The 249,321-nt window shown below is 44.4% G+C and overlaps 1 protein-coding gene across 1 annotated transcript; it reads left to right on the top strand.

Annotated features, from left to right (window-relative positions):
• The first annotated feature begins 5,923 nt into the window (after positions 1 to 5,923).
• TSPAN7 (tetraspanin 7) lies at positions 5,924 to 177,700 on the top strand. Its single transcript, XM_029603191.1, has 8 exons — positions 5,924 to 6,257; positions 125,249 to 125,437; positions 126,352 to 126,426; positions 130,351 to 130,446; positions 164,393 to 164,548; positions 164,760 to 164,843; positions 175,205 to 175,278; positions 176,293 to 177,700. The coding sequence occupies exons 1-7, from the start codon at positions 6,177 to 6,179 to the stop codon at positions 175,271 to 175,273; spliced, it is 750 nt and encodes a 249-aa protein (XP_029459051.1). The 5' UTR covers positions 5,924 to 6,176; the 3' UTR covers positions 175,274 to 175,278; positions 176,293 to 177,700.
• Positions 177,701 to 249,321: the final 71,621 nt, after the last annotated feature.

Raw genomic sequence — 249,321 nt, 5'->3', positions numbered from 1 at the left:
CAACTTAAGCCTCATCAGGCCCAATCAAAACATAATCTGTGTGCGCAGATAAAATTTCAGGTTTCCCCATCTGAACAAAGACCATTCTGATACGCCTGGCCAGCTGCATTTGTGTCCCACTTCTGGCCGCCCTCACCCTGCGCTGCTGATGTTGCTTCCCTGAAGACGTGGCCAACCCCCAGGAATGCTGCCACGCTGCACTGGGGACGCCATGTGCATGTGTGCAGCAGTCTTGTGTTTAAAGGGCCAGCGGCAGGAAAAATCGGTGGCGCCTCTGAATAACATCACAGAACTGCCCCTATTTAAGGGCAGCTCTGTCTTTCACTAGACTACTCAGCAACAGGTTTCCTTGTGCCCTGTCATGAAGCGTGCTCCTGGATTGTCTTCTGGCTTGACCTGGTTCACCCTTCGTCTCACGTCTTGCTGTTAGCCACCTGCCCTGACTTGGGTCATTCATCTTTGCTCTCTTGCTTGCTGCCTGCCCAGACAACGGATCGCCTCACGTCTTGTTGTTCGCTGCCTGCCCTGACTTGGACTGTTCATCATCTCTCTTGCTTGCTGTCTGCCCAGACCTCGAATCGCCTCACATCTTGCTTTCAATCAGTGCTGCCTGCTGATGATGAGGACCTTCGGGGTTCTTCTTCGGAGGTTGCACCAATCTCATCTCAGCCTAAGGGTCCATGTGAGTAACACATTCTTTCCCAGTCAATGCAAGCAGAAACACCCAATTAAGTGAAAATTAGCAACATTATCCAAACCGTGTTGCACTCTGGAAACATCAAGTCAGATCTCCTCCACAAATTTTCTAATATCTTCTGTAGAAGAAAAAACATAGGTAGTCCCCTGTTGGAACACCTGCAGGTGGCTGCGTATTGCAGAGCAAACTTTATACCTTTATTGAAAAGTTGGGTACATCATGGCGTTATCTCCCTGTGGGCCTTGAGGACTCTTGCCTACTAATCCAGAAAAAGTAAAATTTTATTGCCTTCAAAAACCAATACCCTTTTCTTTTGGTAAGTCTCCAAAATCTTAGATTTATCCAGATAATTTAGATATTTGGCAATCGCTTGCCTAGGCCTCCTTGATGTCCCCTCATGCACCCCTAAGCGATGGGCACATTCCACTATAATGTTGCGCCCAGCTTTAGATATCTCCAAGACTTCTGGCAGCCATTTCTCAAACCAATGGAGGAATTCGTCTCTGCAACTGCTCTGGTAAAGCCTAACTCCCTTAAATTGTTTCATCTACTTCAATTCTCTAATTCATCTAACTTGATTTCCAGCTTTTGAATTTTCTGATGCAGTTGAGCATAGTCGGCATTTACATTGTTGAGCTGTTCTTCATGACATTCTACTTTAGCATCAAGCGCCATCAGGCTTACTTGACTGCTTTCCAATTTATCATGTACTTCATCAAGGGAGGTCTGCAGTTTTAGTAACTGATCATTTAGTGCAACTGAAACTGCTTGGTGATTTTGCTAAGTATATGTTATGCCTGTCGGTCGCAGACGGCTGCAACCGCTGTTGCTCACCTCTTGCTTCCCTGCTTTGACTTCGTTGGGTGAATTGGCCGTCTCCACCAGCTATCACCAGCCTGCTCGCTCCAGTTCCCGGGCCTCCCTGATCGGCGTAGACACTGCCGACCGCCTTCTTGCCCTCGGAGTCCCTTAGGTGCGCGTACTCTCAGGCCAGTCTTAAGCACATCATGACGGGAACCTCGGGGGTGTCCCCCCCGGATGACGTCAATCTTCACGGACTCTTAAGCCAGCTGGTCCTGTCTGCCTATGACTTGGCAACGAGTTCCCTCATTGCTGAATCCTCTTCGCTCACTATGGACTTCTGTTCCAGCTCCTGCTTCTTTGGCATGAGACGTCCCGTGTACCCGCTCCTCAGGGGACCTTCCTCGTCTCTGGCTATCCGCTCCTTTTGAGGGCCTTACGCTTTGGACTGCTGCCTGCCGTGTTCCCCGGGGCTTCACCTGGAACCATCGCTACTGTGAATACTCCGTCTGCAGACCACTACTCTATCATCTCTAGTGAGGAATCCTCATCGGTGTACCTCGCCCTGCGGACCACTACCGTATCATCTCTAGTGAGGAACCCTCATCAGTGTACCCCACTCTGTGGACCATTGCCGTATCATCTCTACTGAGGTATCCTCCTTGGGTATTCCCTACTTCATGGACTCTGTGGCACCCCCATGCTTGTGTGATGTTCTCCTGCACTCCTCGTTCCGCGGGCAGTGCCGCTCTACGTCTAATAGACTCTAGTAATCTATCTGTCTGACGTCAGCTGAGACCTCGCCTCCCGACAGTGAGGCTCATAGGGCTCCTTCCTGTGGGCGGTACCATCTCTCACCTCAGCCCAGGGCCCACAATCCTACAAATCCTAACAGTAAAGTCTCTGAAATGCCTTCCGACACCACAGGCGGTTCCACCATCTTGTCATCATATAGACCTGATTTCTCCACCATAGAATTTTATTTGCCAGATCAACACAGACTTGCAGATTAAAGGAAGATGCTTGCAGGTTCACTAGGAGCAGAAGAACTTGACAACTGGCTAGCTCCTGTCATCACTGGAAGTTATTTTTTTTTTCATAGAGGCCAGTATTGGCAAATGGGAAAGTTATCTGGGTGAATGTACACTGACACTCAGTGGAACATGCCTAGATAAGTGTTCTGCTGAATATATTTGGGTAGCTTTAGGACAGGAATTTTTTTTCTAATAGACTTATCTAGATAACTTTGTCTGGGTACCACTGAATAAAAGTAGCCTGGACAAAGTGAAACTTTTCCCTGAATATGCCCTCAGTGCTGCCTCTCTGTACCCCAGTGTGCCATGAGATGTGATTAGGTGTGCCACAGAAAAGCCACCAAAGTCTTATACTCAGGCCCAGATTATCACATTGGCTCAGCTCTCAGCACCTTGCAACAGGAGACACCAGCAGAGATCCTTAAATGTGCAGCCATGTATGCCTCTTCATAACTATAGTATGAGACTTGCAATGTGGGAATTAACTAGCAGCATGCAGTGCCCTGCTTTGTGTAGCACACGTTGCCTATATACCTCTGCCTTTGAGTCTTCCATCCTCTGTCTTTCCAGGCTGAGTAACATGGGGAGATTGTGCACTGAGCATTGGATGCAACTCACTTAGGAGAATGTTAGGAGCAGCAGCAGTGAAGGAGCTCTGTCAGCTCCAAGCAGCAACCATGGAAAGTAACTGAGCCAGTTAATTGCACCTCAAAGATTTCTGCTTTTTCTGAGTTCTGTTCATGATACAAACTGAGAGGACACGATGGAAAGAGGAGTCTATCTGTAGTGAGGAAGTTAGGGTTGGAAAGTAGCTGCAGTCCATAGACAGTGTGGAGCAGAGTGGGTGAAAGCATGTGGGTGATGTGTCCAGGTTAAACGACAGCTGAGAGTGGAAAGAGTGAAACAGAAAGCAGCAGAGGAGAGGAGAATGTGCCCCTCCCCCCCAAGGCAAGATTACTCTGTGCAAGAAACTGGGGCCAAATCATGACTGAAGGCCCAGCAAAAGTTACTGAAAAACCTCCTGAGGTGGATAACCAACAAATGCTATTTGGACATCATCCTCCAGTCCGCCTTTGAGATAGTAGGGAAAATTCAAGGGTAATGACTGCAGGAACAAAAACAACTGCAATTATCTGCACACGGTGGGGCAGATTTTCAAAGGGGTACGCGCGTAAGATACGCGTATACCCCCCCCCCCCCGAAAACCTGCCCCAAGTTCCCCCTGCGCCGCCGAGCCTATGTTGAATAGGCTCGGCGGCGCACGCAAGCCCCGGGGCTTTCCTGGGGGGGCTTCCAGGGGGCGTGCCATGGCGGCGTATCATTCGGGGGCGGGGCCGCGGGCGTGGTTCCGGCCCGGGGGCATTTCAGGGCATGGCCGAGGCCTCCGAAACAGCTCCTGGGCCGGGGAATCGCGCAGCTGGCAGGCGTAACTTTTAAAACAAAGGTGGGGGGGTTTAGATAAGGTTGGGGGGGGGTTAGGTAGGGGAAGGTGCAGAGGGGGGGGGGGGTGGAGGCAGGCTGCGCGGCTCAGTGGACGCAGGCTGACGATTTTGGGCAGCCTTGCGCGCGCCGACCCCAGATTTTAAAGGATACGCGCGTATCTATTAAAATCCAGCTTAGTCTTGTTTGCACCTGATGCGCGAACAAAAATATGCGCGGGCGTACTTTTATAAAATCTACCCGTGTGTACGTATGTCTTTCTCTCTGTCCACATACATGTATAGAGAGAAAGACAAACATGCATAGATATAGGGCCTTATTTTTAAAAGTATTTACTCGAGTAAAATTGGAGTTTACTCGAGAAAATGGTCTTTTGAAAATTACTACAATATATACTATTGAATTGTCCAAAGGCTTTACTTACTTAAGTGCACTTTACTCGAGTAAATGGCTTTTAAAAATTAAGATAGTTTTCTATATTTACGTGCGTATCTCCTTTGAAAATCACCTCCATAGCGTGCAGATAAGTGCAGTTGGTTTTGTTCCTCCAATCATTACCCTTGCATTTCCAAAGGGCTTGGGGGTATCCTGCACAGAGCAGCAGTTGATACCCTTAACAGAAGACTTGGGGGTAACCTGCATGGAGTGGCAGTTACTACCCTTAACATAAGGCTTGGGGGTAACTTGCATGGAGTAGTAATTACTACCTAACAGAAGGCTTGGGGTAGCCTGCAAGGAGCGGCAGCTGCTACTATCCTTAATAGAAGGTTTGTGGGTAATGTGTTCGGAGTGGCAGCTACTACTATCCTTAGTAGAAGACTGGGGGGTAACCTGCATGGAGTGGCAGTTACTACCCTTAACAGAAGGCTTGGGTATAGTATGCAAGGAGATGCAGCTGCTACTATCTTTAACAGGTTTGAGGGTAACCTGCACGAAGTGGCAGCTGCTACTATCTTTAACAGAAAACTTGGGAGTGACGTGCACGGACAGGTAGCTGCTACTATCCTTAACAGAAGACTTGTGGATAGTCCTTACGGAGCGGCAGTTGCTAAACTTAACAAAAAGCTTGGGTAACCTGCATGGAGCCCCAGTTAGTACTACCCTTTAAAAATAAACAAAACTTGCTGGACAGACTAGATGAACCATTTAGAGGCCAATGCAATAAAGTGCGCCCAGCCTAACGAGCGGTTGGATGCGCATTTTAGAAGTGCACCCATAACCCCCGATCCAATAAGGGCTCAGCGTCTCCAAAATGTGCCTCCAAACAAAGGTGTGGCTAATAGCGCTCATCCCATGTAAATACCATGTAGAAGAGGCTATTAGCTATTACCCCATGATGCAAAAGATCTTTGAGCGTCCAAGGCACACTTTTTAACCCATCAAATTTTACGCCTGCCCTGGAGCAGGCATAAAGTCTTGCCGCGTGTCTAGGGGTCTACGTAAAAATAAAAAGTACTGCTTTTCTGTGGTTCCTCCTAAATAAAATCACATCCACTTAAAGCTGGTGGCATGGGGAAGCCACTGCAACCTCATGCAATGATAGCACAGGTACATTTCACTGGAATGCTGCTCCACAGTGATGAATTCATGTTTGCCTTCACCCCTTTGTTTTAAAATGTGGAAGAGGCCGGTGGGGCTATCAGTGTTTCTCTAGATCTTCTGCCATGATTCATATCCGGGTTGGTACTACTTGCTACTTGGAGATTAATGGGGCTGTGCCTTGGGTTTGAAATGTTGCTGGGGAAACAGGGTTTCTTTCGGGGTACTTCACAAGTTACCGTGACACGCCCTGAACCCTGACCTCATAATAAATACAGGCCCAGCGACTCTGAAGCGTTGGCCTTTCGGTGTTTTTCCGTGGCTCTGAAGACCTACCAGACTCGGTCTCCGTGGTTTTTCATGTTGTTTATTTTTTTCAAATTGATTGAGAACTAATTATCCTAAAGCCCCTACACGCAAAACAATGCCATCCTACGATTATTGACAAGACGAGACAGCTAGAAAAACGCTCCAACACTAACAACACGCACGGGTGCAGCAGCCAGGAGCGCGGGAGAGGAGTCGTGGCCTGACGTCACGGGTACCCGAGCGGCGCGAGCAGGCGCGGGACTGCGGCGCGAGCCAGTGAGCGAGGCGCGCGCGCGCGCTCTTTAACAGCCGGCGCAAGGCCCCCCCCCTCCCCTCAGCGGCCGGTCCTCAGTAGCATGGCATCGAGGAGGATGGAGACCAAGCCTGTGATAACGTGCCTGAAGACGCTGCTCATTATCTACTCCTTCGTCTTCTGGGTGAGTGCAGGGCCAGCCCCGCGCGCCTTCCCGTCTTTGCGGAGGGGACTGTGTAGGTTGATTCCTTGCAGGGGGGACTTTCTCCCCTTCTATTCCCCCTTCCCGACTCCCCACTGTTTACTGCGCCAAAAAGCGGGAAAGCCAGGAGTGTAACGGGAGCTTTTGTCGCCCCCGGGTATACAGGGAACGGGGAAGGGAAGAGGGTGCGACAATTGCCATGCATTTCCTGCCCCCCACCCCGGGCGAAATATTGGGGGGCAGCCTCTTCCTTGATCAGCGGCTGCAAATGGGATTTTGGGGTCTGAAATGCCATTAAAGGCGGCTCGGAGCTTCCCGTTTCTAGTGCAGCGAGCGTGGGCAGTGCCCTGCTTCTCCCTTAGCGGGATCCTGGTCGCACTGCAGCTCGGAGATCGGTGAGAGGAGGGGGTCTCAGCTATTCATTGTATCTTTCCCATCGTGCATCCCGAGCTTACTCCTTTTTATTCTGGTGTCCTGAATGCCCGAAGCTGGGCTGAAAAGGCTTACTGAGTCTGCATCTTAAATTCCCCATGAGCTCGGATCCGGGAATGGGGGGGATGTCACTAAATTCGGAGTGCAGCCGAGGCTCCGATCCTGGGGTGGTGGTCCCCCTCCGGCTGACGCGGGGAAGGAAGGTGGCAGGCAGTGCTGCTGTGCATCTCTGGTGTGACTGTGTCTGGATACTGAGTAGTGCTCCCAATAGGGTGCTGCGGAGTTGCACCTTGCTGAGTCCAGGCTTTGGTTGCAGCTAGAACACGGGCTATGCATGCGGTTTTTCCCTCGGGGAAGGGAGTCGCTTGATTCTTCAAGTCGATCTGAAAAGCCTGGAAATGCCGAGTTCGCAGTAGGGGATGTTTTGAACACAGGTTACATGGATGGGAATGACGCTTGTAGGTGTATGAACAAGATGCAGACAGTAGCCTGGCAATATGGTGGGTAGAATTGAACTGATTTACAATACAGGTTTTGATTTCTAGGTCTGGCTTGATTCAAAGCGAGGGCTATGAAAAAAGGTAGTAATTAAGCACGGCCATATCCAATAGGTATTTAATAATTTAAAAGCTATCACAGCCATGCAACTATTTCAGAGCTAGCACAGTGAACATATGCTGACTTCGGAGGTAGCTGCATTGAGATAATGGATCACTTAAAGCACCACTAGGGTAGAACTAAATTTGTATCCAGCAGGACTCGATTGACTGCAGTTAGGTAGAGAAGGCATCAGGTCGGTGCTTCCACCCCACCTGCGGGATGGCTAAAATTGACTGGAAGCTGTGAGAATAACCAGTCGGTAACCTTTATCCTCTACTTATGGTGATTTTGCCCTTCCTTAATAATCCTTCCCCTCTCTCATCTAGCCTTGGCCCTTGCAACGACAGCGGCTTGACCGAGAGGCACAGATTACGGTGTCCACCAGAGACAGCCACTAGTTATCGCTGTTCTACAATGGCTAGAGCTCCCGCTCCGCTTTCTCCCCCACTGCTTGATTAATCTGTAAGCAGGAGAGAAAAAGAGGGGGGTCAGGAGCTGAGCTGGCCACTCTTCTAAGCTTCTTTATCAAGAAACCGTGAGGGGAGGCCACTCCCCCCAGCTGTGCTAGCAGACGGAGACCATTAGACTCCACCCCTAGCTACGACCGTCATCCTTGCGGTGCCAGGCATGGCCATAAGAGGCCGCACTACTAGAGGCGAGTCATAGCCGGGGTGGGCAGCAAAGTGGGTTGACCCCGTGGCAGGGTTAGTTCCTGAGTCTATCGACGTTCATTTGTGGCTGTGGGCTATTTAGGTTCTGGCGGTGGCATTCTTGGGTTAAGGAATGGGTGATGATGCTCAAGCCCTTCTGTGAACGAGGGGGGCTGGAACTATACATGCATTAGTATGATAGTTTTATAATTGTTTTAGGATTTTGAAATGTATTAGTGTGTGTATATGTATATAAACTTGTTCAAAAAACGTGGTCTAGAAGATTAAATTGACACTTCTTTAAGAGTCTGCACCATGAGAAAACCACATTTGTGGATAGGGTTTTACTGCAATTCACAATTTATTTTAATTTGGGGGGTGGAGTCTCCAAACGGCTATGACAGGAATGAAACTAATTCTTAAAGGAGGGTATGTTGGATATGATTTCAGTCTTACATTGATTGCTAGTGCTCTTTATTGTGCTTCCTCCTGGAGTTCAAAGGATATAATGTTTAGGCAGTCCAGCTTTTGCTGCGTGGAAGGCTCTGCTGCTTTTGATTGTACACTTTTGCTGGGGTTCACTCCATGCCTCTCTCCGTCCTCTGAATGCCTGCTTTAAGGTTTTCATTCTGAGAGAGGTCTCAAAATGCTTCTAAGCATAAGCTGGGAATCAGGGCAGACTGTCCATCCTGGTTTGGAGTGATGTTATTGCCTTGGGTGAATACAGCCTTATATTCATCCTTCACTTCCTTGGCAGGACAATAATTGTCCTAATATGTAACTCTAAAACCTTAAATAATTGTGATATAAGAATATTTTTTTAAAGATTATGTACTTGAATATTAACTGTACCTGAGTTACTAATAATGCTGTAACCCCTTGAGCATTATTTAGGAAAACAATCCAGCACTCTTGCTTTGGCTTACTGCAGGGCTGTGAAACTGTGTGGCTTATTTTGGCCCGTGGGCAGGGGCCCCTCATTCTGGGGAATGACTGGAGGAGCAGCAGCATGTAAGGACACAATAATAAAGGACAGCATCAGAGGGATAAGACTCCTAGTTGTGCTATGCCCCGCACCCCTCCCTGAAAAAGTTACATGATCTGTGGAGAAAATATTTCACTTGAGTGAAATCCTTTGTATGTGCAATGTCAGGAGGTTAAATGATTCTGTCCCTCTCTCTGGATTTGGCAGATTTTTCTGGTGGTAGAACATGTAAATGCTTATCTGAGAACCATTTCTTTTCTTCATTACTTTCCTGATCTGCATTGAATTTGTTTCCAAGTGCTTTCATAAGTGGTCTTAATGTAAAAAAAAATAAATTTAAATCTATTGGTATTTCCCATGTCTTTATTTTTTAATAATTGGTGGAACAGATACAAAGTCTTATAGAAGGGATGTGCAATCTTGTAATCTCCAGTGCCCAAGGTTTTCTGTGCTGGCTGTTCAGGAAAACTTTATAATATAAATTCTTGAGATATTTCTGTCCTAATCAAGATTCTGCAGTGAATTAAGCATGGGGGGAAGACAGCCGAAAAAAGAGACCTTTCCCTGCCCCTGTTGGTGACTGCTTCAGGTGCTTACGCTGCAGAGGAAGAACGGTGTACTGAAAACACTCTGTTTTAACCATTCATTAATAAACCATATGGACCTGGAAATGTTTCTTGTACATTTGAGTGCATGGGTTAATGTAACACTTTTGGAATACATTGGCCCCACTGGGTAAATAAAATTATGGTTAGAATATAAGTATTGGTTGCTGAGCAAAGGTGACATGTGTTCCCCTCAGTCTGATCATAAAATCAGTGCTTAAGATGAAAAATGTCTAGGCATTGGCAATGTGCCCTCTTTTTTTTTTTTTTTTTTTTTTTTTTTGTGGGGGAGGAATTCTCCCTCCACCTTCTCTGGTTCTCACCTCCCCCCCCCCCCCCTTTCTGTAGACAGCCTATCTACCTTGCTGGCTCAGGACTTTTGGTGGCTGACAGGGATTGTTGCCACGATAGGGAAGGGAAACAGCTGCTATTTTCTGGGCCCATGTACACCACCTTCACATGTGGTGGGGTTTTTTTTTAATATATAAGTTTGGCCAAGGTGCAAACAGACTTACAATTCTATATCCCTTCATTCCCCACCAGAAACAATCTTGGCAGCCTGGGAAGCAGAAGACCAAGTATACAGTCTAGCCATTCAGTCCCGCAGTGGCATTCACATTAAGGGGCCTGGGACTGAAACCTGGGCAGCCGGGTACTATCCAGCTCCTGCCCTGACCTTTGCATTTGGCAGAGACTCCATCCTTAGAGGTGCTTGCGGCAGAACAGCTTGTTACTGTGAGCGAGCAGGACAAGTAAACTGCTGCAGATTGGGGGGGGGGGCCCCCACAAAAAATATAGATAAATCTTATTCTAACTGTTCAGCTTTTTTGCTGGAACAGCAAAAGTATCCAGTTGTTTTTGGAAGCGTTTTTTCTGTTTGGCATGGGGGGACAAGTGTGAACAGACGGGAGTGAGCAGGCTTATATGCAGTGACATTGTTTTGGAAGTGCCCCCTTGTCTTTATATAACTGCTGTCTTGAGTACTGAAAAAACGATAGGAGTCCTCCACAGTCACTAGCATCTAATGCCTGCACACTTCTAGCTGCTAACGTTCCCATTGAGATGGTGCCCTGCTGATGCGCTTCTGAGGCAGAATTCATCATAATAGACATTACTTCCTTGTAATCTTATTCAACATTTTCCCCTCTCCTCACAAATGTAGGTTTTGGCATGTTTTCTGTCAATAGTACATTATAAATAGTTCTGTAGAAAGCTTATACCTTCTTGAATGTTTCACAATTTGTTGTGTGTCAGGCATGCATGTGAATGAGGATTTTTTTCACTCAACACACCACATACCACACCCTTTTTAGGGCCAAAAATAATATAGGACAACATCAAAGTCCTACAATTGGATAAGTCTCCATTGCAGCATCTCTGATAGCAGTTACAGCTGGGAGTCTACTGGAATAGGTCTCCACCAACTTTGCACATTTAGATTTCAGTATTAAAGCATTCTTATGTAGCAAACTCTTCAGTCTTATCTGGTTCCTTGAAGAGCATTGATGGACAGCAATTAAGTTATGCCACAGATTTTTCGATTAGACTTGAGGTCAGGGCTCTGATTGGGCCACTCCAGGGCACTTTAACTTTATGTTCCTTAGCCACTCCAGTGTAGCTTTGGCTGTGTGCATATTTTGGGGTGGGGGTGGGGGTCATGCTGAAAGGTGAACTTCTGTTCAGGTTCATCTTTCTTGCAGAGGGCAATGGGGTTTCCTCTGTCACAGTTGTGAGCCCTTGTGCTGTGGTGTGGTTACTGCAGCCTAGCAGGTGAACCCACTAAGTCCACACTTAAACATAGAAACATAGAAATGACTGCAGAAGACCAAACGGTCCATCCAGTCTGCCCAGCAAGCTTTCACACTTTTTTTCCCCCTCATACTTATCCATTACTCTTGTCCCTTTAAATAATTTTTTGGCTCTATTTCCCTTCCACCCCCACCATCGTAGATAGCAGTGATGGAGCTGCATCTAAGTGAAGCATCCAGCTAATTGGTTTGGGGTAGTAACCGCCATAATAAGCAGCTGGCACACTGACAGCTGGCAGGGCACCCCCTAGGCTGGAACTGAGCTGGACCTTTACTTACATACCAGCTGCGTTCCCCTCAGGTTAAGCCCTTGGGTTCCAGCTAGGGTTTAAATACCCAGCTGTGATGACATCAAGAGGCGCTGTTTTGGGTTTCCCACCACTAAGTGTGTGCATGTGCAGAATGGATGGCATGCTGCGACAGGCCAAGCGGAAGTTGGCGGCATCTTTGCCACAAAGAGGTTGGGTGTCATGCTGGGAGGTCCAGGGTAAGTGCGGCCGGTGGGCCTTCCTGTGGCTGGCCGGCATGTTACATCCTCAAGAACGTTTTTGTACTCTTCTCCATTCATTGTCCTTTCTATCCTGACAAGTGTCCCACCCCACCCCCATCTCTGCCAATGAGAAGTAGCTCCATAACATGATGCTGCCACCACAATGTTTCATATCTGAGATGGTATTCTCTGGGTGATGTGCTATGTTAAAATCGGCATCAAACGTTAGTACTTTGCATGTAGGGCAAAATTCTGTTTTAGCTTTCAGACTACAAAACATTTTGCTACATAGCTACTGTATCCCCTGTGTATTTTAAATGAGATTCAAGGTAGACATTTTTAAATTCTGACTTCCTTTTTGCTAGCCTAGCATACAAGGCCAGATTTGTGAAGTGCTTGGGATATTATCCCATGTGCACTCTAACCAGTTATGGCCATGGGTACCTGCAGCCCCTTTAGTTGTCATTGGCCTCTTGGTTGCCTCCCTGATCAGTTCTCTCCTTGCTTGGTCATCCAGTTTGGAGGGACTGTCTGATCTAGGTAGGATCTTCGTGGTTCCATACACCTTCCACCTTGTTGAGGTGGCCAGGAATAGAGAGATATTGTCATAGAACACACTACACACAGTGTCTGGTAATGCAAACTTCATTTACTGAATATAATGAATAATTGGTGGAAAACTGTTTAAATAGCAAAGACAATATCAAAAAGCAAATCAGCAATAAGCACACAGTAATAGTAAGCATTACATAGATTAATCAAAACAATTAGGTATTGCAATAACGAAAGATGGAACTAAAAATGTTTTACAAAAAATACTTCCCTCATGTTTCTGTCCATGAGACAATACATTCTGTGAAACAAATCTGCAAGCTCGGAGATTCCACGCAGAAGCTACCTGCTCATATTGTGGCTCATCTAGAGAATGTCACTTGCATCGTTATCTCATTCTCTCTGGCTGCACTCTAGTGCACTAGTTCTCAACCTTTTTTCCATCATGACACACCTGACAAATAATGCTCACATGCATGGCACATTGCACCCTACATTTAACAGCTATATTTATTTATTTATTTATTTAAAGCTTTTGTATACCGACATTCGTTAAGAATCGGTATACAAAGACATCGGTTTCCATGTAACAAAAAATGGCCAACGGGGCTTTACAGAGAACTGATAAGAGAACTGGGGAGGGGGGGGGAGAAACAATGGTAATGCAGTACAGATAGCGAAACACAATAAAATGGTTAGATTAAACGCAGTAAAAAATAATTATATACAAGTATATTATTTACAATAAAAATGTTAAGGGGAGAGGGTTAAGAGGGGGGAGATCTAAAAAAAAAATCCTAGATATTTTATCGTTGAAAATGGTGCAGGAGAAAGATAACCTTCTTTAATTTCAATAACTGCTTATAAAATGTTTTTTCACAAAAATGTTAATCTGTTTACTGTATCAGTGAGAAATCTGGGACTGATGCATATACAGTTTCTATCAGGGATGCAGAAGAGTCCTTTGCTTATTGCCCTATAATATAGCCTGCCATTCAGTGTTGGACAGAGTATAACTGAGTTCTTGCTCCCATGCTTTAATATGTTTGGGAGGGGATAGAGGGTTCTCATTCAGTAAAGTGTACATTTTTTTAGTCTTTTCCATCTTATCAGCATTTTGGCACATGGACTCAAACATACACTCCCTGCTGTAAGCTATAGGGCAGTGGTGGCGAACCTATGGCATGCATGCCAGAGGGGGCACACATGCTGTTGCTAGGGTTGCCAACTGTCTGGATTTTCTCCGGACAGTACAGCTGCCTAGCTCTATGGTTGCCTGCTGTCCACACCAGCGGCGGTAATTGCGCAGCAATCTCCTTCTCCTGTGCCTCCTGCAGTGGACGTTGCCGGGCTGCTGTCTGGCTCTTCTTCCCTGTTGGTGGCCAGAATCTGGGCACTCCCCAGCATCCGGTCCCTTGCTCTTCGGGTAGGCAGTGCAGATTCCTGCACTCTCCATTTTCTGATATTTAAAGCCCCTGGTGTCGGGGGCAGAAATTTTTGTTTAATTGAATTTGTTGTAAATTGCTCATCTTGTTAGCTTCCTGTCAGCCAGTGCCCACTTCCGGATAGTCTTGGCAAATTAGTGCAGATATTTCAGGAGCTGCAAGTCTCTTCGTTTTTCCAGTAATTTAAGGTCACACTAAAGTTGTGCTGCCTTTTTATGTATATAATCTCCCTTGGGGGGGGGGGGGGAATCTAAAGTTGAAAGTCCTGAAACTTTCCTAAAACGTGATCAGCCTGTTATATTAGCGTGCGAAGAGTTCTGAATGTATTTTCAAAAAAGTGATCTGTTTTTTAGGTTTCTAAATGCTTATTCAATATTTTTGTCATTAGCACAAATTTAATGGCAGGATTGTAGTAAAAGCGGAGCAGTAGCTGTCCAGTTTACCGCTAGCAGGAACTCCTCCCCTCGATAGTCTCAATCACAACTGAGGAGAACTTGCTCCCTGAGCGTGTTTAAAATAGATTGGCCCCCGTGCTTATGCACCTGCCATTGCTATAGTGATGGCCAATCAGTGAGCTGCTGCACTTGTCAGTACTCGCAGAACATGCTATTGGTTTCTTACGTAGAGGCGTGTGGCCGGGTGGACTAGTTTTGAGGCCTTGTAAGTTGGTGCTGTCGCAGTGAATGCTGGCCTCGATTAGGAAGAGCTTATGGTAGTTCGTGGCAGAACTAAACTAAAATCTCAGTATTCAGGTTAAATTGCCATGTTGGCACTTTGCAATTAAATAAGTGGGTTTTAGGATGCAGTTTGGGCACTCTGTCTTTAAAAGGTTTACCATCACTGCTATAGGATATGGTTGGTATTTGCATAAAATGCCTAACTTGGTTATAAGCAAATAGAGAATCATTTGGGAGGCCATATGTTTGCTGCAAAGTGTCAAAAGCTAATAATCCTTGTGGCCCCCCATAGGTGTTCAAATCTAAATATCTCCTTATCTTTCCACACCTGGAACAATGCAGACTCCAGACTGGGAGCGAAGGTTTTGTGGTATGAGGAGCTGTAATAGTATATCCTGTTTCCAACTCTTCCAGGTGTAAATAGTGGATGCCACCAAAGGAGGCACTGCCAATAAAGCTCTCCATGTCTGTCTGGGTTGCCAAATAATACTCGATAGTGGCATTTGGCCAATCATAGATTACTCTAAGAGCACCCAAGGTGCCGGGGCAAAAATCTTATGCCAATCTATAATGCCTCTTAAGGCGAGAAGCTGTGTGATACCATATTAAATTGGGTCCCCCCAGGCCCCCCTGGGTTTTTCATAGCCTAGAATGGCTCAGCATACCTTGTATCTATCTCCCCTTCCAAATAAAGCGCATTCTTTTTTTGTCATTTAAGTATGTGTGGAATAGTAATAGGGATGGTTTGGAAAGGATATGAGCCTGGGCATACATTCACTTTGATTAATGCTATTCTGCCTAACCAAGATATGTGGTATTGGTCCCACTCCTCTACGTCTTTGTGAACCTTGACCAATAAGGGTGGATAGTTTAATTGAAAAAGAACTTAAAGAATTGCCGACACATCCCCAGATATTTTAATTTTTTTGTTTAGGCCATTTGAAGGGAAAGCAGAGACTGTGCTTGAGATTCAGAAACTGTAAAGTTTTTAGTATTGCAGATTTATACCAGTTGATGCTGAATCCGGAAATGGCAAACTTGGTCATCTTACATACACGAAAAGTAATGATTTTTATTATGAAATCTATATCAAAAGACAAAATGTCATGAAACACAATCCCTTTCCCCTCATTTAGTCATTCATATTCACACATAAGAACATAAGAAAATGCCATACTGGGTCAGACCAAGGGTCCATCAAGCCCAGCATCCTGTTTCCAACAGTGGCCAATCCAGGCCATCATAACCTGTCAAGTACCCAAAAACTAAGTCTATTCCATGTTACTGTTGCTGGTAATAGCAGTGGCTATTTTCTAAGTGAACTTAATAGCAGTTAATGGACTTCTCCTCCAAGAACTTATCCAATCCTTTTTTAAACACAGCTATACTAACTGCACTAACCACATCCCCTGGCAACAAATTCCAGAGTTTAATTGTGCGTTGAGTGTAAAAGAACTTTCTCCGCTTAGTTTTAAATGTGCCACATGCTAACTTCAAGGAGTACCCCCTAGTCTTTCTATTATCCAAAAGAGTAAATAACCGATTCACATCTGCTCGTTCTAGACCTCTCATAATTTTAAACATCTCTATCATATCCCCCCTCAGCCATCTCTTCTCCAAGCTGAAAAGTCCTAACCTCTTTAGTCTTTCCTCTTAGGGGAGCTGTTCCATTCCCCTTATCATTTTGGTAGCCCTTCTCTGTACCTTCTCCATCGCAATTATATCTTTTTTTGAGATGCAGCGACCAGAATTGTACACTGTATTCAAGGTGCGGTCTCACCATAGAGCGATACAGAGGCATTATGACATTTTCCGTTTTATTCACCATTCCCTTTCTAATAATTCCCAACATTCTGTTTGCTTTTTTGACTCCCACAGCACACTGAACCGACTATTTCAATGTGTTATCCACTATGACGCCTAGATCTTTCTTGGGTTGTAGCCCCCCTCTGCACAAAAAACCTTTGTGCAGGGGTGGGGGCAAGATGGCCGCTGCATAGGAGCACATAGGTAACTGAGCTCCGAGGAAGCCTCTGAATTTCTTGCATTTTCCTGTGACTTATTGCCTGTGAACGTTGGTGAGAGTCAGCAGTATAATGCCGCATACAAAATGCAAGGCCAAAGTACGGGAAAATGTTACCTCTACTCCTGTATTTGAGGCAGTCTAGGATCGAAGAAGCCTTCAGGAAAACAACGCATTCTGAACTGGAAGTAGGAGCCGCGGGCGAGACCAGCGGGGAGCAGCTGCTAGGAGCCAAGGCAGAGGAAACATTCCTGAGTCCCGGAGCTCCAACGCCGCAGTCTCCACCACAGGGGCCCCCAGAGAGGGGGAAACCCAGGTGAGATCGAGGGATTATCTACCACCGATGACGCCGACAGCCCTGAGAAGTGAAGGCATGGAGCTGATAGCTTCGGAGAGCCCATTACATCTGGGCTTCAAGGGCCGGTATGAGGAGGTTTTGAGGTTGGATGGTGTGAGAGGCCCTTCAGAAGAAGGAGAAAAAGAGCCTGAAATACAAATTCAATTGCCCCCTTCGTTGGATATGCCGGTAAAAATTACACTAGAAGTCTGGAAGGTCTTAATTACTTTAAATAGAGCTGTTACAGACTTGACTATACTTGTGTGAGAAAATTTAAGTAAAGCCCAATCTCAAGGAAAAGCTATTGCCGAGATAAAGTTAAAGTAAATGTGATTGAATCTGAAGTAAAAGAAATTAAAGAAGTTCAGAGTAACCTGATTAAATCTGATATGAGTATGGCAAAGAAAATAGATCTTTTTGAAAATGAACTGAGAAAATCTAACCTAAGAATCCTTGTCTTTCCTAAGACAAGATGGATACCAGCAAAATATCTTTTTAAGAGTTACCTGATAAATATACTTGGCTTTACAGAAAAATCATTACCTGCAATCTCGAAAATGATATATATTCCCTTTAAACAGGATACAAGGGAACAGGAGGAGAAATCCTCGGATAATCTTTCAGACATAATTGAGAAATCCTTTGAAACAATGATTGAAAGGCGAGCTACACTTCAGGTAACATTTGTGCAGCAAGCAGATAGGGATCTGATTCTTCAATTATATTTTCGCAAACAGCAACATCAATTTTATGGGAAGCAAATCAGGATATTTCCTGACATCACAAAGATGCAGGAAAAAAGGAGTGTTCCTACAGATGAAAAATGAAGTTTTTACTAGAGGTGCTAATTTTTTTACCTGAGATTCCCTTGTAGGTGTATAATTTTTCAAAATAATAGATATATCTTTACAGAAGAGGGTCAACTGAGACTATTTAGACTCGTACTCCTGAGAATCCTCAAGAAGGAGTTGGGCATTAAGTAAGTTGTAAACGTCTATGCAGTATTTTTCCTTTTTTTTTTTTACCTATATAACTGCTCTAATCTAATGTCCCCTGTAGTATGCCTATAATATTCAGATTAGTATGTATTAAATATATTGAGAAATTCTTTTCTGACTTTTTCTGTATACATTGGTTCAATGTTTGTTTGAAATCAATAAAAATAAAATTAAAACAAAAAAAAACCCTTTGTGCAATACAAAAATCTAACCTGAATGACATGCTATAGTTTATACATAGTTAACAGTTTGTTTTACCATATGATGTGTAATTGTATCAACCTTCAAGAAACACTTGGTGTCACAATAGTATATTAATTCCTAACATGTCTTCTGTTGTATAATCACAGCTTGTATAGGAATATTAACATGCCCACACTCTTCTTCTCTAAAATTCCTTCTTCTGTGAACATCACACCACTACGCAATTTCTCCCATGCAGGCTTTTTCAGTGCTCAAGGCTCCAATGTCTCCCTACAAGAGGCCCTTGTTTCTCCATTCACGGCTTCATCAGGGGAAAATGTCACCATCTATAAACTTCACGTCTCCTACATTAACATAAAATTATCATGACACAACATTCCCACATTTGTCACGTTCTTACCAAATTAATCTCACCATATTGCTTATAATAGACCAGCCATCATAACCCTAAACCATAAGGTCTTTCATTTCCTTCAAAGAGCATATTCACCAGGAAACATGAAGTGATCACCTATGATATATAGAATGCATACACATATTACAACTACTTTATAAACTCAGTTTCCCTTCTAATCATTCAATTTATATCAACGCTACCAAAACATTTACCCCATTATGACGAGACTACTCACTGCAGTCCTCAAAATCACAAACCCCAACGTCCTTCACAAAGAATGCCTCAAAGTTTCCAACACTTCTTTCCAAACAGATTTCTGAGATGTGAAACCCACTACTCTGCTTTTAAACCATCTCTTCTACCTGGAGCACTGCCTGAACGCCACAAGCGGCGTTCCAGGCAATGTCAGAGTTCGGACACACATGACTCCACGTTGTACGCCACATTAGTGTCACTATATGTCCTTTTGCCACCAGAGTTGAGCTTAAATTTTTTAGGTGGGTAAAACTTAGGGAATTTTTCGGAGTTCTGTTAATTTTCCAAGGAAACAGTAAACAGCTGTTTAAAGCATCCAAGTGGATGCCCACCTCACCCCCTAGTAGTAGTGTTCGAAACGTTAGTCATGCAAGATCTACTCCAGATAGAAACAGACAGAATTAAATCTAATTTGGTGGTGCAGAGTTTCATGCTATCAAACAGAGGGATTGTCTATAACCATTCGGGCTGCGGACAAAGGAGGTGCAGTGGTGGTGCTGGACACCACTTGGTACATGCAAGAGTCTTTGAGGCAATTAAGTGACAGTACCACATATATTAAGTTGAATATAGATCCTACAGATGTTGCAGATAGAGAGATTGTAAGTAGCATTGCAGGGAGTTATTAACTGCAAAGATTATCTCTGGTTATATCAGCCATGTCCCACAAGACCATACTTTTACCAAAGATACATAAATCTCTCCAAACATCTCCAGGGTGTCCCATCGTCTCCGGCATAGGATCCATATTTGAACCCATTGCTAAGTACATTGACAATTTATTGCAACCGCTGGAAGTTAAGTCATATGTAAGGGACTCAATGGATTTTTTGGACTCCATTAAGGATATTGAACATCAACAAGTTAGCCGGTTTGTAACCGCTGATATCACGTCATATACATGTATACCTGAAAATCAAGCATTGATTATAATACAGAATGCATTTGAAAAAGGGTGTTACCTCCCAGAAAGTATAACCTGGTTGTGGAATTAGCGGAAATAGTTCTATTTTGTAGCTATTTTCGTTTTGAAGAAATATTCCATAAACTAGAGGAATACTGATGGGGTCACCTTTAGCACTTTCAGTGGTGGGGTTATATGTGAACATAAGAAAATGCCATACTGGGTCAGACCAAGGGTCCATCAAGCTCAGCATCCTGTTTCCAACAGTGGCCAATCCAGGCCATAAGAACCTGGCTGAATATGAATCTCACTTCATCTATGGTACCTAGTTTTTTCAGAATATTAGAATATGGAAAAGGTGTATATAGATGACTTGTTTTTCCTGTGGACAGGTATTGATATCTTGGATCAGTTTCGAATATATATGAACCAATGTGACAGTAATCTGCAATTACTTCTGTCGGATGGACATGTAAAGTAAACATTCCAAGATATTGTTCATTACCTGGGGCTGCATAGCCCAGGGATTTTAGACTATCTGCCTTTGCAGAGTTCAAAAGAAATCATTATCTGTGTTCTCCACGTACACAGAGTTCATTCAGAGCCTGTGCTCCAGGAGAGAAGGCTGGCCCTTCTAGAATAATTAACAAGTTTTCTTAATGAATAATCTTTATTAGTAAAAGGCAAGAAAGGAATATATAATTCTTTTCTTGGTAGTAGCACAGTGCATCTAAGTGGTGTACTGCCTAATCTGCTGAGTTATTACAAGATACATCATTGTCTTATATACAGGTCTACTAAAACTAATGATGTCACAATGCCGCTACCTTGGTACACTCCTTCTTTCCCCACTCAGTAGCCAGGCCTTGAAGCGTCAGCAAGTTTTTACGCAACCTGCTTCTGCCTGTCACCCAAGGACTGTTTTGTTTGCTCATAATGACAAATCACATTCTTTAACTTGTGCAAAGCTGTTTCATTATTTCATTATTTAATCCAGGTTATTATCAGTATGGTGGTATGCCGTGGGATTAAGCACATTGAAACTTCAGTATACAGGAAGCCCACCGACAAACATGCTGTTACATGCTCGGAGCTTTCATCCTAGAAAACTTAAGGACGATATCCCTTGTGGGCAGTTATTGAGGTACTGCAGATTGTGTTCTTCATCAAATGTACAAAATTAAAGCACAGGAGTTGACACACAGGTTTATAGGAAGAGGTTACAGCCACAGAGTGGTAAAACGAGCTTATAAACGCAGTCTGTATGCAAATTGTGGGAATTTGTTGGCAGTTCAAAAACAGGAACAGGTATCAGATACTATGCACGCTCCCATATTCCACAAAAATGACTCAAATTAAATAATGTATCATACATCACTGGCCAGTTTTGTCTTTACCTTGTTTTCATGAGAATCCTATATTTGCTACCAAGAAGGGAAGGAATTTAAGACAAACTGAAAAAGCAAACAGATTTTTATAAGGAGACTCAGGTCAATGGGCAATGGCCATGTGGACACTGTTCTGTGTCAAAATGTGTTAATTGTACAACAATATTCTCACGATGCGCTTGCATGACCATACATTTTGCCTGGTCAGTTCTTGTGGTATATGTTGTAGTTTGCCCCTGTCCTTTATAGAGGACATACAAATAGAGCCATCAGACAGAGGATAATAGAACACAAGAGTTGTCTGGACAAGAAAGAAGGCATCTCTTGTGTTGCATTGGTGTCGAGAGTCACACTATTGATGACATTAAGTTTTTTGTAATTAAGTAATGTCACAATGCAGATGGAGACAACTCAGATGTTAACCTAGTGGGAGCAAGAGTGCATCTTTGAGTTGGGGTACTTTAGCCCCAAAAGGATTAAATAATGAGAGAGTGGGCCGCATTCCTATAGGTTAGACATGTCATACGAGAGAGTGGGTTATGTTCTTGCATATGGAGGTATTTAGGGGTTTAAGAACATGGGGGGTGTGGTTTATTTTTGTTTTTTATACCATAGGATTGCATGTAGCAGGTCAGATATCTTGGATACAATACAGGTGCATATGTATTGAAGGACGTTTGGTGTGTATTAGAGGTAATGTATGGTCATGTTGAGAACAAGTGGGGATGGTAAGTGTTCATGGATGGTTTGAGTGGTACATTATATCTGATTCATGATTATGTTTGGGGGTAATGTTGGAATTACATCAGACTGGGTTGTTTGAGCGATGAAGTGATTGAAAGTTTAAGCTGGTTCTAGTGGTGAAAGTGTGGGATCAGATTTGAGTCGACATAGATTGAGAGTTGCGATAAGGTAATTGAAAAGGGGTTTTGGTGAGACTTGCAGTAGCCCTCTGTTATGATAAATGGGAGAAATATGAATGATCGTTATTACTGGTGGTGGTAAGGTTATGGAAAAGATTGGTGTCAGTTTTTGTGATGTTTCATGGAGTTAGATCGGTATTGGTGGGATAACGTGAGAGACGCGGTTGTAATGTCTCAACGTGTAGTGACATTGAGGCGTACGACGTGGAGTCATGTGAGTCCGAGCTCTGGCATTGCCCGGAACGCTGCCCATGGCGTTCGGGCGGCGCTCCAGGTACAAAGATGGCTTAAAAGCTGAGTAGTGGGTCTTGCATCTCAGAAATCTGTTTGGAAAAGTGTTGAAAACTCTTTGTGAAGGACGTTGGTGTTTGTGATTTTGAGGACTGCAGTGAGTAGTCTTGTTATAATGGGGTAAATATTTTGGTAGCATTGATATAAATTGAATAAATACTGAATGGTTAGAAGGGAAAGTGGTTGTAATATGTGGATGCATTCTATATAACATAGGTGATCACTTCATGTTTCCTGGTGAATATGCTCTTTGAAGGAAATGAAAGACCTTATGGTTTAGGGTTATGATGGCTGGTCTATTATAAGCAATATGGTGAGATTAATTTGGTAAGAACGTGATGAATGTTGTCATGATGATTTTATGTTAATGTAGGAGATGTGAACTTTATATTATGGGTTGTTTATAGATGTTGACATTTTCCCCTGATGAAGCCGTGAGTGGAGAAACAAGGGCCTCTTGTAGGGAGACATTGGAGCCTTGAGCACTGAAAAAACCTGCATGGGGGAAATTGCGTAGTAGTGTGATGTTCACAGAAGAAGGAATTTTAGAGAAGTGTGGGCATGTTAATATTCCTATACAAGCTGTGATTATACAACAGAAGACATGTTAGGAATATATATCCCTGAAGAGGGATATAATATATCCCTGAAGAAGGATATAATATATTTATAATCAAAAAAGCACCTATATAGTTTTATAATATCAGAAATTACAGAAAAAATGTCAAATTTTACTGTTTCTAAAAATACATATTAGAAATATTTATAAATGTTTAACATACAATCCATGCAATTCATACATAAATGGTTTATACAAAAATTGATATAATTCCTCATAACCCCTCCTCAACCCTAATCTGTAACTAATCTCACACTATGAGCAATTTAACCACCCCTTTTATATCAACACTGTAAACTTTTACAATACAAATCACTTGTTGACTACATACATTCATACAACTTGCTGTTGCTGAATAATACAGTACATTACTGAAAATAATTTTTTCCAAATTGTATTTTAATAATTGTAATGCCCACTGTGTGGTTTTGATGGTATAATCACACATCAATCTCTCTCTCCCTTGAGACAAAGCCAGCTTGATCCTGATGTATAATTTTTGGCATGTTAAAGTTCAATCTGGTTGTTAATATTTTTGCAAAAAATATTAAATCTATTTATTGATATCTGGCGGTACGACCCACCGACTGTTGGGTCTCTGCCAGGTTTAGCCAATATAGTAATTCCAGCAATATTAGAAATGGGGAGGAGAAAAGAAGCCTCCCCGGAGGGCATTAAACATTCTGGTTAACAGGGGAACTAGTGCCAAAAATCTGATAGAATCTGGGTGTGAAGCCAACTAGGTCTGGTGACTTGCCAGGCTTTACATTTTTAATGACAAATTGAACCACTTGCTCAGATTTTCTTTCCAAGTAGCATTGTTCTTCATTAAGAGAAGGAAGCTCAATCGAGTCTAGATAAGCCTCTATATTTCCTAGTCTCTCTTAATAGAGGAATTTACACTATATAATTGAGTAAAAATCCAAGAACCTCCGTCTAATGTCGCAGCTTGTGAGCATGGTTCCAGAGGAATATTTTATTTTGGAAATGTTTTGTAAGGATTTCTGTTTTTTTTTTTTTTTTTTCCTGAGTCAATCTGCCAGCCTTATTACCCTCAAAATATTTTTGTTGTAACTCCAAATTGTGGGCGATGGACTTATTTTCAAGTTCGGGTAACTGAGACCTGTAACTCTGTAAGGTGCTCAAATCTTTGGCAGAAAGATTGTTTATGGGAATGTTTCAATTTAAAAATGTGTTTAAGGAGTTCCTGTCGTTCTGACCTAAGCTGTTTTTTCTCTTTATAGGAGGTGTGAGATATATGCCCTTGCAATACTACCTTGAGGCAGTCCCATGTTAATACTGGAGATATATTCAGTGATTCATTAAGAGTGTTGTATTATCTCAAAGTTTATCAACAAATTTAGATTCTTCCAATAACCTGTTTAACTTCCAATATATAAATAACCTCTATCATAAGTGGACATGTTAATAGTATACCAAATTGGAGCATGGTCCAACCATGTTATACTTTCTATATCTGTAGTGTTTCATCGATTAATGATTTTGTCTAAGTCAACTTGTGAGTATTTTTAATGGGATGAGAATAGAAAGTATAACTCCTAGATCTCAAAAAGCGAGATCAAGTGTCCACCAGATTATTCTGAGTATTAACACGTTTTAAATCTCATCTGCCACTCCAATCTCTGTTTCCTGAAGAGGAATCTAATTCTGGATTTAAAGTAGTGCTGAAGTCCCTGCCAATAATTAAGGAATCCTCTGTTACTCCCTGGAGAAGAGCATCGAGTTTCTGAAAGAAGAGACCTTGGTGTGTGGGGGCATACAGTAGGGTATAAATGTCAGTTCCCACTGATATGAGGATGAGGTGTAGAGTCCCTCGGGGTCTTTAATACACTTCTCCATTATGATGCCGCCTTCCTGCCACATCTTCTCAATGTAACCGCACAAGATTTGTCTACTTAGTCATTAAAATTAGTAACAACAAAAAGAATGTCTTTCAAACTTTATCACCGAAGGGCACAGAGACTGTGCAAGGTCTGCCCCACTTCAGAAGAACTGGTGAAATCAGTACATAAAATTGGTGGCTAGGTTCCCTTTATTAAAAGATAAGACAATATATTTAATATCTTCTGGTTTTGTTTATTTTTTATAATTTTGAGCCTTAAGTCTAGGATATCCTATAGGTATGCTTTAGTTTAACATTGCTTGACAACTCTCACGGGTTATAGCTAATGCTAAACTGGACCCCCTTAATCCCCCTCCCCCCTTCCCCTGTTTACCCTTGTGAGGTCTGCTTAAGTAAATTTGTAGTCCCATTTGTACTAATGGAGGAAAGTCAATGAACTAGCAGCTAATCCATCCACCCATCACAACTACTTAATCACTCATAATTATCCATTATAAAAGTAGTAAAGCGTAAAGCAAAAAGCATACATCTCAGGTACTTAATCGGTATCAATTACATTCATTTTCTGGTGGAATGGATGTACATAAAACTCGAAAACGAGAACTGAATAATTAAATATAGAATGTCCTTCAGGTCACTGCTGGGGTTGCATCGGCATCTCCCGAATTTCTCCTAAGATGACTCTTGCCTTTGCTGACATGCTGCCATCTTCGCATATCTTCCTTTGGATGCGCTGCAGCCCTCACATTGTTGGTTGTGGGTAGAGGAGGCAGATCAGCTGAGATAAAGGCCTCACTGGCTTTGGAGAGTTTTTACTCTGTAGCTCACTCCTTGGTCAGAGAACCATAATCCAAATGGGTATACCCAACAGTAACAAGTGTTTTTTCTTTACGCAACAGCATGGTGGTAGGCCTCATTTCCTGTCTCTTTTTTAAAGTTGTTGGCAATTTAAAGTCGGCAATAAAGGAGATGGATTTGCCCTGCCAAGTCCATGTTTCCGGTCTTCGAGTGATGGTATATATCAGAACAAAACTGTGAAAACTAGTAATGTCTCTATCTGCTCTCCTGCCCAAAGTGCGATGGGCCCGCTCAATTTTAATATCTAAGTGCGGTTGGTCCGAGGAGGAATTAGCTTGTGACAAAATAAAGAGTTGTTGGTCGGTCTCCTCCACATATACAGAGATTCGATCGCTGTGATCTGTTTATAATGTCCTCCAGTTTATCCATCATGGTAACAAGATCCATTTTAGTTGTCACTTGATCCTGGCGAAGTTGTGCCATTTCTTCTGCCTGTTCATCCACATGCACTTAGTTGTCATACACCCGTCTCCCCAGCTCAGTGATATTCTCTTAAGTCTCCAATAAGCTCCATAATCTCTTGCTCTTATGATTTCATGTCCTGTCTTAATTCGCAAAATCATTTGTGAAATTCTGCCTTATTAGGCATGTCTGTGTCTGGTTCTTTATCATTGTGGAAGGTGTCCTCTGAGCTTTCCTCGGCAGCCATCTTGGTGACATTGGCCTCTTTTTCTGCGTTCAATTTTTTAGATGAAAATTGACAAAAATCTACAGACAGATGGAACAATTAGAGCATGTACGCCTGAGATGTGTTAAAGAAAATCCTCAGGTGGATAGAGGAGCTCAGAGTTTATGCTGCCAACCAGCCCTGTGATGTCATTTCCTGAGTTTTCTTTTAAAGCAATGGAGGCTAATTCTGTTACAAAGGAAGCAAAGTCTTCTGAGTAATCCTGAATCAAAATGTCATAGATATTTAATGAATTGTCCTGAGGGATGTTTGTATAAAGTGATATCAGCTGTTGGAAAATACCATGTTCTTGTTCCAAAATTAGGGTCGTATGGTGAATCTTGCACATATAAGCTGCTTTAAGGAACAATTGGATGGAGAAAAGTGTCCACATACTATGATAAAGGTTCTAATAAAGACCCATTGCTGGAGACAATTAGGTGACCGGATATATAGATCCATATTTATCAATTATTGGAGGTCTGTTTTGATTCATAGCTAACCTATCCTTGTCAGTCTTCCGAGAATAGAGCTACCTGCCTAAAATTTTAACACACACCTCTTAATAGCCTTCCCTATATAAGAGATATTCAAGGACTTTGCAATTCTTATACCCATCTGCAAATCTGTGCTGTTCCACAACTTTGTCCTGGAGGTCTTTTGACAGCTCCTTGGAGCTTATGGTTGAATCTGTTTTGAAATGCACTACCCAGAGAGCCAACAGGATCTGCCAAATTTACCCTTTTGTCATGTGAATCAGAATCTTGATATAGGTGGGGCCAGTTCACTTGGTGATTTCTTTCAAAGGTGATTACTTAAAAGCTTTGGTGTAACCATTCAGGATTGCTACAGATGTGCAAGGGGAGTAGACCCTTATCCAACCTAACTAATCCATGTTTTTATTTATACTTATTACAGAATTCCTTAGTTATTTTTCACTCGACAGTTGTAGGATGTATGGATACATGGGACAAACTCTGGCTTAATGCATTTTACTTCCAGGCTATAAGATACCACAAAGTGAACATTTTCCAAGGAGTTGTAGACTTTCTGTATTTACCTACTCTTTACAAAAAAAAGTTGTACCATTGCCTTGAACTAGTGTTACTTAAATCCTGTCCAATAACTTACCTGCTGGGTCTCTTTTGGGGAGGAATATGCTGCTTCACTTGTTTCGTTTTTTTTTTTTTTTTAATTCTTTATTTATAATTTTTCAATTTACAATTTGGTTAATCATTACATTCAATCATTAGTTGAATTGAAAAAGAAATCTCACATATCTGCAATTACAAACAAGAAAAAAGAAAAAGGAATAAGAATATAGTTTCAAGAACAATACTCCTTAAGACTATACATATTTGCATAATATGTGTTTGACCTGGCAGTTTCCTCTTGAGTCTTCCAGCTGCATTGAAACCAGGGTGCGATCTGGCACCATGAACATTTACTAACTATCCAGGAGTTTTCCCCTATTTTAAATCCCCTTTCTCCAAAATATTCCTAGTCTTGTCATTGCAGTGACAGTCAAGGGCCAAGCACCTTGCAATCATAGGCCCTGAATCCAGGCATTAGATGTCACCCTTGAGTAATGACCACAGCCCTCTCGCATCCTGGGAACCTGTGAATGTTGCTTGAGTAGAGGACCTTCTGCTTGTCTGTGTATGCACTGCCACCGGGCTAGTTAATTCAATTTTATTGAACAAAAGTGCCCATTAATATTCCTAAGAACATAAATTGCCATATTGGGTCAGACAGAGGGTCCATCAAGCCCAGCATCCTGTTTCCAACCATAGCCAATCCAGGTTACATGTACCTGGCAAGTACTGAAATATTGAGATCCCAAGCTACTAATGCCAGTAATAGTAGTGGCTATTCTCTAAATCAATTTGATTAAAAGCAGTTAGTGGATGTCTCCTCCAGGAACTTATCCAATCCTTTCTTTTAAACAGTTACACTAACTGCCCTAACCACATCCTCTGGCAATAAATTCCAGAGCTTAATTGTGCATTGAGTGAGAATTCTCATTTGTGGGCAAACCCTCAGTGTAAATATAGGTACATATTTGCCACTAAATGGAAAAATTAGATTGGATGTGTGTGCAATCTTTCTGCATTAGTTTTGTATGTGCACTTTTTTAATCAGTTTTTTCAGGATTTTGTACTGCAGAATGAGGAGATAAGTACTGTTTAGAGATCTGATTATAATGGGAATGGAGAATGTCTCTATGGTGAGACCGCACCTTAAATATGGTGTGTAATTCTGGTCACCGCATCATAAAGATATAGCTGCACTGGAGAAGATACAGAGAAAGGTGTCAAATGATAGGGGAGCTGTTCCATTCCCTTTATGAGGAAAGGCTAAAGAGGTTAGGGCTGTTCAGCTTGAAGACTGCTGAGGGGGGAATATGATAGAGGTCTATAAATCTTGGGAAGGATTTGAAAGGGTAAATGTGAATGTTTACTCTTTCAGATAATACAAGGACTAGGGTGTATTCCATGAAGTTAGCAAGAAGTTAGCAAGAAGTTAGCAAGAAGTTAGCAAGAAGTTAGCAAGAAGTTAGCAAGAAGTTAGCAGAACATTTTCAGTCAACATACAGTTAAGCTTTGGAATTCATTGCCAGAAGATGTGGTTAAGATAGTTAATGTTGCTGAGCTCCTGGAGAAGTCCATAAACTATTAAATCATGTTGGCTTAGGGAGTAGCCACTGCCTATTACTGGCATCAGTAGCATGAGATCTAGTCAGTATTTGGGTACTTGCTAGTTGTAATTTGGATGGCCACAATTGGAAACAGAATGCTGGGCTTGATGGATTCTCAGTCTAACCCAGTATGGCAACTTATGTTCTTACTGATACAAGATTGAAAGGGGGAAAGTCAGCATTTGTTTGGCTATAAATATGATGGTCTCATCTTTGATAAGATTTTGACTGCATTTTTATATTCCTTTAAGGAAGGAAGAAATTGGCTGGTAGGATTTTTTTTTCTGCTGACATCTACTGATGACACAATTGACTTCGGGTATGTTTATCTCCCACTGAAGGTTTTGGTTGTAAGCATTTTGCTTCTCTGTAAAATAGTGAGCCTTGGAGGGTAATGAATTTATACAGGAAAAAATAAGTTGGTTCTTTTAAATCTGTGGTTCTTATTTTTGACTTCCTGTAATAGAGGGCTCCCAGAGTAGTCTACATGCAATTTTTCAAATTCTAAAAGCTTACTAGACAGGATGGTATGTTAACTTTAAATAGTCACTGCAAATTCAGCATTCTTGGACTCTGGTTATGTAAAATAGATGTTCATGCTGATAGTGAGTACAGTACTTATGTGAATTGCAGGGCATTGCTTTGCTGAATTTGTCCATCCTTTGATTTCCTTCATCTTTCTTTCGTACAGGGTTAGCAGAGAAACCTGTTATAGTTTTAACTCTTCATTCCCCAGCCAGTCTAATCCCCTGCTGGAAAAAGAATGCAACTCCCAGAATATTGACCACAACCTTATTTCTATGGCAAGGTGGTGGTGTATGCTATGTAGGTTTGCATCAAGATTTCAGTTGCAAGCAGGAAAATTTTAGGTGCCACTTGTACCATGCCTAGTTCATGTCGTGTCAACATCCGTCCAAATCTTACACAGAAGGTAGACGCCCAGTGGTTTGTTTGCTGAGTCAGATGAGATGTTTGTTCAAAAAGGCATTTTCTGTCCAAACTTTCTTCCAGGATTCTTACATATGGATGTAAAAGGTGCTGAGCTTGGGCACAGAAAGGGCTTCATAGAAGCATATAGGTAGGATCTTGGACTCTATGGATGGGATGTCAATACCTGTCAGGTATCTGAAGGTCCTAATCACATCTCCCCTGCACCTCCTCTCTTCTAGGACAGCGCTTCTCAACTGCTGTCGTGTCTCACTGCCCCATTGTACTTTCCTTCTCCCTTTTTTCCAGCCCCCGCGGGCCAATTGGAAGCCTCCATTCTGCCTGCCCGCATGCAGGCCAATAGGAAACCTCCTCCCTTCTACTTGCTAGTGAGAGTAGAAAGAAGGGAGGAAGCCTTTGATTGGTTGAGGCAGGCATCGCCTAGCCCCAGGGGTGGGAGGAATAGCAGTTTTGAACTCCGAAGCAAGGCTGACACGAGAGCCCATTCCCATGGCCGTGAAGAGGAAAACCAGACCCTGACCAAGCAAGACCGTGGTGGCGAAGAGGAAACCCGACCCAGACAGAGGCTACCATGGGAGCCCATTTCCGTGGCGGCGAAAAAAGGCCTGCTGGAGTAAAGCCGCGGCGGAACTGGAGCTCACCCCTGCAGTGAAGGAAGAAGTTTTTGGTGAGAGCTGGTGTGTCTGTGGGTGTGAATGGGTGCAAGAGCATTTGTGTATGAGAGAGAAGACTGGTTGTGGGTGCTAAGGAAGAGGACTGTGAGGACAGAGCTTCAGCAGCCACTGCTGCTTCTGGTGAGTGCTATTGGCCTGCAAGGGAAAGGAGTAGGAGAGTTGCTAGAGAGGGTAAGGTGGCTTTTTAAATTTATTTTTCTTGATTGACTTGACATTTTAATTATTGGGTATTATGCAATGTCTGCTGTTTTGAAATATTTTATTGATATTTGGACATGTGTTAATAATTTTGAGTTTAATTGTTGGATATTATTCTGTTCAGCAGCTGTTTTGTAACATTTTTAGTATAGCTTTACAATTATTTCTGTGTGGGGCTCTATAGCAGCTTGGCTTATTCTGTTTTCCCAATAGGAAATGTATTAGTGTTTAGGACCTGGTTTAATAATTGTATTTCTTAGATAGGATTGTTACTGTTGAGTGTGTTCCATAATAAAGGTGTAAATTTGCACGGGTTAGTTTGTGTGCATTATTGCAAATCCTGAGGGTCTGTTAGGTGCTATATTTCTCTTTCCATTTCTCCAGGTTCACACTGCATGCAGAGTGGCTTTTTGGTTTTCCATTCCAGTTTGTCTCCATATTTATAATGTGTGGTTTTTCTGTACTTGGTGAAGGGTGTGTGACTGAGGTGAGGTATTTAACTAGCATGTAGGCATTTGTATCAATCTTATTTGTTGTGTTTTCTCAATAGGATATGCAATAGTGGTAAATTAGTGTGTGTGTGTATATATAATTTATTTTTTTTTTGTATGGCGAGTTGTACAGGTTAATGCCCTAGATCTGCTCTGCACTCATTGCTGGGGGTTGAGGGGCATCCTGTGGATGCAGAGTGCATAAGAAATTGCCATGCTGGGTCAGACCAAGGGTCCATCAAGCCCAGCATCCTGTTTCCAACAGAGGCCAAACCAGGCCACAAGAACCTGGCAATTACCCAAACATTAAGAAGATCCCATGCTACTGATGCAATTACTAGCAGTGGTTATTCTCTAAGTCAAATTAATTAATAGCTGTTAATGGACTTCTCCTCCAAGAACGTAGCCAAACCTTTTTTGAACCCAGCTACACTAACTGCACTAACCACAACCTCTGGCAAATTCCAGAGCTTGATTGTGCATTGAGTGAGAGAATTTTCTGAGATTAGTCTTAAATGTGCCTCTTCCTAACTTCATGGAATGCCCCTAGTCCTTCTATTATTCGAAAGTGTAAATAACAGATTCACATCTACTCGTTCAAGACCTCTCATATCCCCCCTCAGCCGTCTCTTCTCCAAGCTGAACAGCCCTGACCTCTTCAGCCTTTCCTCATAGGGGAGCTGTTCCATCCCCTCTATCATTTTGGTTGCCCCGTGACAGTCACATGTTCAGTGTCACGCATGTGAGAACCATCTATCAGGTGTGTCCAGGCCAAAAAAGGTTGAGAACCACTGCTCTAGGATATACATATTCAGATCCTTCAGCCTTTCCTCATAGGTTTTCTGAAATAGACCCTACACATTTTGGTCACCTTCCTCTGGGCGACTTCCATCCGGTCTCTATCCTCTTTGAGATTGTCTCCAGACCAAGGCTAAGGCAGCTTTAGGCACCCCAACTTGTGCTGGAAAGCTTTCAGATGTTTAGGTGTGCCTTTTGTAGTCCCTTTTTGAAGATGGTGATAGGTTAGGGAGTGGTCAAGGGTCACCCCATCATAAGTGGGAGTCAGGGTGTGATGTCCTTTTTCTCCATAAACGGTGATGTCTTGGGTGTCGCATGCCTTGTGCTTTTTAAGCTGATAAACAGAGAAATGGAGGCTTTCTATGCCTCAAGCACTTGATGTATCAATCAAGGTGCCTCCTGCTGAAAACCAGAATCCAAGAACTTAAGAGTCCAGCAGAGACAGTTTCCTGTTAGCACAAAATGGGGGAATCTTTTAATGCCAGAGAGGATGGATTTGTGCCAATGAGTTTAACTGTTTGCAGTCCATTCTCCCGCCCCCTGGTCTCTTGAGTTTGTGAGCCACCAGTAATTGCTACCACCATCTCTGCAGGGAGAATGTCCTAAAGGAATAAACTGGTGGTGCTCTATGCTCTCTCGTGCTGCTGTCAACCGCCCTCCAAGGGGGGGTTTGCTTTATGAGCAGTGTTATGCGGATAATGACGTGTACTCATTTGCACAGTTCTGTGCTGCCGTTAAATGTCTAAAGAAAATAAATTGGAAATACATAATCCTTTCCTTCCGTTCCCTCCTTTTTTTTAACTAGAATTTAGCATTGTTGCAAAGCAAGGCAGTGTGCTAATGGGAATTTTTTTTATTTTGTTGACATGATCTGGATGGCTGTTCATTTTTAAAGTATTGATTCTTGCTGTAGCAGGCTGCCCCCCACCCTCGGCCATTATGAGAAATGATCAGTATTGATGAGCAGACGCGCAGGGAGGTGCTGAATCTTATCCGGTGGATAATTGCATTCTCCATCACACACCACGGAAGCGATGTCGCACGCTTTTCTCAGTTCCCTACACTTTCAGTGCTTGTGAAAGGTCCCGGGTAGACATTGCTGGAAAACACCCCTTCCCTCCCTCCCGTAAAACTGTCATAAATCTCTCCGCAAATTTTCGTGATTACCCTAAATACTTATGATTAGATCTGGTATGTTATCAGATTTATATGTGTATTTAAATAAAAACACGTTTGTTTCTTACTGTATCAGTTTCAAGTACTTGAACTGAAATTTGGGGCGTGGGAAATGAATAAAAACCTTTAATGTGGTTTAAATGTTTGACTAAAATTCAAACCTTGATATTGTCCATCTTCAAATTGCACTGAAACTATTAATTTTCTGAAACTTTTTTTTTTTTTTTGTGATGGAAAACTTACCACAGAAACTACCCTGAGTTTTCCACCTCTGTTGTAAGATATCTGTAGAAGATTGGGTTCAGGGATGGACTCAGATTGCATTATTCTCCCCTGGAGCAATAACCACGTGGGAGTCTGCTGTGCTTGCGAAGGATCACTGTCTTTTGCTTGTCCTAAAAATGTAAATGCTTTAAAAAAGAATATCAGCAAAGTGGCTGGGTGGAGATGATTCCTTTATTTGGTTAACCAGTGTGCTAGGATGCAGACTTTCTGGGGCTACTGAAATCTCTTCCTTGCCGGAAGAAGCATTCTTCCCTACTATTTCGGCTTGCTTTTAGCTCTTTTTTTTTTTTTTTTTTTTAATAGATTTAGTCACTTCATGCCAAAGCATTTAACTTTGAGATGTATGTAAAGACTTTCATCCATTAGTGTTTTTTTTTGTTGTTTTTTTGTGTTTTTTACACCTCCCCCCCCCCCCCCCCCCCCCCATTAGCTGAAATAAAATAGAAGGGGGTGTATCCTTAGGCCAAGATAATTTTTAGTCTTTCAGTTGGTGCTTGGGTGCTGCTTATTCTTGCTGCACAGTAAGTGACTGTTAGAATCAGGGACCAGTCTAGTTTCTCTTTGCTTTCTGAGAGCATATACAGTTTCCTCCTCATACTTTCAGGAACCTTTTCTTCTTTTTGTTTGACCTTCTCTCTGGGAGACTTTCCATGGACACTGTTTTAGTATGTTAGAAGATGAAATTACACCTCTACAACTTAGACTTCTCTTTGCAGTTATAAAATTGTTTGAGGAAGGCATTTTTATCTATTTTACAGGTCCCAGCTCTGATAAATCCTCAAAGCACTAATTCTAACGAAGGCTGAAAATAAATTTGTGTAATTTGTTAGATAACAGAAGGCCTCTATACTTACAAGACCAAAGAGTCCAGCAATGTTCCCACTTCAGTTTACACTTAATGCAAAGACTTGTATGTGGTGGTCTAGCTTTAAACAAGCAGCTTTGGCTTATATATGCCCTTCTCAAATTTATATTGGATTCCCCTCAAAAGAACACTGTCCGTCGTTTAATAGTTGAAAAAGCATAAACTGTTTTTTCCTGTCTAATTTAGTTTCTTGGCCCCCTATTTAATAAGCCATCAAGTTTACACTCCGGATGCATATTTCTTAATATTGAGCAGAGGTGTAATTTTTAAGCCCTGCATTGCAGCTAAAGATGTCTGAGCAGACTAGATGGGGCCCCTTTGGTCTCTTCTGTTATTTGTTTGTATGTCAATATTCTGCTTCTGTGAAGAAATCAAATTATCCTTGCGGAGTACAGGCACAATGCTTAAATTGTAAGAAGGTAAAGAATGCCTTGTTGCTTAAACCGATCTCTTTTGTTCTCATTCCTGCAATATGTGTACCATTATTTAAAAAATTGAAAAAAGAAAAAAAGCAGCGCTTAAACTGGGAAGAGATGATGAATTTGAAAAGAAGAAAAGGTCGGAGGGACCCACCCCTCCCCTGACATCATCGCTCACAGAACCGATCCGTTAAAAGCACCAAGCCTGCAGGCACCGTGCGTCGCGCGCCGAAGGGGCGTGACAAAGGGGCATTCCCCTTTCTGCACCTCATCATGCATCCCCTAGTTTTAAATATTCCCCTGGTTATCTTTTATCCCTTGTTAACAATTTCTTCTTTATAATTGTTTTATATTTCTGACAAAGGTAATGTATGCTTTTTAGTATAATTTGATTGTTCTATGTAACGCTCACAGGTGAAGTTGTTTGTTTTATTGTAAACCGGTGTGATTTGTATTTTTATACAGGAATGTCGGTATATAAAAGATAGATAAAATCTAGGAAACAAGCATTAACCCCTTAATTTTACCACAGGTGTAAATTCTTATACCCTGGAATAAAATCCATGCTTCTGGATCCAAGATGGCACTGAGTGAGAGACTCTCATCTTCCTCTTAACTTTGTGGGTTTTTTCCTTCTAATTGTTTCCTTTTTTTTTTCCCATTATGGTGAAAAGGAAGGGTTGACTAAGGTATGTTCACCCTGCCACTCCCTCACCCATCAGAACTATTCCTCCTACTTTTGGGAGGAGTTCATAGACTTGAAGTTTCTTCATTACCAGTGCTGGAGGAGAGACTTGACCAGACCCTGCTTAATCCCAAGTGCTGCTTGCCTCCCTCAGCCCCAGGCTCTGGTAGAGGTGGTGTGCTGTGTGGAGCACTTGGTATCACAGAGGGATGGACCAGCAGCTGGCATGTCAAAGGAGTTGTGAAGTGCCATCTGTACTCTTGCAATGGCTGCAGCTTCTCCCACTGGGGTGCATTAAGTTCCCACCATCTGCAAGTGGTTGACACTTCCTCTGCTTTCAGCAGAGAAATGGGATATCTGGGAGGAAACACTGCTCCAACCTCCAGGAGAGAGGATGCTGCTTGGACCTTAGCCCTGGTGAGATCTTCAGACATCAGATTGATGTCAAATTGGCAGGCGATAATGGAGCTTGAAACTAACCTTGAGTGAAAGGACAGATGACTTTGATCACTCTTTTTGGAAACTGTTAAAAGGCAAATCTTTTGCCATGATGGGAAGATCAAGGAGTTGGAATCTCAATCTTTGGCTTTTCAAGAATTCAAAGCTGTTTCCTGCTGAAATTTTTGCTATTCATAAGAAGTTGGAATTTGAATTTGTGGATTCTCAACCTTCCTAAATCTCCTTTAATTAGCTGTAAGGAATTAAAGAAATAGTCTTGCACATATCTGAAGGCTTGTTACCCTCTCTAAATAAGACATTCTGTTTGCCATTTAAAAGAGAAAATGTTTTGGTCCTCTACAGTTTCCTCTGAAAGTTTGGATCTCACTGAGTTTCCAGCACAATCAATTGAAGATGTGAAAGATCATGCTAGTTTGATTTCATGAGCATCTGATGCAGATAAAAATCTTATGAGATTGTTCTTTTGGAATAGAGGTTTCCTTTATGGGTCAGGTTTTGGTGTTCCCCAGATTACTGTCAGGCCTATCCAGTACCGAGCGGTAGGAAGAGCTGCGTTAGTGCCTACGGCACCCGCGGTTACCGCCCGCACAGTGCAGCTCACCTACCGCTCGATCCTGAACCCTAATTATATGTAAATGTAAACCGCGTCCGAAAAGCCTTAGGCCCGCGCAACCCAGGATACTGGATAGAGCGCCTATACAGTATCCTGGGTGCGCGGGCCTAAGGCTTCACGCCACGCTGGTATCTGTCATTTCAAATGTCATTTGAAATGACAGATACCAGGAAGTTGCTTCGCCGATGTCAGTGTCTGTTCTCCCCTCCTCCCGGAGCAGGGCGCGAAAAGCAGCCTTGCTCCGGGAGGAGGGGGGGACACTGACAGCGCAGAAGCAACGGCGAAGACAGCGGCGAAGCAACGGCGGAACGACTTTTCAGTGTCCCCCCTCCTCTCGGAGCAGGGCGCGAAAAGCCGCCTTGCTCCGGGAGGAGGGGGGACACTAGCAACGGTGAAGCAACGGCGAAGACAGCGCAGAAGCAACGGCGAAACGACTTTTCAGTGCCCCCCCCTCCTCTCGGAGCAGGGCGCGAAAAGCCGCCTTGCTCTGGGAGGAGGGGGGACACCAGCAACGGTGAAGCAACGATGAAGCAACTTACTTTTCTGAAGCCATCATCAGGAACACATGCGATCGTAGCTCCTCCCGACCAAGATGGCCGCCTGCACGGGGGAAGCGTGCAATTGGCCGCTGAAGACGTGACGTCACGATGTCACGTCTTCAGCGGCCAATTGCACGCTTCCCCCGTGCAGGCGGCCATCTTGGTCGGGAGGAGCTACGATCGCATGTGTTCCTGATGATGGCTTCAGAAAAGTAAGTCACTTTTGAAAAAAAAAAACAAAATTGCTTTTGGTTTTTTTTTTTGCTTCGCCGTTGCTTCCCCGCTGTCAGTGCCCCCCCTCCTCCCGGAGTAAGGCTGCTTTTCGCGCCCTGCTCCGAGAGGAGGGGGGACACTGACAGCGGCGAAGCAAAAAAAAACCGAAAAGTCGCTTTGCCGTTGCAGTCTCCGTGGCAGCCCCAGTCCGCACATCGGAGGGGGGCTGCAACGTTTTTTTCGCTTTTTTTTTTTTTTTTTTGCTTCGGGAGCAGGGGAGAGGACTGGGGCTGCCACGGAGACCGGCACCCATGATCGCGGCCGGGGCAGGTGAGCGGGGGCTGGGGGAAAGCTTGCCATCTACCCTTACCCATGCCTCTACCGCCTGGGTCAGGGTAGGCGGTAAGTTTGCAGGTTAAACGCGCGACAAAACGGCAGGGAAAACTAGCGATAGTCGGGGCGCGGGTTACGGGATGCTAGGGAATAGCTAATTGGCTCGTTTGCATGCAATATCGAGCTAATTCGCTCGTTTGCATGCAATATACATGCCGCGGGCAGAAGGGGTTGCCCGGGGAATTTAGGACGCGGTAGGAGTAGGTTAAAGGGGATTCGGGATCGCAGGAAGGGCTAACGCGGCCGAAAACGGAGTAAAAAGCGGCTTAGGAGCAGGGTAAACGCGGCCGCACTTTACAGGATTGGCCTGTGTGTGGGGGAAAAAAATAGAAGAATCTTTCCTAGTTGCATGAAAATGTTAGCTTGGAGAGTGATTTTTTTTTTTCTTAGATATGCTGCTAAATGTATGATCAAGATATCTGGAAGTACAACCTAATCAGCTTTCTAGATGGTAGAATTGCTATAGTTCTTGTTTCTATCCCAGAACACGTCTGACATTTGCTGTATCAGTGGCTATATACAGCTTTGAGTTTTGCTCTTGGTCAATGCCTTTTCTTGAATGATTATCTTCTGCTTTACTGTTGCAGTACCTGCATATTTGTGGGCTTAGAGACACTCTTGTCAGTGGGTCGTTTTTTCTTATTGTGTTTGTGTACTTTTATTTGTCAATTGGTTAGCTTGTAAAATTTGATTAAAATTCTATAAATTACATAGTTAAAAATCCAATTTTCTAGCAGTTGGGAGGTACAGGGAAAACACAATTGCCAACCAACTTTTTGCTAACATGTCTTTGCCTTTCTCAGTGGATGCATAAAGTAGTGATTCTCAAACTGTTCCTGGAATGGCCAGTCCTGGCCCTCAGGAACCACAACCAGGTCTCATTTAAGATATCTACAATGAATATACAGGATAGAGTTGCATACACTGAATGCAAGTCTCTTGTGCATATTCACTGTGAATATCTTGAAAACCAGAATGGGTACTCCAGGACCTACTTGAGAAGCAATAAGCTTTGCTTTAGATGTCTTAGTGGAGTTAGCTTTCACTTGCAGAAAAAATCTTAAGTCTACAGCACTAACCAGTTGCTTTTCAAAAGGTAAAGGTGTGTGGGCATCTGCATTCTGGAGTCACAATCCTAAGAAAACAGGCCATGTTGTAGATATTTAGTCTTAAACTCTCCTCCCTCTGAAATTGGATTCATGATATTTAAGGCCTGTCTCTAGCTTTCACCCAAAATTTTATTCAGTAGTCTTAAATGTCTTAACTCTTTTGAAATAACTACCATACCAGCATTCCCTGAAACAAATACAGCTATTCAGGACATTTTATTTTGAAAAGCTTTATCCTCCCTGACGAAATTTAGTAAAAATCCAGTGATTTAACATTTTCCATGTGAGCAGTGAAAGGAGGAATGTTACTCATGTAATTTTGGTAACATGTTTGGGCAATGTAAGTACTTAAACTCGGCGGCTGTCTTCATTACTGGCAGACGGGCAGGTTATGAAAACAGAGGCCAAGTTTACTAGCGTTGGTCTTCATGACCGGCAGCCGCAGGAGGTCGCGTTAGCAAGGAGGTGCTAAGGTCACGCAAGCGACCCTAGCGCCTCCTTCCTAGCGTGACCCCATAACATACATATTGTATGGCGCCCCCCACTTGTGGGCACCATGCATACATTAAGAAAGGGGGCGCTGAAAAATCAGCACCCGATTTTCTGCGAACATAATTGCATCTGCCCCAGTGTGACTACTTTTTTATATCTTCTTGTCCAGGACAATCTTTTTGTCTTCCTCCTTTGTACTCAATCTTGGGTATAAAAACATCCACCTTTACTATGCTGAGCCACAAGGCTTTGTAATAATCTAACAAATAGGAGCAAACTCCTTTAAATAGTGCCTTGCAAATTTTCTAGCAAGTTCCATATTGAGGACATTATTGGTGCATTTTTTTTTTTTTTTTTTATAGGCTGGATTGGTCTAGTAAGTGCATACTATTCATGCGAGTGCCAAATCTTTCATTTGCTGTTAGTTCTGATATTGGCAACTGCTGGTCCCCTGTAAATCCTGGCCATCAGGAAGCCCCTTTTGACCAAAATGGTACTGGGCTACACAGTGAAAAGGTCAGAGTACTTGACAAGGAAGCTCAGACTTCATAGAAAACCAGGATTAACACAGGAGAAAACCCCCATGTTCTGTATGTTTCAAGCAGGAAGGAGAGAGTAATCCTGATCAGGTTAAGTCAAGCTCCACCTTTTTCTGATCTAGTTTGCCTTTCCTTGATAAGAGATGTATCTTTGGAAGCTTCTCCTACTGAACTATACCCACTCCCATGAACCTCACTACCAGGCCGATACAGTACAGTGCACACTGTTAACTCACGGTTGGATGCGCTAGCTTTACCCCTTGTTCAGTAAGGGGTCAAACGCATGTCCAACACCCCCCCCCCGAAACTAATAGCGCCCGCAACATGCAAATGCATGTTGATGGCTCTGTTGTTCCTGCGCAATTCACTAAGTAAAATGTGCAGCCAAGCTGCATATTTTACTTTCAGAAATTAGCACCTACCCAAAGGTAGGTGTTAATTTCTGCCGGCACCAGGAAAGTATACAGAAAAGCAGTAAACTGTTTCTGTACACCCTCCGACTTAATATCATAACGATATTAAGTCGGAGGTCCCAAAGTAAAAAATTAAAAAAAAATTTAAAATCTGCTCGCGGGTTGAAAACTGGACACTAAATTTTGCCGGCGTCTGCCTTCCAAACCCATGACTGTCAGCGGGTTTGAGAACAGATGCCGGCAAAATTTGAGTGTCAGTTGTCAAACTCACTGACAGCTGCCGCTCTTGTCAAAAAAGAGGTGCTAGTGTCCCTAGCGCCTCTTTTTACCGCAGGCCCTCATTTAAATACTGTATCGCGCGCACAGGAGAGTGGCCTGTGCGCGCACCGGGAGAGCGGGCGCTTGCCCTCTCTCCCGTGACTTTTACTGAATCGGCCTGTAAACCAGGTGCTACAGTGCTGCAGCTCCACATTCTTGTTTCTTGTCTTCCTCTGGATTACTGATGCAGAAAGCTGGACTTGATGGCTCTGTCTTCAGCCTCATCGATATTTAGCTATGCAGCTCTCTGAAGGTGGACAGGGCTTGAGCCATGAGGCTGATGTCAGCAGGTTGTTGGTAGCCAGGTACTATGCAGGAGGACCAGGGGACTTGAGAGGCTGGGTGTTTGGGTAGCAGGCCTCCCTAATTTTGGTAGCTGTTAAACTTGGCAGTTGTGAGGAGGGGGGTTGGGCTGGGTGTTTAAGGTTCAGATCTTGTATAGTCATCTAACCAGGGTGATAGAGAACCAGAGGAAGATGAGACAAAATGTGATTTGGCGAAGGAGCAGTTTTCTTATAAATGGTCAAATTTTTGGCAGCTGTAGGGTATTTCTTTAGCAGTGCAGATGGGATGGGCTGATAGCTCTTTCTGCTGTTCTCTTACTAGGCCCAAGGTGATGGGTTTATGGGGCTTTGCTCTGGTTGTGATCATGCAAAGAGTTGCTTTCTCATACCTTTACCCTTCCAGAGGGTATTTGCTTCTGCTTTCAGAGGTTGCTCACTCTTTTTGGCCAGTGTCTATTCTGTAATGATGAGGTGGTTTGACTAGATCAGGGAACTATATGAGAACAGAAAACCATTTGTGAAAATCCAGGCTTTGAATATTCTTCATAAACTGGAATTACTGGAATGTTGAGTCTGACATTGACATTGAGCATTTCTTGTGGTTAAACGCTCAACGTACTAACTTATAGTGATCAAATATTAGATCTGCTCTGGTTGTGATTGTAACAAACAGGAAAAATAGTGGAAAGTGTTCTAAACATCAAAATCACAGAACATATAGAAAGACATGGTTTAATGGAACAAAGTCAGCATGGCTTTACCCAGGGCAAGTCTTGCCTCACAAATCTGCTTCACTTTTTTGAAGGAGTTAATAAACATGTGGATAAAGGTGAACCGGTAGATATAGTATACTTGGATTTTCAGAAGGCGTTTGACAAAGTTCCTCATGAGAGGCTTCTAGGAAAAGTAAAAAGTCATGGGATAGGTGGCGATGTCCTTTCGTGGATTGCAAACTGGCTAAAAGACAGGAAACAGAGAGTAGGATTAAATGGGCAATTTTCTCAGTGGAAGGGAGTGGACAGTGGAGTGCCTCAGGGATCTGTATTGGGACCCTTACTGTTCAATATATTTATAAATGATCTGGAAAGAAATACGACGAGTGAGATAATCAAATTTGCAGATGACACAAAATTGTGCAGAGTAGTTAAATCACAAGCAGATTGTGATAAATTGCAGGAAGACCTTGTGAGACTGGAAAATTGGGCATCCAAATGGCAGATGAAATTTAATGTGGAAAAGTGCAAGGTGATGCATATAGGGAAAAATAACCCATGCTATAATTACACGATGTTGGGTTCCATATTAGGTGCTACAACCCAAGAAAGAGATCTAGGTGTCATAGTGGATAACACATTGAAATCGTCGGTTCAGTGTGCTGCGGCAGTCAAAAAGCAAACAGAATGTTGGGAATTATTAGAAAAGGAATGATGAATAAAACGGAAAATGTCATAATGCCTCTGTATCGCTCCATGGTGAGACCGCACCTTGAATACTGTGTACAATTCTGGTCGCCGCATCTCAAAAAAGATATAATTGCGATGGAGAAGGTACAGAGAAGGGCTACCAAAATGATAAGGGGAATGGAACAACTCCCCTATGAGGAAAGACTAAAGAGATTAGGACTTTTCAGCTTGGAGAAGAGACGACTGAGGGGGGATATGATAGAGGTGTTTAAAATCATGAGAGGTCTAGAATGGGTAGATGTGAATCGGTTATTTACTCTTTCAGATAGTAGAAGGACTAGGGGACACTCCATGAAGTTAGCATGGGGCACATTTAAAACTAATCGGAGAAAGTTCTTTTTTACTCAACGCACAATTAAACTCTGGAATTTGTTGCCAGAGAATGTGGTTCGTGCAGGTAGTATAGCTGTGTTTAAAAAAGGATTGGATAAGTTCTTGGAGGAGAAGTCCATTACCTGCTATTAGGTTCACTTAGAGAATAGCCACTGCCATTAGCAATGGTTACATGGAATAGACTTAGTTTTTGGGTACTTGCCAGGTTCTTATGGCCTGGATTGGCCACTGTTGGAAACAGGATGCTGGGCTTGATGGACCCTTGGTCTGACCCAGTATGGCATTTTCTTATGTTCTTATGTTCTTAAATATGCAAGTGAAACAACTTATTGTAATGTTGCATAAAATATCAATCTGTATTGGAACAAGAATTGGAAGTAGAGTGGCTTTTTGCTTGTGGTTTACTTTAAGCTGTAAAATGTGAGAGCTGTGCTCTAAAAACTATACCCTCTTGCAGCAAAAAATTGCAGCATTTGCTCTTTTTTTTTTTTTTGCCCTACTTCTCATTCTACAAAAGAGAACTTAATCTGGAGGCACTTTGCAGAAGAGTGCAGCCAATTCCATTAGGTTAGCTTTTTTTTTTTTTTCCACTTGCAAACCACACTGCAAACCTAAAAATGGTGCAGATGGTTTGGGGCTTAAGGAGTGCTGTGGAAACGGTGGCTCATAGTGGCTTTTTTTTCTTTCCTGCGCTTGGATGTGCTGAGATTTTTATAGTGTGTAGGGAGTGTCTAGCCCATCCCATCCATTTTCTCCTCCACTTGGCGCTGATGATCTGTGTACCAGGAGGATGTCATCCCAAGAGTCTGGAGTATGGTTAACACTAATTTCCTTACTTGTCTTTTTGTCTCAAGCTAATATGGTGCAAATACATGATAAAACCACAAGCCCCGAAGATCATAAGTTGATGACTTTGTGCTGGTTCAAGTTCATGGGATTGTTATGTATAACTGCATACAGTGGCTCTGGCTTAGAGAACCAAGCTCTTTTCTGCCTTTTGCGTGATAGAATTGTCCCAGGATCGGCTGCATGGTGAATGTGTTTGCTTTTTGCTTTTACCCAGTTCAGGGTTGTCATGAGAAGGCTTGGGCTGGCAGTACATTCGCAGTGTGGGATTTCCATTCATGGATTAGACATGGACATCCTCTTCTTCCCCCCCCCCCCCCCCCCTTTCTCCTGTGAAACTGCCTCTGGAGAATACACTGAAATGACTAGACAAGAAGGGCTTGTGAATCTTCCTTAGAAAGGAGCAAGTTAGCTGTCTCTGCCTGACGCGGAGGCCATCTGTAATTGCTAAGGTTCTATCTTTCATCTGCCTAATGCACCAGCAGCCATAGACCTCAAGCTGCTCGGAGGAGGAAGTCCCGACATGGCAAGGTGAGTTCAATGGAGCCAAACCTGGATTCCCAGAGGCCTTCACTGTAAGCATTTTCTCATTCCCCCAATGCTGTATCCATGGCACCGTAAACACTATATGTAATACATTCAGCCTAGTTAGGAATATGTGCCTTTTTTACACTTTTATAGCAGCATTCATGCCCTAGGAACCCCCCTCTCCTCCCTCTTTAGAAGTCTGGCCTGTTTATAGAAACGTGATCCCAAACCCCTTTACCAGCTTATAGCTCTTGACATCCACTTCAAGGGCTGGGTGGGAAAGCAAAGCTTTGTGCAGCACTGCCAGTGTTCCACTTCTGGCTCTCCCTTAAAAAAAATACCATCCCTGGAGCAGAAGACGTCTACGCATCACATCTCATCCTCCTTGTGACGCCAAGTTGTCATAGATACAGTACACATCTGGCCTTGTTCCTGGTCTGTAGACTCTTATTGCTGAAAAAAGTGTGGCATAAAGTATACTGGACAATAACCGTGTAACATCACAAAGATTGTTTATTTTACAATCTTTGTGATGTTACACGGTTATTGTCCAATATACTTTATGCCACACTTTTTTTTGTGATTTTCTCTGTGCGTATTCATGCCGCCCTCTTGCACTTTTATTGCTGGCCAGAATAAGAGGATTTCATGAATCCCTTCCTTTGCTTTGAAATGAGATTAGTACTGTATCACAGTAGATTATCTGTGTAGAGGAAAGGATTTTCTGCTCTTAAATGGGATATTTCACTTTCTTGCTCTGCATGCTGATGTCTTGGGGATTAAATGGGTTGAATAAAACTGTGCTTCCCTAGCAGCCATTTCTCGTATCCATAACCCAGAACTACTGAGGGGACCAGGCTTTTGGCTCTGGTACTAGAAGTACACGGAGAATGTCCTAGTTTTTTCATTTTGTTAGTGTTCTTCAAAGCCTACCCAAACTATTATACAATCTTTGCATTGCCAATTTAATTAGAATAATTTTTGGGCTGGCCTTGTGGCTTTTGTGGCAAGTGCTATGTGCTGCCATGTGGATGGTCTGCAGTTCAGCTTCTCGTTGGGTGGGCTGGAGGTTGCTGTGGAGGCAGATAGCTTGTGGTGATGGGAGGGAGGCAGCTTCTCGGGGACCCATGATTGTGGGGCTCGGAGCTCTAGTGCATAGCCCTGGCTCAGGACGGTCACTGCAAGGAGCAGACTAGGTATAGTAATACATAGAAGTGACAGCAGGTAAAGACCGGATGGGCCATCCAGTTTTTTTGCCCAGTACCTTGCTTATGGTAGTAACTGCTGCTTTGTGCAGGTTACCCCATGCAGAAATGTTACACCATCCCTTTCTTTGTCTTTAGGGAACCGCAGTGTTTCTCCATGCCCTTTTGAGTTAATTAACTGTTCTCATCTTCGCCATCTCTTCTGGGAGAGCATTCCAGACATCCACCACCTTCTCCATAAAGAGATATTTCCTGACATTGGTTGTCTTCCCCCCCCCCCCCCCCCAAGTTTTATTTCGTGACACCCCCCCCCCCCCCCCCCCCCCTAGTTGTAAGGCTTCCTTTCGAGCAGAAAAGGTTTGGAATTTGTGCATTGATACCTTTCGGGTCTGTATCAAATCTCCTCTCCTCCAGAGTATACATATTTAGATCCTTCGGTATCTCCTCAGATCTTCTGAAACAGACCCCCCCCCCCCCCCCACCCTGTGACATACCAAGGGTCTCCAGTGCCAATGCATTTCTGTGCTTCTCCAGTGCCCCACCCCCATCCTTATACTAATGCTTAAGGTCACAGAAAAAAAAATCAGTGGCAGCTCTAGACAGAATATTTTTTTTTGGGGGGGGAGCCAAAATGACATTTCTCATATTGCACCCACCTCCATAGCATGGCCCACCTGTGCATTAAAATTGGCTATAAAAGTTTTTTAATAAGAAAATCCAAAGCATTTTCTGTGTAACCCTGAAAAGCTGGCTAGTTTCATACTTCTAGTAAAGCTACTATTAAAATTATTGGGTAGCCTCATTCAACTAATTCTATATGCCTATGAGCGAGAAGTCTGGAATGTATACAGGAAGGAAAACAATGTCAATATAAACCCTGCATCTCCAGTTCTGTAACACTGTGCATCCATAGAAATTCCTCCAATGATGGAGCTTGGATGTTTCCTTTACGGCTCATCATACCAAAAATTTTTTCAAATTCTGATCTCAGTAATAGCAGCAAAAACACCTTCCACTGCCAGACATGTGAACTAACAAACCTCACAAAGACACTCAGTCTTTACAGTAAACCTTTCATAAGTGGTAACAAAGTACTCAAACAATCCTACCTGTGAAAAAGCAAGGTAAATATTACACTGGGTCCCAGAATACTAATACACCACCTACTGGGGAAACAAAACAAACTCGAGTGTTATAGATCCTTACACAGACACGGTAGCAGAATCTCTCCTGGTCACACACAAAGCAGACAAGACCCTCACCAAGTACAGAATAAAGGATCACAAACTGGACAAAAACTGAAATGGAAATCCCAAGAAGCCAGACTCTTAACAATAGAAAAACAGAACCACCATTCCTCATAAAACAAAATCAAGAAACATAAAGCAGTTATAGTAAAATCATACTAATAAAAATTTTAAAACTACTGACAAATAATTAATAGAAGCAATTCTAAAATCATACACTTTTTTTTTTTTAATTTCCCAAGTACCAATAAAATATTTCAAAATTAACACACATCAAATAACTCCCAATTAAAACTAAGGATAAGAAAAAGCCCCTGCTGTCCATACCTGGAAACTCTTTATTTCCAGTCACCCTGAGACTGTCAAGGTTTAGAGGGATGTGCACAGACTTCATCCTCATACTCACATGTCCATTCACATACATACATACATACATACAAGCTCTAAGACCCACCCTCACTTGCTCTTCCTTCCCCCCCCCCCCCCCCCAAGGCATGCACACATTCTCACACAGTCCCCAGGCACCAATTCATTCTCATGCATGCATTCATGCAAACACTGAAGGCAACTTTCTTTTGCCAGCAACCTCAGAGCCTCTCTTGTTCCTCTGCTGCGTGGCTTCTGGGGAAGCATTGATTGCTGCTACTGGCAATGAAGCCAGTTATGCTGCCGCCTCTGTGCAGGCCCCGCAGTATTAAAAACTTGCAGTGCTTCCAGTTCCTCCATGCGGACTTCATACCTCTATCATCGCATGCTGGCTCTCACTGTAGGATGGGCTCTGCGGCGGCCCTGCTCCCGGGCTGCCTCGGAGGGCTTCTACCGCAGCCCTGCTGCAAACACTGCTCCTATTCTGCATGTGGCAAATGCTCCAGCAACACTTTTCTTCTGGGGCCACACAGGCAGGAAGGAGGAGCATCTAGAGCTTGAGGTGACTTTTTTTTTTCCTCCCCCTCCTTTGGGGCATAGCAGGATGAGCTCCACTAGACCCTCCGATCTTCCTACTGTGTGCGGCCACGCATGCGTGTGTGCAGTTTAAAGGGAACAGTGGCCAGCATACAGCATAAAAATAGCACACTTCCCTGCTCAGCCTCCAGTGGGATGAGGTCCATCAGCACGCACTTCCCCCCCCCCCCCCCCCCCCCCCCAATCAGTACACCACTAGGTTCCATCCAGTCTCTATCCTTTATAAGATACAGGCTGCAGAACTGAACACAGTACTCCAGGTGAGGCCTCACCAAGGACCTGTACAAGGACATTCTCACTTCCCTTTTTCTGCTTGTTATTCCTCTGTGCAGTCAAACATCTTTCTACTTTTTGGTACTGCCTTGTCATGTTTCTTTGCCACCTTCAGATCACCAGACACAAATTACCCTAAGGTGTCTCTCCCAGTCTGTGCATGATAGGGGAGGGAACACCGCACCCCATGATAGGGGAGGGATTACCGCACCCCAGATGCATAACTTTGCACTTCTTGGCATTAAATACCAGCTGTCAAATCTTCAATCACTCTTCAGGCTTTCTTAAACCTCTTCTCATTCTCTATTCCTTCAGTCATGTCCACTCTGCAGATCTTAGTCATCCACAAAAAGGCAAACTATATTTTTTTCCTTCTAATCTCTGTGAGGTGTCTCATGAAGATATTGAACAAACTGATCCTTGAGTTATTCCTCTTAGCACTATTCTCTCATCAGATCAGGTTCTATTTACCATTTTACACTGTTTTTTTCTGTCAGTCAACCAGTTTATAATCCATTCTACCACTTTGGCACCCACTCCCAAGCTTCTCACTTTACTCATGAGACCTTCTATGCAGGACCGTATCAAGCTTTGCTGAAATCCAGGTAGATGACTTTGAACGTTCTTCCTTAATCCAATTCTCTAGTCACCCAGTCAAAAAAAATATTGAGCAGATTTGGTTGACCTCTCCATTAGCTTTACCTCAGTGAGAGGAAAATTAACTGCTTGTAGTTTACACTCCTGAAACAGGACCACCATTGCTCTTTTCTAGCCTCATGGCACCACTTCCATTTCCAGGGATCTATTTAACAGGTCTTTCAGGGGACCTGCCAACACATGGGAGCTCCCTCAATATCCTAGGATGTATCTCATCTAGCCTTGTCCACTTCGATTTCTTAGCTCTTCCTATGCATTTTCTTATGTAAAGTGTTGCATCTACTCCACCTCCATCTATGATCTTATTAACCAGAAACTGTCCTTCTCCAGGGTTGTCTTTAGTGAACAACAAACTAAAGAATTTATTTTTTTCTTCATCTCCCTCAGTTACTTTTTTTGGGATACTTTATACTTTCTGAATGCTGTTTTTTGCCTTTATTTTTTTTTTTTCCAGCCACCTCATTTGAGAATCACATTGGTCCTCTTACTCTTATTTACTTTTCTAACATATAGATTTGTTGCCTTTGTAATAGCTCCTCTTAATTTTGGCCCACTGTTGTTCCACCTCATCCATTTTCTTCCAGTTCTTCTCCAGGTACATCCATATTTTGACAGTCTGTTTCTGAAATTCTAAACTCTGGCATTTGTGCAACTTCTAGATCTTATTTGACATCAGACCATACCTTCTGATCACTGGTGCTCAGATGGGCATATGCCCAGACATTAGACATTTATCCTCATTAGTGAGCACCAGGACTCGTATCGCACCCTCACTCGCACTTCCATTACAGTTTTAGAGCAGGGCCCCCTTGAAGAGCATCCACATCTTTCTTCTACTTGTAGGTTCTGCAGAAGGGATGCTCTAATCCACATCTGGCAGATTAAAATCTCCAACTATCAACACTTTGCTGCCCTTTCCCATCTTTTTAATGTCTTCAATGACTTCTGTCTAGTTCTGTTTGAGTTGGTGGCCTGTAGATCACACCAGTAACGACGGAAGCAATCTTCCTTTTTTTTTAGGATGGCCCATAATGCTGCTTGCCTTCCCCACCTCCTCCCACTTCTACTGCTAGTGAAGAAGTGTAGGGTCTGGGTTCATCTGTTTTAGATGAGTGCTGAGTCCTGAGTAATAATGTCATGGAGAATGCTGGGAATCCTTGTCTGTGAACTTATTGCACCAACAGTAAAGACGTTACAGTACTTGAGGCCACCTAAGTCCATTCTTCAGACCTTGCACATCTTGGGGGGAAAAAAGGATCTGTGTAGTCTCGAAAGCTAATACTTTGGCATCTTTTTTTTTTTATGTTGGTCCTTTGTTCCTGAGCATCGGGACTCAAGCCTGGATTTCCCGAAAGACACGGTGCTGCCCTAGGCGCAGGCCCAATTTTGGGGGCAGCAAAGTTCCAACCCCCTTCTGCCCCACAGGCAAGACCACCCCTCTTTCTCTTGACCAGATTCCTGCCTTGTACTGTGAGCCTTTCCTTCGGTCACCCTTCTGCAGAGCTCAGTGCTCTGGTCTAGCTCTGCTGTTAAAAGGCAGCAAGTGAGGGATTGAGTCTGGCCAGGCTGTCTGCTCACAGGCCCTGTTCCCGCCACAGAAGTCGAGAGGATGCAGGCCTTGCATGCACAGCCTAGTCCTGTTCAGTTCCTGTCCTCCCTGATTTCCAATAATAGAGCTACACTGAGCTCTATAGAGGAGCAGCAGGAGGAAATCCAGGCAAGGACCACATGTCTGGAATGGGTGCTTAAGAATTGAATGGGGGGATCTGGGGTTCACGTGGGTATGCTTGGGAAATGTAAAGTCCATGCTGGGGAAGGGGAAAATAACACAACCCCAACAGTGTGTCGGGACGTTTCCTCCATGATCAGCTTCCTCAGCCTCCACCATCCCAAATTCTTTGACTTTGAACTCTCCTCCCATTATTTTAAGGCTGCTGAATCTTCCCCCAAATCTTGATCAGGGAAGGGGAAGCAGGTCAGAAGCAAACTTCCATTCTCCAAACAGCAATCTCTCTCTCCAATTTCCTGCAGTTGATATGATCTTGAAACTCTTGACACTCTTTCATAGGTCTGCCAGCATCCTCCCCAAGGTCTGATCTTTACAAAACATGGCTGACATACAGAGCGAGAATGCCACTTGTTTTCCTTAGGTGTCTGTTGTGATCCCCCTGATTCCCATGTGCCGTCTAGTTTCTGTACATAACTCTGTAACACAGAGGCATGGGATATGCATGGATCAAAGCAGGATCAGTTTCGTTAGGCTTTTGTGCTATAGCTTCTATCCTGTCCACTTTACACAACTAGCTTGTTCTTGTGGAAACAATTTTTGTGTGGCAAGGCCTCGGAGGAAGAGTTCTTAATTATTCATTCATATTCAGAATTTCTAGGAGGGAAACAAATTGCATTAGACCTTTTCAAAATAAGAGTTCAAGGAAAGGAGCATTGTAGGAGTACTACCTGCAGTATGGGCTTTGTACTGGTTCCCAGTCCTTGCTATGCCCCTCTGGTATTTATTTATTTTAAATTCTTATATACCGACATTCCTGTATAGAATACAGATCACACCGGTTTACGTTGAAACAGAACAGTCGCTTGGGAGCAATACAAGGAACATTTAAAACAAGTAGAATAAAACTTTGGTACAGGTTAAAAATTGAGGTACATTCCAGTAAAGACAGGGAAACTGGGAAGCTGTTAAATATTAGGTGGAGGACTCACAACTTTGAAGAGCTGGGTAAGGGAAAAGCATTGGGATACAAATTGAGAACTGGTGAGTTACAGGATTGCTTGATCAGCTAAGATAATGCCTTAAATCAGCAGGTCTAGGATGCAAAGAGGGGATAGACTGTAGGATAATGCCTTAAGAGGCTTGACATGTAGGGGGCAGATGAAATAAGAGAGGTTTGAACGTGGGCACCGGATAAGATCTGGGAGGACTAGTTCGAAAGTACAGCGTGGTCTTGTCCGAGGAGCGGCTTCAGGGAGAGCTTATCTCTCCAGCGAGACTTGGCTGAAAAGCCACGTTTTAAGCTTTTTTTTTTTTTTTTTTTGAATGTCTGAGGGCAGGGTTCTAGGCGGAGATCCGGGGGAAGCGAATTCCAGAGTGGGACCAGATGTTGATAAGGCTTGCTTCCTCGGGGGGGGGGGGGGGGGCGCCTAAAGTGTGCCTTTGTATGTTCCTCTGATAGGTCTGTCTGATGTGTGCGGTCGTAGTTGGATGCTTAGCTTGAGGGGGGAGATGTTGTGAATGTCCTTGTGAATCATCATGAGGACTTTGAAAAGAATCCTAAATTTGATGGGTAACCAGTGGAGTGTCTGAAGGATGGGAGTGATGTGCTCTTTTTTTTGTTTGAGTTGGTGAGAATCCTGGCGGCAGCGTTCTGAACAATCTGCAGGGGTTTGGTGATCAAAGGGAGACCAAGAAGAAGGGAGTTGGCAATAGTCAATTTTCATTAGGATGATGCATTGAAGCATCAGATGGAAGTCTCGGAAGTGAAGGAGAGGTTTCAGTTTTTTGAGAACTTGCAATTTGAAGAAGCATTCTTTTGTGGTATTTTGTACAAATTTTTAAAGGTTTAGTTGGTTATCAAGCAGAACCCCTAAAATCTCTAACAGAAGGTGAGTGATAGATGTTTTGGCAAATTGGGAGGAGCTTGGGGAGTTTGTTTGTTTAAAATTTTTATATACCGACATTCATCCAGGATATCATATCGGTTCACATTGTAACGCAAACAGGCGCCAGACATGGCGCTTTACATTGAACAAATAAAACATGTTAACAAAGGCATTTAAAAGTGGGGGGGAGATATCATGGGAGAGTTTGCATTAAATTATAAACAAAGTTTGCAATTATATACATATGTGCAATGGAAAAAACTGAGGTGTGAAATTTAGGCAAGCTAGGAAGAGAGGAAGGGGAAGAGGAGAGGAGAGAGGAGAAAGAGGGAGGAGCGGGGAGAGAGGGACAGTGGAGGGGGAAAGTGGAAATGAGTGGAGAGTGAAGACAATCAGGAGGCAATCGGGAGGTAGTGTGAAAAATTAGGTGTATACTTTAGCAAAGAGCCAGGTCTTAAGCTTCCGCTTGAAAGATTTGAGGCATTCCTCTTGCCGTAATTCAACTGGCATTGTATTCCAGAGGGTCGGCCCGGCTATCGATAGTGCACGGACTCTCGTGGAAGTAAGTTTGTAGTGTTTAGGAGAAGGGATAGGCATGGTTGCAAGATGTGCGAGTCTGGTAGGCTTATTAGACTGATGTAGACGGAAGAATTCATTAAACCAGTTCATTTCAGGATTGTATAAGGCTTTGTGGATGAGAGAAAGAGCCTTATAGAGTTGAGGGGAAGGTTGTTTTCGTCCCGCGATATGAGAATCTCCGTCTTATTGGTATTGAGGGCGAGGTTTAGGTTGATTGCTTGAAGACAGCTGTTCCAGTAGGACCAAGTTTTTTGAAGAGTCTGTGATTGGGAGAAGAATCTGGACATCGTACGCATAGAGGTAGTGCGTTTGAGTAACTGGCAGAGGGGGAGCAGGTAGATGTTGAAGAGGGTGGGTGAAAGGGCTGAACCGTGGGGGACTCCCAGGTTGGATCTGATTGGGTGTGATACTTTATTGTTGATCCTGACCTTGAAGAATCTGTTGTCAAAGGATTTGAACCAGCTGAATGCAACTCCCTTAATGCCTAAGTCTGACATGATCTAATAGGATAGAATGATTCACAGTGTCAAATGTCGCAGATCTAGAAGCACTAGGAGGTAAGGTTGTTTTTTTTCCAGGTTCCCGGCAGTAGGAAGGTAGCATGCATAGGACCTTGGCATTACTGCTGGGTCGAGAATAAAACTCCAGAGCTAGGAGCACAACTCAGCTTTGCATTTTACATCCAAATCCCTCACTACATTTGTATTTGGTAGAATCTGTGGCTGGCACTTTGGATTTATGTAATGCAGAGAACTCCTGTTTAGGTGCTTATCAATGCTGCAGGTTGCTCTTGGCATGCCACAGCTGCGGGGACAGGGAGGGGAGAGCTGCAAGGGTTAAATTCCAAACTAGGAAAACATGATTTCTGTTTCCTTGATGCAATCTTCAAGTCGCGGCTTCTCCAGTACTCTGGTGGTAGAAGTTTAGATGTTGCTGGGTTACCCCCCCCCCCCCCCCAATAGTCTCTCTCTCATAATAAAAAGCGAAAGTGTAGTTGGGGTTTTGTTTTTTTTTAAATCTACCCATGCTTAAAATGGTTTCTCACTGTGGTGTCTTGTTTGTAAAGTAGATATGTATGTTCCTATTCTTGGCTTAGTAACAAGATACCCAAGGGCTCAAGAGTGGTCCAAGCAGCTTCCACTGACCCATTGTATTCTCCTGAAGTATAACAGGAATGTTGGATGCAGACCAGGAGAAAGCTGATCCAGCTATTTAGCAATGCATATTGAGCTTGGTGGCAAGTTAGTTCTGACTAGAACTATTTTATCCATCTGCTAACAGAACATACTTTCAAGAACACACATGTCCATGATCTACCCAGATTAAAAAAACAAACTCACTCCTGACCATGTCTTCACCTTCTCATCCCCAGTGACAGGTCCTGAAAGTCTGATGTAGCGATGATACCAAACAAGGTTAACAGGGAAGCAGGAGGTGTGGATGGATGTCCCCTACCATGTGTACAGTGATCTTGTAAGCCTTTCTTAGAAAGTAGGAAATACACTTTTTTTTTTTTTTTAAATTTTCTCAGCCGCATGCACAGAATTGTTACCTGCATCTCAGACTCAAACCGTGGGTCAGAACATCTTGTGTGGGTTGTGGTGTGCAGGATAACTCCTGCAGATGCTGGCTGGAGGGAGAGTTGGTTGATCGGTCCTGACCCTGTCCTGGGCCTCTTCCCTGCAATCTACTATAAGTTATGCTAGTGGTCTCAATTGCTTTGGTATGTCATGGGAGAAAAAAAATCCCTTGTGTTGGCACCAAGTCTCAGGATAGAAGCCAGCAACTTTCAGACACTTACATTTTTTTTTTTCCCCAGGTCATTGCCTTTTAAAACTTTCCAGTTATGGATCTGAATCATTTTTTGCAAACATGATTCTGATTGCATTTCAGTGTATAATTTTCTCAACAAAATGTACAAGAAATTAGAATTTGGGGGGGGAAATATCCTCACGTTTGATTTGATTTCTGTGCCTGAACTTTTTGCACACTTTGCTCTTCCCGGCAGTAGGAAGGGAAGCCTGATTTGGAAGCAAAGGTGCAGCAGTGTTGATGGGGAGGGTCTTTCCCCGTGCCCTAAACTCCATTTTTGGCTGCAATTTTAGTATGACAATTCTGCATTTAGGCCTCTGTTTAACCTGTTGCTCTCTTTCTAGTTCTGGCATTTGTATTCCCTGTTCTCCCCTTAGTAGTATCCCATTGTAACTTTTGTGTAGTACTTGAATTTGTAATTACAACATGCACAATTTTACAATCATGTGGCCCTTATTTTTTTTTTCTAATCTCCCATGCACAAGTTTCTTGCTCGCCATTTAGACTTAATTTATTCTTGTGCCAGAATGAGGTTGCATTGCTGATCAGCACTGTAGCTCTCTAATTTGACTTTTTTTTTAATGCTGTCAAGGAATATTACTACTCCTGTCTCAGGAATTGCCCCTCTGCTATTCCTGCACCACTCGGGGCTAACCTGAAACTAACAGGTCGATACTGTAACGTGCGGTTGAAGATTTCCCGTCTGTAACGTGCTGGGAGCGCAAAATTCGGACGCGTAAGGCGATCCAGCGATACAGTCTCCAGTTTCACGCTTCCTTAGCGCTTCTTAAAACAGATGCATAACCCTTTCCGCACGCAGCATGTATATATGTAAAAGAACGAATTAGCTGTATAATGAAGGAATTAGCTATTCCCCTCCGATACTGACACGCGCTCAGATTATCTCCTTTGTAACCCGCTATTTTGCCGCGTCCTTAACCTGTTAGTTTACCGCCTACCCTCTACTTGGTGTTAGTGTGGTGTTCGAAAATTAAAATGGGAATAAAGTGTAAAAAATGGGGGTAAAACCGTAAAGTGTAAAAAAACATTGCAGCGTAAGTTTATATATATATATGTATAAATACCTGTCACTTTCCGAATCCCCCAGGCGTGCGGTCATCGCGGCGGCGGGAGCCGGCGGGCGGATGGACGCCCGTTCATCCAGGCGGCGGCGGTGGGAGCTGGCGGGCGGGTGGGCGTGCATTCATCCAGGCAGAGGGAGCCGGCGGCGAAAGCGGCCTCCGGCAGTGAATGAATGCCCGTGCGATTTCGGCGCTCAAGGCGTGACGTCACTACGCTTGACATCACGGCATGTGACTGCCTTGAGCGCCGAAATCGCACGGGCATTCATTCACTGCCGGCGGGGGCCGTGCATTCATCCAGGCAGAGGGAGCCGGAGGCCGCTTTCGCCGCCGGCTCCCTCTGCCTGGATGAATGCACGCCCACCCGGCCGCCTTGAGCGCCGAAATCGAGAGGAGAAGGGAGAAAGGACTACCGTAGCAGGCCCGAGCCTTGCTACTTTTTCAGGTTTTTTTTTTTTTTGCTTCGGGAGGAGGGGACAGGACTGGGGCTGCACCGGAGACCGGACGGGGCCTGGGCGAAAGTTTGCTGAGCATCGGGGAACATAACTGTCCACTTCCTGGTACCTGTCATTTCAAATGACATTTGAAATGACAGGTACCAGCGTGGCCGTGAAGCGTTAGGCCCGCAAACCCAGGATACTGTATAGGCGCTCTATACAGTAAAATGGGTTGCGCGGGCCTAACGCTTGCCTAAGGCTTCGCAGCCGCGGCATGCATTTGCATGCCATTTGAAGAGAGTATCGAGCGGTAGGTGAAGAGAACTGTGCATGCGGGGAACGAGGGTGCGCCTGACACTGCCGCACTGTTTTGTACCGCGGCCTTAGAGTATCGATCTGTTTGTTTGCTACTTCTTTCCCCCTTGGTCTCAGGCTGGCTGCACAATGAGCTTTATGGCATCCTGGAACAGGAAGTACAAGGCTGAAGGTTGAGGAAGGAAGTGCCCAATACTTCAGAAGACTTGATTGGTGGAGGGGGAAAGTGTGCTTAAATCTTTGGGTCTGTAAACCCGTAGCGGCTTTCATGAGCAAAGAATCCTAAGTGTGGGGTTTTTTTGGAGGGAGATGAGGGGAAAAACTGTTAACGCTTGAGGAGGTAATTCTGCTTTTATGCTGTGCGTCGGTGAACAAAAGCCCCCTGGTTTACTGTGTGAAATCCAGTGAGGTTACTGGGTGGCAGGTCTGGCATAAAGCTGCTGGGGAGGAGATATCCACCATCAACTCACTGGTAACCCTTTACCTGTGGTTAAGTATGTGCAACTTGGAATTGGGGAGAAGTGAGTCTTTCAGCTGGTCTCAAGTTGGTGCATACTGGGAAAGAAAAGGCTGACTGCTTTTAATTACTATAATGGAAATAGTATGGAAATGTACGATGCCAGTCAGATTGTAATTCAGGTGGTGTATGTACTCCAGCACACCCTGCCAGTGACGGGACCCTTTTTCTGCCCTGGGACATCTGCTGTTCTGATATCTGTATATTATGTTTTCTGAGTTAAAAAAAACCCCCCCAAAAAACCTTAAATACTGCCTCTTTCTGCAGGCTGGAAAGGAAACTTTTTTTTTGTTTTTTTTTGTTTTAACTTTAGGTATCGAAAAATGTCAGAACATTTGGGTGTTTGACCTTGGCTCTCTTTCCAGGTGTGTTCTCTGCTGTCGTCTTGGTTTTCCTTCCTCCGCTTCTTACCATCTTTCCACTAGAAGAGGGCTCTCCCTTCCTGCCTAGTTTATTGTATTGGAAGTTTTTTTTTGTTTTAATTCCCCTGCTTTGGCCATGGCCCTAATATACATGTGCCCTGGATAGGGTGGCAGACCCTTATCCCTCCATACTGTACAGGGCCTTGGCCATGAAGGGAGCATCAGACTGAGAAGCAACCATCCCAGTGAATGTGCTGCCTAATCTGCTTTTAGAATCAGTCTCTTCCCCCCCCCCCCCCACCCCCCCCGCCAAATCAAACTGAAGCTATCTTGATTTTTGACAAGTAATGTGAGATTGGATATGTGGGTGAATTTGCAGCCTTTCCAGACTTGTTCAGTGGAAGATACAGGAGATGTGTGGCGGGAGGAGTCTGCACTGTTTCACTGTATAAAACATGCTTAAGCAGCTAACTCTCTCTCTCCCTGGCTGCTTAAGTAGCCTGCCAAAGGCCTGTCCCATAGAGACAAAATAGGTGAGATCCTTTTTTTTTTTTCTTGAGCTAAGCTCATGGTTGGGAGTAGTGGCTTTTGATGTCTCAACACCCAGTATTGATTTATAGGATGAGCAGGAACACCACTAGAGTGTGGTGACATCTTGCAGTGGTCACATTCTCACGCCCTTTGTGGTCACATGTGGAACAGTTTCAGGATGGTCACGATTTCCTGTGGAAATCTCTGGTTTTCAACAATAACTGGTACAAATTCTGAATTATTTTTTGGGTGGTGAGGGGGAAGGAAGGTATTTGCAGGGTACTCAAGTCTGCTTTGAAAGTACCTGTTCAGAGAGGATTTCCAGGCTGTCTTTTCAGGACCTTTCTAACAAATCCTGCTCAAGACCAGCTCTAGTGCAAATGGCACCCTGGGTGAAAATAGTTGATGGCAGCTCCCCCCAACTGATCCCTTCTTAGGAGGGACAAAGGGTAAAGTCACCTTGGTTTTTCTCCTTCCTCTCCCCCTTTCAAATGCCTTTCCCCACCCTCCCCCATGATTGACATGGATTAGCAGCAGTGGGCATGCTTTCTCTCCTCCTGACCTCTGCACTCTTCCTATTCCTCCCCCTCCACCACCACACCAGAATGGCTTCCGAACAGGGGCCCAGTGCAAGGGTCTGAGACACCCTGGGCAGACCAATGTAACATTGCTCCCTCTGACAGTGATAAATTGTCTGTCAGACCTAGCAAGTGCTCCATGACTGCTGTCGTCCCTTCACAATTTTTAAGCCATCCTAGGTGACTGCCTAGTCCTACTTAATGACTGTGCTGGCCCTGCTTCAGAAAAGTAGAAATCTCTAAATGTAGAAATATATCCTTGGATCACACCACCAAAAAATCTCACCCAAGTAGAGTGCATCCCTAGACTATGTATATCTTGCATTGACGCTAACTGTAGCTGGAAACTTGACTATGACAGTAAAAAAAAACACTCCCCAAAAACCTCCTAGGGGCCCTATATGCAATAAAGAAGCCCTAGCTACCCAGCAAAGCTATTTAAAATCTGACAGCATTTCATAAACAACTTTAGAAAATGGATACAAGATCTTATTCAGATGATAGTTAAGACCTCGGATCACACAATATACCCACAGGTGTTACTTAATTGTTGGAGACAGAGTTCATAAAGCATAAATAGAAACGTGCAAGCAAAACTGAACTTAAAATCTCACAAGCTAGACACTGCATGCAGTGCAATATTACCATTCCTCAAAATCAAACATTAAAATCAAGAAATAAATTATAATAGTAAAAACACATACTAATACAACAATTTTAAAATAACTGAATAGTAACTAAATGTTATACATCTCCCAAAACACCAATAAAATATTTAAACAGCAGAAACAAATACCCAATCAAAACTAAGGATGAAAAACTTTTTTTTTTTTCTTGCTCTCCATACCTGGGGTCTTCTGATTTTTCCCTGAGATTGTAGATTGGAGAAAGTGGGCCACACACTATTCTTTCATCTTTTCACATTCCTTCTCTCATGTGTGCACTCACTGTTCTTTTGCACTCACCCATACTCTTGCACATGCTCCTTCTTTCCCTCCTACAGACATACACACAGGCTCTGTCTCAAATGTGAGTGCCTCTGTGTGACGCTCATGCTCATGTACACAAGCGCTCTGAAAAGATTTTTCTCACACACTGTCAGGACCTCCCCCTCTCCTCGGGCTGCTGCAGTCCTACCAGGCCTCTCCTTCACTGCTGCAGAATGGGTGGTGCTGGAAGTGCCGAGGGGACCCTCCTCAGCTCATGGCACCCCAGGTGACTGCCTAGCTGGCTCTGGTTTGTTTTAGAGCCTAGCCTCTAGCATCTCTCTGGGGAGGCCGTCTCGTCCTCCGCTTATTTTTTAGTGCTGTAGGAAGCAGGAGGGCATTCCAGAGCAGTGACAGCAGTGCTATCTTTAAACGGGGCCTTTGTTAGGTGCATGGGTTACCTGAGAATCTAACCCATGTGCTACAATTTGGTCCAGAAAGTTGCTTGAGTTCTGACTGGTCAATTGAAGAGAGCAGTTCACCCTGGTGTTGTGAGATCCTCACTAGCTACTGGTTAAGCGGAGAGTAAGATTTAAGTTGCTGAATGTTCAAGCTTCTAAAACATTCTCACCTGAGTGGATTTAAGCTTCATTGACTGGTATATTCCAAAATGGGCTTTAAGATCAGAAGGTGCTCACTTGTCGACTGTCCCTTCTGCTAACAAGTATGAATGGGATAAGTTGCCAGTAGGGCTTTGTGAGCAGCAAGATTAAAAAAGGAAAAAAAAAAGTTTAGGAAAGGTCTTACTTTTGACCAGGCTTTTGGATGAGGTGGGGTGTTTTTTTCTGTGCCCAATATTTAGTTTTGTTTTGTGTTCTGAGTGTATTGTATCCACACTGAACAGGTATTAGGAAGTTGTGGAATACAAATTTTAAAATAGGCAATAACCCTGTGGTCTTCAACAGGAAAGCACTGGGCAGTATGGCTGTTTAATAATAGATGCTTTCTCTCACTGAGGCATATAGGTGCAGAATAAGGAAATGTTTTTGGTAGAACAATTTGCATGTGCTGCCAAAGTAATAGTGATTTAAAATGAGAAAAATGTACCTGGTAACAGTGAAAATTACAAGATACGGAAAGGACAGTAACAAAGACCATTCCCAGCCTCTGGTCAATATTGAATCCTATCACCAGGCCAGAAACAATCTACGGTAATCAGGGACAACATATTTTCCTACTATAGCTGCTGTTTCTCCTGTTTTTTTCCCCAGGATTATACAGAAGCTTATTTTCCTGTCTGTCTTAGGAAATGTGCATCTTGTTACCTTTGTATTTTGCACAGGAGGAAATTAATTTTGTTTTTTTCCGGTGTTGTATTGCATAGTCTTGCTTCTTGGGGGTTTCCAGTTCAGATTGTCCATTTGTTTCTAATCTGTTCTTGTTTATTTTTAAGTATAAAAAAAGAATATTACATAAACAAGGAAAGATAGATAACATATCAACATTTTTGGTGTACTAAGCAAAGGAGCCCCCCCCCCTTACCCCCTGGAGAAAAAACAAAATACCCCCATGTGAGCATAACAGTATGAGTGTGGCAAAAACCTACTAAGCATCACATTATGTTAAATAAGGATAATAAAGACACTTCTGCTACTCGGGTAAGTTCCTCCTATATTCCCAATAAGGTGACCATATTTTATCATACAGAGGCAAGTTTAGTTTAAGAGTGTAAGTGAGCTTCTCCACAGTAGCTATTTCATGCACCTGATGCTGCCAAACTTCCAAAGTGGGAGGTAATTTCCACATAAGGGCAATTGTGAAGTGTGTATTAGGTGGTCTGCCAATTTCTTCTGTGAAGAAATAAGATTATAGTTTCTCCATAGACCTAAGACATATTTCAGGAGTCAAAACTATTTTCCCAGTATTTGTAGACAAATCCGTGAAACAGATTTCCAAAAAGTCCCAATGAATTTGCAAGACCACCAAACGGGAAGGTATGAACCAGGGAGGCTACATCCACACCAGCAATGACTGGTTGGAAGTGGGAGAAAACTTGGTATAAAAGAGAAGGTACCTATAAGCTCTGTGACAGCAGAGCTTTATAGGTACCTTCTCTTTTATACCCAATTTCCACCCTCCTAACACAAGGAAATCTTATGACTTTTCTCACAGATAAATCTCTGTTAGCTATTCAAGTCTAAGTGTAAATCCCTATTCATTGTTGAATGATATGGGAAGGTGGATTTTGTATACCTTGAGCCTCCAATAGTCTTTTATAAAAAAAAAAAAAAAAAAAGCGTTATCTTTATGTAGCAGGGTGTCTCAAATAAGCACCCACCCATATGACAGGATCTAGAAGCACAGGTTGCCAGCCCTTTTCCTGTAAATGACTAAGTTCTGCCAGTAATTGGCCATGAAAAGTGGCAGAACTGTCCTCTATCAAATTCATCTTAGAGGTCTTGAAAAGACCTAAATTGCATAATGTTGTCTTCCCATAATTTACCCACTAATTTTAAACCCAATTTCCCCCACTTGGATGGGTCTCTATACAACATAGCTGTTATCAGACTCCAGTTCCCACACAAGGGGGTGAGTGCAGTAATACCCCTGAAGGGACAGCATAGCTTTTCAGTGCTTTCCAGAGCTGTAGAGTGAAAAGAATGGGAGGGAAGTGGACCGATTGGGAACACCTTTGATCTAGAGAGGTAATTTTTATATCCAGAGTATCTACCATATTGTGATAAAATCTCTAAAAGGGAAGGCCCCGATTTGTTTAGGGTTAGTAAGAAAAAACAAAACATCTGCATAAAGGGATTTAACATGTTTAGTCCCATCACACTGAAACTTCAACACTCTCTAGGGTCTCTCCAGACCTTGATTGCCAGAACTTCAATAACTAAGTTGAACAGCAGTGGGGGGAAGAGGGCATCCCTGTCTAATTCTGCTAGAAATGGGGAAACTATAGCCATCAGTGTGAACCATGGCTCAGGGGTGAGTATAAAATTATTTACTAGAGTCTGAAACTCCACTGGGACCGCAGTCTTCAAGGACCTTAAACAAAAATCCCCATTGAATGCGATCAAATGCCTTCTCAGCATCCAATATGACCACTAGGCCTGGTGTATTGGTATTTTTTGCTAAGGCAATATTAAAAAGCAGTCTAGTATTTGTGGTTGAAAGATGTCTTTTAATGAAGCCAGTTTGGTCAACACTGACCAAAGCCAGCATCACTTTTTCAAGCCATAATTGCAGTATTCTGGGTACAATCTTGACATCTGAGTTTAGAAGCGAGAACTCTGGTCCAATGAATCTGTCAGGTTTATGTATCAGGACAATAACCGCATCGGACATATTATGCAGCATGTGAGGATACTTCTGTAAATATTCAAATGTCTTTCAGAGTCACTATTCAAATGGGAACTTTTTTTTATGGAAGTCAATATGGAAGCAGTCAGGGCCTGGACACTTGCTTTTAGGAAGTCTCATGGCTGCAAATAGTTCTCCATCTGTGATTGGGGCTTTCAATCTCGCAGTGACTATCCATGAGAGAGAGAAATAGTGTCAGCTAAATAGTCATCAAGATCTGCACCACTACTCTGGTAGAGCCTTAAAGGGTTCGGTAGAAAGTCTTAAAGACTCCGTATTGGCTTGTGGATGATATACTACCTCACCTGTCTAGGTGCGAATATTTCCAATAACTATCTTGGCCTTTCGTTTACATATTGCCCTAGCTAATAGGGTGCCTGTCTTGTTCCTGTATTCATATAAACACTGTCTAACTGAAACCACGGTTATATTCTCATCCTGCAACATTTGGAGGTCTTCTCTTGCTTGTTGCAATTGAGTGTAAACTTTAGTGGAATGTATGATTTTATGCTGGGATTCAAGATATTTAATTGTTCTTTCTAGGGAGTTTTCTTTACACTGTCTAGTTCTTTTCTGGTGAGATGCAAAACTAATAATCCTAAGTGTTTCCCAAATCACTGGGGACTGTGGCACTCTCATGGAATTCTCTGATTACATCCCTGAGCATCTGGCAGAAATTGTCATTACTTAGCAAAAAAGGGTTAAAACGGAGGGCCCGTAAGGAGTGATAGTGGGTAACTGCACCGGACTATGGTCAGAGGTGGCAGGTCAAAATATCAAGGAGTCCTATTTGCAAAAGCAAGGGAGGGGGAACAAAGGAAAAAATCAATGCTACTGTAGGAACTGTCATGGAGAGTAGTAGGTATAATCCTTGCCAGAGGGGTATTGGATCCACCACGCATGCATTACATCTAAATGAGACAGCAGTTTCTTCAGTGCATCAGCAGAATCAGGAGTAGAAGACTGGATCTGTCCCGGTACAGGTCCAAGCAGGTGTTCCAATCTCCACCCATCACAAGGGGTAGGACATAAACACTACAATAATTGAAGACAACTTCCCATAAAAACCAGTCTGACCTATGGTTAGGTCCATAGATGTTAACCAGTGTAAACACTTTCCCATGGAGTGTACATTCCAGTGCTACAAAACTCCCTTAAGGGTCAGTCAAGGATTTAGTTACCAATAGTGGAAAACTCTTAATTAAAACAAATACCCCTCTACTTTTAGTATTGTAGGAGGAGTAGAAAACCTGGCCAACTCAATCTCTTTGAAGTTTAGCATACTGTCAGATGTCTCCTCTAAAAGCGCAATATGCTTTTCCGTAGATAGTCTAAAACGCGTTTGCGTTTTAATAGGAGTGCCTATCTCTCTGTTAACGTAATAAGATTAAAGTTCATGTTAGCCATAAGGTATATAAAATAACCCTAGTAGGACACAAAACTGTGCTCATAAGAATCTGCTCTACTATAATCTCCAACCCAAACCCTCCCAAAAAAGTTCCCCCCCAACGCACCAAAAAATCCCAACCTTTTGAATCAAAAAACAATTAACTCCTGTTTAACTGTAAAAACCACTTGTAGAGTCCAAATAAGTTGGCCCCAATCCTGGAGAATGGGAAGATCCCATTCTCCAGGATGTACAGGAATCTGAAGTTTAAATGCATCTGATTATGCAAAGTGTTGCATACATAAACATGGTAAAGAAGAAACAAAACCCTCTGTGGAAGCATGTCACAGGAAGCTCTCCCACCTAGACCTGAAAACCCTATTATTAACCAACCACCATTATTCCCACTGATATTTACAGGAACACCTGATCTTGTCCCTCCCCTTGGCTAAAAAAAAAAAAAAGCCCCTTAATGACCCTCACCAAATCCTCTCTGATCTAGCAGAGGCAGCATACTAGAGAACTAAGGCTACCTCCAGGGGTGGGATTCCTGGATTACAAATGTTTGTCGGGTGGTGGGTACTGAGTGAACATTTGCAAATAGTGCACACACACAGAATTTTCCCTATTGTTTCATTTAATGAATGTCATGAAACAATAGCTTCAAACTAATGCACATCCCTACTACACCCTTGTTAATCCCTCACCTCAATCGCACATGCAAAACAGACCCTTGCCACATACAGAATAAGGGGAGGGGGGGGGTGTGACACTGTTGCACACTGAAGAAGATGGACACATGCTAGCTTAGCTCTGCCAACCCGAAGCCTTAAACTACATTAAACCCCCCAAAATATTCTTGTGAGTTGCCAAAAATTGCTCTGTAAACTCACAACTTTGGAGCATCTGAATTCAGCTTCCTTCTCCTGTGCTTTCTCAGTTTCCCTTTTTTTTTTTTTTTTTCTTTTGAAGCGGCAGATTACAGCTGGCTGAGAAAGTGACCATGCACCGCATTCGCAGCATGCTTAAATGGCCTATAACTGACTTTTATAAGAAATGCCTGAAGCTACTACTGGGCTGGAAGCCGGAGACCAAGAGGATAGGATGGTGATGTGCACCTCTCAGTGCACAAAAGCGCATCTAAGCGTACAGCATCTATGCCACGCGACACAGCAGAGCATCATGGTTTAAAACGTGCGAAGCTAGCGAGTCAACTTCTAATTCAGATGCACAGGACACCAGCCTTGACGCAGCCTATACTGCTAAGTCAGTAATGTCAAGTCACAAAAAACAAAACATTTAACAGCTTCAAAACCTAGTGACACAGATTCTGGCCAGCATCTGGAACTAGTCTCTGTCCATGACTCAGACACCTCTAGCGAAGATTCTGATTCTCATAGGTCTTCACTTAGTAGACCAAAATCCCCTCCTCAAGACTTGCTCATAGCAGCAATGCCTTCAGGACCAGCTACTCTTTCAGGACCTGCATAACCTCTCGCATCTAAAGCGATGTTACAGATTTCGCAGACATTAAATACTTTTCTTCAAGATCTCAACACTGTACATCCTCAGCATTCACTTGTGCCTTCTCAGCCTTCGCCAACTCCACTCCTTCCCTCTCAGCTGTCAGCACCATCTTCAATTGCTGATCGACCGGACTCTCCATGGCCATCGTCCCTGGTTCATCTACAGGTTTTCCATCTGACCTTCCAGAAGGTCTCCTGGAACCTTATTCCCCTCCTGAAGACTTGTCCTACACAAAGTTTATTGAGAAAGTAGGCTCTTTTAAATATAGAGACGGGAAAGATTCCTGATCCTAGGATGGAGGTTCTTGGAATACTGAAAATATTCAAAATGCCTCCAGAGCCAACAGCTCTACCACTACATACAGTACTGGATACAGTCCTTCGTAAAATGTGGGAGAAACCTTTTACCACCACAGCTACATCAAGGAAAACAGACTTCAAGTACCGTATGCATAATTCAACAATTTACAATGTCACACAATTGCCACACAACTCAATAGTAGTGGAATCTGCACTATCAAAGGCAAAAAGGTCAAAACTTCATGCCAATTCACCACCAGGGAAGGACCAGAAGTCCATGGATGATGACTTCGGCCGTAAAGTGTACCATTCGTCCATGCTAGCAACAAAAATTCAACACATCAGTTTTATGTAATCCAGTATTATTTGAATGTCTTCAGAGATTACATCCCATATGTTTAGCCTCTGATAATATTCTTCCACAGCCATTTACAGACATGGAAGGACTTCATCATCTACTTCAGTATGTGTATGAGTCGTTGAGTCTTCTGCAAGATCTTCGGCTACAGCAGCAAGACGAATGGCATGGTTGAGAGCGAGCGCCAAGAGGACGTCCACGATAAGTTAGCGGACGTACCATGTCTAGGAGACAATCTTTTTGGTAAAAAGTTTGTGGAAACAGTTATCCTTCTTAAAGAACAGAGTACCGCGGTACTGTCACTTACTTCTCCTACGGACCCCCATACCTCATCCAGAAAATTTTACCCTTCATTCAAGAAGAAATCCTACTCAAGGGCACCCTTTAAACCATACAATACCTGTCGAACGCAAATTATTCCCACCAGAGATATCAATCTCACTCATCAATCCCGTGGATGACCTCATAGTCAACAACAACAAAAGCCAGCACCCCTCAAAAACGGACTTCATCTTTTTGAGCTATCCCAAGTCACCTCTGGCTATTCTGTGCCAATTGGGAGGCAATTACCTCAGATTCTTGGGTGCTGAACATCATAAGGGAAGCCTACAGATGCATTTTGTAACACTCCCATGCCTCCCTCATTCCCTCCCCCCCAGAATACATCAACCCACTCACTGTACCTTCAGGTACAGTTATAAAATCTGCAAAGCCAAAAATCCATTCAAAGAATTCCAATATCACAGGAAAATAGAGGATTCTACTCCCATTATTTCCTCATCCCAAAAAAGTCCGGAGGTCTTCGACCCATCTTAGACCTACAGAATCTCAACAAACACATTCAGAAAGAAAAATTCAAGATGACGTCTCTAAAGACTATTCTTTCTCTCCTACAGCCCAGCGACTGGCTTTGTTCCATAGACTTGAAGGATGAATACTCCCATATACCCATGCACCCTTCTTCCTGGCAATACCTTTGCTTTCAAGCTCAGAACAGCCACTATCGATACAAAGTTCTACCCTTTTGGCCTATCTTCTGCCCCAAGAGTGTTCACAAAATGTTTAGCGGTGGTGGTGGCTCTCCTCGGACAACTGTCGATCCAGATATTTCCCTATCTGGACGACTGGGCTTTTAGTAGCCTCTGATCAGGCTACTCTACGGAATCACACATTCCAAACATTCAATTGCTTTCAGACATTGGGCTTCATAATAAATGACAAGAAGTCCAACCTGCAACCAACCCAAACACTACAGTTCATTGGAGCGCTCATAGATACAACACAGTGTACCTTCCGCAGGACAGGATTCAAACGCTATCCTCACTAGCTCGACGTCTATGCAACCAATCATATACTTCAGCACGTCAAGTCCTCCAGTTACTGGGTCACATGGCAGCTATCCATGTAGTTCAATACACCAGATTACACATGTGCCACCTACAATGGGGACTAAATCAATGGTCTCCAATACTTTGAACCCCTCTCAACCAGGATACAACGTATGACTCAAATGCACATCGACATTCGATGGTGGAAATATATCAACAACCTGACCTCAGGAGCACCTTTCCAGTTAGCTTCCTATCAACTTACGCTCATGACGGATGCATCCAGGAGGGGCTGGGGAGCCCATCTGAGTAATCTAAAGACTCAAGGTTTCTGGTGGTCTCAAGCGAGCACACAACAGATCAGTCTCCTGGAACTTCGAGCCATCTGGAAAGCTCTTCAAACCACCTCCCCTCAAATTCGGGGCAAGCATCTCATGGTATACACAGACAAAGTTGCCATGTTCTACATTAACAAGGAAGGAGGGTCAGGTTCATGTCGGGGAAATACTTTGAATACTGACGTGGGCAATAGCAAACAAAGTTTCAATGCAAGCCACTTACCTTCCAGGTTTAGACAACGTCACAGCGGATCACCTCAGCAGAATATTTCATCCACACGAATGGACTTTGAATTCAGAAGTAGCAACAAAGATTTTTCAATGCTGGGGCAACCCGTTAATAGATCTTTGCCACAGAGATCAACAGTCAAACACAAGCATTTTGCTCCATTTACCCGAGAAAACTTCGTCAAGCTCCAGATGCCGTTCTCATCCCATGGACAGAGGGCTTGCTTTATGCTTACCCTCCCATTCTGTTAATATCAAGGACAATTCAGAAATGCATCTGAGACAGCGGATATGATCCTCATAGCTCCAGCATGGCCAAGGCAGCCCTGGTATCCGTATCTCATGCGGCTCTCCATTCACCCACCAATTCCACTGGAGAACCATCCACGTCTGTTAACTCAGGAAGGGGGGGTCCCTCCATCCAATGCATTGTTCCCTCCTTCATCCAATGCATCGTTCCCTCCACCTGACAGCTTGGAGGTTGAAAGGCATTAAGCCATCTGGGTCTGCCATCTCAACTTGAAGACATTCTCATTGCATCCAGGAAACCTTCAACCAGACGTAACTATGCAGGAAAGTGGCATCGTTACACAGAATGGTGCAAACTGCGACAACTAGATTCATTCTCATCAACAGCCACAACTTCCAGAGTATCTCCATACACTCTACCTTGCTGGTCTAGTGTTGGCTTCCATTCGTGTGCATGTTAGTGCTATTGCAGCTTTCCACCACTCTCATAATGGACTTCCCATTTCCAACCATCCACTGATCTCCAGATTCATGCAGGGCATGCTGCGTCTACGGCCACTGGTGTCAAAGCCACCTATACCATGGAATCTCAATATAGACTGTAAAAGAGCATTAGCTTATTACAAACAAAGGACTCGATCTCAAGGAAGACCATCTCAATTGTTCCTCTCTTAACCCTAATAATCCAAACCAGCCTGTCTCCAAAAGAACCATTGCTAGTTGGCTATCCCAATGCATTGAGTTCTGCTACAATAAACGTTCTATTGTTTTGAGCAACAAACCAAAAGCACACCAGATACGAGCAACAGCAGCATCTGTTGCACATTTAAGAAAAGTTCTGCTACTGCTCATCTGCAAAGTGGCAACTTGGTCTTCTCATCATACTTTCACATCACATTACTGTATCGGACAGCAAACCTCTTCCAATGCAGCTCTAGGTTCGGCAGTTCTGTCCACCCTAAATACAGAATAAAAACTTACTATATGGACACAACCTGGGAGCTTGGGACTCCCAGACAGAATGGCTAATTCAGCCCTGCTATCGACAGGGGAAAATTTTGCTTACTGTAAACGGTGTTTCTGTAGACAGCAGGATGAATTAGCCATGCAATCCTTTCCCACCTCCCTAGACAGTCTACAGATTCAACCAAAAAACATTTCCATGTACATCTCGCTTGGCTACAAGAGACTGAGGTAACAAGGCAATCGCGCGGGAAGCTCACCACGCAGCCGAACAGAGTTCAAAACTCTGTACTAACTGAGAACTCAGCCTACTGACTGGTTGCGAGACGCTCCCAGACAGCATGGCTAATTCATCCTGCTATCTATGGAAACACTGTTTACAGTAAGCAAACTTGCTTTTCAAGGGACATTCCCAGTTATTCTAGTTAGTCCACCAGTTTGCCCAGTCAATCTTGGTCACCAGACTCCTCTGGTTCTTCATTCTGCACACCCCCAGTTGACCTGGACCCCTCAACTTGTTTAAACCCAAAAATGAGACCTACAGACGTGTTCCTCATTAGGAGCAGCAGCAAAATTACATGGGTGCTGTGGCCTTGAACACTTATAAATACACAACTTCCAGCTTTTTAAAACTTGCATCACTCATGCAGCCCATGCTCGCATATGTGGGCTTTTTAGCATGAGTAACACTTTTAAAACTCTCTCCTGTGCTTGTTTTTTTTGCAGGGTCTTGTAGTACAGGGAGATTGTTGCTGTTGAGTTCTCCAGAATTTGAGTGTGGGGGGGGGGGGGGGGGGGGGGTTTTTTTTTTTTATGTTCAATAGTAAGCAGATGCATTATAACTCTGCTGTGCTTCTGTGGACACAGTATTTGTAGACCTGGAAGTGCAGGATTTCTGTTTGGGTTTGTCCTATTCAGTGCAGTTTTGGTTAATGATGAACCCCCATACCTTGCTTCCCATATGAGGTCTGCATGTCTTGTTTTTTACCTTACAGCTGATGGCTTGAGCTATATCAGATTTCCCCCCAATTAGTTTGCAATAGCTTAGCAAAGCTTTTGAGTCTTATCTGGCACCCTGGTCTCAACTGTAAGGTCAATAAAACATGCAGGTATTCTCCCTAAGGGTTTTTTATTAATCCATAAACATCTCAGAATGCATCTGGGAAAACACTGGTCTAGAATACACCTGTGCAGAGGCTGGCATCATGTAAAATTAATACAGCACACCTAGATGCAGGCTGAAATCCAGCAGGAGGTGCTGCTGTGTGTCTGGGCTCCAACAGGAGGCTTCTTCAGGGGGCACCCGTGCCCTCAATCATACAGGATCTGCTTTGCTTCTCCCCACCAGTGTGCGTGGATGCATGGTGATTGATTGGGATCAGCCATCCTTTCCCGAACAATATAAAAGGGAATATCCCCAAGCAGCAGAGAAACTAAACAATATTTTATTGTGTTGTAATTTCAGTGTGTTTAAGGATGACTAAATATACTTGTGACTTAAAATGCTTCACTTCTCAAGGCCAAGAATCTCATATTGCACCTGTGCAAAAGAAAATAGTTCTTCCAAACACAAATCTTTCACAGTATTGTGAGGTGGGGATTGCCAGTGAATTCTGATATTATAAAGACCTTTGCTCTTCCAGGTCCTGAAGCCCTACTCCCCTCCTCTCTCTCCCCCAGAGACCATGAGAGCTGTCCCCACAATGCCCCTGAGAACCTGAGTAGGGAGCAGGGGTGAAGGTGAGATGGTGGGCATCTTGCAAGCCAGAAACTGACATACTATTATAGATCAGAGGTTCCCAATTTGTCATGGGACACCCAGCTAGTCAGGTTAAGATTTGCATGCTATGGAGGCAGGACATTTATGTTAATTATGGATATCCTGAAAACCTGACTGTCTGGGGGTCTTCCATGACAGGTTTGGGAACCTCTGCTATAGATTTTATAATAGTTCTGCATTTAAAGCATCATTTTTTGTTTAACATATATCTATAATAAAGCAGCAATCCTAGTGGCAGTTGTGTTGTAACAGTCACTTGGATTTTTGGAATATGTTTGACATTGTTCCACACAGGAAGCTCATGAATTAGCTAAGCGGCATAGAAATGTGTCCTACAGTGGAAAAACAGGTTGAGTGATGGAAAGTAATTTGCTCAGAGGAAATGGGTGTTCATGAGTACTCTCATAAGTGATTTTGGAGAGCAGTAAGATCTCACTGGATGCTTCAGAGTTGAATAAAATTGAGAATTGAGTTTGGCCATTAAGATTGAATGCAAAATAGCGGTCATACTTTTGGGATGGACGTAGGCAGAAATCAGAGTAGTACATAAGAGGTACTAAATATGTACCATACAGGAGCAGGATCTCTGGGTGATCCTACTTGATCTTGGGGAAGCAAAATGATGTAAGACAGAAGTGATGAGAACCAGAAAAATTTATCTCAAATGTATATTCTGCCCATCTAAAATTCAAAGTAGATTGTTCATACATTATAAAGATAATACAAAGACTAAAAAGTACTGACACAAGCAGAAATAAGTTATTAAATGTCAAATACTTCACTAGTAAGAATCCAGAAGTAAAAGACCTAAAAATCATATCACTAAAACACTGAAATATTGGTAAAGCTACCAAAATAAGTTAACACTAAAATTAACTTCACCATAAGCCTCTTTATAGAAAAAAAAGCCTTCATTGCCTTTCTAAATATGGTAGTGCAGGATAATCCTCTAATCTCTTCTGAGAGAGAGCTGCATAATGATGGCTCATCTAGCTGAATTAATTGATGGGAAGGAACCTGCAAAAATGCTCTATTTGCAGAGCAAACAGAGGGGTGTAGATTTTCAAAACTAAATTAATCCAGGGTATGTGTAACTTTAAAAATCTTGTATACTACTACTTCAAAAAAAAATGATTGCAGAGGTTTACAAATGCAACAAATTTATGCATTTACAAATAATTCAGTAAAACAAACATTCATACTTATCCTTAATATTAAGCCCCTGTGCTAGATTTAAGCCAAAATACATTATAGCTGTGTGGTCAGTTATGAATTCCTGTTACAGCAAGGTTTTAAAATCATTTTTTAAAGCCTTTGTTTGCATTCTCAGCTGCTCTGGCAAGCTATTCCATAATGCAGAGCCGGCAATGGAGAGAGCACATTTTCTTGCTTCTCCAATGAAAGCATAGATTGCAGGGATTTCTAGATCTTTTTGTGATTATAGTGTTCTTGATGGTATATAAATTCATAATGTGGCACCAACCCATGGTACATTTTAAGGTATCATTAACTTATGAATTAGCATTAGTACTTTGTACTGTTCTCACTTGAATGGGTAGCCAACATAAGGCAGCCAAGACTGGGGTAATATGGTCATACTCTTCTCAACCTGACAGAAGTCTAGCTGCAGAGTTCTGCAAGAGTTGAAGGGATCGCAAGGTCGTTGCAGGTACCCTCAGCAGTAGTTAGAATCTGTCCACAAAGATCAATTGCATCTCTGTTCTGAAATGTTCCATGAAAGGCTTCAATGCTTTAACATATGTAATTTAATGTGTTCTGAACGGATCATGTTTTTAATAATTCCTCATGGAAAGATTGGGGTCCAAGATTTAACCCCCAAGTCACATACAGATGTGGATATAGGTATAGAATATTTGCCAAATTCAAACTTTATAAGTGTCTTTATTTCAGGATAGCATAACTTCTATTTTTTGAGATTTAATAATTGGTTATGATGCATCTATTGGTTAGTTGTGCTTCAAAAGATTTTCAAGTATCTCAATGTTTGATATAGAGTTATTTATGGGAATAAACTTGTCATCTGCATAGATGGATTAAACTTTTTCAAGACTTGCAAGTGATTTGCTTAATGGGATAATTTAAACATTGAACAGTGTTGCAGATAGTGTTGATTCCTGTGTGAATATTCTACTGTTCAGATGTCTTTTTCCCCCACACACATCTGAAAAGATCTCTCTTAAATATGATTCAAAACACTTGAGCACTGTTCCTGAGTATTCCTGAGAGGCCATATTCTTCCAACTGGCCTAACAAAATTCTGTGGACTCTGATGTCAAAGGTAGAGGAGAGATCTAAGATCAAGAGTCTTGACCATTGTCAAAACTATTATATCTAATGATTTATTTAAAAACTTTTCTATGCCATTGCAACGGTTTACAAATAGTATCTGTAGCAGTCCAGCTTTTTGTTTTCCAATTTGCTCTTTAGGCATTCTGTGTACCGTTGTTCCAAATGTAAATCACAACAGTTTACAAGATCTGTATTCATGTTCAATGATCACATACTGTGGGTTAGCATTCACTAGTTCAACACAATGTGAACATGTTCTCATTCCCAGTGGGAGGTATATTGGTGGTCTAGAGCAGGATTTGCATTGCTATCTTTTTTTGTATGCCAGTTTCTACTTTTGTGTTCTGTGACTTAGTGCTGGATTGGTAGGGGGTGTGTGCTGCATTCCCCCCCCCCCCCCCCAGGTTTTGTTACTTCAGAGTACCTGGTTGTGGTGGGAGTTTGTCACGGTTAACTCAAATTCTGGTGTTACCTTTTTTTCTCTTTATGCATGCTGAATAGTAAGGGGGAAAAGTCACTAACCACAAGACCAAAAAAAATCCCAAGGTGTATATCAACAATAAAGCAAAAAATAGAACCCAAGAAAATAAACCGTGTCACCTGATTAATAATCCAAGAGCCTTTCATTGACAGACTTCAGCATTAGCTAAAAAGCTGTTCCAATATTTTCATGGAATGCTTAGTTTATTGTAATGTCTTCTATTTTAATCATGTCTCATAACAAATTTTTTTTTGCAGATTTTTAAACCATATTCTGAAGTTTAGGAATATTCATTGAAACTAAGTGTGCACTTATCTTTAAGATCTTCGACTGAAGTTTTCAAACTGAATAAAGTATGGGAGTGTCAAACGTTGCTTTATTTGAAACCTGAAAAAAACACTCTAACACTGTGCATTTCAAGTCTTCATCAGGGGGACTTTGTCAGTACTGTGGAAAAGAAACATGTATGTCCAAACAAACATCACTAAAACAAGTCTTAACCAAAAAACTCAGTATTTCTTCCTTCTCACACCAGACATTTGTTCACAAGGCATATCCCATCAGACAGCAAAGAAAATCTTAACATCATAGCTCCTGTCTCTTAAACTAATGAAACCTGGTTTGAAGGATATAAAAATCAAGCAATCTGGAAAACCAGAAAACAAGTGCTTATCTGTCACAAAGAACAAAACCAATAGGGCAAAAAAGATGCAAATCCCATTAAGTTCTTCAAATCGGGAAGTACCAATTTATGGCTTCATACCTTTTGGTGATATATTTAAACACTAAATCCATCGATGTTCTAAATTTCAGTGAAGTGTCTCCTCCACACCTAGGTTTGATAATGGAATCTATGATAGTCCAAGATAACTGTTTAAAATGTGTGATATTCAAGATAATGTTTAACCATGGGTGTCTTTTCTCTTTTTTTTGTTTTCAAATGGCTTCTATGTTTTCACATCCTTATTTTAAAAGGTCATGAAGTTCTGCCTATTTAAAGTAAAGAGCAACTACATGTGACTAAATAGATCACATAGGATGAATTACAATTTGTGAAAGATGTTCTGAATAAAACTTTAGTCATGGGATGTTCCCAAAAAAGTCCTGTAAATATATTCATTCAGATATCTGTTGTTGCATGCGTAGTACCCTACTGGTGGTTGTGCCGAAGGTGAAGAGAAAAGAGGTAACTTGTCTCTTACCAACAAATTCTTATGTTTTTACCCTTCCTATATGCTATGAGTGGTTGTTCTTTGAAGATAGAATGTGCCAATGTTTTGATACTTGAGGGCACCAATGTATATTTGTGAGAATAAGGTAAATAGGTGCATTATGTGTTCCCTTGTGATATTGGAGTAATGACATGCGATTCGAATAGAGGGCTTATTTCACCACTGGTAGAGGAGATCTGCGTTGGAAAAACTTTTTTTTGGCAAAAATGAATGCTAGTTTCAACTCATTAGTTGAAGAACAGATGTGTTTAATCCTAAACTGACTAATTGGAAAACTCCTCTTAAAAGCTTGAGGATGGAAAGATTGAAATTGTAGATAGTTCTGATTAGTATTTTTCAAAATACTATGTATGCAAACCTCTAGTGTCCTTTCAAATCAAAAGATCCAAGAAATTAAATCTGGCTTGAATTATAAGTGATTTGTAGACTTCAAAAAAAAAAAAAAAAAATGGACCAACCGTATTCAACCATGTATTGAAAAATAATTCCTTGGATGTTCAAATAAAAAAAAAAAAAATCAATGTATCTGATCCAAATAACTGTGTTCTGATAAAATGAAGATTTGTAAATGAGTTTCTTCAAAATCTTCCATGACTAAATTGGCGATAGGAGCTATGGTGGAACTCATAGCTATACCATGTATTTGAGAAAAAAATCATTTTGGAATTTGAAGAAATTTTCCAAATAGTGAACTCGGATAATTGTAATAAACTTGGTTGGAATCCACAGGTGATTCTCAATTCTTCATAAGAACTTCCTTAATGACCTTGATAGCAACATTGATACATACATATAAAGTGAAACTACATTCATAGTAGCTAATGTTAAAAGGTAGCTTTTCGTGTTTCATATAAAGCAATGTTTCTTGATGCTCTCATACTTTATTGAATTTGAAAACTTCTGTCAAAGATCTTTAAGGATAAGTGCACACTTCTAATGCAATGAATGTTCCTAAACTTCACAATATGGTTTAAAAATTATTTACAAAAAATATTGTAGTTATTAGACTATTAAAATAGGCATTTGACTAAATAAGCATTCCACAAAAATATTGGAACAGCTTTTTAATGAATGCTAAAGTCTGTCATATGAAGGTTTGGATTATTAGGAGTGACACCTGTTTATTTTCCTAGGTTCTAGTTTTTGCTTTATCCTTTAATAGTAAGGGGGAGGCATCCTACAATTCTGCTGTGCATCAGGAAAGGTAGATCACCCTTAGGAATCAAAAACAACAAAATCCTATAAGGTGAATTAACTTCCCTGCAATCTTCCATTCTTTCAAAGAGTCTCCCTCTTATCAGTGTCATTGAGCTTCTCCCATTTTTTCAGCAGCTGCCTACCTGAGATCAACAGGGAAAGGTGCCTGCAAAGATTCAGCTCCCATGACCAGTTTTTGAGTAATTTTTTGACCCATTTCTTCCAGTTGAGGGGAAGGGTTCAGTCCTTCCTCCTGGAATGGCTCTGAATCTTCAAAAATCCAACAGACTTAAGTCTTCAGGTTTGACCTATCTGCCTAGCTACAACTGAAAGTGAGGTCGCACCTTCAGCAGAAGATGGTTTGAAATTCTGTCCTCACGAATGTAGCCAAGGTATTTCTTGATCCACAAGATGGGGGGGGGCAGGGATTAAGACCTATACTGAACAAGAAGTTAGTGTGGGAGAGGGTTCAAGATGAAGTCCCTCCAAAGGATTTTTCCTTTCAACTAAAGGATTGCACGTGTGCGCTGGATCTGAGAGATGCTTACATATACATCCCATTCGCTCCACTCCTTTGGAAGTCTCAGGTTTATGGGAAGATGCACATTATCAATATAAGATATCCCCCTTTAGCCTTTCTGTAGCCTGAGAGCATTCACAAAATGCCTTGCAGTAGTGGTGGTACAGCTTTATCAGCAAAGAGTCCGTTCCCATATCTGGAATACTTGGTTGGTGATGGCTCAATCTTCATCAGGAGTTCTGGAGTCCCTTGAGACCATATGACTCCTCCGGTTCCTGGGTTAACTGGTCAACTTTAACAATCTAACCTGGTTCTGGCTCAAAGAATTCAGTTCATAGGAGCCTGGGTAGACTGACTTTAGGAGAGAGAGCATTTCTCCCCATTAAAAGAATCACACTTCTCCTTCAATCCCAAGCTTCAGAAAACTAGGTTCTGGTTCTCTTTAGATACATTGCTACTGTGATGGTCTTTTGATTTTATATGCAAGGCCTTCGGTATGACCTTCAAAACCAATGGAAACAACTATATCAACCTCTATTTCAGCAAATCTGTGGCATCCCTTTAGAACTTCTGGATTATTCAGCCACTAAAGGTTGAGCCTCTTGTGCATTCCACTGCATCAAATGCTTGTCTGCACCACCCATCCCTGCTGGAAGAGTCAGAATACTAGTGTGGCGTAGACCCAGGGATTATGGTTTACAATGGAAAATCTACAAATCCAACCGCCTGGAGCTGTGAGCCATCTGCTAGGCTCTAAAGGCTTTCTTCTTTTGGGAAAGGGAATCTTGATCCAGTTGGGCAACTGACCATGCTTTATATAAACAGAGGGGTATGGGATCTTACTCCCTTTGTTATGAGGCCCTCAAATCTGGTTGTAGGTAGAATATCACACCACCAGTCTCTGAGCAGCCTACCTTTGGAGAATCCAGAACATGTTGGCAGCCCATGTTAGTGTTTCAGAGACCATTTGTGTGATTGTATCAACTGATCACAGGTGCCTCATTCAGTCACTGGGGGGAAAAGCTAGTGATCAACTTCACCTCAGAAGATATAGGAAGGTTGAAAAACTGTTTGTTTTTTCCTCTGCATGCATCTGAGCAGCTACAGGTCAGCTCCTAATGCATTTGTGCTACACTGAAGCATATATATGCATACCCAGCAACTTTTTTTTTTTGATTGCTAGGACCTTCCAGAAGGTCCTTCAGGACAAAGTGAAGGTCCTAGCAAGTGTGATATCTATATAGTCCACAGCTGAAGGAGCTTTAGTATACATAAACATCCATATAAATATATAAAATCCAATACAAAAATCACAATTAAAATCTGACATTGCCATGTTTCAGCATATCTGCCTTTATCAGGAGTTGTCAAACTATTCAATATCTATAAAAGTAGGAGTACAAAAGAATGGAGAAATGATAGAATACAATCCAGTGTAACACACAGCAGAAAAGGACAACATAAGGAAGCACCTAGAGGATGAAGACAATAGGTATGGATGTCTGTAGAAATGGATATGCCCAGAAAAAAGCCCACGCTGAAAGCTGGACTGATCCTAAAAAACATTCCCTGCAAGTCTAGAGGCAGCTCTCCCACCACAGATGACTTAAGATCCAAGTACTAGTTATGGATGTCCTGGAGGTGACCAGATTCAGAAAAAAGTGGTAAGGGAACTTTGTATCTTCACAAGCTCTCTCATTAACCAAAAAAACAAAAAAACAAACTTGTCTGTAGACACAAACAATGGCAGAAGAAAACCATATAGCCTCTCTACCCTGCCAATCCATACAAACTAATTCAGCCTTACATTCCTTCCCACCTTCTCAGCGATCCTCTGTTTACCCCACACATTCTAGAATTCAGGTAGTATCCTTGTCTCCACCACCTCATGCTTCCACTACCCCCTGTAATGAAACTTTCCTAGATTACTCCTAAGATTACCTCCTTCATGCTCATCCCACGAAGACTCATTCAAGAGCCTCCTTTCCTTTCAGAGAGGTTCACCTCCTGTGCATGGAACCCATGGAGGTATTTAAATGTCTCATCTCTTGCCTTTCCCCTATAGAAAATTATATGCAAATATAACTTGGAGATTAAAAATAAAATAGAAAATCGGCAGGAAGAAAACCCTTTAATATATAAAATGTAAAATAGCTTATGTAGCAATAATAGGATAACCCTTAGGTAACTTTGTTTTTTTTTTAATTAGCAAAGGAAAGGAATAAACACCTTCCCTCTGGCAGCTTTCATCCAGTTGTACTGGAAAGGATAAGATGGATGAATTTTACTTTTTTGTTTCAAAGTACAGAAGCATTGGTAAGTAAAGGCACTTCTTAAAGCCTATGATTTTTATTGCATTGGCTTTAAAATGCTTTACATACCAATACTTCTGTGCTTTCAGAACGTATTCCTTGTCACCCTTGGTTTATTATGATCAGAAGTTAAGGTTTTTACAAGGCTATTTTTGCTTAATTAAAGGTGGCTAAAACCAGGTTGTTTTCGGCTGTACAACTCAGCTTGGGACTCCACATGTCATGGCTAATTCATGCCTGCTTGCTTACCTGTAGTTAGGGTTCACTCTGTGGATGGCAGGAGGAGTTAGCTTTTAACATCCACCTGCCTCACTGGAGAGCCTTATCTTAAGCTCTGGAAGCGGCTGAGGCTCACGAGGCAGTGACCACATGAGAATGCCTTAGCATACTCGAAGACTTCTGAGCTCTGAGATGAGTTGGTGTCAGCATTCTTGGATGACTGTACCCAGGCATTAGTCAATTCATCCTGTTCGCAGAGGACCCTATTTACAGCTAAGCAAACTTATTTTCGTTTAAATTTAGGTAAAGCCATCAAATATAATAACTCAATGTGTGGTGCAAGTTAATTTGTTTCTTGTGCATTAGACCGTTTCGGAGTAAACACACTGAGGAGAGTAAGCATCACTTCCTACACACATAGTATGGTCCTGTTTCAGCTAACACTGTCTTCAGACAATTAACAAACCTCTGTGAAATGTGGGAGGACTGGAGACTGCAGGCATTCTGTGGTCCTGTTGCTGAATGCGTCTGAGCCAGGGCTCTTCACATGGTCCTTTGTGGAACTCTTTGCACTGCTCTGATAATGAAAAGGAAACTTATAATTAGCAATTCCCCTTAGTGGCGGTCAGGAAGAGCATTCACATGACAGTGATGTTTTGGAAGCTGAGGCGAGGGAGAGTGAATATGTACAATAGTGTAGTGTCCTGTTCTTGGGGGGGGGGGGGGGGGTTTGTTTGTTTTTTTGGTTAATGAGAGAGCAAGTTGAACTGCAGGGGTACAGCACTATACACACAGTCAAGAGGACTTTGACATCTATTTCTCTAACCCTCTGGGGATAGAGAAATACCTACAGTACCTGAATGTAAACCGATGGGATCTCAGATCGAATGTCTGTATATAAAAAAAAAAAATAGAAAAAACACAAACATGTTTCTCCCTCACCTTGGGCTGCAGTATCCACCAGGAACTTTGCCCCTTTGCCAGTGGGGAATGCCCCCGTCACTTGCCATGCTTAGCAGGGAGTAAGAGGGCAGCACAGTGCATAATCCCAGAACAAAGCCCCAAATCTCTAAATATTTTCTTCTGGATGAAAAAGCATGATTATATTTACTTGCTAGAGGTTTCTAGGAAGCATCCAATGTAATAGATTTTGAGTTCCTTGAGAACAGCCGTGCTTTTCAAAGTATATTTCCACAGAGGCATTCATGTACTTCAGAGCTATTAAGGCACATCTCACATCCCCCCCCCCCCCCCCCCCCCCCAGGTATACATGGTCTAGGATCTCGAAAGGCCCATGGACAGCACATTCTGCACAGTATTAGTTGCCCTTCTTTGGGCTGTGACTATTTGGGTCATGACCCCCTGGAGATGCTGCCTCCAGAACTAACAATACAAATTGAATATAGAGGATCATATAAACCACTATATGATCCACAACAGTATTGATTCTTTTCAACACATTCACGAAAGAATCTCCACTTGGGCGGTCAAACATGTTTGACCGCCCAAGCCTCCACTTCAATAAAGGAATTATATAAGACTATTGGCATCTATCCTTTTGTTCATCCTGACGGCTTTTATAGATCGCCTTCCTTTGTGCTTTATAGGAATGGAGGATCCTTGGTAGAGCTGGAGATCAGGTGGCATCTCCTCTGTGCCATTGCAATTGGCAAGAAGAAAGGTGCAGCTTTGGACCTTGGGTGTCTCTGCTGTCTAGTTTCAGGTTTCTGGCCATCTCTGCTGACAAGGTGGTGCATGGTGTTTTTGGGAAGGCGCTTGCATGGCTTTGCATGAAGGATGGGCGTACAGTCACTCTTTGCTGTTACTATCTGCCACTTGTGGACTATCCCGGATCTGCTCTTTACAAAGAATTGGTCTTGCCCTTCCTGAGAGAAACGTGTTGATTATGGATACTTCTGCCACACCCACCCCATACACATATTGGGTATTGATTTGTCCATGTGGACAGTAGTTAGCTTTCTGCCAGCCTCCTTAGGGGCTCTTGTTTTGCCATGGACTTTGCCGGCTCAGTGTAATGGGACTGATGGAAATTGCTGATGTTGAAAGGCAGAAGTCTCAGAATGACCTTTCTTTTAGGCAATGGTTTTTCTCTTGCATTTTTTTTTTTATTACTATGGAAATGCTGTCTCCACTGCCCCCTTCTCACGCCCCCAAGAATATCAATTTGTATTAACTACTCATTACTGTACTGAGCAAAAGGCACCATCTGTTTTACTTACCAGCATGATACAATATTAACATTTAATATTAAAGAAAAAAAATGTAAAGCAAACCTTCTATGGGCCACTCAAGTCTTCAAAACCGCAAACAATTTTTTTTTTATATTTCTTTAAGCAGTTTGCCCCGTTTCTCCTTCTCCCCAAAGGAATCCATACCGGTGGGAGATTACTTCACACTCTGAATGTAGTTAGCTCGCATTGACTGACGTTAGCTGTGACATTTCAGGCTGTCATTTTATTGTCCTGTTTCTCGTGTTGCAGCACAGGGAAGGTTCTTGGAGCCACACTGGTGCGGGGGGGGGGGGACTGGGACCTCGTAAGAACATAAGTGTCCTGCTGGGTCAGATCAGGGGTGGATTGCAGCCAAATAGCCCAGGGGATTTGTCAAAACCGCTCTAAAAGGTCTCTGATGTCCTTTTGCACGTTCCCTGCAGGATGTGTTTCAGCAGTTCCCAAAAGCATGCCAAACTGACCCTTCATAACTACTATATCATGTGACTGGAGCCTGGCAGAATTGAACCAAAAAAATCTCCAACATGTCACATTTTTTCCTAAATAACTAAGTAGAACACTCTCTAGACCAGAGGTGAGCAAATGGAGCTGTGTGCCCTCATCTATCCATGCAATCAGTTGCCATCCACCCACAAGTCTGGTTACATCTCTCATACCTTGGATTCCTGGTCTGGTATTAGTCTCTTGCCAACCAATCAGCTCTTGAACCAGTTGCCAAGTAATGTGATGACCACACTGCCAGCCAGTGTCAAGACGCGCACACTCTTGCTCTGTGTATGGGTGTGTCAGTGTACGTATGGGTGTCTTTCTGTGTCAAGGAGAAAGGCGCACTAGCTCTGAAACTCATTGTCGTGCTGCTGCTGCTTATATGCTCATGCAGTGAGTGCCTGTGCTCCAGTAATGCCACATATCTAAAGTTTTTGCTTGCTGCCAGCTCTTCCCCAGCCTGCAGGTGCACGCACCCTCCCTTTCCCGTCTCCACAGCCAGCTGACCCTTTCAGGAGGAAAGCCCAGTCTACAGATGCCTCCCCAACACTGCATAGGCACTTCCTCTTGGCTCACCCCATCCCTTTTTGTGACTGTAGCTTGCCTCTGCTTCTCCATACCACATCACCATTCCACTGCATTCCCATTGGCTGAATGCTAGAGTCTGCAGCTTTTATAGTCCTCCAGGCTCTGCACTGCCTACCTACAGACCAATAAAGTATGGACATGCTAAACATGTCTATTTTCTGTGCCCACTTTCTCAATGCACACAGCCCCCTCTCCTGGGTGCACGATGTAGCATGCAAATGAGGGGGGTTGCACTAGGAAGCGCTAGGGACAGTTGTGCACCTCTAGCGTCTCCTTAGCCTGGGAGAAATAGCTGTCAACGGGTTAGGGAAAACGGACACTCAATTTTATGAGCATCCGTTTTTCCTAACTTGACCCACCAGTACACTTTTTTTTTTTTTTATAACACTTGGCTCCTCAGACTTAATATCGCCAATATCTCTTGAGAGAACGAACACACCAATGAGCATTTATGTGAGCAAGAGGACTATTTAAAACAGTAAGCATGTGAGAGAATTTAAGGGAGTTTGTGTGATGAGCATACATACACACTTTCTAACATGTATACTTATTCTCACACAAACTCCCTTTTCTCACATGCTTACTGTTTTACATAGTCTTCTTGCTCACATAAATGCTCATTGTATTCATTCTCTCACATGTTCACTGGCTCACTCTTGCTGACGCTCATGCTCTGGAAAACACAGCAAGCCTGACTACTATATATAGTGCAACCTATGGGGAAAAAAAATTCCTCAAACATTAAAGTTGAGAGAGAACATTCATAATAAAACATACTAAAAAAGTCAAGCAGGCAACAACCAACTAACACGTTATTTTAAACAGACACCAAAACGCCCCAAAATTTAAAATAAGATTTAAAAAAAATCTTTACTCTTCCCACCCAAACAGTCTCACACGTGTGCTTTCACTGTCATACAGAGGCTCAGGCACTCACCTACACATGCAGGCACTCTCGCTGTCATACATACGCAGTCCTCGCACATACATGGGCTCTCTTGCTTTTTCATACACATGCAGGCTGTCTTGGGTGCGAACATAGGCTCGCTCTCACAGCTTTCTGGCCTTCCCTTTGACTGCTGTGGGATGGCAGCATTGCTCCTCAATGCTGGAAGGGAAGTGGAAGAAAGCCACTGCTGCTGTCGTTCAGGCCTCTTTGGGCCACAGAAAGATGTGCTCTGCCATGACCACGCAGGGCCTCTAGTCTAGGAAACTGGAAAACAACCACATGATCAGAGCTGCCAATCCACCCCAGGTCAGATTAAGGTCAATAGAGTCCAGCATCCTGTCTCACAGTGACCAGTCTGGGTCACAAGTACCTAGTAGATCCTCAATAGTTGATTCATTTCTTGTATCTCACTCCCACAGATGAGCATTAGCTTTCCCAAGTCTACCTGGCTAGTAAATGCTTATGGCCACCTCCTTCTGTTACTTATCCAAACCTCTTTTGAACCCCATTGTTAGCTGCCTTGACCACATTCTCCAGCAACAGATTCCATAGCTCGATTTGTATGCAAAGCGAAAAAATATTTCCTAAGACTTTGTTTTAAACTTACCGATTGCTAGTTTTGTAGCATGTTCCTTAGTCCTAGTGTTTGAAAGGATAAATAACCACTCCCTATTTACCAGTTCCCAAAACATTCATGACTGTATAAACTTCAGTCACATCCCCTCTTTTCCAAGCTAGAGCCCTAATCTGTTTAGCCTTTCTCCCTAAGGGAGCTTTTCCACCCCCCTTTATCATTTTGTCTCCCTTCTCTGTGCTTTTCTTTTTTTTTGTTGTCCAGATCCCTTGGCCTGATCTAGATGGCCCTAACTCCAGCCTTGGGTAGCTTACTTCAGAGGGGCAAACCATTCTAAACACCTCCCCAAACAAATGGTAAGCTTCTGGCTCACGGGGGGGGGGGGGGGGGGGCTAGGACAGGAGAGTGCGTGGCAGTGTGGAGGAGTGTTTAGGTGTGCTCTCACTGTTTTAGGCCTCAGCCTAGAACAGAAAGGGGAGAGGCACTGCTTTGTCAGCTTCTTGTATAAGGCTGGCAGGGAGGTTGAGAGGTTTTTTCCCTTTTTTTCGGCACCCCCCCCCCCCCCCGCCATGGTGCTGTGGCAGTTGCAACAGAATCACAGGAAACTGACTCCAAAACCAGTTTGCTCATGTCCCCTCCCTCTTGCCTTGCTGCCCTCTGTTCTTTCCTGGCCTGGGTGCCACATGGCTCTCATTCTCTGTTCTTGCAAAACAAAGGAAAATGAGACCAGACTCTCTTTTTTTTTTTTTTGGGGGGGGGGGGGGAGGGATAAAACCAGATAGAACATAACGTGGCAGCTTTTTTTCATTAAACTTATGGCTTGCACGATTAATTACCTGGCCCTCCTGGTGGGTTACAAGAACATCACAAAAATGTACAATCAAACAAATATAAAGCAAATGCAAAAGGGGATAAACAGGCTGTAGTGAGGGTGAGGCTTGAAAATTGAGAGAGGAACTGAAATGGACAGTCCTGTGTCCAGAGAGCACAGCTCCTTCCACAGTCTGTTACTGGTTGGAAGTAAAGTGCTCAGTACCTGACTTTTCTTGACAAAAGTGTGCTCTCAAATACCTGGGCTAGGTGCAGGGCTGTAGTTTTTTTTATTAACCGTTTTTGTTCAGAAATCAGACATCTCGTAGCATATAAACTCGCAGAAACTTGCTACAATTACTATTCTACGCAGGATTCTTATGGGCTTTTATCCAAATGCTGCTCTAACCTAGTCTCATTCTCTTCCATGAGAGGGCTGTTGGGTCCTGCTTCACAGAGAAAGTTGTTCAAGAACTTACTGGTGGGAACTGATAATCCCTACCTCTGACTCTCCTGAAATAATTTTCAGCCACACAGGTTGGTTGTTCCCAGAACTATCATTTTTACTTTTTTCTATTTTTATTTTTTATATTCCACTTTTCACACTTCTTTCAGCGCTTCAAAGCAGATTACATTCAGGTACTGTAGGTATTTCCCTATCCTCAGAGGGCTTACAATCTAAGTGATGGTCAAAAAACAAACACATGCAGTCTGTCTACAGTTCATCCTAGGAGCTATTGGCTGGGTATCTCCTCCTCCTCTCCCAAGCCTTTCCTGCTGTGGTGCAGAGTTGTGAGGACTACCAAAGGGACCGAGGCAGACATTGCTTGACACCTTGCTGCTCTGAACAGCTGTGCAGCGGCCCTTCTGGTACTGAGCAATTTCCACCTGACTCGGACCTCCTTAAATCAAGGTGACTGCCCGGTCATTCATAGATCACTGCAGGACTTTCCCCCTACCCTGGTGCAGCATCACTATTATGAAAGAAAATACACCATACTGTAATACATACAAAATAATGTGAACGATTCCAAATGCAGCCCTACCCATCACCTACTCTCACTAGGGAAGGGATGGAGCATATGACACAGGTTTCATTACAATAAATATAAAACGGCACACAAAGCACAATATGACAAAACATACTAAAACATTTAATCCCCATTCTGACTACCAGCAATGCCCAAACCTCTAATCGCCCTATTCCATTAGGCTTGCTCCTTTTGGAAGCGATCTGCCCTGCTGCAGGGGTGATCCCGAAGGCTACTTCAGACAGCAGAGGAGTTCACGAATCGTATTTGTTTCAAGATCTATTCTCTTAAGGGTCTGTGTGACTCATCGCCTCTAGTATTCAAAAGAGAAGGCACTGCTTATTTTAGACTACTCCCAAAGATGAGGGCTTAAAAAAAAAACCCCTTCTTGCCCCTTTCTCAGCTCCACCCTGGACCAAGCTCTTCCTGCTTAGCTTGCTTTTCTCCTGCCCCTGGACCACATGCACACCCACCAACCCAGTGCTACGCATCTTCCCCTTCAGTAAGAAAAGGATTCAGTTATCTCTACTCTAGTGAGGCTGTGGGCCTTGTATTACTAACATGGACAGATAATTATCATTCACATTTTATAACTTTTCTTGCTGTCTTTCCAAAAAAAATTGGTTTGTTTTTTTAACAAACTTAAAAACTCAACTTGTATATGTGTACAGTTTCTCTACTTCATTTATCTCATCACTTCCTTTTTATTTAGAGTATCTTGGTACAATATCTATTAATCCTTACATTCATATTCCCCCACCCCTTTCCCACACTGGTTTTGTAACCCGTCTGATTTTCTTTTCATGTAATATTTGGTAGAATAACCGCAAATGGTTACAGATTAAGTTCTCATGGCTCCATAGGAGGCTCGTTGCAGGTCAGCAGGAAGCCCTGGAGGAAGAAACTGGGCCACAGTAACACGTTAAGTAACACACAGCCACATACAAATATGGGGCAGAAGTTCAGAAACCGTGCCACAATATTCTAACCTTGGCAAAAGGAAACCGGGAGCCCTTATTTATAGCATGCATGTTCATACCTTTTCTGTTCAGTCTCTGAAAACTGTCACCAAACCAGGAAACCCTTTAGTGAGGGGTGTGTGAGTGTGACAGTCTTGTGGTGAATGTGGTTTGGTTTTGTGTGGTGTTTCCTCTTTAAACCACAGTTCTATTTTATGCGGCTCAGAAGAAGCTTTTTCTTTCTTTCTTTAAGAACATGTCTGCACTGGAGTTGTATCTGTAATGTCTGCAGGCCAGGAGTGAATTGGCAGCAGAAAGGCCGGTTCAAGATGCCTTCCCTTACCCCAACACGTACTTTTCTTAGAATTTAAGTCTGTCTCAAAACACAGGACTCTGAGAGCTCTTGCAACCTCCCCAGCAAAGCTGAAGAGTTGGGAGGGTCCCATCCAGCACTGGGTTCCTTCTCCAGGGTCTGCTGCAGCTCCATTAGAGTAATTCAGATATTATTCCCATTGTGTCTATGGGGGGGAGGAGAATCTTAGTAAATCAGGCCCTTAATTTTGCTGTTAGATGATGCTGGCAAGTCGATGGGATGAGGCCAGGGTGTTTCATCTGCCATTTGGATGCCCAATCCACAAATTTAATGTCCTCACTCGTCTGAGTCCTCACTCATCTAAGTCCTTTCCAGATCATATATATCATCCACAAATTTTATTAAATTTGTGGATGATACAAAATTATTCAGAGTAGTTAAATCACATGTGATGCAAAGTCCTTCTGTAATGTAATGTAAGACTGGAAGATTGGGCATCCATATGCCAGATGAAACGCCTTGGCCTCATCCCACTGACTTGCCAGTGCCATCTCTCTATATATATATATATATATATGTCCTTTCGTGATTACAAACTGGTTAAGACAGGAAACAGTAGGATTAAATGGTCAATTTTCTCAGTGAAAAAGGGTAAACAGTGGAGTGCCTCAGGGATCTGTACTTGGACCGGTGCTTGTGTATATATGTGTGTGTGTATATATGTATATGTGTGTATATATATACATAAGCACCGGTCCAAGTACAGATCCCTGAGGCACTCCGTAGTTTACCCTTTTTCACTGAGAAAATTGACCATTTAATCCTACTGTTTCCTGTTTTTTAACCAGTTTGTAATCCACGAAAGGACATTGCCTCCTATCCCATGACTTTTTAGTTTTCTTAGAAGCCTCTCATGAGGGACTGTCAAACACCTTCTGAAAATCCAAATACACTACATCTACCGGTTCACCTTTATCCACATATTTATTAACCCCCTTCAAAAAAAATGAAGCAGACTTGTTAGGCAAGACTTCCCTTGGGTAAATCCATGTTGACTGTGTTCCATTAAACCAGGTCTTTTTCTATATGCTCTACAATTTTGATCTTGAATAGTTTCCACTGTTTCCTGGCACTGAAGTCAGGCTCACCAGTTTATAGTTACCTGGATTGCTCCTGGAGCCCTTTTTAAACATTGGGGTTACATTAGCAACCCTCCAGTCTTCAGGTACAATGAGTGATTTTAATGATAGGTTACAAATTTTAATTAATAGATCAGAAATTTCATTTTTAGTTTCTTCAGTGCTCTAGGATGTATACCATCTGGTCCAGGAGATTTGCTACTCTTTAGTTTGTCAATCTGGCCTACTACATCTTCCAGGTTCACAGTGATTTGGTTCAGTTCATCTGACTCATCACCCCTGAAAACCATCCCTGGAACTGGTATGTCCCCAACATCCTCATTAGTAACAAATAATTAATCTAGTCTTTCTGCAATGGCCGTATCTTCCCTAAGAGCCCCTTTAACCTCTGTCATCTAATGGTCCAACAGACTCCCTCACAGGTTTCTTGCTTTGGATATATTTTTAAAAGTTTTTATTAGTTTTTGCCTCTATGGCCAACTTCATTTCAAATTCTTTGTCATATCAATGTTTTACACTTAACTTGACTAATGGGCTAGGAGTCAGAAAATCAGAGTTAAAATTGTTTTCTCATTGATGCTTTGTGATCTTGGGCAAACCACTTTATTCCCTGTTACCTCTAGTACCCACTTGGGACTGGGACTTCTTCCTTTTATGTAATCTCTTGTAGGCTCAGGGTTTCGAAAATCCACTTATCTGTTTGCATGGAGTGAATGGATTTTCTTAGTTGGCCTGGGAGGATAGAGGGCTGCAGTAGTGAAGGGGTTAAATGTTGGGTTCCATATTAGGTGCTACAACCTAAGAAAAAGATCTAGGCGTCATAGTGGTTAACACAATGGTCCCCCAAACCTGTCCTGGAGGGCCACCAGCCAGTTGGGTTTTTGGGATATCCTCAATGAATATGCATGAGAAAATGTACATGTTATGGAGGTAGTGCATGCAAATTTTCTCCCATGCATATTCATTGAGGATATCCCAAAAACCCGACTGGCTGGTGGCCCTCCAGGACAGGTTTGGGGACCACTGGGTTAACACATTGAAATCGTCAGTTCAGTGTGCTGTGGCAGTCAAAAAAGCAAACAGAATGTTGGGAATGGTGAATAAAACGGAAAATGTCATAATGCCTCTGTATCGCTCCATGGTGAGACCGCACCTTGAATACTGTGTACAATTCTGGTCACCGCATCTCAAAAAATATATATTTGATGGAGAAGGTACAGAGAAGGGCTACCAAAATAAGGGGAATGGAACAGCTCCCCTATGAGGAAAGACTAAAGAGGTTAGGACTTTTCAGCTTGGAGAAGAGACGGCTGAGGGGGGATATCATAGAGGTGTTAAATTATGAGAGGTCTAGAACGGGTAGATGTGAATCGGTTATTTACTCTTTCGGATAGTAGAAAGACTAGGGGGCACTCCATGAAGTTAGCATGGGGCACATTTAAAACTAATCGGAGAAAGTTCTTTTTTACTCAACGCACAATAAAGCTCTGGAATTTGTTGTCAGAGGATGTGGTTAGTGCAGTTAGTATAGCTGTGTTTAAAAAAGGATTGGATAAGTTCTTGGAGGAAAAGTCCATTACCTGCTATTAAGTTCACTTAGAGAATAGCCACTGCCATTAGCAATGGTAACATGGAATAGACTTAGTTTTTGGGTACTTGCTGGGTTCTTATGGCCTGGATTGGCCACTGTTGGAAACAGGATGCTGGGCTTGATGGACCCTTGGTCTGACCCAGTATGGCAATTTCTTATGTTCTTAAATGGGGAGTGGAAAAAATGGAGGGGAGGTCTGCATCAGGGTGTGGAAGATTAAGAAAGCCAGAGGGGGATGCCTGTGGATAGAATATGTGCACTAGCCAGGAAAAGAAATGCACTTCGCTCCTGAGTGTGAGTGACAGGAATTAGATCTATTTCATGGGATCTGTCGGATACTTGTGACCTGGACTGGCCACTATCAGACAGGATGTGATGGGCTTGATGGACCTTAATCTGACCCAGCATTGCATTATGTGACACCCCCCCCCCCCCCATGTTTTAATCTCCCCCAAGAAGCAAACATTACTGGGGGAGAGGGGGGAGTGCACGGAGAATAAATTGTGGAAGAACTTTGCAGTCCCTGTGCAGTGCATTGAATGCAGCAACAGTGACTTGGTGCTGCTGTGCTGGTGAAAGCCTCCTTTCTGGCTCTCATGGTTCTTGGTGCTCTTCTAAGGAATTACATAAACATTGGTCTTGCTTGTAAGTGACTTTAGAACTTTAGGTCAGATCTTCTTTGCTTAACTTTTTTTTTCCCACCCTACCCTGCTGTTGATTACTTTGCATGAACTCTGTTTAACCCAGGAGTCAAGTTACCAGTTACTGAAAAGCAGAGGTTTGGGAGCGGCTTGCATGTCCGAGACCCATAAATAGCATGAGGGAGTAGCTAAACCTTCATTGCACAGCTTCTGGGAGCCCTGTCCTGCTACTGACATTAAGCACTACCTTGACCCCCCTCAGTTCTCTCCAACAACCCAAGTACTTGTTTTAATACTGGCTTGGACAGTTTCTGTGATGTGACCTTTAAGTCTGTTTACTTCCGGTATTGCAGTCTTGTTTCCTGCAGTCGCAGCCTGGTCTAACCCCATCTTATCTCCTGAAGATAGGCAGTATCCATTCCTCTGCACCGTGCCTGTGTGTCTCGCGATTTCTGGTTCTGAAAGCAAGGAAATGTTAGCCAGGGGAAGTCTTCCCTCTGTGCCAGTGCTCCAGGCATGCTTTTAGGGGTTACTTTGTATGGCAATGTTAATCCAAGGTACTACCCACTTTCTGGTCAGAACAAAAAGTGGGGGGGGGGGGTTACTTTTGTAATAATAATAATAATACTTTTGTCATTCCGGTTTGATGTGACCCTTGTCTTGAAAGCCGGTATAGAAAAATAGTAAGTAATAATAGGGCCATTAATCACCATGTCATGTCTAAATGCCAGAGTATGTCTGGGCAGATGAAAGGGCTCTCGTAAAAACACAAGTTTAATAAGTTACAGAAAGTACCCTGTGTTTTGCCTGTGCATCCTTCGCACTGCTATAAAATTGACTAGGATGCCTGTATTTCTCCAATCAGATGGGAGATGCCCTGCCGTCCCTTGTGCTTGGATTAGCTGAAATCTATCCATTACAGGAGTAACACTACTCTGTGGAAAAATAACATAAGCTACTAGACTGGGTCAGATCAAGCCCAGCATCCTGTTTCCAACAGTGGCCAATCCAGGCTGCAAGTACCCAAACATTAAACAGATCCCATGCTACTGATGCCAGTAATAGTGTTTATTCCCAAAGTCAACTTGACTGATAGCAGTTTATGAACTTTGCTGCTGTGACAAGTTCCAGAAGGAAATGGTGATGCTCAGCATTCATGGGGGAAGAGGACATGGTCAGGCACTCATAAAATGTTGGTCCAGTCCTTGTCTCTGTTATAATTCCTGGATAAATACTTGAGGGGTCAGAGTTATTGCACCAAGCTTGCCTGGTTCGAAATCTCTACCTGAGAGCGCTTGGGAGGCTGAGGGATGTATGAAGTCTTGTTTCAGAGGACGCAGGCATGTAAAATACTGCAAGAGTCTGTGGTAGATGGAAGTGTGCAATTTTACAAAAGCAAACTTTACTACTGTTAGGTTGTAAACCAGGTGGGAGTCTGGGTCATTTATAGAAACCAGAGGAAAAGGACTCCCAAGCCAGAACAGCATTTTTTTTTTTAATTCATAAAGTTGAATATGGATGCTGGCCATGTGTCTAATTCCTGTTTTATTTTTAAATGATTTTTTTTGTAAAAGCAAACCCAAACCATTTTACTCGGACTTTTATGCAAATATGGGGTGCTTCATGTTATCCAGAGAATCCTGAGGTTTACTGTATGCTCCAGTAAATGGGTGGTGCTAAAATCTGGCCTTGCTGGAAAAAATCTGCTTAAACATGCAAGTTCCAGCACTGTCTGACCGTTGGGACTTATCAAAACCTTCCTCAGGGCAGCTAATTCTTCTTTATTACATAAGGACTTGTACTGTTATCAGCTAAGATGTGCTGAGGCCATAGCTATTAACTAGATAATAGATGGCAGCACCTTGCAAAGAACAATTCTGTGAAAACCACAAACACGAGACCACTTTTTTTATAAATGGGTTGGTTACGTGCTACTTGTTACTCTTTCTTTTATAGCTTCAGAAATTTAGGGAAAAATTCATTCTACTTTTTATTTCTAAGTAATGTGGAAAAAAAAGCTAATTTTTCTGCCTCTGATGTGGAGGTTACACACAGGAATCAATAGATACTCCTCGCATAGATTTCTAAAACTGCAGTGCAGTTAAAGAAAATCAATTTTCACTTGTTTTAGGACAAATATCCTACCACTTGAGATGCATTCTGAAATGTTATGGACTGTTTGCATTTCCTCTGTATGCACCACAGACCTTTTATCCTTTCGTGGTTTCACATGGTTCATTGCTTTGGTTTTAAAGACAACTTTTCCGGGACCTGCAAACCCAGCTGTAAGAGTACGTAGCATGTGTGAGCTGTATATAATCCATGGTAATAACACCCCCCCCCCCCCCCCCCCCCCCTCGTGTGCTCTGCATTTGGAGGAACAGCTGCTTCTGGTTTGTGAACGTGTAAAGGATTACAGGGATGGGGAACATCACGGTGCTTCAGGGCCAAGGGTTGGTGTGTTGACAAGTAGGTTCCTTCAAGTTCATGATGGATGACTGCATTTCATGCAGCGCGAGAGAGGGGCTGTCATATCTTGCTTCTCAGGTGTCATTCAGACATCTCATTGCTTTGTATGTTAAACACATTGATCTTTCCTGGGAATTAATGGACACTAGTTAATACTGTTCTAATGAGTCCGAGTCTCAAAGATTGAAAGCTTTCAGGGGAGGTTGCCAGTAGAAGGTGAGAGGGCAAAAAAGCCTTTGATTTTTACAAGCTTTAGAAGCTCTCCCTGCATGTGGCCATTTCATGTACTCATCTTACGTTAATGGTACGTGATGGGAGAGGGAGGTTTTTATTAGTATCCATGTACCATATATGTATTCAAACCCTTTTTTCCCATACAGCATTTTGACTTTTTGTTATAGAACAAAGGACAAGCAGCAGTTTGGCTGTTAACTGTAGAGCATGAGTGGAGTGAGAGGCCTGCAGTTTGGCTACAGGCAGGCTAACAGCTGGATTGGGAACACATGCACAGGCTCCCAGGATGTTCTCTGCTGCCCAGATTTCATCTTAAGTAGCTTTAAGGTAGCAGCAGCAGAAGGGGGACACTGCAGAGTCTCTGGAGCTTCTTGTAGCTGCAGTTATCTGAAGCAAGGCCTGTTCTTCTATAGTCATTGGCAAACCACCCACCTCCCACCATGCCTAACTAAGCCGGCACCTGCTTCCCATGAGACCTCGTTTTGGTTTACTTTAATGTCACGTAGATGCAATAGTGGGGCCTTGTGAATACTTAAGTCTTGTATAGCCTTGGAGGGCCTCTGGTTTAAGTGGGGAAGAAAACCACAGGCGAGGTGGATGGCTAGGGGTCAATTGGTAGGTGTGTGGTGGCTCGCCTTGCATGTGGCATAGTTTGGAGACTATTAGAACAATGTCTTGTCTTCAGGCAGAGCATGTTGAGAAAAAAAAAAGTCCTTTTATTTGTGCAATCTCAACTGAATGTTGAGGCACCTCAGGCATTTTTGGCTTGAGTTCTAATTACCTTTTGGTTTTGATTCTGTGGGACTTCGGAAGCATTTCCAAGCCACAAGCTTTCATCTTTAGGATGCCTCCATTTGTCAAATCATAGAGCAGATCATGATGCAGTACATGGTGATAACATAAAATGTACACTTTTTCCAGTTTTGAAATGAAGATTCTTTTTTCTTTTTTTTTTTTTTTCTTTTTTTAAGTAAGGACCCTGATGTTGCTTGGCCGTATGGTGTAAAAGCCCTTCACCTGGATTCTTGTCCTTTAATTTCTCTTGGAGGGAAAATGTTTAGTAAACTGCAGTAGTACTAGAGTCGCCAGCTTTCCAGTTTTGGACCTGACAGCCAGGTTTTCAGGCATTCTGTACAGTGTCCAGTCAGAAGTACCGACCAGATACTAAATGTCGGGTTTGCAGGTGGCTCCTCTTTTTTTCCCCACAGCCTCTTAGAGGAGGAGAGGCAGGTCTGCACCTATGGGAGCAGAGCTGTTCTGTATCCCTGCCTCCTTTCCCATGCTGGGATTGGACACAAGCACAGCCCTCAGCTCCCAGTGGTTCTGCAAATACATAGATACACTGTTTTAGGCAGTTCACTGGCAGGATCTAAATTTATGCAAATGGGGGGGGGGGAGTACCATTCCCCCACCCCAGTCCTCAAGTGTCCAGTCCTGGTCTATGGAAAAGTTGGCAAACCTAAGTAGTACAGCAAACAAATTAGCCTTGTTGAGGAGAATAAGAATATTTTAATTTTGCTTTCTTTAGTAAAAACATATATGGAGCTTGAAGGTTGGACTGGACTTGGGACATGCTACAACCTGCCAGATGGTTGGATGGAAAGTTGAAAACTTGCTCTTGCTGTGTCTGTATTTGAAATCTAAAAAAAAAAAAAATAGGATCTGTAAGTTCTTGCACACACAGGTATGAGGCCAGCCTGTCCTCGGGGATATGGAGTCACTTGGCAGCCCTGTCCTCACAGGATTAATTTGCAGATGTTGTGCATGATCAGCTAAAATCAAAGCTTCTTAATCCAACAGTTCTAATTTTTATTGTGGTGGTCTTTTTCTTTCTTTATTTTTTTTAAGCATTGTGTGCTATTGCCAGCTCTCAGCAGATTGTGAAGAGTCACCTGGCTGTACTGTGGAGTTAGATATGTGGCACAGTTTGAGGTTTGGGATTTAGATTTAAATGGTCTGGAACGGCTCCTTTTTGAAGACAGGCTAAACAGACTAGGGCTCTTCAGCTTGCAGAAGAGACAACAGAGAAGATATGCTAGAGCAGGGGTGTCAAACTCATTTTCGCCGAGGGCCACATTAGCCTTATGGCTGTCATCAAAGGGCAGTTAGCTATATTTATACTGTCGCAGAATTACTGTGCCAGTTAGGAGTAGTTACATTTTATAGCCCGTTGAAGGCAACCATAAGGCTGAACATATTGTTAAATAACAAAAACAGGTTTGTAAAAATGCTTACCTATTTTGTTTTCTGGCTGGATGTCTGACAGTCTTCTCGTGGTCCGTGTCTGTCTGGTTGTAGGTCTTGTGCTGTAGCAATTCGTAAAACAGCGTGGAGGTTGTCATTGGTAATGCGTGATCTATGCTTAGTCTTGTTTAGATTCATTATCAAAACAAGTGTTCACATAGGTGCTCCCAAACATTGACAGAATACCGGCAGCTTGAAGTCTGAGCTGTGGCATCAAAGCAGGGGGTAGTAGACATAAGTCCTCTATTTTAGCATCCTGGAACTTTGCTCTCAGGCCATTATCACTTTGAACATCAACTAACTCTATCTTGAAGGTGCATTGATGTCGGTACTGAAAGGACTGGCTACGATGGCAAAGCTTGCATGCTGTCTAAAGTCAGAAGCGCCAATCAAACTCATTAATTAACCGAACAGTTGAAAAAGCACCAGGAAATGAGGCTGAGATGCTCTGACAAACAGGAAAGTGAACAAGATTGTCCTGGTCCACTTGGGACTTCCATAGGTGAAGTTTACGCTGGAAAGCTGTGATAATGTCAGACATCTGCATGATGGCTTGTTTGTGTCCCTGCAGCTTCTGATTCAGTTGGGTGAGATCTGTTATGTCACACTACAGCAAAATCACATGGCCAGTTTGGATCAGACACTTCAGGCAAGGGCCTTTACTTTGCATGAAAAGTGCAATTTCTTCTTTAAGCTCAAAATCGTTAAGGACTGTGCTCCTACCCAGCCACCTTACTTCTGTATAGTAGGACACGTCTCCATGCTCTGAATCAATCTCCTGCAAAAACACCTGGAACTGTCTGATTCAAGCTTTGTGCCCGAATGACGTTCACTGTTTTCGTGACTGTGGTCTTAGTTCCAGAAGCTTTCCGCACACAGCTTCTTGATGGATAATGCAATGATACGTTATGAAACGTGCGTGGCAGTTAATTCCTTGCATTTTCTCCTTTATTAATCCATCCAAGCCTGTGTGTTTCATTTTTTTTTCTCCACACATGGCAGGTGTACCATCCAGTATTTTCCCAGGATAATTTGTTTACTTATAGACTTCTCCACTGCATCAAAAATGTCCTTCCCTGTTGATGTCCCATGCATGACATCTACATCTAAGAGCTCCTCAGTGATAGAGAAGTCTGCCTTCATGTCTCTTATAAAAATGGATAGATGTGTGCTGTATCCATGTTGTCTGTAGTTTCAACAGCCTCTTCGGCCAGCTGTTGTCAGATTTCCTGCTAGTTCCTTAACTCTGTGTTGGTGTTTCTTGAAAAACGGACACTTTTAAAACTCTGCATCTGATTGGGGAACACCTGCTCACACACCTTTAGCGTGCACCCCTTCAAAAATTCACTCTCTGAAAAACACTTAGAAGCCTGAGCGATTTTCTTCAGCCGCGATAAAGCTAGCTTTCACTGCTGCGACTTTTGTGAACATCATCTGCTGCAATTGCAGTCTGACTTTAATTCTTGGACCATTTGTTTTTGTTGGAGGCTGTATTTAGCATACTTCCATGTTTGGTCTCAAAATGCCGGCATATATTGTATTGCTTGAACACCGCCACTGCCTCATAACACAAAATTTACTGGTTTTTCTCCTTGAAGCACAAACATGTATTCGCTTTCCCATCTTTCCTTCTGCATCAACTTTTCTGTTGGACATTTTGGGATTCAAATTGTTCCACCAGAGATGTTGTGGTGCGCCACCTAAGTAAAAGACAAAGATGTCCTTTAGGACCGTTTTGCTGCAACATAAGTGCCCTCTCAGAGCCTGCTGTCATAACCATTGTCCCCAGAGAGCCTGCTGCCACCAGTTGTATTTACCTGCTCCATGTGGGCATAGAGAAAATGGCACCCGGCCCTGTGGTGATCTGTGCGCCGCGGCTCCACCGCCATGCTACGTTGTGGTAGCAGAGCTGGCGCATGATGCGCATGTGATTGCTGAGTGGCCGGTACGGGATTGATTGCATGGGGGAAGTGCCTACAGTGCCGCGGTGCGCTGCTCATAGGAGTTACACTGCTGACACATTCCCGCCCATTTCTTTGGCGGGCCACAAAAAAAACAAGGCTGTGGGCCTTGTGTTGGACATATGTGCTAGACGGTAGAATGGCTATTTACCCTTTTGTAAGGTTTTAGTTCCCATATACCAGACACAAGACTCAGAAAATTTAGTAATTTAGAAAAACGTTTTATAGGAAATGCCAATCACAGCATGTGTGTCTGGGGAGGAATGTATAAGATCCCTCCTTGCATTTTAATGGCGCATATGACCGGATCTCTACCTAAACAAAGTTTTTCATACCCTCCTACAGCGCTGCTGGAGGGACTATGTGACTCTTAATGACACCCCGGATATCTCGGTGGCTATGTTGTGGGAGGCTGGGAAGGTGGTTATGCGAGGAGAAATTATAGCTTATGTAGCTAAGACTAACAGGCAATGCTGAAATACTGTGTCTCCCAAAGTTTCTTAAAGCAGACAACAGAGACATGTGGTTGATATGACCACGGAAGTTAAGGTCCCAAAAAGCATGAAGGTAGGCGGTCTAAGAAAGCAGTCAGGAAGAAAACAAGGGTTAGATGCCAAGGTCTCTTTCAAAACTTTATTGTGATGGAGACGTATGAATTCTTATAGCCCGACTCTGGCCGAGTTTCGCCGTTGACAAAACGGCTGCCTCAGGGGCTAAGAATAAATAAGATATTTTTGTTAAAACAACAATCCATAAAAGCTCAAATTAAATATAAACAGACAATATTCATAAATAACATTAATATCAAATAAGTTTTTAATTTTCTATTTGTTTTTTTAACTGAATTCTTATTATGGTGACAGTAAACTGAGATTAAAATATGGAGAGGTGAAAAATCTTGAATACCATTTATGAAATCATAAATCCCTTTTGTAAAAAGTCCTTCTCCAACAAATTTCTTTTCTCTAATTATCAGTCTGCCCATATTTTAAACAAATTATCTAAGAAATTTTCTAAAAAAAACTTTTTACATAAAACAATCAAGGGAATCCAAAGATTTGAAATTTTACCTCAATTTAGTTGGACCCGGAGTGAAACATCTGAAATCTTGTCCCACACTTGTGTGATCCGCTGTATAAATTCTAAAAAGGTGTATGTGATATCATTATAATTTGTACTCCTATTCTTTGAAAATTAATTTAGTGCTAAGTCTGTATTCCTGATTATACTAACCTTATTCATTTTTATGAAATTCATAATCAAATAAAAAAAGTTAAACATGCTGAATTTAAACTGTGAAAAAATTCCCTAGCCTTGGTAAATGGTGCTACCAAGTAATTTCAACAGCGTCTACAGACTAACATTTCTATATAGCTAAGTATTCTTAGAGATCTTGCATGTATAACTGCAGGATAACTGTGAAATAGTGCTATTAGTTCTAACAGCGTTCATTGATAACATCTTTGCACAGTTAAGCAGTACTCAAGAGAATGCACATGCAACGTTGAGACAATTTCCTTTTGGAATTTTTTCACGGTTTAAATTCAGCATGTTTAACTTTTTTTTTTTAATTTGAATTTTGACAATATTAAAAAAACACAAAAAAACCCAAAAACAGTGGTATGTTTATGGTTACAGAATTTGGGTAACCTGGATGGTACCCTTTGATTCATTTTATGAAATTACCACAGTTGTCATTTAGTGTGTATATAATATACACATTAAATGAGAACTGTGTGGTAGTTTCATAAAATATTTTTGAGCCTGGTGTTGGTCACAATGTTTGAAGATTCACATTTAGGTATATTACAAAAAAAAACCAAACATTTTTTGGTATTACAATTTCAGTGATGTGGGTTCTTAAAAATAAAATGAAATCCTGAATATGTGCAAAACCTGTGTGTGCTTCCAAGTTAGCAGGAGCAGTAAGCATGCTGCAATGATGGCTTGTAATCACTCTGTTCCATCCTGGGAAGCGCAGGGGGCAGAGCACCTCGGATTCTGGTAAAACTGTGGAAGAAATCCTAGGTGCTCTTGGGCAGTTCATAAGTGAATGCTTGCCTTGCTGGCACAGTGATAGCTGCATTACCTGATGGTAATCACTGGTAAGTAGTCTGAGGAAAGATGTTCTCCCTAGAGAAGCTAATACAACAAAACTGTGTGTATGTGTGTGTGTCATATTTAAGGAAATATCAATAGCTGATACCATGTAGTCTCGTATACGGGACCAGGTTTCTCTGGTCCCGTATATGAGACTACATGGTATCAGCTATTGATATTTCCTTAAATATGCTGTTTTGAATTCAACTCCCTAGAGAAGCTGCATCACTTGCCATGTGGGAGTGTGGAAAATTGAGTAGGAAGATAAAATAAACCACATTCTGATTACATATTCACTGGAGCTTGTTTTGGGTTTTCTGGGAGCTGATGTAAGTAAATGTAATACCAAAATGTACAAAAATATACAAGAGTATTCTAGATGGCTAAAATCTGTAAAAATGTTAACATTTTGGTTTGTCAAAGATCCCCTTGGAGACGGTGTCCCCGTAAGACTGAAATATGGACCGGCATTGGTGCTGCATATATAGATACTTGAACTGGATAGCTCAGAGCTGTGTATAGATGCAGAAATGGATCAAATCCTCCTCCACAGTCCTACCTTACAGACCTCTGCAGTCAGGCAGCTCTCTAAGGTATTTCACATGCCGGCTGATAGACTTTTCGTTTGCAGGAATGCCTAAGTGCAGGCTAAGCTTTGCTTGGGTGTTAGCCACAGTGTGAGCTCTGCGCTAATGCAGGTTTCCTCTGTCTTGGGGAGTAGCTTATGGATAGGACGTGCATGTTGGTCTTCCCTGGGCTGAGGCAATGTCTTCTGATTTTTTTCCTGTCTGCTGGCTTGCCCTGGGATGGCCCCACGGGGAGCTCTGTGGCCTGTGCTAGATAGGGTGAGGGATAGGTGGCTGGTTATACCAGTGACAAGGAGCTGGAAAGCAGCAAGGTGCCCCTGACAGACCAGGCACTCCGTGAAAAGTCTGCACAGCTCAGATTTCAGAGAAGCAGTAATATACCGGCCTCATTTGATTAAAGCTCCCTCATTGGGCTCCTGGTGCCATTGGACATGGTAGTAATAAGTGATATTACTGCCAGAAAAACTTGGAAAATCTTTCCCTAAATAATACAGGAAATATATTTTGGGTAAAAAAATGAAAATTAAAACAAATTTTGAGGTTAATGCTTGCGTGTATGTGATTGTACCTGATGTTATGCTACAAACTCTCCAGAGCAGGGTGCTAAACATTGTTCCTTCCTGGACTTTAATGCGACACAAACCAAGATGACAGGAATTCATTCAAAAACATTTAAATTTAATCTTTACAATGTTAAAATGGCAGCTTGGACAGGTTTAATATATATAGTACACATTTATGTGAACAGAGAAAATGTGAGGCTTTTATCCAGCTGTGTTATATTTTCTGAACCACCACTTCACAGCGAAACCTTTATTTTGCTAATGGAGTCCCACCCTTCCATTCCTGAATCCTGAGGTTGCCATAAGCATTCCCTCACCTCTCTGCTAATTAATGTGGTGCATTTGCACCAAACTGAATATGTAACACAGTCTCCAGAGCAAATATGAGACGTACACGACAAGGCCGGCAGGAGTGGTGGGTGTGGGAGGGAGTGCTGATTTAGTTACCAGCATAGCGTGGAGCAGGAGAAAGATGGATGGTGCTCTTGCAGCCAGCAGATGGAGCGAGCAGGTACTGTTCTTGGAGCAAGGCAGTAGCATCCCTCGCTGTCCTGTACATGACATAGAGAAGGATCAGCACACTGTCCAATTCCACCCCCCACCCCCCCCCCCTGCAATGAGGTAGAGCTTAATGGGTCATCACCCCAGATTACACAGAACCCATGTGATAAAAGGACATGAATACCAAACCAGATAAGCCTGATACTTCACTTTCAATGCATATCCAGCATAACTCTCTGCTTCAGCGGCAGGGGGAATGAAGAAAAGTGGATCGATATACAAACAAACAAGGACTGAATTACATAGTTTGGGTAAACAAATAAGCATGGGTGTAGCTTGCTTATTGAAGCAGTTACTACCCCTAACTAATTAAGCTAGATATTTCACTTAGATGTAGTTCCAACACTGCTCTCTACATTAATGGTAGGGGGGGGGGGGGGTGGAGGAAATAGAACCAAAAGGTTGCTAAGAGCCAAGAGTAACATAAGTATGAGGGAAAAAAAAGTGCGAAGCTTGTTGGGCAGACTGGATGGGCTGTTTGGTCTTCTGCCATCATTTCTATGTTTCTATGAATAAGTCCCTGACAACTGACCAACAGCTTGCAAAGTGCTGGCAAAAAAAGTCAACAAACCAAGGTAACAAATGTCAAACTACTGGGCATTGTGATTGTTTTTGTTTCCATAAGAATCATGAGGCAGTCTATGCTCTCCATGGTCTGACCTTTTTCTTGTTGCTGGGTGTAGGAGTTCTGAGAACAGGTAAAGCCATAGCCCACAGAGGAGGTGCAGGAGTGGACCCAGTTGTTTCAACTCTAAGCTTTCTCCCCCTCACATGCATTTTTCTGACCTTGTCTGTCTTTATCAGTGTGTTAACTGAGGATGGTCTGCTGTGTCACTAAAGCACTGGGTACCCCTGGTAGCACTATAGAAACACAAAGGAACCCACTTCTTTGCATTGGGGGGCCGACAACTAACCTAGGATGTACCCTGCACACGTCGGCACTGTGTAACAATGCTGCACTTGTGTAGAGAGTTCATGGCATGCCAGTTTTGAGTAACAGTCATGGATGTGTGTGTTTCCACCTGTATGGCAGCGCTGAATATGTTCCTGTGAGTGGTGATTGCAAATATTTGATATTCTGCTTTTTGCAAAGAATGTTCTCAAGTGGATTTTGTTCAAGTAATGGATAAATGGTGCTTCAGTAGATACACAAGCTATGGTATTTGTAAAAGGTAAACATCTACAAGTATGGATGATATTCCTACCTAATGCCCAGCATACAGGAAAGCCTGGTGGAACATCCATGCCTTTGCTTTTTTCACAGAAAGTGAGAGAGCAGGGTTCTAGGTGAATGGGTAGTGGAAACTTGTTCCAGATCTTGTGAGTGCAGCGAGTGAAGGCCCTTAGTCTTGTGCAGTTCAGTTCTACAGAAGTTAGGGGAGGCAAGAAGAACCTGTGAAGAAGGGGGTGCTCTGAAAGGAGTGCAGGTGAAAAGGCAGGAGGGATGTTTTGGGGACGGATTACACATTGGAAGACTAAGCATAAGGTTTTGGATTTAATTGGCAGTATTAGTCTGTCTGGAGTCTGCAGTCCAGCTCTTCCTTGGCCCACTTGTCCTTCTCAGAACCAGGCTTGGGGCCAGATTTAAGAATTTTACACAAATAGGCAGGGTTGGAGAGAGGGATTGGTGGGAAACCCTAGAAATCAGAAAGTGTGGGGGGGAATCCTCTTCCTCTCTTCTACCCCTCAAAGTGCCAGAGCAGTACCACTTTGTGGTATTGCTGGAGCAGGCTTCTCCCTGGCACAGTTGCACTCTGTCTTGGGTCTTTGGTGGCTTCACAATTTGATGCCCCAAGCAACTACCTAATTTCCCTATTCCTAAATCTGGGCCTGAGCAGGTTCATCCATATGTACTGTAGTGCTCATCTAACGCCTGGTGGAAAAATCAGATCAGTCTCCTACAGGGCTTGCCCTTCCAGGCTCCAGACTCTCAAATAACTCTCACCACCGATGCTTCCAATGTACCCAGGTGTTCCCACAGACATCTGTGCTGGGCACCATGCCTCCTCAGGACAAAGGAGGTACTAGTGACGCCTCATCCCCCTCCCTCTGTCCTGGCTTCACAGACTTTCAGGAGGGTTTGGACTGCAGGGTACAGTGTGTGGAGCATTGAGCTGCCCCGGCCACTGGTCCCCATACCAGTGCTGGAGCCTGCACAGTATCTTGGTGCCCTTGCTTGGGTTTCTGAGCATCCTTGGTGCCCTCCCGACTCAGGCACCAGCTACGGGACAGTCAGATCCCTAGTGGCCACGGATGCCCTCCCTCAGAAGCGATCCCTATCATTGGGTCCTCGGAGAAGGAAGACTCAGCCAGTGCTGCATTCCTGAGGCTCAGTTCCCCATGTCTTTGCCTGGGCTCTCTGGCCGCCTGCAGTCCTTGGTCCCCCCCATTGCCGGGGAACCATCAGTTTCCCGTGGGACTCTGTACCTTCAGAGCCCAGGGCTAGGATCCTCCACAGGCCTTGCCTGTGCCAGCCCCACGATGGCCGTAGTGAAAAAGAAGGCCCTTATGACCCATGGAGGAAGGATTCCTCAGTCTTCATCTGAATTCTGACTACCCCCTCTCTGAGCCTTCCTCACCAGAGGAAAGATGTCTGTCGTTCCCCCCCCCCCCCCCCCCCAAGGATCTTTCCTTTTGCAGGGTTCATCAGGACCATGGCAGAGGCTACTCCCTTCCAACTTCTTACAGAGGAGGATGCGTGACATAAGATGCTGGAAGTGTTCCAGTTTGTCAAGGAAATTGTGGCAGTTCCCATCCATGAAATCTTTAAGGATCTTCTCCTTCAGATGTGGGAACACCCAATCTCCATATCTCAATCAACAGGAAGGCAGATGTCACCTATTTGATACAGCAGGCCTTGGGATTTGAGAGGAATCATCGTCCTCACCAGGCCAAACACTTCCACACCCATGCCTCTGCCCCTCCGGGGTGGGAACATAGGGAGCTAGATCCGGACAGAGGTCTTTCAGGGTGCTATACTCACTGCCCATATTACCACCTACCAGTTGTATGACCCAATACAGCCGGAACCTGTGGAAACAAATCCAGGACCTTGCAGAGAGAGCTTTCATGTTGCTATTGCAGGGTCTGGAGGCTGGCAAACATGAGGTGAGATCCACCTACAATGTCCTTGAGACTTCAGCCTGGCACATGTAGAATGGCCTGGCTCCGAGCTTCTAACCTCTGTCCTGAGGTGCAGGAGAAGCTGGTGATAACCTCTTTGGGTATAAGGTCCAGGATGTGATGACTCAGTTGAAGGACCACTACGCAACCCTTCAATAGCTCTTCTCTAGCGCTTTGGATGCCCCTTCCTCTGTCAGGAAATCTTCTAGGCCAAGTTCCAGGAAGTCCTTTTACAGGCAAAAGAAATATTTCCCCGCCTCTCAAGCTTGCACGCCACACACTAGCTCCAGGGGCTGCTCCTGTCAACAGTGAGCACCTAGGCCTCAACCAGCGCCCCAGCAAGCCCTGGCTACAGGCTTTTGACTGGAGGTGTGAGGGAGCATGAGTCACCCAAACATACCCCTGGCTCTGGATCCCCCAGTAGGAGGCAGGCTGATTGGCTTTGCCAACCACTGGAGGGCTATTACTCTGGACCAGAGGGTCCTTACCACATTCCTTCAGGGGTACAGACTCCATTTCAGACAGCTTCCAGAGACCTTTCCTGCATGTCCATCATGGAGTTTGTCTGCCCTGCAGGTCATACTTTGGACAGAACTCTCCACCCTTCTCTTAGCAGAAGTGGTAGTGCCTGTTCCTCGCCCTCAGCAGGGCCGAGGGTTCTATTTGAGGTATTTCCTAATTCTGAAGAGGAGCGGAGGCTTGCGCCCCATTTTCAATCTCAGGGTGTTGAACAAATTTCTCTTAAGAAAAGTTCAGGATGGTTTCTCTGGGCACTCTGATACCCCTCCTCAAAAGATGAGAATGGTTCTGCTCCCTTATTCTCATGGAAGCTTACACTCATTATCTTCCCTGGCCACAGGAAATATCTCTGCTTCATGGTGGGGAAGACTCACTACCAGTACAAGGTTCTGCCTTTTTGATTTGGCCTCAGCCACCTGCATCTTTACCAGATGCCTAGCAGTGGTGGCTGCGTATGTCAGGTGCTGTGCGGTGCAAGTCTTTCCATACCTAGACGATTGATAGAGCAACTCCTGCACGGGGCACTGAGCACTCTAGCCCTGACAGTGCAGGCTCTGTAATCCTTGTCTTGTAATCAACTGCCCAAAGTCTCACCTCTGCCAATCTCCCCAGCTGGTCTTCATGGGAGCCAGGCTGGGGACAGTGCAGGCAAAAGCACTTCTGCCCTGCAATTGGGCTCTTGCCCTCACCTTGTTGGCAACCTTCGTATGCAGCAGTCAGGCCATGTGGCCCAACAAACTGACCATTCTGCTCAGTTTGTTGGGCCACATGGCGGCTTCTGTCCATGTTACCCCTCTTGCCTGCTTGTGCATGTGACGGGCACAAAGGACCTTGCAGTCGGTGGCAACAGGCTTCTCAAGACCTCGAGACCTGTTTGTCATGGAACCTCTGAGGGCATCTCTGTCCTGGTGGGAAAACCTCTCCAGTTTGGAGCAGGGAATTCCCTTCCAGGCTGCCCTACCTCAGGTGGTCCTCACCAGATGCCTCCCCTCAGAGCTGGGGAGCCCATGTGGACGGCCTCCACATGCAGGGTCTCTGGACTGCTCACAAAGCCCGCTGTTAAACGTTTTGGCACTTCGGGCCGTCCATTACATCCTCTGTATGCTCCTTGTGCGATAACCAGTTCCTGAAGTCCTGATCTGAACAGACAAAGTTGCAATATGGTATGTCAACAAGGGAGGCACAGAATAATTCCTATTGTCACAGGGTGGTGTAGGTGTGGTCCTGAGCCCTGTCACATGGTATATTGCTACGAGCGATGTACCTGCCTGGGACTCTGAATGATACTGGTGGACTGGCTGAGTTGCTCCTTTCAGCCACACAAGTAGTCCCAAAATCTAGAGGTAGCAGCCAGAATATTGCATCGGTGGGGAACCCCAGATGTGGACCTTTTTGCCTCCCTGTACAATTACAAGGTGAGCAGTTTCTGCTCCCTGTTGCCGGAGGAGGGTGGACATCTGGCCTGCAATGCTTTCTCCCTTCATTGGGAGAGAGGTCTTCTATACACATACCCTCCTCTCCCACTCCTCTTGAAAATCCTGCTGAAGCTTCAACAGGACAGAGGGACCATGATGCTTGTGGTGCCTTATTAGCCTCGGCAGATCTGGTTCCCTGACCTTCGGGATCTGTCAATCAGGGACCCCATTAAGCTGGGAACCTCGCCTAATCTGATAATTCAGAACAAGGACACCCTGCGCCAGGCATTGGCCCTAATGGTGTGGATGTTGAGCACCTAATTCTTCAGCCCCTGGACCTCTCGGACAGTGTCTCCCAGATGCTGGTGGCTTCTAGAAAGCCTTCCAGGAAGTCTTAAAGTTTGAAAAGAAGTGTCTCCACCTGGTGTGCAGAGCATGGCTTGGATCCATTCACATGCCCCCTTCCCAAGCAGTTAGATTACTTGTGGCACCTTTCTGAGTATGGGCTTCAAACCAGCTGTCAGGGTCCATCTTAGCACTGTTAGTGTGTTTTAGATCTAATTCTCAGTGGAGCACAGGACTTGGTGAGAGAGGTAACGGTGGTGGGGCCGCTTGGCAATAGTGATCATAATATGATCAAATTTGATTTAATGACTGGAAAAGGAACAGTGTGCAAATCCAAGGCTCTCGTGCTAAACTTTCAAAAGGGAAACTTTGATAAAATGAGAAAAATTGTTAGAAAAAAACTGAAAGGAGCAGCTACAAAAGTAAAAAAAAAGTCCAAGAAGCGTGGTCATTGTTAAAAAATACCATTCTAGAAGCACAGTCCAGATGTATTCCACACATTAAGAAAGGTGGAAAGAAGGCAAAACGATTACCGGCATGGCTAAAAGGGGAGGTGAAAGAAGCTATTTTAGCCAAAAGATCTTCATTCAAAAATTGGAAGAAGGATCCAACAGAAGAAAATAGGATAAAGCATAAACATTGGCAAGTTAAATGTAAGACATTGATAAGACAGGCTAAGAGAGAATTTGAAAAGAAGTTGGCTGTAGAGGCAAAAACTTACAGTAAAAACTTTTTAAAATATATCCGAAGCAGAAAGCCTGTGAGGGAGTCAGTTGGACCGTTAGATGATCGAGGGGTTAAAGGGGCACTTAGAGAAGATAAGGCCATCGCGGAAAGATTAAATGATTTCTTTGCTTCGGTGTTTACTGAAGAGGATGTTGGGGAGGTACCCGTAATGGAGAAGGTTTTCATGGGTAATGATTCAGATGGACTGAATCAAATCACGGTGAACCTAGAAGATGTGGTAGGCCTGATTGACAAACTGAAGAGTAGTAAATCACCTGGACCGGATGGTATACACCCCAGAGTTCTGAAGGAACTAAAAAATGAAATTTCAGACCTATTAGTAAAAATTTGTAACTTATCATTAAAATCATCCATTGTACCTGAAGACTGGAGGATAGCAAATGTAACCCCAATATTTAAAAAGGGCTCCAGGGGCGATCCGGGAAACTACAGACCGGTTAGCCTGACTTCAGTGCCAGGAAAAATAGTGGAAAGTGTTCTAAACATCAAAATCACAGAACATATAGAAAGACATGGTTTAATGGAACAAAGTCAGCATGGCTTTACCTAGGGCAAGTCTTGCCTCACAAATCTGCTTCACTTTTTTGAAGGAGTTAATAAACATGTGGATAAAGGTGAACCGGTAGATATAGTATACTTGGATTTTCAGAAGGCGTTTGACAAAGTTCCTCATGAGAGGCTTCTAGGAAAAGTAAAAAGTCATGGGATAGGTGGCGATGTCCTTTCGTGGATTGCAAACTGGCTAAAAGACAGGAAACAGAGAGTAGGATTAAATGGGCAATTTTCTCAGTGGAAGGGAGTGGACAGTGGAGTACCTCAGGGATCTGTATTGGGACCCTTACTGTTCAATATATTTATAATGATCTGGAAAGAAATACGACGAGTGAGATAATCAAATTTGCAGATGACACAAAATTGTTCAGAGTAGTTAAATCACAAGCAGATTGTGATAAATTGCAGGAAGACCTTGTGAGACTGGAAAATTGGGCATCCAAATGGCAGATGAAATTTAATGTGGATAAGTGCAAGGTGATTCATATAGGGAAAAATAACCCATGCTATAATTACACGATGTTGGGTTCCATATTAGGTGCTACAACCCAAGAAAGAGATCTAGGTGTCATAGTGGATAACACATTGAAATCGTCGGTTCAGTGTGCTGCGGCAGTCAAAAAAGCAAACAGAATGTTGGGAATTATTAGAAAAGGAATGATGAATAAAACGGAAAATGTCATAATGCCTCTGTATCGCTCCATGGTGAGACTGCACCTTGAATACTGTGTACAATTCTGGTTGCCGCATCTCAAAAAAGATTTAATAGCGATGGAGAAGGTACAGAGAAGGGCTACCAAAATAAGGGGAATGGAACAACTCCCCTATGAGGAAAGACTAAAGAGGTTAGGACTTTTCAGCTTGGAGAAGAGACGACTGGGGGGGATATGATAGAGGTGTTTAAAATCATGAGAGGTCTAGAACGGGTAGATGTGAATCGGTTATTTACTCTTTCGGATAGTAGAAAGACTAGGGGACACTCCATGAAGTTAGCATGGGGCACATTTAAAACTAATCGGAGAAAGTTCTTTTTTACTCAACGCACAATAAAGCTCTGGAATTTGTTGCCAGAGAATGTGGTTCGTGCAGTTAGTATAGCTGTGTTTAAAAAAGGATTGGATAAGTTCTTGGAGGAGAAGTCCATTACCTGCTATTAAGTTCACTTGGAGAATAGCCACTGCCATTAGCAATGGTAACATGGAATAGACTTAGTTTTTGGGTACTTGCTGGGTTCTTATGGCCTGGATTGGCCACTGTTGGAAACAGGATGCTGGGCTTGATGGACCCTTGGTCTGACCCAGTATGGCATTTTCTTATGTTCTTATCAAGGTGTGCAGCCTTTAGTGAGTTTTATGAGGGGCCTGCTTCAGTTGAAGCCCCCCTCTTTGGCCTCATGTTGTGTTCTGGGACCTCAACATTGTCTTGGGTGGCTCATGTCCTCCCTTCAAGCCCTTGTATTCCTGCGACCCAAAGTTCCTCACCTGGAAAGTTATATTCCTAGTGGTGATTACTTTGGCTCATAGTTAGTGAGCTTCAGGCCTTGGTTATGTACCTGCCATACATGAGGTTTTTTCATGATTTGTGAGGTCTTGCATATGCACCCTAAATTCCTACCTAAGGTGTTGACTGATTTTCTGCATCAATTAGTCCATTGTTTTACTCGCCTTCTTTCCAGGCCTCATTCCCACCTAGGAGAACGACCTCTTCATACTTTGGACTGCAAGAGGGCCTTGGCTTTCTAATTAGAATGCATAGCCAGTCACAGGCAGTCCACTCAGCTTTTTGTGTTCTTCGATACCAATAGGCCGGGAGTGGCGGTGGGTAAACACTTTGTCCAATTGGCTGGCGGATTGCATCGCCTTCTGTTATGCACAAGCAGGCCTTCAGCCGACGGGCTGCATTAAAGTTCACTCTATGCGGGCCATGGCAACATCGGTGGCTCATCTGCAAGCGGTCCCTGTCAATTTGCTGCACAGCTACATGGAGTTCCCTTCACATGTTCACAGCCCACTACTGCTTGGACAAAGATGGTCAACAGGACAGTGCCTTCGGCCAGTCCATCCTACACAACCTCTTCCTGCCTAGCACCCCTGCTTGGGGCCAGGCAGTCCCCTGCCGATCAACAGCACTGCAGTTGTGCTCGTTGGGCACTTTGGTAACTGTTCTCTCCTGCTGCCGGGGACAGTCTGGAACTTGGTGTTCACCTCATGTGAGGGCCTCCATCCTGCTCGTCCTAGGAGAAAATGCAGTTGCTTATCTGTAACAGGTGTTCTCCCAGGACAGCAGGATGTTAGTCCTCAGGAATCCCGCCCACAACCCCGCAAAGTTGGATTCTCGTTCCAGTTTGTTTTATTTTTTTCGCTTGTATTTTATCTGTTACAAGACTGAAGGGGGACCTTGCATGGATGCGCGGATAGTGGCAGGCTGGGCATGTTCAATGTGCTAGTCAAAGGTTCTAGAAACTTAGACAAGTTTTCCATACCGGGCTTTGTCGGATGATGTCACCCACGTGAGGACTAACATCCTGTTGTCCTTAAACACCTGTTACAGGTAAGCAATTGCGCTTTTTCTCCACATTAAGAGTTTTTGAGAACACACATTGTTTTGTATGTGATAAGCAGGTAGTGATAGAATTCAAATTTGGATGACCAGGAACACTTTTACATGAGTGAAAAACTTCATAGTTTTTATAAAGATACCAAGTGTTGCATGTAGTTTACAAAGGGGAATAAGGCAAATTTTGAATAAGATGGCTGAGAGGGTGACATTTGGGGAACACCGGACACTGTAGACACTTCTGAACCAGTTTGGATCTGGTGACTACGATCAAAACCATTTGAGAACAAGGCCAGAAATGCCAATGCTGGTCGGCTGTTCTAGTATGATCCAGTGGTTTAGAGTGTCAAAGCTGGCCAATATATCCAGGGCAGATGTGACTTGGTGCCAGCATTGAAGCCCCAATGCACAGTATCCAGGGTAGACAACAGGAGAGCTTTGGTGCTGTGGTTCCTCTGAGAGGCAAGGGACTTTAGTTTAAAAAAAAAAAAAAAAAAAAAGTCTTATGGAGGCCTGTTTTAATAAAACAGGCATTGAACCCTCAAATAACAGTACATTAACAATCTGGATCAAGCATGGAAAGATTTCATCCCAGAGATGCTTCAACACAGTAGGGCTAGGTTCAGTGGGTTTGAGGAATTCATTTTAGTAATTGTGAACAAGCTCAGTGATAACAAGAGAATCAATCCCAGGTTAAGTCCAATATTAGCAGTACCAAAAAATTATAGGTTTTGGATAATTGGGAAGAAACTTGCTACAAATATCATGAATTTTTCTTAGAAATTAGCCAGAGCATCACAATAGGGCTTATCTGGAACCAGTGCAGAGTTTTGTTGGGGGGTGGTTAACAGATGAGATTTACAATGAGAAAACAATTCAAGGATGGCTTCCAGCAGCTTGTACATAATTGGTATATTTATTTATTTATTTATTTATTTAACAGTTTTTTTATACCGACCTTCATAGTAAATAACCATATCGGATCAGTTTACAATATAACAAGGGAATAACTGGAGTAGCAATTCAAGTAAAATGACAGATGATAATGGTAGGAATAAGTCAAAGTTACAATCAACAGGGAGAGAGAACTTGGAAGCTTACAACAAGCTGGAAGGAAGAAAGGCCGGTAATAAATAAGTAGTGTTACCATAGAACGTACGAGTATTCCTTCTTAGCAGCCTCTGTACACACTATATCTGAGATCCTTGTAATGATCATCAGATAGGGCCTGGGACGACTTCCAACATTCAGCCTGACTAAGCAAGCACTTAAAATCTACCATTCTAGAAAACCAGGGAGCAGAAGATCTTATACTTTGACTTTAAAGAGGCAAAATCATGTGACATTTTGGAGTAGCGATGCCCATGCAGAGACAGCAGTTGGACTAACTAGATTTGAGGAAGAGTTAAGGATCAAATGCTTATGCAGCAAATTGGGGTCAATGTGGGTATATCAAAACTAGTACAATTTGAATTTGTCTTGCAGGCTTGTTTAGATGAAAATACAAAAGTTATGAGAAAATGATCTGACCACAATGTCTGCTCAGTGGATGCTAACTGAATTCCGAAAGAAAAGTAGGAGAAGTTTTGAAAAATTAAGTCAAGGGTATGATCATGTATAGATTGCTTAACTAGCTGAGACAAACTCAGTGCTGCCATTTTATCCAAAAGCACTTTACATAAAAATGTAAGGGGGATTTAATCAGCCTGAAGATTAGTCAGCTAATTGTTGCATTAAAATTAAATTTAAGCCCTAGCAACAGTTCAAATATGGGTGAAGCACTATATAATAGTAGACCAGGGGAGAGAGTACATTGAGGTCATGAGAGGTTAATATCAAGGCTTTGTAGAGAGGGACAATATCTATGTATAGTTGGGACAAGGCCACAGGGTGTTAAAATATAAATTGACCCCACCCCAACCAGAAGCATAAGGTTGAGAAACAAAATTGATTCAACACCCCATTTGTTTCTACAGTTAGCAGCCAGAATTCAGTGATGCATAGAATGGCAGGGGAAATAATTGTGTATTGAATTTTAAATTATTTCAGCTTTTTAAACTTTATTTTCAGTAATTTTATTTTAAAACTTTTCTATACCATTGTTTAGTAATGCACCATCACAACTGTTTACAAGTAGGCACGAAAATAGGTTTGGTTTGGTTTATAAATTATCTAGAGGTGCCAATAAATTTTCAGTTACATGTTTCAATAATATACTCTAAAGTGGATTGGAATTTCCATTTATATGATTAATATAAATGGAAATATAAAATATACATTTTATACTGTCCTTCTCTTGAATTAATACTTAATTATGGTAAAAATAATAGTGAGCAATTATGCTTTTAGGTGACTTTCAGCTGTGTGTAGGTGTTCTTATTCATAGACCTCATTGTGAAAGGCTTTTTTGAAGAGCCATGTTTTTAAACTTTTTTTTTTTTTTGAAGAGTTTTTTTTTAAATCTTTCATTAATCTTATTTCGAGTGGTAATGTGTTCCATAATATTGGCCCCACTAAAGATAGTGCTCTCTAACTTGGGTCAGTTTTGCTGTTTTGACCAATGGTATGGTTAGAGCTTTATTGGCTGATCTGAGGTTTCTCTGGGGGACATGCAATCGCAGTGCAGTGTTTAGCCAATCAGCATTTTCGTCATTGATTAGTTTATGAATTGTGCATAGCATTTTAAATTGCACTCTATGTTCTATTGGCAGCCAGTGTAAATCGGCAAGTGTTTGAGTGATGTGATCTCTTCTGCTTTTTCCCAGTAAGTATTCTGGCAGCAGAGTTCTGTAGTATTTGTAGTGGTCTTAGTGTTGCATATGGTAATCCTAGGAAAAGTGTGTTACAATAGTCTGTGCTTGTGAATATTAGTGCTTGCAGAACTGTTCAAAAGTGTGCTTGAGTTGTTAAGGGTTTTAGTTTAAAAAAAAAAAGAAAAGAAAAAAGAAAAGTTGAACAGCCATTAAAGAAGAAACATCAAGGAAAAAATTTTAAAACAAAATTGTCATCCCAATTAAGTTATCCGCTATATCATGGATACAACATAGGAATGCTAATCTAAGAGGATACAGACAAGGGTCTCTCTTTTTTGCAAAATACCTTCTGATTGGGATCAAAGAAAAGATACTTAAGTGTATCTAACAATAAATTTGCAAAGAAACTGGAGGAGAAAATATGCACCAATATCAATCACCTGTTTGTTATTTTTTGTTTTGTGTGTGGTGGTTTTGTTTTGTTTTTTGTGCCAAAAAAAGCTTTCCATTTCAGTTTTGACATCAGGAAATGGTGCTAGCTGCTGGCCAAGAAAACTTTTCAGAAGCAAGAAAACATTTTCATAGGATATGGACTATCAAACTCTAGGGCATATACAACAAGTAAAGTAGCAGAACCTTGAATTTCAATCAGGGAATCTTGGAGCATAGCTGTGAAATTATCTATTGCGTTAGACTGCTTCATCAAGCAGTTCTCCTTTGCGATCTGTGTAGAGGGTATATAGAAATCTTTAGTAATTAGTGGAATTGAATCTGGGGGTACTTTAAGAACTACCACATAAAATTTTCTAAGCAACTCAACTGGGGAAATGCTAACCAACTTAGGAAAACTGAGAATTCTCAAATTTAATTTCCTAGAGTTGTTTTCTAGAGTTTCTAATATTCATCGAATAAATTCCTGACTCTTAATCAAAACCACATCATATTTGTCCAATGACTCATGCTGTTTCTCCATAAGAGAAATACATTCTGTATTTCTCTTTATAACTTGATCTTGCCTCAATCTGATCTTTTGGCCAACGGCACTCACATTTTCAAATTTGGACCCTAACATGGAGACACTTGGGACTGGAACAATCTTTAATCTGTGTGGGTCTTTCAGGAAAGCTAGATAAAATACCAAGATCCAGGGTCACCAAAGATTCATTAGTGACTGCAGCAGAAACCTGAGACCATTTAAAACGACCTCCACCACAGGAGAAACCGTTGGAACACCAGAAGGCTGAATTGGAATCTCCTGAGCCAGATGCTAGCACAGTATCCAGTCCAGGTGATGAGTGGAGATTAGGGCTGAGGAAGATGGAAGCAGCCCTGAAGGAGTGCTGGAGGGTCCACAGCTGCCTAGATCCCTCTCTGGTTGGCTGAGACATAAAAGAGAACTGCTGAGTTTGGAGGGAGAAAACAAACTGTTCTCTCTCTCCTTCCCCAGAAGACCAAAGTGGAAAGCAAACCAGGAAAATATCAAGAGAGAGACACTTACATGCAAAGAGCTTCTAAAAGGAGCAGTGGGATAGCGTCAGAGCTCAACAAAGCCACATGCCCCTTTGGAGCATGCAGCTTCGGCCGTGCAATAACTGCGTGCCACTGAGTCCAATGAAATAGGCCCCTCCTGGCACCCTGGGTTTATGTCAGATGCCTGGGACAGTCAGGGACGGGAACCACCGTGGGGAAAGAATAAGGCACTCCTTGGCAGCTCAGGGCTCTCTAGTGGGCCAGCAAGTCAAGTCTTTCTCTCCTCTGCAATCCCCTTTATTGTAGCTTTTCTTAAGTAACTGATTGGGTATTAAGTAGAATCATCGAACTACAAAGTACTGGCCACATGGAGGATCGATGCAGTATCAACGAATGTAAACAAGGTGTCTTCATACCTTAAATCCTGATGCCTCCATGAAAACGAAGGCACCTATAACTGCCTTGGCCAACTATGACTGGAAGGGCAATGGGTGACACAGCTGACCTAAAAAAGAGTGCAAGGTGGGTAATGGTGCACTGGCACACGAGGTGTGCACAAAAGACGTAACATTACGCTTGAATTCTGGGAAAGGGTAAAGTGATCTGCAAAGTAACTCAAGTTTGAATGTGGTTTGGGGAAGGCAGGCTATAAAGATTGCATGCCAGTGAGGCACTTAAAACCTCAAATGCAGAAAACACTATATCTCAGAAAATGTTGCAACCATAAACAGGCTGGCACTCAGCTGATAATTAACATTGCAATTTTAGAAAGCTTAGCTCTTTTTTTTTCTTTCTGCTCCATCCAGGGTGTCACAGGCAAGAATTTGAGAGCATGTTCTGCTTATCAGTAGGGAGCTCTTCTACCCTGCAGTCAGACAGCAAGAGGCATCCTTTACTGCCAGAATACCATGTGCAGTAAACATCACATTACATAAAGCTGTCTGAGTATTCCAAGGAGGTCTGAGCAGAGGAGTGAAGATGCCTATTTGCTGCTTGTGGGAGGGGGGGGGGGGATTATTTCCTCCAGAAGAAGCTGTTTACCAAGCAAACAGGAGGAAACTAGCAAATTTTCAATCGTGTGGTTATCTGCAAGCAGGAGAATACTATTTTGCAAACACCATAGGAAGGTAACGTCAAGGCCCTGCAGGTACATGCAGCTCCCAAGGAAGTGGGGAATTGTGGAGATGCTGTAGCGTGGAGCATCTGATGTGATGCTCAAGGGATTTGCTGATATAATGGAAGGGCTGTTCCCCCTACTGCAGAAAAGGGGATTCCCTCCTGACCTGGATAGATGTAGCAGCTTAAACTATCAAATGCTACATTGGAATACCCCCCCCCCCCCCATGGCTAATGAGCCACCAGGAATTAGGATGTGCATAGGTGCAAAGGTCTGTTTTTAATTCCACTGCATTTTATACATAGTCTTGAATGTGAGACTGGAGAAACCAGCATAGAACCGAACAGATGAACATAACATAAGAAATTGCCATGCTGGGTCAGACCAAGGGTCCATCAAGCCCAGCATCCTGTTTCCAACAGAGGCCAAACTAGGCCACAAGAACCTGGCAATTACCCAAACACTAAGAAGATCCCATGCTACTGATGCAATTAATAGCAGTGGCTATTCCCTAAGTAAACTTGATTAATAGCCATTAATGGACTTCTCCAAGAACTTATCCAAACCTTTTTTTGATCCAGCTACACTAACGGCACTAACCACATCCTCTGGCAACAAATTGCAGAGCTTTGTGCATTGAGTGAAAAAGAATGAGATCTATTGCATAGGACTGGGTGGACATGCAGATTTAATTGTGTGTATTTAAGCAAGAGGTTTAAATCTTCTGCTTTGGCAATGATCATGCTATAATCGGTCTGCAGTTTCCTGTTGAAGACTTTTCCAGATTCTGCTGTGGTTATGTGGCAAATTTGCAGACTTTTACGTAAGTTCACATCAACTATGCAAAAAAGGCAGTTTTTATATAATTTAAATATTTGTTTAAAAACAAACATGAATCACTTTCAAATTTAAAAACCCAATATCAAGTTAAAACATAGACATTGCTCCATCCAGGAAATATATTAACGTCTCTTCGTTTGATTTAAGATCTTTGAAGGTTAAACATTGACTGCTTTCTCTGTCCACTCCAACTTCACCCCTCCCCTCTTGTTCCCTTCAGGACAGGAGGGAGGGGGAGGTAAGGAGAGGAGGAAGAGGGGCTGGATAAGGGAGCAAAAGTACCTTTTTTTTCACTTCTCCAGGCTCAGCCTACCACACACCTCTATTGCCTGCAGACAGCTTTCCAGGGGAGGGTCTGATGTTGGAGCAGAGAACTTGAGCCTTGAAGGGCAGGTACCTTGTTGCTTGCTTCAAATGATTAAATGAAGGGGTAGGGAAGTTTCATTGAATGTTGATTGTGCCCCTGGTTGTCAATTGTGTGGCAGCATGTGGTTTCTTCCCCTGTTATAGCAAGTCCCAGGAACCTAGTGGTAATGGGGTTGGGTGTCAGGGTGTTACACATCCTTCTTCAGTACTGTGGAGGTTCTCCCGCTTCACCTTCAAAGGTTATTCTCTGCTCATAGCTCAGACTTACCTTTTGGATCTTAGCCAAAAGGTAAATAATGCTACACAAGTCATTAGTGTATTACCTCCCAGTCTCTGAAAGTGACAAATCCTCATCCTGTACCTTGTCCTCTCTCATCCATTTTCATCCCCTTTATTTTGGCTCTGATCACTAGGCAGTTGGCTAAGGTTTAGCATGAGGTTTGATTTCATATTCTTACTGTGCCTATGGGCAACAGCCCATATATAGAGGTACAGTGATATGGGACCTGGGATGATTCTGGTTTCTTATTGGAGACCTGCCTCCACTAGTGTCCGCTCTGACATGCCTCAGGCAAGCTAGAAAGACTTCATCTGGGTAGCAACCTGTTTGTTCCTCCCTCAGAAAGATTGATACATTGGGCAACAGCTGGCTTTAGAAATTCCTTGCACATGATTAACTCAGAATAAATGTTTCCCTTTACTATTAAGCTTAAAGTACAAACAGATGCTGGTGGTCTGTGCTGGAGGCAAGATGTTAAGGAGTGAGGAAGAACCTCCAGCCCTGGAGGGGAGCATGTCCTTAATTGCTTTGCTGTCATCTGTGGGAGGCTTTTAGAAGGTCAGTGATTTCCATAGTAGTGTAATAGCACATGGACCAGTTAAGTGTTTCTGAGAGGCTCTAGCAGGAGTCTCCCAGAAGCTTCTGCCCTGTTTGCTTTCTCTTCTCACCTTTCCAGGTTACTAGTGCAGGGATTTTCTGGGATGTGCATTTTTGGTTCCAGTACTGTGGGAGGGAGAGGGTGGCAAGGTCTGTACCGTGACCCCTGCTAGCAGCTTCCTGAGGCTCCCTAAAGATGTGATTAACTGCAGAGTTCTTATAATCATGTGCACTGTATGCTGCTTAGCACAAAGAATATAAATTGTTTAATAAGGGTAATAGAAATCATTTAGGACAGAGAAGTGCCTTAAATTATTCCCTGTCGTGGTCTGACATGATAAATCTTTTCCCAGAATGGTGTGAGTTTCCATTGTTCCCTCTTAGCTATAAAAAGTGAATCTTAATACATGGATACAGACAGACTTTTTTTCATTACTTACCTTTCATTACTGTAGTTACTGGAAATGATAGATACGGTACCCTTCCTCCATGTCACTCCAAACCCTCCAAGTACTCCCTTCACTGAATACAGATAGTTATCAATACCTCTACCTTCCAAATCCCCTCCATCTTCCTCTGTACTGCTCTTTGCATTCTGACCTTTAATACACAATCAAGAGTCCCAATCATATCTGATCTGATTTCATTACACGCTCCCGATGCTGTGCTTATTACTGAAACTTGGCTATATGACCATGACAACATAATTATAAACTTTGTCCGAACTACTACACCTGTTTCTCTGAACTTCGCCCAAACCAATGTGGAGGAGGTTTATTAGTCATTAAATCATTCCTCCAACCATGCAAAAAAACATTAAACCCTCGCAGTCCATTTGAATTATGGCTGCTTATATCTGCTTTTAACCTCTGCACAATTTATTGCCCCCCAGGATCCATTACTCATGATCCTTCCAGTATACTCTAAACTCTGACCACCTTACCGGTTGACCTGTCCAAAACCATTATAACAGGTGACTTTAATCTACATTATAATTTAGACCATGCCTCCAACTGGTAAAACATTTTTCAGATGCGCACTCTGGCCTAGGATGGACTCAACTAATAGATCAACCAATTCATAAAATGGGTCATACACTTGACCTCGTTTTATACAACACTTCATTCATTTCCTTGACTGCTTCGATTTCACCTGTTCCCTGGTCAGATCATTTTATCATCAAACTAACAGGTTCCCATACTTCAGTTTTCATATTCTCACCCAAACAAATTCATTTACAAAAGAAAACGGATTGACCTTGACTAATTTGACAGTTATCTCTCGGTACAACTTGCATTACCACTCAATCTAACTGACAACAATTTCATAAACTGGTGTAACAATGACCAATTCCTACAATACTTTTGCTCTAAAAAAAAACTGTCAAACTCGCTCACATGATCAGGCCCCCTGGTACACAACTAAATGAAACAAACTAAAGACAAAACTACGATGCCTTGAACGGTGATGGCATAAAAACCCTATCCAAGAATGAAAAAATGCTTACTATATTTGTCTCAACCACTACAAAAAGCAAATAAACATTAGTAAGAAAACACACTATGCAGAAAATTTCTGTTGCCAACAAACAGTAATATTTTATTTAACATAGGTTACTTGTCATTCTCACAGGACAAGCAGGATGGTAGTCCTCACATATGGGTGACATTACAGGCTGGAGCCCAATCATGGAACACTTGTCAAAGTTTCTAGAACTTTGACTGGCACCTACTTTGACAAGTGTTCCATGATTGGGCTCCAGCCTGTGATGTCACCCATATGTGAGGACTAACATCCTGCTGTCCTGTGAGAACACCTGTTACAGGTAAGCAACATTTGCTTTATCAGAGATTTTACTATCAGATTATCTATCAAACTCCCTTCTGTAATATCTTGGCTAACCATTTTAAAGACAATTTCTTCCCTTTCATCAAAATTTGACCACTTACCAATTCTGTTCAACACCCAAACTCTCTCTGCCCATTCCTGGGCTGAATTTTCCACCATTTCAATAGATACAAACAGTCCGTTCAACCTTTGCCCTGGCAAATTACTACGTGACGTCTGAGAGCCCCTAGCTCCCTTACTAACTCATTTAATCAACTTTTATCGTTAACTTCTGGAATTTTTCTGGCATCACTCAAACACCTCCATTCTCCCTATTCCCAAGAAAAAAACCTCTTGACGTTTAATCTCTTAAGTAACTACCGTCCCATAGCATCCCTCACCAACCCAGCGAAAATACTTGAATCTGTCACTTTACACCAACTGAACGATTACATAGAGGATAACATCTTACACACAAACCAACACGGCTTTAGAAAAGGTCATAGCACCAAAACACTTCTGTCATCCTTTGACTCCTGTACTCCATAATTCGAGGCTTCGACTCTAACATAGACTATATTCTCATACTTCTTGACATCTCCGCCGCTTCTGATACCTTAAACCAGGAAATACTTTGCAATAATCTTCAAAACATTGGTATCACCGGTAAGGTCCTCGATTTGGTTCAAATCCTTTTTATGCCACAGTCCCCAACAAATCAATTTCAAACAGCACCATTCTAACCTATACTACACAGATTCCAGAGTACTGCAAGGATCTGCACTCTGCTATTCTATTTAATATTTATCTACTTCCACTGTCAACTTCTATCAAGTCTAAATATAAGTTACAAAATCTACGCAGATGACATTCAGTTCATCCTGGAATCACACCTTTTCTTTAGCCACAATTTACCTACAAACAAATACCTGGTTAATGTACAATCTAACTCTTCACGCACACTCCCTGCTGAACTCATTTTCATAATTGCCATATACCCATACGCAGTCATGCCCACAACCTAGGCCAATCCATCCCTGCTGTAGATGCCTATCAGGGGATCAGGCATCCCCTGGTGGGCCGGTCGCTCTGGTCACGTGGTCTGCCGAGCGGGCCGTGACAGAGCCGCACTTGGCAGACCACGGGGTATCTCCTGGGCTGGCCTGGGTGGAAACTCCCTGGGCCGATCTTTACCCGGAATCCACCCCTGGTCTGCATTGACTCAAGTTATCCATGTCCACTCATATATCACATCTATCACAAAAATATCATTCTGTAAAATTTAATCTACTCAAGAATCTCAAATCATTATTTCCTGCTGACTTCCAATATGTTCCTCTGATTATTTTACTGTTAAACGGTTGATAAGAATGTTTACCCCTTGTTCCATGTAAACTGACTTGATATGACACCCGTCATGAGGGTCGGTATATAAAAGAATTAAATAAATAAATGTTCTTCAGTCTCTAATCCTAACGAACCTAGATTATTGCAATTCTTTTATACATAGGCCTTCCTGACTATGCATTGCAACCGCTGCAATTGATCCAGAACTGTGCCGCCAGACTTTTTATCCATACTTGTAGAAACCACATTACCCTCACCCTTGCTAAATTTCACTGGCTACCCATTCGCCAACGAATCCAATATAAAATCCTAATGATCTAAAACTTGTTAAACAATACCTCATCTTTATGGTTATACTCCACTTTACGCATTTATCAACCACCTTGTCATTTCCGCACTGCAGACACAAACCTTTTACAAATTCCTACAGTAAAAACAGCCAGACTAAACTTAACACGCAGTCGTGCCTTTTCATTTGCCGGACCAACAATATGGAACTCTTTACCCAATCACATTCATCGACTTCAAAAAGCAATTAACATATCTATTCTCTCAAGCCTTTCCTAATCCATAACCTTGGACAAACAACTCAAGGTACCACCTTCATGCTTTAACCAGAGATTGAACTTTGTGTGTTCCTGTTTTTAGTTCTTCATAACTATTTATGTATGTTACGTTCTCATTTGTAAACCGCCTAGATCTAATTCATGTATATGCTATATATAAAAACTTTTTAAATAAATTACTTTGTCCAAATCTCTTCTCATTTTGTGGCCTAACTTTGCTGACTTAACAGACTGTGACAGCAGGCAGACTGCGAGGGAATATTTGTCTGCCCATCATCCCATCCAGCTGCAGGTCTGCAGGATGCTGTTTGGAGCCTGTTTTCAATAAAGTATTTTCTCCTACCCTGGGTCTATGGGAAAAGACATTTGATGAATTGGATCCAAAGTTTACCATCACTTCTCCCTCCTGCCCCAACCAGCAGCTTGGGGCCCTCTGTGCTTGTCGTAGGGTTTTCTGAACTTTGTTCCTGGTAGGCTGCTCCATGCACATACCACCCTCCCAGTGAGGAAAATGTCCTTGGTTACTCTTCTCCACCCCATGTGTTGTTTATGCATTTCAGGGGTCATGTTAAAATTGGAAAAATTGATGCAACTATTGTTGGGTTTTTTTAAAATGTGCAAAATGGGCTTACACACAAGCCAGCTGGGAAAATTAACCCACTGCACCTACCAGCACAAACTTAACACCTGCTAAGTTGTCCGCACACATTGTTATGAAACTTATGTGCATGTTTTTGTGTTTGTTTTTTTTAAATGTGTGTGCATACACCCAAACCCACCTCTGCCGCCAGCATCTCCACTCAGTCTGGATAACTTATATGTGAACATGACCTTTGTTTACTTATCTGGCCAGCACATTTGTAAGTCTTAATTCAATGTATAAAACAATGTTCCAATTTTATAGCAGTGAGCAATTGTCCTGGCAAGAGAGATCACTGTCAAGAAGAAGCTTGTTATAGTAAGCAGTTAACTTTACTGGTGATCTGATTGCTTTTGAAGTGTAATTTTATGAAAATGCACTTATATCTTCAGATTATATTTTAGGGGTGATAGAATGATTGATTTTTAGCTACTTCTCCCCATTTTCTTCAGCAGCCTTGAGTGAAGCAAGTCTCAACTCCCTTGGATTGGCTATGCAAGGCTTTCCCCCTTTCTTTGCTAAGAGTGAATCTTAGAATCTCCCTGTGTGACCTTGAGATTGTAATGAGATTTCCATCCTTTGCCTGAACTAAAGAAATCTAAGAGCAATCAGTAAGACTTCTGTATGGGAAAAGTAACCCAGTTACCTTTCAAAAGTCCTGTGTAGCACCCTGCATGGGACATTATAGCCAAATAATATCAATGCACGGTGTGGGTGCTGCTGCTTTATATCAGATGGGGGGGATTTCTTGTTGGCTAGCTTCTCGCAGTAGATAAGAACATAAGAAAATGCCATACTGGGTCAGACCAAGGGTCCATCAAGCCCAGCATCCTGTTTCCAACAGTGGCCAATCCAGGCCATAAGAACCTGGCAAGTACCCAAAAACTAAGTCTATTCCATGTAACCATTGCTAATGGCAGTGGCTATTCTCTAGGTGAACTTAATAGCAGGTAATGGACTTCTCCTCCAAGAACTTATCCAATCCTTTTTTAAACACAGCTATACTAACTGCACGAACCACATTCTCTGGCAACAAATTCCAGAGTTTAATTGTGCGTTGAGTAAAAAAGAACTTTCTCCGATTAGTTTTAAATGTGCCCCATGCTAACTTCATGGAGTGTCCCCTAGTCCTTCTACTATCCGAAAGAGTAAATAACCGATTCACATCTACCCGTTCTAGACCTCTCATGATTTTAAACACCTCTATCATATCCCCCCTCAGTCGTCTCTTCTCCAAGCTGAAAAGTCCTAACCTCTTTAGTCTGTCCTCATAGGGGAGTTGTTCCATTCCCCTTATCATTTTGGTAGCCCTTCTCTGTACCTTCTCCATCGCAATTATATCTTTTTTGAGATGCGGCGACCAGAATTGTACACAGTATTCAAGGTGCGGTCTCACCATGGAGCGATACAGAGGCATTATGACATTTTCCGTTTTATTCATCATTCCTTTTCTAATAATTCCCAACATTCTGTTTGCTTTTTTGACTGCCGCAGCACACTGAACCGACGATTTCAATGTGTTATCCACTATGACACCTAGATCTCTTTCTTGGGTTGTAGCACCTAATATGGAACCCAACATCGTGTAATTATAGCATGGGTTATTTTTCCCTATATGCATCACCTTGCACTTATCCACATTAAATTTCATCTGCCATTTGGATGCCCAATTTTCCAGTCTCACAAGGTCTTCCTGCAATTTATCACAATCTGCTTGTGATTTAACTACTCTGCACAATTTTGTGTCATCTGCATCTGTAGATGCAGAATTTGTGTGAGTGCAGCTGAGTTCTTTCCTTATTACTATTTGTGAGCAGGGATATTGTATGCATTGAGTTTTCATGACTTTAAAACTAATAATTTTATATTGTACCTCCTATGACCTTGAGGCCTGCTGCTGCTGTACCATTTTGTTGAAGTATAAACTGTTGCCCTCAAGTCTGGCTTTGCCTTCCTGAAGGAGATGCCCTCAAGTCTGGCTTTGCCTTCCTGAAGGAGATGCTGGGAATGCTGCCTCGGCAGTCATTGGCTAAAAAGCAGGTTGGGGAGTTAAACACAGGTCTCCCACAGGGCAGCATAGCACCCAAATCAAACTGGCCTGGCTTTATCCTATGAGGAAAGAGGTTAGGGCTGTTCAGCTTGGAGAAGAGACTGCTGAGGGTGGGATATGATAGAGGTCTTTAAAATGAGGTCTTGAACAAGTAGATATGAATCTGTTATTACACTTTCAGATAATAAGACTAGGGGGCACTCCATGAAGTTAGCAAGTAACACATTTAAGACCAATTGGAGAAAATTCTTTCACTGAACACGAGTACTCTGGAATTTGTTGCCAGAGGATGTGGTTAGTGCAGTTAGTGTGGCTGGCTTTAAAGGTTTGGATAAGTTTTTGGAGAAGTCCACTAATTGCTATTAATCAAGTTAACTTAAGGAATGACTTCTATTACTGGCATCAGTAGCATGGGATGATCTTAGTGTTTGGGTACTTGCCAAGTTCTTGTGGCCTGGTTTGGCCTCTGTTGGAAATAGGATGCTGGGCTTGATAGACCCTTGGTCTGACCCAGCATGGCAATTTCTTATGTTCTTATGTTAAGATTGGAAGATTATAAAGCTTACTTGTAGATGTGTATGGGGAGAAAAGTGCATGTATGAATATAGATAATATCACATCCGAATGGGACAGGATGCTAAAGCAACAGATCCAGAGCCATGCAGGGTCTCTGCAGACACCTAGTGGATGTTTATAGTAATCTCTGGGATTCCTATTTTTTCTGCATGCACATGACTCATGAGTGCTACACGCTTTCACATTACAAGTGGCTGGATTTCCCCCTCCCCCCCCCCCCTTCCCTCCCCCAGTCTTTTGAAAAGTCCAGAAGCCTTTGTTTATGTTTCTCAATACTCTTGTCTCTCTCAGATCACAGGTGTCATCCTTCTGGCAGTGGGAGTATGGGGGAAGTTGACACTGGGCACCTACATCTCTCTCATCGCTGAGAACTCCACAAATGCTCCCTATGTCCTGATCGGCACTGGAACCACTATCATCGTCTTTGGCCTGTTTGGCTGCTTTGCTACTTGCCGCGGCAGCCCATGGATGTTAAAGTTGGTGAGTAGCTGTGTACCAGGATAATGCAGAACTAACGGTGAAGCATATTAAAGTTTAAGGAGCTGTGAGAGGTTAAGTCCCAATTAGAGAGAGACAAATCAGGGGATACTCTTGATTTAAAAAAAAAAAATCTTGAATACGCACAAAAATGGCTTGAAATAACAGCACCTAGGACTTGCTTTTAGGCCCAAAACAGAACCTGTAACTTTGCAGGGGGGGAATGGAATTTGCCTCACATTGTACTCTGGGAATCTGAGAGGGGGGGGTCTTTGGTCTAGAATAGAATGAAGTGCTGTCATGTAAAGGTGCATATGTCCCATCCAAAAGCTATGCAGAAGGGATCTCATCATAATTGTATTTCTAGACTGCCTTTCCAATTGTAGCTCAAGCCAGTTTACCACATTCTTTTCCAGTTTAAGTCCCTTCTCAAAAGAGCTTACTCTAAGCAGGTACCTGAGGCAAAGGGGAGAGAGAGAGAACAAATCTGTCACAAGGAGTGTCGGTGGGGCAAGTGGTATATGAACCCTGTTTTCTCTGGTTCACTGCCCACTGTGCTAACCACTAGGCCACTCCTCATCCAGCTGCAGGGAATCTCTGAACCCCCCTGCAAACAATAGCATAGTAGTCGAAGCCAGAGAAACCTGAGCTACATCTGGCCGTGACAAAGGCCTGAGGTGTCCCAGATGGTTACTATAACAGGACCTGCTGACTGTCATACTGCAAAAATTCTTATATCTTAATATTTGTCCTTTGGACGTAGCTCAAATGCTCTGTGCAAATGCTTTGTTTATCAGGTTGGGCTTCTCTAACAGCCCTTGCCGCTGTCAGTCTGGAGAGAGTGGAGTGGGCTCCAATTTTATCATTATTCAGTTCGGTTTTACTTACCGTGATGGTCTTGCCTGATTGCTTTGCAGTATGCCATGTTCCTGTCCCTGGTGTTCCTGGCAGAGCTGGTAGCCGGCATTTCTGGGTTTGTGTTCCGTCATGAGGTGAGTTGCATTCAATTTGAGAGAAATGCCTTAATATCCTCTGAGCCTGATTTAGTAAAGAGATGGAGAATTTAGTTAGCTGTATCCATGTGTGAACATTGTGTATCGCAAACTGGTCCCTGGGCAGTCCATCCTAGTCCAATGGCATTCCAAGTCCATAGATGCAGTGAAGCAAAAACCAGGCCTGGAGTCATCTGGTCAAATAGTCATAGTCATCTAGAAGATAAGAGTTGCACTTGCTCTGATATATTTTTTTTAAAGTGAGGAATTGAAAGCGATATGCATGACACTGGAGATTTGTAACTTCCATTGGTGTTCTTGTGACTTTATCTGCGAAGGCGAACAGGACAATTCTTTTCTACTTTTTTTCTTTAGAATGGCATTTTTATTTAAAATATTTGTATTCCATTTTATGCCAATAGTTCAAAGCAGGTAAGTTAAAATATAGACATTAAACACATGTAATCTAGCCTGCCATATCCTGTGAATGATACACAGAGCTGCAGCAGATAGACTAAAGAGCCCGTCCAATCTGCCCATCCACATCTCTTGTTGAGGTTTATAGTCCCTTCCATCCCTCAGAGATCCTTTGTGCTTGTCCCATGTCTTCATGAACTCTGATATTGTTCTTGTCTCCACCACTTCCACATGGAAGCTCTTCCATGCATCCACAATCCTCTCTGTAAAGATATTTCCTTGCATTACTCCTGAATAATCATGTCAAAGTCTTCCTTAGGACAGCCCACAACATAGCAGTTTAAGCAATCTGTGTGACCTGGTTTTACATAGATATTAACTCAAATGTCTGATAGGTAAGCTTTTACAGAGGCAATATTGCCTCTTATTTCCTGCTGCCTACTCTTCTCTCTATGCACTTGTGCATCCTTCTGGCTTTTGCTGTCGCCTTATCTACCTGTTTTGCCACCTTAAGATCAATGGATATGACCACCCCAGGTCTTGTTCCTGTTTTGTGCACAGAAGAACTTCACCTCCCTATACTCTACATGCTTGCTTGGATTTTTGCAACTCACATGCATGATCCTGCATTTTCTTAGCATTAAATCTTCGCTGCCAAACTCTAGACCGTTCCTGAAGCTTCACTAGATCCTGCCTCATGTTCTCCACATTTTCTTGGCTATAAATCCTGTTGCAGGTTTTGGTATCTGCAAAAAGGTAAATCTTTCCCAATAGCCCACTTGCAATTTCGCTAACAAAATTGTTGAACAGAACTGGACTAAGGGAGTCCTTTCAGCATACCACTGGTAATTCCTCACCACCCCCCCCCTCATTTACCACTACCCTTTGTCGCCTCCCACTCAGTTTCTAACCTAGTCATAGCAGAGGTGGCAAACTCCAGTCCTCAAGAGCCACAAACAGGTCAGGTTTTCAGGATATCCACAATGAATATGCATGAGATTTGCATGCAATGGAGGCAGTGCATGCAAATCTATCTTAAGCACATTCATGTGGATATCCTGAAAACCTGACCTGTTTGTGGCTCATGTGGATTGGAGTTGGCCACCCCTGCTTTAGTCTATACCAATTATATCTCAGAGAATACCACACTTTTAGAATAATGTGCAAACTTTATTAAATACTCACTCTATCTAGACAATAAAATACTCACTATCACATTCAAACACATTCACACACACCTAAAAACATGTTAAAACCATCTCCAAACATAGTGATTGCAGGAAATTTTTTATCAGTCAATATACCAAAATACAAGGTTATATATGTGATTACAAAAGCTTTATCTTAGTCATATAGTGTTCATCATAATCGTCGTTCCATTCCAATAACAATATTCACATAACTGTCCAACAAAAAAGATCTTTGTTTCTCCCCTCATGGGGCTTCCTCAGGGACTTATGACGTAAATTCACGAAGGCTGAATTCCACAATACAATTCTCCAATATAATCTGACACACACTGCCGATATCTAAAATATCAACATAAACAACCTTCAGAATACCCAACAAATATCTGACAATATATCAATTCACCACACTATCACTAGATAAGATACAAACCCAAAACTTCAATAGTATATATACATCCACTTTCTCTCCAGTCTCATCATAGAGTGAGTATTTAATAAAGTTTGCACATTATTCTAAAAGTGTGGTATTCTCTGTTTGAGATATAATTGTATGTATTAGAGGATATCTTGTGATATTACTACCCTATGTGTATATTTACCTTAGTCTATACCAAGGCAGTTTATGAGCCCCCTATTTGCGACCATGTGAAACCCAAGGACACCAGCTCTCTGGTCACCAATCAATGAAATTGATCAGTTGCCTCTGGTAAAAACCCATGCTGCCTGGAATCCTGTAATCCATTGCATTCTAGAAACTGCACTATCCCCTGCTTTAGCAGCGATTCCATTCATTCACTCACCACTGAGGTCAAACTCATTGGTTTGTAGTTGCCAACCTCCTCCTTACTTCCATGTTAAGAACCACCACATCCACCTGTCTTCATTTCATTGGAAACCTTCCCAATTCTGAAGAGGTGTTGAAAAGGTTGGGCAGCAGAGGTTCCAGAATTTTCCCTGAGTTCCCTTAATACCCTCCGAGGTATCCCATTACTTTATCGACCTTTTTTAATCCTTTCTAGCTCCACATGAACACACTCTTCTGAAAACTGTTTGAGGACTACCCTCAGGAAAATTCAGCCTGGGCAATTTAATGATTCTACCATTTTGCCATTGGCTATCTTTTGCTTCAATATGAATTTTGATCCGCTGAGAGCTTGCTATCTTGAACAGGTGAAATATAAATGTTTGTGTTTGATATATATATATATATTCTTGTGCTGACCCTACACTTTATTAGGTGCACGTAAGAAACGAGATTCCATAGGGCCATTAGACACAGCTGTGGTGGGGAGCTGGGTTACCTTGGTATCCCCCCTCCCCCCCCCCCCCCCCCCCCCCCCAACCTCATCTGACAGAATTGTTAACCAGGACCCAAACTCAGGATACCCTTTCCCCCATGCAGCTGAGAACATCTTCAGGAGCTTTTGGATTAAAACTCAAGGGGGTTGCCATGGCTAGAAAGAAGCAAACCTAGTTCTCCCCCCCCCCCCCCCCCCCCCCCCCACCCAGAGAGTGCGAGATCTGTTTTGTATGTTATGTGGAAGTAGGGAAACACATGCCGTGAAAGGAAAGCATTAAATTGTCCTGCTTGCTTAGGCCTCATCCATCTTGTAAGCTCCGCTCTGCCTGTGGACCCAGTCTGAGCTCTGCAACCGATCAATGTAGTACCTTCCAGACTGCATTCATTTTCTTACTTTTCAAGATGTAAGGCCAAGTTCATTAATTTCTTTGCTCTCCATTCGATGTGAATCCTTTTTCTTGCCATGTACAGCATCTGTGATCTTCGTGCACAGCACGGTGCAAGTTGAAGTGTTAGAGAAGAGCTGGGCAGAGTCCATTTCTTTTTTTTTTTTTGGCTGTCTGTCACCAACTCTGCTTTCCCTTCCACCCAGCTTCCTTTCTGCTTCAGTTCACTGTGCTTTTTTTCTTTTTCCATGAGACTGTTTGCCTTTGATTAAAAATCTCTGTACAGTAAAGTCTTTCAGACTGAGGAGGTTCCTCCTGGCCTAGCTCATTTCTGCTCTGTTCACTAGTTAAAATCATTTCTTCATTCAGTTACTGCAATATAAAACTGGAGCACTCTGCTCATGAAGGCTTCTTTCAGTACGAGATGATTCTCAGACAGCAAGCGCAGGCTGTGTTCCATTTTCACTCTGCAGTAATGCAGAATCTCAAGGTGTTTAAAGGGAGTGGGAGCAGGGAGGTGTGAGATGGGCTGTGGTCTTAAAGCAGGTATTAGCTTTCATTTAAAAAAAAAAAAAATCCACATCTTTGACAGCAAGTGACCTGTACCTGTCTCTTGTGAATTTGACTGCAGATTAAGGACACATTCCTTCGGACGTACACTGAAGCTATCCATAACTATGATGGGGTGGATGACAGAAGCAAGGCTGTGGATAGCGTGCAAACAAACGTGAGTGGGGGCAGGGTGGGGGGTGAGTTTGAGAGCGTGAACAGATATTTGCTCACAGATATTTGCGTTTAACATAGTTTAGTCAAAATGTCATTAGTAATGTGTTCCCACCCCCTCCTCCTCCCCACTGGGCACATATTTCACCTAGTCACAATCTCTGTGCCCCAGAGTGCAGCCAAGGTTAAGCTGAATTGCACAGTGCATGTTAATTCCAGCCAGGGACTGGGGACAGTTAACTTCTTTTTTTTTTTTTTTTTTTTTCCTGCTTTGTAACACATCTGAGGAGGCGTTGAGCCAGCATCTATTCACGGCCCAAGAAAGCATCCTTCAGCCCCTTTTATGTTCTACCCTTTCTTCCCTGCCTCCCCCAAAGGTATTATCCATTTACCCCAACATTCCTCTAACTTGCCATGCCTGATTTTCCCAGGGTCTCTTGCTGTTCTCCATGTCCACACTCTCATACCTACAATCACTCGGACACAGCAGATTGGATCCATGATGGCCAAGGTCTTGGGTGGAAGATTCCTGCGTGTTGACCCTCTTGCACTAAACATTCCATTAGGTGGCAGGGGCTGGAGAAGGGTGCATGAGCATCTCACTGAAGATTGGGCAGAGATGTTTCTGCTGACATGATTTGCAGTGTTCCAAAGCAGGCGGCTGCTAAAATTACTACTAGCTTGGTTGTGAAACTTGATTTTCCATGTCTAAGCAGGGCTTGAATTAGCCATTACGTGTGGGCGATGTCATCTGGTGGCACTGAACAGACTCTTCTTCTAGCTAGTAGAGCTTTAAGTTTTTCTCTAAAACATCTCATTTCTTTTCCTTTTAAATACTTCATATTTTTCTACAGCACCCACAACAGAACTTTTCAGTGCTAAAAAAAAAAAAAATAAAAGAGCAGAAATTCCTGGATGCCATTGGCCGGTGTGTCTTCCAGGGATCAATGCTCATCTCCCGGATCGCCTCTTACCAGCTGTATATGACCCAGTATAACAGGGTCTTATTCAAGCAGATACAGGACTTTGCAGAGTCCCTGCCTCAGCAATTCCAGGATCAGCTACGAACCCTGGTTCACAAGGGTTTTGAAACAGGGAAACATGAAATAAGGTCCTCTTACGATATCTTAGACACCGCTTCCAGGGTATCTGCAGCTGCTATTTCTGCAAGAAGATGGGCCTGGCTTAAATCTTCGGACTTGCGCCCTGAAGTAAGACAGATTGTCCGATCTGCCTTGCATAGGAGACAATCTGTTTGGCGAACAGATCCAGCGGACGGTGGCGGAACTCAAGGAGCAGCATGAGACCCTTCACCAACTCTCTGATGCCTTCTGAGTATTCCTCCAAAATGCTAAAAAGTCGTTCTTCCATCCAAAGAAGTCCTATCCACCACCATCTAGAGGTCATTCCACGAGATGTTCCAGAAGGCCCAGTCTCGTCAACCTCTGAAACAAAAGCCGCAAGCAGCTCCTCAGCTGGGCCCTGCTTCTGGTTTTTGACTCTTGCATAGAGAGCAGCAGCCAGCTTCCACTGCCACAGATACCAGTAGGAGGTCGATTGTGCAGTTTCAACATATGGCACACACATCAGACCAGTGGGTCCTTGCCATAATCTCTCAAGGCTATCACCTGAACGTTCTCTCCATCCCACCGGATTCCCCACCTCGGCTGACGTGGGAAACATCCGACCAATCATCACTCCTGGAACAGGAGGTCTCCCTCCTCCTCTAGTCCAGAGCAATAGAACCAGTGCCCTACTCCCAACAGGGTTTAGGATTCTATTCCCAGTACCGTCTAACCTCCAAAAAATCAGGAGGCGTTTGTCCAATTCTGGACCTACGTGCCTTCAAGTACCTCCAACAAGAGAAGCTCAAGATGATAACCTTGGGTTCCCTCCTTCCTCTTCTGCAAAGAGGAGACTGGCTCTGCTCTCTAGACCTCCAGGACGCATACACACACCATTGCGATAACTCCATCTCATCGCAGATTTCTGAGGTTTCTGGTAGGCCCCAAACACTATCAGTACAGAGTGCTACCATTCGGCCTGGCATCTGCACCACGAGTCTTCACAAAGTGCCTCGTAGTAGTAGCAGCCTTCCTCAGGACTCAGTGTCCACGTCTACCCCTATCTCAACGATTGGTTGATCATGGCTCCCACTCAGCAAGCTGCTCTGTTGTCCCTACACATCACCTTACACACTCTGATCTCGCTAGGATTTCTCGTCAACTACGCGAAATCCTGCTTAGTCCTATCTCAAACTTTGTCCTTCATAGGGGCAGACTTTGACACCTTTCAAGCAAAGGCATTTCTACCTAGAAGGCGAGCTCACTCTCATTTCTCTCACACACCAGCTACAGTGTCAGCACCGCTAGACTGCACGCCACTTCCTCATCCTGCTGGGACACATGGCATCCTCAGTGTATGTTACCCCAATGGCCCGCTTGGCCATGAGTCATGCAGTGGACTTTAAGATTACAATGGACTCAATCCATCCAACCACAATCAACCATTGTCCATATCACCGACCCACTTCGGTCTCTAGCCTGGTGGAAAAATCAGATCAATCTCCTCAAAGGCCTACCCTTCCAGGCTCCAGACCCTCAAATAATTCTCACCACCGATGCTTCCAACCTCGGCTGGGGAGCACATGTTGCCAATTTGCAGACCCAAGTAGCTTGGTCTCCAGAGGAAGCCAAACACCAAATCAATTTCCTGGAGCTACGAGCAATCTGATATGCTCTCAGGGTATTTCAGGATTGCCTGTCCAACAAAGTCATCCTAATTCAGACTGACAACCAGGTGGCCATGTGGTACATCAACAAACAGGGAGGGACGGGCTCCTACCTACTGTGTCAGGAAGCGGCACAGATATGGGCAGAGGCGCTCTCCCACTCGATGTACCTCAGGGCCACCTACTTGCTGGGAGTGGACAATGTGTTGGCTGACAAGCTGAGTCGTGCCTTTCAACCACACGAGTGGTCCCTCAACACCACAGTAGCGGACTCAATATTCCAACGTTGGGGTTATCCCCACATCGACCTCTTTGCGTCTTCTCAAAACAGTAAAGTAGAGAACTTTTGCTCTCTCACTCGCAGTAAACACTCACAGCCAAGAGATGCGTTCTCCCTCTCATGGGCAACCGGTCTCCTTTATGCATTCCCTCCACTTCCGCTTCTCTCAAAGACTCTCATGAAGCTACGTCAGGAAAAGGGAACCATGATCCTGATAGCACCTCACTGGCCACGCCAAGTGTGGTTTCTGATCCCTTCAGGACCTCTCCATTCGCAGGCACTTTCCATTGGGAAAGGACCCGCATCTGATCTCTCAGAACGACAGGTGCCTATGCCACCCAAATCTTCAGGCCTTGTCCCTGACTGCCTGGATGTTGAAAGGTTAATTCTTCAGCCACTCAACCTTTTGGAGCCTGTTTCCTGTGTCCTGATTGCTTCACGGAAGCCTTCCACGAGAAAATCTTATTTTTACAAATGGAACAGGTTTAAATCATGGTGTTCTGCTCAATCCTTTGATCCTTTTACCTGTTCCACCATGAAGTTTCTGGATTATCTCTGGCACTTGTCAGAATCAGGTCTTAAAACGTCTTCCTTCAGAATGCATGTCAGTGCGGTAGCTGCCTTCCATAAAGGTGTAGGATGTTCCTATTTCAGTACAACCCCTTGTAACACGATTTCTGAAGGGCTTGCTCCACCTCAAGCCTCCACTGCCCCCTCCGGCCCCTTCTTGGGACCTCAATCTGGTTTTGGGTCGACTCATGAAACCACCATTCGAGCCTCTCCATTCCTGTGATCTTAGTTATCTCACATGGAAAGTGATTTGTCTTCTGGCAATCACATCCGTTCGCAGTGTTAGTGAATTACAGGCCCTAGTTACCTATCCACCTTACACTAAATGTCTGCACGACCGGGCAGTACTTCACACTCACCCTAAGTTCTTGCCTAAGGTAGTATCAGAATTTCACATTAATCAATCCATTATACTACCCACCTTCTTTCCCAGGCCCCATTCCAATTCAGGAGAACGGGCTCTAGCGTTCTATCTAGACCGTACAGCTACCCATAGGAAAAGCACTCAATTGTTTCTCTTTCCATTCCATTAAACTGGGGTAGCCTATGGGTAAGCAGATTCTCTCTTCCTGGTTAGCGGACTGTATATCTTTTTGCTATCAGCAAGCAGGCATTCCACTTCAAGACCATGTTAAAGCACACTCTGTCAGGGCCATGGCAACTTCAGTAGCGTACCTACACTCCGTGCCGCTTCCTGATGTTTGTAGGGCTGCTACCTGGAGTTCTCTCCATACCTTCACAGCCACTATTGTTTGGACAAGGCTGGAAGACAAGATTCCATCTTTGGCAAATCTGTCTTGCACAACCTTTTTGCAACTTGATGTACCAACACCCTTTCGCCTGCCTGTTAGGGTTCAGGATGCCCTCTGCCAAATTCCAACCCAGTTGTTGTGCCTGTTGCATGTCTTTGGGTACATTTGGTGCCTACTCTGACATCCTCAGTTCGATACTCATATGTGAGGACTACTGTCCTGTGAGAAAGCAAATGTTGCTTACCTGTAACAGGTGTTCTCACAGGACAGCAGGATGTTAGTCCTCACGAAACCTGCCTGCCACACTGTGGTGTTGGGTTCGTTATGTTTTATTTTATTTTTTGGCACTTCCTATAGCTATAAACAAGACTGAAGGGGGACCCCTGCTGGCTGCAGGTTTAGTGCCATGTTGGGCATGCCCAGTAGGTGCCAGTCAAAGTTCTAGAAACTTTCGGGCGGATTTTCAAAGCCCTGCTCGCGTAAATCCGCCCGGATTTACGCGAGCAGGGCCTTGCGTGCCTATTTTCCATAGGCTGCCGGCGCGCGCAGAACCCCGGGACGCGCGTAGGTCCCGGGGTTTTTGGACGGGAGCGTGTCGGGGCCGAACGACGTGGCGTTTTGGGGGCGGGCCCAGGGGCGTGGTTTCGGGCCAGGGTGTTCCAGGGGCGTGGCCGCGCCCTCCGGAACCGCCCTCGGGTCGGGTCGGGTCTCGGCGCGCCAGCAGCCCGCTGGCGCGCGTGGATTTACGTCTCCCTCCGGGAAGCGTAAATCCATGGATAAAGGTGGGGGGGGGGTTTAGATAGGGCCGGGGGGGGTGGGTTAGGTAGAGGAAGGTGAGGGAAGGGAACGGAGGCAGGCTGCGCGGCTCGGCGCGCGCCGGCTGCCCAAAATCGGCAGCCTTGCGCGCACCGATCCAGGATTTTATAAGATATGCGCGGCTATGCGAGTATCTTATAAAATCCAGCGTACTTTTTAAAAATCTACCCCTATGACAAAAGTGTTCTGTGATTGGGCTCCATATGTGAGGACTAACATCCTGCTGTCCTGTGAGAACACCTGTTACAGGTAAGCAACATTTTGCTTTCTCAGTGCTCCAGAGTAAATAGAATTGAGGAGTTGCAGTAAATCCTCTTCCTGCAGTGCAGGATAGTCTGCTTTCTCAGGAAGAGTTGAGCAGAAGCTCCTCAGAACTCACCTATTGGTCTAGGCCAAAGCCATGGGGTCGAAGTGAAAGCTGCCCTGCATCAAAGAAAGCAGTATTCATTAGGGTCATTGGAGCCTGTCAAAGTATGGTGCATTGGCACAGTTGATGCACAGAGCATAAACACCATCGACATGTTGGGCATCAGTGCCATTGGCACACACAGTGCATGAAAACACTCAATACACAGTCCCCTGATGCACTCTGTGCATGATGTTTCAATGCACTTGGGCACTCTGTGCCCGATGCATCATGGCCCATGGTATATGGGACTCACACTTCTTTGCATCTCTATACATTGATGCTTCTATGTGACCCATCAATACATAATGGTAGTGCACCATGGCTTTGCTGCCCCACCTAGACTAACTACCTTGATATAACAGACAGTGTTGAAGCATCCCTGCGCCACTAGTCTGACACAGCTTCTGGAAGATACCTAGAAATGCTGAAAGCCATATCTACCTGGAGCTTCCAGGCATTAGACTCCAAAGTAATCAATGCATTTGTTCTCCAGATCAGAGTATTCAGGCTGCATTGCCTACACATCTCTATGCAGGTCAGCAGTGGAAGGGGTCATATTACTTCTGCCTCATTTGATTACCAGAGCTTTCATTCCTTCTAGATCGTTTGGGGATGGCTTCCACTTGTAACACACTGAATCTGGATTTTCTATTCTCATCTCCAATAAGCCAAATCAAGAACCTATTCTTATTTAAGAAGATGTCCACTGCCAGCACCAGGTCAGAGGACATGATCACTCAATTAGATTGCAGATTTAGTGAAGTTTCTTTTCCTATTTGACTAAGGAATCTGTAAGAACGATCCAACTGCTGCTCCTCAGTATTGCTGCAGAGATTCCTCAGACTGGAGTCTCAATTTTGCTTATGGGGTGAAAATATCAGAACCCTTAATATGGAGTTCATACCACTCAATTGCAGCACAATCAAGTCAGAGGCGGTTAACCAGTGTGCTTTCCTTCAAGAGAATTTAGAAGAACCTCCTGATTCACCTGCATTGTCATTGAGAACTTAGATTAGTGAGCTCTTGTCATTTAGGTTCCAAAGAAGAATCTTCTGATAAACCTTCTGAACCACTTCCAGATCTTCCTGACCATATATCGCCCCGGGAGGATTTGTCACATTCAAAGTTTGTAGAAAAGATGGGGACGATGCTTGGTGTCTATGAAGAGACCCCCGCTTGGAAGTCTTTGGACTGCTCTGCATATTAAACTCAATCTGAACCAGTCTGCTTATGGATGCAGAAGTGTTTGTTACCACTTTGTGCAAACTTTGAATCATTCATTTCTATTTCACATACCTCATCAGCTTTGATCGGAGCTACATATGTAGCATCAGAGGATGTCCATGACAAGTTGATGGACCTTCTTTGCCTGGTGGGGGGAACTCTTTGGTAAAAATCTGTCACTCAAATAAGAGCATAATGTATAAGTCCAGGTCCTCTTGACTTTTCTTGAACAGCCCTCCACTTCTGTACTTCCAGAGAATCCAATTCCGGCCTTTTCAACAGTATCATGTGCCACCATTTCTCCTAGGGCAAGCAGGATGGTAGTCCTCACAGATGGAGCCGGCACGGATAACTTTTCAATTTCTAGAAGCTTTGACTGGCACACTGAGCATGCCACTATCTGCGTGTCCTCACGCGATCCCCCTTCAGTCTCTTCGATTCCATGGTGAATTTGCCTCAATTTTGGAGCTTAGCTCTTCAGAGCATTTTTTTCTTTTTTCCTGGTTCTTCTCCGTCCAAGCACTGGGTCTCCCTTTTCTGGACAGTGTCCCTTCCTCAGCGTCGAAGGTTAACTTTCATACCTTCTCTGCAGTCTATTCCTGGTGCATCGCTCCTCAATGGCCTGACGGCCATCGACCACTTGCCTTTTTTCTTCATGGCAGCGTTTTTGCTGGTGTCCATGGACCATGTCGATCATGGATCCACATGGCTTATTTCCTCTGCTTGGGGGCATCACACAACAGGTGGGGCCACTTGGCAACAGTGATCATAACATGATCAAATTCAACTAATAACTGGAAGGGGGACAATAAGTAAATCTGCAGCTCTAACACTAAACTTTCAAAAGGGAAACTTTGATAAAATGAGGAAAACAGTTAGAAAAAAACTGAAAGGTGCAGCTGCAAAGGTTAAGTGTTCAACAGGCATGGACATTGTTTAAAAATACAATCCTAGAGGTGCAGTTCATATGTATTTCACACATTAAGAAAGGTGGAAGGAAGGCAAAACGATCAAGTCATGGTTAAAAGGTGAGGTGAAAGAGGCTATTTTAGCCCAAAAAAAATCCTTCAAAAATTGGAAGCAGGATCCATCTGAAGAAAATAGGATAAAGCATTGTCAAGATAAGTGTAAAACATTGAGACAGGCGAAGAGAGAATTTGAAATGAAGTTGGCCATAGAGGCAAAAACTTTTAAAAATATATCTGAAGCAAGAAACCTGTGAGGGAGTCGGTTGGACCATTAGATGACAGAGGGGTTAAAGGGTCTCTTAGGGAAGATAAGGCCATTGCAGAAAGACTAAATGAATTCTTTGCTTCCGTGTTTACTAATGAGGATGTTGGGGAGATACCAGTTCCTGAGATGGTTTTCAGGGGTGATGAGTCAGACGAACTGAACGAAATCACTGTCAATCTGGCCTACTTCATCTTCCAGGTTCACAGATCACCTGGACCAGATGCTATGCATCCTAGGGTACTGAAAGAACTAAAAAATGAAATTTCTGATCTGTTAAAATGTGTAATCTATCATTAAAATCATCCATTTAACCTGAAGACTGGAGGGTGGCCAATGTAACCCCAATATTTAAAAAAGGCTCCAGGGGCAATCTGGGTATCTATAGACCAGTGAGCCTGACTTCAGTGCCGGGAAAAATAGTGGAAACTATTCTCAAGATCAAAATCGTAGAGCATATAGAAAGACTTGGTTTAATGGAACACAGTCAACATGGATTTACCCAAGGGAAGTCTTGCCTAACAAATCTGCTTCATTTTTTTTGAAGGGGTTAAACGTGGATAAAAGTGAGCCGGTAGATGTAGTGTATTTGGATTTTCGAAAGGCGTTTGACAAAGTCCCTCATGAGGCTTCTAAGAAAACTAAAAAGTCATGGGATAGGAGGCGATGTCGTTTTGTGGTTTACAAACTGGTTAAAAGACAGGAAACAGAGTAGGATTAAATGGTCAACTTTCTCAGTGGAAAGGGTAAACAGTGGAGTGCCTCAGGGATCTGTACTTGGACCTGTGCTTATATATATTACAGGAGGACCTTGCAAGACTGGAAGATTGGGCATTCAAATGGCAGATGAAATTTAATGTGGACAAGTGCAAGGCTTGCATATAGGGAAAAATAACCCTTGCTGTAGTTACACGATGTTAGGTTCCATATTAGGAGCTACCGCCCAAGAAAAAGGTCTAGGCATCATAGTGGATAATACTTTAAAATCGGCTCAGTGTGCTGCAGCAGTCAAAGCAAACAGTGTTAGGAATTATTAGGAAGGGAATGGTTAATAAAATGGAAAATGTCATAATGCCTCTATCGCTCCATGGTGAGACTGCACCTGGAATACTGTGTACAATTCTGGTCGCCGCATCTCAAAAAAGATATAGTTGCGATGGAGAAGGAACAGAGAAGGGCAACCAAAATGATAAAGGGGATGGAACAGCTCCCCTATGAGGAAAGGCTGAAGAGGTTAGGGCTGTTCAGCTTGGAGAAGAGACGGCTGAGGGGGGATACGATAAAGGTCTTTAAGATCATGAGAGGTCTTGAATGAGTAGATGTGAATCGGTTATTTACACTTTCGAATAATAGGACTAGGGGGCATTCCATGAAGTTAGCAAGTAGCACATTTAAGACTAATTGGAGAAAATTCTTTTTCACTCAACGCACAATTAAGCTCTGGAATTTGTTATCAGAAGGTTTGGATATGTTCTTGGAGAAGTTCATTAACGGCTATTGATCAAGTTTACTTAGGGAATAGCCACTGCTATTAAATGCATCAGTAGCATGGGATCTTCTTAGTATTGGGTAACTGCCAGGTTCTTGTGGCCTGGTTTGGCCTCTGTTGGAAACAGGATGCTGGGCTTGATGAACCCTTGGTCTGACCCAGCATGGCAATTTCTTATGTTCTTAACATCAGAGGGTATCAGCTGTGTGACCAGATGACCCCCAAGGGCTGTCGTGCACGTCTCAATAAAATGGAGAAACTTTGGTTCCAAGAAGTCTGCTCTTTCCATGCCTGCATTGGAATCATCAATGCTCTGAAGTTGAGGGGAACTGCTCAATACGCTTCCCCTTTCCACACCCCTGGGCATCATCTAAGGACTGTGGAGGCGGTGACTACTCTTCCATGGTGTCTCTACTTTCAAGGACATCTGTATCCTCCACTTCCTTGGTGCCAGGGGAAGACTGTGGAAATCCCACAAGCATAGACACCATTCGCCATTGACACATGGCACTGGTCCTGGTTCAGCACCGGCTGCTGCCATCAAAAGACCCCCGTGGGGAGGAGGCCCCATCCTCTGACAGGTCCAGGAGTCCCAGGTGTTCCCACAGATACTGGTTGTGGGCACTGTGCTCCTCAGAGCTCTGAGGAAGTGCCAGTGACACCTCATCCCCCCCTCATCAGTCCTGTCCTTACAGGACTTCCAGGAGGAGTTGGACTGCAGGGTGCAGTATGCAGTACTCTGAGCCCTATGGAGCATTGAACCACTCCTACCACCGGCCTCCATACCGGTGCCAGAGCCCATGCCATCCATTCTGATGCCCTTACTCAAGTGTCTAGATGTCCTGCTTGGAGTACTCCTGATGCAACCGATGCCCCCCTTGGGAGAAATTCCCATCATTGGGTCCTCTGAGGAAGATGCGCACAGACCACCAGCACTGTCTGGTACAGTGGTCCCAAGGCCTTAGTTTCCCCTTGCCTGGGCTATCTGGCCTCCCAAGACCCTCGGTACCCCTGCTGCCACCAGGGCCATAGACTTCATCGCTGCCTGGGGTTCCCTTGAGGCCCTCGGTGCCTAGGTCTGGGGACTTGCGCAGACCTCCTCTGCATAGGCCCCATGGGGACCTCAGCAAGGAAGCGGGTCCCTGCGATCTGTGGGGAGAGGAGTCTTTCTCTGAGATATAACAATCCTTTCTTGGAGCCTTTGCCCCAGAGGAAAGACATTGATCTCCCTCAGAGGACCTTTCCTTCACAGGCTTTGTACAGACCATGGCATCCTTTTCCAGCTTCTCACAGAGGAGGTTGCATGGCATAATATGTTGGAGGTCCTCCAATTTGTCAGTGCCCCAAAGGAGATAGTGGCTGTTCCCATCCACAATATTTTTAAGTACCTCCTCCTTCGGATGCAGGATCACCTGATATCCATCGCTCCAGTTAATAGAAAGGCGAATGCCACTGTTTGGTGCAACAGGCCTTGGACTTTGATAGGCTCCATCTCCCCCACCAGTCTGTGGTAGTGGAGTCCACCCTCAAACAGGCCAAACACTCCTGCATCTGTGCCTCGGACCCTCTGGGGCAATAGCATAGAGAGCTCGATGCCTTGGGTAGGAAGGTTTTTCAGGGTGCCATGCTCATCATCCGGATAGCCTCTTACCAATTGTATGGCAGCAGGTCCAAGAACTTTCAGAGCGTGTCCTGCAACAGGAGCAGTCTAGCAAGCAACAAGGTCTCAAAGTGAGAACACGAGGTGATATCCACCTATGTCTTCAAGATACCACTGCCAGGGAGGCTGCTGTGGGCATCCATGCCCATAGGATGGCTTGGCTTTGTGCTTCCAACCTACGGCCAGAGGTCGGGGAGAACCTTTTTTGGGGACCAGGTCAGTGATGTGGTAGCCCAATTAAAGGATAACAATGAAACCCTTCAACAGTGCTTCAGACCCACCGTCCTCCATAGGGAAACCTTCCCGACAAACTTCTAGAAGGCCTTTCTATAGACAGCGGAAACATTATCCCTCCTGGTCTTGCACACCCTGTACTGATTCCAGGGGCTGCTCCCGTCAACAGAACTCTTAGTCCCCAGTTCTCTTCTTCCCCCCCCCCCCCCCTCCCAACAGGCCCTGGCTACAGGATTTTGACTGGAGGCAAGGGAGCATGAGTCAGCACATCATACCCCTGTCACCCGATCCCCCAGTGCGGAGCAGAATTCTCTGCTTTGCCCATTGTTGGTCGCTCATCACCTCATATCACTATTGTTCAGCAGGGATATTGACTAAACTTCAGAGAAATCCCGGAGGGACTCCCCCCACCCCAACCCACCCCCATGTCCATTGTGGGGGTGCCCAAAAGGGTATACTTCTCGCAGAGCTCTCCGCCTTACTAAAAGTGGGAGCAGTAGAACCAGTCCCCCATCACCACTGGGGATCAAGGGTTCTATTTGAGATATTCACAAGAGAACTGGGGGCTTGTGCCCCATTCTCAATCTCAGGGTGTCTAACAAATTCCTCAGAAGGGAAAAGCTCAATGTTTTCTCTGGGTACTCTAGCTCTGCTCCCTCGACCTCAAGGATGCCTACGTCCACATCATCATCTTCCCTAGGTGCAGGAAGTATTTGCGCTTTGTGGTGGGAAAGGCTCACTACCAGTACAGGGTGCTGCTATTTGGGTTGTCCTCAGCCCCTCGCATCTTCACAAAATGCCTGACAGTGGTAGCGCACCTCAGACGCTTGGCAGTGAAAATCTTCCTTTATCTAGACTGGTCAAAAACAATTCCCAAGCAGGAGTGCTGGATGCTTCGACCTGACCATGCGGGCACTACTGTGTCTGGGGATTTATCAAGTACCTGAAATCCCACCTCTGCCAGTTTCCCAGCTGGACTTGATAGGAGCCAGACTGGATACTGCTCAGGCAAAAGTAGTCTTGCCCCATGATCGGGCTCTTGCCCTATCCTTGCCTGCAGCCTTGGTGTGCAACAGTCAGTGCGCGAGTGCTCGTCTACTGCTTCACTTGCTGGGCCACATGACAGCCTGCATGTGCAGAGTGCAATGGATGTTACAATCTCAATGGCATCACTTTAACACGGCAAGATTTGCTGTAGCCTTAAAACAAAGAGACCTCATACAAATGTGGCCGAATTACCATATGCGGGTGCACAGGACGCCACTCAGGTTTATAACCTGAGTGGCGTCCTGTGCCTCAGACAATGGAGTCCAAAAGCACTCAAGCTTTTTACCCCAGTGTGGACTGGAACGGCTAGATTACATAGATTACAGTTGAGTGGCGTCCTGTGCACCCGCATATGGTAATTCGGCCACATTTGTATGAGGTCTCTTTGTTTTAAGGCTACAGCAAATCTTGCCGTGTTAAAGTGATGGTATTTAGAAATTTGTTTGTTTAAGATTCCATCTCTTGGACAGTTGCTTTTGTTACAATCTCAATGGCAGCAGGCATCCCAGGACCTCAAGGAAACTGTGCTTTCTGGCTAGGCCTAGATAGGGAAAGCATCAGCCTAAAATGACACAAGCCCAGTTTTTGATCCCTCTGAGCAGTTAACAGTCCTCCATTCTAGTGGGTGGCAAAATCCAAGCCTTCTTGGAGGTGTGATGCCAGATAACCAAGGACTTATGGGTCTTTAAGATCATGCAGTCTGGATACCATTTGCATTTGTCTGCTACCAACCCTTCCACACTGACTCTCAGTCCAGAGGTGTCTCACTTGCTATAGCTATACCTAGATGTGCAATCTAGACTTCAACAAGCAATAAAGCCAGTCCCTGTGTCCCAACATGGACAGGGCTTCTACTCCAGATATTTCCTCACCTTCAAATCAGGAAAATTGATGTGTACTCTGGATCTGAGACACTTGAACAAACGTTCCCTCCACACGATTCTCCTCTGCATCCAAAATGAGGAATGGATGTGTGCTGTTGATTTGAAGGATGCATATGCTCATATACCCATCATCCTTCCTACTGGCAACAGCTTCACGTCTTCAAGGCGGATTCTTTCCACTACTAATACAAGGTACTTCCATTTAGCCTGTTGGCAGTCCTGAGAATCTTAACTAAATGCCTCTGTGGTAGCAGGACATCTGCGTTACCAAGGGGTTTATGGTTTCCTGTACCAGGACTACTGGCTAATTACAGCAAGCTCTCAGGAAGAAGTGTTGCTTTCCCCTACACAAGACTATTTGTCTTCTACAGGATTTCAGCTTTTTGCTCAACTTTGAGAAATCAAACCTAGTGCTAAACCAGAGGAACAAATTCATAGGGGCATACTGCAAAGGGTTTAGATGGGCCAAACATACTCTGCATGGCATAAGATTCAATGGGGTGTGCCACAGGGTTCAGCACTATCGTTGGTGATTTGTAATATTTGGCTCTGATTGGAGCTCTTCATTTTTCATTGAATGTTAAATATTTTATATACGCCAATATCCAATGTTTTTGTTTTTGTTTTTTTGCCAAGTGGTGGTGATCCAGAAGCTTGATTGCAAGACATAATAAATTGCAGACATAGTTAACAGAACATTGCTTATTTTCAAACATGCAAAATGGTAAAATTTAGTAGGTAGGTAAAGATTTTGATATGAAGAACCAGGGAAAGGTGTGGCTTTCTAAAGACCTAGCCGTTCCAGTCCACACTGGGGTAAAAAGCTTGAGTGCTTTTGGACTCCATTGTCTGAGGCCTCAAATTTTTTTTTTTCATATTATGAAAACAGCTTTTTATAAACCTAAAACAGTTGGTCCATTGACAATTTTTTTCTACCTTTGGCTTTTTTTTTTTTCCATATGGTTGTGCAAGCCTTGGTTTTAAGTAGTCATGATTATTGTGGTATACCGTATGTTGGGCTTCCAGAAAAGTTGATGCAAGTGACACAATGCAAGTGACACAATGCAGCCCTGAGCATGGACAGGGAGAGAACATGTGACTCCAGCATTGAAGAACTGGCTCCCAGTTAAAAGGAGTGCATTTTTAGATTGGCGACTATTGTTTTTAGGCTATTGGAGAATCCCTCTCGTTGCATATTAAGGGACTATATTGAGAGAGATACTAATCTGTTGGCCATTCCCCCGGTTAAAAGATTTAATAGGGCCCATATGAGGGCAAGTGTTTTCCTAAGCAGTTTGCCAAATTAAATAAGTTGCCAGTTGTGCTTCAGTGGGGAACAGGATTTAAAGGTGTTCAGAAAGGCTTTGAAGACTGTTGTATTTGAAGCAGCTTGATGCAAATTTTGATTTTTGCAAATTATTTTATGCTGTATGTAACATTTTTATTGTATCTTATTGTGGATGTTCAACTGTAATCTGTGCTGAATGTATTCTTTGCAAATGTATTAAATACTTTTTATTCCGCTACTTCCAAACTACTAACCTCGCAATGCTCTTCAGTCAGATTGTTAAATTAGATGATATAGCAGAGGCCATCCACAATAGTCCCTTTAACATACCTTCATGTTTATTACCTACCATGGGGGGTCTTTGTTCTCAGTTTGCTTAGCTCATTCAGCCATTGTCAAAGTACAAATTTCTGACATGAAGCAGGAGCTCTGCTGGTGGCTGAACCCCCATGTCCTTCAAGATGGAGCTCACCTTCATGCTGTCTCCCACCGAGTGATGTTAGCAGTGGATGCCTCCTCAAAAGGATGGAGCCACCTGGTCTTTCAAACAGAGCCTCTCTCAGAACTAAGCAATCTGATATGCTCTGTCAAAGTTCACGCATCTTTGGGGGAAAGAATATCTTGATTCAGACAGACAACCAAGATGCCATGTTTTGTCAACAGACAGGGAAGCATGGGGTCATGGCCTCTCTGCCATGGTGCTAAATTTGGAGCTGGGCAACCAGGAATCAGGCTGTCCTATAGACATCTATATTTCAGGAATCTCCCACATGCTGCTGGATCACTTTAGTTTTGTGTCTGCAGCAATCAGCCAAAAAGCTATTCAACTTATGGGGTTTACCATCGGTGAATCTATTCATGTCAACAGAAAACTAGTTCAATTTTGTGCAATTCTACTTGGTGATCTCAAGTTAGCTCAGGTTGCTTCCCCCTCGATTTGAAGAACAAACCTTGTATATTTTTTCCACTGATCACCAGAGCCGTGCAAAAACTGCTGCAAGATCATGCTTGCTTGGTCCTCATAGCTCTAAAGTGTGCATATCTAGTACAACTTTCCAGCATTAATTTGCCTTTGTCCTATTACTGTCTGGACAAACTTCTCAAAGGCTGACAGTAATTTCAGACTAGTAGTTTTGTGTAACCTATTCTCACAATGGTCTGCTCTCCAAAGTGGAGTCAGTTGCTCACTCAGTAAACACTCCACTATAACCCTCAGCTTGGAACTCCCCATGTGTAATGGCTAATTCAGCCTGCTTATTGACAGAAAAAAGTTTGCTTACCATAAATGGTGTGTTCCATAGATAACAGGATGAATTAGTCATGAAATACCTGCCCAATTAGCTGGAATTAACTTTGATTATAGGCTAAGGAGGCTCACAAGTCAATGCCCATGCAGAAACACTCTCACATACTTAGTAAATAGACAAGTCTGATGCCGCTAAATGATCACCCACATATAATTGCTAATGCATCTTATTACCTGTATAAAGTACAGTTAACAGTAATTAAACTTGCTTTCTTGTTGAGTAACCTTAATCTCGGTGTAATCCAGTCTGCTCTCAACACTTGAGCCAATTCTGCAAGCTGGCCAAAGTCAGATTTGGAGGAATCTCACTCCTACTACAACTAAAGCAGAGGCTTCTTATAGAGCATCAAAATCTGTGAAATGTGAGGATCATTAGGATGCCAGAGAAGATCAAGGGGTTTAGACTGTACTGCCTTTACTGCATAGGTTCCTATAATTCTTGGGCTGCTGGCAAAGAATACAGTCAAGACTGGCTGGGCACATTGTGCACTTGCACCTGCAGAATGTAGGTGGCTTCACCATTTTCTCCTAGGGACGAGCAGGATGGAAGTCTTCACACATGGGTGGCATCATCAGATGGAGCCCGGCACAGAACTTTTATCTCAGATTCTAGAACTCTCAAACATGCCCTACTGAGCATGTGCAGCTGTAGTTATCTTGCCCCCTAGGCAGAGTCCTTCAGGGTTTTTGGGGTTCCCTCCACCCTTGGATCTGTGTGGCCATGGAAGCCGTGTACTCATGGTATTCAGCTTTGCTGTCTTGTCATAGTCCTTGTAAGTGACTTTTTTTTTTCTAGAGCTGCAGCTGTTTTTCTTTCCTGTAGTTTTTTCCACTTCTTTCCAACTGTCTGCCAGCAGCATAGGGAGCTCCCCTGTGCAGCCTGGCAGTCTTAGGGTTTTTTTTTTTTCTGTTTTTTAAAATGTTTTGCAGTTTTGTATGTGTCCTCTCCTTGTTCTGTCTGCTCTTTTTCCCCAGTGCTAAAAGGACTGACTTCTGCAGTCAGTTGGTGATCAGTGTAGGCTGCTGAGCCTGGGGATTTACCTGAGTTCTACCTGGACTGGAGTTCCATGTTTCACTGATCGATTGGCATCAATGAATTCAGACAGTGGAGGAATAAAGGATTGTGCTGTTCCTGTGTGGGAGAGCTCATCCTCCCCACATTGCAAGGAACTAGTCTCCATGGGCAGGAGCCCTGGATGACATTGCACTGCCAAGACTGGCAAGCAGGAGGGGAGGCTGTCTCCGAGAGAGGGTGAGCAGGAGTCTGGGCTAGCAGCTTGCTGCTACACCTTGGTGCTCTACCCAGTAACAGTTGCCCATGCACATCTGTGACCAGTGCACTGTTAACTCACACGTCAGTGTCAGGACTGCGTCTGGGACCGGGACTGCCATGGAGCACCATTGTCACCCTTGACACCATTGAGGTGTATGACCACCCACGATGCCATAGCGGCCCTCTGTGCAGTCAGCATTTGTGGAAGTGGAGTCTTGCTGCACTGGCTTCGGCATCAAGGTGACTGAGTAGCAGCACAATGTGATGTCCTTGCTGCCATTGATGCCACTGTGCCCTCGACGCCCACAATACTAAGACACCCTTGATCCCATCAATCTGTGTGCGTGGCAGATCCTTGGTGCCGTCAAGGTGCGTACACTTGATGCTACAGCCGCAGAGTAGGTCGTTACGGTACGTGGCCTCAATACCATCGTGATGCAGTGATGTCCTGATACCATTGATGCCCTTGAGGACACTGAGGTACAGAGCCACCGTAGAGGCCCTTAAGCCACTGATTCCTCTGCCTCAACTACATCGAGCACCACAGACTAGGCACTGGTTTCGCCGTTGAGCGTCCTGGTGACCCTGAGGCTGTAGACCACCAGGGCTTGGAGGCCCTGCATGACCTCGTGGTCCTCTGGTGGCAGGGGTACTTGGCCTTGAACAGATCAAGCACAGGGGTCCCTATCTGCTCGAGGCACCCTGGTACACTGGGGCATCCAAGCACAGGTTCTGTGCCCTTGAGGTTCCTTGGTGGTCTCTACAAGGCACTGAGGAGCTCTGTGCTGTCTTCATGGTTTGCAGCTATTGGACCATGGCAGTCGATGGTCTCTGCATTGGAGGCCCCACAGGGATGTATACACAATCAGTGTTAATAGGTGCTAGTGAGGCTCTCGTCAGCCTTAGTACTTGCAAGGCCATCAAACTAACAGCATTGATGCCCTCTGGCTGAATAAGTGAGCTGAGGGGAACAGTCGATGGGTCTGGCGGTCATTGGCTCCTTTGGACCATTGGACAGTCTGTTTCCTCTGCCACCTGTGGCGCCAGGGATGGTGTTATATGCTGTTGAACTGAGTGGTTCAATCAAGTGTCATCAAAGTCCTGGATGCAGAGTTGTTAAGTGCCCTCATTATGGCTTTGCATTGATGAGCACGAAAGCACCATGGGCCTTACAGGCAGTCACTGCTCTGGGCACCAGTGGCTGCGGTCGGAGGCTACAGGACATGACCACTGAAGCCCATGGGTACCTTCGGTCGCCAGGGACTTAGTTGCTGTCGTTCCCCGAGGGACTCAGGAGAGCCATTCCCGACACGGTTTTGAGGGCCTGCCTCTCGGAGTGTTCAGGTACTAGAGCGGGCAATGCCACAGACTGCTGTCCTCCACCATACCTTACCCAGAGCACCAGTGGTTCTGGGGGCTCCATTGTCACCCTGCTCACTCTGCTGGGAGTTACTGTGACATTGTGCAGCATGCATGGTCGGGAAAGGCTAGGCATCTACTCAGAGCAATAGCAGACAGCATAGTCCCTGTCTGTGCAGTCCCTCAGCCATACCAGGGTTATGCCATCGTCCCATTAGTCTCGGCCGCCTCAGTTCTGCACCGTATAGCACTGAAGAGTACTGGCAGGGGAGGTGTCATCACACACTTCGCTTTGTCGTGGGGCAGTGTGTAACCACAGACTCTGGCACGAGGTACTTTATCCTCGCTGTAGCGTGGGATTCTATACAGGGCCAGTGCTAGCTCTTTTTTTTTTATGTGAAAAATTACTGTGCTGGCCCCCCCATTTGTTCATTGTTCTGGGCCCCTCAAAGCCAAGCCAGATCCTGCAATCTATATTTTTTTAAAACTGACATGCCCCCCATCCCAGAACCCATGGATCGGGAAGGTTGAGGTACCCTAAGTAAACCTTCAGCCTTGCACAGACGCCACCCCTCCCACACACACACACATTCCCACACACACTATGCATTTATAACAAATTTTATATGAAAAAGCATTCAAAAGTACAGTGAGGCAAAAATATCACATTTATTTAATGAGTTTTATATACAGTCATTCGGAAACGTCAAAATAATGCCATCATAATACCTTACAAAATAAGGTTACAGGGATAAGGGGGGTTAAACAAGGGATGTAAAGTACAAACTGTTAAGCATAGGGGATAACATGTGTAAGGATTTAGTTCAGTTTTTTATTACATTTCTTATTTATGATGTGATGAATTTCATTTATTCATGAGGTTGGATTGGAGGGTGATGATGTGTTATTGTTATGTTATGATGATGCATATTATATTTACATCCACTTATTGTGGTGCAAACCAGTAAACTCTGAAAACTTGCAACTCCTATGGAATTAGACTTTTCTAATGCATGTTGGGTGTGAGCATAACATGCCATACTGAGTCAGACCAAGGGTCCATCAAGCCCAGCATCCTGTTTCAAACAGTGGCCAATCCAGGCCATAAGAACCGGGCAAGTACCCAAACACTAAGGGCCAGATTTTTAAAAAGTATGCATGCGCGTACTTTTGTTTGTGCAACTGGCACAAACAAAAATACGCCGGATTTTAAAAGATATGAGTGTAGCTGCACGTATCTTTTAAAATCTGGGGTCGGTGCGCACAAGGCTGCGCAAAATTGGCAGCCTGCGTGTGCAGAGCCGCTCAGCCTGCCTCCGTTCCCTCCGAGGCCGCTCCAAAATCGGAGCGGCCTTGGAGGGAAATTTCCTTCCACCTACCCCCACCTTCCCCACCCCCTACCTTTGTTGTACAAGTTATGCCTGCCTGAGGCAAGCGTAACTTGTGCGCGCCAGCTTGCCATCCCCCGGCACAGGTCGCAGTGCCGGAGGACTCGGGACCGCCCCCCGGACACACACCCTCCCGCCCCTTTTAAGAAGCCCCGGGACTTGTGCGCGCATCCTGGGGCTTTGCGCGCACCGGTAGCCTATGCAAAATAGGCGCACAGGGCTTTTACAATCTACCCCTAAGTCTATTCCATGTTACTGTTGCTAGTAATAGCAGTGGCTATTTTCTAAGTCAACTTAATAGCAGGTAATGGACTTCTCCTCCAAGAACTTATCCAATCCTTTTTTAAACACAACTACACTACCTGCACTAACCACATCCCCTGGCAACAAATTCCAGAGTTTAATTGTGCGTTGAGTGAAGAACTTTCTCAGATTAGTTTTAAATGTGCCACATGCTAACTTCATGGAGTGCCCCCTAGTCTTTCTATTATCCGAAAGAGTAAATAACCGATTCACATTTACCCATTCTAGACCTCTCATGATTTTAAACACCTCTATCATAACCCCCCTCAGCCGTCTCTTCTCCAAGCTGAAAAGTCCTAACCTCTTTAGTCTTTCCTCATAGGGGAGCTATTTCATCCCCTTTATCATTTTGGTCGCCCTTCTCTGTACCTTCTCCATTGCAACTATATCTTTTTTGAGATGCGACCAGAATTGTACACAGTATTCAAGGTGTGGTCTCACCATGGAGCGATAGAGGCATTATGACATTTTCCATTTTATTCACCATTCCCTTTCTAATAATTCCCAACATTCTGCTTGCTTTTTTGACTGCCGCAGCCCACTGAACAGATTTCAATGTGTTATCCACTATGACACCTAGATCTTTCTTGGGTGATAGCTCCTAATATGGAACCCAGCATTGTGCAACTATAGCATGGGTTATTTTTTCCCTATATGCATCACCTTGCACTTATCCACATTAAATTTCTTCTGCCATTTGGATGCCCAATTTTCCAGACTCACAAGGTCTTCTTGCAATTTATTACAATCTGCTTGTGATTTAATTACTCTGAACAATTTTTTCATCTGCAAATTTGATTACCTCACTCATCGTATTTCTCTCCAGATCATTAATAAATATATTAAAGTACGGGTCCCAATACAGATCCCTGAGGCACTCCACCGTTTACCCTTTTCCACTGAGAAAATTGTCCATTTAATCCTACTCTGTTTCCTGTCTTTTAGCCAGTTTGTAATCTATGAAAGGACATCACCACATATACCTTGACTTTTTGCTTTCCTAGAAGCCTCTCATGAGGAACTTTGTCAAACGCCTTGTGAAAATCCAAATACACATCTTCCTATTCACCTTTTACATGTTTAACTCCTTCAAAAAAGAGAAGTAGATTTGTGAGGCAAGACTTTCCTTGGGTAAAGCCGTGCTGACTTTGTTCCATTAAACCATGTCTTTCTATATGTTCTGTGATTTTGATGTTTAGAACACTTTCCACTATTTTTCCTGCACTGAAGTCAGGCTAACCGGTCTGTAGCTTCCCGGATAGCCCCTGGAACCCTTTTTAAATATTGGGGTTACATTGGCCACCTTCCAGTCTTCAGGTACAATGGATGATAGGTTACATGGCCCTTAAAGCCATGAATAAATAATTACCATAACAATTTAGTGAAGGTCCCATACCAAAACAACCCTAACAATCTTATCTATGAAAAGGCAACACTGCACATAGTACACTGGGCCCTAGAATATCAACATGCTTATTAGGAAACCAGGCTACTATAGATCCTTACACAAAAATTACTTGCCTCACCTCAGTCACATGCAGAACAGAGATCCTGACTAATACAAAATAGAGATCAGAAAGTATCAACAAACTGTGCTGAGAAGAACTGAACTGGAACCCACAACTAGCCAGCCTCTATATGCAGAGCCACAATGGAAAAACAAACATTACCATTCTTCATAAAACATTTTAAATAAAATCAAGACATATAAAACATAGGTCATTCATAAAACGAATATTTCAAAACAGTTAATAGAATATTCAAAATTTCCCAAACAAAATATTTCAAACCATCTGAATAAAAAAAGCCAATAACTAAAAAAAAACAAAACATTCTATTCCCCCCTCCCCCCCCAAATTTTTTTTTTTTTTTGAAAGAGCAGAATCAAATTACACCCAATAATTAAAACTTTTAAGGATTATAAAATCTTCTTCTGTTCTCCATACCTGGGATCTTCTCATTTCCAGTCACCCTGAAATTGACATACACTGACACATTCATTCTGTCATGTGCTGGGGAAGTGGACCGATAGGGGTCAGTACTTCCAGAGGTGTGGCAGATGAGTCAATGATATTTTTAAGAAGCTGGCAATCCTGCCACATCTCATAACCCTACCATCTGCTTCTCACCCTCCCCCCCCCCCCCCCCAAGTATTTGCACTCTGGGGAAGTGGGAGATGGGTGAGTGGTAAGGGTCTGTGCATGGTGCTCTTTCAGGGCCAGTGCAAGGGTATTAGGCATTCAGTGAACCTTATGCCCTTGTGCTCCCCCATTTACCCAGCTCTCATCAAACAATTAAAATTATGCATGAATAACAGATTTTACATAAAAAGGACATTCAAAGTACAGTCTTCTGACTTAAAAATATCTTACAATATTACATGCAATGCTGTGATGCCAATGAGGAAACTTTGCAAAAGACATTTGGAGCCCATATGATATTAGATCTATAGTAAAGTGCATTGGGTTTGGGCTTAGCCCTCAAAAATCCATGAATAAACTGAACTACAATTACAATATAGTAAATCTGATACCAAAACTGCACCAACTGCCAGCACTCAATGAAAATCCTACATGTGAAAATGCAACATTGCAAGTATTACACCAAGCTCTAAAATACCAATACATCCCCATTTAAAAAAAAAAAAAAAAAAACCAGAACAAGACAGGCTGTTTATAGATCCCTGCACTGAAACTATATAATAGAATACCTCACTTCCATTACACACCAGAACGCAGATAGACCATAAAGTATAAATAGAAATGTGCACACAATCACTGAATTGAAAATGGCTAGTAGCCAGACTCTTAAAATTTTCAAAGCTCCTAAAACCAATAAAATTATGTAAATAGCAGACACATGAAATAACATCAATAAATAAAACCAAGGATGATAAAATGTCCAGCTTTTCATACCAGGGATTTTTTGTTATTTCCAGTCACTCTAAAATTGACCTGGAGTATGGGGGGGGGGGGGGGGGGGCTACACAAACTTTCACTCATACACACTTAACACACATTCATTCTCATCCACTTGCTCATGCACTCATGTTCACTCTCACATGTTTACACACATGCATACTCACCCAATCCCTTTTGTTCCCTTTCCTTCCTTCTCTCCCCTCACACTCACTCACCACCTTTACATTCATCCCCTCTTTCCCTTGCACCCTCCTCTCTCCTTCCATGCCATTTTCACTCACACCTCCACTTCCACTCCACCCACCAGGTCTTTTGTTTTGGTTTTTTTTTCTGTCTGTGGGTTGTGGTAACCCTGTGGGCACGTCATTGCTTTGCTCCTAGGACAATCGGGATGGTAGTCCTCAAAAGTGGGTGACATCATCCGATGGAGCCCAGCACAGAAAACTTCTCAGTTTCTAGAAGCTTTGCCCAGCATGCCACTATCTGCACGTCCACACAAGGTCCCCCTTCAGTCTTCCTTTTCCGCGGTGCAGTTGCCTCGGTTTATGGAGCTCCACTCTTTTTTTTTTTTTCTTGTGTTCTCGAAAGTATCATGTTTTTCCCATTTTGTCATCATTGGGTCCCCCTTCGCAGTCAGTGCCGCCTCAGCATGGTAGGTTAAATTGCTATTTTTGCTCCTTGCAGTCTATTCCCAACACCTCGCCTCATGATGACAGTGGCTCATTGACTGCATGCCAGGTAGCTTTTATGGCGTCTGCTTTCGTCAGTGTCCCCAGTGCCCACACTGTCCATCATGGATCCGCATGAGGTCTGTATCCTCTGCCTTGGGGGCCTCACACAACATCCGTGGGTATGTGATCAGATGAACCCCCCCCCCCCCCCCCAAAGGCCGTCGAGCACATCTTGATAAGATGGAGAAGCTTTTTGGTTCTTCCAAGTCTGCTCCATCCACACCGGTTGGACCCCTCTACACCAAGAGGTTGTGGGGAGCCCCTGGATATGCTCCCTTTCACTGTTCCCCTCTCCACTTCTTCAAAGGATTGCGGGGACGCAATGATCATCCTCCATGATCTCATCAGTGTCCCGACCATCAGGGACCAGGCCGAGCACTGTGGGTTATCCCGCAAGCATCGCCAGTGGTCGCCAACTGCGCATGGCTCCAGTTCAATGCAGTACTGGTGGTGGCCATACTGCCACCGAAGCAACCCCAGCCATCAGAGGCTCCATCCTCTGATGCTCCTGTGAGTCCCAGGTGTTCCCCACCAATGTCAGTGCCGGCACCACGCCACTTCAGAGACTTAAGGAATAGCAGGTTGATGCCTTGTCCCCCTCCCTCATTCCTAGCCTCACCTGACTTCAGGAGGAGCTGGACTACAGGGTTCAGACCGTGGTGCTCAGGGCGCTTCAGAGCGTTCAGCTGCCCGTGCCACCGGCCCCCATACCGGTGACAAAGCCTCTGCCTTCGATCCTAGCACCCCTGCTGGAGCTTCTGGATGTCCTTTTAGGCATCCTATTGACGCAACTGAGGGGCCTTCAATGCCCCCCCCACCAAAGTGGTCCCGATCATCAGTCCTCCTGAGGAAGATGCAGCCGGTGTCTTATTCCTGAGGCCTCTGTTCCCCGAACCCTTACTGGGTCCCTGCAGCCCCCTTGATGCCAGGGGAGCTGTTGATTCCCACGGTGCCCTCAAGACTTTTGAAGCCATCAGAGCCCAGGGTTCACATCCCACACGGGCCTTACCCGTGCTGTGCTGGCCCTAGTGAGAAGGAAGGGCCTTACGACCCTTGGGGGGGATGACTCCACTGAGTCTTCCTCTGACTATTCCAGCCCTCCTTGCCTGAGGAAAAATGTCAGTTGCCCCTGAGGATCTGTCCTTCGTGGGGTTTGTCAGGGCCATGGCCAAGGCTATCCCCTTCCAATTGCTCGCAGAGGAGGATGCAAGTCACAAGATGCTGGAAGTACTCCAGTTCGTTGATGCTCCTAAGGAGATCATGGCAGTTCCCATCCACAACATCTTCAAGGACAACCTCCTTCAGATGTGGGAGCTCCCAATCTCTATTTCCCTTGTCAGTAGGAAGGCAGATGCCACCTATTTGCAGCAAGCCATGGGGTTCGAGAAGCAGCACCTCCCCCACCATTTGGTCATAGAGTCCGCCTTGAAAAAGGCCAACACTCCTGTACCCACACTTCTGCCCCCCTCCTGGGGCGAGAACATAGGGAGCTTAATGCCTTGGCAGGAAAGTCTTCCAGGGTGCTTTGCTGGTCGCCTGTATTACCACATGACTCAGTGCAACCAAAACCTAAGAACATAAGAAAATGCCATACTGGGTCAGACCAAGGGTCCATCAAGCCCAGCATCCTGTTTCCAACAGTGGCCAATCCAGGCCATAAGAACCTGGCAAGTACCCAAAAACTAAGTCTATTCCATGTAACCATTGCTAATGGCAGTGGCTATTCTCTAAGTGAACTTAATAGCAGGTAATGGACTTCTCCTCCAAGAACTTATCCAATCCTTTTTTAAACACAGCTATACTAACTGCACGAACCACATTCTCTGGCAACAAATTCCAGAGTTTAATTGTGCGTTGAGTAAAAAAGAACTTTCTCAGATTAGTTTTAAATGTGCCCCATGCTAACTTCATGGAGTGCCCCCTAGTCTTTCTACTATCCGAAAGAGTAAATAACCGATTCACATCTACCCGTTCTAGACCTCTCATGATTTTAAACACCTCTATCATATCCCCCCTCAGTCGTCTCTTCTCCAAGCTGAAAAGTCCTAACCTCTTTAGTCTTTCCTCATAGGGGAGTTGTTCCATTCCCCTTATCATTTTGGTAGCCCTTCTCTGTACCTTCTCCATCGCAATTATATCTTTTTTGAGATGCGGCGACCTCTGGAAGCGAGTCCAGGATCTCGCAGAGGGTCTGCCTCAGCAGCAACAGGAGGCACTGTCAGCCATCGTCCTGCTGGGTTTAGAGGCTGGCAAGCATGAGGTGTGGTCCACCAATGATGTCTTCGAGACAGTGGCCCACATCACCACAGTGGGTATTGGTGTCCATAGGATGGCCTGGCTTAAAGCTTCTGACCTCCGCCCAGAGGTACAGGAGAAGCTAGCTGACCTACCCTGCACAGGTGACAACCTCTTTGGGGATAAGGTCCAGGATGCGATAGCGCAATTGAAGGACTACCATGACACTCTTCAACAGCTCTTCGCTAGTGCTTCCGATGCCCCATCCTCTGCTAGGAAATCCTTCAGGCCGGGACACCCAAAACCTTTCTATATGCAGAGGAAGCATTATCCTCTGGGCTCGCATGCCACACACTAGCAGCAAGCACCTAGGCCTCATCCGGTGCCCTAGCTACAGGGTTTTGACTGGTGGCAAGGGAGCACAAGTCAGTCAAGAGTACCCCTGACGGATCCCCCAGTGGGAGGCAGGCTCTTTGGCTCTGCCCATCGCTGGGAAGATGTCAGTTCGGACCGATGGGTCCTTACCATAATCAGTCAGGGATACCTTCTCAACTTCAGTCAGCTCCCAGGGACCTCTCCCCACATGTCCATCAAGGGGTTCATCCGCCCAGCAGGTCATACTTCAATCGGGAATTCTCTGTCCTTGTAGCAGGCACGGTAGAGCTGGTCCCTTGTCCCAGCAGGGCCAAGGGTTCTATTCAAGGTATTTCCTAATTCTGAAAAGGAACGGCAGTTTACGCCCCATCCTCAACCTCAGGGAGTTGAACAATTTTTCTCTCAAGAAAAAAGTTCAAGATAGTGTCTCTGGGTACGCCGATTACCCTCCTCAAAAGAGGAGACTGGCTCTGCTCCCTTGATCTGAAGGAAGCTTATGCTCACAGCCATTTTCCCCAGCCATAGAAAATACCTCCACTTCGTGATGAGGAAGGCTCACTATCAGTACGAGGTGCTGCCTTTTGGGTTGGCCTCAGCCATCTGCGTCTTCATCAAATGCCTGGTGGTGGTGGCTGCAGATCTCAGGCGTTGTGCGGTGCATGTCTTCCCGTACCTAGACAACTGGGTAATCAAGAAAGATACCCATGCAGGGTCGCTAAGTGCTCTAGCCCTGACAGTGCGGGTTCTACAATCCTTGGGGTTCATGATCAATTACCCAAAGTCTCATCTCTGCCCTTCTCCTCAGCTGGACTTCATAGGTACCAGAATGGACATGGTGCAGGTGAAGGCATTTTTACTATGCGATCGGGCTCTTGCCCTAGCCTCACTGACCACCATCCACATCAGCCGGCAGATGACTGCCCATCTTTTGTTCAGTTTGCTGGGCCACATGGCTGCTTCCGTCCATGTTAGCCCTCTCGCCTGTTTGTGCATGCGGAGGGCTCCAATGGATCTTGCCATCACAGTGGTGACAGGCCCCTCAGGACCTTGAGACTTGCGTTGCAGTCATGGAACCTCTGCAAGCATCTCTGTCCTGATAGGAACACCTCTCCAATTTGGAAGGGAATCCCCCACTCCAATCTGCTGCTGCTCCTCAAGTAATCCTCGCTGCCGATGCCTCTCCTCAGGGCTGAGGAGCTCATGTGGATAGCCTCCACACACAGGGTCTCTGGACTGCTCACAAAGCCCGCTGTCAAACCTTCTGGAGCTTCAGGCGATCTGTTGTGTCCTATGGGCGTTCAGAGATTGGTTGGTTGTCGCACAAAGCAGTCCTGATCCAGATGAACAATCAAGTGGCAATGTGGTATATCAACAAAGCTGTGAGGCATGGGCTCGTTCCTTCTCTGTCAGGAGGCGGTGCAGGTATAGACCTGAGCCCTGTCAAAGGGGATGTCGTTGCATGCAATGTACCTGCCTGGGACTCTGAACGTGCTGGCGGACTGACTGAGTCGCTCCTTCCAGCCGCATGAATGGTCTCTCAACTCAGAGGTAGCGACCAAACTGTTTTGTCGGGACACCAGACGTGGATCTCTTCATCTCCCCATGCAATCACAAGGTGAGCAAGTTCTGCTCCCTGTCATTAGGGACAGGCATCTAGCATGCGATGCCTTCTCCCTCCACTGGAGAAGTCTGCTGTATGCATACCCTCCTACCACTCCTCCTGAAGACCCTGCTGAAGCTTCAACAGGACAGAGGGAACATGATCCTTTTGCCTTTTTTGGCCCTGACATTCCTGGTTCCCTCTACTGTCGGGGCCATCTGGTTGGGAACCACACCCCAATCTGATAAGAACATTAGAAATTGCCATGCTGGATCAGACCAAGGGTCCATCAAGCCCAGCATCCTGTTTCCAACAGAGGCCAAACCAAGCCACAAGAACCTAGCAGTTACCCAAACACTAAGAAGATCCCAAGCTACTGATGCAATTAATAGCAGTGGCTATTCGCTAAGTAAATTTGATTAATAGCTGTCAATGGACTTCTCCTCCAAGATCTTATCCAAACCTTTTTTGGACCCAGCTACACTTAACTGCACTAACCATGTCCTCTGGCAACAAATTCCAGAGCTTTATTGTGCATTGAGTGAAAGAATTTTCTCAGATTAGTCTTAAATGTGCTACTTGCTAACTTCATGGAATGCCCCCTAGTCCTTCTATTATTCGAAAGTGTAAATAAGTTACATGTACTCTTTCAAGACCTCTCATGATCTTAAAGACATCTATCATATCCCCCCTCAGCCATCGCTTCTCCAAGCTGAACAGCCCTAACCTCTTCAGCCTTTCCTCATAGGGGAGCTGTTCCATCCCCTTTATCTTGGTTGCCCTTCTCTGTACCTTCTCCATCTCAACTATCTTTTTTGAGATGCGGTGACCAGAACTGTACACAGTATTCAAGGTGCGGTCTCACCATGGAGCGATATAGAGGCATTATGACATTTTCCGTTTTATTAACCATTCCCTTTCTAATAATTCCTAACATTGTTTGCTTTTTTGACTGCTGCAGCACACTGAGCCAACAATTTTAAAGTATTATCCACTATGATGCCTAGATCTTTTTCCTGGGTGGTAGCTCCTAATATGGAACCTAACATCGTGTAACTATAGCATGGGTTATTTTTCCCTATATGCAACACCTTGCACTTGTCCACATTAAATTTCATCTGTGATTTGGATGCCCAATCTTCCAGTCTCACAAGGTCCTCCTGCAATGTATCACAGTCTGCTTGTGATTTAACTACTCTGAATAATTTGGTATCATCCACAAATTTGATAACCTCACTCGTCGTATTCCTTTCTAGATCATTTATAAATATATTGAAAAGCACCGGTCCAAGTACAGATCCCTGAGGCACTCCACTGTTTACCCTTTTCCACTGAGAAAACTGTCCATTTAATCCTACTCTCTGTTTCCTGTCTTTTAACCAGTTTGTAATCCACGAAAGGACATCGCCTCCTATCCCATGACTTTTTAGTTTTCTTAGAAGCCTCTCATGAGGGACTTTGTCAAACGCCTTCTGAAAATCCAAATACACTACATCTACCGGTTCACCTTTATCCGCATGTTTATTAACCCCTTCAAAAAAATGAAGCAGATTTGTTAGGCAAGACTTCCCTTGGGTAAATCCATGCTGCCTGTGTCCCATTAAATCATGTCTTTCTATATGCTCTACGATTTTGATCTTGAGAATAGTTTCCACTATTTTTCCCGGCACTGAAGTCAGGCTCACTGGTCTATAGTTACCCGGATCGCCCCTGGAGTCCGTTTTACCCATCTTCTTTCCTAGGCCTCATTCCCGCCCGGGGAATAGGCTCTTCATACCCTGGACTGCAAGATGGCCTTGGCTTTCTATCTAGATCGCACAGCCAGTTGCAGGCAGTCCACTCAGCTCTTTATGTCCTTCGCTACAAACAGGTTAGGAGTGGCAGTGAGTAAACCGATCTTATCAAACTGGCTGGCGGATTGCATTGCCTTCTGCTATGTGCAAGCTGGCCTTCTGCTGGCTGGCAGAGTTAAAGCTCACTCTGTGCGGGCTATGGCGACGTCGCTGGCTCCTCTGCGAGCAGTTCCCATCGAAATTTGCCAGGCTGCAACATGGAGTGCTCTTCACACGTTTGCGGCCCACTACTGCTTGGACAAGGATGGGCATCCAGAACAGGGCCTTTGGTCAATCCGTCCTGCGCAATCTGTTTCAGACCTGAACCCAACTCTTCTGGCCTAATAACCTTGGTGGGAGACAGGCAGCCCCCTTGCTGATTTTTCAGCACTGCTGTTTTGCCCGTTGGCATCTTGTTCGATAACTGTTGGTCTCTTCTGCTAATGGGGACAGCCTGGAGCATGGTACTCACTTGCTTGTGAGGGCTACCATCTTGCTTGTCCTGGGAGAAAGCACAGTTGCTTACCTGTAACAGGTGTTCTCCTAGGACAGCAGGATGTTAGCCCTCAGGAATCCTGCCTGCCTCTCCACAGAGTTGGGGGTCTCCTTCCGGTTTGTTTTATTTTTTTGCTCATATTTTTTCTATGTTATGAGACTGAAGGGGGACCCCGCATGGACGCGAGATAGTGGCATGCTGGTCAAAGCTTCTAGAAACTTTGACAAAAGATCTCCATGCCGGGCTCCATTGGATGATGCCTCATACTTGTGAGGACCAACATCCTGTTGTCCTAGGAGAACACCTGTTACAGGCAAGCAACTGTGCTTTCTGCCTGTAGGGTGTGGAATGCCCACTGTTATGTCATAATTTCAGCTGCTGCCATTGTAGTCTTCCCACGGGGCCTGGCCCTGGCTCCCCCCCATGATTACATCATAAACCCGTACTGCCACTGTCTCTGTCTTCCTGCTCGCAGGCTGGGATCCCTGCAGGTATCATAAATATGGGCCACTGCCGAGGTTTTCATCCTGCCCGCAGGGTTTGGGAGCCCTGCGAACACATCAGAAATGGCCTGTTGCTCCGTGCAAATGCACAACTGGTCACGCTGGGCCTGATTCTACCCACAGGCACAGCGCATGGGATCATAATTGTGCTGCCATCACCAGGATGGGATACCAATGCATGAGTACCACTCAGCAGGGTGCTTGTTCCTCCAGTTGACCTCTGCCGTCTGGGCATCTGTGTGCTTTTCCCTCTGGGTGGGGACTGTAGGCTGTGTTCTGCAGCCACAGAACTGACCTGGGACTGCGTTCCTGAGGGGACTAGACATCCGGAGAGTGGTTTGGGAGTCCTCTTTTCTTTCAACAGAGGAATGTCTTTCAAATTCTCCCATGTCCAAAACCCACTTTTTGTGAGGAAGGTGCCCCTGAAGCTCTGTTCCTGGCAAGTTTTTCTCTGAACCAGGGCCTCTATTCTTTGAATCGTGTGTCTCCTTGGAGGCCGGGGAACGGCAGTGGCGGTTGTTGGACCATTTTTCACTGGGGCACCTCCATGGATTATGGTGAAGACCCACCCCCATTAGATGCTGGCTGCCTGTTGGGGGGAGGGGTGGGGGGGTTGGCTGGCCGCTTCAGCACCTCAGCAATTGGTGTTTGTGCCTCATCTCTCCTTTGGGGAGTTGAAAGGTCTTTTGGGGTCAGGAGGCCCCAGTCCCATTGCTCTTTCCCCTCTGGAAGGGGAGATTTGACAGGGTTCTAGGACAACTCTTGAGTTCCCTTCTGGATACCCAAATGTGCATCCCTTTGAGGGGCATACCGCTTTTCTCCATTCCCAGAGAAGGGATGGCACTGCTGACTGGCACCAGCCCTGAGAACCAGTTGAGGGGAGCGCTCTCTCTCAGTTGCTCTAAGACTAAGTAAAAGCAGTAAAGAAGTTTTCACTGACTATTAGTCTATTAGTTAGCCTATTAGTTAGTCCTGCACAATGAAGTAAAATGTGCAGCCAAAGCCGCACATTTTACTCTCAGAAATTAACACCTGCCCAAAGGCAGGCGTTAATTTTAGCCGGCACCGGGAAAGTGTACAGAAAAGCAGAAACTGCTTTTCTGTACACCCTCCGACTTAATATCATAGCGATATTAAGTCTGAGGCACCAAAAATTAAAAAAAAAATCTGCCCGGAAAACGGACGCTCAGTTTTGCCGGCATCCATTTTCCAAACCTGTGGCTGTCAGCGGGTTCGACAACCGCCGGTAAAATTGAGCGTCTGCTGTCAAAGCTGCTGACAGCTGCTTCTGCCGATAAGGAGGTGCTAGGGATGCGCTAGTGTCCCTAGCGCCTTATTAGTGCGGGCCCTCATTTGCCTATAGAATCGCGCTCCCAGGAGAGTGGCCTGGGTGCGCTTTGGGAGAGTGGGCACTCGTCTCAGAGCGCCAGCTCTCCTGCGCATTTTACTGAATCGGCCCGATTCTTAGTTACACCAGTGGGAAGTGACTTGGGTTGAGTGTGAAGGACAAACCGGAAATCTAAAGGGGCTACCAAAGCTTTGTCACCCTCTATATTGATATAATCAGACTTACTATACACTTGGTCTCGAATTATTCACAATAAACTTATTAAATTATATTCTACTAGATCTGGCAAAGCCAGTCCCCCCTGTTCCCAGTTTTGTTTTAAGCAGGTGAGTGACATGCGTGGGTTTTTTCCCCTGCCAGATAAATTTAGAAAGTAGGGAGTTGAAAGTGTTAAGATCCCTATGTGCCAGGCACAGAGGAAGAGTTTGTATTACATAGAGCCACTTGGGGAACAATGCCATCTTATATAAATTTACCCCCCCCCCCCCCCCCCGAGTAAGGGGGTAAGCCTTCCAGAGGTGACGTTTATCTTTAGTGTAGTTCAATAATCAGTTCATGTTAAGCTCATAGAATTCAGTAAGGTCGGTGGACAAGAAGATTCCTAAATATTTAAACTGTCCATCTGCCCATTTTAACGGGAAATTATTGCCCCAGCTGGATGTCAGAGGGCAGATAAACTAGAGCCTCAGACTTGTCAAGTTTGAGCCCTGAGATTTTCCAAAATTGTTCAAAATGATTAAGTAAGGTTTAAAGAGGAGGGCGGCGATGTTAGGAAGACTAGGATGTCATCCGCAAAGGCTGCATATTTAAAATGGTAGTTTCCCAGTTGGATTCCAGCTATGGACTCCTCATATTGCATAGTGCGCAGAAAAGTTTCTAAGAACAAACAGGGACAAAGGGGCAGCCTTGCCATGTACCCCTTTTCGATAGTGAATCGATCAGAATGAGCTCTGTTAGCTATCACGTATGCTTGCAGGTTGGAATAAAGCAGTCTCACTGCATCTCCAAAAGAGCCTTCCAGACCCAGTATCTTCATAACTGCAAATAGATAATCCCACTCTACCCTATCAAATACCTTTTCTGCATCGAAACTAACCGCCAAGAAAGGCTCCTGATTTTGTCGGCAGTGAGACATAGCTGACATCAGCCGGACATTGGTGAGGGCGTGTCTTCCACGCACAAAACCCACCAGACCTGGGCTGATAAATTTAGGTAAAAGGACCAATCTGTCTGCCCAAATTTTAGCAAAAAGTTTTTGATCAAAATTCAATAACGATATGGGTGTGTAGGAGGCCGGTGACATAGGATCCTTACCCTTCTTAGGAAGAACTGGTCACCTCAAGCTAAAGAACTATTACGGAAAGAATATTTATTGTATTGAGGGATACAATGCGATGTGGCATATGTACTAGCATCTCTCTTCTGCCTGACTTCAGGTTTTCTTTGTTATTGACATGCTGTTCCCATTTGTGTATTAGTGGTATGTGAAACACCTCACATGGATACCCAAAGAACTCATCTGTTAGTAATGGTGTTGCTGCAAGCCATTATTGTATTTCCTAAGCTTTCAATTAAAAAAAAAATCAAATATTGCCTTGTCAGTGCATTTCAAGCATTGTGCTACTACCTGTTCTGTAACTCCTCCTCCTGTTTTCTCTTACTGCAGCTGAAATGTTGTGGCGTCCAGAGCTACACCAACTGGACCTCCAGTGTTTACTGGACTGAGCATGGCTTCCCTCACAGCTGCTGTGTTAACGCCAGCGACTGCCTCCCCCAGGACATCCATAACATGACTGTTGCGGCCACTAAAGTCTACCACAAGGTGTGTTCACTGTGCTCCAACTTCTGCCTGGCCTTGGCAGGGGAAACAGTAAACCACAACTACCAATTTTTATCCATAAGTCAAAAGAACCAGCAAACTCCCAAAATGTTTATCCAACCCAGTCCCGAGTCTATCCAGAAAGGGGGTTGCTGTCCATGCTAAGTAAAAGCAGTAAAGGAGTTTTCACGGACTCGAATTCTTGGTTTTTCAGGGATGCTATGAGCTGGTGACAAGTTTTATGGAGACAAACATGGGGATCATCGCTGGAGTTGCTTTTGGAATTGCATTCTCACAGGTATTGCACCCTTGCTGCTGAAGCCACTGATACTTCCCACATGTCAGCATGAATGCATGATTCAGAAGCCCATTTGCATCACTGGAAGTGCAGCTCTCTGAACTACATGTCCCATATTGCTTAAATCTAAGCACCTTCACCAGTAAATAGTCCATGCAGAGGTAAGATTCTTTGCTCACAATTCATGAATCCCATTAAAAAAAACAAAAAACAGCACTCAGAGACCCATGTGCTGATCATAGGCAGAAGGTACGTTCTATTCTCGCCCCATTCCTCACAATGTTAAGGACTTGGGATTCCCACTGACCCAGAGACACCATTCCCTCAAAGCTGGGTGACATGTGAGGGTGCACAAATCTTGAACCCTGCACACACAGCAAAGCAGAATGTGCACAAGTTATCCCCTCTCCTGCTGTCACTGGCCCATTGGCTGCCTGCCCACATAGACATCTCGTGACTCGCCTGACCCTTAAGCAAAATGCAACAGAGTCCCAGCACGTCAACGCGGAGCCTATCCCATGCTTGAGGACAGCAGGGCCTAGAACAGTGATGGTGAACTCCAGTTCCTGAGAGCCACATACAGGCCAGGTTTTCAGGATATCTACAATGAATATGCATGAGATTTGCATGCACTGTCTCCACTGTATGCAAACTTCTCATGCATATTCATTGTAGATATCCTGAAAACCTGGCCTGTATGTGGCTCTCAGGAACTGGAGTTCGCCATCACTGGCCAAGAAGAAAAGGCTCAGAAGAGATTGGGGGTGGGGGGGGGCCTGTGTGAAGCCCCCCTCCCCAATCCACAACAATAACAGGATAGCTCAAAATCAAAAAATCCCAGGTATGGGGAGATTTTAAATCCTTATTTCATTATCAAATGTTTGTCTGTTTTGAAATATTGGTGGGTTGAGAAATTTCTAAACATTCTCATTAGTATGATTTTTACTACTATATTTTCTATTTCTTGATTGTTTAGTGCTCTATTATTCTGTCTTTGGTAAGAGTCTGTTCTGTATCTGTGTCCAAGGTCAAGGTGATTGGATGGTGATTGCTGTTTAAGTATTCTATTCTTGTTTGGGGAAACTTTGGAGTTTTTAATTCTTGGATATTCTGTTCATTAGTTACGAAATGTTTGTTCTGTCATGATTTTAATCCTTGATTTTTTTTTTTTTTTTGTTTGATTATGAATGGTAACATTTCTGATTTCCATTGCTGCACTGTATACAGTCTGGCTTTTTGCATTTTCCAGTTCATTTTTGTCTGTGCATTTCTATTTTTATTTTGTGCCCGCTTGGTTCTGTGTAGGAATCTATACCAGGTTTTAGGGACTTATTTGTCACTGAAAATTATTTCACTGTACAACAAAATAAGACAGTGTCAGATCTGAAAGGACCTTAATTTTTGACAGGCTGTGTGCGCAAACATTTTCCATGCATTTGAGAAGGTAAACTTGTTTTTCATTGAAACAGTTAAATAGAACTTTTGAAATCCAATTTCACTATTGTTGCTCAGGCACATTTGCCTCATAATGCACAAATTTGAACTTGGTGTATAAAGTTGTGTGCAAAAACTCTTGTGCACGTACCTTGCCAGAAATGAGAACATTACCCAAATAGATCATACAGGGCTCTGCATCTGCTTACTGAATTGAACCACTGTGCAGTTTTTTCCCCCCTTTTCAGAGAGGAATGCGAGTGGTTCTAGTAGAAGACCATCTGGGGGATGAAGGAAAGGAATATGGAGAAGTGTGGGGTGTCTTGTGTGTTTTTTTTTTTTTAAAGAAATTCTCCTCTGTACTCAGCATTACTGCTGAACATAATACCTGGCACTCTTAGCTGCACTGACGGCCAGATGTGACCTCTGTCATTGAGCAGAGCTTACTCTGATTAATGTGCAGCGGATGAACCATCTGTGATTTCCAAGGGCAGCATGAGATCGAAGCACGCCCCCGCAGATATCCAGCAAAGCACGCCTGGAAAGCAGCATTGTGCTCTTCAGGGTCAGTGCTTTGCTGGGACAGTGCACCCCCAGGGTGAACCTCTGCTGTTGTCAACATCTCTTATCCATGGTGCAGCCAGCTTCACAATCTGTGTTGGAACAGCATTGATGTATGCAGGTTTTTTGGGTGGTAGCATGCTTGTTGGCTCATCTCAGGTCTGCAGGAATTAGTGTGAATTTGTTCTGTTTGAAACGTTTTTAATGTCTAATCAGGGCAGATTGCAGAAATGAACATGCAAAGATTTGTTGTCTCCTCTTAAGTTTCGCAGTGCAAATTGGTAGCACTTTATAAACCCTCTTAAAACCTCATCCCTTGTTCAGGGATGTTTTCTTTATTGCTTTACCCAATATAACTTTGAATGCCAGAGACAGATGACTTAAAACAGCAGATTCATAGGCCAACCCAGCGGTTCACTCTGCACTATGTGACAATCTCTGCGTCAATTTCTGGGGTTTGGCTGTGTCTAGAGGGGCTGTGGAGGGATGAGTCAGAGTTCCCATGCAAAGGTGACATCCAATGGCTGTATTTAGGGCCCAGGATCAGTTGGGAGAAGATATAAAATGGAGGAGCACCAGAATCACAGATAGGGTTTTGCCTGCAGTGAGATTCTGAGCTTAGTCACCCCACCCCCTTGTCTGTCTGTCCACCCAAGTAAATCTATCAACAGATCACGAGTACAGAGAAAATCGGCAAATCTTTCCATGGACTCACCTCTTGAAATGGTTCAAATTCCACTTCTTGACCCAAGGGGTTATTGTATTAAATGCTTGCTGTGACTGAGCTAAATATCTACTGAATGGGGTTTCTTTGGTTTTATAGCTGAGAATTACCTTACACAAAATTTGTTTGTGTATTTCTTTGCTGTACTCTATAAATATTTTTAATGCTAGCAATGTGTTTGAATATTTAACAAGCTTATATTCTGCAAATTCCCATGATATGATCAATGTGGATTACATAAGACACTTGTAATGTAAACATTAAATAATAAAAACATAAATGGCAGACTGGTCAAGGGGGAAAAAAAGGGGAGCATATCACAGGAACTACCAGACAGCTGCAAGTCTGATCCAATATTAGCATAATGAATTAGCAGCAAAGCTTTTTACCTGCTTTCTTAATGCTAAATCTGCCTCACCACAAAAATTTTCCAACAGCGTTTTCCATAAGGTTCAAACTGCACCCACAAATGCTTTTTAACAGTGTATGAGGCTTTTGATTAAAAAAAAAAGCTATGCATGACTTAGTCCAGCTGCCCTCGTAGTGTGACACGTAATGGGGATTTTTCTGCTGACTCTTCACCTTCATTTCGGTATTCAGCTGCTGAACAGCATGCCTGAAGCCGCTTAACAGCTCCATACTGCTGTTCAGCATTTTAAGCGTGCGTCCCCTTTAACAGAAGTCTTACTGCCCACATGCTAAGCGCGTGCTCTCCCACAGGCTGCATAGCAAAGAGCAGCAAGCATCCAGTATCCATTTAACACAGTTAACTTTTGAAGCATAGCCATCAAATTCCTGAAAAGATCAAGGCATCTGGGTTTTGGCTCTGCTGCTTCATTCAGGGTCTCATTCATAAGTCTCCTTTTTTAGCCATTTTATATTTTTATAGTAACAAGTCATTGGCTTACTTGGTGAAATATGGAATTTAGACTGTGGCCATGTCATGATTTTTTTTTTTTCCTGCAGACAAGCAATTTCTGCTTGAGAATAGGCTGAACATATGGGCTCTTTATCCTCTGCATTGCTAGCCAAGTTCCATCATGAGATGCTAATCCAGCTGTCTTTTTTTGTTTTTAACTCCCAGCCTAGTTCAGCTTGGACTATATGGTCTTGTAGAATGTATTAGTCCAGGAGTTGGCACTCATATAAAATCCAGATTGATCGCACTAGTGCGATCTGATATTGGATTCAACATACCCCCCTAGTGAGTTTCATTCCTGTCAAGCTATGCACAAAATCAACCCATTTGGACACATTACCCTGAAGGAGAAATAATGTTCTCACTGAACAAGCAGGATGGTAGTCCTCACATATGGGTAACATCACAGGATGGAGCCCAATCACAGAACACTTTTGTCAAAGTTTCTAGAACTTTGACTGGCCCCTACTGGGCATGTCCAGCATGGCACCAACCCTGCAGCCAGCAGGGGTCTCTCTTCAGTCTTTTTTTCTGCGCAGCAGTAGCCACGCGGTTAAGGAGCTCTGCAAGGATTCCTGACAGGAATTTTCCTCACGGAATTATTTATTTATAACTTTTATATACTGACATTCAATTGAATATCACATCGGTTCATACAACTGGGGAGCAAAAAACTAGAAGGGTGAAAAGAAGGATGAAGTTACAATTAACAGGGAATCGTAAGGAATGGGGTGAGATTGAGGAATGGTCGGAGACCAAGTGAGCATAATAGCAAGGAAGGAGACAGCAAAATTAAACAACTTTGTTAAGATAGCAACTATATAACATATAATAAAGTTAAATTGCCCCACAGGGGTCCCTCCGTTAACTTTTTTTTCAGTCCGTGGTACTCTGGTAAGTTTTCACCCGTTTTTCAGTTAATTACTGTCTAGTTTAGCCCTCGCAGCCTACTGGCCGTCGACCGTACCACGGCTCGATTTTTTTTCTATGGCCAAAGTGTCGGGATTCCGTCTATGTCCGGACTGTACTCGTACCATGTCCATTACAGACCCTCAAAGTCTGTGTAATGTGTCTTGGACAAGAGCACAATGTCTTGACCTGCACCAAATGTGCCCTAATGACACCAAAAGGTCGCAAGGCCAGAATAGCGAAGATGGGACTTCTCTTCCATGCTCAAACCCCGACTCCATCCATTGCATCGACGTCATCTGAACCGGCACTGTCAACGTCTCGTCAGCATCGACCGGTGACCGCCCGGCGTCAATCACTTCCCGGCCTTCGACACCCTCTTCTCCCCCTCAGGACCGAGGGGATCATAAGGAGAAACATCGCCATTGGCACCAAAAGTCTCGGGCCATCGAGGCATCGAAACCATTGACTTCGCCATCGTCCGAGCCGCCGCCGCCGAAGAAACCCCGTCCAGAAAAGGCACGACCGGGTCACTGAGGCAATCTTCACCCGACGGGCCGTCAGGAGCCGTGACGCCGCCTCTAACCGTGGTCCCTCCGGCTATGCCTCTGCATCCTTCTGTTCCGGAGCCGGGGCTGCTTGCTCCAGGTCTCAGAGAAGAACTGGACCAGATGGTTCAGGAGGGCATCGACTCCAGTTCTCCCGGCACAGATATCTGTGCTGATAATGGAACCGAGCACCAACCCGATTCCAGCAGCATTGGCACCGCTGCTATCAAGGATGAAAGTGCTTATTGCTGCTTTTCCACCGGTAGACCCCGGGTCACCGATGGCTCTGGTGCCCTTCCTGCTGACTTTATCATTCGGAGGAGAAACACCGTTCAGCATCCCTCTATCGGGAGTTCTGCCTCAGCCATCGAGATCGATACCTCCATTGGCGTCATCGAGCCATCCATCGATGCCTGCGCCAGGGCCTTCATTGCTTTCATCGGTGCCTCCGGTTATTCCTCCGATGCCTTTGGAGCCTAAACCGGGACCTTCAGGTATCCAACTCCCCATCTCTCTCTACAGTTTCTAGAGCGACAGGTGCTGATCCTTATGATACCTGGACTGATGATTCTTCACCAGACACTGATGACTTGCCTTCACCACCTTCACCCACTGAAAGTAGAAAGCGTTCTTCTCCAAAGGACCTTTCTTTCATAAATTTTGTGAAGGACATGTCTGAATTGGTCCCTTTCCAGTTACTGACAGAACAGGACGACAAACATCAAATGATGGAGTTGCTTCAATTCCTGGACGTGCCCAAGGAAATCACCTCCATCCCCATCCATCAAGTTTGGGATTTGGAGGATGGAGAACTGAGAGCATCCTGGCTCCATTGCACCAGTCCACAGGAAAACTGACTCTACATATTTGGTGCAGCCTGCTCCAGGCTTTCAAAAGCCTCAGTTGGATCACCAGTCTGTGGTGGTTGAATCTGCACAAAAGAAAGCAAAAAGGTCAAACTCATACTTCCTTTCACCCTGGCAAGGAACAGAAGTTTTTGGATACCATTGGTCACTGAGTCTTTCAAGAATCAATGCTGATCCTCCGAATTGCTGCTTACCAACTATATATGACCCAATATAATAGGGTCATTTTTAAGCAACTACAAGACTTGACAACCTACATGCCTCAGTCACTTCCAGAAAACTTCCACACCCTACTTAATAAGGGTTTGGAGGCAGGCAAACATGAGATTAGATCATGTTACAATATATTTGACACTGTAACCAGAGTGTCTGCAGCTGCTATTTCAGCAAGACGATGGGCTTGGCTCAAGTCTTCAGACCTTCGTCCAGAAGTGCAAGAGCGGTTGTCTGACCTCTCCTGCATAGGAGACAATCTCTTTGGTGAGCAGATTCAAGACAGTGGCTGAACTAAAGGACCATCATGAGACTTTCAGACAGCTCTCCCTGATTCCTTTGGATTATCCTTCTAAACAGCCTTTCCAGAAGGACTCTAAAAAGTCTTTTTATAGACCAAAGAAGTCCTAACTGCCAGCAGCGAGATGCCGGTCTGCGAGACCATTCCTCAGATCAGTCTCGTCAAACCCGAAAGCAAAAGCCACAGACAGCCCCCCAACCGGGCCCTGCTTCTGGTTTTTGACTCTCGCATAGAGAGCAGCAGCCAGATTCCATTACCAAATGTCCCAGTGGCAGTCCGCTTGTGCCATTTCAACAACATATAGCAATCAATCACCTCTGACTACTGGGTCCTAGCAATAATTGCTCAAGGCTATCATCTCAACTTTCTCTCCATTCCTCTGGATTCCCCACCTCTGACGTGGAAAACATCCGACCATTCATTGCTCCTGGAGCAGGAGGCCTCCCTCCTAGTCCAGTCCAGAGCAATAGAACCAGTACCATTGCCTCAGTAAGGCCTCTGGTTCTATTCCCGGTACTTTCTAATCCCCAAAAGATCGGGAGGCGTCATCCAATTTTGGATCTACGAGCCCTCAACAAGTACCTTCAGAGAGAAGTTCAAGATGGTAACCTTAGGCTCCCTGCTTCCTCTTCTTCAAAGAGGGGACTGGCTCTGCTCTCTTGACCTCCAGGACGCATACACTCATATTGCGATAACTCCATCTCATTGCAAATTCCTGAGGCTTCTTGTAGGCCCCAAGCACTATCAATAGAGTGCTTCCATTCGGCCTAGCATCTGCACCACGAGTCTTTACAAAATGCCTAGTCTTGGTGGCCACCTTCCTCAGGACTCAAGGTGTTCACGTCTACCCCTATCTGGACGACTGGTTAATCGGGACTCCAACTCAGCAATCTGCTCTGTCATCCCTACATCTCACTTTAAACACTCTTTCACTAGGATTTCTTGTCAACTACGACAAATCCTCCTTAGTCCCATCTCAAACTTTGTCGTTCATTGGGGCAGACTTGGACACCTTACAGGCAAAGGCTTTCCTGCCTCGTCAACAAGCCCTCACTCTCGTGTCTCTGGCGTATCAGCTGCAGTCTTAATGTTCGACTGCTCATCGTTTTCTCATCCTCCTAGGACACATGGCATCCTCAGTTCAGGTCACACCAATGGCCCACCTGGCCATGAGTCCCTTCAGCCCCTGTCGACCATTGTCCACGTCACAGACTCACTGTCTGTCTCTCCCTTGGTGGACGAATCCCAACAATCTTCTACAGGGTTTGCCCTTTCAGGCGCCAAACCCTCAAATAACTCTAACCACCGATGCTTCCAACTTCGGGTGGGGAGCCCATGTGGCCGATCTCCAGACACAAGGTTCCTGGTCTCCAGAGGAAGCCAAACACCAAATTTCCTGGAGTTAAGAGCAATTCGATAAGCTCTCACAGTATTTTAGGATCGCCTGTCCAATCATGTCATCCTGATCCAGACGGACAACCAGATGGCCATGTGGTACATCAACAAGCAGGGAGGGACAGGATCCTACCTTCTGTGTCAGGAAGCTGCACAGATATGGGCGGAGGCCCTCTCCCACTCAATGTACCTCAGGGCCACCTACTTGCTGGGACTGGGCAACGTGTTGGCAGACAAGTTGTGCAGTTGGAAGTTGCGACTCAAGTGGTCTCTAAACCCCTCAGTAGTGAACTCTATCTTCCAAAAATGGGGTTATCCTCAGACTTCTTTGAGTCACCCCAGAATCGCAAAGTAGGCAATTTCTGCTCTCACTCGCAGCCAACATTATCCACCAAGAGATGCGTTCTCCCTTTCATTGGTCAACCGCTCTCCCATACACATTCCCTCCACTTCCACTTCTTTCGAGACTCTCGTAAAGTTACATTAGGACAAGGGAACCATGATCCTGATAGCGCCCCACTGGCCCTGCCAAGTGTGGTTTTCAATTCTTCAGGATATTACCATTCGCAAGCACATTCCTCTGGGAACAGACCCGCTTCTAATCACTCAAAACGACGGGTGCCTTCGCCACCCCAATCTTCAGGCCCTGTCCCTGACAGCATGGATGTTGAAAAGTTAATCCTTCAGCCACTTAACCTTTCTGATCCAGTCTCCCGTGTCTTGATTGCTTCACGGAAGCCTTCCACGAGAAAATCGTATTCCTACAAATGGAACAGGTTCACATCATGGTGCTCTTCTCAGGCCATTGATCCGTTTACCTGTCCAATCCCGAAGTTTATAGACTACCTCTGGCACTTGTCAGTCAGGTCTTAAAACTTCCTCCATTAGAATGCATGTCAGTGCGGTAGGGACATCCCCCGATACCTTTATGGAAGGTGGCTATCTCAGTACAACCCCTTGTCACACAATTTCTGGAAGGCTTGCTTCACCTCAAGCCTCCACTGCATCCTCCAGCCCTTTCTTGGGACCTCAACCTGGTTTTGGGTAGGCTCATGAAACCACCATTTGAGCCTCTCCACTCCTGTGAACTTCGCTTTCTCACATGGAAAGTGATTTTCCTTTTGGCAATCACTTCCGCTTGCAGAGTTAGTGAATTACAGGCCCTAGTTACCTATCCGCCTTACACTAAACTGCTGCAGGACCGGGCTGTACTTCGCACTCACCCTAAATTCTTACCTAAGGTAGTATCAGAGTTTCATCTCAACCAATCCATTATACTACCTACCTTCTTTCCCAGGCCCCATTCCAATCTAGGAGAACAGGCTCTGCATACCCTTGACTGCAAACGGGCTCTAGCGTTCTACCTAGACCGTACAGCTGCCCACAGGAAGAGCACTCAGTTATTTGTCTTTCCATCCTAACAAATTGGGGCAGACTCTCTCCTCCTGGCTAGCGGACTGCATATCCTTTTGCTATCAGCAAGCGGGCATTCCACTCCAAGACACTGTTAAAGCACACTCTGTGAGGGCCATGGCGACTTCAGTAGCGCACCTATAATCAGTGCTGCTTCCTGACATTTGCAGGGCTGCCACTTGGAGTTCTCTCCATACTTTTACAGCCCACAATTGCTTAGACAAAGCCGGAAGACAAGATTCCATCTTCGGACAGTCTGTCTTGTGTAACCTATTTACGATGTGACGTACAAATACCCTTCCACCTGCCCGGTGGGGTTCAGGATGCCCTCTACCAAATTCCACCCCAGTTGTTGTGCCTGTTGCATGCCTTTGGATACATTTGGTGCATGTTTGGACATCCTCATCTCGGTACTCACCCATATGTGAGGACTACCATCCTGCTTGTCCTGTGAGAAAGCAAATGTTGCTTACCTGTAACAGGTGTTCTCACAGGACAGCAGGATGTTAGCCACCCCACGGTGTTGGGTTCGTTTTATCTTATTTTTTGGCACTACCTGTAGCTTTTAAATAAGACTGAAGAGGGACCCCTGCTGGCTGCAGGGTTGATGCCATGCTGGGCATGCCCAGAAGGGGCCAAAGTTCTAGAACCTTTGACAAAAGTGTTCCCATGATTGGGCTCCATCCTGTGATGTCACCCATATGTGAGGACTAACATCCTGCTGTCCTGTGAGAACACCTGTTGCAGATAAGCATTTGCTTTATCAGGCTTCCTTTTTAGTGTTTGCAGTGTTCTTCTCAGATGCCATGCAGTATCTGCTGTGAACAGCTTGCAGACTTACTAATGGTGGTCTGTGTCCCTGGCATGGAGTGTTACACTTTCTCTAAGCCACTGGCCCTGGGGCACATTGCTCAAAGGTATCATCAGAGGGGGTAGTTCTGACCAAATGCAGCGTGAAATTCTGTCCATTACTGTGCACTCTCAAGATAGTGTCCAGCCCTGGGCTCTAGGATGTGATCCATCCTGTTCAGCATGGCTGCTGCTTATTCCAACTCATCTCTGCTTGTGTCTTGGACAGCTGATCGGAATGCTGCTGGCGTGCTGCCTCTCCCGGTTCATCACTGCCAATCAGTACGAGATGGTGTAAACCAGGTGAGTCGTCACCTCTGCTCATGGTGCTTGGGTAGCCAGGAGAGGACTGTTGGCCTTGGCGACTGTGACCTTGCTTTCAATCTCAGTAGTGCAGAGTCTGTGGGGAGATGGGAGGCGAGAAGACTTGGTATGGGGGAGAGGGTTTGTGGTTGGAGTGGATGGCCCTGGAGACTAGAGTTGGAAGCCCTGCTTCTGTCATTGGCAGTTGTCATGGCCTTGCCTCTGGCATCAGCTTAGATGTAAGCTCTTCAGGGAAGCGGTGAGTATTTTGTTGTACGGTGCCCTGATTTAGAGGGCTACGGAAGTAAAAAGCTTCTTGGGTGCCCCCTGACAGCAGCAGGTCACATCAGCCACACCAGTCACTCTCAAGGCAGGTAACCCAAACCAAGCCTGTGCTCAGGTCAGGCAGCAGTGTGTAGCCCACCGGTATGGATCTTGGTGCCCTTGTATGCCAGTGTCCTGCCATAGTTTGCTATCACTTCTTCTTCTAGTGAAAGAAGGATCCTGCTCGTATTTTCTTGCCCTCTGGATGTGAAGTTTTTCAGAACGATTTCTGGACTCTGCTGGGGATGAACATAAATTGTTACCGTTGTGTACACTCTCTAAAGCCAGTTTCACGTACACAAATGATGCCGGGGCAGTACAAATCATACACTTTTTTTTTTTTCTGTTCCCTATAATGCCATGGGTTCCTATCCTTAAGATCCCAGAAGCTGAACAAGGTTTGACTGGGCCAGTACTTGGACGAGCGAGCTGGGTGCTGAGCTGGTGGGCATTTCATTGGGGCAGGGGGGGGGGGTGTCCAGGGCTGCCAGAATGTGAAATGGAGAATGCTCATGCTTGTGTCGCTGCCACTGATATAGTAATCCCCCAGCGTTGAGCACAGGGAGGTTTAAGCTGTGGAGGGGAGGAGGGTGGATTTGAGTTGCACTGTGAATACCAGGTCATACTGCAGGGGCCGGTGCTGATTTTTTGTGTTCATTTCTTCCTCCCCACCCCACCAAACCTCTGCAGGGATGTGAAACGCAGAACCTGTTTGTGATCCGGGAGCTGCAAGAACCTAGGAGTCGTCTCCGAGAATGTTTGAGCACATGTACCACGTCCACACCACTCCATTTTCCAGACTCTGCCATTTGTAGCGTGACCCTTTTTCCCTGACACGGAGTCCGTGGCTGCGTGCTCTCCGTGTGATGGCACCGTGTATGTTCTTGGTCAGACTAGAGTGTGCATTGTAACAAAGAACCCCTCCTCCCGCCCTCAGTCCTCCATTAACAGCATTGCCCCAACTGTGCATGCAGTGACAGGCTGGCGCTGTTGGCCTTTCACAGAGGGTAATAAATGTTGCGCACCTTTATAGAAACCAGTATATGAAAACAATATAACTGTTCTATATTTTATTACAAGTCCCTTTTTTTTTTCCTCCCCACTCCTTTTTCTAACAACTTTACAGAGGTGTTTGCTCTCCTGACCCCCAGCTGCCTGAAAAACAAATTCCATGACATCCCACCAAGATACTTGAAAACTGAATGTGTGGAAAAAAAAAAATCTTGTTGTTTATCCCTAGTGTCGGACCCCAGCTTGGAACCTTATTCTGTGTTGTGTACGCCTTGGTGCTGCTTCTAGATGCTCCTCCTCTTTAACACTCTCCCGTGCATTTTTTTTTAATGTCCCTTTCTATAACTAACCTGTCGTAGCTTTGCTGTAAAAAGGATGTAACTTATCGCTACCCTTGTTCCATTAGAACACCCATCTACGCTGCAACTTTCTAGACTGCTTTTCCCCTTAAACATTTTGATTTGAGGGTCACCTCCTACAGTCAAACATGATGGGACAAAGTGGCGTGTGATGCTGGTGAGGGGACACTAACTCATGCATTTACCTTTATCTCCCCTCCCCCACCACCACCCCACTGTGGTCTTCGTGAGTGTGCCGTCCGCTAGTGAGGCGGCAGGGAACGAGGCAGGAAGTGAGGTTGTGCTGGCTGGAGGGATGATGTTAAGCACAATCCTCTCTGGAGAGTCCCCAGTGTGTCTGTAGCAGATGGACACTAGTACAATCTCCCCCCCCACACACACACACCCACCTTCCACGTAGGGCTGTGCTTTCATCTTGGCTATGCCCTTATACTGTCAGTGCTTGCCTTTTTTTATTTATTCTCTTGCATTAAAGTGTCAGCAGCCAAATAGTACAGTCTGTGTGAAAACGGGTCAAGAAAATATTTCCTTGGGGGGGTGGGGAGGAACGAGTTGCACAGAAAGCAGAGGAGATGTAGGGAGAAGGGGAGCAAAGATTAAATACTTTTTAAAAAGATGAAATGCATTTTTGTAAGAAACAAAGCCTCCATCTAGCATGCTGACAAGAATGCTTTGGTATTGTGAGCATTTGTGATATTCGTATTAATAAACAGAAACCGTGAAAGACACTTTGGCAGTTTCATTCTCTTTTCTTCGGGTCCCACGCATGCATTTCCCGAAGGTAGGAGTGGAGGGGCCCCCTTCTCCAGAAAGTCCCCTGCACAAGAGTTAAAATTGCAGTGACCCTGCTTAACACTACATAGATGCACTGTTTTTTGCTCTGAGGGTTTACTAAGATCTCCATCCTCTGGGATGTATCCTGTGGACAGAAAAGAGATCCTGAATACAGCCTCTTATTACAGAGCATTTGGACCCTGCTGAAATAAGTATTGCCCCATGTAGTGAAAGTAATGGAGAAAGTGGTTGGAACACAGTTCAGTGATTGCATAGGGAAAGCTAATGCGTTGCATCTGAAGAGTCAAAATTCAGAAGAGAACATAGCACTTCAGGCAGTTTTGGTAGCATTCACAAATGAGGCGAGGTGCACTCATGCTCTCAATTCACATGCCTGCTGCTTTTGACATGGATCGTGCTCTGCTGTTATCACAACTGGAGGATTTAGAAATAGAAGGGAAAGTGTGGACTTGATCTGAATCTCTTAACCAAATGTTCTCTGAATTATGTGGGAGCAGGAGTTATCAGACCAGTGAATGTGGAGTTCCTCAGGGGATCTATTCCATTTAATATATATCCTGCCCCATTGGCTACACTGATCCAAGATCTGGGTTACACTTGCTATCCGTGCGCAGATAGGATGTCGGGTCTCAGCATACATTAACTCAGATTCTATTTCAGAGATACCAGGTTTAATCCTAATTGGCTGAAGGTAGGTAAACTTAAAGTGAATCCTCAGAAATGCAAAGCCATTTGGTTTAGTAGATGGGAGTTTAAAAATAGTTTGGCTCCACAAGCGCCCAGGACTAATATCTGTTTATCTGAGGTGACAATTTTGGGTGTAAAATTGGAGAGCAGTGTCTAGCCAGATGGCCAATTTAATGAAATCCACTCTTTTTTTGCGAGTCATTCGGAAACCTTTTTTGGGAAAGCCTGATGTTGCTACATTTAATGCACAGGCTTGTTTTTATCACATAGATTATAGCAATGCTCTGTAGGTTAAATGTACTTAAATGTCTTCAAAATAGGGCAGCTAGGGCACATCTGAGTTTGAACCTGTGACCCTTTTGCTACAGGAGTTACATTGGTTGTCAGTGACAAAGCAGAATCACTTTTAAGATTTTTTGCTGGCCTATAGAGCAATTATATAGAAGCTCACATTTATATTAGGTTAATCTTGTACTCTTAGAATTGCTGAGGTTGGCTGCTGCTTATGTCAAGATGATAAACCTCCCTTTATTATGCAATGACTTATAGTTAGAAGCCAGAACAGAATGACGTTTAGGGAGCCAGTGAAGATCTAGTTTTTACTCAGGTCTTTAGCTAATGATGCAAACTTGGTTTTAGAGTTGGGGTATCTAGAAGTAGGTTTTTGCTTTCAAACAAATTTGAAAACTTTGGCTGTATGCGTTTTTCATTTTACTGTACTTTGTGTATTGTACACTGTCATTGGTGTCTACTTTTTTTGTTTTATTTTATTGGCTGTTTCTTTTTTACTTTGGAATGCAGAGTTCCTTTCTTTTTTTGAGGTATGACCTGAATTTTGTCATTGATAGTTTTTTATATTATACATTTTTTAAAATGGAAAACAGTATTTCATAAAATATTTCGTCCTACCAGCAAAGTCAGACCAACGATTAGGCACTGCTGGAGAGGGGAGAGCCGGCCCACTCCCTCTTTTTGCATGGATAGATATGGTTTTCTGCCTCAGGGCTTAGCTATGTCGGGTGCCTTTGTGTATTGGAGCTAGAAAAGTGGGACTCTGCCCTGCTAAGCACAAAACTGCCTGGAAAGGGAAACCTTATCAATGCTGGCAGATGGTTTAAGGAAAGGGGGTGGAGGGGGGAAACAATGCAGCAACCCAAATCCTGAGTATGATAGGAGCAGTCCCATGTTATGAATGGGAGTCTGCCATTGAACTTCTAGCACCTTCAGGGTAACTCCCTCTGCCCCCTGTTCAACCTGCATATGCAGAGATGGCAGGAATGCAGCCACTTCCTGTTTGACAGCTGTGGATGAATATAGATATGTCGGTGGGAGGGCTGCCAAACTGCTCCAGTCATGTCTTTATTCCGTTCACATATGGAAATAGACTTCTGCTTTCCCTAATGAGAATTTAAGCAGAAGTCAATCTCCCTCCATGCAGGCCTAGCTTCTGGCTCGGCCCTTAGAGTACCTGACAGCGTGAGATTGCTGTTTTAGGCTGCAGCATTGGGAGCCTCCGTCCAGGGCTGCTGATCGCTTGCTGCAATTGTTCACGTGGATCTTTGTTCCTCATGCATGAATATGTATCTGAAAAGTAGCTAAGGTGGCATGCTATGAAAAAAAATAAGCTTCTCCCCCCCGAGGGAAGGGAAAGATTGCATTTTGCTGCTTGAAATAACGTAGAACTCTCCCCTCCAGTGTTTAAAGGTTAAATGTTTCCTCCTATTCCTGAAACGAGAGAGGAGCAGAGCTTGGGCCAGGAAGCGCAGGCACATGCCTGTCTTGTCTTTCGTGAGAGGTGGCGGTGGTGGCTATGACTCTGATGCTGCTGCAGTCTAGGCCTGCGTCCCTCCTCTGCTATGGCCTAAATATAACCAGAGCAGATCTGTAGCCAGGCAATTTGGCACATATATGGCCAAGAGAAAAACTGTGCCCTAAAACTAAACTGGAAACTGCAGTAAGCCAAATTCTGTATGCACAATGTAAACAAAAATGACCATTCCTCAAACAAAATTAGTAAAGCCCCACCAATAAAAAGTAATGAATAATGTTCAATTAAACTCATATAAAAATCAAAATATTTCTAAACAGTTACATTAAATAATATCCAATAATTAAAACTATTTTAAAAAATTCCCCGTTATCCAAACCTGGGAACTTTTGATGTCCAGATGCCCTGAAATTGTCGTGGATTTAGCAGGCAGAGAGGGTAGTTGTGCACACTCATGCTTCCTCTCATACACACATGCTCTTGCTCACTTTCTTCTTGACTTAGCAGGTAGCAACAGTCTCCACCTTCAACCCCGTGGCCAGGAGAAGGACTTCTGGCCACAGGGCATTGGATTACTTCTGGCAGGGCACGCTTCTTCTCAGCAGTGTGGCCCTGCCGAAATAGACAGCCTGATAAGCGTGGCCTTAGTAAATGAGGGAAGCATGGCCCCGCCAGAATCGGCAGCATTGCCAGCGGAGCCGTGCTGCTTTTCCACTTACTAAGGCTGCACCAACCACGCTATTAACGTCTACGGGACCGCACTGCTTTTTCTTTTGCTGAAGACCTGGTGGCCGGCCGTACGGCTCTTCTTGGCACATGGCAGTGGTAGAGGTGTCTATGGCCATAGGCACGCAACAGCTCTGCTGAAAAGAATCCAGTAACTACATTTCCTCTGTTTTTATGCAATTAAAAAAAAATCCTTTCTAGTGAGGAGACTTCTTGGTAGAGGGTTTTGGGTTTTTTGGGAGGTTTTTTGCAGATTTGTCCTGTTACTAGTATTAAAATGAATGCATCAAGCCAGAGACGGATTTAGGGTCTTGGTGCCCCTAGGCATTGGCAACCCCTGTTACCCCCCCCCCCCCCCCCCAAGGTTGGATAAAAGGGAGCAAGAGGTTTTAAGGCACAGTCCCCTAATTTCATGTGGAGCTCAGGGGTAGATTCTGTGGCAAAAACTTTAACATCTGCAGCAAACTGGCAAGCATTTCATATAACATTATAGTATATTAGTAGAATTTAATTTTATTGGGTGAGAAAGTTCATTCCAAGTATCAGTACAGGAAGGAGACCTCTGGAAGAGGAAAGGAGGGAGGATCCGACCTGTGCTGAGGAGGGGGGGGGGGGGGGGGAGAAGTGTGAAAAGGAAAGAGGGATGAGGGAGTGGGTGCCAGGAGCTGGAGGGAAAGGAAGGAAGAGAAGTTCTGGGATCTGGGGGATAGAATCCAAGATCAAGGGACGGAGGATTTGAATTGCAGTCTTATTGATAAATACTATATACTGCACCCTACAGTGGCTTTCTAAATAGTTTGTAACAGCCATGAAGTGTGAAACTTAAAACATTTTACCTCTGTTTTCAAGTACTTGCCAGAATTTTTAAAAAGTCCTTATGAATCTGTATTCCATTTTTATATTTATTAGTTTATATATGCACAAGTATATCATGTAAAAAGCAAAGAAAACAGATCCAATCAATCATGTAATAAAACAAATTAATGTATTCATAGATTTCTTTTCATAAATTCTCTTTACAGAAAGCCAGAACTCATAACCACGATAAAATAGCATTAATCATTAGAACCAGTGCAGATCAGAGCTAGGACAATTCACGTTACCACCACCATGAAAAAAAAAATTTTCAAATTCTGGTGTTGCCTCTGTAAAAAAATATCCCTCTACTGCTATTTAGTGAAGTAACACAAACTCCTGCAAAGAAAGATATCTGGACTCTCAGGACTCAATAACAGCAACCTTATGAAAAAGCAGCAATGCAAATACTACACCAGGCCCTAGAACATTAATACATCACCTACGGCAATAACAGAACATGCTGGACTATTACTATAGAGAAACTACACACTAGCAGAAATACTGCGCTTCAGTTATGTACAGGTGAGACAGCGTCTAAATTAGACACCAACACGCAAACAAAACCGAAATAGCCTGAGAAACTACTCTGAACAGTAGAATACTGAAGAGCGAGCAAAATATAACAAATGCACTTTGCCAAAGATGGCGCATTCAAACTGCTAAACTTTTTTTTTTTGTATTACTTTTGTTGTCTGATCTTTTTGTATTTTTTCCAATCATGTGGTCCTAGTCTTCCCCCTCCCCCCCACTTTTCTAGTCTGTCATTAACTAATTCTTTTTCACTCTCTTTTCCTACGGTCTTCTTCCCTTCCTAACAAACAGACTCATGCTTTCTCTCAGACTCCCTCACACACAAACTTTCTTGCACTGTCCTGTCCCCCCCCCAAAGCTCCTAGTCTTATACACACAGAGCATGCCCAGGCTCCCATTCTCACACACGCACAGCCACAGTCCTACTTCCGCCACTGTGCAGATGGGATCCTGAGCTGGCCTTGCAGCTCCGGCCCTCTTCCCCCATCGCAGGGATGGGATCCTGCAACCATCCTCGTTGGGTGGGCCATGGTTTCCTAGGCCTAGCTGTGCCTATACCATTTCTCCTAGCCTCTCTTCCCACTAGGGTTGCCAACTGCCTGGCATTGGACCAGACAGCCAGGTTTTTAGATGTGCTGCACCGTGTCTGGTCAGAAGTACTGATTGCATACTGAAAATTCAGATTTTGCAGGAGGCTGCTCCTCTCTACCACAGCTTCCTGGTTCCAGGGAAGGAAAGAGCTGAGCTGTGCTCCTGGCTGCTTACCTCCTTTCTTGATTATGTGCCTGGATGGGGAGAAAAGGCGGGGCATAGCACAGCCCTTAGCCTCCACTGATCTCTGTAGCAATGCTCTCTCTCCTCTCTGAGAGATGGGGCTGCAGGAACAGGAGGGGAAGAGACAGGTAGAGTCACAGAGTGAGGAAAGGGGAGAGAGAGGGGGGACAGAAAAGGGGAGGGGAAAGGACATCTGGGGGAGCAAGGGCTGAAAGACACAAAGGAGATGAGGAAGTAAGGTCACAGGGAAGGGGAGAGGCACAACAGGAGCATGAGGGAAGGATGAAGAGGAGGAAGGAAGAGAGAAGAGGCAGAAAAGCACCACGCCATTTTTTATGACGCTTATGGCCAGGGAGACAAGAACACTTAGATTTTTATTGAAAGCATAACTTTTTATTGAACAATATAAGTATTCTTGGGAGATGATGATGCCATGCCAAAAGAGACGGGGTCACAGGAGCAAAAGAAAGAGGAAGGTACTGGGGAAGAGACAGGAAGGAAGCACAAGAGTGGAATACACAGAGGTGCAGAAGGTCATAGAGGTGGCACAAGGGAGACAGGAATGAAAGGCTCGGAAGATTTTTAGGAAAAGGAGAGCAACTCACCTGTGTCAGAGAAGGCTGTGTGTTTTGGCGTATAAGTGTCTGAGAGAGGTTGTGTGGTTGGGAGTGTGTGTGTTTATAAGGAAGTTTGGAGGTGGGTATGGATTAGGCTTTAGGTCTAAGAGCAAAACTGCATATGAGAGACTGCGGTTGATGTTTTATGAGGATAGTTAAAATAACATTTTATAAAACAGTATAGTGGGGGAGGGGGGGGTGCTTGAAAGCCAAGTAATGGTGGGATAGACAACTCACAGTAGTCTGTAACCTTCCCTCTCTCCCCTCCTAAACCCTGAAGTTTAGTGGGGGTGCCTAATTATGGTCCATGAGCTTCCATTTTCCAAACCTGCTGACAGCCACCTCTCCTAGGCCAAGGAGGCACTAGGCATGCTTTATCGTCCTTAGTGCCTCCTCTTAGCATGACCCCTCATGCATTGTGTATCGCATCCAGGTGAGGGGACAGTGTGCATTCTGAGAGTGGGTGCCGAAATCCACACACTTTTTTTTTTTTTTTTAGCGTGTTTGTACTCTATTGGCCTGTTTGTTAGAAGGATTAGGAAACAGTGCTATTCTCTGCTGAGTGAAATTCAGCACAACTGAAAGGCAGTCAATCAGCCAGCCTCCCCCACCCTCAACCCCAGGTTTTTTTCTACCCTCTGTGCAGGCCTAGTGTACTTATTGACAAATCCAGGCCTGCTTCAAGCTCTAGGGAAGCATTAGGTCTCAAAGATGTGACGTGTGAGTAAAAGAACCAAATAGGCCATGAAGGAGGTCTCTGGTGGGGCACTCATAGGCCGTGCAGTATCCTCTTCAGCTGCTGCTTCTAGGGCTCTGGAAAAAATGTCAGAGTACTTTTTGCAATTGGAGAATACAGCAGGAGCTCTAGGATCTGAACTATAAAATCTATTTTCCAATATTAATTGCAGTGGCTGATGACTGAGGTGATGGCAGGATCATGTTCTATAGCTTCAGCAGCTAGAAGGGGATTCTGGTTACAAAGGACTGTTGGCAGTTGCTCAGACATACACATGAATGAATTTAGGCAGATTTCTGGATAGTCTTTTCAGAAAAGGCAGAATAATATAGTAAATACAATAAAATAATTACAATAGCAATAGGGAATGAGTAATAAAAGCATGCACCATAATGAAGCGCTGAGATACAATGTCAAGCTGTGCAATAATACTGTGCAAAAGCATAGTCAGGCATAATACTGCTGATCGAAAGCGGTCGGGGAAACAGTGACTTGAGGTTTTGGAATGGACTTGGTGTAAAACTTGGAGATTTAAAATTCCATTCTTGCCCTCTATGGAAGAACTGAAAGGACAAATTGTTCTTTGCCATTGAGTCTGGCATCAGCACCCAGAGGGCGGCAGGTGCTTTAGGCCAACCTTCAGCCTTGTGTCCTTTTCCCCCCCTTCTCCAATTAACTCTTCAGCCCATAGGCCATCCCCCTCCAGGTTTTGATGTCTGAATTCTACAGTCATGGTGGCGCTGTTGCTAACGTCCCTCCTAGCACAATTCTATAACAACAGAGAATTGTATTTATAGATATATATTTTTAATATTAAGCTTTTACTTACTTATATATAGTTATATATACATATATTTCAGTTATGTTGCAGTAGCTGATGAATGTCTCATCTGATTTTGGGGGGTAATGTAGGCAGGTTTAGGGGTGCAGGGATCTGTCTGCTACACGACACTGCCAGTTGTTCTCCCATCTTACTTGTGATCTTAAGTTAGGGAAAAGATAATGGGCCGGATTTTAAAAAGGTTACGCGCGTAAATGGTCTTACGCGGGCCGGGCCTATTTTAAAAAGACCCAACGACACATGTAAAGCCCCGGGATGCATGTAAGCCCCGGGGCTTGCAAAAAGGGGAGGGGCTGGGGGTGGGCAATCTGGGAGGTGGGGCAGGGCCAAAGGCTCCAGGCACAGCGGCCGTTTGCTGCTGTGGTTGGGATCGCGCGCCTGCAGTCTGCCAGCGCGCACAACTTATTTCAGCCCCAGGGCTGAAGTAAGTTGTGAAACAGAACCAAGGAAAAGGTAGGGGGGGGGGGGGGAGGCAGCGCGGCTCGGCACATGCAAGGTGCACAATTGTGCACCCCCTTGCTCGCGCATGTTATAAAATTGGGCGTGTGTGTGTGTGTGTGTGTGTGTGTGCGTGCGTGCTGGGTAGCACGTGCATATGTATGCCTGCACTCAACCTTTTAAAATCTACCCCAATGTGTATTCTCCTCAGAAATAGACTTTTATTTATCAGGTTTGATAGGAATAGTTATTTTCTAAATGCCATGTCTTATCTCTAACATCCTGGCTACTAAGCACCATTTTCCCTAAAGAACGTTCTGTATCATGGGTGGGGCTTTGTATGATTACCCGTCTTGTACTCCACAATTTAAGTTCGGTGCACAAATTAAAATATTAGTGTCCTGGTTAAAGTGGTATTGTCCAGTTTAATCGTTTGCCGCACATTCTTTTGCTGTGATTTAATTAAATGTGTGTGCCTTTTACTCCGCCCCTTCTGTCTGCGTGTGGTAACAAAACATGCCATAACCCTTAGCCTGCTTAATATGTTGATACTTGGGGCTAACTTACTAACCCTGGGTCCTGACTTCAGGTGCTATCTCTGTTTACCTCTGAAGCAGGCTCTGTCTGGAGAATATGGGCAGGGCAGGGCTTACTTCTTGGGCTTGGTACTGGCAGAGCGGGCAGGCTGTCCAGGAAGGAGACTCTCTTTTGGCTCTGGTGCTTGCCAGCTGTCTGGACTTGTTCTCGCCCTTCGCTGTCTGAGTCTATGTCACTCTCTGCACCTGAGCCAGGGTGTCCTCTCTCTGATCACCTGGCCACACCTAGTCTTCTCCCTTCTCGAGAGCAGGGAGTGCTGGTCTACTTCTGGCCCTCTCTTTGCTTTTCAGGGATGCTTCGGCACAGGTTTCAGGGTCGCTCTCCGGGCTTTCTCCCAGGGTTTGTGTTCTGGGTTTGTACCTCCCTTTTTTCTTCTTTGCCCCCTGTCTTTTATACTTTTCAGCTGATAAATATGCATAACAATGTGGTGCGAGGAGGGTCTTTTGCCACATTGCAGGTCTTCTTCCCTCCTCCCATTCCTTCAGGGGTGGAATGGCCACGTCTGTATGCCAAGCTTGTGTCCGAGTGTTTTGTGCCATCTCAGGCTGATTCACCCCCCCCCCCTTCCTTTCAAGGGTGGGGGTCTTTATGACCTCTGCTATGGCCGAGCCCTGACTCCCGATTATGCTTTAGCCATATTGTCCTTCTGTCTGGTTTCTTTATTTAAACAGGCACATCTGATAAGGTATCCATCAGTGTCTCAGGACAAGGCCTCTCCACTTTCCACAGAGGCAAGGTTTTAAAGTTCTCCTGGGCAAAGTTCCTCCTCCTTTCTTGCGGTGCCAGTGACTTTTGGGGCCTGCCAGAATTTGGCCTGTACATGGCTATTACAATTCATAATTGGTGAATCAGTGGTAAAACATGAGATCGCCCTACAGTAGACTGCAAAAAAGAAACATCTATAAAGACAGGTATAGCCCAGCTTTTAAACTAGAGGGAGGAAAGCAGATAGTTGCTCAGAAGCATAGGGTTTGGAATGATGTATCTTTGAAGGATACTGAGAGAACAGGGAACCTAGAGCATCCCTGTAGAGAGGTTGCAATTTAATGCCAAAGGGGACCAAGTGCCTTTAAGTAAAGTGCAGAAAGATTCCAAATTACCTGTCATCTGATGAGCAGGTTTTTAATACAAATAAGAAACATACTTTACAATGTCTATATACAAATGCTAGAAGTCTTAAAAAAAAAAAAAAAAAAAAAAAAAGATAAGAGTTAGTGTATAGCACAGGATGAAGAGGTAAATATAATTGACATCTCAGATCTGGTGGAAAGAGGATAACCAATGGGACATTGTGATACCAGAGTACAAATTATATTGCAATGATAGGATGGAGCAAATTGGTGGAGGGGTGGCACTATATGTTAAAGAAAGCATTGAGTCAAACAGGATAAATGTTCTGCAGGAATCAAAGTGCAATGTTGAATCTTTATGGATAGAAATTCCAGGTGAAAAGGGGAATATAATAATGGGGGGTGTATTACCATCTACCTGACCAGAATGAACTAACAGACAATGAAATGCTAAAAGAAAGCAGGGAAGCTAATCCAACCAGCAGCACAGTAATAATGGGTGATTTCAATTACCCCCAGTACTGACTGGGTGAATGTTACATCAGGACATGCTAGAGAGATAAAGTTCCTAGATGAAATAAATGACTGCTTCATAAAGCAGCTGGTCCAAGAACCAACAAGAGGGGAAACTATTTTAGACCTAGGCCTTAGTGGAACACAGGATTTGGTGCGAGAGGTAACAGTGCTGGAGTCCTTGACAATAGTGATCATATGATCAAATTTGACTTAATGGAGGGAGTGCAAAAAAGAAATCTAATATGACCGCATTTAACTTTCATAAAGGTGACGACGATAAAATGAGGAGAATAGTTACACATACGTCACCAGGCCTTTTGAAAATAGGCCCAGCGCGCGTATCTTTTTTTGACAATCCGACCCTAAGAGTTTAGTTCAGCCATGGATGTTTAATAATACATCTGTTCTGGGCTTCCAAGATGGTATTTCATGCATTAGAAAAGGTGGAAAGAAGGCTAAACGACTACCAGCATGGTTGAAAGGTGAGAGAGGCTATGATTTCTAAAAGAACATCTTTCAAAAAATGGATCTAAATGAAGAAAACAGAAAAAAGCATAGCACTGGCAAGTCTGATGCAAAGCTTTGATAAGGAAGGCAAGACAGAATTTGAAAAGAAGCCATGGGACCAAAAACTCATAACTTTTTCAGGTACATTCAAGGAAAAAGCCTGTGAGGGAGTCAGTTGGATCATTAGATGATCAAGAGGTAAAAGGAACACAAAGCCATAGCAGAGAGACTAAATGAATTCTTTGCTTCAGTATTCCCTGAGGAAGATGTAAGTGATATAGAGATGTGAATCAGAACCGGAATCTGTTCCAATTCCGGTTCCGATTCACATCGTGAATTTTTTTTCATGCGGCCCAATTGGGTTGTTTTTTTTTTTTTTTATCGGCTGCACCCGAGCCAATAAACAAAAAACCCACCCTGACACTTCAAAACAGCTCCCTTAGCTTCCCCCCCCCCAAAAAAAAATGTTTTAAATTACCTGGTGGTCCAGTGGGGGTCCCGGGAGCGATCTCCCGCTCTTGGGCCGTCTGCTGCCACTAATAAAAATGGTGCCGATGGCCCTTTGCCCTTATCATGTGACAGGGTATCTGTGCCATCGGCTGGCCCCTGTCACATGGTAGGAGCACTGGATGGCCTGCGCCATTTTTAAAGATTGTGCCGGCCATCCATTACTCCTACCATGTGACAGGGGCCGGCCAATGGCACGGATACCCTGTCACACGGTAAGGCAAAGGGCCATCGGCACCATTTTTATTAGTGGCAGCCGACAGCCCGAGAGTGGGAGATCGCTCCCAGGACCACCAGGTAATTTAAAACGTTTTGGGTGGTGGGGGAAGCTAAGGGAGATGTTTTAAAGGGTCAGGGTGGGTTTAGGGATTGTTTTTGTGTGCTGTTTTTCCCCGCCCTCCCCCAAAACAATAAGAGAACCCCCACGAACAACTTTGTGGGGTTTTCCTATCTGTTTTGGGGAGCCACTGATTTCTGATGACTTTGAAAATATCATACGATATTTTCAATCGTCAGAAATACAATTCATATCCCTAAAGCGATATACCCATGCCAGAAATGATATTCAAAGGTGATGATTCAGAGGAACTGAAACACATCTCAGTGAACCTGGAACATGTACTAGGGCAAATTAACAAACTAAAGAGTAGTAAAACACCTGGACCAGATGGTCTACATCCCATAGTGCTGAAAGAACTGAGAAATGAAATTGTGGACCTGCTATTGGAAATTTGTAAACCATAAACATCAGCTATGGTACCTGAAGACTGGAGGGTTGTCAATGCAATGCCAATTTTTAAAAAGGGATCAAGGGGTGATCCAGGAAATTACAGAGCAGTGAGTGAAGTCAGTTTCTACCATTTTGCCTGGCACAATCATAAAGAATAAAATTGCTAAACATATAGATAAGCATAGTTTAGCCAAGGGAAGTCTCACCTCACAAATCTGTTACATTTTTTTGAGAACATAAATAAGTGTATAAAGGCAAGCCAGTTGATATAGTGCATCTGGATTTCCGAAAGCATTTGCCAAAGTCCCTCATGAGAGACTTCTTGGGAAATTAGAAAGTCATGGGATAGGTAGCAGTGTCCTTTTGTGGACTGATAACTGGTTAAAAGATAGAAAACAGAGTACGGTTAAATGGTAAATGTTCCCAATGGGAAAAAGGTGAATAGTGGAGTGACCCGGGGATCTGTTCTGGGACCAATGCTTTTTCATATATTTATAAATGACTTGTAAATGGGAACAGCAAGTGAGATGATCAAATTTTGTTGATGACACAAAATTATTCAAATTTGTCAAATCAAGAGGCTTGTGAGCAATTGCAAGAGGACCTGGCCAAACTGGGAGACTGGGCATGCAAATGACATTTAATGTGGCAAGTGCACTGTGATTCACTTAGGGAAGAGTAACCCAAATTATAGCTACACAATGCAAAGGTCCACATTAGCAGTCACTAGGGATGTGAATCGTTTTTCAACGATTAAAATTATCGTCCGATAATGTTTATATCGTCTTAAATCGTTATAGAACACGATACAATAGAAATTCTAACGATTTATCGTTAAAAATCGTTAAATCGTGTTAGTGCGCACTAACTCGAGTTAGTGCGCACTAATCGGAAAAAACGATTTTTAACTAAAAAATCGTGCCTAAGACGATTTTCTTGCCCTGCCACACGATTTCTATCGTTAAGACGATATGGAAAACGATTCACATCCCTAGCAGTCACCACTCAGGAAAAGGATCTAGGTATCATCGTTGATAACATGTTGAAATCTTCTGCTCAGTGTGCAGCAGCAGCCAAGAAAGCAAATAAAATGCTAGGGATTATTAGGAAAGGAATGGAGAATAAAACAGAGAATTTCACAATGCCGCTGTATTGCGCCATAGTCTGACTTCATCTTGAGCAGTGTGGTTCGTTCTAGTCACCGCATCTCAAGAAAGATATAGCAGAATTTAGAAAAGGTACTGAGAGAGGCAACCACGATGATGAAGAGGATAGAACAATTCCCCTATGAAGAAAGGCTAAAGAGGTTAGGACTCTTCAGCTTGGAGAAGAAATATGAGAGGCAATATGATAGAGGTCTATAAAATAATGAGTGGAATGGAATAAGTAAATGTTAATCAATTGTTTACTCTTTCGAAAAGTACAAAGACCAGGGGACCCACGATAAAGTTACTGGGTAGTACATTTAAAACTAACAGGAGAGCATATTTTTTTTACTCAGTACATAAGTAAGCTCTGGACTTTGTTGCTAGAGGATGTGGTGAAAGCTATTAGTATAGTTGTGTTAAAAAAAAAAAAAAAGCTTTATACAAGTTCCTGGAGGCAAAGTCCATTAATTAATAATTTTGCAATTCTACATGTAGAGTTGCAGAAATCCACTGCTTATGCTTGGAATAAGCAGCTTGGAATCTGTCTACCCCTTGGGATCCTCTGAGGTAGCTGTGACCTGGCTTGGCCATTGCTGGAAACAGTATACTGAAAGAGCCATTACCATAGGAAGCCCCAAACTTTGGAACACACTTCCAATCAAATTAAGAACACAACCGAACCTAAAAACCTACAAGAAGGAGCTCAAAACCTAGCTTTTCACTAAAGTCTACCAAACCAACAACTGAATTCCACACATAACCTCCACCAATTACCAAGACACTGGACCCTCCGTCTACTCCCCTTACACACGAACCCAGTAACTTACCACTCTTCCAGATGAACCCTGTGACCCCTATCCTCACCATGTGAACCCTATCCTTATCAACCTTAGCAACTATTAGAAACTGTATAACTATGTAAATGCATAAATATATAATTAACCTCATCATTTCTACGATAACAGTACCTCTGCTCTTAATGTATACGGTACCTCTGATCATAATGAATACTATAATGCATGCACTAACTTTTTGCCTCAAATTGTAAACAGTTATGATGGCAAAAAACCGAATGATGGTATATAAAACTCGATAAATAAAATAAATAAATAAAGTCTAAATAAATTCTTTGCTTCCATGTTTACTAATGAGGATGTTGGGGAGATACCAGCAGCCCATGAACCCTCACCAAATCCTGAATAAATGGCCACAAATTAGAAACAGAAATATCCAGACAGAACCTGACACTCCTGTGAGCTGCTGTCCTCTCTTCTCTGTTCCTGCTTCTTGCACAGTAGGGGAGGAGAACAACAAAAGGGGAGGTGCTGGATTTGGATGCAGAGTAGTTTTTTAATGTTCTCTCTAGCCTTGCACCCTCCCTTCCCATTCCTGCACAGCCTGGGAGAGAAGGGGGCTTGAGCATTAAGGAGAACTGTTTTCTGCTGCCCAAGATCATAGTCGCCTGTCCTGCCACTCTCAACATTGTAGCTCTCTAGGCAGTCGCCTGGCCCTACTCACCCAGGAACGTTGTGAAATGAGTGGTAGGTACTGATAGCCAGTAGAAGGAGAGGAGGAGGAGATGTTTCACGTTTAGCAATCGACTAATCAGGCTTGGAGAATTTTGCAGAGCGCAAACAGAATTGAGTATCCCCTAGAAACACAGTTTTTAGGAGCAGAATCTGATATTAAGGTGGCAAAGGCTTCCACAGATGCAAGGATTCAGAAAATCATTCAAGTAGCAAAAAAAGCTGAAATGCTCAAAGAGAAGACATTAGTGCATGGGGTGATTTTTAAAGGGATATCTGGGGGTAGCAGTGTGTTCCATGCAGAAGTGGCCTTTTACAATGGAGGACACTCTATGCCCTTGTCCTGGTTTATCCAGACTGACAGAAGGAGTTCCCGAGGACGCAGGAAGGGTTTGGACTTTGGGCTTTTAATAAGAAAATTCAGCACAAATTTTAACAAGTGTTAAGTGTGGGTAGATGTGGAAGGATAATTTTCAAAATACACTCAAGTCCACTTTGCAAATTGGTGGTAACATAATATGCGTAATTGCTAGCTAATTTACACGTGATGTTAAAAAAATAATAATTATCCCCATGATGTCTACTATAGTGGGCAATGCCTCACCTGTTTCTGACTACAGCCCTGCTTTGGAGAGTTTGAGATGTCTTGTACACCCCCAGGCTTCCAAAAAATTCAAAATTCAGAGCAAATAACCATATTTACAGTTTGGGCATTTAACTGCCCCCTAAGAAGCACATCCCCCTCCCCCCACACTCTGATGCTGCTGAGTTCAAACGGTCAACTAGGAAGTGACATCGGCACCACAGAGCCAACCATGCAGATATGGCTGGAAGACGTGGTTCTTGTGCTGCTTTCGTTTCCTCCTTCCTTACAAATTGGGGTCAGTTTCAAGCTCCAGGGAGGAATGGAGGGATCTGGTCAGGCTTGGGGAGAAGGAGTGCCAGACAGCCTAAGTTGACATAGCTCATTTCAGGGAGGTGGAGGGAGAGAAATATTTCTCCTACTACATGAAACTATGCCAAAATGAATTTGTGATGTATTTTCAGCACATGCACTACTTGCATGAAATAAACAATGAGTGCAGCAGTGCTATTTGTCAATATTTAAAAAAATAAAAATAAATTGTACATAAAATAACATTTTGTAATTCAGTACTTAAACTGGATAGAAAATGTTTTTTTCCTCTACTTTTGTTGTTGCTATTTTTTAAAGGCAGGAATGGAAGAAAGGATAAAAATGATATACACTGTAATACATTTGTCATGTGTTTTATTTTTTATTTTAATTGATATGCTGCCTTATCCAAAGATCAGACAAGTACATTCATAAACAAAATCACAAAATAATAAAGTAGTTAAAACAATATGTAATGTTTTAGGAACTTTGCTTGCCAAGAAGCAAATCAGTATTGTTTAATGGCTTGAGAAGACCTCAAAAGTGGGCAAAGGAAGCAGGGGCCTCTTTCCTAATCTCGTGCTGTCTCCATCTGCTGGTAGGAGGACAATATTTCATAGGCCTGGGATCTAGGGGGAGGGATGCCAAGAAACTCAATTAGCAAATCATGTTGATCTAGAATTTTACTACCACAAAAAACCGCTCAAGATTTATTCCCTAAGCCCAATCCTTGTCATGGAAACAAGTCCCCCTCCACTTTCAAATGTATGGATGGGGCTAAATGTGTCACTTAAAAATGTAAATTAAAATTAGTACTGTGAGCAAGAGATAACACCCAGCCACAAAGCAGCAAAAGAAATGATAATAATTGTCCTCAAAAATTCACAAAGGGGGTCTAGATGGTGGGGTACCCATGACTATCCTCAGCCCCATCCCTATCCTTAATTGATGGCACAACCTCTTCATCTGGAATTTTCCCAAGTGGTGCTGGGTTTTCTTGACTCTTTTGATGTGCTGGGATTTCAGCAAAAAGCCCTTGATCTAATAAAGAAGCAGCAGCTTCCCACTGCTTCGCTCGTGTGGCTGTGTGAAGTGGGTGCTACAAGCAGACTTGTGGTGTGGGGAGCATCTGGTCAGCAGAATCGTCCAATGCACCCCCAAGCACGGAGGAGCGAGCAGTATGTGGTGAAGGCAGTTTCCTCCTTCCTCGGGGGTTGTTTAATACTCAGGGGCCTACTTAACATCAGTCGCTGCATTGACCGGATGGAAGTAAGTTGGTAGGGAATTAGAAAATAGTGGGAATAATTATTCGGCTGGCATGGATATGGACACCCTGATTTAAATGTGATGTGCTTAGCAGACGTGTGGAATTGTTCTCAACGGTGTAAAAGAGGACAAAACCCAAACACATAAAAGGAGACTGCATACTAAGATTCTCATCGGGGGAGGGAGGGAGGGAGGTTGGGAGGGCAGATGGGGGGGGAGGGGGGGTGGAAACATTGAGGGGCAGTACACAGAATGTCTATATGTGATTAGAAATGTTTGCGATATATTTATACTACAATGTGATGTTTTCTTATTTTGCTATTTTATGTATTGCACCTGAAAATTTAATAAAGATTAAATAATAAAAAGAAAATAGCGGGAAAATGCCTCAGGTAATTACGAATGAAGGCTTATGGTACCATCTCAGTCCAAATTCTGATTGCTCTGGAAGCCCAAAGGAATAGGAGGAAACTGCTGACCCCCTCCCATGAAGAAACCAGATGGGGCTTCTCAGCAGCTGTTTAGGGAAGGTAAACCCAGGGGCAGGGATGGTGTTAGCAGTGGGTGCATGGGGCCCATGCTCAGAGGCTCAAGCCATGAGTGGAGTAAAAAAGGCCAGTGTGTTTTGCTGCTGGTGGCTAAAAAAGAGGGAGAAGTCTGGAACATGCCACTGTGTGTACGAGATATTGTACTTATTTATTTATTTATTTAGGGCTTTTTTATACAGACATTCATGATACCAATCATATCATATCGGTTTACAAGAAACAATGGTGAAAAAACATTAACATCAACATGAACAATAGGCGAAGAGAACAAGTGAACGAAAGTTACAATAAAACAGGGGTACATGAACTGGGAGGAGGAAGAGCCAGAGACATGGCTAAATCAGCGATAAATAGTATCTAGTCTTAATTCAGGATTATAATAAAACATGTACTCAGGGACTGGATTATTTCAAATATATAAATATCATATACTCAGGGCTGTAATAATATCAAATGTTCCTGACTAAATAGTGTCAGTTCATAACACACACATACTTGTGTGTTCATAAAACACACATAACACACACACACATACTTGTGTGTGTGTGTGTGTGTGAGTGAGAGAGAGGGCCTCAGTGGGAGTGAGAGAACCTCAGAGTGTGTGTGTGTGTGTGCGCGAGAAAGAGCCTGTGTGTGGGCGTGAAAAAGTGAGTACCTGTGTATGTGTAAGAATGAGAGTGCCTGGGAATGTGTGTGTGAATGTGAGTGCGCCAGGGGGCAGGGTTGCGAGAGAGAGTGAATGTGTCTGGGGTGGATGCATGTGGGTATGTGAGAGTGCTTGTGTGAGCGTGAGAGTGCATGTGTATGTGAGAAAGAACACCTGGATGTGTGTGTGTGAGAAACAGTAAGGCCTAGGTGTGTTTGTGCGAGACAGTGTGAGAGTGCCAATGTATATTGGCCTGTGTATTTGAGAGAGTGTGTTTGTATACACACACGCACCCAAATACCCTCTCAAAAAAATGTAAATGATGAAACATCAATTCAAAATTAAATTTTTATTCTAAAACAATTAAAATAAATTAGTACCTTTATATTACTAAGTGTGACACACAAAGACAGCCTTGCATATATCCCTGTTTTCAAATATGCAATTATTTAACAGAAATAAATCAGTCTCTGCCTATACAAATCTTGTTCGGTAAATACCAGCTGAATGCTGGTATTTACCGAATGAAACATATAGAAACATAGAAATGACGGCAGAAGAAGACCAACCGGTCCATCCAGTCTGCCCAGCAAGCTTCACACATTTGTTCTCATACTTAACTGTTTCTCTTGGCTCTTAGTAACCTTATGTTCTAATTCCCTTTTCACCCCCACCATTAATGTAGAGAGCAGTGCTGGAGCTGCTTCCAAGTGAAATATTAAGTTTGATTAGTTGGGTAAGCGGCAGCATAGCTCTCTGCCATGAAGCAGAGGGCAATGCTGGAAATGTGTGAAGTATCAGTTTTTCTTTTCCCCTGTCATTGAAGCAAGGATTGAATGCTTACATACTGTTGCGATTCCGCCTATAGCTAGAGCCATGGGCGGCCTCTCATTTTCGTGGTGGCCAGCACCCCGACGCCGTTGTTCTTCGTGGCCAGGGGCCACCCAGGTTGTCCTCGGCACAGTGGGCCTGCCCATCGCGCTTCCATGCAGCCTGGAGCTGCCGACATCATTGCTGCTCTGTGGTCGGGGCCCGCCGCCATCTCCAGCGCTCCCCCCGCGCGACTCGGAGGCCGATGGCGTTCCTGTTGCGGTCCTGCAGCTCGCGGCCCAGAGGCCGCCCTGAGGCCTTCCTGCATGGCGGCAGGGAGCCGCTGATGTCACTGGGCCTGGTGGCAGCCTGGTCCAGTCTTTGCTCCTCTTCGCGGAATGGATGCCACTCTCCAGGGTCCTGCCTCCTACCTGTCTCTAAGGCGTGGGGCAGTGCCTCCTTCCTACATTTAAAAGGCCAGACCTTCCGGCTCCTCCTGATGACATCATCTCCTGCTGACTATAAATCCTCTGAAGGCTCTCAGAAGCATTGCCCTTGCAACTAGTCCTCCTGTTCTAGTTGCCTTGGCTCCGTGATTCCAGAACCTGTCCTTTTTGTGCCTTGAGTCTAAACTATCCTGCGCTCCGCCTGCCTGACTACACTGACCTCTCCAAGCCTGACCTCCGTCCGCCTGACTACGCTGACTTCTCTAATTCTGACCACAGCCGGCCTGACTACTCTGTCATCTCTCCAGGAGACCCTCAGAGGCCCACCTAAGTCCAGGCGGTCCGGGCACCCAAGGGCTCAACATGAGGAAATGCATGCGGAAATGCTAAATGTATAGTCGATGTTTGTAGGAAAAACTAATTGACTTGGAGCGGCGTCATAAGTTAACAACCTCAGATGCGCTGTACGTGGAACAAAAAATGAAGAATGAATAAAAAAATGAATTAAATTTGTACACCGCGAACTGAGAGAAAATGAGTAAAACACCACAACATGGATCGCTAATAAATTACCTGAACATTTGTTTATGACAACCAAGGAAAAAGTGCTTAAATCGATAGAGAGTGAACAAGTTTCTAGACAGGCGACTGTCCGCCTATCGGGTGGCTGCGCGATTGAAATTTCAATATATATATAAGGGAAGTTAAAGTTTGTGCGCCCTCTTCCAATCAATGACAATCTCAGAGTGACTAAAGTTCCCAAGTATGACGAGCAAGGGAAATGTGTTATTCTATTGGATGTGATGTGTCTACTATTGTGAGATTTTATTGGTGCTTGGTAATTTTTTTATATGCTTTTTTAAATATTGGATGATCTATTCATTCTGTGTTTTTACAGGACTGCTGGGGGCAAGTTGTTGCTCATGCACTAATTCTCAATCTGGGGGAGGGGAGGAAAGGGGGCAGCTTATGGGCTTGTGCCCCAGATCTTCTAGGTACCTAGCAATGCCCTTGCCCAGGGGAATTTTGCTGCAGGCTGCAGACTTGAAGAAGAGCCTCCAAATTTTGGGGCTTGCTTTACCTCCCTTTTTTTTTTCCAATCCAGAGACATGCCCCATAGGAGGTGCACATGTACACCTGTATCCGTTTGTAACGCAGTATAAATGCTATCCGTATACTTAACTGGCTCATCAGGAGTGACCGCTGCCTTTGATGGAGGAAGGAGCTGTTATCGTAGGGCACTGCCTGTGTGCAAAGGCTGGACGCTGTGTGTACACCCGCAATTCGAGCTGGGCCTGTGATGTAACAGCAGAACGACAATGGTTTTATTTTCTGTTTTCAGTCTGCCCCCAGGCTATTGGTAAAGAAGATGAATAGAGCAAGCCTTGTCTTTTCTAGGACTCTTCCCCTTGATTGCACTTTCATAAAAGCCCTGGCACTGTTTCTAAACTCTCTGACCCCAGGAATCTGGGGTGGGATATCCACTTTCATCCTGCCTCCTCCTTTGTAGTCCCTCTGGGTGTGGGTGAAAGAGTCCCTTATCTAAGATCTCTCTTCTAGGCCCTCCCATTAGCAGTGAGTATATGGGGGTTAAGCAGAGTTCTCTGGGGAGCCCTGCAGAGAGTGAGGAGAGTTGTCAGACCAAATCTAGAACCTCAGAGCTGAAACCAACAGAGACCAGTGGAGCAGAGCCCGAGCCTGCTGCAACAGCAGCAGTAATCCCAGGCCTTAAAAGATAGATTGCCTGCTTTGATAGGAATTTTTGTGTCATCATGAACATGGCGAATATGAGGGTGGCGCGTCTCACTCTGAGTCTGGAGTGTGGATTGTGTCTCACTCTGGGTCTGGGGTGTGGATTGTGTTCTTTGTCTCTGTGTGGGTCTGGGGTGTGCATTGTGTCTCTCTGACTCTGTGTTGGTCTGGGGTGTGCATTGTGTCTCTGTGTGGGTCTGGGGTGTGCATTGTGTCTCTCTGTGAGTCTGGGTGTGGATTGTGTCTCTCTGTGTGGGTCTGGAGTATGGATTGTGTCTCTGTGGGTCTGGGGTGTGGATTGTGTCTCTCTGTCTCTGTGGGGCTCAAGTGTGCATTGTGTCTCTCTGTCTCTGTATGGGTCTGGGGTGTGGATTGTATCTCTCTGTAGGTCTGGAGTGTAGATTGTGTCACTCTGTGGGTCTGGGGTGTGGATTCTGTCTGTGTGGGTCTGGAGTGTGGATTGTGTCTCTCTGTCTCTTTGTGGGTCTGGAGTGTGGATTGTGTATCTCTCTGTCTCTGTGTGGGTCTGGGGTGTGGATTGTGTCTCTCTGTCTCTGTGTGGGTCTGGGGTGTGGATTGTGTCTCTCTGTCTCTGTGGGGCTCAAGTGTGCATTGCGTCTCTCTGTCTCTGTGTAGGTCTGGAGTGTAGATTGTGTCACTCTGTGGGTCTGGGGTGTGGATTGTGTCTCTGTGTGGGTCTGGAGTATGGATTGTGTATCTCTCTGTCTTTGTGTGGGTCTGGGGTGTGGATTGTCTCTCTCTCTCTGTCTCTGTGTGGGTCTGGGGTGTGGATTGTGTGTCTGTCTCTGTGTGGGTCCGGGTGTGGATTGTGTCTCTCTCTGTCTGTGTCTAGGTGTGATGTGTGTGTGTGGCGCGTCTCACTCTGGGTCCGGGGTGTGGATTGTATCTCTCTCTCTGTCTCTGTGTAGGTCTGGAGTGTAGATTGTGTCACTCTGTGGGTCTGGGGTGTGGATTATGTCTCTGTGTGGGTCTGGGGTGTGGATTGTATGTCTCTCTCTGTCTCTGTGTGAGTCTGGGGTGTGGATTGTGTCTCTGTCTCTGTGTGGGTCTGGGTTGTGGATTGTGTCTCTGTCTGTGTGTGTCTGGGGTGTGGATTGTGTCTCTGTGGGTCTGAGGTATGGATTGTGTGTCTGTGTGGGTCTGGAGTGTGGCTTGTGTCTGTCTGTCCCTGTGTGGGTATGGAGTGTGGATTGTGTGTCTCTCTCTGTCTCTGTGTGGGTCTGTATTGTGTCTCTCTGTCTCTGTGTGTGTCTAGGTGTGATGTGTGTGTGTATGTGTGTGTGTGTGGCGCGTCTCGGTCTGGGGTGTGGAATGTGTCTGGGGTGTGGAATGTGTCTCTCTGTCTCTGTGTGTGTCTGGGGTGTGGATTGTGTCTCTCTCTGCCTCTGTGTGGGTCTGGGGTGTGGATTGTGTCTCTGTCTCTGTGTGTGTCTGGGGTGTGGATTGTGTCTCTCTCTGCCTCTGTGTGGGTCTGGGGTGTGGATTGTGTCTCTGTCTCTGTGTGGGTCTGGAGTGTGGATTGTGTCTCTCTCTGTCTCTGTGTGGGTCTGGAGTGTGGATTATGTGTCTCTGTCTCTGTGTGGGTCTGTGTGGGTCTAGGTGTCTCTCTGTCTCTGTGTGGGTCTAGGTGTGATATGTGTGAGTGTGTGCGTGTGGCGCGTCTCGGTTTGGGGTGTGGAATGTGTCTCTGTCTCTGTGTGGGTCTGGGGTGTGGATTGGGTGTCTCTCTCTCTGTCTCTGTGTGGGTCTGGGGTGTGGATTGTGTCTCTCTCTGCCTCTGTGTGTGTCTAGGTGTGATGTGTGTGTGTGTGTGTGTGTGTGCGTGCATGTGGCGCGTCTCACTCTGGGTCTGGGGTGTGGATTGTGTGTCTCTATCTCTGTGTGGGTCTGGATTGTGTCTCTCTGTGGGTCTAGGTGTGATGTGTGTGTGCGTGTGACGCGTCTCGGTTTGGGGTGTGGAATGTGTCTCTGTCTCTGTGTGGGTCTGGGGTGTGGATTGTGTGTCTCTCTCTCTGTCTCTGTGTGGGTCTGGGGTGTGGATTGTGTCTCTCTCTGTCTCTGTGTGTGTCTAGGTGTGATGTGTGTGTGCGTGTGCGTGTGGCGCGTCTCACTCTGGGTCTGGGGTGTGGATTGTGTCTCTGTCTCTGTGTGTGTCTAGGTGTGATGTGTGCGTGTGGCGCGTCTCACTCCGTGTCTGGGGTGAGGATTGTGTCTCTCTCTCTGTCTCACTCTGGGTCCGGGTTGTGGATTGTGTCTCTCTCTATGTCTCTGTCAATGCAGGATGAGGAAATGAGATTACAGCACTATTGATGAAAGACTGAAGACCCTACACCGTAGCCTGCAGGGATGTTCTAAATCTGGTTTGCAGTTTTGCCACGATTGCAACCAAAACAAGCCATTTATCAGACTAGAAAGTGGGCCCTTCCCTCTGTGTAATGAGGTACAGGCTGTAGGGTTTTCCAGAGAATGAAGGTGGTGGACAGCTGGTACTAGTGCCTTAAAGCAGATGTGCAGTTGAGTATAATAGAGAATCAGTAACTGTTATCCCTTCACTGTAGAGCAGGGGCGAGCAAACTTTGTGAGCCAACAATCGCATGTACATACATTCAATTCCAATTTTTCCACTTTCCAATATCAAGATATGAACATTACAATATTGCAACATCTAATGTAGGAACACATCCCTCCCTCCCATCCGTAGCGAAAGCAAGTCCAGCGCCGTGTTCTGGTACGCCAAGCATATGCACTATCAATATTGAGTGCATACCCTGTGTTAATAATTTCCTAACCAAGAGTCGTTGTACATCTTTCCGCACATATTTGGCCAAATCAGCATTGAATAAAATCAATTCCGGAGCCATAGGGAGGGAGATCCCTGTTAAATGATCAATACATTGAAGGATTTTGCTCCAAAGTTGAGAGATAACCGTACAATGCCAAAAAGCATGGGATAATGTGCTCTTCTCTATGAAACATTTAGAACGCAAAGCTGAGGGTGCTAACTGCGCTTTAAATGCAGCAATTTGGGAAAAATATACTCTATGCAAAAATGTATACTGCATTTCTTGTAGGTTACTATTGGGTGATATTGCTTTCATCTCTTTATAACACAATAGATATAAGTCAGTGGAGAGCATAAAACCACCCTCCATTTGTCTACAATAGTGATTACCCAGGAGTAATGAGGTGCACATTTTCTGTCTTTCACCATGCAAAACGTTATCTGTTTCGTTTACTACCTCCATCGTCAATGCTCTCTGCGGAAGTGATCTAATATAATGTTGTAGCTGCAGATATGGAAATAGGTCCACCATACGGAACCCAAGTTGCTGCTGTAGTTCCTTGCTCACCTTTTATATTTTTTCTTGCTTTGATTTGCTTGTTTTTTTTGTGTTTTTTTTTAAGTTTCTGCCTATATTCCTCTTTCCCCCACCCCCTTCCTCTCTCCCCTCCACCTCCTCATTCTCTCTGGCTGCCACTCCTTCCCCTCCCCCACCTCACCACATCTTTTCCTCCAGACTGGCAACAGCTGGGCTCCCTCTTTCCCTGGGCAGGGGCCCGGCGGCAGCAGGGATTCCTCCCAGGATGAGGCCTGAGAGCGCCAGCTCTTCCTGGGTTTTGGAATACTGCAGTGGCTGTTCCTATGTCCACTTCTGCCACAGAGTAAGTGGCTCCCCACCTGGACCCGCCGCAGAGGCAGTAGCTCCTCTCCCTGGCCCATTGAAAGAGACGTATGGCTTAAGCGGTGGCAATGCTCACAACGTCGTCACCGCGTCCTGGCAGCTCCCTCCTTCCTGCGCCTGCAGTGCCTCCATGGCCAGGCCCAGTGGAAGCCCTAGGTGGACTAGGTTAGCTGCCCAGAGTGCCAGAAGTTAGGGGGCAGCAGCCTAGTGCTTCCACTATCCCTGCTTAGATGAGCTTTTCAGGCAGCAGTAGCGCAAGACTCCTGACTCTTCCTGGAATCTCACTACTCAGCACGCAACAGGGTCATCCTCCCAGGCATACAAGCTCTCTCGTTCTCTGCTTCAGATCTCATCATCCCTACGCACCGGGTCCCCGTACTCCTGGAGGGAAGGATGTGGCTCCAGAGACCCCGTGGGGATGCAGTCATTTCCTTCTTGCAGATTCCTGCTTCATTCTTCCGGTGCCACAGGGCCAATTGCCACCACTAGAAGAAACAGGAGGCATCGGTAATTGGCCCTGTGGGGCTGAAAGAAAGAAAGAAGCAGGAATATGCAGCCCAAAGGAAAAGGAGCAGAAGCAGTGTTGGGAAAGCCATCATGGCTGAAGAGAGAAGCAGGAGCAGCATCTGCCCTACAAACTGGAGAAAGAGGAGACTGTGCCTGCTGCTGCTGAGAGAGCGAACGAGCATGTGAGCATTACATCGTGTATATGTAAGAAAGAGCATGTGTGGAAGAACATGTCTATGTGTGTGAGAGAGAGAGCAGGCATATGTGAGAGAGTGTATGTGAGCATGTGGGAGAGAGAGCGAGCATGTGAGCATTACATCGTGTATATGTAAGAAAGAGCATGTGTGGAAGAACATGTCTATGTGTGTGAGAGAGAGAGCAGGCATATGTGAGAGAGTGTATGTGAGCATGTGGGAGAGAGAGCGAGCATGTGAGCATTACATCGTATATATGTAAGAAAGAGCATGTGTGGAAGAACATGTCTGTGTGAGAGAAATAGAGAGAGGGCATATGTGAGAGAGGGTATGTGAGCATGTGGGAGAGAGAGCATGTGTGTCTGTGTGTATGTAGAAAAGAGAAAGCATGTGTGTATGTGTAAGCCGCCATGATCTTTTGGGGCATTTGGCTGATAAATAAATGGGAGAGAGAGTGTGTACGTGTGGTTGGAAGTGGGAGAGAGAGCGTGGGCATCTGTGTATATGTAGGGGAGAGAAGGCACGTGTGTGTATGTGTGTGGGGGAGAATGACATTGATGATGCCTTTTCATGTGGGGGGGAGAGAGAGAGAGGTTGTTACTGTTTGAGTGAGGCAGTTAGTGCTGTTTTATTATGGGAGTTTACTATAATTCAGTTTACTCAATGCTTAGCACACACCCACCATGCATTTAAATAGGCCTAATACCATATCGGTTCCAAGTGATCTTTTTGCAGGGTTTTCTGGCTGGTAACACAGCAGAACATGTAAATATACTATACATGTTTTTGTAAGTAATGTTTTTAAACCTCAGATTTCCTAGTATATGGATAGATGGATTCAGGACCAGTGGGTTAAGCATCTCTACCAGCAGATGGAGATGAAGCAAAATTATTTCACAGTATATACAGTCCTGCTGAGACATCAGCCTGCCAGTATTCTCAGTCTTCAGCAGATGGTGGTCGTGCATTTTCCTACTGGGGATTAGTGATGAGCTTTGTTTTTCTGGCTCTGGTCAGGTTTCAGTTCGGGCGGTTCGTGAGAAAACTCGTTTTCCCACTGATCGTTTTCCGGAAAAAATGAAGCTCGAACCCGAAACCGGAAAAACAAATTAAAAAAAAAAACCCAAATCGGAAAAAAACCCACCCCAACCCTTCAATTGTACTTTCTTACAACCCCCCCCCCCATCCCGATCCCTCCCCAAAACTTACTAAAAGCCCTGGTGGTCCAGTGAGGTCCCGTGAGCGATCTCTCCCTCCGTGCCGTCGGGCTGTTGGGCCTGCTACGAATCAAAATGGCGCTGATGGCCCTTTGCCCTTACGATGTCACAGGGGCTACCGGTGCCATTGGTCAGCCCCTGTCACATGGTAGGAGCAATGGATGGCCGGCACCATCTTGAATATTGGCAGCCGACGCCAGTAGGAGCACAAGATGGCCGGCGCCATCTTGTGCTCCTACCATGTGACAGGGGCCGACCAATGGCACCGGTAGCCCTGTGACATAGTAAGGGCAAAGGCTATCGGCGCCATTTTGAATATTGGCAGCTGTCGGCCCGAGTGCAGGAGATCGCTCCCGGACCCCCGCTGGACCACCAGGGACTTTTGGCAAGTCTTGGGGGGGGAGGGAGAGAGAGAGGTTATTACTGTTTGAGTGCTCCCGCCCCCCCCCCCCCCCCCCCCCTGCACTAACCCGAAAAACGAACTTTCCCCGAAGTTTGGGGAATTTCTCAGTGTTCTTTCATGTAAAGTGTGTTATAAATGCCATTGTGTGTGGCAAGCCCCTTTGGGAGGGGGGGGGGGGATTGCAAGGCTGTAAGGTTCACCTAGGACGCCTAATACCCTTGCTCTGGCCCTGTCCACAGCCCTGACACTTGTCAATTTAGCCATTTTTTTCTTCCTTGATTGGGCAGCCAGCATGCCCCCATTTATGACTGTTCAGACCCCTCCCAGTTTCCCCTCCCCCCAGTTTGCTCACCCCTGTTTAGATGGCATACTCTGAGTCGATTCAGAATCAAAGATCCTGGTAGCAGTCACTTAGGTCCTTATTAGTTATTCACTGGTTATGCTCTTCTATTGTTGGATCAAACTTTGCAATCACCTTAATCAAGGTCCAAAACTTTATCATTTATTTTGGCACCATGAAATGCAGAATTAGTTCAGCTAAGTACTGCTTCAAAAGCTGGACCTTGTGCAGGCTTCTCTGGGCCTTTGAGATAGCCTGGTACCACTTACAACCAAAGGAGAGTAAACTTGAGTCTTTTGATGTGGAGTGCACTAACCACCTGTCGATGGTCTCGCCCCATGGCATTATGCACGTGCTATTTGGAGTCAGGTTCCTCCTGGTTTCAATATTCAATGGGATGTTATTAATCAATGTCTATATGCACTGGTCCTGTGTCTATCATTACTCTGGACAAATTAGGGAGCCAGCTTCCAGGGCCATTGATATTTTATTATTTAAAATTCCTATATGCTGCCTTCTGACCTAAGTCAATCAAAGAGGTGTACAACCTCATTTTTAAATCTCATAATACAGTAAGCATACCAGCAACATCAATACTTAACAGCCTGCTTCTGTGACACCTACTCAACAGCCTCTTTATTTCCAGACTTTGGCCTGGATTACAAAGTGCAGTATTTTGCGGATCTACAGTATGTTGACATCTACTTGTATACTGAGGCCTTGCACTATTTTCTCCTGATGATGATTCACCATTTGCACCACTGCCAACATTCAGGAGTTGGTGGCAAAGTGTAGTTGGTTTCTCCTTTTCTTTGCTTTGTCGCATCCTGCCAAACCTTTTTCGAATTTTTATTCCTCCAGCTATCAGTTTATCCTGCAATGTTGCTATATTCAATATGTATTTTCACAATGAAGCCCCTACTATAATGCCACTTTGATTTAACAGCATGAACATGTGCTCTGCAGACAGAAGCATGCCAGGCTGTGCAGTGAGATGAAGCAGGACACTTCCAGACTCACTCCTGGCACATCTGGCTGATAACCAGAGAGCGCTACTGAACCGTCACAGACCGTGCAGCGATTGCTGAGGATAGAGGTTCCTGCTTAGAGAGTGCTCATTTGTACTGAATCTTTCCATTATTGTTCAGATAAAGTGGTAAATTATTACCAAATTACTAAAAAAAAATTGACATAAGTCCAAAGCCAAAGTGGAAGGAAGCAGTGGGCCAGAGCTGTGGATTGTGGCTCGTTGTGAGTTTCCTTCCCAGTCTTACTGTTTCAATAGGAAAGTCGGGATTGGACTTCCCAGAACGCTTGAAGCGATGGCGTAACTCCATGGATGCTAGTTTTTATTTATCTGCTCCCTTCCAGGGCAATTTTCCAACCCCTTTGCTCAGGTAAATTAGTTTGTGCATGTCACCTACCCTCACACCAAGACTTTGCTTTCTCAGCTGGAGGGTCATTATGCTGTTTAAAAGATGTACAAAGTGGGCCGGATATTAAGAGTTACGCGCGGGCGTAGATTTGTGCGTGCAACCCGGCGCACACAAATCTACGCCCGATTCTATAACATGCCTCTTTCGCCTCACTTTTAAACATGCCAGCAGTTGTTTCGCCATCCTTTTAGATTTCCTAACTATTCTTCCCATTTTATCAGGCTCCCTTTTGAAAGTTAAATGCTAGAGCAGTAGTTTTCTTCAATGTCCTCCCTCCACTTAGGTCAGATTTGATCCAGATTACGATCGCTGTTGCTAAGTATGTGGCCAAAAGTACATATTGGCTTCCACAGCACGTGGACCTCTAGGCAGGCTGAGGAGAGGCATTCCCAGGGAAAGGCAGGCATAGGGCTGGTTTCATATCCATGCACATTATTTTTTTTCAGCAAAGTTTTTTTTTCTCTGCACAAATTGCAGCGAGAAAAAAAATTGCCTTGTAGGCAATTTTCACAGGAAACCTACCCACATAGTTTTGCCTTGAAAATTATCTACAAGGTCGTAGCTACAAAGCACCCCCAGCCCTGCAGCTGTGCAGGCTAATTGACAATTGGCCCCTTTCTGACTTGGGGCCAGGACAGGGCCTAGAAACTAGACCTAAATTTGACACATTTGAATCGGATGAAAGCACCATGCATATATTGATTCTCTTATTTTTCAGTGCCCCCCTGGGTCACGGGACAGAGACGGACAACTAAATGAATGTTAATAGTTTACTTTAGTTCCCTCACAGTTTTACATGCTGCAGATGATAGTTTGCGAGTGTTTTAATTATAGATAGGGCTACAGGCTAGAAATGAAACAAAGCGCTGGAGCATAGGCACCATTTGCGACCTGTCTCATCTGAACGCCTGAGGCGCTTCATCGTCCCATCCTTGTGCCGCAGCGTTCAAAAGGCACCCAGCAACCCCGTGACCTCACCGTAAAGGACACGAGCCAGTTCTGGCCAGAATGAACGCCTCTGTATTTGGACTATCCCTGCACGAAGCATGCAATAATGGCTGAACCAGTTCTGATCACTGGGAATCCAGACCACAAAGAAACAATTGATTGTTCCACTGTGCCTCAACTTCTGTATTCTAGGGGGGAAACGGTAGGAGAAGGAAGGGAGAGTTTTCAAAAGAGAAGTTTAAGAAAGCTTGAAATAATTGCTCCTAAATTCAGCTGTCCAATACTGCTCCTTGAACTAAAGTGCATGTTCAGACAATCATTGGCCTGGCTTCTAACCAGACAAGCCATGGTCCTGCTGTAACCAGAGATTAAAATATGAAAATAAGGTAGTAAAGAACTTGTTTTACTGACCTGAGTCCTGGGGCTGGAAAAAAAAAAAAAAAAGCTTTGCTGGGATGTGGCATCCTTTTTCATTTCTCTCTATGTTACTGCATGGGGAAGATGTGCAGGCAGCTGCTAGAGCTCTTCTCTCCCCCCCCCCCCCTTCAGCTAAGAAGAAGGAGCAGCCCCCACCTTTTGGAAAGAGGAGCAGCACCTGCACACCTGGGACAGCTCAGTGAAGGAGCTCAGTGCAGCTACTTCTGTCACAGGGTCTGTTTAAGTGCCAGTTTTGCTGGAAAAAGGACACCGAGGGAATATATAAGCACGTTTAAGACTGAATGGGGTGTGTGTGTGTCCAAGGCTGTGGAATGTTTTCTTGGCATTCGTCAGAAAAAGTGTGAAAGGCTAAAGAACTCTGGAAGTGTGAGAGGTATCCACTTTGGAAAGAAATTAGTCTCTTGCCTATGAGTTACAGTGATACTTTAGTCCATAATCATTAACAAATACCTTTTAACTTCCTAGAAGGAGTATTATTCTGGGATATTGTCATTATCGTCAGTAAAATCCCAGATAAAATAAATGCACTGTCGGCTCGATCCAGTAAGGCCGCGGTAAAAACAGTGAGGTAGTGTCAGGCGCACCCTTCCTCCCCGCACGCACAGTTCTCTTCACTAACTCCCCGATACTCTCCTCTAATCGCTGTGAAGCGTTAGGGAAGGGTTATGCCCGCGCAACCCATTTTACTGTATAGGCGCTGTAACAGCGCCTATACAGTAACCTGGGTGCGCTGGTACCTGTCATTTCAAATGACATTTGAAATGACAGGCACCAGGAAGTGTAAAAAAGTTTAAAAAGTGTAAAAAACAAAAAACCTGTGTGTTATATAAAAAAAAAAAACAATTTTAAATACCTGTCGGAGGGCCGTGGGTCCAGGCGGCCGGTGGGCGGCGGGCAGCCATCAGCGGCATCCGGTAGTCCCTTCTCCCTTCCTCCCTCCCTCCCCTGCCTGGATGAGCGCCAAAATCGCACGGGCGGGTCAGCAGCGGGGGGGGGGGGGGGGGGCGGCAGCAGGATCCGGGAGCGGCGGGTAGGCAGCAGCGGGGTCCGGGGGGGTAGCGGCAGCGGGGTCCGGGGGGGGGGGCAGCGAGATCCGGGGAGCCAGCAGCGGCAGCATGTTCGATCGAGCAGGCAGGTAGGTGGCAAAGTAAAGATGGCTGCCTGCACGGGAAAATTGTGCAATTGGCCGCTGAAGACGTGACGTCACACCCCGTGACGCCAAACGTCGTGACGTCACGTCTTCAGCGGCCAATTGCACGATTTTCCCGTGCAGGCGGCCATCTTTACTTTGCCACCTACCTGCCTGCTCGATCGAACATGCTGCCGCTGCTGGCTCCCCGGATCTCGCTGCCACCCCCCCGGACCCCGCTGCCGCTGCCCTCCCCGGACCCCGCTGCCGCTACCCCCCCGGACCCCGCTGCTGCCTACCCGGCGCTCCCGGATCCTGCTGCCGCCCCCCCCCCCCCGCTGCCGACCCGCCCGTGCGATTTTGGCGCTCATCCAGGCAGGGGAGGGAGGGAGGAAGGGAGAAGGGACTACCGGATGCCGCTGATGGCTGCCCGCCGCCCACCGGCCGCCTGGACCCACGGCCCTCCGACAGGTATTTTAAATTGTTTTATTTTTTTTATATAACACACAGGTTTTTTGTTTTTTACACTTTTTACACTTACCATAGCAGGCCCGAGCCTTGCTACTTTTTCGTTTGTTTTTTTTTGCCCTGGTCCCGTCCGGTCTCCTGCAGCCCCGTCCGGTCCGGACGGGACTGCAGGAGACCGGACGGGACCAGGGCGGGTAAGCAATGTTTTTACCCTACACTACACTACACTAACTCCTACTAGGGGGAGGCGGTAAACTAGCAGGTTAAGGCCGCGGCAGAACAGCGGGTTACGGAGGAGATAATATCAGCGCCCGTTACAGTATCGCAGGGGAATAACTAATTCCTTCATTATACAGCTTTTTCGTTCATTTACATGCCGGGTGCGGAAAGGGTTATGCGTCTGTTTTCAGAAGCGATACGGACGCGTGAAACTGGAGACTGTATCGCCGAATTGCCTTGCGCGCCCGAATTGTGCGCTACGAGCACGTTACAGACGGGCAATCCTCGAGCGGACGATACTGGATCGACCTGTGTATGAGAAAGCAAAGGAAGAGCTCACCTCTTCTTTAAATAAGCACTCCTAACCTTAAAGCTGGGTTGTGAAGTAAAAGTTAAGTAAACCCGATATTTTAAATTCAGGAAAGGAGATTTATGTGAAAGTGAATTTTTTTTTTTATACCACAACAGTGAACAGAAGCAGAAAACACAGAGAGGGAAAAATGGTGATCCCTGTCTTTTATACAGCTTCAGTATAAAAGGATCAAAGGTGTTCTAGATTAAACACTTGTATGTCTGGAGAAGGAAAAAGTGCAGGATAATTTGCAGTGACAAGACATAAAGTTCCCCTCACAATCCAAGCTGCACTTGATTTATCTATATAGGTTACGACTTTAAGACTCTAGTGACAACCTTGAACTGAGACAGTTTACACATACAGAGTGAGAGGAAAACATGTGTGTTTGGGTCAAAAATATGTGCCAAAACCTCCCTCTTTGTCTTAATAAAAAAAAAAAAAAGGGATACTGAATTATCATTTATTTTTTGGAGCCTTAGCTAGTATTAAGTGACACCAAGCCGGCAAGACAATACATTGTATACACTTTAGTTTCCCTGACCGGAAAACTTTATCGTGTTAGTGCAGTCAGAATTCCTGTTTTTCAGCACATTTTGATAAAAAGAGTTCCTGAAATAGCATCTACCAGTGCCTCTCAGCTAATCAAGCACTGAATGCAAACAGTGCCCCCTATCATCAAACCCCAGATTCAGTGAGAAGACAAAGAACCAGCGCACCCTAACCCCAGTGCGTCCACTCAGATAAGGACATGGATAAGTGTACATGGCCCTTTGGCCACCAGAAAGTCTAGCCAGACCAACAACCATTTATATCTTCAGAGAGTTTTCAAGAAAAAGAAAGGCCACTCACTGACTGAAAAAGTAAAAGGAGACAACAGGAGAGAGACACAAATAGTGACTAACTTATACTTACCAGAGAAGTCTCCTAGTAATCTTTTCAAAGTATCAGTCATCAACTGGTTCCAGTAACAACATCTGAAAAAAAGAGCTTACACAAAGAGTCTGCCCTCAAGCAGCCTCTCACCCTTTTCTTCTGCCAGCCAGCTCCCCGATGCTGTCCGCCGGTGTTCCCTCGCAGGCCGGAGACCGCCCTCGCCATCTTCCTGCACGGCGGGCTGTGCCGCCGTGCTCCCCTGTGGCCAGGGGGCTGCCGACATTGCCTCTTCACAGCCTGGAGCCGCCACCATCATCCTGCCTTCGTGGCAGGAGCCACTGATGTCTCTCTTTCTTCCCGCGGCCAGTCTTCAGACTTCACAGCAAGGAGCTGCTGATGTCAGCAGCGTTCTCCGGCAGGAGCCGCCTTCAGCGTCCTCTTCTTGCAGCCGGTGGGCCGCTCCCGAGCTCCTCTTCGCGGCCAGGAGGCCACCACCGTTGTTTCTCCACGGCTGGGGCCGCCCCCAGCTTCTCTCCTGCGGCAGGAGCCACCTCCGTTTGCCTCAGGCCTGCTTCCTCTTCACAGCATGGCTGCTGTCCCTGGTCCTGCCTCCTTAGGCGTGAGGCCGCACCTCATCTCAGGATTTAAAGGGCCAATTCTCCTGACTCCTCCTCATGATGTCATCCTGGGTGTTCCTCTTCAGCCCTACAAAAGGGCTCAGCCTTCAGTTCCTCTTTGCCTTCGCAAGGAGTCAGACATGGAGTTGGACTGCTCCTGGATCCTCCATTCCAGCTCTTTGGTCCAGGAGTCTCCGATGATGTCCTCCTCCGCTTCTTCAAGGCACTCTGTTCTTCATGGGAATTCCCTTGTCTTCATCTGTGGTTCCTGATCCTTCATCTGCATCTTTGTTCCTTGTTTGGTCTCCCGCCGGATCCCAAGTCCACATCTTCAGATGTCTTCGTCATCCGACCCTCCTGATGTCTTCACCTTCAGATCTTCCTGAAGTCATCATCCTGTTGTTCTGCCTCATGGAGCCTCCTCGATGCTCTTGGTTGAGTGACCTGGGGGTCCGAAGTCTCGTTCTCCAGTTCTCTCAACACCTCCATGATGATCTTGACTGAATGTCCTGGGGGTTGAAGTCCAGATGTCCTGACATGCCAGACATCTTCGTGTCAAGTTGTCTTCGTCTTCAAATCCTTTTGACGTCCTCGTCTTCAGTCCTTTTGCTGTCAAGTGTTCAGACCCTTTTGGCTCTTTCGTTAAGGAAGCCTTCAGACTTTTTGGCTCCCTTGTCAGTGTAGCCTTCTCCTCGGATATCCTTGGTTCCGGATCTACCTTCTAGTGGACCGCCATCCTTTGTCCAACTTCGGGATGACCTTCGGATGCGTCTTCCACACTGGATCTGAAGCCATCGCTTCTTCAGGTTGGCCTGCGTCGATCATGAAGCTCAGTCCAGGATGGTCACTGCTACGAGTCTAGGCCGGATTCCTTCATACTGAGTTTTAACTCTTCTGTCGTCTATCTACTCAGCAAGTGTCTTCATCAGTGTCCCTGATGTACTTCTCTTCAGCCTTGCCTCAACCTTATCAAGTATCGTCTGACCCTGTCTTCGTGTATCGTCTGATCTTGTCTTCAAGAGTCCTTGTCTGATTGTGTCTTCAGCTTCAAATCATGTTCCATTTACATCAGCTGCCTTCGACCTCTGTCCATCCTGGCGCACGTGCCATTCCTGTACGGCAGGTCTGAAAGGGCTATCGAATGGCCGGAGGGCTACCCCAGAGACCAGCATTGCGTCGTTGGGTTTTTACTGATGCGTCAGGTTCAGCAGAGGTCCGAGTCCCAGGTCTTCTGCCTGTCCGCCTGTACTTGGACACGTCTCACCTGCCTCGGCGCTTCCACGGAGCTCCTCTCTGCAGTCGCATCGTGGTCCAAGGGCACACCACTCTCCCCAGAAGCAGGATCGCTCCCTAGCGTTCCACCAACAGAATCGGCTTCTTTAAACACCTATTGATTTAAAACTCCATCTTAAACAGTTCACTGTTAAAGGAGGGGACTAACAGAGGACTTATCTGATAGTTACATTGGTTTATATTCAGGACCAGTTCTATTAGTTCCTAGAGATAAGAAAAATAAGAAAATTTAACATGTATATGAACATCTGTTATCCTGTTTTGTTGTTAAGATATTATTCATGGTAGATACAACACTGATAATTCTTGCTTGCAAATAAAATTAATCAGTTTTGAAGTATCTTGAATGCTCTAAGGGTTTTCATCTGGTTACATTTAAATTATGCATTTGTAATTTGGGGGTCTGCCTTCCCCCTCAGGGACGGGCTGGGTGGGTTCTGGACCCATTTTTCCCATTTTAAGGGAGACTCAGTTGGAAGGAGAGTTCCTTTTCTGCCCTCCCTTTCTTGGTTTCCTTCATATGGTGACTCCTCTAATAACATCTGAATCCCCATTTTTGTTAACGCCTCAGCAGCAGAAGGGGGGGGGGTCACCATATTACGCCAAAAAGGGTGGGGGGGGGGGTAGACTGAGAAATAGAAGCAGGGGTTTGTGTTCTAGGTGTGCTCTTCCTTCATGAGAGTTTTAATAGAGTTAAGCTGTACATATGAGATTTTATTTGCCTGCAAATTCAATTTAGCTGAGGTTGCATTAATCTTTTTTTTTTTTTTAACACAACATTTTGGCTTCCAGTTTGGTGGGATTGGAAATTGGGATTTGATGTCCTGGACTTTCATTCACAGGTGCCTGGGGAGTTTTCCCTTTCTCGTACATCGAAGGAGAAACCCAGCGGTGAGAAATGAAGAACATGTGGGAGCTTTCTGCACGGGGAAGGAGGTAACCTGTACCGTGCAGCTGCTGTTATCACCCAAAACACCTTGCTGGGCAGACGGCATGGGCCAGTTTGGTCTTTATCGGCCCCAGCCAGAGCTCCTTCCAGCCCCCTGCAATCAGACCGCTGCCTTCCGCCCAAGGGTTGTGAGCGCTGCCTCTGCCGTCCCCACAGCTCTACCCAACCCATCAAGCAGCCTGATTTGTATTCATGTTTCCGTCTTGGCTCTAGAAGCCGCACTGGGGCTCTGTGGATTTGCCCCTCGCTGCGACTTTCCCCGAGTCAAGGAGTGAGATTTACTTTCCCTTTTTCCTCCTAAATCCTCGCCCTTCCATTCCTTTTATTTCCTTCTCTCTCCAGCAGCTGCTTTACTCCCCCCTCTCTCCTGCCTGCACCCTCCCTCCTTGCAGTCTCTTCCAGTGATTTCCTCCCTCCTTTCCACTCCTCCCTCCAGCTATTTTTGCCCTATTTTATCTCCCTTTCCATGCCTCCCTCCCCACCTTCCATCCTTATTTTCAGGCCTTTACTGCTCGCTGTGTTGATGACTAACCCCTGGGAGCTAATTAAATCCTGGGCTCTCTAATCTACTGAGATAAATATTTTATCCGCAGGGACCCTTCTTGGTCCGTGCAAACCTTAAAGTCAGCACCTTGTGATGCTCTGCCCGTTACCAAAGCCGCTGCGAGCCAACTGGCATTAGATGCCAGGCAGCTGCCCCCTCCTCGGGCTCTCAACTGGCAGCAAAGAAAGGATACCTCTCCTGCACTAACCCGCAACCTGCACCCCACATCGCCCTCCCTCCTCTCAGCTGTTACAGGGTAGTGCATCACCTCCTCCTCCCCTAGCCCCTGCTACCCCTGATACCTCTCCTGCACTAACCCCCACCCTGCACCCCACATCGCCCTCCCTCCTCTCAGCTGTTACAGGGTAGTGCATCACCTCCTCCTCCTCCTCCCCTAGCCCAGCAAACCTCTGGCCCTGCTACTTCTGCATCAGATTTCCATGGGGCTAAGCAAGCTGGTCCATTCTCTATCATTTTTGTAATTAATGGGAGAAGCATATTTATGGCAACTCAAAGTCTCCGATCAAATCTCTATATCCACAAATCCGGGTATTATTTTTTCCCCTCCCCTCCTCCTCAAGAACATAAGTCTTGCCATACTGGGTCAGACCGAGGGTCCATCAAGCCCAGCATCCTGTTTCCAACAGAGGCCAATCCAGGCTATAAGTACCTGGCAGGATCCCAAGGGCTCCGTACATTCCAAGCTGCTTATCCATCCTTTGCTCGCACAGCTACAGGCACAGCCTGTGCCAAGCCTTCTACTGCTGGGACTGTCCTCGCACTGAATTTCTCAGGATTTTGAGGCATATAAATAGAAACTGCTGTAGGCCAGCGAGACTTCCTGTGAAAGGGCTGATCACCCTGCTAAAAAGGTAGTGAACCGTACTACCGGTATAACGTACGTAAGAAAAATTGGTTAAGACTGCACAGCACTGAGGGTGTCCCACCTAGTCGTATATCGCCTCTGGTGCCAGTCTGAAGACAGACTCTGACCATCTCTTCACTGCCAGTGCATTCACTGCTGATTTTCTTGCCGGGCTGTCGGCTTGAGAGCCTTGCTGAAGTGTGGCAGATTGCTCCCTTTTTCCTCCTTGCAGCTACGGTGAAAGGTGGAGGCTGCCCGCTGGCCACAATCTGGTAGCTTTCATTAAAAAAAAAACAATCGCCAGCGGCTCCGTTGCTGCTTCACCCGCTGCTGCCCTGCAGGCTGAGGCCAAGCCTCTCTGGGAAATCGGCATGGTGCGACGGGGGCGGCGAATGATGCCCGTGGAAGCTCAGCCTGTGAACTCGAGAGGCGCTGGTGGCACCCCAGACCCAAGTGCTCATGCTGGATGCCTCACCCCCTCCCGATCCACCAGCAGCTTCCTCGTGCTATGGGCCTGTGGGGCACCCTCCTCCTCCTCCTCCTCCAGGCAGGAAGGTTCTATGCCAGCCTTAAGGAACGAGCACTTAGCTTGCAACTTCTGGAAATGGCGCCTCTCTGTCCCAAAGCTTTTTAACGCCCTGCATCGTCGGGCGGAGGAAATACTCTGCACAGAAACATAAATAAATTGTGCCAGCACAATCTTATGCAAAACAGTGTTCTCCCAAGGGCTAATTTAAAGATGGAATTAAAGTCCCGCAGGACATATATATTTTTTTGCTTGCTGTGGAAGTGTTTTCTCTTCTGGAAACTGCAATACGCAAAACCCAGAGGCAAAACTGTACACTCTCCACTGCAACCCTCTGCAAGCAAGCTGACTCACTATTCCATTTTTAACTTTTTTTTTTTTTACTCAATTTTGTCTGATTATTAAATCTAACCTATAAAATCAATACAGTTCTGTGTGAGGCCTTGGTGGAGCAGCCTTTGTTTTAGAGGGCAGGCGAAGCTGGCTAGCTGATGGAGTTCAGTGACCTCTGGCTTTGACTAATGGGCTTCACTTGGCGGGAAGGAAGGGGGGGGGGGAAGCAGGGTTAAGGTTTCTCTCCGCTCTTTCTTCTTTTGCCTGGAAGCCTCCCTCCTCCTCCTCTGGGCTTCCAGCTCAGTTAAAGCGCTGGCACCAGGCACCTTAGCATCGTGAAGCGGGGGGAGAGTCGCCTACTGCAGTTTTTCCCACTGTGTTGGGTTTTCGGGATATCCACAATGAATATGCATGAGAGAGATTTGCATACATACAGTTCTCTACTGCAAGCAAATTTTACTTCCTGCCTATTCTTTGTGGCACATCCTCCCTCCCTCCCCTCTCCCCTGCTGGGGCTCAAGCATTGGGCTTTAAACCGCATATCTGAAAGCTGCGCCGTTCGGGCCCTGGCATGGAAGGAGGGAGCACTCGTCAGAGAAGCTGCAAGGCTGCCGTTCCCCCCCCCCCCCCGCCTCCTATTTTGCAGTGATAGGAACCAGTGAGCAAGGGGACATGAGTGAGGCAGGGAAAAATATGAACCAGGGAGCCGGGGGGGAGGTAGATCGCGCCGACCACTGCCACCAAAGTTACGCTTCCGAAATGAGCAGAAGAGAAATGTGCTATCCACGGCCACCGATGCTTGGGTCCCTCATCTTTCACGGCAATTTGACCAGGATTAGCTAATTCCATGGCAAGGGTCCAATTTTGCAGCTCTTGCCATGGCTGCACGATCGTGGGAGACCAGGGACCCTGGCTAAAGTTTAAATCAGCTTCATAAACACAGACTTGCTTTTTAACTTCCAGGCCATTTATTTAAACAAAAAACCAAACAGCTGGATAATGCTAGAACTTGCTGTAAGAGGAAATGGAAATAAGAACAACTGCTGTAGTGTCTCTGACCTGTTTCTAGTTCTAATGAGCTCTTTGAATATTTCTACTGAATTAGTGTGAAAAGCAAAGCAAAGCTGCCTTTAAGTTCTGGAGGTCAGATGTGACCCATACAACAGTCTTAGCTCAGAGCATTTGTCTAAATGGAGACTCCTCTCCCAGAGAAAAACAGCTGAGCGCGCTGTTTAGCCGCGCGTTTTTGATGCATTATTATTGCCCCTTATACTGTCAAAAATGCACGGCCAACACCCCCCCCCCCCCCCCCCCCCCCCCGAAACTAATAGCGCGTATCACATGCAAATGCATATTGATGAGCCTATTAGTTAGTACCCGCAATACAGAAAGTAAAATGTGCAGGGGTTAATTTCAGACGGCAGTGGGCAAGTATACAGAAAAAAACTGCTTTTCTGTACACCCTCTGACTTAGTATCATAGCGACATTAAATCGGAGGCCCCAAGAATTAAAAAAATAAATAATTCTGCCCGCGGATTGGAAAACGGACGCTCAACTTTGCCGGCGTCCTTTTTCTCAACCCGTGGTTGTCAGTGGGTTCGACAACCGATACCGGTAAAATTAAGCGTTGGCTATCAGACCCGCTGACAGCCGTCGCCTCCTTATTAGCATGGGCCCTAATTTAAATAAAGAATTGCACGCCCAGGAGAGGTGCCTGGGCGCGCGTCGGGAGAGCGGGCGCTCGCCTCGGAGCACCGGCTCTCCCGCGGACTTTACTGAATGGGCCTGATAGTAAGGGAAATCTCCTATAATGCCCCTTACATGACCTATGAAAATAAAGGTTACAGATGCTGTAGTGGTTATACAGGCAACAACTATTTAACCAGCAGGTGGCAGTATAACACAAAATATAAGCTCTACACAATTGCCCGCCTGCTATTGAGGCTGATGCTGCATGCAAAGGTGTGAGATGTTTATGCGAAAAGAGGATTTTCAGTTTCCAGGGGAGACAAAACACCTATATTGTAAGGGAAAGTTAGCAGGGCGTCCCAGATGTGTTGTTTGAATGTATGCATTTGAAAGGAGGGCGAGGCATACACTTTCTCTCTCAAAGAGAAAATGCTGTATTGGGCACTTATAATGTCCTCACTAATGTTGTCTTTTGGGGAAGGGGACTTCAATGACGTCTCTTGATCCATTGTACGACAGTAGGGCCATGTATCGTGATGTTAGTCAACAAGTTAATCTTGACATTTTTTGCTATTAAGAAGGCCTTTTTCAATAATATATGGGAGGTTTGAGAGCTATTATTGTTGCAGTATATATTTGTAGGGAGTTTGGCTGCAGGGTCTATGAATGTCGGGACTGTATTGAGAGGGAGAATACTAATCTTATTTTAGATTTAGGACAACATTGGGTTTCTCCCGTGAGAGTGAATTAGAACCCGTTGCTGCCCTAGGAATTGTATTAATATGTTGGGGTTTTTTTTTTTATATTTCGTGTTATGTGTTTTCAGTTTAGGTATTACTTCCAGAAAGGCAGCATGTAAACCTCAGATTACCTATGGATCTTTCACAGCATCTACATCCCTTTCTGGCATGCACCCTCCCTATCGAGCTTCCGCGCATCTTTCAGACTCTCAAGAGTGCTTTAGTTAAACTCATTGAGGCTGTCTTAAATAAACTGGTTCTCTGTAGAAAGCATATTAAGTGGTGCAGGGTTGGTGCTCGAGGCTTGTGACCCGTGCGATCGCATAGGACACCACTGCTTCCCGGTGCAGCTGCAGAAGACTGACCACCCCCACCCACCACATCCCTCGGACCTGAAGCGCTGCTCCTCCTGCTGACTTCTCCTGTCTCCCACCATGGAGTGCAGGGTCTAAGCCCCCAGACTTGGCCTGAAGGGCCAATAAACAGCGGTTGTGGCCCGCCCCCCTCCTTCCCTGCAGTTCGACTGGCAGTAAGGCAGAGCTGGTGCCCCGGTGCCTCTGACCCCCACCTCCTGCTGCCGGCTCCGCCCTCTCTGCTGAGCTGTAAATGAAAGGGCCCGGGAGCGATGGGAGCTGGCGGCGGCGGCAGCAGGAGCTGGGAGGGCAAGGAACCTGCCAGGCCTGGCAGAGGGGAGCCAGCAGCCCTGAAGCGGTGACTAAGACACCGAGGGGTTAAGACTGCTTCGTCCTTCGCCAGTTGGAGTCGGTCCCTGAATAGAAAACGGCTTCGGGGAGGATTTTCTTGTTTGTTTGTTTTTTTCCTATGGATAAGGTCAGCTGAGTCTAAGGATGGGGCACTAGAGTGGAATTTTAGGTTCAGGCTGTCTCTGAATCTCACCAGCATGTTCTCTCTGAACCAGGGGACTGGGTTTGAGGTTTACTTTTTGGAGCTGGTGCTGGAAATGGGTAAATGCAGCTAAGGAGGAGTAGGCGCCTTTACTTTGTGATTCCCTTCTACAGGAGGGATACAAGCCCGGCAGCACTATAACCTTGCTGTGAAGGGCAAGCTGTGTGGATAGCTGAAATAGGAGGGGAAAGACTGCGATGCAGGACGAAGCCAGAGCTGTAGTAAAAGGGCAAATGCTGTGGACTGTTGCGCAGTGGTTAGAGCTGCAGGCTACAAGCCAGGGTTCAAATCCCACTGCTGCTCCTTGTGACCTTGGGCAAGTCACTTCACCCTCTGTGACCTCAGGTTCAAACAGATTGTGAGCCCCCTGGGAATAGGGAAATTCCTACAGTACCTGAATGTAATCAGCTCTGAAGTGAGGAGAAGTGAAATATAAATTAAATAAACTATTCTAAAGGACATTTACATGTGAGCAATTTGTATATGATTTGTCTCTGCTGCACTTCACCCTTCTGCTGCCTGACCGCAGGAGCCCAAAAATTAAAGAAAGGAGAATTAGGAATAATAGGGAAGAAAAAAAAAACAAAACAGATTTACAAAACCATGAGTGGAGTGGAAGAGGTAAATAAAGAACAATTATTTACTCTTCTAAATGATACTAAAATAAGGGGACACTCCATGCACCAACCAGCAGATTTAAAAAAAATTATACAAAATACTTGTGGTGGAAGCGACAATCCTCTCTTCTCTGAGGAAGCACTGAGAGGAGAGGATTATTTATTTGTTTATTTTTATTTTAGATTTTTTTTTATATTCCGCTTTTCAGCGCTTCAAAGCGGATTACATTCAGGTACTGTAGGCATTTCCCTATCCCCAGAGGGCTTGCAATCTAAGGCCAGGATTCATCATTCCGCGCGGAATGATGAAGCCTGCGCTGAAGGGGGCGATAACCCGCAGCCGATCGCACCACGGCGATGCAATTTCACCTGCTGCGGTGCGGCCGGCTGCAGGCTATCGCGGGCATAGCGCCACTGTAAAAAGGTGGTGCAATTCCCCGTGCTACTGCGGGCGATAATGTTCGAAACATTATCACTGGCAGCGGTGCTGCCGCCGACTCCTCCCTAACTCCGCCCCGACTTCTCCCCTCCCCCTAATTTTAGTGTTACCACTGCAAAAAGGCCCTAATGCACGCGATAAGTCCTTAGAAATAACCCCCTAAGTTTGTACCTGAGGCACTGACTTGCCCAAGGCCACAAGGAGCAACAGTGGGACTTATGATCAAGGATTACCTTGCTGGTGGCTGGAAAGAATCAATAACTACTGCTCGGAGAAATGTTTAAAACTTAAAAGTATTGGGGAGATGTAAACTATTGAGGTATATTATTTAGTGTGTTTTGCTTTAAACAGGTAGTCAGAAAGGCAGGCAACAAACAGAAGGGTTTGATGGGACATAGACAACACGGATTTACCCAAGGGGCGTCTTGCCTTCCAAATCTCCTGCATTATTTTTGAAGGGGTGAATAAACATGGTCAAAGGTGAACCAGTAGATGTAGTGTATTTGGATTTTCAGAAGGCGTTCGACAAAGTCCCTCATGAGAGGCTTCTAAGAAAACTAAAAAGTTATGGGATAGGAGATGATTTCCTTTTGTGGATTGCAAGCTGGATAAAAGACTGGAAACAGAGAGCAGGATTAAATGGTCTGTTTTCACAGTGGAAAAAGATAAACAGTGGAGTGCCTCAGGGATCTGTACTTGGACCGGTGCTTTTTAATATATTTATAAATGATCTGGAAAGGGGTACAACGAGTGAGGTGATCAAATTTGCAGATGACACAAAATTATGCAGAGTAGTTAAATCTCAAGCGGATTGTGATAAATTGCAGGAGGAGGACCTTGTGAGATTGGAAGACTGGGTGTCCATATGGCAGATGAAATTTAATGTGGACAAGTGCAAAGTGATGCATATAGGGAAAAATAACCCTTTCTGTAGTTACACAATGTTAGGTTGTTTCTTAGGAGTTACCACCTAGGAAAGAGATCTAGGCATCATAGTGGACTGGATAATACATTGAAATTGTTGGCTCAGTGTGCTGCAGCAGTCAAAAAAGCAAACAGAATATTAGGAATTATTAGGAAGGGAATGGCAAATAAAACGGAGGATGTCATAATGCCTCTGTATTGCTCCATGGTGAGACTGCATCATGAATATTGTGGGCAGTTCTGGTCAAGCATCGCAAAAAGAATAAAGCTGTACTGGAAAAAGTGCAGAGAAGGACGACCAAAATGATATGGGGCATGGAATGGCTGCCCTATGAGGAAAGGCTAAAGAAGTTAGGGCTGTTCAGTTTGGAGAAGAGACGACTGAAGGGGGATATGATAGAAGTCTACAAAATCATGAAAGGACTTGAACAAGTTAATGTAAATCGGTTAATTACTCTCTCAGATAATAGAAGGTCCAGGGTGAATTCCATGAAGTTAGCAAGTAGCTCATTTAAAACAAATCAAAGAAAATTATTTTTCACTCAGCACATAGTTAAGCTCTGGATGTGGTTACAGCAGTTAGCGTAACTGGGCTAAAAAAAAAGGTTTAAAAAAGGTTTGGATAAGTTCCTAGAGGAAAAATCCATAAACTGCCATTATGGTAATTAATAAGCAGTGGTAGCTTGTGATTTATCTAATGTTTGAGTGCTTGGCAGGTAGTTGTGACTTGGATTGGCCACTGTTGAAAACAGGATACTGGGCCTGATGGACCCTTGGTCTGACCCAGTATGGCAAATCTTATGTTCTTAAAGAGGTTTGGACATCTCCTTGAAGAAAAGCCCACAACACTTTCGGGACGATTCAGTAAAAGTCGCGGGAGAATGGGTGAGCGCTCGCTCTCCTGTGCGCGCGATTCAGGGGGGGAGAACATGCAAATTAGGGCCCGCGGTGGCTGTCAGCAGGTTTGACAACCGACACTCAATTTTTCCAGTGTCGGTTCTCTAGCCTGCTGACAGCCACGGGTTTGGAAAATGGACGCCGGCTAAATTGAGCGTCCGTCTTCCGACCAGTGGGCTGCCAGCCGATTTAAAATTTATTTTTTAAAATTTTTGATTTTTTTTTTAATTTTGGGGCTTCTGACTTAATATCGCTATGATATTAAGTCGGAAGGTGTACAGAAAAGCAGCTTTTACTGCTTTTCTGTGCACTTTCCAGGTGCGGGCAGAAATTAGTGCCTGCCTTTGGCTGCACATTTTACTTTCTGATTCACACGGGAATAACTAATAGCGCCTGCAACATGCATTTGCATGTTGCAGGCGCTATTAGTTTCAGGGGTGTTGGCCGCGCGTTTTTGACGTGCTAGCTTTACCCCTTACTGTATAAGGGGTAAAGCTAGCACGTCAAACGCACATTCAAACCCGGGCTAACAGTGCGCTGCACCGGAGCGCACTGTACTGTATCGGCCCGTTTGTTAGCCAGGTAGACTTCCTGGGCATCAGTAAGAAGAAAGAGATCTCTTTCAGGGGTTCTGCTGGATTCTTGTGACTTGGACTGGGCCACTGGGCTCCATGGACCTTGGTCAGACTAGTGTGAGGATACCACAACCGCTCCATCCTCAAGCCTACCATGATATTCCTTGTCTTTAGGTTATACACGAGTGCCCTGCCTCGATGAGCCTCAGCCCTGCCACAATCCCACTTTCTCCTCTCACATTACACATAGGGCTTGCGGCTTTTGCTTATGGCATTACACATTCGGTGTTCATTTTTTGGCCTTTTTACCATTTTGTAACATACTTTAAAATCGGAGTGGGGAGGGGGGGCTTGCAGGGGAGGGGGAGGAATTTGCTTTTAATTTGAAGTTAAAATATAAAAAAAAACTTTAAAAAAAATGTATTTAACCCTTTCTCTCCTGTCTCCTGCTTATTCTGAACACCTACCCGACTCGATCTCTTGTTCCCTCCTCCCATGCTGCTCTCCACGGGCTTTCCTCAATCTTATCTACGGATCGATGCAGCTCTGCCTGCTCTCCCATGCTCTTCTCTTTTGGGCTTGAATTGGCAACTGTAGACGCTCCTGGAGGGATAGGAAAAAAAAAACAAAACCCTCGAATGATCAAGAGAGTGTTGGAAGCTCTGCTTCTCGGTAACAAAAGCATAAACCGCCCCCTTTCTCTCTCTCCACCTCTGTCCTCCTCTGCCTCCACCCCCCTCGCACTCTGAGCGGCGCTAGGAGGAGATCGGGGGGGATGCAGCCTCCCCGCCCCCACTCCCACCGCTGTTTCGCCGCCGTGTGCTTCAAAGCTGCACAGCCGGAGGATGTGGCTCCTCCTGGCTCCAGATCTCTGGCACCGATTCTGTGGGAAGTAAAGGGAATCGGTCGATTAGAAGCGCCGATGAGCCCCGGAAATTGTTGGCCAGTGCCCCAAGCGCTTCTGCTGACAACCCTGGCCTGGACTTCCACAGCTCTGCTTACATCGGGGCTCCGGCGAACGCCCTTCAGGGCACTGCGAATAGCGCGGGAATTCTGCTGCAGGAACACCAGCAGCGGGAATCATGTCCCACCCGTTTTGCACCTCTCTCCCCTGGCTCCTAATACAATGCAGAATCAAATACAAAATTACAATGATGATACTTAACTACTGGATAACCCGTTGTTGGGCACGTGTTTTGGACGGATCCACAACCCCTTATGCTATAAAGGGATTAGTGCATCCAAAACCCAAAGCCAATCCCCTGCGAAGCTAATAGTGCTCACACAGGTAATTCATGTTGATGAGGCTATTAGCTATTCCTCTAATCCTCCCCCCCCCCCCCCTGCAAAAAAAAAAAAAATACTGCTTTTCTGTATTTTCTCTGACTTACTATCCTGGTAAGTCGGAGGAACAAAAAAGGAGAACATTTAATTTTTTTTTTAAGTGTGCCAGCGGTCAGGTTAGGAAAAGGGACGCTCAATTAATGAGTGTCCATTTTCCTAACCTGTGGCTAAGCACAAGGGGTGCACCATTTCCCCTAGTGCCTCCTTATTAAATCGGGCACCCCGGGGAAGGTCGATCGGCATGCATTAGGAGAGCAGGCGCTCAATCACGAGTGCCTGGTTTTTCCCACACTGAGATTGCATCGGCTCTGAATGTCTTGCCCTGGATCTGTGCCCTTCTGCGCATCTATCACACAGACTCACCCAGAGACATGGAGATACTCTCTAAGATCAGCCACAGCGAGGCCTTCCTTGCCCCATGTAACAGAAACCCCATTGAGAGACCCATTTCTTACTGTAGAACTTGCTTTCCTCAGCTTGCACCCAGCTGAAGGCTTTCCCGTTAAGGCAGGCATTTCAAAGGGACGAACATCTTATCAGGCCCCTCTGCCTGCTTTCCTTTTCCGCTCTCTTTCTCTCTCTTAATGAAAAGATTGCTGTTGCAGACGCTTTCATTGGGTCCCAGCACCCCCAACACCTGTGCAAGAAGGTAGCAGTCTCCCCCCCCCCCCCCCCCCCCCAAAAAAAAAGGGATCGTGATGTGAAGTAGGAAGGAGCAAGGCTCTGGACAGAGGTACTGAAATTCTTTATGAGGAATAACCTATCAGCAGAGATGGTAAAAACCAAAAACTCATGCATGCTTAGGACAAATACAGAGAGTGGTGGGGAGGGGAGGCTTCAGTCTTGGTTTAGATATTGAAACACATATGACCCTCGTCTACGCCAAATGAGTAATTAGCTTTCACGGAGTGCGTTTAGGGCTAGGGCAAGCTGGCAGGGCGAGGTGGCAAGGCCAACTACCAGAGTAGTGGTAGTGATTTGAAATGCTCAGATAATAACTAGAGTAGGTGATGGATCACCTAGCATAGTTGGCCTGATGTCTTGGTTACGCTTCCAAGCAAAAATAGATTGGGAGCAGCTTCATGCAGGTGTTCAAGCTTGTAAGGTTGATAGCTAGGAGATTACCTTTAGTGCAAGGGGTGGTGTTCAGAAAGTCCAGCGTAGGCAGGGGCAGTCAGGCAGGCTGGGTAAGTTCAATGCTGACACCCACTGCATTACTGTGTTTGTTACAGCACACAAAGAGGACAGGTTTCTTTTAAACAAACAGACTTAGGTGCCAATTCATACATTAATTTACCTGGAGGGTGTTAGAGTTGCCACCTCATCCAGGCTGATTCATCTCGCTTTTGCCTTTTGCGTGCATAAAGTTCGGTTACCATTCCCCCCAAGAAATGTTTTGACTACGTCTCCCTGCCTGCAACAGAAGAAAGGACAGGCCTGGCTCAGCCTCTCTTGGTGGACTGGGTGATGGGTGACAGTTCCAGGGCTCGGAGCCAGGGTCCCACAGACTGCTCTGCAGCTATGAGCTGAAAAGAGAGAAGGGCCTTCCGTATACTCAGGCCTGCTCTGGTTCTGTCCATCGCTCTCTGGCATTCCTTTCAGTGCCTTCATGCTATATTTGTGAAGGTCCTTCGAATAGCTAGGGGGACCAGGGCTAGCAGGGTCACTGTAAGCAAGGAGCTGGTATATGTTAATCAGTGGTCGGAAGCTGAGGCTCCCTGACAAGTTCACAGCAGCAGAAATCCAGATCTCCAGCACAGGTGATTAAGAATCTGCAGCAGAGCTGTGAAACACCTTCTAGGATATTTATTATTTATTGCCCTCTGGCCCGTGAAGGAGTTTTTGGGAAGGGATGGTGGCAACACGTTATGAGTGAAATTGTACTGCCGGAAGAGTGAAAGCCTAGGCTGCAAACCCAGCTGTGTATTTATATCCCTGTGCTGTGCACACATGCTCCAGAAGGGATTGGTTTGAAGCGAATAACAGACACTGAATAATTAGACAGGAGTTAGCAGATGGTGGCGCCGGGTCATCTGGGACAGGCTGAGTCAGTCTTGGGTACATAGGCGAGCTGCCATAAACTTGAGCTGAGCCTGTAATTATGAGGGTTACAGGAGGTTACAACAACACAACGACATAGTTACAAAAAAAAATAAAATAAATATTGGATATTTGTTGGGTGCGTCAAGCTGTAAATGCGTGCAGACGTTCAAAATAATTGAGGATATGTGTTGTCCTGCTGCTTGTATTGGGATGAGACTGGGCTGAATCTCGGGATCCTGTGAGGCAGGCTGTCATCTTTTCTTGTCACAGCGCACTGCACCCTCTCACCCCACTATGTGAAGCAGACTTTTATTTTAATCCTTCTATCTAGGCGAGGGTTCAGTTTCATCTCCCCAATAACACCCCGTTATATCATACATCAGTTGTCCCAAACTGGTCCTATTATCCCCCACAGCCAGTCCGGTTTTGAGGATATCCACAATTTATTTCATTTTATTTAAAATATTTATAAATTACCTATCAGCTGCTCTAAGCGGATGACGATTGTTCATGACATAACAAAATCAAACAAAACCTCAACGTGCATGGTTAGAGGCTGCGGCATTGTGGGAGGTGGAATGGACGGTGTTGTTTTGTAATCAGGAGTTGTTTCTGAGTTCCATTTGATTTCATGAATGTTTTATCTCCGTCAGCCGCCTTGAGCTGTGGATTAAGGCTGCATATACATCCTCAAATAAATAAATAAATAAATAAATAAAACATAAAATCGGCATCGTCCCAGCTTTGAATGGATAAATACCCAATTAAAAAAGAAAAGACTAGCAAAAATCCACAAACAGAACAAATGTATAACATGTTATAATACCTGCCACTCCTCACCACACAATGGGGCCGATGCAATATAAAGCGCAGAAAGCGGGTGCTGAAAAGTCAGTGCCCGCTTTCCTAATGCGTGCATAGCGCCCACAAGGCACCATGCAGGGCCGGCGCATCCATTAGGCGAACTTCCGCGGTCGCCTAGGGCGCCGAGCCATAGGGGGCGCCGAAGAGCGGCCACGTGGTGCCGCAAGCGGGGCCTATCCCGCTCGCGACAAAGAGAAATAGAGACTGTGCGCTGCTCGCAGCCCTGTGAAGCACACAGACTGCGCCGAAACAGGTGGGGGGGAGGGCGTGATCGGGGAGGGGCCGCGACTGGGGGGGCAGCGGTTGGGGGTTTAGCGCAAGGGTCGCCTAGGACGCCCCAATTACCCTTGCACCAGCCCTGGCGCCATGCAATACTCAAATTAGGGGGTCGCGCTAGCAAGGAGGCGCCAGGGTTACTTGCGCGACCTTAGCATCTCCTTGCTAACGCGACCCTACGGCTGCTGTCGGTTATGAAGACCGACGCTGGTAAACTCAGACGTCGAGTCCGTTTTCATTACTGGCAGATGGTTGGTTATGAAAACCGACGCCGGTCTTCATAACCCGGCTGTCTGCCGAGTTTTTGTTTTTTTTTTTTATTTTTTACTTAAAAAAAAGAAGTACAGAAAAGCAAGTTTTTTCTGTTTTTCTGTACTTTTACCTTGCTCAGCTATTAACGCCTGCTCCAGGCAGGCGTTAATAGCTGCGCGATAAATGTGCATCTGAGTGAATGAGTAATAGGCTCATTCACATGCATTTGCATGTGATGAGGCCTATTAAATTCACTCCGCGTCCAACGCAGGTTAAATAGCGCTAATCCCCCTATTGCATTAGAGGGTGGATTAGCGCCCATTTAACCCGCATCGGGGTGCACTGTTTTGCATCATCCCCAATTGAGGCCCCAGGACCCAGTTAGCTCACAACATGTACTCAAAAGCTTGGCTAAATAATATGCCTTAAGCATTTTCCTAAACCTCAAAAAGAGTAACCTTCTGATCCAGCCACACAGAACAACCTCTCTCTGGATTCTGGAAGGTGAACCTAAAAGAATTTATAGTTGTTTAAATTTTGTGAAGATCATCTCAAAGACGGACAGGTTGATATATATTTTCAACACAGAACAAAAACATTTAGGAGCAAGGCTGTGGATGATCTTAAAGATAAGAAAACATTTCTTAAATTTAATGCGCCAACTAATTGGTAACTACTGCTGGTGGATGTGAGGATCACTTGGAAAGGTGGTGGACCTCACAGGTCACCTATATAGGATTTTAGATAGTGCTGGAGGGAAGCTGGCTGTCATGGTACATGCGGACACCAACGAAACAGGAAGTTATGGGAGGGAAGTTCTAGAAGCCAAATTTAGGATTTTAAGTAGAAAATTTAAATCCAGAACCTCCAGGGTAGCATTCGTTGAAATGGTCCCTGTTCCATGCGCAGGATCCCAGAGACAGAGCCTCAATAGTGCAGGGAAGAGGGCTTTAGTTTTGTTAAGAACTGGGGCAACATTTTGGGAAAGGGGAAAGCCTATTGCGAAAGGCTGATGGTGCTAACTTTTAAAAGGAGATACAGTAGAGCAGTTTTTAAACTAGAACATGAGGGAAAGCTGTCAGTCACTCAGCAGTGCATGGTTCAAAGGGCATGGAGAGGGATACCCGATATTTTACCACTGGAGGCCCCGAAGATGAATCTCGGCCACAGAGGGACAGAGATTGCAAAAGATGGATACCCTGCCAAGACCCTGTCTCAGCAGAGGAAAGAAAAAAAAAGATGAGAACTTTAACCAGCATAGCAAGATCTGCTTGTTTTCCTATAGGCCACTGGATAAATAAACCAAGGCAGAGGGGAGAAAACCAACTTCTCCCTAAGAGTAGAGGTCAGAGTCGCCCAAGGAGAGTCCATAAGACAGACTTTGTGGTCGTGAGAAGATGTGGCAGGAGCCCCCTGAGAGCTTAAAGGGGGTGGGGACAAGACCTGCAATACCGAGAAAACATCCTCCACTCACCGCATGATTCTGCATGAACCTCATGCATGAGCATAGGCTGGCTGGTTATAAGAAGGAGGAAAGGAAGAGGAGGAGGAGAGAGCTGACTACCAAAAGGGGCAGATTACGTGAAGGAACCCTTCAACTCCCCCTGTGGAGGAAGGAAAGGACCGAGTGTGGCTGAGAGACTGAAGAGAGAGTCCAGGACAGTCCAGAGCAGAGAGATGCCTCTTCAGCCATCCAGTACCCAAACCTAGAAAGCAAGCCCGTCGCTCGAGACGATCCACGAAACCTGCCAGAGACGGCTCTGGAGGTAAATAGAGGGAATCTCCTGAAGTTATTGGGGTTAGTAAATTAACTATCGGTCTTAATATATATAATGCAGGTTAAGGTTTCTGGCATGTTTAAAGCCACTAATGGTGTAGTAGAGCCTCCTTTAGCATAAACTGGTGCTCAGTAGCAAGGATGTTAGAGAAAGTACTGTGTATCATTTTCTAAATGCTAAGCCTACAAAGTCAGACAAATAAAAATCTAATTTCTGTGGATAAAACACGTCATTCCTGAATGATTTCAGGACTGTGTGTGGCATAGGAGGTAATAGGGAGAAACTGTCTGTAGCCTGGCCAGCCCCACAGGTGTGGGAGAAAGGGGGAGGGGGCACACTAGCAGACAGGTTCCTGAACCTCTCATATCGCGTACATAAATGGAGGTTTTCTTGAGATATGATAGGCCACGCCCATGCACCAGAGATGTGCAATCAGCTTTACTAGAAATAGAAGATGAGAATTATGCAGGTTTATACTAAGAAAGAAGATTGTATAGCGCCAGGTCTCTAGGGTACGTGAACATTTAAAAGACACATACCTACAATTAGGAAACTGTCAATAATTTTTATGGTACTACTCTGAAATTTTCAGTTAGTGAATCCAAATTAACCAGTAAGACATCAGCTGAATATGCCACCATTTTGCACTTATTAAAAGAATTATTGCAAAATAACTCACATTTACTGTCACTTAAATCAAGCATTAGAAAAAGATATTAGTTGGCTAAGAGCAGAAATAGAGGGTGTTGTAGTGAAAAATGCTCACTGCAGGAAAGAGATAGCAGATTAGTAGTAGAAGAGAACCAAGGGCTAATAATATAGGTACAAGCCCTTAGAGAAACAGATTGCTGAAGGACAGCCTAAAGGCCCTGTTTAGATAAACTACCCGAATATTTAGAGAAAATTCGGGAATTGCAGGAGTCTCTCGGAGAACAGGAAGAGGAGGCAAATTCAGAGGAAGCTGCAGAACAGGTTCAAGAGAGAAAAAAAAAATCCTCACAAGAAATTAAGGCAATTGGAGTTTCAAGTCTCTGAAAGGGAGGGGCAGATCAGAGATTTACAATGGAGAGTGACTCTTCAAGAGGCACACCTACTGAAAGTGAATCGTTAAAGGCTAGCAATAGAACATTTACTCCACAACTTGCAGAGGTTCAAATGCTTGTTAGAGCACAGGAAGATAAGCAAAGAGTAAGCAAAATACAGCTCTGCTTTGCCAGCTACAAGAAGCAAATTTAAATTTAGAAAAAGAAAACCAAGTATTGGTAATAAATTTAAATGAATCCAGGTATCAGCTAAAGCTGTCTCAAAATATGGTTCAGTTATTAAAAGAAAAACAGTTATTGTTATGCCAAATCCTGTCTCTCCAGAACTGAGCATGTAGGACATCAGAGTATCCCAGGACAGCTCAAGAAATGCCCTCACTAATGGGCCGATACAGTATAGTGCGCTCCGATGGAGCGCACTGTTAGCCTGGGTTTGGCCACGCGTTTTCAACGCGCTAGCTTTTACCCCTTATACAGTAAGGGGGTAATAGCGCATCGAAAAACGTGCGGCCAACCCCCCAAAACTAATAGCGCCCGCAACATGCAAATGCATGTTGAGGCCCCTATTAGTTATTTCCACACAATCCAGAAAGAAAATGTGCAGCGAAGCCGCACATTTTACTTTCAAAAATTAACGCCTGTCCAAAGGCTGGAGTTAATTTCTGCCGGGGAAGTGTACACAAAAGCAGAAAAAACTGTTTTTCTGTACACCCTCCAACTTAATATCATAGCAATATTAAGTTGGAGGCCCCAAAATTTAAAAAAAAAATAAAATAAAATAAAATTTAAAATCGGCCCGCGGGTCGGAAGACGGACACTCAATTATGCCAGTGACCGTTTTCTGAACCGTGGCTGTCAGCGGGTTTGAGAACCGGACGCCGGCAAAATTGAGCGTCAGTTGATAACCTCAAAAGACATCTGGTGTCTCTTAACTCATTATCAGCTCATTGGTGCCAGGGAATCTCCGGAATTGAAAGGAAACAAAAGATGGTGATCGTTGTCATGCCTTTACAATCCTTTTACTTAAATATATATTTGGGGCCTGTTCTGATCCATAGCTCTCTTCACATCAAAAGGTCTTCTGGGGATCTAGCTAAGCTGCCTAAAATTATCTTCTTACACCATAGACCATCTGTAGAGAATCAGCTGGAAGAGCTGATGGCCGCCATCCAGAAATTCATTGACCAAAAGCACAGTGCGCCCAATACGCCAGAAATAGATCCCCAGAAAAAAAAAAAAGAAAATGTCTGAGGAACCTAACAGTAGCGCCTGTTATGGTTTTGAGGTGTTGGAGCGGATTCTTGGGTACTGCAGTGATGGCTACTCCCAGGGGGAGGAGCCCCGTGAGGAACCGCAATACTAGGCTAGACTTGAGACATGACAACAAGGGGGGTTGAATTTATTATACAGATAATGGCACTCCCCAGGGAGCGGGCAGCAGTGGATGGGTAACCCCAGGTGAAGCAGTCCCAGTGGTCCTCAGCAGAGAAGACCAGTCTCACACTCAAGTAGATAGTAGGCAGCGCGGCCGTAACAGGAAACAGGTCCCGGATGTAGAGCGGAGCACTGGAGCTGAAGACAAAACTGAAAGGGTTAGTACTCACTGGAGCAAGAAGCTGTAGTTGGAAGGTCCAGTCAAGCAGAAGTTGTTCAGTGGCAGGCACCAGATTAGGGAGAGCAGGCCTCGAGGAGCGAGTACCCGGTCTCCCAGGATAGGTACCTGAAATAAGAAGGGCTCACCGAGGAGCGGGTACCCCAGGTAGAGAGATTACCACGAAGTGGGGCTTTGGCGGTGGGATCACTTCCCTGGGCATAGAGGGTCCTGGCATGTTGTGAGGTCCCTCTGGTGGAGCCTGAGGCAGTATTATCGGAAGGCCCCGGTTGCATGTGAACGAGGTATGCAGACTTTGAAGAATTCCACCCAGGAGATAGATGCTGGGTCTTAGACTAGGGTGGCGCCGTTTGTCCCTGGGGAGCCCCGTTTGAGGGGGGGTCCCACTGTGTAATGCTAGGTCCGACGTACTGCTCGAGAGGCTGGGGTCTGGTACCAGCTGGGAAGGGCCATGAGTTGGATCCCCTAGGGCCTCTTTTGCACTGTATACACAGGGCCGTGGCCTCCTCATGCTGTTGCAGCTCTAATGTGGCATGCTGGGCAAAGGCCCTGAGCTTTGAGTTTATTTTCCGGTGGTGACATGGCTTGTGCGTTGTACCATACAGTTGTGCGCTCGGTGTGCGTCGAAGTTGCGCGCGTAGGTTTGGTGCGCGCGTGCAGGGAGATGTGTGCACTGTTGTGCGCACAGGTTGAAATTATGCGCCCGGCACAGTAAGCGCGTTGCTTGTGCACCTGGTACAACATTGTGCGCACAAGGTATTTGTGCGCACGACTCGTCTCTGTGCGCACGGATCGAAATGGTGGACAGGGCAGCGAACAGAGCCAAAATGGTGACGGCGACCACGCAGACAATATGGCAACTACCTTGGAGGGCCCTCGGATCTGACCGGGGTCTAGTCCTGCTAGGGCCTATCAACCTGGTGGCACTGGTCCCGATTGGCGACCTGCACGTCTCCTCGAGCTTCGGAGACCGAAGACTTTTAAATAGATTTCTACCTTACTTTGTCTCGGCGCTTCCCGGTTTCGTTCCGGGCGGTCTCCGGCTGCGGGGGGAGAGGGAAAATACCTTCACTGCCATGCTCGAGGTTGCACCCGCTGCCTCTCAGCCTCACCCGATGTCGGGGGCTAGGTCCCTGCCGAGGGTCGGCCGCCGTTCCGAGGCTTACCTTCAAGGGATCGCGGAAATCACCTCGGGAAATCTCAACTGGGGGAGGGACCCAAAGGTGTCGCCGCAGGAGAGCGGGGCTCATCTGTAGAGGTAAGATTTTCTTCTTTAATTTGGTTTTCTTTGGCAAAATTACTCTAACGCTGTGCTAGCGTGCATAGAGTCCCTAACTGCTATGGAGACGGAAAATACTGAAGAGCTGCACTTCCTGCAGGGGTATATGTACTAAGGCTGATGTCAGATTGAAATCTGATCCGCCTCCAACTGCTATCAGGAGTACACTATACCCATTGGTCCTGAGTCCATCTGCTACACACTAGGAAATGTGTACAATTCTGGTCACCACATCTCAAAAAAGATATAGTTGTGATGGAGAAGATACAGAGAAGGGCAACCAAAATGATAAAGGGAATGGAACAACTCCCCCATGAGGAAGGCTGAAGAGGTTAGGGCTGTTCAGCTTGGAGAAGGCTGAGGGGGGATATGATAGAGGTCTTTAAAATCATGAGAGGTCTTGAACGAGTAGATGTAAATCGGTTATTTACACTTTTGGATAATAGAAGGACCAAGGGGCACTCCATGAAGTTAGCAAGTAGCACATTTAAGACTAATCGGAGAAAATTCTTTTTCACTCAACGCACAATTAAGCTCTGGAATGTGTTGCCAGAGGATGTGGTTAGTGCAGTTAGTATAGCTGGATTCAAAAAAGGTTTGGATAAGTTCTTGGAAGAGAAGTCCATTAACTGCTATAAGAACATAAGAACATGCCATACTGGGTCAGACCAAGGGTCCATCAAGCCCAGCATCCTGTTTCCAACAGTGGTCAATCCAGGCCATAAGAATCTGGCAAGTACCCAAAAACTAAGTCTATTCCATGTTACCGTTGCTAGTAATAGCAGTGGCTATTTTCTAAGTCAACTTAATTAATAGCAGGTAATGGACTTCTCCTCCAAGAACTTATCCAATCCTTTTTTAAACACAGCTATACTAACTGCACTAACCACATCCTCTGACAACAAATTCCAGAGTTTAATTGTGCGTTGAGTAAAAAAGAACTTTCTCCGATTAGTTTTAAATGTGCCCCATGCTAACTTCATGGAGTGCCCCCTAGTCTTTCTATTATCCGAAAGAGTAAATAACTGATTCATATCTACCCGTTCTAGACCTCTCATGATTTTAAACACCTCTATCATATCCCCCCTCAACCGTCTCTTCTCCAAGCTGAAAAGTCCTAACCTCTTTAGTCTTTCCTCATAGGGGAGCTGTTTCCATTCCCTGTACCTTCTCCCATCGCCAATTATATCTGTTTTGAGATGCGGCGACCAGAATTGTACACAGTATTCAAGGTGCGGTCTCACCATGGAGTGATACAAAGGCATTATGACATTTTCCATTTTATTCACCATTCCCTTTCTAATAATTCCCAACATTCTGTTTGCTTCTTTTGACTGCCGCAGCACACTGAACCGACGATTTCAATGTGTTATCCACTATGATGCCTAGATCTCTTTCTTGGGTTGTAGCACCTAATATGGAACCTAACATTGTATAACTATAGCATGGGTTATTTTTCCCTATATGCATAACCTTGCACTTATCCACATTAAATTTCATCTGCTATTTTGATGCCCAATTTTCCAGTCTCAAAAGGTCTTCCTGCAATTTATCACAATCTGCTTGTGATTTAACTACTCAGAACAATTTTGTATCATCTGCAAATCTGATTATCTCACTCGTCGTATTTCTTTCCAGATCATTTATAAATATATTGAAAAGTAAGGGTCCCAATACAGATCCCTGAGGCACTCCACTGCCCACTCCCTTCCACTGAGAAAATTGTCCATTTAATCCTACTCTCTGTTTCCTGTCTTTTAGCCAGTTTGCAAACCACGAAAGGACATTGCCACCTATCCCATGACTTTTTACTTTTTCTAGAAGCCTCTCATGAGGAACCTTGTCAACACCTTCTGAAAATCCAAGTACACTACATCTACAAGTTCACCTTTATCCACCTGTTTATTAACTCCTTCAAAAAAGTGAAGCAGATTTAGGAGGCAAGACTTGCCCTGGGTAAAAGCCATGCTGACTTTGTTCCATTAAACCATGTCTTTCTATATGTACTGTGATTTTAATGTTTAGAACACTTTCCACTATTTTTCCTAAGTCAACTATTAATAAAGTTGACTTAGGGAATGGCCTCTGCTATTACTGGCATAAGTAGCATGGGATCTTCTTGGTGTTTGTGTACTTGCCAAGTTCTTGTGGCCTGGTTTGGCCTCTGTTGGAAACAGGATGCTGGGCTGGATGGACCCTTGGTCTGACCCAGCATGGCAATTTCTTATGTTCTTAAAACAAGCCAGTGTTTTGTACACCGATACAAAATACCACTAGTTTCATATGAGTCAGTGCAAGAAATCTTAAACACTCTACAAGAAAGAGGAATTATCAGAACAGTTGTAACAGTACCTTTAACAGCCCCATATGGCCTATCTTGAAAACGAATGGCACATGGAGACAAGCTACAGACTACAGGAAACTAAACAAGATTGTACCCTTGTCCAGACAGCTCATGGCCCACCTGGATCAGAATTTAACCAAAATTCAGGGAGCCAAATATTTCACCAGCCTTGATTTAGCCTCAGGGTTCTGGACTGTTCCTGCAGACTCCAAAGATCAGTATAAATTGGCTTTCTCCTTTGGGAAGAGACAATACACCTTGAGCAGAACACTCTTTGGGTATCTGAATTCTCCAGCAAATTTCAACATTTCCTACACAAGGCATTACCTGATGCTTGATGCTAGGGGCACCTTAGTGTACATGGATGATATCCTAATTAAGAATACTAACTTCCAGGAATACCTGTGAGAGATCAATCATATTTTGGCCCAGCTGTAAGCGGAGGGAGCCAAACTCTCTCTCTCTAAGAGTCAGTGGTGTAGGAAGTCACTCAACTACTTAGGATATGAAGTCTCAGCAGAGGGACTATGTCCCCAAAGGAAAAGAATAGAAGCTTTACAAAAATAATAAAAACACTCAACACTATGAAAAAGCTACATTCTTTCCTGGGACTATGCAATTACTCCCGGCAGTTCATCGATCAGTATGCAGAGATCACACAGCCTCTGGTAAAACTCCTGAGGAAGGATAACTCTGGCAGTGGGGATCTGAGCAGCAAGCAGCCATGGACGAGTGAAGGGAATCCAGTGTAAGGCTCCCTGTCTCACTTATCTGGAAAGTGGGAGAAGCTTCTTCCTAGAATTAGCCTTTCACTCCAAAGTGCATGAGTGCTGTCTTGCATCAAAAACATGATACTGACTGGTGAGTCATAGCATATGCCAGTAAAGCCCTGATAGAGGTGGAAAAAAATATTCTGAGTTGGAGAACCCCTGCTAACCATTGTGTGGGCCCTTCAACACTTCTGAAGCTAAATATAAGGGGAGAAACTAATAGTAGAGACTTGGAACCAGTCCATAAACGTTTTTAGCCAATGATCAAATCAAAAACTGGTCTGATCTCCAGAAACAAAATCGCTTCCTGGACACTTGCTCTTCAAAGTTGGCCGCTTGAGGTGCGATATACCCAAGGACATAAAAGCGTTGTGGCTCAAAATTTAGCTGAATTACACAATTGCACTGCTGACAGTGAACCAGATTTGATCTCGGAACCTGAGACAGAAGCAACAGAACCACACCGTCATCACACATATGACGAAGAAACATGCAACAGTCTCCCTAAAGTTTATGTTGATGGTTATGCTTTCTGCAGGGAAACTGACCACGAATTAGTAGCCACAGTAGGAATAGCGAGGAAGGAGAATCACCCTTGTGGTCCCCTCAGCTAGGTCCCCTCTGGGATCTAAATCAAATCAGCAGGCAGAGCTGACCACATAATTGACAGCTGTGCAAATTGCTATACAACATGGTTTGCAGACAATTGTAATCTGCACAGATTCTTTCTATGTCAGACATAACTTGACGCACCTGTCTAACTGGAAATCAAATCAAATTCTAAAAAGAAACCTGTCAAACACAGCGAATTTATTCTGGCCTTAGATCAGTTAGTGCAAGAGAAATGACAGTCTACTGGAAAAAGTAAAAGATCATTCTAAAGCCACAGGTGCTGAAAAGGTCAACAACGACCTTGCAGACCAAGTTCCCAAGGAGGGTGCCATATCAGATAGGCTCTGGAAAATGAAGGTATACCCCGCAGTAGAAGTGAAGGCAGTGACCAGGAATCAAGCTAAATAGGCCGCTACCTCTACACCCCAGTTGTGTAGCGAAATGCCAGCCTTCAATCTAGTGAATGCCCAGAAAGGAGATCCTACCCTGAGAAAGTTCTATGCCTTTACTCAGACTCCGGATGCAAATCCCCTCATTTGCAGATTATCAGGCAGATGAGGGGTTACAGTCCTCTATGCTTCCAGAAATCAGTGAAGGATTTACTGACACGGACAAGTAAGAATGGAATTTACTGATACGGACAAGTAAGAATGGAATCGTACAGTAGGTAGTCCCACAGCCTATATGGGAACATTGCTACAGCATGCCATTGATGAGCCATGAGCAGGGCACAGAGATGACCAGATCACTTATGAAGCACTGAAACCAAGTAGCATATTGGTCTCGCATGTACCATAATTTCACATCATAAACAAAATTTGTCTCACCTGCCACAAGTTCTAGCCCACTTCGCCTGCACAAAGAGCGCCACTACAGAACCAAGGCATTACAATACCCATGATGATATTCAAATAGACTGGGTCGGGCCTGTGGTCCAATCCTCTAGGGGGTAACAAATACATGCTCACCGTGACCTGCCTGTTTACCAAGTGGGTAGAGTGCATTCCTTCCCCTAATAACACTGCTGAGACCAACGCAACCCTACTCTTGAATCACGTATTCAGTCGTAGGGGCCTGCCCCTGAAAGTAGACTCAGACCAAGGCCCATATTTTACTGGACAGGTAATTAAGCATATGTGGAAACTGTTGGGTGTGAAACATAAGCTCCACATATCATATCACCCCCAATTGTCCGGACAAGTAAAGAGGGTCCAGAAAACCATCATCAGCATTTTAAAGAAATGTGTCCACGTCAGGTAAGGACTGGGATGTCAAATTACCCCAAGTGTTAATGGCTATCAGAGCCACGCCAAACCACATGACAGGGTTCTCCCCATTTGAGATGACAGGGAGAGAAATTACCTGACCTATGTATTTGCTTTACAGGACACAGGATGTTAATTTGGCTAGTGCTATGACTGCACATTAATGTTACCCATATGCGGGAACATCTGAAAACACTTTTGCCTTTGCCCAAAAGAATTTGTAGACTAATGTCAGAGGTAGAAAAGCCTATTACGATTTAAAAGCTACCTCTAAAGAGTATAAAATTGGAGACAAGGCCTTTTACTATAATTATAGCAAAAACAAAGTCAAAGAAAACAAATTTTTGCCTAGCTGGAAAGGACCTTTCATAATTGTGGATAAAGTCTCACCAGTCACAATTCTTCTCTGAATTAAATCAACCTCTGATGGTGAAGATGTCCTTAAATGGGTCCACATTAATGAGCTCAGACCCTGTCACCTTCATAAATTTGTAGATCAAAATGCTGTGCCCAGTCACACTGACATTAACAATAAAACAGAGGAGTAGTCCTCTACTGTTTTTCAGATGGAAAGTCTATCCCTGAGGGCGATCATCCTAGTACTGATGATGACAGGAGTGGAAGCTGCCAAGCTGGTCGAGCGTGGTCCCTCCTCCAGCATCGTGCTGCAAAACTCCCCTGGCTTCCTCATCGTGCAGTCCCAGATTGTCATCAAGAAAGGTTTTGTGTCGCTGGACCCTCAACATTTGAACCAGATACACTTTAACCTCACTAATATGCATTTGTCTGCAACTAGACCTTGGTTCAAGGACCACATGAAGTATGCTGTTCAGAACATTCTGAGACAATTAAACAAAATTAGGATCCAGCCCATTAGAAAAGGCTTAGACTGACCCAAGAGGTTTATTGCACTAATTGCTGGATCCATTAACTTATCTGTCCTGGGTTCCCTCTTTGGTGCATCCATGTCCACTGCGAATGCAGGTTTGGTAAAGAACTTACAGAACACTATCAAAGAGTCGCAGGATGATATGAAAAGTATCTCTAAAGAGATATGACACCAAGAAGAACAGTTAACTTCCTAAGGCAAAATACTAAGTAAGACTGACACCCTGGTTAATCTAAATTCTCAAGCGACTGAGCATAACCGAGAGGCCATTACCACCATAGTTTTATCCAGCCCATCCAAGCACTCACCAATGACTTGTACAGAGAGCTGGATAACAGCATGAGTAATTTAATGAAAGGACAGATCCCAACCTATTTAGTCTCCCCAGATGTCATTACAGATGCCTTCGCTAAAATTACCCAAAGTAAAGTCGAGTCTATCCGGATCCAGATTGCTTATCATATGGGTAATGCTATACCTCTGTATGTGAACACTGAGAATATGGAGGTTGCATAGGCAAATTTAAAACATTTCATTTTATCTGAGAATGTTTACCAATTGAAATAAGTAATTAATGTAGGCACTTGTACAAACAAACAAACAATGTACACTTGTACCTAGATACACCTGCCCTTCTGGCATATCAGAGTGACAACCCACAGCAATATTTAGTTCCTAATTTAGACCTATACTAACGAACAAAGGATATACATTGGTTGTGTCCCGGTAAGCCTTTCCTAAAGGATACTACAGAAGCTCTATGTGGTTTGTGTCCTCAGACAATGTCCAAGAGAAATGTAAGATTACCATGACAAAGTATGATGAATTCTTTGAAACCATGGTTGCGGTTTAAATAAAGTTTGGTTAGTTAGCACCCCTCTGAAAGAGATTGCTATTTCTAACAAACATGATGTTACCAGTAAGGTTCCCTTACCCAGTAATGTTCCTTTAGTCACTATCCCCAAGAGCTCAATAGGTACTGTGTGTGTGTGTGGGGGGGGTTTGCCCTTATATCAACTAGAAACAGACCCCGTTCCCACAGAAGTAGAAATCCTGGATGTGTTTTGGGGCCATGAAATCAACTTTGATGAAAACCTGGTATATCTTTTAGGCTATAAAGACTCTCAGATGGTTGAACTGTCTGTGAACCAGAACACAGAACACAGCAGAAATCGCCGACTATAATTCTGATTCCAGACATGAAGATGTTTTACAAACTGACTATATTTTTTCTTATGCCTTACCTGCCCTAGCCACGATCTCCATGATCCACATGCTATTTTCGATCAGCCTTTATAGAAGAGTGATAGCCCTAGTAAGACACACACAGGAAAGGTGTCACCATAGAGCATATGCTGCTAGACCTCCCACAGCCCCATCTCTGGCATTGTATAAGGTACCGAATTAATCAATGATTATACCTCGTCACCTTTCAGACTAGGAAAAGTAGGTTTTACACACGTACACATATTCTACCTCGCGTCTAAGATGACGTCCCTACCTCATATTGCTACAGTATGCACCGTGTGAGAATCACTTTATTTCCTGGTTCTTTTTACTCTTATATTTCCTATTACTATTCTCAATTTATTTCCCTTCACTATTATACCATTAATACTTTTCCTCTTTATTACCATGATTTTATTCATTATTATTTCATCTATTATTTTATTACAATATTGCCCTTCTACTATTATTATTATTATGATACCTTGTCAATACCATGACTCTATTATTGTTGCGTTATTCCTGCCTCAAGTTGATGATGTCATCATTAGTGGTCATACATGTCATGATGGCTGAGGCCTGCACAGTAGTCAAATAGTTCGACTTAAGCCACGATAAGCTCCCTTGCTGGTTTATCCCAGCTTAAGAAGAAGGAAATGTAGGAGGATACCTGATATTTAACCACTGGAGACCCCAAAGATGAATCTCAACCACAGAGGGGCAGAGATTGCAAAAGATGGATTCTGACAAGTAACTTCCCGCCAAGACCCTGTCTCAGCAGAGGAAGAAAAAAAACAGACCAGAGCTTTAATCAGCATAGCAAGATCTGCTTGTTTGCCTGTTGACTATAAGCCACTGGATAAATAAACCAAGGCAGAGAGGAGAAAAACAACTTTTCCCTAAGAGCAGAGGTCAGAGTTGCCTAAGGACAGTCCATAGGACAGGGCTGTGCCCCCAACCATGCCAAAGGAAGAATTTGTGGACATGACAAGACATAGCCGGTCCCCCTCTGAGAGCTTAAAGGGATGGGAAAGACCTGTAATACAGAAAAAACACCCTCCACTCACTGCATGATTATGTATGACTCTCATGCATAAGCAAAGGCTGGCTAGTATAAGAAGGAGGAAAGAGCTGAAAACCCGGAAGAGCTAACTACCCGAAGGGAGGAGACGACACAAAGGATTTGTATGGCTGAGAGACTGAAGAGAGAGGAAAGCCCTGCTTGGTATTTGACAGCCGGTAAAGTGTTCGGGAGACCGACGTGAGGGAAGCGCCTCATCACTTCCTTTTTGCTCTCTCTCAGTGCTGTATGTTTTTTTTCTTTAATCTGAGGTCTTCCCTCAGATCCAATGCTTGTGCTACCCTTCCAAACAACTTCAGTTCCTGCTGTTTTGCAGGCAAAAAATAATAATGTAAGATTAAAAAAAACAAAACACATCCCAGATCTTCCTTTGCCTTTGAAACTAACAACTTTGGAGACCCTTATTTCCTTCTGTGTCTATACACATAATATATATATAGTATATTGGATCTAGGCTTTAAGTAAAAATGATATATGGGTACCAAAAATGGTATATCCATCACAGAACCCTAAAATAGTGTAAGTAACGTCACTAATGTTTTAAATGATCTGAAAGATGCTTAATGTTGCAAGCTTTATTGCACAATGACAAAGAATATCAAAACTCTTCCAAAGATAAAATTGTTAAAATAACACACACATATATTGATCAATTGTTGTAGTCAATCATTCCTCATTCACACCACTTCTAAATTCTCTATAACATTAGGCATTTATAGCATGTATAAATACCAACAAAAAACATTGCCAAAATATATACAAAGTGCTTGTAATGAAACAATAAAACACTTGATATATATATATATATATATATCCAAAGGGAGCACTGACTGCAGAACCTTCATCTGCTGATGGTAAGTTGGACTTGCTTGAAAGCAAATCTTAAATATATATATATTGAAGGGTTAAACTTACTGGTTGTGTATCACACGAATCTGATCAATCTCTTTGATTGAATGACCAGAGATTTGGATCAAGAGCGAGCACTAAATGTCGTATAATTGGATATCAGTAAGGCCAGGCTGCTCGCACTAACATTTGAAAAGGAGACAGAGCAGCTTTTAAACTAGACCATAGGGGAAAGCTGACAGTCAGTCAGAAGCATATGGTTCGGGGGATGTATCCTCCAAAGATACTTGCAAAACAGGGAAGATAGAAGATCCTAATAGAGAGGTTGTGTTTAAGGCTGAAGTAGCCCAGAAGAACGAAGAGAAAGACCACTCAGATGTGAATGACTCTGAACTACCTCTATTGTTTGCTAACAAGTAGGTTGTGAATATAAAGAGAAATTAAAGTTCAAATAAAAAACATAGTTTAAAATGTCTGTATGCGAATGCCAGAAGTCTGAAAAGTAAGACTGGTGAGTTAACATGTATAGCATTATATGGTGATACAGACATTATAGGCATTTCAGATATGGTGAAAGGAGAATACAAATGGGAGGCTGTGATACCAAGGTATAAATTAAATCGATGTGATAGGTCAGATAGAATTGGTGGCAGGGTGGCACTAAATGTAAAAGATGGCATAGAGTCAAGCATGATAAAAATCCTGCAGGAATCAAAATGCACTGTGCAATCCTTATGGATAGAAATCCCATGTGGTGACAGATAAGAGTACAGCAGTCGGTGAATACTAGCAGGCATCTAGCCAAAATGAAGAAATAGACTGTGACATGCTAGCTGAAATGAAAAAAGCAAATAAATTTGGCACATGATAATAAGGGGAGATTTCAATTACCCTGGTATTGATTGGTTCAGTGTTTCATCGGGACATGCTAGAGAGGTTAAGTTTCTAGATGCCATATATGACTACTTTATGAAAACTGAATGCTTTGCTAGGTCTTTATGCAGGAGGTCTGTTGGGAACATAGCCACATCTTAAATATTCTTTAATAATGGATATTCAATGGAGAAGGTAATAAGTCAGATTGACCAACTAAAGAGTAACTCATCACCAGGACTCGATGGCATCCACCCCAGAGTTCTGAAAGAACTAAAACATGAAATTTCTAATCTGTTACTAGTAATCTCTAACCTATCATTTAAACAATAATGACTCCTGAAAACTGAAAGGTTGCCAATGTGATGCCGATTTTTAAAAAGGACTCCAGGGGTGACTCTGGAAACTACAGACCAGTGAGCCTGACATTGGCACCAGGCAAAATGGTAGAAGCCATTCTTAAAAACAAAATCACTGGCCATTTAGACAGACTTGGCTTAATGGGGAAGAGTCAACATGGTTTAGCAAGGCAAACTCTTGTCTTACCAATGTTAAAATTGTTTGAATGTAAATAAAGGTGAGCCAGTTGATATAGTGTGCTTGGATTTTCAGAAGGCTTTTGACAAAAGTCACACATGAGAGACTCTTCAGGAAATGAAAAAGTCATGGAATAGGAGGCAGTGGTATATTGTGAATTGGTCACTAATTAAAAGGACTAAATGGTCAGTTTTCCAAATGGAGAAAGGTCATTAGTGGAATACCAGAGGGATCAGTATGTTTAACATATTCATGAATGATCTGAAAAAGAAACAAGTGAGGTGATCAATCAGCAGTGCATTGGGAGGAACTGCAGAAGGACCATGTGAGAGTAAGTGATTGGGCAACTGAATGGCTGATGAAATTTCATATAGAAAAGTGCAAAGTGACGCACATAGGGAAAATAATCCCAACTACAGGTACACAAAGCTAGGTTCTATAAGGACCTTGGAGCCCTTCTTTATTTTATTATTTGATTTATATACTACCTTTCAGGTACTTCAAAGCAGATTTTACTCAAGTACTGTAGTTGGACAATACGTTGAAATCCTCAGCTCAGAGCACAGTGGTGGTCAAAAAAGCAAATATAATGTTAGGAATGATCTGAAAAGGAATGGAGAATAAAACAGAAAATAGCACATTGAGCCTTGACGCATCTGGTTCTGGTTGCCCCATCTCAAAAAAGCCACAGCGGAACTAAAAAAAGGTACAGAGAAAGGCGACAAAAATAATAAATGGGATGGAACAGCTCCCCTATGATGAAAGATTACACAAGTTACAACTCTTCAACTTGGAAAAGAGATGACTGAGAGGGGGGAACTGAGAGGGGCATGATGGAATTTTAGGAAATCATGAATGGGGTGGAACATGTATATGAAGGATGGTTATTTACCTTTTCAAATAAAACTAAAACAAGGGAACACTCCATGTAACTAACAACCAGCAGATTTAAAACAAATCATAGAAAGTGTTTTTCCACTCAGCACACTACCAAGCTGTGGAATCTGTTGTCAGAGGACGTGGTCAAGGCAACTAGCATAACAGGTTTCAAAAGAGGCTTGGACAGGGTCCTAGAGGAAAAGTCCATAACACATTATTAGCCAGGTAGACGAGAAAGCCATTGCTATCCCTGGGAGTGAGTTATCAGGAATTAGATCTACTTTATGGGATCTGCCAGGTATATGTGACCTGGTTTGGTCATGGTTGGAGACAGGATGCTGGGCTCGATGGATCTTGGTCTATCCCAGCATGGCAATTTTTATGTTCATTCATACATACATATACAGTACCAGTTATTGGAGGCAAGCTACTTTTCCACGGGCTACCCTGTATACATACATACATACATATATATATATATATATATATTTATTTATTTATTTAAAAGGTGAATTTTCAAAAGTTGCATGCATAAAAATCAGCATCTACTCGTGTAAATAGCATATGCTCGTATATATATTATTTTATAAACCTCAAAATACATATATAAGAGTCTGTGAATGAATTTGCCCATGTAAAAAAGGGGCGAGCCAGGGAGGTTCTGGGATACAGCTAACATTTACACATGTAAGTTGCTATTTTATAAGCATTTTATGCGTGTAGCTTAGGCGGCTTACTCGCACATATTACACCTGCCCTACATCTGGCGTAAGTGATTGTAAACATCTTAAAAGTGAAATACTGACTGGGTGGGGGGGGGGGACCTGAGCGAGCTGGGGGGAAATTGAGGCTCAATAGCCAGGAGGACTGGGCAAACTGGTAAACTAATCGGGAAAACTGGTAATTTCACTGCTGCACATGTTAGAAAATCTCCCAACACGCATGTGTGAAACCCAACTAACAGGCCGATGCAATACAGTGCGCTCTGCGGAGCACACTGGCTAACCCAAGGTTGGAGGCGGGCTTTGGACGCACGTCCACAACCCCTTATTCAATAAGTGGATTGGCGAGTCCAAAACGCGAATCCAAACCCACCCCCCCCCCCCCCCCCCCCCCCCCCCCCCCCCCCCCCCCCCACATGGCTAACAGCACTCATCACATGTAAATGCTATTAATTGAGGCTATTACCTCCCGATGCCAAAAAAAAAAAAAAATGCGTGCCAGACGCACACATTTTTACTCTCTGAAATTAACGCCTGCCCCGGAGCAGAAAATATTGCTTTTCTGTAGTTCCTCCGACTTAATATCATGGCAATATTAAGTTGGAGGAAATGAAAAAAGAAGTTAGGTAAAAAAATGTTAAATTTAAAAAAAAGTCAGGTTAGGAAAAGGAACACCCCATTAACGAGCGTCCGTTTTCCTAACCTATGGCTGTGCACGCTTGTAAAATTGACGTCCATTTTCCTAACCCGCTGACAGCCACCTCTCCTGAGTGCCCGCTGCCAGGGAGGTGCTAAGGGCGCACAATTTCCCCTAGCACCTCCTTATAACCTTGGCAGCCCATTTGCATTCTGCATCGAGCATCCCGGAGAGGTCGATCGGCGCGCATTTGGAGAGCGGGTGTTCAATCATGAGGCCCATTTTCCGTGCATCGGCCTATAAATGCATGTAAATTATATAGTAAAATTGTCACGCATATACGTTTAAATTTAGAGCAGTTGTGTGCTACTTATCCAGCTAAGTTCTGATTTATCCAGCTAAGTAGAGGCTTTTCTGATTCTTTGCCAGATAAATCTTGAAAGTGGCATTTATCCAGATAAATTTTGATTTATCTGGCTACGCAATGGCACTTGCCTTATTTGGCTAAGTAATATCAAAGCTGCTGCTTAGCTGGATAAGTTTTAGAAGAGCTACTTAGATCTGCCTATCTGACTTAGCCAGCTAAGTAGTGCTATCTGAGTTTGTTGGATAAGAAGTGCTTTTTAAGATTTATCTGGGTAAATATCAGCTTTGCTGCTACTTAACCGGATCAATCTGAATTTAGCCAGATAAACTGTAATTTATCCAGATATGTGCAATAAGTATTTGCATGTTTTTTTGTTTTTTTTACATGCGCGTGCATGTTGCAGGATGCATTTTTTAATAATTTATAACCTACATACATCATATCCACAAAGGATATAAAGTAGTTTTTCACGTACCCACATACATGTGAATATGGGCGCATGCGCAGATGTTTACAGTTACCTTCATAGTATATGTATGTGTATATATCCTCTTAGGGGAAACCCCCAATTCAGCCATACTGAAGTCCACATTTTTTCATTTATGCCAACTTTCATAATTACGTAACTTCTTCTGGCCATCATCATGCACTCCCTGATTACCAACCGCACTGACTACTGCAATTCCCTATACCCTGATATCCCACAGCACAGGCTCCAGTGCCTCCAGCTGTTATAAAGCACAGCGGTGAGGCAATTGACAGGGGCCAAGCCTGGCAACCACACACTGCAGATCCTGCATAAGCTCACAGCACACAGCACTAGCATATTTATCCCAGCTCCTTCCCACGTACACACCAACGAGAGGCTTCATGTGTGCAGTTGCTTGGCACCCAGTTTATGGAACAAAATCTCAGAGGACTTACCCCAGGAAACCTGCTACTCTTCCTTTCATTAAAAATCTAAATAAATAAAAATAAAAACCTGGCTAATCAGACAAGCAGTCCCTTGAACTCTGCATATCTGCTCATTTTACCGATGGATATCCTCCCTTCACTATGAAAACCGTGTCACACTTTATTGTGTGCTATGTACTGCTTAGTACCTACCCCTCATACTATAAAATCAGTGTTCTTCACTTAATTGTACATCGTGTATTGATATCTATCCAGTTTACATTGTTCCTTTCTCAGTTTATATGCTCTTTCAGGCCAATACAATATAGATGCATGGAAAATGGGTGCTCATTGTTGACCTGGGGTCAACACTGAGCCTCTCCTGGGCACGCGTTACAATATTTAAATGAGGTCGTGCTAATAAGGAGGCGCTAGGGACAAATGCATGCCCCTAGCGCCTCCTTGGCAGCGGACACCCAGGAGAGCTGGCTGTCAGCGGATTAGGGAAAAAACGGATGCTCGATTTTACAAGCAACCATTCTGGGTTAGGAAAATGGATGCTTGTTAATTGAGCGTCCTAACCTGACTGCGGGCACACTTTTTTTTTTTTTAAACCTTTTGGTTCCTTCGACTTAATAGCACCACAATATTAAGTCGGAGGATGTACAGAAAAGCAGCATTTTCTGCTTTTCTGTATACTTTTTTGGGCTGCACAGAAATTGATGCCTGCTCTGGGCTAATGATAATTTCTGAGTGTTAAAATGTGCGGATGGGGTGCACATTTTGTTTAGTATCTGGGGCGAATAGCTAATAGCCTCATCAAAATTAATTTGCATGTGATGAGTGCTATTAGTTTTAGAGGAGGGGGGGGTTGACGTGCGTTTTGGATGCGCTAAATCCCTTATGGTATAAGGGGTTGTGGACGCACGTCCAAAATGCACATCCAACCGCGGGTTAAATAGTGCCCTCAGCTGAGCGGACCGTATTGTATCTTTGTTTGTGTTCCCTCTCCCCTGACACATATAATGCAAGTCACATCTTCCCTTGTGCTTTCCTAGGACAAGGCAGACTATCAAGCGGCTGATTCTGCACAAAAAAAGAATAAATACAGATAAATACATATAATAGTTATCACTCAGTGAATTCCCTGGAGATCTGGCTCACCAACCTGCTTTTCCCATCATCCAGGTCATGCCATGCGGATGAGATGCCAATGCATAGAGGCCTCCTTCCAGCCCACACGGCTGCTAGGGTCCCTGCAGGCGCACACCGCTGGCTTGGTTCCAAGCACATTATATATACATATAAATAATAATAATAATTCACATAATGTTGGGCAAGGAATTGCCATTTTAATTTAGGAAGCTCCCGAAGAAATCATTTTCTGATTGCTCCAAAAAAAACGATCGCATGGTTCTCTATCAGAGCCATGGGGATAAATATTAAATTGGAAGAAATAAATATCTGGTAACCGCCAAGCATTGCACAACAGTTCGGGATGCTTGCATGGGTTAGCGCTTGTTTCTTTTCCCACCTGATCAGTGTCTTTATCAAGGACACAGAAGGATGAGACTTGCACAAGCTTCCTGCATGTTACTGGCTGTGCGATGAAAAGCGAGGCAGCTGTTCCAACTCATCAAACAGTAAGAGTGAGGCATCTTTCCAGTTTCCGCCTCGCAAACCTGTCTCTCGCCCTCGCCTCAAAGCAAGTCAAGACCTACTCTGAGCCCTGACCTCTGACTTTTAAAGCGCTATATATTTGTTTATGATAATGAAGTCTGCACTTAAAACAAACAGAATCAGCGCGATTCCTCCTGTTTGTTCGGATTAGTTCAGTGAAAAAAAAATCATGTTTAAAATATGTGACGATTCCTTCGGTTGACCCAATCCCAGCAGTAAGAACCGAAGTAAATCGGGACCGCGCTGAAACACGTGCAAAGGGGGGACGGGACGACGTAAGAGGTGGAATTAGGAAAGATCATCGGGGGGGGGGGCAGGGAAACTCAGTCATAGCAAACGGTGCCACTATGT

The sequence above is a fragment of the Rhinatrema bivittatum genome, chromosome 5, assembly GCF_901001135.1.
Source record: "Rhinatrema bivittatum chromosome 5, aRhiBiv1.1, whole genome shotgun sequence".
Lineage (NCBI taxonomy): Eukaryota > Metazoa > Chordata > Amphibia > Gymnophiona > Rhinatrematidae > Rhinatrema > Rhinatrema bivittatum.
This window is presented reverse-complemented; position numbering and strand designations above follow the sequence as displayed.

Bases quoted from the DNA above. Each gene is read 5' to 3' on its own strand.
- TSPAN7 (XM_029603191.1), top strand. From the start codon at position 6,177: ATGGCATCGAGGAGGATGGAGACCAAGCCTGTGATAACGTGCCTGAAG. The intron at 126,427-130,350 runs GTGAGTTGCATT...ATTTGACTGCAG, and splicing joins GGTTTGTGTTCCGTCATGAG to ATTAAGGACACATTCCTTCG. The intron at 164,844-175,204 runs GTATTGCACCCT...TGTCTTGGACAG, and splicing joins TTGGAATTGCATTCTCACAG to CTGATCGGAATGCTGCTGGC.